This window comes from Pelobates fuscus, chromosome 6 (genome assembly GCF_036172605.1).
Source record: "Pelobates fuscus isolate aPelFus1 chromosome 6, aPelFus1.pri, whole genome shotgun sequence".
Classification (NCBI taxonomy): domain Eukaryota; kingdom Metazoa; phylum Chordata; class Amphibia; order Anura; family Pelobatidae; genus Pelobates; species Pelobates fuscus.
The window spans coordinates 118341716-118630073 of NC_086322.1; the positions used below are offsets into that span (position 1 = coordinate 118341716).

The following is a 288358-nucleotide window of genomic DNA, read 5'->3' on the forward strand; positions in this document are numbered from 1 at the left end:
CAACCCTGACCCCATGAGATTATCTCCCCTAATTCCCAATCAATAATAGGGTTATGTTTTTTTAACCAAGGGTACCCCAGGACTATGGGAACAGAAGGAGAAGAAATAAGCAATAAAGATATGTCTTCCTCGTGTAAGATACCAACAGTTAATTTAACGGGTATGGCTTCACGGAAAATAACAGGCTCAACTAAAGGTCTACCATCTATGGCCTCAACGGCCAAGGGTGCCTCCCTTAACTGGGATGGGATAGCGTGTTTGGTAACAAAAACTTGGTCGATAAAGCTCTCAGCAGCTCCGGAATCTATCAATGCCATAGTTTCTAGTACTCCCTTCTCCCAAGTTAAAGAAACGGGTAGCAGAAGCCTGTGATCTTTATAATTAAGATTAGAGGACAAAATAGAAACACCCAAGGCCTGTCCTCTAGAGAAACTTAGGTGCGAGCGTTTCCCGAGCGATTAGGACAATTTAGGCGTAAATGACCTCTGACTCCACAGTACATACACAACCCCTCCCTTCTCCTGTACTGTCTCTCCTCTTCTGAGAGGCGAGTATTGCCTATCTGCATAGGTTCTGGAAAAAGTGAGGTTGTGGATTCAGAACTTTGAAATGAAGGAGCTAGTTTAAAGGAAGGTCTACGGTTTCTCTCTCGAGTGTTCTGCCTCTCTCTTAAACGTTCGTCAATGCGAGAAATAAAAGAAATTAAATCCTACAAATTTTCAGGAAGCTCTCTAGTAGCAACCTCGTCAAGGATTATGTCTGATAACCCGTTTAAAAATACATCTATATAAGCCTGTTCATTCCACTTAACCTCTGCCGCCAAGGACCTGAACTCTAGTGCATAATCCACAAGTGTTCGGTTTTCTTGTCTAAGGCGCAACAGTAATCTAGCTGCATTGACCATTCTACCTGGAGGGTCAAAAGTTCTTCTGAAAGCAGCTACAAAGGCATTATAATTATATACTAACGGATTATCATTTTCCCACAATGGATTGGCCCATCTCAAAGCTTTCTCCACAAGTAATGTGATAATAAATCCAACCTTCGCCCTATCTGTAGGATAGGAGCGGGGTTGTAATTCGAAATGGATACCTATTTGGTTTAAGAAACCACAACACTTCTCTGGAGAACCACCATAACGTACAGGTGGAGTGATACGGGAAGAAGCACCTACAGTGGCTACCTCTAGACCTGAACTCACAGGAGAGATAGAAGTATTACGCATCTCCTCTGGTTGATTACCAGAACGAGATAGTATCGCCTGTAGTGCTAGAGCCATCTGGTCCATTCTGTGATCCATGGCGTCGAACCTAGAGTCAGAAGGACCAACCTGAGTGTTTGTACCTGCAGGATCCATTGGCCCTGTCGTAATGTCAGGATCGGGACAGGGATCCAACACGCAGAGTACAAACAGGTGGTAGGTACGTATACCGGACCTTAGAATGGCCGGACTTAACGTAAGGAGTAAGTAGAGAATGGTCTAGGAACAAGCCGAGGTCGAGGGAACGAGAGGACAGGTAAGCGAGAGACAAGCCGAGTCAAAGGGTAACAGAGATAAACAGGGTAGTACAAACAAGCCGGGTCAGAACCAAAGAGACAACTAGAATACAAGAGCACTGAGTGACTAGACAGGCTAGAACCACGACAGGGCAATGAGCAGATGCCGAAAGCCTTACTTTATACCTTGATTCTAGAGGGTAATCACGCCCCCGACGAGTCCTGATTAGTGCTCGGGACTTGACTGACAGGTCGACCCGGGTTGGCGTCATGACGTCGACTACTGAGCGTCGCGTCATATAAGGAAGTAGATCCCTCGCGGTCGGCTTGTAAATGGCCGAGAGAACCGCGAGGAACGGAAGAAACAACCCCTCTGGGAGGATGAACGTCTAAGTCTCTCACCTCCTCTGAGGTAGAGACTACAGGTACCCTGACAGTATGTCTGTAGAATATATTAAAATGTCGTCCAAGTACACAATAACAAATGAGTGAATAAAGTCTCTTAAGACATCATTGATAAATTCTTGGAATACGGCTGGGGCATTGCAAAGCCCAAATGGCATGACGGTATACTCATAATGACCTGACCTAGTGTTGAAGGCTGTCTTCCATTCGTGGTCCTTTTTTATATGTATTAAATTGTACGCTCCTCTAAGGTCTAGTTTGGTGAATACCGTAGCATGTTTGAGCCGGTCAAACAATTCTGTTATTAAAGGTATAGGGTAAGCATTTTTGATGGTGATTTTATTCAGACCTCTATAATCAATGCAAGGTCTTAAATCACCTTCTTTCTTCGATACAAAGAAGAACCCCGCTCCAGCCGGAGAAGAGGATCTCCTAATAAATCCCTTGTCTAATGATTCTTTAATATACTCCTCCATGACACGGTTTTCTTGAACCGATAAGGGGTACACCCTGCCCTTCGGAGGTATAGTGCCAGGCAACAAGTCAATAACACAGTCGTAGGGTCTGTGAGGCAGTAATTTGTCAGCCTCTCTTTTATCAAAGACAGTCTTCAAAGATAAATACTGAGAGGGTATAGCCGTAGACAAAGGAGGAATGGTAGGAACATTAATAGAATTCATAGGCGTGACTTCAATAGTACAGGACTCATGGCAGGCTTCACTCCATGATTTTATCTGCCCTGTCTCCCAGTCAAAAATGGGATTGTGGGCACGTAACCATGGATACCCTAACACCAACTGTGAAGAGGGAGATGTGATGACCTGGAACCGAATGGTTTCATAGTGTAAAACCCCTGTGTACATGTGTAGCGGTGCAGTCTCATGAGTAACAACTGGAGATATCAATGGTCTACCATCTATGGCCTCAACGGCCAAGGGTATCTCCTTCTCCCTGATGGGAAATGAACGTGGATACATCTCAAAATGAAACTCTATTTGGTTAATGAAGCCTCTGCAAGTCTTAGAATCCCCTCCATACCTAGGAGGAGGTGTTAAATGGGCCGAAGTAGTAGGCAAAGTGGATACTTCAGGAAGCAGGGGTGTAGGAGGGTTAGGTGCGGTTGCTGGAATGGTTCTAGCTAAGAGCGTCTGGAGAGCCTGAGCTATCTGATCCATACGGTGATCCTGCTCTACAAATCTAGCCTCATGGGACGCCATCTGTTGAGCTAAATCTGCGGGGTCCATGGCCCTATCGTAATGTAACGAGAATATACCCCTACACGCAGGATCCAGCCAAACATAAGACAGCACAGAGGAGAGATACGTCTACCGGACCTTAGAGTGGCCGGACTCGACGTAATAGGAGAAGTACAGAGTCAGGAACGATCCGAGGTCAAGGGCACAAAGAGACAGCGTAAATGAGAACTAGCCGGGGTCTGGTACACAGGAATCAGCAAGCTGGCAAACAGTACAGACAAGGATAAAGCGAAAACGAAGTCAGAATACAAAGCCAAGGTCAAATACGGAGAAACACAACTGAACACAACAAGCACTAAAGGGAACTGTAGCAGAAACCACGATAGGGCAAGGAACTAAGGGAAAAGGGTAAGTATAAGTAGCCTTAAAACTAATGTGATTGGCTCCTGTCACTTCCACACCCCCAAAAGGTAAGTGTAGGGGGTGATTGGCATGACAGGAGCCAATGGGAGCCTTTTTGCAATTTAGGCTCCCACTGTCTCTTTAAGAGCGCGCCCGAGACTCGCGGCGCGCTCTTAGCTGCAGGCGGGACACGTGACCGCAACTCGAGGTCACTGCCCGTCTTCCTGTTTGGAGAGTCGGATGAGCCGCACGCGGCTCGTGCAGCCGCAGGACCGCGCGCGGCTCGTGCAGCCGCAGGACCGCGTGCGGCTTGAAGAGAGGACCGCGGCCGGCCCCCGGATAAGGTAAGTAACGCTACACCTTCATAGTAGATAATCGGGACATTTTAATGGGATTCACAAAGAGTGACAAACACAGTATACCCATTCTTAACATTCTTGTTTAAAATGTTTATCTGCACTGATATTAATAAGGAAGTACCACCCTGGAGCAGCGAGCAGCTCTAATTTTAAAGGTCAGCCATCGATTTTAAATTGGCTGACCTTTGAAAGACAAGCAGGAACTTTGATGATTATCCAGAGTGTGGAACATAATTGGACACCACAATAGGACAGTGCTAGAGGAAAAGCATTATGTGCACATTTTCATTTATGTGCAATCCTGTTTTACTGTAATAAATGTACAGTGCCTTAATTCCCTTATTCTGTTTGTCTCCTCCTTATGTATACGGCTGTTGAGAGTTTGAACCATTTATTAATCTATTTGTTAACTAATTGGTGTTTGGTGCCCTCGCATGTATTTTTTTTTTATTTTAAAAATCATAACTATTTAGTAAATGTAAATTGAGTTTGTTTTCTATAGTTGTACTTTGTGTGTAGCAATTATTGAATGTGAAACTTTGTTTTATTTTTTTCCTTTTTTTATATTTTATTCCTAATTAATATTGAATGTATGTATATACATTTTTAGGGTATTAAAAAAAAGTCATATTTCTCCTTTAATAAAATGAGATATAATATATTGGTATTATTATCGTTGGTACACTTAAACAGAAAAGGTGAAATTGTGGTAGAGTGAATGTATGGTAAAAGTGTCAAAAAAGACTGGGTCACAAACGCATTGCATCTCAAAAAAACATGGTACTTTGGGAGTTAGGGGCTAGTCAGTGGCAGAACTACTGCCGGTGCAGCCGTGTGACAGCCCTGGGGTCTGCATGCTGAGGGAGGCCTATTGGGTGGCTTATGGAGCCACCCCATGGGCATTGTTAAACAGGGACCCAGTAGAATCGGATCCTGGGAGGAAGTGAGAACAGGTCACTTCAAGCTTAAATACAGAGCCAGATGGCTGCGTAGGATTGCTTCTCCCCACCAGGTTCAGCCTGGGAGTATTATTACTTTTATTGTTATGTTTAGTGGACCCCTGCTGGACCCCTGCTGCCAGCACCTTTACCATACAGTAATAATAGCTATCCATCAATCCCAGATTCCCCCTAGGGCTGAGCGGTGGCTTAAGGGCCTGGTATAAGAGATAAACCCCCTACCACCGTATCTTTTGTGCCCTCTTGCTGGCAGTACATGTGCCTGCTGGTGGATCCTGGGTGGATCGAGAGCAGGGCTCTGGATGTGAGATACACCATTTAAAGGATGCGGTTTCCATGCAAGGTTCAAAAACATTCAAGAAAATTGCTTTAAATAAGTATTTCACATTTTGTTTTTTTATGCTGGTTTGCTCACCAACCTTTAAGTTTATTATGTGTATCTATGTGCCAGTGTGTGCATCTGTATGTCAAGGTGTGTGTATGCCTCAGTGTGTATGTGTATCTGTGTACATTAGTTCTGCCACTGGGGCCCACTCTACATTAGTTCTACTCAGGGGCTACTCAGATGTGAAATATGAGTAGAACTGAAAAATCTAGACCAAAATATCTGAGTTGGTTAGATTTTGCAAAACTCAACTCAATTCACTTTTTGTGAATAGTCCCTATAAAAACTGAGACATGAAGCGCTCTTGCTGTAGAGTTGCCACTATTCTTCCAAGATACTTGCCGAGAAAACTTGATGCAAATTAAAAAGTTGTGAACTAGAACTTCATCTGTAGTTACTCTGAAAGTGAACAGACTTGCCATAGAACATATTCTGCTAGCTAAAGAGACTTATCAATTAAATCTGCTACTGGTTTGTGGGAACTTATCCTTGCCATCTGGGATAGCATTTTCTCAGTGGCGGAACTACCAGGGTTGCAAAGGTCGTTACTACGACCAAATCCTGTCAAGGCCAGGCCTGAGGGCTCAGTGATTTGCTGAGTTTGCTGATATTAGACTGATCTTTAATGTGCAGCTAGGAGGGCCTGCATCACACTTAACTCAGACTCTCACTTCTAGCCTAGCCCCTCACAGCATAGTGTGCAATAGCCAATGTCATACACAGTGTGTTCCCCAGGTGTGTTCAAGCCGTGCTGCTCTGATCTACAGCACTCATAAAAGCAGGGTTCACATGCAATCACACTTAGCCAACCACCACAACAACAGTCAGCTACCACACACATCCTACTCAAGTGCACGGGGTGATGAGGTGTGTCCTTTTATTTTTGCACCAGAGCTCAGTGGTTCCCAGTAACACCCCTGCAATTCCTTTATTTAAATCAATAAGAAAATTGATCAGTAAGCAGAGCAAGCCTTTACCTGTTATTAGAATCCAACCCTAATTGTTCATTCACCTTATAGTAAATTATAGAGTATTGCAAATCAGTTTTCCCCTTTTCTATAATTCACTGTTTAGTGAATAAACCATCCTACTTATCAAAATAGAAAAGTGAACTACTCATTTAAACTCCCATTGTTCCATACGGAACACAATGGGGATTGGCGAACATCTTTAATCATGCTCCCTCTTATAATGGAGTTCTGTATTTCCTACTCCATATAAGGAAACAAACTGCATATTGTCATAATAATGTTTTGTGTGGTCTTGTGAAGTAACCATATTCATTTTCCCTGTGTAACCTTTTCATAAGTGCCTTGGGATAAATTTGGCTGCTTTGTTTAACTGTACCACTTACAAAGTGCAAGTAAGGAATGGAATTCTCGCGATAGTTAGAGACGTTTGTCCTTTTTATCACACTAGTCGGAATAATTCATGAAACTATACATTTCAGGGAAGTGAAATCCTGGTTAAAATAGGCAAGCTGTGACTAAAGCTGAATTGGATAATTTTGCCAAATTAGCTATGTTTGCCTTGTAAACTAAATAACTAAATTAGCTATGTTTTGCTATTCACATTTCCAGACACTCAAGAGTGTAGTGAATGAACCTAATAGTGTAGGAGGTAGGTGTTGCTTGAAATTTGCCGGCAGCCCTTGGATGTAGTTAACAGAAAAGCAACCATTCTTATGATGAAGTGATTCATAAACCTGTTGTGATCACTAATCCTATGATTCTAAACAGAAATGAACAGAGGATGACTAAGTAAAGTGCCCTTTTGCTCCAACAATAAATCCCTTTCTGAGATAATAAGAATGCCTGAGAAATTTGGAGAATCTATGGCGAAAAGACTTACCACAACATACAATGCCCCTTGCCTCTTGCTGGGGGCAGACTGGCAGCTCATAGGACCCTTGGGCTATGGGGATTGGTGGATCCCCTCCTTGTGCAGGTTTTTTTTCTACTGCTCTTCTTTCCCTTCTTTGTGTGACTCTCACACAGATATTATGTGCGCGCTGCACAGCACCAAGAATGGTTGGGTGAGAGCCACTTAGTCATGACTTCCACTGCTACAGTGTGCCAAACAAGGCCAGATTTACTGAGTTAATCCAACAAAAAAAAACAGTGTTTTAACAAAACACTGTTTTTGGATGGAGTAACCTTTGTTGGCATGCCTCCCCTCATTAAAATAAAGTAAAAGTAAAGCAAATGTAAAGAATTACTACAGTGTTAGGAATACATGTCTGTAGGTGTAAAAACTAATACACTGTACACAGTAGCTGTAAAACATTTTTTAGATCCCTGGCTACCCTTGGCTCCTGGTAAAAAAAAATTGACAATCTCAACCAATCCAATGCTTTCTCATAGGAAAGCATTGGGAGGCTATCGCGCATGCACGTCAAAACATTGTGCTGCGCCAATCAGCATGAAATGCATGCAGAGTGTGAAGATGCTGAACACCAGTGTAGCCAAAAAAGCAACATGAAGGACACAGCTGAAGATCTACAAACAGTAAAACATACAATAGTGTAATACAGTTTAAATGTAATCTGTGCACTAGCAGAGTTGCACTTACAGGAATAAGTTGGTATATATCGCCTTAGGGTACCTTCCCTTGGAATACTGTGGGGCTAATCCAGAACCCCTTTTCTTGAATGCCGGCCTTGATCACCAAAATGGAAGATGGGACTCTGACTTTTAGTAAAGTGCTTTATTGCGTACAAACAAAAGTAATAAATAAAATAATAGAAAGTAGCTAGAGGTCCTACGCGTTTCGTCCTGAATATATGACTTCCTCAGGGACCTAAGTAGCCAAAAGCAGCTCAATCAGGAATCCCCGAGTCAGGGAAAAAGCAGCATAAAATCCTTCCCCTCTATTCCTCCTATTTATATGTCTCCTCTTTCTTCTTATTGGTATCTCCAACCTTCTTTGCAGCTGTGAGAAGTCTTCCTTGATCAAAGTTTATGAGTCTTTGGCCTTTCATGTCGGCATTTCCAGTGCACAGTGATTGAGAGGTGCTTGCCGATGAGCGTGCGTTTCAAACAGCGATCAATATACTGTTCTGCACTGACCCAAGAAGTACCTCCAGTGCTGTCTGAGTGACTGCCACCAGAGGTGTTACTAGGCAGTAATGTAAACACTATAGAATGCAAAATAGAATAGGATGGCGCAGAAATATGGAGAAAAACACAAAACCAATGAATGCAGCAACCTACAAGGGGATCTGATACAATTCACCAAGTAAGAAATAAACCATAGAAAGTAGGTGCGCAAGATAGGTATATCCCTTTAAACAGTGAAGTGTGTAAGGCATGCAAATTTGTCATGCAATAGATTATACAGTCGCAAATGCAAACTCTTATTGGGATAACACCATATATCAAGTGACTTATGCAGGGAAATGCACACTTATAAAGAGTAAATGAATAATGAATACTTGCACAGGTCTGCTCAGATGATGTATTCTGAAAATATAAAGAGACACAGACCTAGTGCAATACTGTTTCAACAAATAATTATAACTAAAAAGGAATGTTCCAAACTCACAATTGTGGAGTGGTTGTAGTACCACTCCAAACTATTTCGCTCTGGGAGGATCAATCCCCTGTGGTCGTGGGATCCAATAAATTGACAACTGGAAGCAATCACTCGGTATCCGGTCCGTTTTAGAAGTAAAAATCCATTTATTCCAACATAAAAATGTGTGTTTAAAAATAACAAATAAGTATATTCCTATTGCTGGTTTGAGAGTTCAGTAAGTCCAGAGTTACGTTTTTCACCAAAACGAAAGTAGTAGTTTTCTTACTCTGTCTCCGGTTCTCCCAGCCAGCGAGGTTACTTCCGACTTCCGGTTTCCGGTATCACGCAACGCGTTTCGCCCCGCCTCTTGGGGCTTTCTCAAGCGTAAGTGTGGGTGGCTCCCAATGTCTCTGCAAGAAAGGACAGAAGCTTTGAGCCGCTGCCTGCAGGAACTCTAACACATAATGAAAGTGGGGTTGCTTGTGTAGGATGCTGCTACTGATGTTGTGTTTCTGTATGTCAATGTGCTGTGTTAGAATAAATTGTTTGTCTTCTTTACCTATTCTACAAAGCTGCAGAATATGTTAGTGCTTTTTAAGTGATTGTAATAATTCCATGTGTGTGTGTAAGGAGGCTGTATGTGGCTTTGCATGTGTGGGGAATCTGCTTGTGGGATTGTGTGCATATAGTGAGGCTCCTTGTGGGTTTGCATGTTTATCTTGGGCTGTTTGCAATGTAGTATGTGAGGTAGAGGGCTAGTTATATTGTAGAGTTATATTGTAGTGTAGTGGGATAGTGTCAGGAATCGTACCTGAGCTTGGATTCTAAAGCGCAGAGATGTTCGCTCACCCTTGCAGATAAACACAGTCCAAGGTTGTCAGGGTACCTGTTGTCTCTACCTCGGAGGAGGTGAGACACTTAGACGTCCGTATTCTCAGGGGGGCTGACTCACCCGATCCTCGGAGTCCTCCCGGCCGTTTACACGCCGGCCGCGATTGATCCGCCTCCTTTTATGACGCGGCGCTCAGTAGCCGACGTCATGACGACAATCCGTTCCGACCTGTCAATCAAGTCCCGAGCAACGAATCAGGACTCGTCGGGGGCGGGATCATCAATTAAAGAGCCAAGGTATAAAATAGGGTTATGTGTAATGGTTCATTGCCCTGTCGTGGTTCTAGCTAGTCTGGTCACTCAGTGCTCTTATTACGATTTTTGGTTCTGACTCGGCTTGTATTTTTCTACCCTGCTTACCTCTCTTATCCTTTTGACTCGGCTTGTCTCTCGCTTACCTGCTCTCTCGTTCCCTCAACCTCGGCTTGCCTCTGACCATTCTTTGCTTACTCCTTACGTTAGTCCGGCCATTCTAAGGTCCGGTATACGTACCTAGCTCCTGTTTGTATTCTGCGTGTTGGATCCCTGTCCCGATCCTGACATTACAACAGGGCCAATGGATCCTGCAGGTACAAACGCTCAGGTCGGTTCTCCTGACTCTAGATTTGAGGCCATGGACCATAGAATGGACCAAATGGCTCTAGCGCTGCAAGCATTGCTATCCCGTCCTAGTAATCAATCAGAGGAGATGCGTACTACATCCATCTCTCCTGTAAGTACAGGCCTAGAGGTAACCACAGTGGGTGCTTGTTCCCGTGTTACTTCCCCTTTACGCTATGGCGGCTCTCCGGATACTTGTCGAGGTTTTTTAAACCAGATAGGTATCCATTTTGAGTTACAACCCCGCGCCTACCCTACAGATAGGGCGAAGGTTGGATTCATAATCACGCTACTCATTGACAAAGCTCTGAGATGGGCTAACCCTCTGTGGGAAAATGATAACCCGTTAGTCTATAACTATAATGCCTTTGTCGCTGCTTTTAGAAGGACTTTTGACCCCCCAGGAAGAAAGGCCAATGCAGCTAGACTACTGTTACGTCTTAGACAGCATAACCGAACCCTTGTGGATTATGCGTTAGAGTTCAGATCCTTGGCAGCAGAAGTCAAGTGGAATGAACAGGCTTATATGGACGTATTTCTGAACGGATTATCAGACGAAATTCTAGATGAGGTTGCCACAAGAGAACTTCCTGAAAATTTGGAAGATTTAATTTAATTTATTTCTCGAATAGATGAACGCATAAGACAGAGGCAGAACACTTGAGATAGAACCCGTAGACCTTCCTTTAGACTAGCTCCCTCATTTCAGAATTCTGAATCTACAACTTTAGCTCTCCCAGAACCTATGCAGATAGGTAACACTCGTCTCTCAGAAGATGAAAGACAGTACAGGAGAAGGGAAGGGCTGTGTATGTATTGTGTAGTAAGAGGTCACCTACGCCTAAACTGCCCTAACCGTCCGGGAAACGCTCGCACCTAAGTTTCTCAAGAGGACAGGCCTTGGGTGTTTCTATCTTGTCCTCTATATATGATTATAAAGATCATAGGCTTCTGTTACCTGTTTCTTTAGCTTGGGAGAAGGGAGTACTAAATGCTATGGCATTGATAGATTCCGGAGCAGCTGAAAGCTTTATTGACCAAGCCTTTGTCACTAACCACTCTATCCCATCCCAGCTAAGGGATACACCCTTGGCCGTTGAGGCCATAGATGGTAGACCATTATCAGAACCTGTTATTTTTCGTGAAACCATACCAGTTAAGTTAACCATTGGTATTCTACACGAGGAAGGAATATCCCTCATGCTTATTTCATCTCCTTCAGTTCCAATAGTCTTGGGGTATCCCTGGCTTAAGAAGCATAACCCTATTATTGATTGGGAACTGGGTGAGATAGTCTCCTGGGGTCAGGGTTGCCAGAGAGGATGCTTACAGAAAATCTCACAGGTTTGCGTAGTTGACGCACCGATTAATTCTACCCAATCTACAGATTTACAAATACCGTCTCAGTACCTGGATTTAAAGGCAGTCTTTGACAAAAAGAATGCTGATACTTTACCTCCACATAGGTCCTTTGACTGTAAGATCAGACTCCTGCCTGGTACTATGCCTCCGAGGGGTACGGTATATCCTTTATCCACTAAGGAGAACTTAGTCCTAGAGGAGTATATTCGTGAGAACCTAGACAAGGGATTCATTAGGAGATCCTCCTCTCCTGCCGGGGCCGGGTTCTTTTTTGTGAATAAGAAAGACGGCACTCTACGGCCTTGCATTGATTATCGGGGCTTGAATAAAATAACTATTAGAAATGCCTATCCGATTGCCTTGATTACTGAGCTCTTTGATCGTCTGAAAAGCTCCAAGATTTTTACCAAGTTAGATCTGAGGGGGGCTTATAACTTGGTGAGAATTCAGCAGGGAGACGAATGGAAAACAGCTTTCAATACCCTTTATGGCCCTTTGGGCTTTGTAATGCACCTGCAGTATTCCAGGACCTGATTAATGAGGTTCTTAGGGAATTTCAACATGATTGCATTATTGTATATCTGGATGATATACTAATACACTCTAGAGAGATTGAGACTCACCACAGACAAGTCAGAAGGGTATTGCGCAAACTTCTACAACATGGATTGTACTGCAAATTGGAGAAATGTAGCTTTGACCAATCTCAGATAAACTTTCTTGGGTACGTTATTTCTGGAGACAGGTTTAAGATGGACCCGGTTAAACTCCAATCTATTTTAGATTGGCCATTGCCCAGGGGACTCAAGGCCATTTATTTATTTATTTATTTATTATTGCCATTTATATAGCGCCAACAGATTCCGTAGCGCTTTACAATATTATGAGAGGGGGATTTAACTATAAATAGGACAATTACAAATAAACTTACAGGAACAGTAGGTTGAAGAGGACCCTGCTCAAACGAGCTTACATTCTATAGGAGGTGGGGTGTTATTGCTATAGGTTGCATACAACACAAACACATCTCTGTAACATACTTTCAAGGTGAGCTTTAGTATTTGATCAAGTGATGAACACACATTAGTCTTACTAAGAATAAGATGACTCCCTTGTGTTCTTCATTTACACAGCATATTACTGCATCTACAAACATTAAAAGTCATCAATACTTCTAGGAAACAGAGAAAAGCAAGAAAGCAAGAGAGCACTTTTCACTTGGAAGCTGGTGCCTCTCCACATTATAAGCAGGGCTGGCATACCTATAGGCACACTAGGCGGTGACCTAGGGCGCTGTGTGAGAGGGGGTGCCCGCAGAGGCTGTAATACTGTCTGAATCCCCCATGAGACTATGCTGGCAATGTTCACTCACTGAGAGCATAGAGACCCCTCCACCGCCTGTGATACAGCTGCAGGCGCCCTCCCCTCACTCCTTCAGCCCTCCTTGTATTTCAGATTACAGTAAATGCTTTCAGCTGATAATAGGAGTTACGATTGTAACTCCGCCTCTCCCCGCCCACAAACACGTAAACCCGCCCATCCCACAACGAACTCCGCCTTTCCTTGCCCCAAACATTCTTACTGCCCCCAGTCTGCCTCTTCCCCACTCTTCTCAAGACCAGAAGGTTTGAAGAGGAGGGCAGTTTGCTGCTCCCCATGCCCTGTGTCTGACTGAGGAGAGACTGGAATGACAACAGAGGAGGTACCACAGTGCCTGACTGGGCTGCTTCCAGTGCCCCCAGCCCCCATCTGGCATCTGTCTGTGTGCATTAGGCAGTGTCTATGTGTGTGTTTGTATCAGACTGTGTGTGTAATAGGCAGTGTCTGTGTGTATGTATGTATCAGGCAGTGTATGTGTGTGTGTGTGTGTGTGTGTGTGTGTGTATGTATGTAATATGCAGTGTATGTGTGTGTGTGTGTTTGTAATAGGCAGTGTCTGTATGTATTAAACAGTGTGTATGTATGTAATATTAAGTGCCTGTGTGTATTAGGCAGTGTCTGTGTGTGTATCTAATAGGCAGTGTCTGTGTGTATCAGGCAGTGTGTGTGTATTAAGCAGTGTATGTATGTAGTACATGTATGTAATCATAATATATTGCAATTATGTATAAAGCACGCAGTTTGTATCAGGGATGTAGAATTTATATCGCCCAACTTTTTTCTTTTAGGGCTGCATCAGGGAAGCTGGTGCCAAGCAGGGAGTGTATCTCTGACAGGCATACCGGGATGCTGTAACTGGGCCTTGCTTCAGCTCACAGGGAGGTGTGAAGAGCGGCAGCATTCAACCACTGCTCACAGTGGTGTCCAACACATTCCTCAAGTACCCCCTACCAGTCCAGGATTTAGGGATTACCCTGTTGTGTCTAAAGTGTTGTAACGGCTACCCAGCTAGTAAGAGGGTATCAGCCGTTGGAGACATCCTTTTTCCCGGCAAGTCCCTGTGTAGTAGTGGAGTTGCTTATTCCCATTCACTGGATCCAAGTAAAGAGTCAGGCAGAGCTATTAAAAGAGCCAGGTGATTATGCTGTAAATCCCCTTTCAAGAATGAGACAAGGCTACGTTTTGAAGGGTCAAGAAGAATTTGAATGGCATGCACTATCCTTTTATGTGATGCTGCCCATGCAAGGGAGACATCTACGTAATTAACACAGTAACCAATAAAATATAAGGTACAACCCACACATCTCCTCCCCTCAGATAAACCTTTAACATAATTAACAAAGATACATTTTTCCCCCAGTTTTTGGTGTACCCCAAATATCTGGGGTACATTCATAAATCCCCAGATAGCCCTAGTATCCCCAGATAGCCCTAATCTGGGGGAGCAACATATTTAAAAATCATCCCGTTCGGGTAACGGGTTTGGAGTTATGGAGCTTTAAAGTTTTGACCGACCGCACAGGCACAGTAGCCGAAAATAGTTCCATAAGTTTTGGCCTTGCGGTCGGTCCTTGTTCGTGCGTTAAAAAGTCCCGAAAGGGGGGCGGGGCCGGACCGCCGAGCTGGACGGTCGCAGGTCTGTGCAGCTCCTGCAACCAACTAAAATATATTCTCTAACAACCAAGTCTTACCACCCGAAAATTGACCGACAGCACAGACACCCAGAGCTGAGGGACTGTGGGACCCGGGGAGAGGCTGGCTCATCGAGCTTCAGTCCCCTGGGGGAAAAACACGCTGACCTAAACGGTGCCTTCTCCTGCGGTGAGTGGGGCGGACGGCCGCTGCCCCACTATCCTGCACCACGGAACCCAGCTGAGTGTGCGGACCGGCGCAGGCCCGGCCCCGTTCCCCCCCCTTAGGACCGGTGGGGGTGATCCCGGTCCACACCCGGAGGCCCCACACATGACACTGCAATCGAGGCCAGGGAGCCCAGCTGCCGCACCTAAAATGGCGGGCGCCACGTGCGCAGCCGGCAAAAGGAAGACCAGCTTTCAGCTCGCACTCACAGCCACCAAGGCGGATTGTGCCTCCCACTCAAGCTGCACGGAGAGTCGGCGAAACCAACGCGGCTCAGGTGCACGGGAAACAACAGCCGCACTGGGCATAGGTCACACAGCGAAGCGAACATACTCGCCTGAAGAGACCGACACCTCTGCTGGAAGACCGACCCGGCAATCACCTACAACCCAGCCTGCACTAAGACGGACCGGTAAGCGGCAGCACTCTGCGGAACACACTCAGCTCCCGTTCAGGGCAGACACCAGCCTACGAATGACCAAGAGAGGCAAGCCCACTAAAATACAGCGGCAACACTGGGAAGCCAGCGGAGGAGGCCTACACCAGCAATGTGCACGGACAGCATGTACCCCTGGGGGGAAAGACAGTGCCCCGGCGACGAAACCCTGCACACCATGACTCTCAAAGCACCGCGCAGCTGCCAACTCACAAGACCAGACGTCCTGCAGATTCGAAGTATGTTCGGACACAGCACGGCGGCGGGGATCCAGCCCCTACCAGAGGCAGATACTGGGCTATACCGCAAGTAAATCACGAGGGGTCTGTTGATCCGCCACTGGCCAGGACAGTACCTAACAGGACAGTACCAAAGCTTTGGTCCCTATGCTGTCTCCATACTCCGCTTTACTACACAAACCAGCTTCATGACACACAACCACTGACTTCCATATGGCTGATGGGGGGTTAAATGGGGGTGGAAAAACCTGCGCATGTTTAAAGCTCCTCTCTATAGGCTACATCTACTGTTAAACACATAGACAAGAATACATAACCAGACAAGGGCTGCATGTATACTTCATTAAGCATTAACGCGTTCATAGCGCATATAGTACCAGCGAAGAATATGCTCTCCTTTATTGCGTTTTGTGTTTCATTTGTTTTTTTTCTCTCCTTTCTTATCTCTACAGTGTGTCTCAGAGAAACACCAGTTCACACTCTTGTAGTCATTAGTCACACCGATTTCTCTTCTGTCACACGTAGTATAATCTTGTATATCTATAAAAATGTGCATTTGTTCAGTTATGTCACTTAACCAAAAATTGTGCAAGCACCAACGAATATCCCATTGTAACTAATGCCTGAATAGCACGAGGATTGCCTTTGGGGTACCCCGTGCAAGTCTGTAACGCCATATGCACAGCAAAAATAAAGAATTAAAAAAAAAAAAAAAAAAAAAAAAAAAAAGTCCCGAAAGGCTTGCCATCCGTGAGTATCTTGAGTCTACTTAGTCTTTCTACTGAACGGCAGGGCGTTCGGTAGTTTTGACACGAATTTCCGGTACATTCAGAGGTTTATCGGATTCTCCAATTATTATAGGCGCTTCATTAAAGGGTACTCTTCTATTATTGCTCCTATTACCAATATGACTAGACAGGGTGCTGATACCAAGACTTGGTCTACTGAAGCTCTCGTTGCTTTCAGAACACTCAAGGAACATTTTGCATCAGCACCGATATTAGTTCATCCTGACACATCTTTGCCTTTTCTACTCGAGGTAGACGCCTCGGAGACAGGTATAGGCGCTATCTTGTCCCAAAGGCTAGGTTTGGATAAACCGTAACATCCATGTGGTTTTTTTTCCAAGAAATTATCTGGGCCTGAAAGCAGATATGACATTGGTGACAGGGAACTATTAGCGGTTATTATGGCTTTAAAGGAATGGAGACATTTGTTGGAAGGGACCTTACACCCTGTTACTATTTTGACGGATCACAAGAACTTGTCCTATATTGGGGAGGCCAAGCGCTTGTCCGCCAGGCAAGCTCGTTGGTCCTTGTTCCTCACTCATTTCAATTACGTGCTCACTTATAGGCCTGGTTCTAAGAACTCTAAGGCCGATGCATTGTCCCGCCAACATGAACCTTCTACTATGTCTGATGCGGTTTTGTCTTCTGTAGTTCCCAAGTGTAATATTATTGCCAACACGAGTGTCAGGATACACTCCCCGTTGCTTGCCGAGATCGTGAAGGTACAACATCTGGCTCCCAGACATGTTCCTGGGGCTCGGTACTTCGTTCCTCCTGAACTCCAACTGGAACTGCTGCATTGCTTTCATAACAGTAAAGTGGCTGGGCACCCTGGCATATGCAAAACGTGTTCCCTGATTTCTAAAGATTTCTGGTGGCCTTCGTTACGTAAGGATATTAGGGATTTCGTCGGGGCATGTGATGTCTGTATGAAGACTAAGCAACCTCATACGCTCCCATGTGGGCTTTTGCACCCCTTGGAAATTCCCGAGAAACCATGGTCCTGTTTGGCTATGGACTTCATTGTCGATTTGCCTGTTTCTAAAAAGCAGACTGTTATTCTCACGGTGATTGACAGGTTTACTAAAATGGCTCATTTCGTGCCCTTACCTAAACTGCTCTCTTCTCCCGAATTGGCTGAGATATTCGCGAAAGAGATTTTTCGTTTACATGGTATACCCTCTGAAATTGTTTCTGATAGAGGTTCCCAATTTGTTTCCCGTTTTTGGAAATCCTTCTGTTCTCAATTGGGCATCAAATTGAATTTCTCTTCTGCCTATCATCCCCAGTCCAACGGAGCTGCCGAACGCACCAACCAAAAGGTTGAACAATATTTGCGTTGTTTTGTTTCCGAACACCAGGACGATTGGGTCGGTCTGATTCCTTGTGCGGAGTTTGCGTACAACAATCTCGTTTGCGATTCTACTCGTTCTAGCCCCTTTTTCATGAATTATGGCTTTCATCCTTCCATTCTTCCGTCGGTTTCCCCTTCCCAAGGGGTACCGTCGGTTGATGTTCATGTTGCCAATCTGAGGAAGTTGTGGGATCAGACTCGACAAATTCTTCTTCATAATTCCACGGTGTTCAAACGACACGCAGACAAACGTAGACGGGTGGCTCCGGCTTTTGCTCCGGGTGATAGGGTGTTGTTGAGTACCAGAAACATCCGCTTGAAGGTTCCTTCCATGAAATTTGCTCCTCGTTACATAGGTCCTTACAAGGTTCTGGCTCGAATTAACCCGGTTGCGTATCGCCTTGCCCTTCCACCTGCCCTGCGCATCCCTAACTCTTTTCATGTTTCCTTGTTGAAGCCTTTGGTTTGTAACAGATTTTCCTCCGCTATGTCCTCCCCTCGTTCTGTTCAGGTTGAGGGTCAGGAGGAGTATGAAATCAAATCCATTCTCGATTCTCGTGTTTCTCGGGGGAGGTTGCAATATCTTGTTGACTGGAAAGGGTATGGTCCTGAAGAAAGGTCTTGGGTGGTCCGTGAAGATGTACATGCCCCTCGCCTCCTCCGGGCATTTCATGCTCGTTTTCCGTCTCGCCCCGGTTCCTTCCGCCCGGTGGGCGTTTCTGAGAGGGGGGGTACTGTCAGGGTACCTGTTGTCTCTACCTCGGAGGAGGTGAGACACTTAGACGTCCGTCCTCTCAGGGGGGCTGACTCACCCGATCCTTGCAGTCCTCCCGGCCGTTTACACGCCGGCCGCGATTGATCCGCCTCCTTTTATGACGCGGCGCTCAGTAGCCGACGTCATGACGACAATCCGTTCCGACCTGTCAATCAAGTCCCGAGCAACGAATCAGGACTCGTCGGGGGCGGGATCATCAATTAAAGAGCCAAGGTATAAAATAGGGTTATGTGTAATGGTTCATTGCCCTGTCGTGGTTCTAGCTAGTCTGGTCACTCAGTGCTCTTATTACGATTTGTCTTTTTGGTTCTGACTCGGCTTGTATTTTTCTACCCTGCTTACCTCTCTTATCCTTTTGACTCGGCTTGTCTCTCGCTTACCTGCTCTCTCGTTCCCTCAACCTCGGCTTGCCTCTGACCATTCTTTGCTTACTCCTTACGTTAGTCCGGCCATTCTAAGGTCCGGTATATGTACCTAGCTCCTGTTTGTATTCTGCATGTTGGATCCCTGTCCCGATCCTGACAAAGGTGACCAGATAAGAAGCCACCTGGCACGGGGGCAGTGTAGAAAAGGTGCTCCAATACGCAGTACAGACAAGGTCACAAGCAGAAGGATAGTCAAGGTGTAGCCAAAGTCAGAAGATGCCAGAGGTCAGGATAAACGAGGAGTAGCCGAAGTCAGAAGATGCCAGAGGTCAGGATAAATGTTGAGTGGAGCCAAGGTCAGAGGCCGGGGTCAATCTGGATAACATGCTCAGGAGACTAGAAAGCAACTACTACACAAGTTAACCAGAATCAAAGAGCTGACAATGTTCTCAGGAGGGGGAGAGTTTTATACCCAGCTGATAAGCAATCTGCCTCATGTGAAGCACAGGCAATAGCCACAGAAGACGTCCAGCCCTCTAGTGCTGCAGACATAGCCAGGTTAAAAAAGGGCTAAAACTACTCAAACAGGATCTGAGGCCATGGTAGGTGCCAGGGGAAGTGACTGAGGTTGGTGCAGGAAAGGATGGAAGCATATAAAGCTCTTCTATGATGGTGCCTCACACTTATTAGACTCTCCTAAATTGGTTGCTCGGATTCTGATCTCTGTTGGAACAATGTGGGAGAAGGGAAACATATATCCACCTGTGGTGGCACTGCCCTTGTGTGTTATGGGGAAGTGGCTAGATTAGTGTCTAAATTTAGTTATTGATGTTCCACTTGAGCCATGGATCTGGTTGCTATCAAAACCTTGAAATGTGATTACGAGGGTACAAAACAAAATGGTTACCAGATTAGCTTTGGCAGTGAGGTGAACTATAGCTGAACTACGGGCTCAAGAATCCATGGGTCCACAGATCAGTTTCGCACTGGGGCCCCATGGGTTGTGTGTACGCCACTGTCTCACGCAGAGGCACTATATCAGCGAAAACTTTCCTTTGCTAAAGTATTTAAGTTATGCAGTTGCATGGCGGCTCTAGATGGCTTGTCCCAACACTCCTTAGTAGTCTCGCAGTCTTGAATAGCTCATAACTTTAATTGGCTATACTGGAAAACTTTGCTAACCCAGATTAAATACTATAATACTGTCATGTTTTATTACTTGTGTACTAGGTGGTTGCTCGTACTTTGCACACTACAAACAATGCCTGTTTATAATATGTCTGCAAATTCAATAAACAGAGAATTTGATTTAAAAAAACAATTTTTTTTTTGAGGTTTAGTCACTAAATTCTTAATTATAGTGAATTTAAATCTGAACTGCAAACGTTGCGCAAAAATAGCCGATCTGGAAAAATGATTCAAAGTTATAGTCACAGTGTGGCTAATTAAGAGTCAATTTTGACGTTTGCATTATAATTTGCCGCAAAACCGGAGCACTCAATGAAAATGACAAATACAAGCGCAGAGAGGCAGTATTCATTTTAATTTTGAAAGCACTTGTAGCAATTAATTGAAAAATGTTTACGTTATGTATTTCTGTGTAACCAATTTATGACATAACATACATTAAGTCAAGAATGTGGGTTTAATGTATTCAATTTGTAATATTTTATCCTATTGTAACTATGCAATGTTTTGTGGGTCCAGGACATATCTGAAAACGAAAGAAATCTCAATGTATCCTTCCTGGTGAAATATTTTATAAACAAATAAATAAATAAATGGTTAAATACATTTATTTTTTTCTCAATTTAAGCCATGGAACATATTATGGGTTAAATTACAATTTGATCTTAAATGATAGAGAATCGGATTTCATCTAAAAAATATAATTAACCTAGCAGAATTGTTAGCAAATATCCTCTCTGATTTTAGAAATGAGAAAAAAAAAAAAAAAAGCCCTTTCCTTGTCGTGTCAATCATTTTACAGCATAGAGAGATTATTATATATAGATTGTGTTTATCATGCCTGTTAGCAGGAAAATCCTAGCCAACATGCTTTTTGTAAAAGACCCCCTTCTCTGGATGGATTTCCTGTTTCCTTTCTGTATATGAGAAAGCGACCAGCGAGATTGGAGGAGGAGCAATGTGCCTGTGGCAGCCAGTACAGTGTCGTACAGGAACTCCATTCTATCGCCATGATTCTCTCAGCAGACAAAGATCTGTGGAACACATGACAGCATGAGTCAGGACCGGAGAATCGAAACTACCCCTCTTAGAATCTAGCTGCGCAAACCCCGCTCCTTTTACAGACTATTGTTGAAGCCAACGCATTGTCTTTGATTGCTGGAAGATAATTCAGAGCGCTGCCGGTTTGTTTTCCTGTACTCCTGCCTGCACACTGTAAGTAAACGAAAACAAAACTGCTCTGGGTTATTCAGAAAAATGCAAACTGTGGGGCAGTGAGTCTAACCTTTTGGATTACGTACATCCTTTTTTTTTTTTACTTCCTGTAAAAAAAAAAAAAAAAATCTTTTTTTTTATCGGCAAACAAAATTAAACCAAACCTTAGTTATGTAAGAGCCCCATTCATATTATTTTTTTTACTAATGCATTTATTACATAATGTAGATATTAACAGCCGATTTTTTCAACAAAGGCGTATATACAGTATATTTGTAATTTTGTATGTTTTTAAAGTGCAACTGCCACTTTTCTGAAATTTACACAATTGAATGAAAGACTAAAGATTAACACGTGTTTCACGAGATGCTGTGTTTTCCTGTACATTTATATAAAGGATTAAGCAATTTACTTCATAGTCCAATCAGATATGGAAATGCAGAGGCCAACCTTGCAAATGAAGAAAATAAATAGGAACATTAAGGGTTTATACAAAAAAACAGTAAAGGTGCGGTTGTATGCACACCACACCACAATTTTGTTGTGTTTCCTTCAATTTACCATACAATATTACTGTTTGCTCCCCTCCCAACAGTTTGTTCTGCCATTATTTTCTTTTATTTTAAAGGTACTCTATAGGCCAGGCATAGGCAACGTTTGACACTCCAGATGTTTTGAACTACACCTCCCATGATGCTTTGCCATCATTATGGCAGTAAGAGCATTATGGGGGATTTAGTGCACAACATCTGGAGTGCTGAAGGTTGCCTATCCCTGCTATAGGCCCTTTAAACGTTATCTCCTTGAAGTGGTCTAGGTGCAGTGTCCCTGTTCCCTTAATTTTTTTTTTTAATTTTTTTTAAGGTCAAACTCTGCTCTGTTTATTAGGAGGGTAGGCTCTCTTTTTTTTAATTTGTTTTTTATTCTTTATTTTTGTTATGCATGCAGGTACAAATCGACTTAATAACACCACAACAGCATGTACATTGACCTCTCAGTGAGACAATGGCATTAGAAACATTGCATATTTTTATATTATGATAGTATAAGCAAGCTTAAAGTTCCCAACACATCACATAGTTGAAGAGTCGGTGGACAAGGTGTAGAGGGCATGCGTGCGTGTATGTGTGTGTAAGTAAGCTCAATTTGAAGATTTTAAACAGGTGTAAACTTTCTAATATGTTGCAAGATTAGTAGGTTACCGTGAGTAATAAACATGTTAGGCTAGTTAGGTATATGATATAATAGGTTTTGTTTATGAGTGTGCTCTTAAGAAGGTGCCGCCAGACATGCAGGCTAGTTGGCATGGGGTTGGCCAGTAGCCGGCTGTTCAGGGACATTGCTAGTGGGTGTGAGAGTACATATGATTATCAGGAAAGAGTTGCCTCTAGCAATAACGCTGGTGCGATAGATAGCGTGAGAGTATAGCTTAGCAACGTAAACAACAACAGCTTATGTAAGTAGTCCGTTTCTCATTTTGGTTCTGGGGCGTCTGCGGTGCCCTACGTGGCGGTACCAGCGCTAGCCCGGAATCAGCCAACCCCACACATGGGCCATGTTGTGGAGTTGTTCTTATTGGCTGATTCCGGGCTAGCGCTGGTACCGCCACGTAGAGCACCGCAGACGCCCCAGAACCAAAATGAGAAACGGACTACTTTTCGCCCCAGAACCAAAATGAGAAACAGACTACTTTTCTCCTGTTCCATGTCGGTCCCCGGCTCTGTGTAGCTGAGTTGCCTCTTGTGCCGTCACACGGTGGTTGGCTCCAGCACTGGGTCGTGGTATGGTGGTTCGGTGGTCTGAAGTGCCGTGCTCGGGCATGTTGCAGGGACTTTTGGGCTGCTTGGCATTCTCCTTACCACGTTTGTGGAGGCTGATGTGTGTGCCCGGGTCGGCGAGCTCCGCTTCTCGTCCTCTTGTGTGTCGGGGCTTACGTGGTTGGACAGCTGCCCCGAAGGCCCGCAGTGGGCCCGCAGTGGGGTTCCATAGTGGCGTCGGCGGGTCACCGTGCGAATCCACGAGGCCACCGCCCGAGCCGCATGAAGGTTGGGCATACCCCTGTCACACAGCATCTCATAGAAGGTTGAGCAGAGCTGGTCCAGGGCCTCCAGGGGCTCGCGTTCTGTTTCTGTAGCTTTCTTGGACACGCTCCGGCTGACGTGTGCTTCTGCCAGTTATCCAGGCTCCCAGTTGCTTTTGGCGTTATCCCGCCTGTCTAGTGGAGACCGGGATTACCCCCGCCGGTCCAGGGGGGGGTAGGAAGTCGGTATCGATTCTTGGGTACCTGGTGTCGAAGAGAGCGGCCGCCTCTCCCCTGCTCCAACTCCTGCAGGCCTCAGGTTGCAGTTCGGTCTATGCACCCCAACAGGCTCCAAAGAGGTACCCCCCGATTCCCTGGTGCACCCCCGACGTGGGTAGTGCACTCTGTTGGGTCCTTGGGCTGTATAGCCATCTATATTGCCTTATTTTCCGGTCACCCAACAGGAGCTCCTTCCCACACGTCTGTTTAGCTTGGCGGTCAGACTCTGCCCCGGTAGGCTCTCTTTTATACAACAGTCATAATACTTGGAATGTTTTCAAAATTGTTACAGAAGTAGTTAGAAGAATGCTAAGGGGGTATTTCTAAGTGAGATCTTCTTAGAACCGAGTAGTGTCAGTCGCCAGGAGCTATGGGGGGAGTGCATCCACCGCGCTGAGGGAGTCTCCTCTATATCCTGCAATTCTACACGAATGGAAGCAATTCCCATGTCTCCCCTTAATTTTTTAATGTAAAACATTATGTAAAACAGTTTCAGAGAATGTTTACATTGCAGGGTTATGTCCATTTCTACTGGCTCCACTAGAGACACCTCCTTGTGCGTAATGGAGTTTTACTCCATTAACAAACGTTAGCCGAACTCCTGCTTTGCGTGAGGATGTTTAACATCTTCAAATTTCCCACAGGGGAGTACTGATTCAATGCCTTCCTTTAGGTAATATTTAAGGTGCTCACGGCACTCGCCGAGCGTGTACATCAGGTTCCATCATTGCCATGGCATCACAGAATGAGGAGACCTCGCCAGCACTAAGGGAGCCTCAATGCTAGAAACAGGAAAGAGCAAAAATAATTTTTAACAGTTTCATGCTTGGGGAGGGAGGGGGACGACATTTTAAATCAGGGACAGGGACATTCTAGTGTTACAAATACTTTATATTCCTGCCACTATAGTGCTTTAAATAGTGGTGCTGTCAGTGTATAAAAAGAGAAGTGCAAGAGTGCGCCTTTTATATAGCAAAAGTTTCTGCCTCACTCAGAATGGCAGATTTTCTGAAACAGGTCTTCCTTTTTTCTTTTTTTTTTTTATTATTATTATTATTTTATTTTTTTTAAGTGGCACTATAACAACTACAGCTTAATGTAGTTGTTCTGGTGTGTATAGTATGTCCCTGCAGGCTTTTTTCATTTTTAGAGAAAAGGCAGAGTTTACATTACTGCCTAGGAACACCTCTACTGGCAATTACTCAGAATGGCACTGGAGGTGCCTCCTTGGTCAGTGATGCACAGTGTGCAGCACTGACGTTTAGTGTCTCTATGTTCTGCGTGGAGGTGCTGAATGTTCCCCAAATAGTTTTACTGATTCAATACATCTCTATAAAGAAATGCTGATTGGCGCAACTCAGCCTTTTGACATGCATGCAATATAGCCTCCCAATGCTTTCCTATGGGAAAGCATTTGATTAGCTGAGATTGTCAAATATGATGATCTCAGCCACGGAGACGAGACAGAGGCAGCCACTGCGAAAATGGCGCAGCGCTGAAAGAAATGTTGGTAAAATCACCTTTTTAAATGTCACCTAAACAGTGTTTTTGCAACAATACATACACACTTCTATTCCTGACACTGTAGGGTTCCTTTAAAGAATAAAAAAAATCCTTCAAGATGAAAATGCACCTTTTTTGTGTTAGTAGTTTTACTCATTTGTCTTATTTTGTGATAGTAAAATCATCATGAAAAAATTAAGCCTGGCAAACACTAGGGCACTATAGCATTAGGAATATATATTTGTAAAGTGTTCCTTTAAATTTTATTTTTCAAATTTTTATTTTGTACATTTTATTTGGTAAAATAATTATATACATATGTACATTTTGTTAAATTAAGACAGAAGTCTTTGTTGCTAAAGTATTGACTCCAAAATCCAAACATATAGCGTTCACTTTTGAATAAAATCCATAAACTACTTTATTCACCTCTTGAAGATCACCTCTGGCGGCTACCAAGAACACAGCCAATTGCGGTGGGTCAACCCTGAAATAATGACACTGCAGTATCTACTAAATGGCAATGTTTTAGAGTGCCACTGCACCCAAACCACGTCCCTAAAAGTTATTAGTCTGGATGCCTTTAGCCGTCCTTTTCAGGTAAACTGTCACTCCCTAAACATGACATTTCATCTATACATTGTGCTGTTGTTTTTTTTCCCGTAGGGTAAGCATTTTTTTCCATTATAGTTTCACTGTAACTGATGGTGCTTGAGAAGCTAAGGAGATTTGACACAATGTTTACCTTAGTTACATAGTTTATCTGTTTTATAGACTTTGTATACTTAGATAACCTGGATTGTTACCCTTACAATGTGTTTTCACAGCACATTGGGGTGTTTTTAGCATGTTTTATTCAGAATAGCCCTATGCAGAAGCAGTGCTGTATCATCATTGTGCATTATGACCAAGAAGTACCCTTTTATGTGTTAATCTCATGTCTATATGCTTCTCAACATCTATGTTTCAAGTTTCAGTTTATTATTAATCAAACACACGTTGGTAAGGGTTGGTAAAAAAAAAAAAAGAGGGTGCTGTCCTAAAGAGGTATCCCTACCATGATGTCCCTTGAGAAAGGCACACTGTTAGGTGCCGAAACGTTGAGGATGTAGATTTATACATTTCTATCTCTCAATAGAGGCCTCTGTGCAAGTGGCATATTGTGATTCTATTGGTAATAGCCTCTGGCACTTTTTGTGTCATTTGTGTTTATTGGGTTTTTGAACTTGCATTGTGTGTTCAAAATATTCAATAAAGTATTTACTATCAGTTTATCATTAAAGGGACAATACAGGCACCCAGACAACTTCAGCTCATTGGATGAGTGTAATGATCCTGTCAACTTAACCCTGTAATAGTAGTTATTGCAGATATTGATAAACTGCAAAGCGTACCTTTCAGGGTTAACTCCACCTCTAGTTCTTGTCTACCAGACAGCCACTAGAGGCACTTCCTGGTGGTTAAGCGACTTTTGGTTGACTAACTGATGCTGGATGTCCTCACACTCTGCATAAGAACATCCAGTGTCAGCTAAAATTCCATAGGAAAGCATTGATTCAATGCTTTTCTATGGGTAGTCCTGATGTGATCACGGTGCTTGCCGCGCATGCACATTACCTCCCCCAGGATGACGTTGGCGGAGGAGGAGCAAAGACAGAGCCTAACCCAGCACCGAGGGACATTAGTGCTGGAATCAAGTAAGTGACAAAAGGGTTTTTAACCTTTTCAACATGGGGTGGGAGGGCAAGGGAGAGGCAGCACTATAATATTCCTAGAACTAGTTTCCCTTTAATACATGCATGCTTACCTAATTATTATATATTTTTTAAATTGTGCATATTCAACAAATTCCAATATTCCTGTTTGAACATGTCGGAAACTATGACTGCTTGTCTACGCTATTGTGGCAATGTAAACTTATTTGTATTCACTTGCACAGCAAAAATGCTACATTTTTAAATTTAAAAATAAATGTCCGCATATTTTAAGTCTGGCCCAATGTTTTTTTATGGTAAGAAGTTGTGATAACTTTATGACCATCTCCGAATAAGTAACTGGTATGCTTAAAGGGTTAAATCCATTGGGCCATGTATACTGAGCATAGGTACCTTTATAAAAAAATACATAGTTTTTTTATGCTGTTGTCAGGGCATGATAGGCGCTTCTCTTCATGTGACATAACTTTACTGGCGAGGCGGCGCTTTTCACAGCAAACTAATTTGGTATCCTTGAATAGGCAATCCCACTTAAGGGTACTAAATTAGGGGGTCATCTACTAAACAGTGCCCTAATTTATAATCCAAAGTAGGAAAATCCCACATCAGGTTTTCAAATTAGGGAAACCAGCTACTAAACTGCTCCCTCATTTTTTATTCTAAACAGAGGAATCCTTACTAGCTTGGATTTTTTTTTTTTTAGAAAAGCTGGGCCTGGATTTAAAGCATTTGGACTGGTGGTAGTTGTTGCTGACATTTGGACCAAATTCAGGGCCTGATTTGCAAAATTCTCATTGTTGATTAGCATGAACAATGTTCAGATTTTGCAGTCCGAATAGCCCTGCATGCAGCCCAATCATTGTGCCCTATTTGAGTCCATTCGGACTTCACTGAATAAGCACTTCAGTGCTTGGTAAACATGCAAATACAGTATTTTATATAGGATTTGCAAGCAATCACTGAAAATTTTAAACCAGACACATAATGGAGCTGAGACACTTAGGATGCTTAATTGTTCAAAATGACCAAATTGTGATTCGATTTACTGTTAGTAAATATGAGAATTGCAAATCTGATTGAATAATAGGGCTGTTATACTTGGTTATACAACAGTGATCCTTTTTGTTTAGACCCAACAATAAAAAGATGGTCAGACTATCTGGCTAAACGTCAAGTAAACCAGTTGATCATGTCTGCATGCGTTATATGTTGATTAGCAGTGACACGATTAACATTTTTGTTTGTGTGAAGTCATTGACCATTGATTGTGTATTTCTTTGTAGCCTAATCTTGATAAAATTTGTGTTGTTATGAACTGATTGCAGTTTATTTATACAATTATAGTCATAAATATGTCTGTCTGCTAATTGCACTTATATAATTTCACAAATGAATATTGTGTATTATACATGCATTTTAGGCAAATCATGGCTTCGGAAAAATCTGGCCCTGGAGAAGATACTCTGAACAGTGATACAGATTCAACAGACAGTGATTTCTTGGAAACGGATTCTTCCTGTGAAAGTGACAGTGACAGTGAAAGCATTGCAACCACTATACACCAAATTTCAGGTGATACAATAATTATTAATTTATCATTATTAATTAGTTCACTTAGTCCACTTTGAAGCACTTTGCAATTTTGCAAATAACTAGGAAATCAATTCTACTTGACCGCAGAATGACAATCAGATATGTGCTTGGATCAAGAAGCTATAACCCCACAAATAAAAAATTATATTCATGAGTATTATGTTTTTGCAAGTATTTATCCAATTGCTGTTTAAACATCTGTGTAGACTGATAAAACTACCTCTTCGGGCATAGAATTCCACATCCTTATTGTTCTTACTGTAAGAAGCTATTTCCTTTATCTAAGACTAAATCACCTTTCTTCGTCTAAATGTGTGGACATGTATAGTCCTGTTTATGAACAGATTTTCAGACAATGGTATGTATTGGCCCAAATATATTTGTGTAATGCTATCATATCCCATCTGAGGTGCTGTTTTTCAAAACTAAGCAAATTTACATTTGTTAACTTTTCTTTATAACTAAAATGTCCCATTCCTTTTATTAATTTTGTAGCCCACCTGTACACTTTATTTTAGTGTCGTAATATCCTTCTTTACAACAGGGGCCCAAAATTGCACTGCATTTTCAAGGTGTTGTCTTACCAGTGATTTATAAAGAGGCAAAATTATATTTTAATCCCGTGAATTAATGACCCTTTTTATACATGACAATACCTTACTAACCTTAGCAACTGCTAATTAACATTACACCTTGTTGCCTACAACAATTCATTACTATTTAGGGTGTAAGTTGTATGTGTATTCTTTACTCTGAAGTGCATAACTTTGCATTTTCCGACATTAACTTTCATCTGCTATTTCAGTGCTCAGTTCCCCGGTCTATCTACATCCTGCTCACATTGTATTACTTTACAAAGTTAATGCTCATGATTTCCTAGCTTGCATTCATTTGAAATTATTCACTGACTTTTTTGAGATTTTTCCCTTAGGGTCATATATTTGTATTTTAGCAATTTTCAATTTGAAATGTTACTGCTAGCTGAGTGAAATGGATGGGAGAGATGTCACTCTAGCTGCACTGTTCTTTTGCTTGTGCTATGGTTGTTATGTATTAGAATTACCTCATTCCCTTTTACATTGTAAAAACAGTGTTGAGCACATGCACCATTATTTATTAAACTATTACTGTACCTTCATGCAAACACCAAAAAATATATTTAAACATACCTCTGCATTCAAAAACCATCACTACACATAAATGCATGGTTGCAGTCAAACTCCAACAATACATTCACACAAATATACTTCATACAAAAACATGCTTACATTCAAACACACAAACTCTGCTCAATGCTAAATACAACCTTGCAAGCATGGGAAAATGGTAGAGTGGGCCCTGGTGCAAGATTTGTTTTGGGCACCCCCCATTGCAAAGGTGGTCAAAAGGTAGAGCCTCAGCTGTCAAAGCATTGCTGGAGTTGTACAATTGATGGGAATCTACCTTTTGACCACGTTTGCAATAGGGGCTGCCCAAAAAAGCTTGCACCAGGGCCCACTCTACTTAGTTTGTGCCACTGGCATGGTTAGAAGGAGAGGCCTTGCAGAGGCTTCAGACAATAGAGCTTTTGTTTTTGTAAGCTGTTTTTTTTATAACCTCATTTTTTTGGGATTAAAGAAGGGGAAGGCTTGCAAAGAGATCTGCAGCTTTTGCAAGCGGTTTTATATATACCCCCAATGAAAAAATGCATAATTAAATGTATACAAGTTCATTTGTGGTATGTCTACTAAAACATTTTTTTAAAATTTATTTTGTATTTGGGCAGATGAGTCCTCTTTTGATTAAACTTTACTCACAAACAGGAGGCCTTTGCAGGCTCTAACATGCAATGAACAGAGCAGGAGATAAGGAATTTTAAAGACCATGTGTTAGAAGGGAAGTTATAAAAACAGAATCCTTTTCAGGATGTGTTTTAAGAAGGCTGTGTAATTCTCAACCAAGGCATCTGTGCCTAGGGCTATGTAACCAAAGCGATTTATCTCCTAAATAGCAAAGAATTGAGCAGTGACACTGCCGGGTCATGACTGATGCACCAACACTGCGTCATTAAGCTAAAGTTGTTTGTGTGCTTAGAGTACCCATTCATTTTTTGTTTTTTTAATTATTTTCAAACTATGTGCATCTATAAACTGTGATTATGGAGGTGCTTACTTTTTTTCTTTTTGATGTATGCAAATACACTTCTTATATATATTTCCTGTAGATGTAGAAGTGAAGAAAAATAAAGGATTCCTTGATAAGATGCATGAGTTTGTCACATCCCAACTTTCAAAAGCCCTGTGAGTATTTACAATCTTCATGGAGATGTATGTACTTCTGATAATCTATATGTTACACAAAAGAGCATGCTTTATAATGTGATACAAATAGAACTATTTGTGCAGAGTCTAAACTCTGATAAAATCAAAAGATTTCTAAAGAATTAAATGTTTTTTTCTAAAATATACACCCCTGCCTCTACAGTTCCAACTTCCGATCACAATTACTAATGATCACAAAAGATCTCTCTTGCTTGTCCCTCTTACATATTAGGTGGATGGGGAGGAGTATCATTGTACAAATGAGCACACTTCTGAGAATCATATATTTTATTTAATCCTTACCTATAGTGAAACCCTCTACTTCACTAGGTCTGCCTTGTCAAATAAGCCCTCTTGACTAAAATTCATCTTCTCACACCATTTGAGACTCCTTGCATCTCTTTCTCACATAACAGGGTTTCCTCCTCCATGCATATGGCCAGGTGGAAGAGGGATTTTACTATTTAACCTTTGCAGGAACACCATGTGAAAGTATTTTGATACTGACCCACCACTTCTCAACTTCCACTCACATCCAAAGATGGCATGCTAACTTTTAACATGCTGGTATAATATAGCATCTTACTCACACAATACATTTCCAGATGTGGTTTGCCACTGCTAGAGCTGCAAATCTGCTGTGGCCATGACCTAACAAATCTGGTATAGCTGACCATTAAGTAAGCCATACTAAAAATATATTTACATGGTAATTGTCTGTATCATGGACACAGATTACAGACATACCTAAAACTTTTGTTATAAACAAAACCCTAATACATGTACTTAACCTAACACAGGACCAGGAGATGCTTATTCCCCGGGCACAAATTAAATAATATGCCCCACACGGATGTCCATCACTACCCAAGTAAAACGTCCCTTCCTAGTTTCCCTTCATTCCCAGACTAGCTCAAAGGGTTACTCCAACCAAAAAACCTTGGTTTTGAAATGTAGTAACCAGTTCTGTGGTCGTCCACCATTTCGCCCCGCCCACAAATAAATGAAACAATGCATAAACCTATCTTTTCTTTCCTGCAATGAGGCGCTCTCTGATCCTGAACTACTTTTTGCTGAAGCGAGAGGGAGCTAAGGGAGGACCAGCTGAGGAGAGGACAGGGGTGACACAAAGGGGGGCCAGGCTGCAATTGGCTATCTGTTGCAGCAAGCTGTGCATGCTGGGATTTGATGCCATTTTTACGCAGCCAGGGTTAACTCCTGTATGTGCAGTGTTTCATAACAAATTGCTGCACATACAGACTGCAAGCACCACGACCTCTTCAAATGACTGACATAGTTATGGCTCTTGGAGAAACCTTTTAAATCATCTGCCAGGTTTCTCTATATACTTCACACAACAATGAAAACAGTAAGTGGGCGCAAATCGGCAGATCTCTTATTTGTGGGATGGCTGAAATGGCAGGCTAATGTAGTAGACAGTGCATTAGCCTGCTGATGGAAAAGGAAGGGGGCAGTTTAATTACTAATTCAAGAGTGGACAGAAAAAGGCCCCCTCTCGTAAATGAAACAAATTAAACTCATGAATGTCTCCTAGGATGGGAGAGAGGCTTGATTGCAACAGAATTGCGCAATCTGTTGGCAGAGCCTCATTTGTTAGAATAGCCCAGGCTCATAGAGCTGTGGAACTCCTGATTATATCATAAGCTATCATCCTCTCGTGGTCTCATGTTGTTGGTTAACTAAGTGTCATGTTTATTTTAGATATCCTCGCTAACACAATCTGGAGCATTTTAGAAAGAAATATTATTTAATATAAGGTTCTGTAATATTTTATTTGGATCTTGTTCAACGTATGCTATTTTGTTTATACCATGATTCATATAGCAGTGTCTCAAATTACAAGAAGTAGTTGTGCACTTGCTTTTCGGTAAATTATTTTTTCCCTCTTCATTATTATGAGCTATTATGAGCTATTATGATCTCCATTAAACATGACTTTAACCCATTCAATTCCAGGCTTAAATACAATTATATGTGGAAAAGTATATATGTAAATTACAGTGACATGTTATAGTTAAACTACTTTGAGAGACTTTTTACAAATATTTTTGGTTTTCTCTTGCAGATATGCCAGTCTTCTAAATGATTATGTTGAATCAGAGTTCTTTTTGATTGATGGAGATTCTTTGCTGATCACTTGTATTAGAGATGAAACTTTGAAAAAAGGGCAAGATTTGCATTTCTTTTTCCTGCTAGAGCGTTTTTTACTAAACATGAAAAACAAGGGGGCCATATATGTGGTTATTTTCTTTGAGGTTGGTACATTTTTTTTTTTTTTTTATTAAAACATTGTAAACATAAAAATATAGAATGTGATGGCATTTGGCCCTTCTAAACTGCCCAGTTTTCTAAATACTTTCATTAGTCTCTTTTATCTAGGATAGCCTTATGGCTATCCCATGCATTCTTAAACTAAGGCTATTCCATGCATCCACTACCTTCTCAGTAAAGTAATACTGATATTTTTAAACCTTTGCCCTTCTAATGTAAGACTATGTCCTCTTGTTGTGGTAGTTTTTCTTCTTCTAAATATAGTCGCCACCTTTACTGTGTTGATTCCCTTTATGTGTTTAAATGTTTCTATCATATCCCCCCTGTCTCATCTTTCCTCCAAGCCATACATGTTAAGATCCTATAACCTTTCCTGGTAAGTTTTATCCTGCAATCCATGAACCAGTTTAGTAGCCCTTCTCTGAGGTCTCTCCAAAAGTATTAATATCCTTCTGGAGATACGGTCTCCAGTAGTGCGTACAATACACCAAATGAGGTCACACTAAGGTATGCTGCATTTTATCTTTATCTAAATCTCTTAAGTTTTGCTAAACAAAAATAAAATACGTTGCAGCTTTCAATAGCATGAGTTAAAGGGAAAGTAAAAGAACTGTGATCCACTTTGAAGTGGAGTTATGTCAGCAGCTTAGCTCACATGTATCTCTCATTTGCTGGGCTGTGCATACACTTAGAATATATCTAGTAAGGAAGTTGCTTTGTGAAAATAGGAAACATTGCGAAAGGTATAGGGTCATGTTGTAGAAACCTGTGAAACTTTTAGTTTAAAAAAAAAAAAAACACTTGTGAGATTTAAATGTGAAGAAATACACATCATCAATATGAGGCCAACATAGAATTTCAGATGAAGCAGCCTTAGAGACAAAACACATTTCCTTTCTCATTTTAACGATATTTTACCAATCTCTGTTGCTTACAAAATGTATTTTACTATAGCTAAAGGAACACCCCAAACACCTAAAGCACTGGATCTTGCTGTAATGCTTTATGTGTAGAGAGCATCCTCTTTTTCAGTTTACAAAAAGTGCAGATTTCAGTATAAATTGGAACTTTTATAAATTAAAGGGACAATATAGTCACCGGAACAACTACATTGCATAATATGTATTGTATTTGTTCTTGTGAGTATAATCATTCCCTTCAGGCTTTTTGCGATTTACAGTTTTTTTTCAGAGAAAATGCAGTGTTTACATTACAGCCTAGGGTCCCTCCGCTGGCCACTCCTCAGATGGCTACTAGAGGTGCTTCCTGGGGCAGTGCTGCATATTCCCATTCAGTGTATCCACCCTGTGCATGGGGTCACTAATGTTTCCTCACAGAGAGATGCATTTATTCAATACATTTCTATGAGGAGATGCTGATTGGCCAGGCCTGTGTTTGGCTTGTGCTGGCTCTGCCCCTGATTTGCCTCCCTGACAGTGTCAGCCGATTCAATGCTTTCCTATGCAAAAAAGAATTGTGATAGGCTTTGATCAACACTTCTGATGATGTCCATCAAGCAGGCAGATCAGGGACAGAGCCAGCAGCAGATTGTAATAAAGGTAAGATTTTACTATATTTATGGGGAATGAGAGGTTAGGGGGGCTAGATGGTGTTTTTAACACTGTAGGATCAGGACTACATGCTTGTGTTACCCACCCTATAGTGTTCCTTTAACCTGGTTACACGCACCAAGTAGTCAAACAGACAACCAAAACTGTTACTTCCTGCTTTGTTTAGCTCAGTGGAGCCAAACTCAAGATGCAAGCAATGACCTGCATTGGGAAGTCTGTGATTAAATAGCCACGAAAAGTCTGGACAGGGTTAGAAGGGGGGGACTTCCAAAGACTGTAGATATGAAATCTGCAGGTTTTGCAAGCTGTTTTTAGATATACCCCAATGAAAATTGCATAATTAAATGCATGCATGTATTTATTGGAGTATATCTGCTAAACAGTGTTTTATTTTTTTTGGAGTGTCCTTTTCAACAGATTGTATTAGTGAACAAAAGAATGAAGGTTGAAAACAATTATTAAAGGGTGGCTCTTTTAAAGTGGCACCAGCACCATATTACAAAATTTGAGTATTTCATATAGATAGAATCTTAATGAAATACTTACATTGATTGACTGTGCTGGAATTTAATGGAAAGTCCAATGCAGTCAAATATATCATAAGACAACATAGGGACGTATACATACAATATAAACAATATACAAATACAACTCGTGAGTTATTTTACATATATTTGAACAAACTTCATGCATACGTGAAATATGTTTATCAGGAGTAAGTAACCCCTCATATATTTATTGCCAGTGCCTTGAATGGTAAAGACGGTCCTGCTATGAAAGCCAGTAGAAAATCAATTTCTCCTAATTTTTGAATGAGGTGACCTTAATCCCTTTGCAAATAATTATACATAATAAATAGGAAAACCGATCCAGAGATAGCTGTGGTGGACAATGTTATAGACTAGTTTATGTTCCAACACACAAAGGATGGACTTTACGCTGTTAGGGAGTTATCGTGCCTGTACTACCCTTCAGCCTTTGAAGATAGACAGCGCCGTATTCATGTTAAGAACAGAGGAGTCCCCGCTAATATCTCAGCTGAAGAGCTGACACACTATACCCAAAGGCTGCTGACGACTATACTACCTAATTCAGTTGCCAGAAAGCTGTCCATCAACAGGGTATATCGCATAACAGGCTCACCCAAGGCTCAACTTGACCAGATACAGGATGTCATACTCCGATGCACCTCCTCTCAAGATAAGGCGTACATTATGCTGGCCCTAAAAGGCAAAACGTCATTGCCCTTTAAAGGTACATCCCTAACCTTCTTTCAGGACCTCAAAAGAGCCACACTACTTTGGCGCAATTTCCTCGCTCAGGTCACCTCTCAACTAAGAACCGCTGGAGTGGCCTACAGATGGGGGTTCCCCTGGAACTTTGCTGGCGACATATAACAGGACTGTTCACACACTAGAATCTGGGGCAGACATACCCACCTTCCTAACATCACTGGGCATGGGAGATCAGAACGTGAGAACATCTACGGAAGTGCCCACCAGCTCCTGGGACCCTTCCAACACAGCCCCATTCACACCGTGAGCTGCCACCTCCAGGGCGCCAGAAACTTGAAAGGAGTGAGCATACAATCTACTGACAAACCAAAACGACAGTCACCACCCAAGGAATCCATAGCCTACACAGTTGTGCCAAATAGTTTCTCATTTTCTGTTATGCTTTTATGTTTTTTATAAGGCCAATAACCAAAGGCTGGATACGCCACCACCTTGGTTAGGGGTAACCCAATCAGATGTGTATTTCACACTGCCCTCTTACTTACTCCCCTTAGCATCAGATGACGCACAAAAGGCCATTTAAGCTGCACCATCACCCCTCCAGCGGGATTAGCTACTCATGTAGCAACAAGAAATAAAATGCAAGACTGCCACTACAGCCCTAGGATGGTCTATATTGCACACTAATTACGCCTAATATGACCATAGACAGAGCATGCATTTACCATCACTCATGTACAAGAAACTGAGGGTTTTTTAACCCAGCGATGATAGCAGGTTTGCCTAACTTGTAATTTGAATGTAATCATGCAACAACCGATTTACACACCGACATGTCTTGCCTAAAAACAGAATGCCGGCTTAGTTCCATCTGTCATGTTAGAGTCAAATGTTGTTTATAATTAAAAAATGAGGCGGATGTAGCAGGAATTTATGTATAATCTTGAAGACAACCAAAACATTGAATGTTATCTTTTATTCATGCATTTCCATTCCATCCTTTACAGCAATTAGCACTGTCTCAATATAAGAAAGAATAATAAAAAAAAGACGCACCCCAAGCACCACAGCACTACATATTCCTGTATTGATATTGTTGCCATTAGTGGCCAGGTGCCCCCTCTGTATTTAGTCAAACTATTTTAGAACAGTGACTTCTGTGAGGTGCTGCTCCCTGCCTCGATTACTAAGTACAAGAGGCAAAAGCTCTCTGTTTAAGCTGCAGTCTTCGAATTAAATCGGCTTGTTGCAGGGGTGGATGTAAAAGGGCCATAAAGAGTAGAGAAACAGTTATTTAAAGAAATGTATGGCTAGGAGTGGCAAGGGGTGGGGAGGGGATTGATAGGGGGAATGGTTGAGCAGACTAGCCATTGGGTTGAAAATGTTGACCATACCAATTTTTCTTACTTTTGCTGACGATGTCAGACATGGTATTGGCATATCTTGACAAACTGATGAAAGAATGTTGTATTTATTTGCAATCTTTTTCTATCTGCAGGATATGGAACATATGTATATGGGCCAATCTGATCTCATTTGCTTGCGTACTCAGCTGAGACTGCACTTGAAAGAAAATACAGATACCGTTGTCCATACCTTTCCAAGTATATTATCAACTGAATGGAAAAACTTTCTTCTTGAAGAATGCCCCTATTTCTTAATGGTTTCTGATGAAGGAATAAATGTTCATCAAACATTATTTTTACAACTGGTAATCATTAATGCTCTGGGAAACAAAACAAATGTTGTGCTCACTGCTGGACAGGAAAATGACCACCTGAGAGTGTATGGCTACTACGTTGACTCTCAGATACGTCACCATACATTCATGAAAAAGGTAAGTTTATTTTGAAACCAATATGGCATCTTCTGAAACTCCGCTTACATAAAGTATTAGAATATACTAAGACATTCATAAAGAACATCAAGGGATTACCTATTATACAAAATAGTAACATTAAACCTATACCAATACTTGAATAGCTAGAATTTGGGTTCAGATTATGTACGTAAATTAAGAAAGATGAAAACATGTATTAGTCTTCCTTTTAGCTATGTATCTGCTTGTCTATCTGTCTAAGCAGCAAAAAAGTCATCACCTTGACCCTATTGCATGCCCAACTGCTAAGCACACTCTTATTTATACAAATGAAAAAAACACTTGAGGGATATGAATATCTTAATACATCATGCTTTTTCAATGTACACTCATAAGCAGTGACAGGATTATCAAGTCTTTTTAAATGTGTAGTACCTTGTGAGAAGCTAGGGATGGCTAGGGATGTTTCATTTCCATAGTGCGGTTTAAGGATTCCATAAATGGTCAATGATTCTATTTTTTAGAAAACAACAAGGTAAATTATATGAGTAGTTATATGAGATGTCAATTACAGAGTTACTGTTGATGAATAATGCAATAATCCTACATAAAAATACATAAGAACTAAAATAAGAAAAAAAAAAAAATACAGCATAATACTACAAGGACATGTTTATAAAGGAAAAAAAAAAATCAAAGCACACTGTTATCTAATTTCTCTATTTGCAATGTGGGGAATGTTATTGTCTCAACACAATTTTTCTGGCACCCGTTAGATCCTCTCAGAGAGACTTAAACTTCCAGAAAAGCAACAGTAACTGTGCAGTCCACAATAACTTTTGAATAATGACCTGTGCTTTGATTTAAAAAGAGCTGTGTTTAAAACAGCGTCCATTGCTAAGGCTACTTGCAGAAATGCAGAGTGAAATTTGAAACAAATTGCCTTTCTGTGCTCATTTGCATGTCAAGATGAGTACTCTGGGATAGATGTTGAAACATAATTTCTCAAGTTTCTGTGCCCAAGGAGGGCTTTGCAAAGTTCAACTGGAAATACAGTCATTAATCTATATGGGCTGTGGGGAGAGTACCTGAAGGTGCTGCTCTTGTAGTTTTGCTGAATGTCAGTAACACTACAGGTTGCTGGGGAGTTTTGTAGCTGGCGAGCACTGTTGTACTCAGGGTCACTGCTTATTTCTGTGGGGCTCTGTGGTGCACATATATAGTGCGGATCAACTATGTGCACTACATATGTGCAGCACAGAGCTCCAACAAATTTTTCTAAAAACAAAAAAACAGTATAACATGATTCTCCTCCTCCTTCCTACCTTTTTCCATTTCCTCCCGCGATAGTCCAATCCAATGCTCCTCATATAGGACACAAACATTTAATCTTTCCTATAGGAAAGCATTGTATTCAGTGCTTTCTTTTGGTCCCCCACCTCACATAACCAGGTTTTACAGCCACTAGAGATGTACTTTAAAAAAAAAAAAAAAAAAAAACTGCAGTGTTTTACATTGCAGGGTTAAAAGTACAGAGCAACTGCACCCAGACCACTTCATTGAGATTAAGTGGTCTAAGTAACTATAGTGTCCTGTTATGGTGGTTAGAGTTCACTATTAAATAAATGGATTACCAGCGTTATATATATTACTAATTCTGTATCTACTGCTGGGAATGATACCACGTAACCCAACTAGTTAGAGCATTTCATGGGACATGGGTTCTCATTCTGTACATTATAATATAGAAGTACTTTGTTATACCATCTACTATCTCATTTTTTTTTTTTTAAATATCTACTTGAGTGCGGATTATACTGCATATATATACGATTGTGCAATATATCCATAAGCACAGGTTCTGTCTCTGTTATTGGTTTTCAATATAAATATCTCTATATTATTAGTTTTGTATATATATGCTTAACCTTGTAATTTTCTTTCACATGTGAGGCATTTGTGACTATGAAGCTGCTGCTTTTTTAAATTGCTTGTAATTTTTCCTTTGATGGTGTTTCTACTGTAACGGTATTACCCAATACGCAGAGTGAAAACCACCACCAGTATAATTGGAGACAGACAGAAAATTCCTAAGCCGGTCCTTAGATTGGCCGGATAAAATAGAAACTACAAGAAACGGCAGAAACAAACCAAGGTCAAGGGAAGCCAGAAATACACAATAGCGAGGAACAAAGCCGAGTCAGGGAAATCAGAATAGTCAAGAGAAAGATTGGTCAAAACTATCAAAAGGATACAGGAATGCGCTGAGTGGACAATAGGAACCACAACAGGGCACTGTTTTAGGGGCAGACTGGGCTATTATGATTGGGGGCATGATTATCATAACCATATCCCCAAAAGGTACGTGTGCGTTGAGCTCTTCTGACCTCATGGCACCGGTACGCATGTGCTGCGTCCTTAAAGGGGCGGCGCATAGCGGTTGGAGTCCCTAATGCTGAATGGAGCATCTCCCGGCGTGGGAGCGGCCGTCCGGCTGATCCCGACGTCGGCAGATCAGCGGACCGATAAGGTAAGTGAACGGAGGCTTACATCTACCAAGTACTACCTATTGTATTGTAGAACCCTGTTTGGCAGAAAATGCATTTACAGCATGGTAATTTTGACTTTGTATATGTACAATCTTTGCCTCATAGCACCTAGGGAACTAAGGCCTCAATTTTATATTTTTGGATAAGCTTTTCAAATTATTTGAAAGCATTTTTAAAAATATTTATTATAAAAAATAGTTTAATTTTGTAATATTTTCATATTTGTATTATAGTGATACATATATTTTTAGACATTATAATTTAAAAAAAAAAATTTTATCCAAAAATATTAAAATAATTTGAAACACATCCAACAGTATTACACTGAGATATACATGTCTTGGTAAAATTCTAAATAAAAACTCACTGAAGTTAATACCTCCCCACCAATTCAAGAGGATTCTTGTTGGAAAACACAAGACTTGAAATGATCACCATAAAGAGAAATTTAGAAAAAAAATAATACAGTAGTTAGAATGTAATTTTACATTCCAGATTGATAAATTACAAAATAAAATTGTCTTTGAAATTAATCTTGTGTTTTCTGTGTTGATTGTCTTAGAATTCTAGGAAGATTGCATCAGTTATCCCAGCAATAATTGGAAGTTCACAGAAAACATCTTCTCTAATGCTCTTTCAACATTTAAAGCCACAATCTATGGAAAAACAGGTACTGTAAATCCTAAAATGTTCTGCCTAATAGCATTATAGGCTTAGTGGGCACTAGGTAAGTTATTTGTGACAAATTGTTTTAATTCTCACTCTGAGAGGGCGTCAGGGCACTTCTGGCACCATAGCCACTACAGTGTGCATGGTGTTCTGTTAAATATTGTTAATGATTGTTGTCACAGCTAAGCAACTTGAATATACAATTCACTCAAAATTTCAAATTGTAGCAAAGTTAAATCCAAAGAGCAAAATGTAAGCAAACTCAAGCATCCAACATAATTATCCAGTAGTCCTGAAAATAACAATCATTCCTCTCTGTCCACCCCCTCAGCATTTAAAAAAAATTACCATAAGTAAAGTTTGCTCACCTTGTTTTTGCAGTGCAGGGACTCCTGCAACCTCCAGCTTCACCTTTAGTGTTGTCAGCATCCAAGCTGACATCACCCACAATCTCCTCCAATCCATTCCTTCTCAAAGAGAAGCAGTTGATAGGAGGTATGCATGTGCGGCCAAACCCTTCGCTCCTCCAATTAATTGCTGCTATCAACAGCATTTGATCTCCAGATTGAGTTTTACTCAGTTAGGATGAAGTACGTCTAGTGGACATGTTAATTACCTTTTTCCAGAACTTAGAATCCTTGATACTGCTCACCTGTCTTGCAACATCATGGAGGTGGTATGGCCTCCTCCTCGATGGTCAATAAAATGCTTCTCATAGAGGACACATGCATTCAAGGCTTCCATCAGGGGGGTAAAGCCAGTACAGTTGTATGGAGCCTGGACCCAATACCCCCAATATAGTGATTTCTGCCAGATATACACTGTTCTCCACTAATATTGGTACCTGAGCAAAGAAGGCTGTGAATTTATTTTTTAATGCTTAGCCTTTTAAACTTTTTTTTTTTTTTTTTAAATGCACAAAAAAACTCATGGATATCTAACAGTTGCAAACACACACACACAAAAAAAAATCTTTGTTAAGTATATGTGTTCCACCAGTATTGGCACATCAATCCACACAACATTCCTTGGTTGCAGGATGTGGAAGATGAGACTCCTGGGCCCCCTATTAATTGTTCAAACATGCTGTGCTACCGTATCACCAGGGAATCTACTGTATCTCCTTCATGGCTACAAATCAGAAACAGGGAGGGAGAAATAAGCACAATCAATTAAAAAAACTGCTCACCCCTCTCAGCTCATATGCAATACCACAAACACATACACTTCATGCACTACACACACTGCATCCACTACACAAACACAGGCACTGTATTCACTACACACACTGCTTCCACTACACGCACTGCATTCACTACACAAACACTGGCACTAAATCCACTACACAAAACCAGACTCTGCATCCACTACACACACTGCATCCACTACACAAACACAGACTCTGCATCCACTACACACACTGCATCTGCTACACAAACACAGGCATTGCATCCACTACATCCACTACACAAACACAGACACTACATTTTCAACACACACTGCATCCACTACACAAACACAAACACACAGCATCCACCACAAACAAAGACACTGCATCCACTACAAAAACACAACGCTGCATCCACTACACAGACTGTATACGATGCACACACTGCATACAATACACACACTGTATCCACTACACAAACACAGACATTGCATCCAGTGCACAAACACAGACACTGCATTTACTAAACACACTGCATCCACTTCACACGCCACATCCACATCATAAACTCATCCACTGCATCCACTACACACACTTTACATCCACTATACATATACACACACACACACACACACACACACACTGAATCCACTATGCACATACACACCCAACTTGCATCCACTATGCACACACACTACATCTACTATAGACACACACACACAAACTGCACCAACTATAAACACTTCGATTTTACATATCCTGGTAGGTGGATTCCAGGGGAGCCCCGGTGGCCCAGGCCTTGAGCTGTGTAATGTACCCCAACATTTCTGATGGCAGCTCTGCAAGCGTATAAGCTTCCCTATATAAAATATATCCAATGCTTTCCTATGGTCCTCCACATCAGGTAATTGTTTTTACAGCCATTAGAGATGGAATAAAACCTGCAATTTAAACATTTCAGTTTCTAAAAAAAAACTGCAATATTATTATTATAATTATGATGTTATTATTTATATAGCGCCAATATATTCTGCAGCTCTTTACAGTGGGTTGGCGCACAAACATGTAGTTGTAACCAGACAAGTTGGACACACAGGAGCAGAGGGGTTGAGGGACCTGCTCAGTGAGCTCACATGCTAGAGGGAATGGGGTAAAGTGACACAAAAGGTAAGGATAGTATTGGACTAATGACAGTTGCAAGAGAGGAATCCGTCGGGAGCTATTAACAGTTTAATTGATACACTTTCATGAGGAAGTGGGGTTTTAAATGATTTTTTGAAGGAGTGGAGACTGGGTGAGGGAAGGGAATTCCACAGGAACAGTGCAGCCCTCGAGAAGTCTTGCAGGCGATCATTAGAGGTGGGAGTACGGACAGAAGATAGACGTAAGTCTTCAGCAGAGTGTAAGGGCCTAGACGGGACATACTTGTGCATTAGGGAGGATAGGTAGGATATCTTACATTGTAGTTCTAAAAATACAGGACCACTGCACCCAGGCCACTTCATTGAGATGAAGTGGTCTAGGTGACTAGAGGGATCCTTTAATTGGCTACACTTTGATGTTTAGTGAATAAATCTCTATTATTAGAGAATACTTTGCTTGAAAGCCTAGTTCTCCTAACTTTTGTTGATATTTGACTCCCAACTATACCTCTAAACCTCCAGGGATGCTTCCTGACTTAGACCACAGCTACTGGATTTCTCATATATGGACAATACCTTACAGTCATATCTGTTTTACTTATATACATTTCTTGTAAAATAAGAGCTCATTTATTAACATTGTATGTTTTGTTTAGGTACAAGATATGATTACCAACCTATTTACGATTTTAAAAGAAGGATCAAACATAAGGACTATAATCACTGTTGTTTCCTGCTCCTTGGTCTTGAAATTGTTTTCTGAGAATGGGGAAAGTTTTCCTATACAGGTTTGTCTATAATATACCTAAGCATTTCAAACCTATTCTTATAATGGCAATTTTTTATGTTTACACGTAAAGTATCTACATGCAATTGTTCTTTTAAAATTAACTTGTCAAATATTTTGTCAAATATTTTGCCTAAGGTTCAAAATTTGAAAATGAGTGATCTTAAATTTTCCTTTGGGCTTTTTATCAATGATTTGTTGTGTCATTTTTCTGTATCATTTTGAAAATCCTACCTTTTGGCTAAAACAATTATCACTTTTTATTAACTACAGCAGGACATGTCAGACAACTTATAATATATGAAAAAACCTTCATTCTTGTAGTAAATTTAAGGCCTAATGGACAATAGAAATACACATTTCAAAACGTGGTGACGTTAGATACATGACAGTATTGAAAAATAAAACAAAAATGTAGTCTAGAATTTGCTATTTGCTTGTAGGTTATACACAAAATAATAATAATAAAAAAAAACATATAATTAGACACTTATACCTCCCAGGGTACTAGTTCCAGTTTTGACGCAGCATGTAGATTCAGCCACAATCACAGCAGTATTGACGCAGTATAATTTTGACATAGGTCATGGTCACACCATCCTGACTCCAACTAATCTAAAATGATGCAAGCTGCGACATTTGAGCCTTCTATCTCTTTTTTAGGTCTTGCATCTAACCTGGCTTAGTACACGTGCACCAATGACCTAAGGACCTATATATAAATTCCTGTGATCTTTGGACCAGTGCCCCTTTGTAGTGTCTCAGAGCCCTTGAGTGCATCATACTGCAGTTCCTGATTACCATTTACCACATGTTCCAGTGTATCAGATCCGACTACATTCCTGGCCCTGAGTTTAGCTTTTCCTCTATTATAGGCTATCCTCACTATTTCTAGTGAGCCTTCTCCTGACCTTAATTATTTTATATTTAATTCTGATACTCCCAATTTTTGTCCTAAGCGTTAAACCCAGCCACCCAAAGGTCTGGTGATAGGCCTTTCTATCTCCCATACTGCCTTTGGTATTTCACTGACTTGTATGTTGCTGAGGATCCTCCTTGTATTCTGTCAATTTCCTATGTTCAATAATGGAGCACAATCTGCCGCCTTACAAAACCTGTTCAATTTCATATTATGACTGGGACAGCAACCACACAGAATTATGTTAATAAATATTGACCGCTTGTTATTCATTTCTTGAAGGATGGCAGAATCTCCCTGACATTGAATGACGTTGCTGATCTATGTAGAATGCATTGTCTCACTGTGGCCATTTTGCTGTGTGTGCCTCTTTCTCAAAGATCACAAATGAGGAATATTAAAGCTGACTGGAATGATCATGCATCATTATTTACAGATTTGGTAAGTTTTTTTTTATTTTTAATATATTGCTATGGTGTATTAAGTTTGTAATCAAACATGCCTAGTTTTGAAAGGCTATATACACTGTTGGTAAATTGTACCACACTGTGCACTGTTTTATGAGAAGAAATAACCAGTAGAGGGGGAAAAACATATATCATATATATCTTTTTTAATGTATTTATTGAATATATAAAATATAAAAATAGATTTGCTTACTGGTCCTAATTTTTGTTCCCTGTATTGGTCACGTCTCATTTGGTTTGTGAATAAAATTAACATTTAGTGCCTGTCCCCAAACCATCAATCAACTTTCCCCTTCAAATTAAAAAAAATAAAATAAAGAAGCTTTATTTGATATAATAGCATTACAATACGCCACATGAAATAAAAAGAACAAAACACTACATACACACACAACAGTGATATAGACATTTATGACTTGCACCTAAAGCTCCCTTTTATATGGAATTGACTTTAGCCAGCCTGGAAGCTGGAGTTCACCTCAGGCAGTTAAGGGGTTTATCTATAGATTTGCAACATTTCAAAGCAAAACTCTGCACAGAAAGACCACAGTGAAGTGGTCATGGTATGCAATATACAAAAGGAATCAAACTGTAGTGTTGAAAAAGTTATGAAACATGACTTGTACTTTTTGGTCCTTCTTCGTATGAAATAAATGATACAACACAGATTTAACATCAGACAAGTACAAAAGGAAGGAAACGCATTACTGGTCCTTGGAATTACTGGGCTTTATGTATCAAAGTATAGGGCACAATGTATAAACAGTCATAAGCATAAACAGAGATACATCAAGGTTATGGGTTATGGATTTGGGTTATGGGTTAGGATTACAGAAGTCAAAATAGTCAAATGAATGGAGCCGAGTTAAAACCGAAAAATACACACTACAATGAAATGCACCTCTGGGTATCATGATAGGGTAGTAACGAGAATGTGGTGTCGTCTTAAGTAGCTCTAAGATAAGTTCTATTGGTTATCATCATATATAATGCTAAAAGGTGCACAACCAATGTCAGCAATATGACGCAAAACACTAGCGCCAAAATGTGACGCGAGTCAAGGGAACAGCATAGTACACTTCTGAAAGGATGTCAGATTAAGACATGGTGTCAATATGTGTACGGTGGCATCCCAATGGCTGAGGGACAGTATGCAATAAGTATATTTATAAAAAAAACTCATCCGCTTATACTTGCAGACATATCTCTAGATGCCATCCTTTCTAGCATTGTGATGTCTGTCAGAGAAAAGGTATGGAAATTTACGTTCCTGAAGAACTCTTTCCAAATCGCCACAATCTTCATCTAAACTCTTTGTAGAGGAAGTTACCAGGAGTTGTGCCATTTTCATATTCTTGTGGGGTCTATGGTAGACCCGATGAGAACACAAGATCCTTAAAGGAACACTATAGTCACCTAAATTACTTTAGCTAAATATAGCAGTTTTAGTGAATAAATCATTCCCCTGCAATTTTACTGCTCAATTCACTGTCATTTAGGAGTTAAATCACTTTGTTTCTGTTTATGCAGCCCTAGCCCCCCCCCCCCCCCGCTATAATTGTCAGAGCCTGCATGAAAAAAAAAACTGGTTTCACTTTCAAACAGATGTAATTTACCTTAAATAATTATATCTCAATCTCTAAATTGAACTTTAATCACATACAGGAGGCTCTTGCAGGGTCTAGCAAGCTATTAACATAGCAGGGGATAAGAAAATCCTAATTAAACAGAACTTGCAATAAAGAAAGCCTACATAGGGCTCTCTTTACAGGAAGTGTTTATGGAAAGCTGTGCAAGTCACATGCAGGGAGGTGTGACTAGGGTTCATAAACAAAGGGATTTAACTCCTAAATGGCAGAGGATTGAGCAGTGAGGCTGCAGGGGCATGTTCTATACACCAAAACTGCTTCATTAAGCTAAAGTTGTTCAGGTGACTATAGTGTCCCTTTAACAGATCTTCTCATAAATGCTCAAGAATGCTTTTTCCAAAATCTGTTGTGCTACAAAATGATAATGGGAATTGAGATAAAACATTGGAAACATAGGAAAAGAGGGGAGAGTAGAGGGAATAAAAATTAAAAATTTTAACTAAATTCAAATGATGGTGATAATTACATCAAGAACATGAATGCTTCATTTTGTTTTCTGTAAATTGTATAATGCATATCATACATTAATTGAATAAATTAAAATAAAATGTATTGGAACATAGATATATCAAATATATCAATGCGGGCTTTCAGTACTCTCCATTTTTCAATTTATTCAGAGAAAAAGTTGTGAAAATACTGCGCTGAAACTGGTAAATAGCATGTCACAAAGCTTGGACTGGAAAATAGATTGGACAAATGTTTCTGATTTAAATGATGACCTCTTGTTGAAGAATGTAGCATATTTTTACGAAAAAGAAACATTGACAGGTATGGATATTATATTTTATACATTTATACTATTTGTTATAAGATAGCCGCATCAGAAACAGAAATAAATAAACATTAGCTACATTAGCTGAGCTTCTAGTTTAAACTAAAACTTCGAGTATATTCTACTGGTACCTAGGTACTATACATGGCTAATCCACATATTTTTATCCTATAGCTTTTTTCTTGTTTTTTGTTTTGTGAATTGCATTGATCAGCAACTGGAAATAGCATTATTAACATATTCGACTCTTGCTAACACCACTATATATCTGTTTTTCTGTGTTTTTCTTTACTTTTTTTAGTTACACTTCCTTAAATTAGTTTTTGGTTTGTGGCAGAATGTATTTATGACATTTTGAGGAATAAAGGAGAGATGAACATTTTGTAATTCCTAGATTTTCAATTTTTAAACAAGTGGACCATGTCTATTTTATATGTACATATCTTTTTGCATCATGGATAACTAAATATGTTGATAGAGGTATAATTTATGCTTCCCCTGCAGTCAAAGATAGAATATGCCATAGAGAGTATTTAAAGTGGCTCTGACACCTTCTGAGTTCTTTTGTAGACCCCAATGGTTACTTTGCCGCCAAGGTGCGGTGGATCTAGGATGCAGTAGAGGTTAGTTATGTTTACCTAATTCAGTATCCCACAGGCACCTCTATATTTGGTCTTTACCTCCTTGTGCTTCATCCACCAGAACCCCATTTACGTTTGTAAGAGTACAACACCGTTGTCTAAGGTGGATCCCATGAGTCCGAGAATGCACCTTAGATATTGTCTAACAATGAGTGAGACAATGCCGATTCCTACAGACGTTTATAGCAACGGCTGTGGAAACTGATAAAACTTAGGCTTTTACCATAAGTAGTCTCTGCTTTATCTCATGATATGTATGCATTAGAGTTTAAAGGAAAATCCAACACAGCTGTTGTGACTATTTCAGAAAGTTTTTATCTTTATTAAATGCTCACTTTTTTTTTAATTGGGAGGGGGGGGGGAGGAGGGGGGTTACAGAGCTGCTTTTCTGTTCTTTCTTCTTTGCTGCTACCTTAGATGACTAATATAAAATAAAAAATAATATTTAAGAAGATAGGCTCTATTTATCCTTGAAAGGTGATTTTATCATGTGGTGGATGATTATTTTGATGGAACTGAATAAATGTTGATATTTTGTCACTGCTATCATCAGAACTTAGTTTTTGTTTAATTTAAAATGTTATTTTAGATCTGAAATTTGATTTTGGAAGTACAATTGGTGAGATGTATACATTTCTTTGGAATACAACGTTGCAGTTAAGTCCATGGGGAAAAGAACTGGAATCTTCTCAAATCCGAACCACATCAACACCTTTTCTTTCAAACGATTCATCATTGATGGGTAATTACCTATAAATATGTCTGTTGATTTCTTGAAAATACAGATTTTGTTTTCAGTTTGAAAAATTAAGAGCACAGTGCAGAATTAGACCTGTGCAGCAGTTGTTTTTTTTATTATTTTTTTGAGACACTATCAAGATCCTATTAAACCCTTGTGCCTTGCAATTTAGTAAATAACCCTGAATGTTTTATTTTTATTGTATTGTTAAATATGTTTTTTATTATTCTCAAGTAAAAACGAAGAAAATGCCAAATGCTGGTCTCATACCCATGCGTTGTGCTCTAATTGAAACATTTGCCGGAGACATTATGAAAGGCCTACAATATTTAAGCAGGTAAGTGAAATCCTATTTTAGAACCTTCAAAATACTGCACTATATTTGTGGTTTAAATTAATAGGTGGTAATGGAATAAGTACAAAATTCCTATTTCAAATGAACAAATTTCCATCCATTTTTGTTCGATGAAAGAGATAAAGGAAGAGAAATATAATGTGAAATTTAGATGCTGTTTTATCCAATGTAATTTGTGGTTAATATGGGCCTGGAAAACTGAAACCAACTACAATGTGGAGTAACAACTTCCTGATCCAAGTAGAAATCTGACTGCAATTTTAGAATCAAGCATTTGGAAACCACTTCTAATTGGGCCTTTCACCTTCTGTTGGATCATCAGAGATGTGTGGAATGCGTTGGTACACTATGTATCTCTTAGGGATCTTGTCATGCAATAGATCTGTGGATAAGAATATCTAAAACAAGAATATTTTGAGAAAGTATTGGGTGGGCATTCCATACAATAGTTATGGGTCAGATGAACTAAACCAATCTACTAAATATAATGGATCGAGAGGACTCTTACCATGCTCTTACCCCAGCAGTTACTAGGTTCTTTTGACTGCCACTATTCATTCAGTTATGCATAAAATGAATTAATAGAAGAAACAGAACAGTTCAATTTCAAGAGAGAAGGAAACATAGATTTGAACATTGCTGAAGAATGGTTATAAAATATTTTAAGAAATATTTAATAGTGTATAACAAATGGCTAGCCTGCTCCATTCCTCTTTATCTGTCTTGTCTCTCTTCCTAACGCCCAAACTCGCATCCACCCCGCAGCAAGAAGGCCTTTTAATTTTACTAGATATAAGGACATATTTATGCTAAAACAAGTGGCAAAAGCATTCTTGTTGCCTTATGCTGCTCCTCCTCTTCTTCTGCCATTATATGCTTGTAACTAATTTATGTCACTACACCTGTGCTATGCCTGAAGATGCTAAGGATCTTTTACTAACCTCGAAATATTGACCATGATATATATCAGCATTCTGACATTCAGAGATGACAGCAGTTTAACAGTACTTAACACTCAGTTGATTGCATTAGCTGTTATAAAATGTTGACATCTTTTTCATGATCTTTTAAGCGATGATCCAGTGGTAGTTGCACTAAATGAAGCAAAACCATATGATGAAGTTTTACACTGGCATACTGGAAAATCCCTAAGCGATGACTATGATAGGACAAAAGACACACAAGCGGGTAACAAAGCATGATATAATTGTACTTGACGTATGTAATCCTAAGCAGAAATGTGGAGATTTTATTTCAATCAGTCCTAGTTGGAGTTTTGCAGTTATTTTATAGAAATAAGTGTGTATGTATACATTGTATTTACAATTAATCATTGTTAAAGGAAGATTTTATTCACACAATCTTAAATGGAAAAAGGGGACAATCAAACAGAATGTATAAGTAATCTAACCCAATATTGGGCTTTTTTCAACTCACATTTTACACCATTACAGAGGAAAGAGTGGTTGGGTACTTTGGTTCACAACTAAAAATGTATGTATGTATGTATGTAATGGAAGACACCCCAATGGTCCATCCGTGGATAGATAAGATCAAGGAAATCAGACAAATCAAAGCACTGCCAGCTTGCTTATATGACAAGGTTGATTGTTCTCACTCCATGTTGGGGCAGTGGCTGGATTATGTTTCCAGATTTATTTACTCATGCAAAACATTTGTGATTTGTGAATTTGGTCTTTGAACTGACCTGTTGGTGTCATCTCACCCTTTAATTGTCTCCTTCCTCACCTGAACACGTTTATCCCTCCTCCTTTTTTTCCCTATCTCCCTCCTCTCCTTTGTCCTCTTTCCATGCCTTACGCATTTTATGTTTCCCTCTCATCCATCCGATCTCTCACCCCTTTTAATCCTTGCCAATTCCCACAAATTTGAGTTGCTGCATTGGTGTTTGAGTACTTCCATGCTGACCAGATGACCGTGCCATTCCCCCCCCCCCCTATATGCTTACTCCTATGATTACTGTGATTCTGGCTGTAAAAAGTTCTTTATTGTTTAGATCCCTATGTACTACTTTGTTTTCTCTATGGTGTGTCTTTGTTGTATTCATTTAAATTACAGAAATTGAATACTAAATATTGATAGGCTACCTTTTTTTGTTTTACTCAGAAGTTAAAGACAAGTGGGGGCTGAAAAATTATCAAAAGCTCCAAAACCATCTGCGTCTTTATGGAACATCTTTAGGTTTGACCACACCTACGAAAATTGTTGTACAGCATAGTGAGTCGGAGAAGACAAATAATGTAAAACAATCTTTCGGGAAGAAAAAAGAAACACCAGTAAGTACACTTAATTTAGCTTTTAATATAATCACACACATTTCCATTTGATACCATCCACTTTAAAACTGACTGGTAGGGAGGCTTTATGCCTCACACTGTCATCCACACTAATAGTCTGATTTATTAGTCGAGCAAAGCAGCAGACATATACTCAGTGGTGTATCCTGGTTTTGTGCTGCCCTAGGCAGGACAAAACTCAGGCGCCCCCAACCCTTCCCCCCACCCCGCCTTCTAAATACACACACACACACACACACACACACATTCACTGACAGATACGCATACATTAGCTAACAGACACACACTCACTAACAGACACACTCACACTCACTAACAGATACACTCACACTCACTAACAGACATACACTCACACACTAACAGACACACTCACACTCACTAACAGACATACACACACACACTCACACACTAACAGACACACTCACACTCACTGACATACATACACACACTAACACACACTCACACTCAATAACAGACACACTCACACTCACTAACAGACATACACACACACTCACACACTAACAGACTGACACACACACACTAACAGACACACTCACTAACAGACATACACACACTCACACACTAACAGACATACACACTCACACACTAACAGACTGACACACACACACCAACAGACACACTCACTGACATACACACACACTCACTAACAGACATACACACACTCACACACACTAACAGACTGACACACACTCACTAACAGACAGACATACACACACACAGACACACTCACACACTAACAGGCTGACAAACACTAACAGACACACACACACACACACACACACACTAACAGACTGACACTCACTAACAGACACACTCACACTCACTAACAGACAGACATTTACACACACACACTCACATTAACACATTTCTTTTTTTTTTAATTTACCCCCCCAGCCTCCTTACCTTTGGGAATGCTGGGGGGGTTCTCTATCTCCCTGGGGTCTAATGGGGCTGCTGGGCTGTCTGCTGGGAGGGCGGGCGTCTGGCGAGGGAGCACTTCCTCTGAGCTGTCTGTTCAGCTCATCTTGTGCGCCGCAGAGTGAGGCTGGGAGCCGGAATATGATGTCATATTCCGGCTCCCAGCCTCACTCTGCGGCGCGCGAGGGAGCTGAGCAGACAGCTCAGAGGAAGTGCTCGCTCGCCGGCAGCCTACCCACCAGCGCCGCCCGCCCGACCGGCATGTCGGTTAGCCACAAGGCTAACAAGGCATTTGCCCTGGGCATTTGGGGGCGGCTTTTTTTGCCGCCCCCCTGGAAAATGCCGCCCAAGGCAAATGCCTTGTTTGCCTCGCGGCTAAAACGTCCCTGCATATACTTATTATTATTTTTAATGAGAAAGCTATGAATTAAACTGAAAGCTAGAGGAAATGTCCTTCACAATCTCAGGCCGTCCATGTTACAATTATTGTTACAGTTGGTGATTAATGATGAATAATTGATTTTATAGTAAAGCAGAGTTATTTCACGACTCAATAACAAAGTCATCTCTTCAAGTAACTTCAGGAGATCATGTAAATTTATTGGGTACAACTGTGTATGTGACAACAAACCACTCAGATGTTTTCCAGTACTTCATTGTTTACTTATTTATTGTTCTTTCAGAAGTTTCATTGTTACACATGGGGTGAGGAGTGTTGTTAGTGTTGCCTGATTTTTAGCTTATTCTTCACATAATAAAATACTTTACTAATAATACCAATTATTATTATCTTTCTTGCCTTTCACTCCAGCCATCCACAGGTGTTTGTATGATGTTTTCTATCATTTTCTGAGAATGCATATTTTTATACTATTTATTTCTGTATATTACTCAGGTTCCAATAAACAAAAGCTGTACGGCAAGAGTAGCAAGGGTAAACCTCAACTGCTAATTTTAGTGTATACAGTTCCTGATCACGAGCATTTATAAATAATATTGGTATATTTTAGTTTAACTAAATCAGTTCATAATCAAGCATACTCTGCCAAATCATCTCCATGGATATTCCGAACTAATGTTTTGGCAGAAATGCCTCTGCCACGTGTTCTTGGAGGGGCCTACTTGCCAGCCTCCTGCCAAATGACCATGGGCCCTTTAAAAATATAAGAACAAACTTGGTTTGTGGGATTTTATATTTGGTTCGGGAACCGAACAGCTGCACGAACCAGAAACCACCCGGGCGCTTGTTAAGCCCTATTAACACCTTGGAACGATTCTAACCATAGTGTTCTAATTGTCTGTATGGGTGGCCGCTGTTCGCACGAACGACCACGAGGTGGTGGCCATCTTGTTCCCGTGCAGAGGCGGCTCTCTAATTAGGCGGTTTAGGCGGCTGCCTAAGGCCTCGCGCTGGCTGGGGCCTCGCAGCCGCCTACACCGCCTGTGGGCAGACTGTGTCAGGTCCTCGGTCACTGACCGAGGACCTGACACCAGGAGGGGACCCGGCGGCTTGCCCGGTATGCCGCCGGGTGCGAGGCCCTCCTTGCTGCCCGGCCAGCCAGCGCAGATACTGGTCTGCAGCTCCGCAGTGAGCAGAGCTGCAGACCATGTGTCTCGCGAGAACCGGCCAATCAGAGCGTTGCCGTGGGTTACCAAGGCAACGCTCTGATGGTCTCGCGAGATTACATGGTCTGCAGCTCTGCGGAGCTGCAGACCGGAAGCAATGGCCACCGGACCACCAGGGAGCCCACTGGACCACCAGGGAAGAAAAGGTAGTTTCTCGCTACTTAATTGTTCCCACAAACAAGGTGAACAAGCTCCAGGGTAAGAACATTGACTATGTTCGGACTAGACCGACCGCAAGCCCTGATTCTCTGGAACCGTTTTGGGCATGGGACCATGCATGCGGTCGGTCAAATTATGACGTCCAGGAAACCCCTGAACCGATCTGGGTAATTTTGGGATATGTTGGTCACCCAGATTCGGGCTATCAGGGAATGTAAATTTTGTGGGGGGGTTGTGTGTTTAAAGGAAGTTTTGGGGTTTTGTAAAAATGTATGTTTTCTGTACCTGGAGATAATTGAGTAGTACAGTCCTCCCAAGACTCAATTATCTCCCAAGCACAGAGGAGGAATTATCTTGTTTTATGTGGGAGTGTCCTGGACCTGAGAGCCAATGTAATTGTATGTATATTTTTACTGTAGTCTACTCTCAGGTTCAGGGAGGAGTGCCCCTTGCATGGCGACCTGCATATAAGGCCAGCTGAGTTCCAGTTTACCCTCAACACAGAGCCTCGTCTCGTGATTGTAGGGGAAGTCTATACCAGCTATAATCACTAGCTCTTGTAAGAGCTACACTGCTATACCTGCTATACTCTCTTGGAGGAGAGGTCTTCTCACTGGGAGCTGGATCCCTGACTTGGGTCCAGGATGAGAAGGGACAGCATTTTTTGACACTGGATACTATTTTTGTATGTTTTTTTTGTTACAATATATCAGTAACCAATGATGATAGCAATAATAATGAATTCTTATGAGGTCTAGAAAATCATCTATTATTGTTTGTATGTATTGTTTTGCTTTTTTCAAAGCTTGATGAAATGGCTATTATATTAAAAATAGTTTTTAGGTGACAGTTGTCCTGTTGCAAGTCAGGTGGGGGCATATTGGAGGTTTTTACCCTATACCCACCAACACTGGCATCCTGAGAAGTGTGATAGCATTACTGGCTCCACACATTATGGGTGTGTCCACTTTGAATTAATGCCAGTAGACAAATAGTACTTTAAATAGTACTTCAAATTATACTACAAGGCAGTTGAATGCTTCAATCTGATTGGTTGACGAACATTCTAAGATGTGCATAATTTTCAGGGAGATGCACGGCTAAAGTAGTTCCAGACAGGTCTTAACCACAATACAGTTGCGTAAGAAATTAGTCCTACATACAAAAGTGTTTTAATGACAAAAACTTGACAAACGTCTTGAAATACATCATCTGAACAATGTTTCGAGGTGTGATGACTGTAGTATAAGCAGAATAATTGACTCCAGGCCGTTGAATTATTAGAAAAAATAATGCACACCCGAGGTGTAACGGCCACTCCGCTTCGCATCGTGACCGCATTACCACCTCGGGTGTGCATTATTTTTCTAATAATTCAACGGCCTGGCGTCAATTATTCCTTACTTATTGTTCACTTGTGATGAGCAATTTTTTTAAATCAGTGATTGGATCCTATACTTTATAGAATATACTTTACGGTTGGGATTTGAAAAGCACTGATTTAAAAACAGACACTGGTGCAGTTTCTGTCATTTTCACAGACAACAAACTGTGTTTAATGTATTACTTTGTGTATGTGTCTGTATGCAAACATGTAAAAACTATTTTGTTCAAATTAATGAAAATTATTGAAGTAATCTGACTTGAATATATTCACAGATGAAGAAAAAAGATCAAATTATACAAGAGAATCAGAAAAAAAATAAGACCAGAGAAGAAAACAAGGAATTAGAGCAGTGGAAGTCGATGGCTATTGTTCTTAAAAAAGACATCCAGACAGACTTTTTCTCTGGGATACAAAAGCAGGAACAATTTGTTCATTCTTTGGGAACACAATCTGTGAAGTTTTGTTCAGAATTAGCAACATTAAAAACCTGTGTTGAGGTGTGGCATGAACACTGCAAAATGAAAAGTAAGTGTTTTCTTCCAGCTAAACATCACACCGTTTATCATCTGCAGGCATGGTCTTTAAAACGATCCTCCAGATAAAACATAGCATGAAAAAGCACTAATACACGAGCGTCACATGTGCATTACACAGAGCCCACAGCAAGGGGATAAATTCACTGGAGATTTGAACATTGTGCATATATTAGGTGGAGGAGTATGCAAGTGCACACACTAGAAGTAGAGATAATATGATAACCCATCAACTACACTTAACTTCTGAACTTTCTGCAACATAAAAAACCTCCCCCCAACTGGCCCTGGATTGCATGTACAGTTAAATGTCACATGTTGGATCTTAAAGGAGGTTAGCAAATTAATACAATGGTAAAAAAGCTTCCATCAGAGCTTACTGTGCATACATGTACAGAAGAAGCTAAACATTAAAGGGACACTATAGTCACCCAGACCACTTCAGCTCAATGAAGTGGTCTGGGTGCCAGGACCCTCAGGTTTTAACCCTTCAGATGCAAACATAGAAGTTTCAAAGAAACTGCTGGTTACACTTGGCATTAAGCCAGCTTCTAGTGGCTGTCTTCCGGACAGCCACTAGAGGCGCATATGCGACGCTGGAAGCATATTATGCCTCCATCGCGCAAAGCGTCCATAGGAAAGCATTGAGAAATGCTTTCCTATGGACACGGTGAATGCGTGCGCGGCACTGCCACACATGAGCATTCGGCTCCGCTGACGTCAGACGGGGGAGCTGATGTCGGCGGGGGAGGAGAGATCACCAGCGCCGACGGAGCCCGGCGCTGGATTAAGGTAAGTAGCTGAAGTAGCCCTCAGGGCACTATAGTGTCAGGAAAACCGCTTTGTTTTCCTGACACTATAGTGATCCTTTAAATACTTATGGGCATGTTGTTAAATGAGAGGTGTTTGAATAGCAACATCATTCATTATATTTACAAAGTGTATTTGGAAGACTGGACAGTACGTGTGTTGTTGCTATCGTTATAGATCAAGCACAGTTTTTATGTTCCCTGTTTTCTCTGTTTCTCACAATCGTAACCACATCGCTAACTAGATTCTAATAATTCTCTCTTTAATCCAGAAATCTATTTACATTCCAGTTAAATGTTGCCCAATGATTATTATTATTATTGATTGTTAAATTAGGCCAGTGTTATGGTTTAACGGCAGATAAAGAGAGAGTACAACCCTAATTGTTTTCATCCATTGCTTTGTACATATGATCATTTTTTTTTGTCTAAAATTTCATCAAGAAATCCTTATTTTCGTTTTATAAATGTAGCTGAAGAGCAAAGAGATATAAATATTGCTGTGGAAATAATGAAGAAAATACAAGTAATGATGACCAATTATAAGGAAATGCTGCAGAAGGAAGACCTAGGGAAGATTGCTCAATATCTAATTGATCTGGGATTTAAGAATTTGGCATGCACTCTACAACCATCCAAGGTACTAATGAATTATGTCTGAAAATACTTTGATTTAAAACTGCATTGTCAGAACCTTCTGTCATTTATATCTTAAAGTTTACAATTTAGGCATTTCCCAAATTAGTAGCCCCAGAATGACAGAGATGAGCTATGTGCAGCCCTCAAAGTGAGCACTGCATTTAAATAGTGAGTCTGAGTGATCACGCTCTGCAGCAGTAATTCTGAAGCTGTTACCAGCATGGCAACTGGTAAAGTCAGGGAACTTCAGGTATATATTGATACCTGAGTATCATCTCTGTAATCTGATGCCACGATTAGTGACCCCAGACAAACAGATGAGCAATGTGCAGCGCTATGTGAGTCACTGTAAATCTGAGTATGCCCCGTAATGAGGGAGACCCCCAGGGTGACCTGACCCCCTGGTATCGCTCTGCTAATTGTTGGTGCTAGGCTTGCCAGCTGCCCAGCACTGATTACAAATTCAGGAGCTGCAGTAGGAGAGGGAGATCGTCCTCTCATGCTGCAATCACACAGTACAAAGTGCTCACAGAGAGCTCTGTATTATGTGAGCTGAGAAATCCCTCTTCTGATGTCAGTACTGATGTCAGCAAAAGGAATCCCTCTGAGGTAGGATAAGGAGTTGGATTTTGGGTGGGATTATGGGTTAGATTAGGGCAAGATTTGTGGTAGGAGAGTGGGTAGGATTACAAAATAATTATACATGTGGGGTATAACTGCACTATAGTACAGTAGAAGAATACAAGTATGGGTTGTTTGCAGCAGGGGTCACGCATGGTTTGAATTCCCCAAAATAAAATGCATGAGCTTAGTGATAAAATAGTTAAATGAAAAGTGTCAAACTGCTCATAGTTAATAGCCTGGTGGCTGTATTTTATACAAACGTATACTTTTGTTTAACAGTTTTGGATTCTATAACTAATATAAAAGTTATAGTAGAATGAACACATGACAAAAATACCAGAAAGGTCTTGGTCACAAATGTTTCACATCTCAAATGAGTTTTGGTTCTTAAGGGGTTAATTTAAGGGTTGTTTACTAAAATCTAAACTTCCAGTGACTTTCAATACCTGCAAGGTGCAAGGGAGTCAGACTCTCCTTTCCCAGCCCAACATGTGGACTGTGAGATGGTTAATTATAGGGATTTGTGTTGCTTGGATCACACTGAATGAGAAAAGATATACTCTTTGATCTCATCTACCATAAAATTAAAGTAGTACAGGCCTGAAGAAAATTGAGTGGTGGCACCCAAAGACGGTCTTTTAAAGGAACATTATAGAGTTAGGAATACAAATGTGTATTCCTAACACTAAAGTGCCCTAGTCACAGTTTAGGTGACCGGGTCCTCATTGCTTGTGGTCTGTGATTGAGGGTTAGGCATTAGCATAGAGTCCTCATGTTGTTGAGGGAGTCCCAATGCTGCCAGCAGTGCTGTGCCTTCGTTTGGATCGGTGGCCTTCATCACCCAAAGTGCCCCAGGTGTTGCCCATCTGTAAGCGATTCCTGCTGTTTGTAGTGGTTTGTTAAGCAATTGCATATTTTTGCGCCACAGTAGTGTAGCCCTGCTTAAGTCCTGAAAAAATGAGAGTTGGCACATTTCAAATTCAAAGGATGTTTTTTTTCTTTAATGCAGCCAGCAGTCCCAGTTTGTCCGTCATCGTTTGGCACCGCAATATGAGATCCCGTGGAGCTGTGTTAGTGGCTTGTGGGGATTTAGAGATCCTGTAGACTCTATCGAATGAGAAGGTTTTTTCCCTGTCTCGTTGGCAGCACTGCCGCTGCTAGGCGTCTGATAAAGTGGGGTAGTTCTTCTAGCGGTATTGACTCCCTGACCTCTCTTATCTTCATGTTCTTGCGTCTGTCCCTGTCATCATACTATATGCTTTTTAACAAGTGATTTAATTTAGGTATTTTCAATCCTGTATACTGCTTCACATTTACAAATGCATCTTATATGATCATTTTAATAATCCCTTTACAGTAACAAAAGAACTGGTGCAGCTCATTCACCTTTAAGGTCCAGGATTTTACATATACCTCATAATTTTACTTCATAGGCCTTTAACTATATGATTCTTCTTACGTTCCAGACATTTGCTTGAGAATTCAAATTTGAAAAAAATAAAATAAAATTCATTCTCGATAAATCTATACTATTGTGATATTTTTGTACTATGTTCTAATTATTTTTTTAATTATTTTGCAGGCAACCACCCTTGTAGATGAGAAGGTATCCAAAGTTCAAGTTGAGAAGAAAGAGACTAAATATGCAGTTGGGTTTGGCTCATCTAGATTTCAAATGCAGTACATGGGTCCATACTTATTAAGAGATGAAAGGACTGATCCCGACCCAAGGGTGCAACATTTTATACCAGATACATGGCAGGTAATGGTTGCAAATAAATGGAAATAAAAAAACACTAACTACTTGTTTAAATGTAGAATTCTTACTATGGCCTAGTTTAATTATATTGGCAAACATATGTCAATAAGTATCAACTGTTTCTTAATCTAATTTGATCCCAGCTGAGATCCAAGCAGCTGAACCTGGTAAATGCGTCATGTGTTGAAAATAAAACCACATACAAATGTGCACCAGAAGCACATTAGTTGACCCTTCTAATGATTAACTCTGTAAGTAATTTTAAAAAAGCCTATGAGGATCAATATGATACCAATATTAGTACACGGTTGGTTTAACATCTCCTATAGACTGCCACCTATTATACTGCAGGTGGGGGCCTGTTTACTAAACAGCTCAGTTGCTAATAAAATACAGGAATACCTAGGACAAGTCCCTCCCCATGCCCTTTTCCATGGGTAATTGGTTGGGGCTGACAATTAAATAATGTGAGGTGGACAACACATTTGGGCTTTAATTGAAATGAATTGAGGGTCCTAATGCCCCGCTCAGTGCCCACACATGGACGGTGGGTGGGTGCTACTAATAAAATATTGAAGGGATAGACATAACCCAAAATGTTGGCCAGGTGTCCAACTCAGTGTGGCTAAGGCCCTACACCAAGCATGTCAAACTCCCGGGCCGCAGGTCGCATGCGACACACAAGGACCATCTTTGCGGCCCGGCGAGCCGCGAGTACATGCTGGTGTTATAGCAGAGTAGGCACCTGCTTTCCCCACATTGCAGGTGCCTGCTCTGCTAAAACTTACCTGGCCGGGGAGGAGGACCAGCAAGGGTGCTCAGTTTCCTGCTCCCGGCATCACTAAACCGCGCACTGTAGGGAGCAGTGAGGAGCAGATAAAAGGACCCCAGGGAGATGCCCCATATCAGCTCCAAAAGGTAAGGAGCAATAAAGAAATGTGTGTGTGTGTGTCTGTCTGTCTGTCTGTCAGTGAGTATGTGTGTGTCTGTCTGTCAGTGTGTGTGTCCGTCGGTCAGTGAGTGTGTGTGTGTCTTGACAGTGTGTGTGCCTGTGTGTCTGTCTGTGATTATGTGTGTGTCTGTCAGTGAGTATGCGTGTGTCTGTGTGTGTGTCTGTCAGTAAGTATGTGTGTGTCTGTCTGTGAGTATGTGTATGTCTGTGAGTATGTGTGTGTGTGTGTCTGTGTGTCTGTCTGTCAGTGAGTATGTGTGTGTGTGTGTGTGTGTCTGTCTGTGAGTATATGTGTATCTGTCTGTGAGTATGTATCTGTCTGTCAGTGTGTCTGTCTGAGTATGTGTGTGCCTGTCAGTGAGTATGTGTGTGTCTGTCAGTGAGTATGTGTGTGTCTGTCTGTGAGTATGTATCTGTCTGTCAGTGTGTCTGTCTGAGTATGTGTGTGCCTGTCAGTGAGTATGTGTGTGTCTGTCAGTGAGTATGTGTGTGTGTGTCTGTCAGTGTGTATGTGTGTCTGTCAGTGAGTGTGTGTGCGTCTGTCAGTGAGTATGTGTGTGTGTCTGTCAGTGAGTATGTGTGTGTCTGTCAGTGAGTATGTGTGTGTGTGTCTGTGTGTCTGTCAGTGTGTATGTGTGTCTGTCAGTGAGTGTGTGTGCGTCTGTCAGTGAGTATGTGTGTGTGTCTGTCAGTGAGTATGTGTGTGTCTTTTATTACTTCTCTTGAAACTTGAAAGAGATTTAAAACCTATAGACTTTGCATTAGCTATTGCCAGTGGGCAAATAGTAAGAGAAAAACCCATGAAGCCATGACCACTTCAGTGGTTATGATGGTAGGAGTATGTGTATGCAGTGTTTCAACTTGAAATGCACTGCCAGCACGTGTAACATTGGCAGCCCAATTTTTTTTTTTTAAATCCTCCCTGCCCTTTCCTCCCTTCACGACCCCCTCTTTATGAGAATCCTGTGACAGTACTGAAAGCGCACATCCCCAATGACATCGGAGGGGGTGCGGAACATCAGTACTGGGAGCTATGCCCAGCACTGGATTCCAGGCGAGTAAACACTTTTTTTGTTACAGGTTTTACTACAAGTTGAGAGGTATGACATTCTCCATAGTGGCCAATAGAGCATATTATAGTGGAAAGGGTTATAGTACCCTTTAACTACTTTTACATGTCAAAGTCGATAAAGCCACTTATCAAGGATTATGTGCCCAATAATTGGAATTGAATCACTGAGCCTAATTTTTCAATGTAAAGGCAAGCTTAATTTTGGCTCCCGATGGTGGCAATTTAAAGGACCACACCACACCCCAAAAGTACTTCATCTTGCTGAAGTGCTTTATGGTTGTGGAGTAGACTAGTTTAATCCCAGTTTATAAAAGTGCTGATTTCTATGAGAAGTGGAGTGCTCCTTTAATTAATCCAAACCGTCAAATCGCTTATTGGAAGCTGAATGTGATCTTTTCTAATTAAAATGTCTGTCAACTTAAAAGAGTTAGTGTAAACATTTGCCCTGTTTTTAAATTAAGCAAGTGGGCACATTAAAGACTCTGAAAAAAAATGCTTCATGTTTCACAGGGAATTTTGTTTCTCTACGAACAACTTGTTGTACTGACAAAATAACCAGTTAGAGTAAAAGGGATTAGATGGGTAAATTCTTTAAAAGAACACTATATAATTAGGAATACAAATCTGTATTTCTAATGCGATTGTGTCCACGTCTGTAATTTTATTCAGATGCATTAACATTTAAAAGAGTTAAATACCTGGTCTTTAATTTACATGGTCTACAACAATCTCCTGCTAGGTGGTGTGTGTTTAAGTAACATCCGCTTGAATTCCAGGACCCAAGGTTTCACAGCAGTAGATTGACCAGAGCATAACACAGCCTCCACTAGCCTGCCTTCTTCCCATATTGCATATTGCTGCCATTTCTCCCCCCCCCCCCACCCTCCAGCTGATCTAAAGAAACCTGATCTAAAAGAAAATGTGAATTATGAGACCAGGCAATCTCCTTCCACTGCTCCTTACTATAGTTTTGATGCTCATGTCCCCATTGAAGAGAACGTCCAGAAAAAATAGGATAAAAGTCAGTCTTAACTGGGTATGTCTTCTTTAAGGTACCGTATATACTCGAGTATAAGCCGAGTTTTTCAGCACATTTTTTGTGCTGAAAAACCCCAACTCGGCTTATACTCGAGTCAGTGTCTGTATTATGGCAACTTACATTGCCATAATACAGACTGGGGGCTGGCAACGAGCGCTTACCTCTCCTGCAGCTCCTGCCAGCTCCCTCTTCCGTTCAGCACCTCGGTCAGCTCCCAGTGTAAGTCTCACGAGAGCCGCGGGGTCATAGTGCGGCTCTCGCGAGACTAGAGCTGACAGAGGAGCTGCACGGACCGGCGCGGAGGAGGAGGGAGCTGACAGGAGCTGCAGGAGAGGTAAGTAAACTCTCAACCAGCCACCCTCCTCCCCCCCACTGAACTACCAATGCCACTGGACCACCAGGGAAGGAGAGCCCCCCTCCCTGCCATGTATCAAGCAGGGAGGGGGGACGAAAAAATAAAAAAATAATAAAATATTAAAAATAATAATAATACAAAAAATAATTTAACAAAATTTAAAATAATAATAAAAATAATAATAATAAAAATGCCCACCCCCCACCAAGGCTCTGACACACACACACACACACACACACACACTGCATCACACACATTGCATTCATACACACATACTGCACTCATACACACTGCATTCATACACACACTGCATTCATACACACTGTGGCGAAACCGACCTCGCCACGTGTCCTTGGAGGGGGCTGATTGCCCGCCTCTTGCCTTTGGACTATGGACCAGACTTTATGGGAATGTGATACCCCAGATAGCCATACCATGGAGCCTATTCATATAATGAAAGACTATGGGAAAGACTTTAGCTCCATGGCAATTGTACTGTGTGAGTAGGATCTGCGCGCTATTCGGTAGTTTTGCGCGTGCAGATCCCAGCTATCTGGGGATAGGTGAAATGTCTGTGTGTTATGTGTAAATGTGACTTTATGTATTTTAAAGTGTTTTATGTCGTTTTGCAACCATGTGGTTAATGGAGTCTGCCTTTAGTCCTGGGTAATTGGATTACTTCTCCAATTAACTCCAGGGCAGAAGGGAGGAAACCAGGGTGCATTGTGGGGATGTTTTTCTGCCAGCCAGAAAGGAACAAAAGATACTTTTAGTAACTTTTGAACCCCTGGTCGGATTCATGCCATTTTTTAATATGTTGTTCCCCTGAATGGATTGATTGTGGATATGTATTTTTATGTGAATGTGATGTATGGTTTTAAAGTTATGAAAGTTGTGTAAAAGTATATTTTACACTGTATGCATAATGGGATTATGTGTCACACTAAGGGGAGGGGATGTGTGGGAGGTAACATCTATGTCATTGGTTCTTTTATGCCTCCCCCTGGGTGTGGCCTGTATGTGTGAGTTGGAAATAAAAGCCAGGCTGGATGAGCCAGTCCAGAGTTCCTGTTTTAACCTCAAAGTGATGTGTCGTCTCATTATTGGGGGAAGGATTTATTGTATGCTGTTCCAGTTGACTGCTAGGGGTACAAGCCTATTCGTATGGTTCCTATTCAATGGTCTACAGCATTCATACGCTTGGGAGAATTTAAAGGTTTCTCGGATTCGGTGATTGTGGTGTCTGCCAGAGTGCTTGGAGTCCTCAGGAAGCACTAGGAGCATCCATTAACGGAGGTACCAAGTCGGGGTGCCAGGTGATCCGTTACATTGGTGGCAAGCGGTGGGATGGCGTCCTAGTGCGAGGTAAAGCAGCTCGGAGACACAGTGCGTTTGGATTTACAAATTGAGGGCGACGCTGGTGTGCATACAGCGTCCCTGTTTACATAAAGATTTGGGAAAATGGGGTTCGTAGACCCCTGGGCAACACACACACCTGAGGAAGAGAGTGAATTAGAATGGAGAGATAATGCCCGGATAGAATTATGGTACGATGCCCTGGAGGAAGTCCAGTATCAACGGCAGCAGCGCCTTCCTGGTGTCGCATACCGGTTGGAGGAACAAATGGCCTGGCGGATGCCGCTTCTGGGAGACCAACCTGGAGGGCAGCGGGTAAGACAACTCGAGTACCTCGTGGAAAGGGAACTGAGCCTGGACACCTCATACCGGGCACTGTGGTGGTGCACTGTCCAGCCAGAGACGTGGAGGGCAGAGGGCATCCAGCCAGAGGGGGAGAACTACACGAGCCCTGGCCTGTTGTGGAAAGCCTTAGTGGAGGATGTCGACTTCGGCAGTCCAGCAGAGTCACGGTACTGGGCTATCTTTCATTACCGAGGTGAGATGATACAGGGCCCGAGATCTATTGGACTGGGACAAGACCTCCGCCGTTTCGCTGCCATGGAACGAGAGCTGGAGATGGACTATGTAGAACTATTAAATTCCTGCCAGCCGCAGAGCAGGGACGCAGACCGGGAAAACTGGGTGGCAGACCCAGACCTGCTAGCCTACAGCTGGGAAAATGTGGCTGAGGTACCCCCTGCTTCACTACCAGCTGCAGAAGTTGGGGACCTCATAGACTGGTCCTGGAGAGACCCACAGATGGCAGGTGGAGATGGGACCGAGATCTCTCTACCGGCCCTACAGGGATGCTGGGCAGTTGGCCCAGATCCCCAGCGGCAGTCTACGGTTCAGGGAGAGGAGCCTGTTATTACCTCTCCCCAGCGGCAGCACAGCTCACCAAGGGGAGACAGTAAGCCCCTCACCAGCGCAGATGGGACTGTGGTCTCTGCGCCCTGCTTACAGGGAGTACAGAGGGTCAGCCCTGCTCCCCAGCGGCAGTCTACAGTGCAGGGAGAGGCGCCTGATACCCCCTCTCCCCACCGACAACCTAACCCACCAAGGGGAGACAGAAAACCCCTCACCAGCGCAGATGGGACCGTGGTCTCTGCGCCCAAGTTACAGGGAGCTGAAGGGGCCGTCCTCCCTCCCCAGCGGCAGTGTGATTTGTTGGGGATTGGGAGCCCAGTCTCCATTCCCCAGCGGCAGAGTATCCAGCAGGGAATGGAGAGCCCAGCCCCCTTTCCCCCACAGCAGGACTCTGTGCTGGGAGGAGAGACAGTCGGTCTCCCTCCGCAGAGACGGGAAGTATGCATGGGAGAGGAGATTGTTACCACCTCTCCCCAGCAGCGGATCATTAATGTACAGGGAATAGAGAGCCCAGTCTCCATTCCCCAGCGGCAGAGTGTTCTAATGGGAGAGGAGCTGGTTACCACCTCTCCCCAGCGGCAGCTTAATGTACCAGGGGGAGACTGTAAGCCCCACACCTGTGCAGATGGGACCGTGGTCTCTGCACTTCCAGCACAGGGGGTAGGGACGGTCGGTCCTGCCCCCCCACAACAGGGCTGTTTAGCCAAAGGGGAGACAGTCTGTCTCCAGCAGCAGAGCTGTGTAACTAAAGGGGAGACAGTCGGTCTCCAGCAGCAGAGTTGTGTAACTCAAGGGGAGACAGTCGGTCTCCAGCAGCAGAGCGGTGTAACTCAAGGGGAGACAGTCGGTCTCCAGCAGCAGAGCGGTGTATTTAAAGGGGAGACAGTCTGTCTCCAGCAGCAGAGCTGTGTAACTAAAGGGGAGACAGTCGGTCTCCAGCAGAAGAGCGGTGTAACTCAAGGGGAGACAGTCGGTCTCCAGCAGCAGAGCGGTGTATTTAAAGGGGAGACAGTCGGTCTCCAGCAACCAGGCTCCAACCAGACTACTCCCGTGGTAGTGCTGGCAACAGGACAGAGTACCGCTGGTCTCTGCCCCCTCAGCAACCTACCAAGGCAGCCTACCAGTCCCCCACACAGCCGTGGTGAGGCACCTGAACCTGGACAAGATTCTCCCTCACCCAGGTGTAGTAACTGTTTATTGTGGGTGGGCTGCTCTGCTGTTTCTGTCTTGTGGGTGGGCTGCTGGACTAACAAGGGCACTGACCGGCAGGAGGTCAAGTACCCTGTTAGTCTGGGGGGTAAAGGGGAGAAGTGTGGCGAAACCGACCTCGCCACGTGTCCTTGGAGGGGGCTGATTGCCCGCCTCTTGCCTTTGGACTATGGACCAGACTTTATGGGAATGTGATACCCCAGATAGCCATACCATGGAGCCTATTCATATAATGAAAGACTATGGGAAAGACTTTAGCTCCATGGCAATTGTACTGTGTGAGTAGGATCTGCGCGCTATTCGGTAGTTTTGCGCGTGCAGATCCCAGCTATCTGGGGATAGGTGAAATGTCTGTGTGTTATGTGTAAATGTGACTTTATGTATTTTAAAGTGTTTTATGTCGTTTTGCAACCATGTGGTTAATGGAGTCTGCCTTTAGTCCTTTGTAATTGGATTACTTCTCCAATTAACTCCAGGGCAGAAGGGAGGAAACCAGGGTGCATTGTGGGGATGTTTTTCTGCCAGCCAGAAAGGAACAAAAGATACTTTTAGTAACTTTTGAACCCCTGGTCGGATTCATGCCATTTTTTAATATGTTGTTCCCCTGAATGGATTGATTGTGGATATGCATTTTTATGTGAATGTGATGTATGGTTTTAAAGTTATGAAAGTTGTGTAAAAGTATATTTTACACTGTATGCATAATGGGATTATGTGTCACACTAAGGGGAGGGGATGTGTGGGAGGTAACATCTATGTCATTGGTTCTTTTATGCCTCCCCCTGGGTGTGGCCTGTATGTGTGAGTTGGAAATAAAAGCCAGGCTGGATGAGCCAGTCCAGAGTTCCTGTTTTACCCTCAAAGTGATGTGTCGTCTCATTATTGGGGGAAGGATTTATGGCATGCTGTTCCAGTTGACTGCTAGGAGTACAAGCCTATTCGTATGGTTCCTATTCAATGGTCTACAGCATTCATATGCTTGGGAGAATTTAAAGGTTTCTCGGATTCGGTGATTGTGGTGTCTGCCAGAGTGCTTGGAGTCCTCAGGAAGCACTAGGAGCATCCATTAACGGAGGTACCAAGTCGGGGTGCCAGGTGATCCGTTACACACACACACTGCACTCATACACACACACTGCACACATACACACACACTGCACTCATACACAAACACTGCACTCATATACACACACTGCACTCATATACACACACTGCACTCATACACACACACACTGCATTCATACACACACTGCACTCATACACACACACTGCACTCATACACACACACTGCACTCATACACACACACACTGCACTCATACACAAACACACTGCACTCATACACACACACACACTGCGCACACACTGCATTCATACACACTGCACTCATACACACACACACACTGCATTCATTATATACACACACTGTAAATAAATATTCAATTAATATAATTTTTTTAGGATATAATTTTATTTAGAAATTTACCAGTAGCTGCTGCATTTCCCACCCTAGTCTTATACTTGAGTCAATACGTTTTCCCAGTTTTTTGGGGTAAAATTAGGGGCCTCGGCTTATATTCGGGTCGGCTTATACTCGAGTATATACGGTAAATTCCTACAGTGGTGTAATCTTTGTTGTCCTTCCTCAGGTAATCCAATGATATGAAAAGATAAAAACAGATATCCAAAATAGTGTAATAAGTTCTCTAAGGTATAATTTATAGAAAAAAGAATGGTGTAGCACTCACATTTGGTAGAGCTATGACCAGCTCTAGTGAAGAAAGCGTACAACGGTACAAATCCCCGCTTGTGGGATACAATGCGGTGTTTCTGGAATACAATGCAGTGTTTTTCTTGTTCTTCTGGGGTAAGTGCCACTCAGAGAAAATATAAAACAGACCAATAGTGTTCTCCGTATAAAAACAGTGTAAAAATAAAATAAATAAATGAAATGGTACTCACAAATATGGAGCAGGCTGACTGCTCCTTGATGATAGCGTAGGTGGAATAATCCCCACCAAGGATTTCTTGGAGTCCAGTAGTATAAAATGCCAGGTGAAGAAAAGTATATTAAGATTCTTGGCACAACCAAAATAGTGACCAAAAAAGTCTTTAATAAATATAATATACAATTAAATATCCATAAACGCGTTTCGCCCACAATGGCTTTATCAATATGGAATAAAAGCCATATTGATAAAGCCATTGTGGGCGAAACACGTTTATGGATATTTAATTGTATATTATATTTATTAAAGACTTCTTTGGTCACTATTTTGGTTGTGCCAAGAATCCTAATATACTTTTCTTCACCTGGCATTTTATACTACTGGACTCCAAGAAATCCTTGGTGGGGATTATTCCACCTACGCTATCATCAAGGAGCAGTCAGCCTGCTCCATATTTGTAAATACCATTTCATTGATTTATTTATTTTATTTTTACACTGTTTTTATACGGAGAACACTATTGGTCTGTTTTATATTTTCTCTGAGTGGCACTTACCCCAGAAGAACAAGAAAAACACTGCATTGTATTCCAGAAACACTGCATTGTATCCCACAAGCGGGGATTTGTACCGCTGTACGCTTTCTACACTAGAGCTGGTCATAGCTCTACCAAATGTGAGTGCTGCACCATTCTTTTTTCTATAAGTGATGCCTTAGAGAACTTATTACACTATTTTGGATATCTGTTTTTATCTTTTCATATCATTGGATTACCTGAGGAAGGACAACAAAGATTACACCACTGTAGGAATTTACCTTAAAGAAGACATACCCAGTTAAGACTGACTTTTATGCAATTTTTTCTGGACGTTCTCTTATTTGAACTATTTTACTTTATTTTATTTTATTTTATTTTTTTGTTTGGCGCAGCTTTTATCTCTATTTTATTTATCTGTGTCCTAAGAGTTTTGAGGGATTCCCCTTTTAAGTTGCTGCCTTGTTCTTCCCTGTTTTAAAGCGCTAACCCTTCTCATTTCTTTTATCATTGGCACTCTGACTGGTCTACGGCTATGAAGTCCCATACACAGCAAACTGTAATGCACTGTGTGTTCTGACATCTTTCTATCATGGCCAGCATTAAGTTTTTCAGCAACGTGAGCTACAGTAGTTTTTCCATGTGCTTGCACTAGAAGGGCTAGGTTTTGCTTCCTATGTGCATCAGTGAGCCTTGGGCCTGACTCCGGCTCACTGGTTGCCCTTTCTTGCACCACTTTTGCAAGGTACTAAGCAAAAGACTTGCTGTTTTGGAGAATCTCTGATCCAGTCTTCTAGCCAGTCTTGACCCATGTCAAAGTCTTTCAGATCTTCTCTCTTGCCCAAAAGGATTAATATGTTAAATAATAGTTTGAGGTGTCAGTTGTCCTTTAAGTTCAAACTAGATCTTTGTAAGACTGAAGTACAAAGTAATTTATCACAAAATATGCAGTGCCTGCTAACTACATTTATGTTGTTACACATCTACACAATGTACTGGCACATAAATAGCATTATGTATTAGTTAGTATCTATTCATTTCCACTTGTGGTAATGTACACACATCCATCAGGAGAAAAAAATATGTTTTCATATTTATTGCAGTAGTTTTGTATAAATTATTTACATTCTATATAAAAAGATGAATGACAAGTAATTGTTTTGTTTTATGACCAGAGAGAGCTTCTTGATGTTGTTGATAATAATGAATCAGCTGTCATTGTTGCCCCAACATCGTCGGGAAAGACATATGCTTCTTACTACTGTATGGAAAAAGTTCTGAGGAAAAGTGATACAGGTGTTGTAGTCTATGTGGCTCCTACAAAGGTAAGCGTCTAACATGACTCTATATTAGATAAGATTTAATTGTATAGAAATGTACTCAATAACAAGAACTATAGAGTGTCTAATCTAACAGAAATGCTACTAAAAATTGCAAAAGACAAAGAATAATCACAGCTTACACAAGGCAAAAATCACAATAGAAATGTTTATTTCTCTGGCTCTGCCTCTTCTCCCCAATCCCTCTCTGTTGGTGTTCCCCAAGGGTCTATCCTTGGTCTCCTATTGGTCACAATCTATACTGCCTCCCTTGGTAAACTCATAAACTACTTTGGCTTCCAGTGTAATTTCTATGTGATTGACATGCAAATGTATCTGTCCTCCCCTGATTTCTCACCACCATTCTTGACTCCTGTCTCCTGACTGCTTCACTGCTATTTCTAACTATATGGCTGCTAATTTCAGAATAACAGAAGTTCTGGTCTTCCCTTCCCTGCTACTCCCTTGTCTGTTTCCCTCCAAGTCAATGGCGCTACCATCCGCTCTACCTCACAGGCTCACTGCCTAGGTGTCTTCTTTGACTCCAACCTCTCCTTCACCCCTCATGTCCAATCAATTGCCAAATCCTGCCGCTTCCATCTCAAAAACATAGCGCACAACCGCCCCTATTAAATGCCTGATACAGGTAAAGATACAAAGAAAACCAAAAGGAAGAAAATGTGTGTAGATCACCAAAGGTGAAAAATAAAATGGTACAACCTGTATAGTAATCGGTGGAGTACACTATGAAAATGTATATCTAGGGGAGCAAAAAGAGAATATAGTGCAATACAACCAGCACAAGAGAGGGGGTTGGGGGATGTTTTCTAGATGTTAGAAAATTCAGGCATGTCTCCTTCAATAATGGGGTAAATCCACTGGTGGAGAAGATCTTCCAAATAAACAAACTTCTTCATAAAGGTATATCTTCTTAGATAGTTTAAAATAAGAAAGGAAAAGGAAAAGATAGTGCAGATTGTATAAAAGTAACACATTTATTGATACAAATTGCACTTACAGAATGTCAAATGACAGACAGTATGTCTCCACACAAGAGGTGGTATCCAGGTCTCCAACAGATTGCCGGAAAAAATCCCAGGATCCCAAAATGCAATAAAAACAAACAGAAATAAAATGAAAAACAATGTTGATACACAATCCTACACGTTTCATCCTGTTCTGAACTTCTTCAGGGATATGTAGTGGTAGTCCGTCGCATTCTTCTTATATATCTGTTTTCATTGTGTGAAACTTGCGGCAGCTGATGGTGTGCGTTCCACTGTGGAACGCATATAGAACTTCTGTGTAATCAATGTCACTTCCGGTTGACAGCGGTACAAAGAATACATGCCGAAATGACTTCATAGATAGAGGGCATTGTGGGAAATGAAGTTTTCCATTGTGTCACTCAGAACATATGTATTATATTTATCAAACCTTACAATATGATACTATTCATAAGGGAGAACATAGCAGCCATGTACTAATACAAAAAATATAACTATATTAGAAAAATTTAAAAAGAAATATGATACACATAATTAATAAAACAGAATGAATAAAATAATATACATAAAGAAAAATATGCTTTGTATAGTATACAACTGTAATATTGAACATTTTACAAAAATGAAAATAAAAAAAGAATAAAAAATGTATGAAACCAAAGTGAAACACATGTGAATATATACATATATCGATATCATATATATATATATATAGGAATCCTTCTTGAAGGTGCTTGTCCATGCCACTGTCATCTCTCGCCTTGACTACTGTAATCTGCTTCTCAGTTGTCTTACGTGTTCCCAAGAGTCTATAATGAATACGGCGGCAAGGCTCATCTTTCTGCCTGGCCACGCCACCCCCCTCTGTCAGTCCTTACATTGGCTGTCCATAAGATATAGGGCTCAATTTAAGATCCTGGTACTTGCTTACAAATCTCTACACAATGCTGCTCCGACCTACTTATACTCACTAATACACAAATATGTCCCGTCTAGGCCCCTACGCTCTGCTGAAGACCTACGTCTAACCTCTGTTCGTACTCCTACCTCTGATGCTCGCCTTCAAGACTTCTCTAGGCCTGCACCGTTCCTATGGAACGCCCCTTCCCTCTCTGTTAGACTTTCACCCAGTCTCCACTCCTTCAAAAAATCTTTGAAAACGTACTTCTTCAGGAAAGCATATCAATTAAACTGTGAACAGCTTTCTCTCTTTATACCCTGATTCCTCTCCTGCAACTGTCATCAAAACAAAACACTAAGCCCTCAGTGAATACTAACCTAGCAACCTACTTTTCTACCCTACCCTTACCTTTTGTGTCACTTTACCCCACTCCCTCTAGCATGTAAGCTCATTGAGCAGGCCTCTCAATCCCTCTGTTTCTGTGTGTCCAACTTGTCTGGTTACATATATATGTATCTTAGTCCACCCATTGTTCAGCGCTACGGAACTTGTTGGCGCTTTGTAAATATTAATAATAATAATAATAATAATAATAATAGTAATATGATTCCTATGATATGTGTGAGTGAATTAATGTATGTACTGCGCAAAGCCAGATCAGTACATACATGAGCAGAACTCATGGAAAGACACTGTTTTTTAATGTAAAAGATTGTTGTCAGAAATTGTTCAACCTAGCATACACAAATAAGGTGTAATGTTATATTTCCATGGGCCTCAGCATTCTTGGAGGTGGTCACTGCCGCATCTGACAGTCCAATGTTCCTCACATGTTCTGACTTCATTCATGATGTGGAACTCTTGTCCTGTGCCCATTTATGTATCAAAGATACATGGCACTTATGAAGTATGCACAATAGGGTGACATCATGTTTTCAACGTAGGGTACATATACTTCCTGGAAAACCCTATTTCCCTGTTCTGTCGTGTTTTCTCAGTGTGTTATAGTTGTGTACTTATCAATTTTTTAACTTGACTTATCTGACTAATCTTGCTTTATGTAATCCAGACTTTGGCTTGTTTGTCTCTTCTGTACCTCTGTTATCCTTGACCTTGGCCTGTTAACATTTATTCTGTGTCTGCTTGCCAAAGTTCTGTTATATATTTATTTATACACTGTGCTAGCCTGGCCACTTTAAAGATCAGCAGGACGGGTAATATCTTCCACATAATTAACCCTCTATTGCCATGGGTTATTTAACTATTTGCTCGCTGGCTGAAGAATGAAGAGGGTTAAGGACTGAGAAGGAATTTAAAAAGTTTGTTACATGGATTCAACCTTTAAAACACATCTTTGTATGCTGTAAATCTAAAAGAAGGCAAAAAAAAGAATTTAAAATGATAAGCAATTATACAATAAAAAAAGGAAAACGATATGCTTCTTGACTCCATATTGGCAATCAGATTTTTCTTTGGACCCAGAGCTTTCGCATCCTTGAATTTTCCGTTTTTTTTCAAATATTTTTAACATTAACAATTTTTAACAATATCTACAGAATCTGAAAAGTCAACCTCTTTGGGTAGAGAATTCCACATCTTTATTGCTCATTATTTCAGTCTCAATGTATGATCTATGAAGAAGTATTCTAGCGGTATGAATTGCATTAGAAAGCGTGCCTCTTAGCGTGGTGGTGGACTCTCCTAGTTTGCCGTGTACTTTGTTTGTATTTAATTTGGAAATTTGTATTCAACACTATTTTATGCATTACTTCTTGGAGAATTTGATGGGCATTTTCCCACGCTGTGAATTGTTACTCGGAGAGTGAGAGCACCTGTAATCTTTAGGAAATTACCATGGATCAGGGTGGATTAATGTCTGCTTTTATTATTAATGCAATGTAAATGTATTTATCTTATTTAACAGGCTCTCGTCAATCAAGTGGTGGCAACTGTATCGAATCAGTTTGATAAAAATCTGCCAAGTGGTATGGCACTTTGCGGTGTTTTTACTCGGGATTATCGAACTGATGCACTTAACTGTCAAGTAAGTTTCCATTATGATTACTATAGTATTTTATCAGTTACTTTATAGTCCTGTAAATTATTATAAAGTCAAGGTGTAATTTTACTATTCACAGTTTGAAGCCACAGTATTTTTCAAAATTGTATATTGTTTTAGAATGCAACACAAGCAATGCACTTGGATCCCAAATGACCTTATGATACCCTAACCCAATGTATACAAGGCAGTAGTAGTGGGATTACTAGTAAATTTAGCCAAGGAAATTAGTTACACTCGAAAGTCAGAAGAACTACCATCAAAGCTCATAGGTTGACATCCTACAGTGACTTACAACTACCAGCAGATGTTTTGTTTGTGGCATGAGTGCTGTGTTTGTGTAATACTGGACAATAAGATGGCACAAGTGGTTAATTAAAGGCGTGCTTTCATTTTTGTGCTGTCTGCACACAGGGACCTGTTTGCAATTTCCATAAGTCCACTCATATTTTTACACTCTTATATTTTAGGTTCTTCTTGGTCTCTACTGTCCACTCCTATTCTGTATGCAGTCTTCCTTTTAATGGCAAATGTTTGAAGTTATTTGTGCCTTACTAAAAATCCTATCTGGGTCAGAAACATGTCTCTAGATGAGACTTTTGCAAGTAAATGTAAATATGTTGTTCGTATATCTCTGCCTTGAACACAGGTACTTACTGTATTTAGTCTTCTCCCCACTACCAAAGTGCTTAACTACATTTCCACAACATCTGAGTTGCTCATTTTCTTTAGAGAAACTCCAGTATGTAAATGTAGAAATGTAGTTTGGCATTGTGGTAGCGTGGCGGTGGCAAGGACTAAATAATATAAGCACCAGTGTTCAAGAGCTATGACAACAATTGGGGATGGGCATAACAATGTAACATAAGTAAATACAAACTTCATGATTAGAGAATGTAATGAAATAAAGACTCATACCATCCTTTGATATGCTAACATATGCCATGTATGCTTTTTACATATATAATGCTACTAATATTATATTGCAGGTTTTGGTCACAGTGCCACAATGCTTGGAAATTCTGCTGTTGTCACCACATCGTCAAAACTGGGCAAAAAAGATTGAGTATATCATATTTGATGAGGTGTGTATTTTTTTAAAATTATTATCAAGCACCGAAAAAGTGCACTTCGACCATAGCACAACTACCAGAACTTCCGATACAAGTTGTACATCTGAACAAAGTTTAAAGGAAAATTATTTTGTGTTGTATTAATCATTAGGCATATTAAATGCTTAATAAATAGTGGTTTGCGACAAATTTAAAACAGCCTTACAAAACATAGCCAAGAGAAGCAACATAAGAAAACTTTTACAATTAAGGTATTTAACAATTGTTACCAATTTTATCTTGTCAATCTGACATTTTTGGAACTGAATTTTCAAACCGAAAGGAAATTTTTGGAAAGGAAATTCATAAGAACAGTAAATCAGAATCCAATCAATTTGGGAGAACAAAAAAACATTTTGCCATGCACAAGTCTAGTCATTATGGACAGGTTACAACTACAGATCACAGGAATAAGAACACAATAAATTCCTGTTTTTAAATACAAATGTTTAGTTTTGATATTTAGAAATGTTAAAACTTTTTCTTTCTTAACTCAAGATTCACTGCTTAGGTGGTGAGATTGGTGCCGAAGTTTGGGAGCACATGCTGGTTATGATTCGATGCCCATTTCTAGCTTTGTCTGCAACAATTAGCAACCCAGAACATCTAACAGCGTAAGCATTCATTTAGTAGCCAACTGAAAGTTCTTATTGCTTAAAAATAGCATCACTTAATTCAGATTATACTTATTTTTTTCTTAAAATGCAATCTAATAGGATTTACATATGTTCATTCTAAAGGTGGTTACAGACAGTGAAACAATACTGGAAGCAAAGTGATGAACTCATAGGAAGTACTAACTTAGCAAAAGGTGCAAACACAGGAAAAAAATCCAAGACAGTGAAAACAAGGGAAACTTACAGGGTTCGCCTCGGTAAAGTATAGACTATTAATCAATTTATTACATCAGAAGTATTGTGATTATAAAATTTAATCCTATTTTTATGAATTTTGTAGTGCTGCATGACAAGAGGTTCAATGATCTGGAAAAATACATGTGTTCTGTACAGGAGGGAAAAATTAATTTTGAATCCTATCACCCATGCGCAGCTTTAACAACTGATCATGTAAGTTGAATAATATCAATGACAAGGGCATGTTAGAATACCTATAGAGTTTAAGTAGTCTTATTATTGTTCATATAAAAACAGAAAATGTAAAATAAAAATGGGTTCATGTACAGTATGGCTCATTTTACCACTGTTGTTGCTTTATATAAATGTCAGGACCTTGGGGTACTTCGTCCATGGACATTATATGACATGCCACCTGTATAACACAACATCTGTTACCATATTTGATTTCCTGGTAATTGCCAAAAAAGTTCCACTTATATGCATTAATGAAGTCTGCTTGCCAGAGTTATTCTCTTATTAATTTGAGCAACTCATGTGCTGTGAGCACAGCTTTGAGCTGCTATCAAACTACCGTATATTAATATATACCTAAATAACAGCACAGAATTTGGAATTCTTAATACACAACGATGTTTTGTGTGCAGAACTTTAAGTAGTATTTGCGTAACTAGTGCAGTTTGAATGATTAGAGAAACTAACCAATACATTTCCTTCATTAAAGACGTTCCAAATAATATATTTTAGTCTTAATTTTGCTATATCAGGAAAATTAACAAGAAATGCTTTTCAAAGTACAAAGAACCTTGCTGATGAAATCTAATGTTAGAAAATGTACCATGTGGACACAGGTGAAAAAATTAGAGCTAACAGTTTATCAAGAGAAACACATTGAAAGTTTTAAGATTCATTCCATCATTTACAACGGGTTATGATTGTTTGTGAGATATTGACCAAAGAGAGCAATTATCATATTTAACCTTGCCTAATTTCTCACACAACCAAGGTACATAAAAAAAACCAATGGAATATGACAACAATATAAGTTTAGATACCAATAGGACAGTTTACAGCTTAATACAAGATCACTTAGACACACTATAAAGGTTACATAGTTACATAGCTGAAAATAGTTCGTTTAGCCTTTCTCATATTTGTTTTTGCTGTAGATCCCAAAAATGGCAAAATAAACAGTTTGTAGTGCTTCCAATTTTGCAACAAACTCGAAAAAAAATCATTCTTGACAGCAGAATGGCAGTCATATATTTCCATGAATCAAGCAGCTATTACCCCACTAATTAAAAAGTATATCCCTGTATATTATGCTTTTGCAACTATTTATCCAATTGCAGTTTAAACATCTGTAAAGACCATATTTTCCCCTAAATGTTCTTACTGTAAAAAAAAACCCTTTCCTTTGCCTTAGACCAAGTCTCCTTTCTTCCAGTTTAAATGCTTGACCTAATGTGCCTTGTATAGTTCTATTTATGAATAGATTTCCAGACAATGGTTTGTACCGGCCATGAATATATTTGTATAATGTTATCATATCCCCTCTGAGTTGCTGTTTTTTCAAACTAAAGAGATTTAAATGTGTTAACCTTTCTTCATAACTAAAATGTTCCATTCCTTTTTTTTTTTATTAATTTTGTAGCATGCATCTGCACGTTTTATGGTGCCCTAATATCCTTCTTTAAAACAGGTGCCCCAAATTGTACAGCACATTCAAAGTGTGGTCTTACCAGTGATTTAGAAAGCGGAAAAAATATATTTTCATTCCAAGAATGAATGCTCTTATTTATATATGACCATACCTTACTGGCTTTAGCAGCTACCTATTGACATTACACATTGTTGCCTAGTTTGTTGTCCATAACAACTCCCAAATCCTTCTCATGTGCTGATATCCCTAATTCACTACCATTTAGGGTGTAAATTGCACGTACACTTTACACCCCAAAGTGCATAACTTTGTATTTTTCTACAATAAATGTAATCTGCCATTTGAGTGCAGTCCCCAAATCTATCTACATCCCTCTGTAACAAAAAACTATCATGTTCACATTTTATTATTTACAGAGTTTTGGGCAATTTGCAAACACTGAAACATGGCTTTAAATGGCTATTTGAAGATCATTTATAAACATGTTAAATAGAAGCAGTCCCACAGAACCCCAAAAGGGACACCACTTACCACTTTTGTCTAGCTTGAAGACTTACCATTAAGACAACTCTCTCTGTACTCTATCTTTAAGCCAATGTTTTGCCCAAGAACAAGATTTTTCATCTAGACCAATTTATTTTAGTCTGAACACCAATTTATTGTAAGAAACCATAACAAATGAATTTACTGTTTAAAAAGCTATATCGCTCCATGCTATATTGCTCTGTGAAAATGTAACCTCACTGTCCCAAAAATCTCCTTTCTGCGATTTCTTATTCTGTTTTATTGTTTTAAATATCATTACTTAACATGAACTTTCTATCATTTAGATCAAGAAATATGGCATCCCAAATGATCTGTCTTTTTCTCCTCGGGAAAGCATAAGATTATATGACACAATGGTGACTGCATGGCCAGAGTGGTCCAGAGTAAAGGTAAGAATATTAACGAATGCATTTGTAAAATCATTCTTTGCATTATAATAAATTACAAGATTTTCTTTAGTTGACCATTTTTTTTTGCTGTAAACCGATATGCTTTGTATAAATGGTACTTTAAAGTCACTATAATGAGGGAACTTTAAATGTAAAGATAAACATAGCATTATGCTTTACTTGAAATGCACCTGACTTAATAGTTTTTTTTTATATGTTTTAAGGCCATCTTTAGGATGTACTTTTATCTATAGAGGCTTTTGACTAAACACAGCAGGGAGCTTTTAGGAGTTATATAAGGGTTGTGGCCATTAGCTGGGCTAATATAGCTTGGTTGCTACTTCCAAGTGCTGCTTCAAAGTGTGTGATTGGAGATATTCTGGAGGTAATCTGAGGTATACAGGAGGAAAAAAAGCAAGGTAAGATTTGTTTGATTTCAATTACTCACCCCATTAAAATGGCAGACTTAGTTCAGTGTAATCGTTGTTGTGCATTTGTTTCACGTTCCACTTTTCGGAGATTTGGATGCTGTCTAATCTGTAGACAGTTCTCTACATTGTGGCAGGAGATTGTATTTTTGAAGTCTGAGATTTGTAAATTATCCGGTAAACAAACTCTGACAGGAACTGTTGCAAAGCCACTGCCGCAGAGATTTACTAGGAATGGCAGATGGATTACTGTAGGATCTGGTAGATTTAGAGTTGTGGATAAAAGCATATTGCACAGTCTGTTGCTCTACATAATTCATTTTCAGCACTTTCAGAGTGTAATGGTGTTATGGAGACAGGCTCAGGTACTGAGGGTAGTGGTGTTGTGGAGACAAGCTCAGGCACCGAGTTTAGTGGTGTTGTGGAGACAAGCTCAGGCACCGAGTTTAGTGGTGTTGTGGAGACAGGCTCAGGCACCGAGTGTAGTGGTGTTGTGGAGACAAGCTCAGGCACAGAGTGTAGTGGTGTTGTGGAGACAGGCTCAGGCACCAAGTGTAGTGGTGTTGTGGAGACAAGCTCAGGCACCGAGTTTAGTGGTGTTGTGGAGACAAGCTCAGGCACCGAGTGTAGTGGTGTTGTGGAGACAGGCTCAGGCACCCAGTGTAGTGGTGTTGTGGAGACAGGCTCAGGCACTGAGTGTAATGGTGTTGTGGAGACAGGCTCAGGCACTGAGTGTAATGGTGTTGTGGAGACAGGCTCAGGCACTGAGTGTGGTGGTGTTGTGGAGACATTCTCAGGTATCGAGTGTAGTGGTATTATGGAGACAGGCGTGGAGACTATGGTAAGGCCTAATAGAAAGCAGTTGTTGTTGGGGGATTCTATTATAAGAGTTGTGGAAATGGACAATAGTGGTCTTGTGAGATGTCTTTCTGGAGCTACTGCTCACAGAGACAGGAGTCATATTTGTAATATTGTTAAGCGAGCAAAGCAGGAAGGGGAATTGGAAAGTACTTGTCCATCTAGGGACTGCCCACTCCCTTCCCCAACCCATGGCCAGCTGGTGGGGACTACGTACAAACAGGGTGTGTCAGGTGGTGGCTAGTACTATATAACCAGGGGAAGGCACCTTGTGACACCCTAGACCCCACCAATAGGTAGAGAGGATGCTCTAATTGTAATAGAAGGGAGTCTACAGAGCCCCTCCCAGCCCCCACCCATTTGTATATGGTAGGGGCTATTACTATATAACTGGAGGGGGCTTAATGTCCCCATCCATGGGTGGTGGGTGGGGGCTCTAAATTTAATATACATGTCATTGTTCATCCCTCAAATGTTTTACCATTGTTCCATTGAGTGTTGCAGAAGTGATTTAACTCAGAAACAGCAAACATTTCAGAAGTGAAATTGCAGGGGCACAATCTATACACAAAAACCCTTATTTAACCCCTTAAGGACGGTGGGTGTTCTATGCCGTCCTTGGGGACCTGGCTCTAAACGCCGGCGGGCGGCATAGAACGCTCAAGCCGTTCTATGTACTTACACGGTCGCCGGCGATCCCACGCCTGGGAGCCCAGGGAGTCCCTCTCCTTCCATTTCAGCCCCCCTAAGCCATGTGATCGCGAGGTCCATGTCAGTGTCAGCAGGGAAAGTGCCTGTAATGACATACACGAATAATGTTTTAATATTAATATATATATAATTATATATATATATATAATTTTTTTTTAATATCAAAATACACGTACAATGATATTGATTAATTATATATATAATTTCCATTATATATTTATTTATATATAATATAAAAAAAATATGTGAATATGTTACAAACAAAATAAAATAATAATACGGGCCAAAATTGGTGTTCAAATTAGTTGTTTGCATTTTTCACACACAAACAAATATTAACGCTAACTTTGGCTAGTGTTTGTGACCAAGTGGCTACTAAAAGAGACTGGACTTACCCTATTTGCAATACCTTGGGTTGTCTACTATTGCAAATGGTATGCCATCATGGGGGTAATTCTCATTCCTGGGTTACCATACGGTCTCAAAGGCATCGTAACCAATCTGGCGAATTTCAATGTGAAAAAAATGAAAAATGTAACATGATATATTTGACCCTGTAACTTCCCAAAACACCATAAAATCTGTACATAGGGGGTACTGTTTTACACTTGAGACATCATTGAATATAAATATGTGTATTTTATTGCAGTAAAAGGAAACAGAATTATGACATTCACAATTATATGTTCACATAGAACTAAATTGTTTTTTGTTTTTTTAAATTCTTATTTTCTCCGTTTTTTTTTACATTTTAATCAAATTAAATTATGTTTCATACCTAAATATTTGATGTTAAATGAAAGCCCTCTTTCCCCTAAATAAAATATATAATAAGTGTGGGTGCACATAATATGAAAGAGGCGAATTATGCCTGAACAGACCTATTGCGCAAATTCAAGTTTTTGTTTACGTTTTGTTTTGATCACAACGTGTACATATGGCTCAGTCCTTAAGGGGTTAAGCTACAGTTGTTTTGGTGTTTAGAGTGTTCCTTTAATAATATATGCTTTAGTCATATGTTACCTGTTAATGTAGTCATGTGATTGTAACTTTCTCAGTAACATATCAATAACCTTTCTAATTAAGATTAGAAAATTTAAATAAACAATGGTGTGCAAAACAAAATATTCACAAGTGTAATAAGTGCATATATGCTTGCTTATACATCCCCTGTCTTGAAAATTAAAACCTAAAAACAACAAACAAAATATCATCAGTGCAAAACTGGGTGATGTATAAGTAATATTAAACTGAAATCAGAATAGCACTCACAAAAATAGAGTGAACAAAGTACCACTCATAACTATCCCACTCAGGGAACATCCGCCCCTTGTGTGTGCTAGATCCAAATCTGTATTGCTTGGAAGGACTCACCACTAACCTGGAATCCCACTTTGCAATTTTTATTTCGATATTTGGTGAAAAATAATATATAAGCAAGTGTTTATGCACATATTGCAATTGTGAATATTTTGTTTTGTGCACCATTGATTTTTTTTTTTATTTGGATATATGCCAGTGTCTGTATGGATGCTGTACTGCAGTAATATTTGCGTTTATTTCACTACAGTTGGGGAGTTGTTGCATTTGCATTGGTTAAACATGTGCACTGAAGTATAATTTGCACAACATACAGCATTTTGCACCACTGTTTCACCATAATTGGTCATTTGTGAACCTTTCTAATTCATCTAGGAACTGGATCCAGAAGAGAACATATGCTTTAAGGACAAACTACGCATTACAAAAAATGATGCAAACAAATATGAAGATATACTAAAAAAAGAGTTAATACTTTGGATAGAAAAAGGCCAGGAAAACAAGGTATTCATTGATTTCCATTTTTGAATGCTTGGGAAGATTATACAAGAATAAACGGGGAACTGTGTGTGTCACCAGTGGTAAATACTGCTCTCATGCAGTGCATGCTTTTGAAAATTGATACCTTACCTTAATTTCATTATTATAATAGCACACATTTTCTTTTTCTAAAATGTATTTGAACTATTACATATTAAATTAGGAAATCCCTTAAATATTGTGCAATAACACTAGGAAATGCATTAAAGTAATATTTTAAGATTACAAATAAATGTTGTTATTTTTTAATAGGATTGTCCCTTAACTTGCTGTGTATGCTCACCCTTCTTTTAAAATAAAAAATGCAATTTTTAATGAATGCCAGGCAGTCTTTATTAGGCAGCCACTCCTTCTCTTGAACCCAATGCTTTCCATAGAGAATCATTGGAACCTACTGGATATGCATTTGCCACTATCAGGCAACTGGATGCTTCATCACTCAAAGTTAAGCTTTTAATTATTGAAACTCTTCACATGGAAGTGACTCTAGTGGCTGACTGTTTGACATTTGTTCGACATTCTAACTGACAAATGCAAACATTGTTATTTAAAGAAATGGCAGTGTTTACATCTCTCATACTTCAGGGATAGAGTCAGTGCACCAAAACCAGTTCTTTAAGATGTAGTGGTGTTGTTGCTTGCATTATCCCCTTTAGTTTCCAGTGAATTAACTGATGAAAACACACATATTCGCAAAATATGTGAAAATCTATACATTTGTGTTTGTGCATTGGGAAATACATGATCTAAATACACACGCAATTCAGTTTATATATAAAGTGCAAGTTCTCCTCTTAAATGTTCATAAAAGGGCTTTTAAACTGAACTTACCCAGAGGCAAAATCATCTTCAGTGGAGGTGACATATCCACAGTTTCAGATGAACATTTACATGCATACCTCCTAGACACAAATGTAGTGCTACACATGTCAATACACTAAACAACTACACACTTACATACAAACAGCTACACTCTTCCACACACCTACATGCACAGCTGCACTCACAGCTACACATGCAAACACAGCTCCCTGCTTTAATACACATATAGCTACACATTATCATGCACATAACTACACACACATATACTCCCCTCCCTCCCCTCCATGCCAGCACCTGTATAGTAGCCAAGGTCTTGGTAGCAGCTCTTGGACTGTACAATGAAAAAACTTGAATAATGGGATACACAATGCTGGCCCTTAGCACGTCCATACTAACAAATGCCAATAAAGGTGAAATGTCTGTCTGCAGAAAGAGAATAAATGAGAACAGAGCAAGGTCATAGTTACATAGTTACATAGCTGAAAAGAGACTTGCGTCCATCAAGTTCAGCCTTCCTCACATATGCTTTTGCTGTTGATCCAAAAGAAGGCAAAAAACCCAGTCTGAAGCGCTTCCAATTTTGCAACAAACTAGGAAAAAATTCCTTCTTGACCCCAAAATAGCAGTCAGATGTCTCCTTGTACTCATGGGAGTATAGAAAGGCATCAATACATGATACAAGCCAATATCAGGACTACACAGACTGGAGTAGTCAAACAAGCCAAATTCAAAAACAGAAAAGACTATCAACACTATAAACAGCCATGACACAAAAAACCATGACAGGACAAAGAACCAGTGTGAACCCTACTCCAAAACGATTAGCTGATTAGTCTTACATCTTGGTGACCAATCCTTCCCATTTCACTAATTCATGCATCACATTCAGCATCTGCCTACTGCTACCCAGCCTACAGTGAGGTTGAAGAGCTGTGCTGTTATATGGGTAGGGAATATACTTCTATGCAGTCTTCCATTTTGTCTCTGGATTAGACCATGGACTGGGCAGACTGTAGATGATGGGTGTTGACCCTGGTGTTTTAATAAAGAAACATGCACAACATCACGAGAAACAAATATTCATTACAAACTAGAGTACACCAGCATATATTGTTCACAGATTATGTATTTTATGCTTTGCAATAAACTTGAGAAATGTAGCATTACTTTAAAGATCCTAAAATTTAAATAAATCAAATTTTTCTGAAAAAAATAGAAGTAAATATTCACATTGTTTTTTTTTTTCATCTCAGACAAAAAAAGTACTTGAATACCTTCGACTTGTTGACCATCCTAATCAAGTGAACTGCAAGAAATACTTCCCAATGCTTGTTGAAGAACTTAGGAAAGATAATAAGCTACCAGCTTTGTTTTTTGCGTAAGTTGGACATTTTGCCATTCAAGAAAATGTTTGTGAATCTGTTTTTAATTTTTAATTTATTTTGGTCTTTTTTGGAGCTTAAGAAACTAGGAATGAGAAGGGTGAGGGTCATGGGTAGGGATATCAGGGCCTCACCATGAATATTACTATCAGTACCCCCACCCTTAAATTATAATATCCACCATATAATTAACCCTGTCACCACCAAGGGTTTTTAATTATTTGCTAGCTTGCTGCTAGTCGGCAAATAGCTCAGATTTATTTTTTCTTGCAATCTGGGCCCAGATTTGAACCATTCAGTCTTGATTTTAGCTGTCCATAGTTTTGGGTTTGACTGAAATCCAAACAAAATTCAGGCCTGTCCGGAACCTGAAATTCTAAATCTGGGCATTGTTAAATCATGTGAACAATGTCCAGATTTTGCAGTTCAGCCATTCGAACCTTAGTGAATAACATTGTCTGTATCAATAGAAACTATAATTTATTTGGCCCCATGTCACGTATACTGATCATTCATTAGGTAAAATAGATTCATTAGATAAAACAGAGATATATTATATAAGCAAAATGTTATTTGTTAATTTATGTTGATGAAAGATGATGGTCTGACTGGCTCTATGTCTCTCTCTCTACAGTAAGGCATATGTAATGGAAGATGTTTGTTAGGGAAGGTTTTGCTGGTGTCTTCAGATATTTTCCTTATGTTCTTCCATTTGCTAAAATGTGTTCCCCATTTTTATTTAGGAAATATGGAAATTGGGCCATGTATGTGTCCCAGCCCCGTTCCACCAGTTTCAAGAGGGTGCTCTTAAACTGGAGATAGTATAAGATATAGTGGGTCGGTAGAGTAAAGGAAGCCTGTAGCCCAGGGAATGGCATTATTTTATTGCCCTTCATGACTTGTGATATGTTCTGTATACTCTGTTACAGCCATGGAGTCATTAAGTTCTGGTATCGCTGCCTGTAGGGCCGCTATCAGTGCTAAGGGTGAATAAAGTTTAGGTGACTTTAAGTGGTGCATGGTTGAGTCCCATATCTTAATGGCCAAGGATGTAGTTGGGTAATAGTGGTGGGACGCCCCTTTTAAAACAACCGAGTGTCCACATTAAGTGAGACATCAGTGATACGCCATGTCTGAGTGTGGTGTGATTCAATGTTCAGCCACTGAAGAGTTCCCTCATCACTGTGTAGTGCTACAGCTTGTGCCAATATTGTGGCTCTAAAATAAGCTTTGATGTCCAGGACACCTATGCCTCCCTGGGCAGTAGATCATTGTATCAGGTTGCAGGGTAGCCTCGCCCTCTTTCTTTCCTAAATAAATGACTGAATAGCATTTTGAGAGTCTTTGTAAAAAGATTGTGTTGGCAACATTGGTATTGATCTAAAAACATAGAGTAGATTAGGGAGTATAATCATTTTGATCGCGTGTATGCATCCTGCCCACGAAACCTTGAAGTTTTTTCAGGTGCACAATTCCTTTTTGATGCTTTGAACAAGAGGCTGGTGATTGTATTTGGCTTAAGTAGAAATAGAATTTGGAATTTGTTTTTCATAGATAAGTTTGGTAGTCAGTCCTCCAGTCAAAGCTGACTTTTGTAAATCATGTACTACTTCACCTGGTATGCCTATTGGGAGAGCCTGCATTTTAGACTTATTTAATTTTTAAAATGACAACTTTCCAAAGTCTTCCAACACGGATATCAGGGGAGGCAATGAGGTAGTAGGGGCATGGTACTGTGTGTGACAGGGGATATGCCAATGCTCTCTTACACACTTAGCAAAGCATTAGAATGGAGGGGTGAAGGAGCCTCATCTCTCCTGTGCTGAAGGAGCCTCATCTCTCCTGTGCTGAAACCCCAATGCTATAATACGCCTGGACATGTGATAGCCTTATTACAAATGGTAACACCCATTTTCACCAATTAATCATCTACCACAGACTATAATTTCTTCCTTTAAAATGGTCATGAGGGGGCATGAGGGGTTGCGTTTGTTGCGTCAGGGGCATGAGGGGTTGCGTTTGTTGCGTCAGGGGCATGAGGGGTTACGTTTGTTGCGACTTTGTAGGTCTAACAATTAGGATGAGAATAGGAGATATTTATATTTTCTTGTTTGTTAGGGTAACTAGCGTGTTTTATAAGGTTGCCTCTAATAAAAGCCTTATGTGCTAGCCACACCAACTCAACCGGGACATCTGCAGTGTAATTTGTTTCAAAATACATGCACAGGTCGTCTTCAGTTTCTTATCTGTCAGTCAATGGTAGTTGAGAAGTCAAGTTCCAGGTCCCTTGAAGATAAGTAGTTCTTTCAATGTAAGAATGGTGGGTGCATTGTCTGACCACGTGAATGCCCTATGCTAGTCACTTGGACTCTAGAAAGAGTAGAAGTATGTATTAAAAACCTGTCAATGCGTGAATAGGAGTTGTACACCTGGGAATGAAAGGTAAAATCTTTTTCTCTGTCATGGGTCGTCCCGCCGCGCATGCACATATTCTTGGGTGTAAATGATCTGATTGAGTCTCTTGGACATGGACAGTTTGTGCAATTTGTGTCTTGTGAGCAGTATGGGTTGATGATGAAGAGTCCAATGTGGGCTCCAGCACAAAGTCTGTATCACCTCCCAGAATAACTGTCCCCATAGAGTGGTGTTTCATGGGGTTTTACTATTTTATTGGAGGGCTAAACCTAATCAATAACTATGTGTGTGTATAGACAAATTAAATGTTTGCAGAGTGCAGGGAGGGGGACTGTGCAGGGAGGGAGATGGACTGTCAGAGTGCAGGGGAGGGAGGAGGACTGTCAGGGTAGAGGGGAGGGGGACTGTCAGGGTTCAGGGGAGGGACTGTGCAGGGTTTAGGGGAGGGAGAGAGAGAGAGACTGTGCAGGGGAGGTAGAGGGACTATGCAGAGGAGGGAGAAGGCCTGTCAGGGTGCAGGGAGGGAGGGGGACTGTCAGGGGGGAGTGGTACTGTCAAGGTGCAGGGAAGGGAGGGGGGACTGTCAGGGTGCAGGGATTGTGGTTGTGCAGGGAGGGAGATGGACTGTCAGAGTGCAGGGGAAAGAGGGGGACTGTCAGAGTGCAGGGGAGGGAGAGGGACTGTCAGGGTGCAGGGGAGGGAGGGGGACTGTGCATGGGAGTCAGGGGGGGGTCTGTGAGGGTGCAGAAAGGGGTGGCTGTGCAGGGAGAGAGCTAACCTGGTGTCTCTGCCAGGCAGCTCTTCATCTTCACTCTGCCAGCACTCAGCAGGATAGTAAAGCACAGGAAGTGACCTCGCTTCCCATCCTCTGGACCTGCCTCTTTCCCTCACTCACTGCACCGCATGAAGGAGACTTGGCAATCAGAGCAGACAGGTTTCACTCAGAAAGTAGGAGGAGGGTTACTGCCAATATGGGAAGGAGCAGGGACCTTGCCTCTCTGGGACAGACCACCGCCTCCCCCTCTCCCCCCCCACCAGCCCACTATATTCTTTATTATTGATCATTTATGCAGAGTGGGACAAAATTCTGAGTAGGTTTTAAAAGTTAAATAACTCATTTGTTTGTAGTTAATTTTTTCTTTGTTGCAGGTACATATTATAACTGAGTATTCACAGATAATTCATCAGCACTAATTGTACCCTACCAAATGCACCATCTGGTGCAGACTGACCTCACAGGAAGTTATTAGACAAAAATTTGAGTGCTAGAGCGGTCCGCAAATTAAAGGGGTAAACACTGCTCAAAATCCTAGTGCTTTTTTAAAGTGGAAAAGGAGGCATCTGGACCCAAATTGGTCCGTGTCAGTCTGGGTCACACATTCATGGACGTTTTGGGGCATGACATGGACCAACCACAAAACACTGCTTAGTATTTAAACCCATCTGATTCTGTTTATTTTGCCCTAAAGTGTTTTTTGTTCACAATACCCTTTAGTGTGTTCCTTGATTGCTTGTGTAATAGTCTGGTACTGACCTTGACTTTGTTACTGAACCTGCATTTAAATGTAACCCTTTCTTGTGTTTACCTGTTTGACTGATTACCGTGTACCTGACTCTAGCTTGTTCTCATTTTCGCTGTCTCTTTGTTTCCCTGACCTCGGCTAGTATCATGACTACACTTTTACCTCTGTCTAAGATTAAGTCCGGCCATTCTACAGCCTGGTAATACGTTATTTCCTTGTTTCGTCCTTTGCTATCCTAAGCTCTGCATGTTGGGGTTTTACCTTGAGACATACAGTTTGTCTCCTTGTTTCAAAGTCCAATCGTTTCACAAACTGTAATTGATATCAGTTTCTATTTAGCATCAGTGTTTCCTTGGAATGCAATGGTCCTACCAATCTATGAGTTATTTCTCCAATTTGAGTGTACACAGTTGGTTGTTTATGACTTATTCAATTGTCTCCTTGGTCAATTGTATCCATTTGGCCTAACAATCAGCATATGATTAACACTGTTTTCTGGTTAACAGAGTTTTACAAGTCTCAGTCCAGATTTTGTGCTTTAACTCTTTGCTTTCCTTTGACTACAGTTCATTGGTTAAAAAAATATATGGTGAAATGTCCTGACAATATAAAGTATAAGTGTGGTTCTAGCACAGTAAAGATTGGGTTCCTCAATTCTCTTAAATGTCGTTCTGGCATGGTACTGTGTGTGACAGGGGATATGCCAATGCTCTCTTACACACTTAGCAAAGCATTAGAATGGAGGGGTGAAGGAGCCTCATCTCTCCTGTGCTGAAACCCCAATGCTATAATACGCCTGGACATGTGATAGCCTTATTACAAATGGTAACACCCATTTTCACCAATTAATCATCTACCACAGACTATAATTTCTTCCTTTAAAATGGTTACAATATATATATTAATATCGTATCATTGTACTTTTTGTTTTAGCTTTAGTCTTGATCTAGTGGAAAATCTGGCAAAAACTTTGCAAAAGTATTCTGAAAGTAAATATGAAGAACTGAAGAGTGAAAAAGATGAGAAAGAAATCCAGAAACTTGAAGCACAGACGAAAAAGTTACTAAAGACTATTAAGTAAGTTATGTTATAAACTAAAACACGTTAAAGAAGCAGTTTTGTTTTTTGGGAATGTAGCTTACACCAAAGAAAGTGAAGATTATATTAAAAGTTAAAATGACAGTTTGAATGTTATACATTGTTTAAAGGTGTGTTAGTAGAACCATAGTACATTACACAGTGTTGTTGGAGCATAATTAAAAAAATGTATTCAGAAGCAAATACAAACACAAAAAATTAAGTCCACTACTTCCAGGGGCCAAGGCCGGCAGGGGAGATCACAGGATCTCCCCGGCCGGCCTGTGCTATCCAAGCATCAGCCCTGCTGTGTGCCTTCGTGGGCCGGTGGGTAGATCAAAGATCTCTGCCACCGGGCCACAGGCACTGACATGCTGCCGCTGGCTGGGGAGGAAGGGAGAGGAGGACCAGGTGGAGCTGTACCCTGCAACTCCGCTGGGTTCCTCTCGCGAAGTCGGAGCGTTGCCGCGGTTACCACGGCAACGCTCAGATCTCGCAAGAGTGAACTCTACCCCAGGAACTACAGACCACCAGGGACTGCAGCACGGCCTTCCTCCATGGCACACAGATATACACACTCACAGATACACATACTGGTAACATACTAATGCACAAACTGACAACATACAGATGCACATACTGACAACATACAGATACACTGAAACACACAATGACAACATACAAATACACACACTGACACACATACAGACCCACAGTTACAAACACTGACACACATGTAGGTACACAGACACATATATACACACACTGACACACTTGCAGATACACAGATACACACACAATGACAACATATAGATACACAGACAGATACACAGACACATATAGTGGCAGGCATACTGACACACACAGACATATGCTGACAGACATACTTACACAGACACATACACTGACAGACGTACTGACACATACACAGACATACTGACACACACTGACAGACATGCTGACACATTCACTGACACACACACTGACATACTCACACATGCAGGCATACTGATACAGACACACACACACAAACACATTGACAGACATACTGGCACACAAACACACATACACTGACAGACATACTGACACACACATATCCCGACAGATATACTGACACAAACACATATACTGAGACATACTGACAGACATATTGACATACATTCACAGACACACACACTGACAGACACTGACAAACATACTGACGAACACTGACAGAAACACACACACACTGACAGACATACTGACGCACACTGACAGAAACACACCACAATGACAGACATACTGACACACACACACTGATAGACACTCACACACACACTGAAAGACATACTGACACACACACACAGGCAGACATACTGGCACAAACACACATACTGACAGACATACTGACACACACACACACTGGCAGACATACTGACATACAGACATATACTGAGACATTCACAGACACACATATACGCACGCATACTGACAGACACACGCACGCACGCAAGCAAGCACACACACACACAGCATTTACACTTTTAAACTCTCCCTCTACCTTCCTACCTTGGAGGGTGGCTTTCCCGGTGTCTAAACTGCTGGCTGAAGCTGTTTGGAGTTGGAGTCTGGCTCTCTCGGAGTCTGGCTCTCTCTCCTCCTCTCTGCCTCCTGTCTCCTGCACTGCTCCTCTCTTTGTGGGAGGAAATGACTCACAGTCATCACTTCCTCCCATGCTGCCGAAAAGTAAGAGGGCGCGGTCGTGCTCTTAAAGTGCCACAGCACACGACCCTGCCCCTGCTGACAGAAGCCCACCCTGTGGCTTTTTTAGTGCATGGGCAAACCGGTGGTCCTCCTTAGTGTGTCGGTCCTCGGCTGCACTGGTGGGCCTATGAAGGGGAGAAATGGTTGAAGGCAATGGGGCCCACGGGGCAGCTGCTTCGGGCCAACCAGAAGTAACTGGGCCCGGGAAGCTGCCCCGTTTGCCTTTCATTAAAGACTGCCCTTAGCGACACAAAACCTTTTGTGACTATCGTTTGTTTTGACTTCTATATTGCATTTTCTGAGGTTTCATTAGTTTAAACTCTTCTTTGTCTTCCCAGTGAACAATAGATCTTGCAGAACATGTGGTCTTTGAGGATTTACGAACCAATGTGTTCATTGCAGACATCTACTCTAACTTTATTGTTAATATGAACTAACAGTACTATTATTTCAACATTTTGGAATATTGTGTTGTATAAAACCAAGACATACATAATAACAACAAAACTGTTTGGCACTGGCTTATAGTCAGTCTCTGGGTGGTAGCAATTTTTACATTAGGTAAGGTAATCCCTCCAGTGTGGACTGGGATAACCCCACACCTGTACAAAATGGAGGAAGCAGGGCCCATATGAGAGATGGGATCAAAGCCAGAGTGGGGGAACGGTCACCTTCTCCACTCCGAATACTTCCACAGACCTCAGGCAACCAGAGCGATGGTTCCATCCTGTGTTTTCAGTGAAATTCTTTAAAAAATTTGCAGGGTGCTCCCCAGGCTATTAGAGCAGTGGTGCCTGCGAGATTTGTAAATTTATAGCAAGATAAACAATAAAAAGCTAATGATTACTCAGGACCTCTATACTTGTCTGTCTGGCTCGCTTAGCTGTCAGGCCCCAACCACCTGAAGAATATGTATTTTGAGAGAAGGTACATTGAAAAAAGAACAGTACATAGGAATAGAGAATAATTTCAATGTAGACTTACAGGGTTATTTAGTAAAGTGTGAATTGTTCCAAATTCAAAGAGAATTTTATATTAATGTAAAAGCTAAAAAAATAAAAATTATTTGAATTTCACTTTAGATTATCTTTGAATTGCTGGCACTTCACACTTTAGTGAATATGTCTGTGTGAGCACACCGATTAAATGTTTAAGATGATGTAATTGTACTTTGAGTGACTGTTTTCTATAAATATATAACTGCATTCTCTTTTCATACAGGGATGGAAAGTCTGACGTGAACGAAGATCAGGGAAAAGCAAGGTAAAAGAGACTTTCTCTGTGCACATTAAAATGTGATTTTTAGTTTTACGCTATTTCATGCAGGAAAGAATAACATTATATAAGAGTGTTACTTGAGACATCATTTAAAGTAGTTAATTCGGCTACATTATTTTGCATTTTTTTGCAAGCTTTTATACCCCTTTTTTAAAGTGTTACTGAGGAGAGGAGAATTTACATGAACAAAACCGTAAACAAAACCGTAAAGCCAAAAACATTGATTGTACAAAAGGTACACGCATATAAAATTACACAGCAAACCATAAATGATATGCAATTGCGTATGAACACAAAATACATTTTTTTGTTAATAAATGCAGCAATAGCAGAAGTGTAACTAGAAATCACTGTGCCCCGGTGTGTAAAAATCGCCCTTCCCTCTCATGTGTCTCATTCCACCTCTAGCCCTTTCATGCATCTCCTTGCCTCCCCCACAGCCCCTCCATTTGTCTCATCCCCCCACTCCTCCATGTGTGTCATTTCTCCCCTCCTGCCGGTAACCTGGTAACCAAGGGCCCAAGGCCAGTGCAGCTCATTTCCCTGGTGGTAGTTATGCTACTGACCAATAGTCATGGGGCATAGAAACAAGTAGGGGTTGGGAAAATAGATAGCAATTGAAAATGCAAAGATCATAAGAATATATAATGAGAATCCAAATGAGGAAAAGTGATGGTGCAGGCTAAAGAAGCATAAGGAAATTAATATTGATCCCGCTAGCAAAGGGCTTATAACAAGAAAAAGTTGAGTTGCCAAAAACATTAGTGAGGTTTAAAAGGGACTGAGAGAAGAATAAATGCCAGCCAGCCAGCCAGAGATGGGGCTGTATGCTTATATAAAAAAACAGCAGTCACTGGCAGAAGGGTGATAAGAAAAGGCCTCCAGCCTATATTTTATTACTGAAATGGTAGGTAGCTAAACACATACAGCTTGAGGGGCTATTTTGTATTTGGCAATGCATCTTAAAGAAACATTCTTGGCACCATAACCACTACTGGCCGTCAGGCTAAGAGCAGTTCTGCATCGGTCAGGCTATAGTCGGCATTGATATCTGGTCAGCAGACGAAGACTGGATGTGGTGCAAGCTCCCAAAAGACCCAAGAAAGTTGTCAAAACATGCTTAGACAGTTTTACTACTTACTATGGTCTGGTACTAGTGTGCACATGGCCCCATAAACACATTGTAGAGTTTCTGGTGCTTGAAATGTTTATTTAAAGGACAACTGTCATCTTAAAGATATTTTTAAATATAATAATGTTTCTCTCAAGTTCTGAAAGAAAGTCGATTTTTTTTTAAATATTAGAAACAAATCATCCCTACCTTCAGCCATATACATGCACCTTTGATGGGACAGTGTTTGAAAGTCTACAGGTAGTCTCTGTGGTCTTCTAAACTTCATTCCCTGCACAAGAGCAGGAATAATATTTCAAACACTATCTGACCCAAGGTATTTGGATCTTGTCATATACCCAGGACATACTTGTAAATTAGAGAAATCTCAATGTATCCTTCCTGGTAAAATATTTTTTTTTTTTTTTTTTGTCATTCTTTGTTTTATTGAGGCAAGTTTTATAAAAGGTACAGAATGAAAAAGGGGAGACGTACGTTACTCATACAGAATAGGGATATGACAACAGTTTTAACATCTCCTGTGAGTAACAGCCTCATTTTATATTAATTGAGCATTCCAAAATATTAGTAACAAGCAGAACTTAATAATGATTAACGTGACTAAACAAAGGTAGAGTATGATGTTATTAAACGTGAGTAGCTCCCTAGCGAATATGCCACCTTAATAGGAGGATTCTCAGTATGCAAGCTAGGTATAACAAGTATCGCACGGTGCAAGTGGTTAGGCATGAGCTTATACAGATCGGTTGGTTAGCGCCATTTGCGTTATGGCACAAGCTGAGTCGGCGTTGCTATTGTGGGGGGTCACAATGTAGTCGACAGGTTTGTAAGATTATGTGAAAATTCGTATGCTGTGCCCCACACCAGAGACTCCCAACAAAATAAACCTGTTATCTACGTTATGGTGTAAGCTGGGTCAGTATCGCTATTGTGAGGAGTTCTGTGGGTTAGAAAACTTAAGTGAGTGTGCACGCTTTACACAGGTGGGTACAGGCCCTGTTTCGTGAAGCATGAGCCTAATGATTGGGGAAACATAATATGCAGATTGGGCATAGTGGTTAGTTTGCCATAGTGGGCAAGTTTTGCACGGAGAGTGTAGCTGCATTTATAGAGCAGAAGAAAAGTAAATAAAACAATAAATGCAACAGAAAGTCAAGGTACATTTTGCTCTCTTGCCGTGAATAGAGTCCTCTGCAGATATACATGTCCGCAATGTATGTAGTGTCAGCAAGTGTCCCAGCAAAGCCTTGGAGCAGGTGTTAGGCTCCGGCAGCCAGATTAGGATATTCACCTAACCAATTCCCGATCTCTGCGCCTGCAATCCGGTTGCAGGGGTCTGCTTGGTGGTATGGTTTCTGGTGTCTCCGTCTGCTCTCCGGCTGGTCTGTGCTGAGTGGTGGTCTTCCGTCTGGGTTCCCCTTCTTGATTCGTGTGGTGAGCGGTCATATGTTGCGTGTATCCGATGGTGTCGGCTTGATCTCGGTCGCTTGGTGTGGGTCATCTCAGAGTTCTGGGACTGGTGCCTGTCTCCTCTTCTCCCACTCAGGTGTGCAGGTAAGTGGGGCGTTGTGAGTTCCTTGCCGTGTAGGCGCTTTTTCTTGGTCACTGTGGGACTCTGACTTGTCCGGTCAGGAGCGCGATTCTTGGTGGGTTGCGGAGCTGAGTTGCTCCGAGAAGGCTCAGGGCCCTTGCGGGTCGCGGCCTTGCGTATACTCCCTTGAGGACGGGCCTGTGGCACCGTTAACAACTCCTCCAGCCGTCGCCAGAATCGTTGAAACGCTTTATCTATGCGTTGTTGCGTGTGGCTCGGTGGGTCCGGGTGGTCCGACTTCGGCCCATGCAGGTCCAGCCTCCACGAGGAGAGCTCTTCCGCCATCTTGGGCCTCACTGTCTGGGGTGTCGTGCGGATTGCCAGCTTGCCAGGTGAGTCTCTGGGGTGAGTATGGGGGGACCGGGATAACCCCCACCGGTCCAGGGGGGGGGGTTGCAGGGCATCAGACTTGCCATCGGTCACAGCCGGTGCAGCACCAGGGGATCGGCCGACTCCCCCAGGTACCTGGCTGCCGTTCCCGCTAGGCCGCATGTTCGGACGGTGGAGTTCCATATTGTTGGGGCTTAAATAAGGGCACCCACGGATGCCCACTCGCTGTGTCATCAGTCCACTATCTGCTCCTCTCTGAGTTTTGGTCGTTTCGAGCTGGATGCTTTTGGATTAAGTTCAGATGAGCAGGAGCTGTTAACAAACACGTCCAGCCATCTTGGCTGTCAGGCCCCGCCCCTGGTAAAATATTTTATAAATAAATAAATGTATTAAAAGTAAGGATGAGATTTTTCTCATTTCAGTATAGTATCATTTGGTTTGACAATGCATATATCTACATTAAATCAGTGTCTTCCAGGTAGGTTGTTAAAAGATCCTTAGTCATGATACCTTAGCTTTTGAGCTTCTTTACGTAAAGATCACTATATAGTCAGGAATACAAACATGTAGTGTTTTATTAACTACTTAGTCCCCGATCCCTCTTAAATCTCAGTAAAAAGGGGGATTTTACTCACCCTTTCTCCCATGTTGTGCCAGTTTTGCTGCAGCTGGCCCAGGCTGGCTCCACCTCCATTGCTGATGTCATCAGTCTTGATGATCTCAGCCAATATAATGCTTTCCCATAGGAAAGTATTGGGAGGGCTAGTGTGCATTTGTGGAAAAACTCTGCACTGTGCCTGTCAATCAATGCATCTCTTTGGGGAATGTTCAGTGCCTCCATGCAAAGCATGGAGGCACTAAATGTAGAGTAAGCTACTACCTAACTAGGAAGCACCTTTAGTGGCCGTCTGAGTTACTGCCACTAGGGGTGTTCCTAGGCAGTAATGTAAACACTGCCTTTTCTTTGAAAAGGCAGCATTTACCTTGTTCAGTCTCCAGGGACAGGCAGTAAACACCAGTACCACTACATCAACCTGTAACTCTTCTGGTGACTATAGTGTCCATGTAATCTACAGAGCTGTGATTGATTTACCAGTTTATTTGTACCTGACATTCATACTGTAAGCATTATTTTACATCTGCATTTCATCTGCATTTTAATAAATTCCTAATAAGTATCTAAGAAGTCCAATCGTGTTACTGAGTGTAAGGTATTTTAAAATCAATTCTCTCTTTGTGTCAGAATATCAGGCAAAGATTCTGCAATGTTGAGAAACAAAGAGCAATATGATATTTTACACCGAAGACTTGAGAGCATGAAAAAGATGCCACCTGAGTGCACTTACGCTGATGAGACAACTGTAGATGAAAAGGTGAGCCGATGTACAAAAATATTTAATATGCACAACATTTACGCTAACCTTTTTTTACTATGAATGGAGTAATGTAAAAACTCAAGAAGTTTTGGAAGACTTAAATCATATTAAAATAATATATAATATCAGATGAAACATGGGTAAAAATGTGTTACAACTCATTTGTCAATCTATTGAGTACTTATTGGAAGCAATGTTCGTTTTAGGGAGTGTTCATCATTCCGCCGTACATAGCCAATTTTATAGTGCAGCAAAAACCAAAGTGCTGACACAATAGGGTTTTTGTGAGAAGTAGCCTGACACTCACTTTCTGATACTGTAGCCCATGCACCTTAGTTCAACATGAAATTCTCTTCTGCGTAGCACCTTTGCAACGTATCGCTCATTTATGTTCTCTCACCTTCCTGTTGCCTTTGGGCCTGCATCACCATTTGGATCTGATGCCTCACATGAACAAAATGTTTTCACAGTGCTTTTGCTCCCTGGGTGTTTCAAAGTTTTTTGGGTTTTTTTCACATCTTTTTATGTAAACTCTAGAGAGTCTGAATCCTGAGGTCGCAGACATATGGTGATATGAGGAAGTAAGCAGGAATGGTGGTAGGTTGTAGGAGCCAAGAGGAGTACAACAACAATCCGAGATGATAGGTCAGGCAGATATGAGATTGACATTTTGTTATTGTTTCTAGTTTTAGACTGTTACCAATATACAGTTTTTAAAAGTGCTGTTTTTTGTTTTGTTTTTCTAACTGGTTAAATCATTATTTTGGGGAATGTGGTGTGCTCATTTACAGAGGATAAAAAAGCATTTTGCTTAGCTTGAGTAATTGATTGTAGTGTGAGACTTAGGCTTGGCTTGCTTCTCTATCTAGCTATATAGCTTAGCTAGTATTACCAGGGGCACTGGTAACAATTGTTTTTGTCATTGTGAGACTAGTTTACCAATATACAGTTGTTAAAAAAGTTTTTGTTAACTGGAAAAAGAATCCCATTTTAGTTTTTTGTTTTCCTGAGTGTGTTCAGTCCACTGTGCAAGAGTCTGAGCACTGGACATGTTTCATAATGTGATAACACAATAACATTACTATAATAAATTCAACAAACACCAACCCATTTTGCAACATAAACACAATTTTTGCTAGTTTACAATATGTATGTAATAAAACGCACACACAAAAGAGTAGTTACAGCTCTTTAAAAAAATATCTATATTTTTACAAACTACAACAGGAAAGAATCAGTTACAGAACTTAAAAATGGACAGTAGAACAATCCCACATAATGGTACTAAATTAGTAGAGCTATCAACTAAACAGTCTAATTTGGTATCCTAAGTAGGGAAGACCCACATAAAAGTACCAAATTAGGGGGGCTTTCTACTAAAAAACAATTTTCCAAAATGTTCAAACATATTTTGGTTGGTTACAAATTGACCACTAGCAAATTTTGAAATGACCAAAACCAAACCCAATTATTTCCCATCTTCACCTCTCTAATTTATACCCTAGACATATGAAGAATTTAACAACCAGGACTGATATGTGGATCTATTTGGAGCTTTTTTTTTACTATTTGCACTTAATGTATAAAAAATTATTAGAAGCAAAAGTGTGCATTTCATTCGTACTTTTTGTTGTGTTTAACAACCAGGACTGATACGTGCATCTGTTTTGAGGTTTTTTTTATTAGTTGCACTTGATGTATAAACATTATTAGAAGCAAAAGTGTGCATTTTGTTCATACTTTTTTTTTTTTTTTGTAGATTAAAAGAAAGCCATTGATGCTCTTTAAAAACAATATATAATATGTATGGGGACACATAAACAGAGCCACTTAAATTACGGTGGAACAAACTCATAGCACAATTTTTGTTCCAATTCTAGGAGGGATTTGTTCACATTAACCTAGGTACAAGTGACATATGACCGGATTTTTAAGCAAACTATCAGTGCTAGCACATTGTGCATTTGCACTAACCAGACACAAACATTTTCATTAAAAAAAAAAAAAAACTAAAAGGAAGATGTATTGTCACCAGCCTAAAGAGTGCAACATGTAATGTGTTTATCTTAAAATACCTACCCTAATCAGGAATATATAGCTGGAAAGAATAGGAAAATAGTGGAAGCTACTAGTGCAAAACCATATAATGTGGGACTGTCCAGGTAATAGATAATGGTTAAACTCACATGGAAATGAGACTCCCAACAGACTCAAATCCTATACACAGAAGTGTACTCTGGTGACACAATCCCATCTTCTAAAGCACAGAGAAATGGAAATACAGGCTGTTGCCAATCAGATATCTGAGCGGTATATATGTTTTCAAGACCACTCCAAGCATTTGAAGGTGCTCATGGAAAAAAAATATTTTTTGGGGTTCCTCAACCCCTCCTGTCATCATATCCTTTTCGATATCCTACTTGTTTTTTAGGAGTGAACCTTGGTCTGTGATGGTACAGATGGCCACTAACAGTCTTACAGCTTGTATGCAGCTTCCTTAACATCTATGAAATAATGCAGATCCCCACTTTCATGCCACTAATGAATGGTATATATAATAATAATAAAAATAAAAAAACACACCATGAAACCCCTGAAAGTATTGGGTCTGGTGCAGAAATCACCACTAATTAAAATCAGCCCATCATTCAGCTATAATCATAGTCGATTGTTATATTTCTCTTGTGACAGGTATTGCATGCACTAAATTGTAGTTAAAAGGATAGAGGCCACAAAGGTTTAATGACTGACAGTGCCAAGGTCTCCATTTAATATTTTTAGCAAAACTTTTAAAACATTATTTTCAAAATATTACAATATCAAAAATATATTATACACCGAAAATATATCAATATATGAAAACATATCAAAATACAAAAACATATCAAAATACTACAATATTAAAACATTTACCAAAATACAAAATAATTTAAAAGTTTATCAAAAATATGAAATCTTTTGAAAGGTTTAATATTAAACCAAAGTCAAATTGGGGCTCGCTGAAAACTCGGTCTGGACAGTTATTATTAGATTTATCCAATGGGGACCATCTGGGAGAGGAGTATGAGGTGGGACACTGGGAGTGAACTCTCGGTGTCTGGAGTAAGAGGTGGCTTTTTAAGTCACTGCATATAATCCTGGCTGCCATCTTTTTTTGGTGGGGATCTTTATCTCAGCAGAAGGAACACATGATCTGAGAGTAAGCACATGTGGGAGCTGATTTGGTTTACAAGCAGAAACTACTGACAATACACACCAGCTCTTCCTTGACAAATTCCTAAGGACGAAACCGGTAAGACTGTGGAGCCTTTTTGTGGGCTGATTTATTCCAGCTTGGACATCTTCCAGTTTGTAGGAGAAAGGATCTTCCTCCAAGGCAAGGGATCTGGAACCAAAAAAGAGAGGAGAGAAGACCACTAGACATACCGCTGGGGACACCTAGCCTAATATTGGAGATCTATTCGATCTATGTTCCTTTCTGGTGACTTTTAGTGGCTTAGTGTTTTGTGAGTGCAATATTATCTTTGTTGGTTACATAGGCTGAAAAGAGATATGTGTCCATCAAGTTCAGCCTTCCTTACATTAGTTTTTTTTGCTGTTGATTCAAAAGAAGGCAAAAATAATTGAAGCACTTCCAATTTTGCAACAAACTAGGAAACAATTACCTCTTGACTCCAGAATGGCAGTCAGATTTATCCTTGGATCAAGAAGCTATTACCCTACATTGAAAAATTATATCCTTGAATATTTTGTTTTTGCAAGTATGCATCTAGTTGCCATTTAAACATCTGTATGGACTCTGATAAAACCACTTCTTCAGACAAGAGAATTCCATATCCTTGTTGTTCTTATGGTAAAAAAAACATTTCCTTTGCCTTAGACTATATTATATTTGTATGTTTTTAAAGTGATTAAAGCTTGAGAATATTTACTTCTCACCCGAATCATTGTAATGCCTGTATAGGTTGTGAAAACCCATAATAGAGTATGTAAGCTGATTATATTATTTTATGGGTGGTTTTTTTTTACACATATATGATTCGAGTACACCACAGCATTTTTTCAATTTGTACTTCTTGGATTTTTTTCAACATAAAATGCTCTATAGGGAAGAGTTTAAATGAAAGATGTTGGAATTTTATGGTCAGCTAATGTTATGTTTCCTATGGATTTGGAGTGGAACTCAACTGCAGAAATATAGTTAGGAGAACCCTTAGGGTTTTTAGAATAGTAATTAGAATTTAGATGCAACAATTCCTCATTAAGGAGTTTTACAAGAAGGAAGATTGCAGAGAACAGTTCTTGTAATTTGAAGGAATACAATACGAAGATAATTTGATGATAACAGTTCATGAATCTTTACTGAACACAATATGAAGATAGTTTAAAGATAACAGTTCATGTAACCTTAATGAATACAGTATGAAGGTAGATTGATGAGAAGAGTTCATGTAGCTTAAGGAATACAATATGTAGATAGATTGATGAGATAAGTCCTGTAACCTTAAGGAACACTATATGTAGATAGTTTGATGAGAAGAGTTCCTGTAGCTTTAATGAAACAATATGAAGATAGATTGATGAGAAGAGCTCCTGTAGCTTTAAGGAATACAATATATAGATGGTTTAAATAGAGGATCTCCTGTAGCTTTAAGGAACACGTCATGCAGATAGTTTGATGAGAAGAGTTATTTTAGCTTTAAGGAATAGAATATGTAGATGGTTCGAAGAGAAGATCTCATGTAGCTTTAAGGAACACGACACGCAGATAGTTTGATGAGAAGAGTTCCTGTAGCTTTAAGGAATACAAGATATAGAGTGATTGATGAGAAGAGTTCCTGTAGCTTTAAGGAATACAATATGTATAGTGTTTGATGAGAAGAGTTCCTGTAGCTTTAAGCATTACAATATGTAGAGAGTTTGATGAGAGAGTTCCTGTAGCTTTAGGGAATACAATATGTAGAAAGTTTGATGAAAAGAGCTCATGTAGCTTTAAGGAATACAATATGTAGATAGCTTGTCCACTAATTGAACTAAGGAGGCACGGAAAATAATTAAGCAGTAAGTATTGAAGTGAAAGTGGGAGGATTAATCCAAATGTATAACTTGCCGTTACTTGGAAGGTTTTACAAAGCAGTAAGTATTCCAAAGGTAATCCAAGGTCAATAGAAGGAGGACGGAGATCCACGGTATGAACAGTCCAGGTTCGGTACATGTTCTGAAGTTTAGTGAGAGATTGTTTGCAGCTGGTCAGAAGTTCAGAAAGCTTCAAAATAACCAAGAACTTTGAATCTGGCGCGGTTCCTCTAAGTAGCGTGAGGAAGCCGCGTCAGAGAAGGGGGCGTGTCATTGGTCCGTGACAAAGACGTGTCGGAGAAGCCGATAGTTAAGTTCTGACAGCTAATAGCCAACAATGACCAAATCTTAATTTATGTTTAAATATTTTCTTATATTACAGACCTTCATAACCATCTGTGAAAAGGTTAGAAATGAGGGAAAAGGGAAAGTTTTGAAGTCTTTGGCAAAGATTGGTGTTGGGTATCATCATGGATCTATGAAGCCAAAAGAAAGATTTCTTGTTGAGATGCTATTCAGATTGGGATACGTAAGGGTGAGTAAAAATGCAGCAGTCACTATAAACTGGTCTAATCTTAATGCTAAACTTTTAAGTATGCTATTATGTTTGCCTTGTGAAATTTAACACATAACTAAATATGGAAATAATAGCACATCTAATATTTTTTTTCTCTTCAAATTTTTATAAGACCTCTTCTGTTTCAGACCACTTTACTTTGTCCACTCTGTTACATTTTTTGTGCTCCACTCTATCTTCCTGTCTTCATTGCTTTGTCCTTTAATCATTTACTCTCTCTGATCTCATGTGTACTTTATTCTTATTTTTTCCTGTTAATATAGGAACAATTCTCTAAAGTGAGAATTGTCACGATTTCAAAGTGAATTTAAAAGTTTTGATTAAAAAAAGCCAATCTAGAAAATGTTTTCCTAGTCAGCTATATTTCCAATTTGGCTACTTTGGCCTAAAAGGCAATGTGTGCACTTCTTTGTGTACCTTAGGTGTCACCGTTTAATGATTGATTCTGCCACTGTGTGCAAGTGATAACACACTCAATATGTAGAACAAACACCGCACACTTTAGGAACAGAGGTAAAACTTGCATTGTGGTGAACAAATAGCCAGCAGTCTGGAGACAATGACTGCAGAGAATGCAATAACACACAGACAAATCCTATAGGGACTCTAACCACAAAATAAAGTTCAGAATAGAACAAACAAAATACTCAAGGAGCTGGAGTGATCCAGACAGGCTGAGTATATACTGGATATAATACAATGATAAATATGTGCCGTGTAATAGAAAGAATCAAAAAATTATAAAGAAAAATGTGAAAATTAAGTGAAAACTTGCCTTAATGGCTCACCTCTATGAAAGTTAATAAACCCTATTACCTATACAACTCTGAAATAAACAACTGGCTGCTGACTTTATTGGGCAAAAAACAAAAGGTCAAGACCAGAGTTAAGAGTGCATAAGTAGGTAGATGTCAGGTAGCTGACATGGGTGTCTAGGGAATAGGTCACTAAGGAGAACCTAAATGGTTCCTGTATGCTGTATGGATGGTTAAAGGCTCTCGACCTGAACTAGTCTGTGTATAGGCAGTTGATACCACTGTAGATAAGAGAGTCATAGACCAACATGGCATACGGGGCAAAGTATAGCTACTGTCCTGTATATATTGGAAGAGTCTAGCAATTAGGAGGGACTGCGGTATACCCCCCAGAGCCTAGTGCCAGACAACTGTAACGTCAAACAAATAATGGTAACAGTATATACAAGATAGACCCCAATGCAGTCTGTGGGAATTCCCCTGCAGACTATTATGTAGTGACCAGGGTATAGGACACTAGGGAGAACCTAAATGGTTCCTGTATGTCGTATGACTGGTTAATGGCTCTTGACCTGTGATAGTCTATTTATAGATAGTAATAGAACTGTAGGTAAATGAGTCATAGACCAGTACGGCATATGGGGCAATATATAGCTATTTACCTGTGTATATTAAACGAATCTAGCATTTAGAAGGGAATACAGGGTATCCCCCAAAGTCTAGTGCCAGGTAAACTGTAACTCCAAACAAATAATGGTTACAGTGTATACACGGTAAACCCCGGTCCAGTCTGTGGGAATTAAATCTCTACAGACTGTTACGTAGTGACCAAAGAGAGAGGTGAAAAGACAGAGATTAGAGTGACTCCATGTGCAGAACCATACTTAGAATGTTGGTTGCCTGCACATGGTGATAGATAGTCCTAAGTGAAAATAAAGTGAACGAAAAAAGAGCCCATAGAGCCCGACGCGCGTTTCGGTGCTTGCTTAGATGCACCTTCGTCAGGGGCTAATAGGAGACTGTTCCTAGTCTCCTTTTTGTATGTAATCAAGTCCCAGTAACTCAAAGATTAACCAATCAGCAGGCCGATATCGGGCACCAAAATACCTCTTATGCATATGCTAATTACCTGGACTGAGCCAGCCAATCATATGCCCTGTACTCTGACGTTTTCCTGAGACCGTTTAGCAGAATATGTGCCGTAAGAACATCAGAGGCACTTTCCTGCTAGTTTTATCAGAGACTTGGGAGACTGTAGCAACTCGCTTTTTATGTGTGTTTGGTCAGGAGTGCCTTGTTCCAATGTTGCACGGCATTGCTTATGTACATTTAGCCGTGTTGATACTAAGTATCGGGTCCCACGTGGGCATATGTTAATAGGCTGATCTGAACCAGCCTATCATCTGCCTTAAATTCCGACGGGTTTCTAATCGGAATTTAACCGGCTACTTGCCGGAAGGGGATCGAAAAACTAGGTATGCTGATAAAGTAAGAATCAGAGGCTGAATCACCTCCGTGTAAGGCTTGGTTTCAACAGGACGAGTATATCTTATCGGGTATATTCCATTGGATGTTGCTTAGGTGCTGAAAAAATAAATAAATAATAATAACTAAATGAATAAATAAAATAAATTAATATAATCTCAGCTTGTTCCTGTGCAAAATTTCTTTTGTGTGGACCGATATCCTGTCATAAGTCAATTGTATAGTGCAAAACCAATTAAACAGACATAAAAGCTCAAAGAGCCAAGCTTTAGCGTTAGTCTTCACTAGTGTTTAAGATGTATATTTAACATCTTAATCATCCAGACGGGAGTGAGGGGACATAATTCCAGTCTACTCTGTTTCTGAGAGTGAAGTAATCTCCTGTCTCTTGGTTAGTTCATGATATTGCCTATTTTACACACGTTACTGTGTTTGGGCATATCTTGTGTTGCAGTCTCAGATAGAAGGCAGGGCAGATGGTCATATAAACTTGAGTTATGGTATTCCTGATAGACATAAGGAAAATAAATGAAATGAAAAAGATGAAAAAATGTGTTGTGTATTATTAATTTACAAATATTTACAATATATACACATTACCCTTGGGTAATAATAGTAAAGCGTGCTTAAGATATATATAGTTCATAGAGAGAGGATACAGATCATTGCATTTTAGACTTGGCGGTGGTACGAAAAAGATAGAAGGTATTCAAATGAAGGGGGTATATGAGAAGCCTTCATTAAGTCCATTTGGGGACAAGGTTTTCAATGTGAAGATCCAGTAGCTCTCCCTCTGGAGAAGTCTACTGTCTATGTCACCTTTCCTAGGGCCAAGTTTAATTCTTTCAATGCCGTTGAAACGTAAGCCATGTGCTGAGCCACCGTGTCTTAGTTTAAGGTGTCTAGAGATGACTGTATCTATTTGTCTGGAGGGGTTCACAGAGTTCACGTGTTCAAGGATCCGTTTCTTAAAGGGTCTGAAAGTCTTTCCTACATACTTTAGATCACAGCTGCATGTCAGAAGGTATATCAGACCTGACGTTTGGCAGTTGAAGAAGGTGTTGACCGTATGTGTCTGGGTATTGGTGGAGTTCAAAAAAGTTTTAGAATTTTTGCGAATAAACTTACATGCTTTACAGCGGCCACACTGAAAGGTACCCATAGCTGGGGTTTTAAGCCATGTATTTGCAGGTTTAGGTAGTGAAAGGTGGCTGGGTACTAGTAAGTAGGGATCGACCGATATTGAATTTTTAGAGCCGATACCGATACCGATATTCTGTGAACTTTCAGGCCGATAGCCGATATAATTTGCCGATATTCTGTACATTTACCATTTTGGAAAATAAAAACTATTTCTAAAGGTAAATGCACAAAATATACATGCCACATGTAGTGGATGCAGTGTGTTTAGACAGGGGAGCTGTGTGTGTTTGTGTAGTGTGTGTGTAGTGGATGCAGTGTGTGTTTGTGTAGTGTGTGTGTGTAGTGGATGCAGTGTGTGTTTGTGTAGTGTGCAGGGCCGGCCTTAGGGGTGTGCGAGCTGTGCGGCCGCACAGGGCGCCATGGAGCAGGGGGCGCCCTGCGGCCGCATAGCTCACACGGCAGGGACATTTTAGCCGCGAGGCAAACAAGGCATTTGCCTTGGGCGGCATTTTCCAGGGGGCGGCAAAAAAAGCCGCCCCCAAATGCCCAAGGCAAATGTCTTGTTAGCCTTGCGGCTAACAGACATGCTGCTGGGCGGTCGGGCGGCGCTGGTGGGCGGCTGGCGAGGGAGCACTTCCTCTGAGCTGTCCGCTCAGCTCCCTCGCGCGCCGCAGAGTGAGACTGGGAGCCGGAATATGACATCATATTTCGGCTCCCAGCCTCACTCTGAGGCGCGCGAGGGAGCTGAGCAGACAGCTCAGAGGAAGTGCTCCCTCGCCAGCCGCCCGCCCGTCAGCCAGTGCCGCTCACCCAGCAGCCACTGGACCACCAGGGAGGAAGAGACCCCCCCCCAGCATTCCCAAAGGTAAGGAGGCTGGGGGGGGGGGGGGGGTGGGTGGTGTGTGTTTAAATAAAATTTAAAAAATGTGTTAATGAGTGTGTGTGTCTGTTAGTGTGTGTCTGTTAGTGTCTGTTAGTGTGTGTGTCTGTTAGTGTGTGTCTGTGACTGTTAGTGTGTGTGTCTGTGACTGTTAGTGTGTGTGTCTGTTAGTGTGTCTGTTAGTGTGTGTCTGTGTCTGTTAGTGTGTGTCTGTTAGTGTGTCTGTTAGTGTGTGTCTGTGACTGTTAGTGTGTGTGTCTGTGACTGTTAGTGTGTGGCTGTGACTGTTAGTGTGTGTGTCTGTTAGTGTGTGTGTCTGTTAGTGTGTGTATGTTAGTGTGTTTGCCTGTGAGTGTGTGTGTCTGTTAGTGAGTGTGTGTGTGTGTGTCTGACTGTGTGTGTGTGGCTGTCTGCCTGTGTGTGTGTGACTATCTGCGTGTGCTTGTGTATGTGTGACTGTCTGCGTGTGCGTGCGTGTGTGTGTGTGTGTGGCTGTCTGCCAGTGTGTGTTTGACTGTTTGTCTGTGTGTGTGACTGTCTCTGTGTGTGTGTGTGTGTGTGACTGTGTGTGTGACTGTGTGTGTGGCTGTTTGCCTCTGTGTGTTTGGCTGTTTGCCTCTGTGTGTTTGTGTGTGGCTGTCTGTGTGTGACTGCCAGCCTGTGTGTGTGGCTGTCTGCCTGTGTGTGTGTTTGCGTGTGTGACTGCCTATGTGTTACTGTCTGGGCAGACTAGATGGGCCGAATGGTTCTTATCTGCCGTCACATTCTATGTCTGTGTTTGTGTGTGTGTTTGTGTGTGGCTGTCTGTGTATGACTGCCTGAGTGTGTTTGTGTGTGTGTGTATGGCTGTCTGCCTGTGTGTGTGTGTGACAGGGTGTGTGGGAAGGGGGAAGGAGTGGGGGAGGGGGGAGACGGGAAGGGGGGGGCGCTGTGAAGATTTTTCGCACAGGGCGCCCAAATGCCTAAGGCCGGCCCTGGTAGTGTGTGTGTAGTGGATGCAGTGTGTGTTTGTGTAGTGTGTGTAGTGGATGCAGTGTGTGTTTGTGTAGTGTGTGTGTGTTGTGGATGCAGTGTGTGTTGTGGATGCAGTGCGTGTTGTGGATGCATTGTGTGTTGTGTAGTGTGTGTGTGTTGTGGATGCATTGTGTGTTGTGTAGTGTGTGTGTGTTGTGGATGCAGTGTGTGTTGTGTAGTGTGTGTGTGTTGTGGATGCAGTGTGTGTTGTGTAGTGTGTGTGTGTTGTGGATGCAGTGTGTGTTTGTGTAGTGTGTGTGTGTTGTGCGTGTGTGTAGTGGATGCAGTGAGTATTTGTCTAGTGTGTGTAGTGGATGCAGTGTGTATTTGTCTAGTGTGTGTGTAATGGATGCAGTGTGTATTTGTCTAGTGTGTATATAATGAAAGCAGAGTGTTTGTGTAGTGTGTGGGTAGTGTGTGTAAAGTGAATGCTGTATATACTAAATGCAAAGTGTGTATGTTTGTGTAGTGTGTGTGTATTTGTGTAGTGTGTGTATAGTGAATGTAGTGTGTTTATATAATGCAGTGTGTTTGTGTAGTGTGCATTATATAAAAACACTACACAAACACACACTGAATTATATAAACACACTACATAAACACACTGAATATAATGCAGTGTTTATATAATGCAGTGTATTTGTATAGTGTGTTTATAAAATTCAGTATGTTTGTATAGTGTGTATATAATGCAGTGTTTGTGTATTTGTTTGTATAGTGTGTGTGTATAATGCAGTGTGTTTGTATAGTGTGTGTATATAATTCAGTGTGTTTGTATAGTGTGTGTATATAATGCAGTGTGTTTGTATAGTGTGTGTATATAATGCAGTGTGTTTGTATAGTGTGTTTATATAATTCAGTGTGTTTGTATAGTATTTGTTTGTATAGTGTGTGTATATAATGCAGTGTGTTTACTCACCTCCCAGCAGCTCCTCCAGCTTCCCAGTGTAAATCTTGCGGCCAGCGTGCTGCACGGAGTGTTGCCACGGTAACCCATGGCAACGCTCTGACGGTCGCGTGTCTCACGAGATTTACTCTGGGGAGCTGGAGGAGCTGCTGGGAGGTGAGTAAACGCTTGCTGCCGGCCCCCCCAGGACCGCCGGGCTTGTAATGAGCCTGGCAGTCTTAGGAGGTATTATCGGCAATATCGGTATCTCTATTGGCCGATACCGATATTGCCGAAAATACAGAATATCGGCCAATTATATCGGTAAAACCGATAATCGGTCGATCCCTACTAGTAAGACTTTCAGACCCTTTAAGAAACGGATCCTTGAACACGTGAACTCTGTGAACCCCTCCAGACAAATAGATACAGTCATCTCTAGACACCTTAAACTAAGACACGGTGGCTCAGCACATGGCTTACGTTTCAACGGCATTGAAAGAATTAAACTTGGCCCTAGGAAAGGTGACATAGACAGTAGACTTCTCCAGAGGGAGAGCTACTGGATCTTCACATTGAAAACCTTGTCCCCAAATGGACTTAATGAAGGCTTCTCATATACCCCCTTCATTTGAATACCTTCTATCTTTTTCGTACCACCGCCAAGTCTAAAATGCAATGATCTGTATCCTCTCTCTATGAACTATATATATCTTAAGCACGCTTTACTATTATTACCCAAGGGTAATGTGTATATATTGTAAATATTTGTAAATTAATAATACACAACACATTTTTTCATCTTTTTCATTTCATTTATTTTCCTTATGTCTATCAGGAATACCATAACTCAAGTTTATATGACCATCTGCCCTGCCTTCTATCTGAGACTGCAACACAAGATATGCCCAAACACAGTAACGTGTGTAAAATAGGCAATATCATGAACTAACCAAGAGACAGGAGATTACTTCACTCTCAGAAACAGAGTAGACTGGAATTATGTCCCCTCACTCCCGTCTGGATGATTAAGATGTTAAATATACATCTTAAACACTAGTGAAGACTAACGCTAAAGCTTGGCTCTTTGAGCTTTTATGTCTGTTTAATTGGTTTTGCACTATACAATTGACTTATGACAGGATATCGGTCCACACAAAAGAAATTTTGCACAGGAACAAGCTGAGATTATATTAATTTATTTTATTTATTCATTTAGTTATTATTATTTATTTTTTCAGCACCTAAGCAACATCCAATGGAATATACCCGATAAGATATACTCGTCCTGTTGAAACCAAGCCTTACACGGAGGTGATTCAGCCTCTGATTCTTACTTTATCAGCATACCTAGTTTTTCGATCCCCTTCCGGCAAGTAGCCGGTTAAATTCCGATTAGAAACCCGTCGGAATTTAAGGCAGATGATAGGCTGGTTCAGATCAGCCTATTAACATATGCCCACGTGGGACCCGATACTTAGTATCAACACGGCAAAAAGTACATAAGCAATGCTGTGCAACATTGGAACAAGGCACTCCTGACCAAACACACATAAAAAGCGAGTTGCTACAGTCTCCCAAGTCTCTGATAAAACTAGCAGGAAAGTGCCTCTGATGTTCTTACGGCACATATTCTGCTAAACGGTCTCAGGAAAACGTCAGAGTACAGGGCATATGATTGGCTGGCTCAGTCCAGGTAATTAGCATATGCATAAGAGGTATTTTGGCGCCCGATATCGGCCTGCTGATTGGTTAATCTTTGAGTTACTGGGACTTGATTACATACAAAAAGGAGACTAGGAACAGTCTCCTATTAGCCCCTGACGAAGGTGCATCTAAGCAAGCACCGAAACGCGCGTCGGGCTCTATGGGCTCTTTTTTCGTTCACTTTATTTTCACTTAGGACTATCTATCACCATGTGCAGGCAACCAACATTCTAAGTATGGTTCTGCACATGGAGTCACTCTAATCTCTGTCTTTTCACCTCTCTCTTTGGTCACTACGTAACAGTCTGTAGAGATGTAATTCCCACAGACTGGACCGGGGTTTACCGTGTATACACTGTAACCATTATTTGTTTGGAGTTACAGTTTACCTGGCACTAGACTTTGGGGGATACCCTGTATTCCCTTCTAAATGCTAGATTCGTTTAATATACACAGGTAAATAGCTATATATTGCCCCATATGCCGTACTGGTCTATGACTCATTTACCTACAGTTCTATTACTATCTATAAATAGACTATCACAGGTCAAGAGCCATTAACCAGTCATACGACATACAGGAACCATTTAGGTTCTCCCTAGTGTCCTATACCCTGGTCACTACATAATAGTCTGCAGGGGAATTCCCACAGACTGCATTGGGGTCTATCTTGTATATACTGTTACCATTATTTGTTTGACGTTACAGTTGTCTGGCACTAGGCTCTGGGGGGTATACCGCAGTCCCTCCTAATTGCTAGACTCTTCCAATATATACAGGACAGTAGCTATACTTTGCCCCGTATGCCATGTTGGTCTATGACTCTCTTATCTACAGTGGTATCAACTGCCTATACACAGACTAGTTCAGGTCGAGAGCCTTTAACCATCCATACAGCATACAGGAACCATTTAGGTTCTCCTTAGTGACCTATTCCCTAGACACCCATGTCAGCTACCTGACATCTACCTACTTATGCACTCTTAACTCTGGTCTTGACCTTTTGTTTTTTGCCCAATAAAGTCAGCAGCCAGTTGTTTATTTCAGAGTTGTATAGGTAATAGGGTTTATTAACTTTCATAGAGGTGAGCCATTAAGGCAAGTTTTCACTTAATTTTCACATTTTTCTTTATAATTTTTTGATTCTTTCTATTACACGGCACATATTTATCCTTGTATTATATCCAGTATATACTCAGCCTGTCTGGATCACTCCAGCTCCTTGAGTATTTTGTTTGTTCTTTAGTCAGTAGGGGTTATGCCCCAGGACACCACTGGAGTGTCCACTAAGGTGTTTTTCCACCAGTGAGACGGTTCCTATGTTCTGGACCCATCCTCACAGGTGGATTCTTTTTCTGTTACAAAGTTCAGAATAGCTTCCCTACTCCAATACAGAAGACTGTGCATAGCAAGTGTTTGCTGGGCATTTACAGCAGTACTGGTTATAGTTCACTGATAACCGTATTATTTGTATACATACTTAACTGATTGACTGACACAACAAATTCCATTAAATACAATGGTAATGCCTCTCTCTAATTATTTTTTGCCTTTCTGTTTCTTTTGACTCCATTCACAGTGCCCATGTCCGACCACTCTCTTGCTCCATCTATTTATGTTGTCATGTATCCCACAAGTCTGGTTTAGTTGGGATATCCATAGATCCATTTCTGGGCTCCTTGTGTTCTCATTTTTCATTGACATGTCGATAGCGCCCAGATTTAACTTTAGCCTTGATCTCTATATCTACCTCTCTGCCTCTCCTCCATTGTTAAATGATTACTTCACTGATTTGAAGTGGTCATGGTGTCTGAGGTCTGTATGTTCAGTTATGAAATGCTGCAATACTGAGTGTAACCCCTCTGTTGCGGGAGTTGTAACTCCATCTCTGTCAACGTCATTAGGGTGTCATTAGCCAGTCTGAAACAAGAGTTCTGGTTTGGCTAATGTCAATTCTGTGCATATTTGGCATCTGGCACCAGAACACATAGCATGCTTGTGCCAGACAGCCATGCCTGCCCATGTCTTTCCCTCAGCCTGAACGCCCTGATATACATCCCTATCCAGTAACTGTTACCTCATCCCTATGAGGTAACAGCTGCCAATGAGGATTGGGCTGCAGAGAGAACTTGGCCTGGAGGCTGGAACTGAGGTAATTTTTAGCTATATTCTAAAACTGGTATGGAAAAGGTTACTCTGACCAAAATCATAGTTTTCTTCAAACACAGTTTTTTGGTTGGAATAACCATTTAAAATACACCTTTTTCTTACCAATATGACTTGGTGCCAAATTGCCAACCCAGGTATGGATGAAAATGTAATTAAATCTACATTTTACTTCTAACACTGTGCCACATGTACAGATTGATTTTATACCTCTGTGAAGGTAAGCATATTATCGTGATGTGTGATTAACAGGATTACTTTACCTGGATCACTGTCTACTTCATGAAACACAGTCATTCCAAAACATTGTATTGTTGGTCCTTGAAATAGAAACTATTTATTGCTAGTTTTTTCCTCTAGTCAGTGGTACTCCCATGAATGTTTACCAACAGGCTTAGTGCCTTTACATAACCAGCCAATTGTCAAATCTTGCATTCAATCTCCTTCTTTTTAAAGGAAAACTCCAGTGACCAAATACAAAATAAATAAAAATCACAGTTTAGTAGAAATATCCCTAATGAAAACATGTATGCATTTAATTATGCATTTTTTATTTTTGGGGGGAGGATATCTGAAAGCAGCTTGGGAAACCTGCAGTTCTCTTGCCTTTGCAAACTCTCAACTTCCAACCCCGCCAAAACTTTCTTTGGCTGTCCAATCACAGACTTCCCAATGCATCTCAAAGAGAAGGTGTTCTGGTCAATTACTGCCTCTTGAGTTTAGTTCCACTGAGCTAACCTAACCAGGAAGTAACTGAACCTGTCATCTGCTTGAAAGTCAGGGAGTGTAACCAGGTTAATTTTTAAAAGTGTACATTTCTATTGAAATCTGCACTTTTTGTTGGCCTATTCTGAACCTCACCATACAACCAAAGTGCTTATTCACATGCTGGTCATTTCTGTCTGTCCACTTTGTATTGACCTTACATGTATTTAACCCCTTAAGGACACAACTTCTTGAATAAAAGGGAATCATGACGGAATATTTCCGTCATCTGTCCTTAGGGGGTTAATCTTTTACTTTTTGCTTTTTTTGTGATTTTTACGCTTTTCCTTTAGACTGCAAACTTGTTTAGCAGGGTCACACCCTATTTCCTGTTTGTTGTTGTTATCACCATTACTTGTATGTTTCATTTGTCTGTTCTATGACATTGCTTTCTAAATTTGATTTATTTTATGTAATAATAATACAACTAATAGTTTTGGTAAACACAGCGACGCAGAAGTTGTCAATGTGTAACTATGTTATTACTTTTTAATAGCGCAACAAATTAGCTGTAATTTATTCTTTTTTTTTTTTTTCATTACAAGGTTGTGACCGCTACAGGTTCATTGGCACTTGGTATCAACATGCCCTGTAAATCGGTAGTTTTTCTGCATGATTCGATCTACCTTGATGCATTGAACTACAGACAGGTATTTTAATATTCTTATTACAACCCTTTTGTGGCTACATAGCAATTTGTTATTGTAGTAATTATCTCTAAACATATACTCTAGATTTCTTTATGTCTTCTATCGTGTTATCTCTATGGGGCGGGGTATCCATCCTGGCAATTGATTGGGAATGTATAAGGAACAAAAAGTGTTGGTGTGTGCATGTGATAAGTGCAGTGTATATACAGCCTTATTTAGTTTGAAAGGTAACTATTGAAACATTGTGTATGTTCTGTTCCACATTTGCTGAGTTTGTAATGTCTGGGAAAAAAATCTTTACTGTGAAACATTAGCCCTAATGTGTTCTCTATCCTCCCAGGTTATTTTTCCTTTTGTATCAATACTTTGATACACCTACAATGTTTGCAGAGAGCTGCTGTTTTCAGTTTAACCCCTTAAGGACACATGACATGTGTGACATGTCATGATTCCCTTTTATTCCAGAAGTTTGGTCCTTAAGGGGTTAAAACTCAGTGTTTGTTCCCAATCTTGGCCTTGATATACTTCAAGTAGCAAAAAAAACTAAACAAAAAAACCACAAAACAACATATTATAATTATTGACTGTTTACAGTCAATCTTTTTTTTTTTTTCTTTTAGTTTCAGCTTCTTATTAACTTCAACTTTTGCAGGCCCTCCCTTTTCCCCTAGAAGAGACCAACGGTCTCTTCACAGGGAAATAGCCTATCAAAGACTATTTGAGAAGCCTCCTTTAGGAGCCCCTGAAGCACTTCCTCTTTTGCGTGCGTGCATGCAGTGTACAACATTTTGATTTGAGGTCTAAGAAGGAAGTTTGTAGGTGGAGGCAGGCACTCCTGCCACTTCCGTTAGCTCAGAGCTGTGAGAGAGGGAGAGGACCTGCCGAAGGTGAAATCTGTAGTCTCCCAGACTCCCCTTCACTATACAAGCCCTCAGGTTGGTAGCCTGCACAGTAACTCTGAACCACCAGGAATGTACAGTCACCCCTCCTTGGTGAGAGATAAGGTAAATGTGTAAGTTTAGTATGGTCAGGGCCGGATTAAGAGCCCAGTGGGCCTGGTGCTGATAATTATGATGGGCCTAATTACAAAATCTTATTGACCAAAAACACTAAAACAGTCCTACCTCCTAAGCGTCATGTATCTGATGGAGATGATGCTGTAGGGAAACTCATAGGATGCAACTATGAGAAAACACATACCCTTTGCTAATCTCATTCCGTCATCTTTCAAGTAAACCCATACCCCCTAACAGCAGTGTCCAGTAAAGCAGGAAGTCTATGGATGCGGTAAAAGGGTGGGCTACTGACACAAATCACATAACCAGAACGTCCGAAAGGGCGAACATACACAAAAAGGGGGAATGTCTGTGTCCCTATGTCTCCCAGTCCCTTAGTGTTTGTGTCCTCATGTCTCCCAGTGTCCCCATGTCACTATGGGACATTGAGAGACATTGGGACACTGGGAGACATGGGGACACAGATACTAGGGAACACTGGGAGACCTGGGAAATCTGAGACTCTTGGGGACACTGGGTGACAGACACGAGGGGACACAGGGAGACATGGGGCACTGAGATACTGTGATATATAGGGGACACTGGAGACTTGATAAAAACCTGGGTACAGGTCAAAATGTTGTGGTGTCCAATAAACCTGCTTAAAGCTATCACAGTGAGTGCCTGAGATTTTTTTCTTTTATACTAGGGGACACTGAGACACTACGGGCACAGAGACACTACGGGCACAGAGACACTACGGGCACAGAGACACTATGGGCACTGAGAGACATGGGGCACTGAGACACTGATACATAGGGGACACTGATGCATAGGGGACATTGGAGACTTGATAAAGACCTGGGTACAGGTCGAAATGTTGCGGTGTCCAATAAACCTGCCTAAATCTATCACATTGAGTGCCTGAGATTTTTTCTTTTATACTAGGGGACACTGAGACACTAGGAGACATGGGGACACAGAGACATTGGGAGACTAGGGGACTTTGGGAGTCTAGGAAACACTGAGACACTAGGGACACTGGCACACTACAGACACTGAGAGACACCAGGGACATATGGCGATACTGAGATACTAGGGACACTGGCTGGGAGACATGGGAACACTGCCATGTCTCCTATGTCTCAGTCGCCCATTGTCCCCATGTCTCCCTGTGTCTCCATGCCTCTCAGTGTCCCCATGTCACCCAGTGTCCCCTAGTGTTTGTATCCCCATGTCTCCCAGTGTCCCTTAGAGTCTGTGTCCTCATGTCTCCATGTGTCCTGATGTCACTAGGACACTAGGGGACACTTAGAGACATGGGGACACTGGGAGACATGGGGACACTGAGACACTGGGGACAGTGGCTGGGAGACATGGGGCCACTGTGTCCCTAGTGTCTCAGGGTCATTGGCATCCGAATGGGGGGGTAAAGGGGGTACTTGGCCCCCCCGGATTTTTCAGCTTGTGCTGCTATTTTTCGTTTTAGTGTGAGAATACAGTGCAATACCAGCGCTGGCCAGTAGGTGGCGCTGTGAATGGAGAAAGGCAGGAAGCTACAGCTTATCCCTGCCTCTCTCTCATGACTGAAACCGCAGGGGAGCAGCACAGAGGCAGCCTACAGAGCAGGTAAGTGAGGGATGGGGGGTGGGGGAGACCGCATAGAGGAAGGTAAAGTAGAAGGAGCAGAAAGGTTCTGCAAGGGGCAGGAGGGGCCAGCAAGGAATAGAAAGGGGCAGCAAGAAGCAGGAAGGGGTCGAAAGGTTTTCAAGGAGCAGGAGGGTAAAGTAGAAGGAGCAGCAAGGAGCAGGAGGGGTCAGCAAGGAGCAGAAAGGGTCTGCAAGAGGCAGGAGGGGTCAGCAAGGAATAGGAAGGGGCAGCAGGAAGGGGTAGGGACGGTCTGCAAGGAGTAGGAAGGGTCTGCAAGGAGCAAGAGGGGTCAGCAAGGAGTAGGAAGAGGCAGCAAGGAGTAGGAAGAGGCAGCAAGGAGCAGGAAGGGGCAGCAAGGAGCAGGAAGGGGCAGCAAGGAGCAGGAAGGGACAGCAAGGAGCAGGAAGGGACAGCAAGGAGCAGGAAGGGGCAGCAAGGAGCAGGAAGGGGCAGCAAGGAGCAGGAAGGGGCAGCAAGGAGCAGGAAGGGGCAGCAAGGAGTAGGAAGAGGCAGCAAGGAGTAGGAAGAGGGAGCAGGGAGGGTCTGCAAGGAGCAGGAAGGGGCAGCAAGGAGCAGGAAGGGGCAGGAAGAATCAGAAGGAACAGAAAGGATCAGCAAGGGGCTGCAAGAAGCTGGAAGGGGCAGAAAGAAGCAGGAAGGGCAGTAAGAAGCAGGAAGGGTATGCAAGAAGCAGGAAGGGCCATCAAGAAGCAGGAAGGGCCATCAAGGAGCAGAAAGGGATCAGAAAGAGAGCAGAAGGGCGCAAAATAAGCAGAAAGTAGCAGAAAGGTAAAGGAGCAGAAGGAGCCTCAGAAGGCCAAGAAGGAGAAGAAAATGAGATTGGAGCACTTCATTCTGGACACCACATCATTAGGCGTTGGTACCTGGGCCTGGCAGGGAAACTTTGGACCTTCTCATCTCCCCAGGTAAAAACAAACAATATCAGTGTTAATGTGTTCACTTTTATTTACTGAGTGTCAGGAAACACAGAGGGCCGCTGGGTAGGGGTGCCGCTGATTGGCTAGATGGGTCAGCTAGCACTCTAAGCCAATCAGTAGCTCCCCATTCATAAAAACGTAAAACATTTTTATGAATCGGGAACTAGCGATTGGCTTAGAGGGTCAGCTGACCACTCTAGCCAATCTGCAGCACCCATGCCTGACGTCAATCTGCACTTCCTGACACTCTGTTTCAGAAGTTGAATACCACTGAGCGACCTGGAGATCTGGAGCTGAAGGAAGCCTTTGGGGGTAAACCATTTGAGAGCGGTTTAACCCCTTCAAAGAAAGAGCACCCAGGGGCCTCCTTGCATCACATCATTTTCATTTAGATAAAGTTGTTATGGTGACCAGAATGTTCCTGTAATTTGATGAAAGGAACACTATAGTGTAAGGAATACAAACATATATTCCTGACACCATAGTTGTGAAAACGCTATTCACCCTGGCTTTATGTGAAAATGACTATGCTCCTTCCCTTTCATGACACTGTCAAAAAGGGGCCAAGCATGGATGTCATTACAATTATGTCCCCCCTCCCCCCGGAAAAATTCCTGCGGACGTCCATGCTCAGGGTCCCCATGTTACCCAGTGCCCAATGTCTCAGCGTCCCCATGTCTCGGAGCTGCTGTCTGGACTCTCTGTGCAGAACTGGTCCCCGCGGATCAGTGAGTAGAGAGAGGCAGGGAGGGAGATGCCGTAACTTCTTATCACTGCCTCTCTCCACACAAACAGCGACCCCTACTGGCCGGCGCTGGTATTGCAGAATAAACTATGTTTATACTGAGACAGACATTTGTATTGCCGGTATTACTGCAATACCGGCACCGGCTAGGCAGCCTCAAATACCTGAGAAATACTTCTGAGAAATACCTGGCAACCCTAAGAAATACATGAGAAATACCTGGCAACCCTAAGAGTAGTGTGTAAAAAAAAAAAAAATGTAAAAAAAAAAAATTTTTTTTTTTTTTTTTTTTTAAACCAATGGGCCTATTCCATGGGCCTGGGCCTGGAGCTGCAGCTCCATCAGCCCCTATGTTAATCCGGCCCTGAGTATGGTGGGAATTAGAAAATAGGGTGGACTAGCACAAGGGAGTATTATAAGTTTGTGTAATACATGAACGCAAGTGTGTAAAAATATAGGATGCAGTCTGTGAATTTCTATTTGTCTTGCAATAATTGATATACTAAATTTTTTAAAGAGTCCCTGCTAGCTAGAAATAGGTAAATATGGACCTGTTGGGAATTTTAAACCTGGACATCTGTTCCAGATACATGGTGAAAATGGACCTTTAAATCAAATTTCTAATTTTGGAGATACCTGTCACCTTCTACTCCTTAAGTTGGACATGGGGGCAAATTAGAGCAACAAGCCTAAGGGGCTGCAAGAAATTATAGATATTGCAATAAAGAAATTGGGTTGTAGAAAACAGTAATTGGTTGATCTGTTTAATTTTTTTTGCTGGGGAGTCCACACGAGTTGAGGTATAGATTGTAGCGTCTGATTAAAGTAGCCATATCTATTAATTGTTTAGTGAAGCTTGCATAATGTACATAGGTATACTCACAATTGCACAGTAAACCCAAACAACTGCTTACAGACACTAAGTATAAAATGCAGACTTAATCGTAGAAATACACACATTAAAACCTGGAGACTCATATGCCAATAGTTAGTACATATTTAGACAGTGACCTTTTTTTCCTGCCAGTGATTTAGATATTATTTTATCTCTAACATTATATTTGCAAATGTTCATTTTTCTAGATGTCAGGACGTGCTGGAAGACGTGGCCAAGATTTGTTGGGAAATGTCTTCTTCTTCACTATCCCAACTCCTAAAGTAAAAAAACTTTTGAAATCCAATGTTCCTCAGTTAAAAGGACAATTTCCGTTATCCATTTCCCTGGTCTTACGAGTAATGCTCTTGGCTGCAAGAGCAGATGACACAGAAGATGCCAAAGCTAAGGTAAGGTTCTTAGGTAATAAATCATACTAGCCTGCACCTATAGTTATGGACAAAGGAAATATTTTAATAAATAAAAATAGAAGAGGGGGTACACAGTATAGACATAGCAGAAACACTGGTACATAATGCAAATGAAAAAAATGAACACTCTGTATGGCAAGTTGTATACTATGGGCTCTTCAATATCGTTAAAAAATTAATATACCTATAGTGTATAACATAAAGAAATATAAATATTTACTATTTGTGCATCCATTATGTATTGTTTGCATTGCAATCAGAGGTGTAACTAGAAACCACAGGGCCCCGGGGCAAAAATGGCCCTGAGGCCACCACCAGGCATCTTCCCTCCCCCCGCCCCTCCATTTGTATAATATAACGCATACAGATACATACACAGACACACAGAATGACACATGTTCAGATACACAGAATGACACATGTTCAGATACGCAGAATGACACTTCTACAGATACAAACACTGACACATATACAGATACACACTGACACACATGTGGATACACAGAGACACATAAAGACAGATACACATATAGACATGCATGCAGATACACAGACACACTTAATGACAAACATTCAGATACACAGAATGACACGCATACAGATATAAACAGTGACACACATACAGATACATATGGGCACACATTGACACACATGCAAACAGAAACACATGCAGACATACAGATACCTATACAGATTAACAGATACACATGCAGACAAACATATACACAGACAAACAGATACACAGACAAAGATATACACATACAGACAAAGATATACACATACAGACAAAGATATACACATACAGATACACATGAAGAAAAATATATACACATACAGACACACAAGTACACATACAGACACACACATACATACTGACACACATACATACATGCATACACACATACATGCAGACACACACACACATGCAGATATACAGACATTCACACACACACATACAGATATAGACATTCACACGCACGCACACACATAGGCCCACACATATATACATATACAGACACACACAGACACACATTCAGATATACAGATACAGACATACACACACACACACATGCAAACACACAAGCATGCAAACTGTTAACATTTTTAGTAACCCTCCTGTTTCCTACATTTTTGGTGCTCCCACTCTGACTCCCTCCTCTTCTCCCGTGCGGCTCTGTGTTTGCTGGGAGGAAGTGACAGCTTTCCTCCCAGCGCTCTGACGTCATCACTGAGGCCCGGTCGTGCGCTTAAAGCGCCGCAGAGCTGACCAGGCCCCAGGAAATTTATTGGCATCGTGTAGCCCCGAGAGCATGGGCCACCAAATTGGCCCCTTAAAAGCAGCCCTGGCGGTTGTTCCATGTGGCCAGGGCCACACCACAATGCCGACGGGCACCCTGGTTGCAGGGGACGACAGCGGGAGTTCTGCCACTGGCTTGAATTAAAGTCATCTGCATTCCCAATCCCCCTTAACAAAAATCAACAGATTTCTTACATGAACTCCTGCAAAACTTATTTATGATTCTATTTATTTTGCTCAATATACTACACATATGGGGAGTTTAGGGATCAAATTCAGCTGCACAAAATGACCAAGGCAAGAGGAAATTCAGTAATTTAGAAATATTAGTCACTACCCAGTGTGTATTTTAAAATAAGTGATGTACATATGGGACTCCTACACAAAATATATAATTGTCATATTTATCAAACAATGAATTTCAACTGGATTCACTCAAAAAAATTATTATGGTAATTGTTGCAGGCAAAACTATCTAATTACTGTGGGCATACGGTTAAAAAAAATACATAAGTAATACAAAAGCTTATTGTGTGGGCAATATACCCCTGTATAACTGTTAGAAGGATTAAATCCTCCTTTAACCCCACTCAACATGACACAACTGGAAGTATATCTCCAAAACGCTGAGCAGCCAGTAGCTGCTTAGCCGTTAAACAGAGGCTGCTCTAGACTTTGTAAGGCCCTCACCTACTAATAATTAAAAGAAATGCAATCAATAATAAAACTAACTGACAGGGTCCCGGTGTCTAATGGTGGGGACCCCTTCCTGTTTCCTTTCTCAATGTGGCACAGTTTCCAGCCAGTGGGTGCCAGCATATTACTCTGCAGCCTCGGCCTCAACTTTCACTCCACTCTGCAGGGCTACCGTCATCACACCCAAGGCCCCTTACAAACAGTCTCTGAGGCCCACATACTCACTGACATGCTTTCAGACACAATAGTGGGGATATACATATACCCAGATACAAACTACCAGACAGACATACACAGTGATTCTCAGTTCCAGACACACAGGCAAACATATACACACACAGTAAACATACAAACACCCATTGCCAGGCACACAAACACTACCGGACTCACACATATACACACTAGCAAACACACACACATGTAAACACTAACAGACACACAGTACCAGACACACATACACAGGTACTGACAGAGGCACACAAAAATTTAAATAATTAAATTTAAGCTGTTTTAATTACCCTACTCCTACCTTTTTCCTACTCTATGCATACATTTTGCTAGGAAGGTTGCCCAGTGGGGATCCAGCACTGACTGAGGGGTGTACTCAGGTGGCTGTGATGGGCAGTTTTGTCTTCGAACATTGCCGCTTATGAGCACTAGGAGGAATAGATTAGACATCACTTCTTCCCAGTGTAGCCGTGCATGTGGAGAGGCTGTACCTCGTAAGGGGTCCATGCCATCACAGGATTCCGCAACTTGGTCCGTTGCGAAACCGGACTACGTAGCAATACACAGCCCCTTGCAGACGCAAGGGACCAAAGCATGGCTGGTCCCCTTAACACTGTACCCTCGTGATGTTGGCCCTGCAGCTCTGGAAGCCTATGCTCTCCCTCCAAGGCAGTGTGTGCCTCTCTCCCCAGCTCCAGCTCTCTCTATCCCATACAACTCCATCAACCTCTCTCCACTCAGTTTAATTTCCCTCACTTCCCTCAGCTCCATCTTTCCCTCTCCCCTGTGCTCACATCTCCCTATTTGCATTCTATAATAACTTCTAGAGGTAAATAAACCACAATCCTAACAACCACAATGAAACATTATATTGTTACCTCTTAAGGCACCATCAAACGTTCCAGAACAAATTTACATAGGTGCTGTTTTAGTAGTGCTAGTAGTGATAGATACATTTGGCAACATACATTAAAAGTCTTACTCAATTTAGATGTTTTAGTGCATGGCTGACATCTAATAGCTCTGCATTCTGTTGTAGATTTCAGCTAGTTACTATGTGACACTGATGTAACTAACTAAAGTCTACAACAGAAGAGGAGTGTGTTTGTTACGTTGAAACCTCAATGGAATCCTACTAGGATGCATGATTTAGCAGAGATGCTTTAAACGTGTAATTTATATTATTTTATGAACTTTGCCCAACTTTTATTCTATAGTTCTGCTGGAAGGTGTAACATTACAGGGAGGTGAGAGTCTGAAGAATTGTGTCTACAGATAACTGGGCCATTGTTAATTGTTTTTTCTTTAAATATTAAGGTGTAACTTATGTTTAGTAATTTGGGTGCTTGGCTTAAATTGCAAAACGGTTGCTAATGAAGTGAATGGATTTTGTTTTGCTATTTAAACGTAACCAAATATACTGCCAGGAGGACTGCCGTCTGGTGAGACATTCGGTTGAACTTTTTTGTTATTGTTTTGCATATGTTCATGCCTATTATAAAATCAGTTACTTCACAAGGGATGATGTTATTGACATAATCTTGATGTTGCTATTGTTATTGTTATTAATTTTGAATCCAGGCTTTATCGATTTTGAAGCACTCGCTGATGTCATTTAAACAACCAGTGGAAACACAAATGCTACAGCTGTATTGTCTCTTTTCACTGCATTATCTAATTCATGAGGTATGTATTACTAATTTAACATGATCATTTTTAGATTTTACCTGCTCATAGAAACATAGAATGTGACGGCAGATAAACCATTCGGCCCATCTAGTCTGCCCAATTTTCTAAATACTTTCATCAGTCCCTGGCCTTATCTTATAGTTAGGATAGCCTTATGCCTATCCCACGCATGCTTAAACTCCTTTACTGTGTTAACCTCTACCACTTCAGCTGTGCTCTTTGATGTTAAAGGGACACTATAGTCACCTGAACAACTTTAGCTTTATGAAGCAGTTTTGGTGTATAGAACATGCCCCTGCAGCCTCACTGCTCAATCCTCTGCCATTTAGAAGTTAAATCCCTTTGTTTATGAACCCTAGTCACACCTCTCTGCATGTGACTTGCACAGCCTTCCATAAACACTTCCTGTAAATAGAGCCCTATTTAGTATTTCTTTATTGCAAGTTCTGTTTAATTAAGATTTTCTTATCCCCTGCTATGTTAATAGCTTGCTAGACCCTGCAAGAGCCTCCTGTATGTGATTAAAGTTCAATTTAGAGATTGAGATATAATTATTTAAGGTAAATTACATCTATTTGAAACCAGTTTTTTTTCCATGCAGGCTCTGTCAATCATAGCCAGGGGAGGTGTGGCTAGGGCTGCATAAACAGAAACAAAGTGATTTAACTCCTAAATGACAGTGAATTGAGCAGTGAAATTGCAGGGGAATGATCTATACACTAAAACTGCTTTGTTTAGCTAAAGTAATTTAGGTGACTATAGTGTTCCTTTAATGTGTTTAGCAGACTGTAAGTGCACACCCAACTGTTTTGCAAATAATTTACAAGAGACGGCAATGAATACAATCCAAAATGCCATTAATACAATTGTGAAACAAAAATTCAAATATAGAGAATTTGTACGCAAAGAATCATCTTCTGTAGTGTTTATAGCATACACATTAACTGGTATTTACATTTAGTTTTTAATATTTATGTTTTGTAGTATATTTTCAATAAAACAGAATGTACCAAACACTGGTGAATGATTTGTGTAGTAATCACAGAAAATCTCCTCAAAGGACCACTCCACACACATAAAGCTCTTCAACTAGCATCCACAGGGCTCCATTTTACCTGTCCTTTGTGGCTCTCCTTCCTCCTTCTTGGTTGCTGCTTCCTTCCTTGCCAGCAGGTTCAATCATTATAATAAGAAAACAAACAAACAAACAAACACTGCTGACTGTGAATGTAACTATTCAGTGAAATAATACATACATATACAAACAGAATTAAAATAAATATATATATATATATAAACATACAAAATGCACAATCCAGAGCACTCGCTCATTCACTAAACAGCGATTTCAAGTCTCAGATTATAATAGATTTATTTAAAAACACCTATCTAGGCAAAAAATAATGGGGGTTTAGTTACATTATATAATCATACATTGCATAAGCCTGCAACAACGTCAATGTACTCCATTCTTGACAGGTCCTATCCTAGCAGCCTAATACCTTCTCTATTATATTATATATATGAATGGCATTTCGAGCACTTATAAGATTAAAGGAACACAAATAGTCACCAAAACAACTTTAGCTTAATGAAGCAGTTTTAGTGTATAGATCAGGGATAGGCAACCTTCGGCACTCCAGATTTTTTGGACTACATCTCCCATAATGCTCTTACACCCATAATGCTGTCAAAGCATCATGGGAGGTATAGTCCAAAACATCTGGAGTGCCGAAGGTTGCCTATGCCTGGTATAGATCATGCCTCTCAGGTTTTACTGCTCAATTCACTGTCATTTAGGAGTTAAATCACTTTGTTTCTGTTTATGCAGCCCTAGCCACACCTCCCCTGGCTATGATTGACAGAGCCTGCATTAAAAAAAACAGGTTTCACTTTCAATCAGATGTAGTTTACCTTAAACAATTTTATCTCCTGCTCTGTAAATTGAACTTTAATCACATACAGGAGGCTCTTGCAATGTCTAGCAAGCTATTAACATAGCAGGGGATAAGAAAATCAAAATTAAACAGAACTTGAAATAAAGAAAGGATACACTTTAGATGACTCTTTACAGGAAGTGTTTAGGAAGGCTGTGCAAGTCACATGCAGGGAGGTGTGACTAGGGTTCATAAACAAAGTGATTTAACTCCTAAATGGCAGAGAATTGAGCAGTGAGGCTGCAGGTGCATGATCTATACACCAAAACTGCTTCATTAAGCTAAAGTTGTTTTGGTGACTATAGTGTCCCTTTAAATAGTGTTACATATAAATGTCAAGTCAGTCTTCTTGCAGGTAGTGACGTAAACTGCCAATACGGTCATGTGAACGATGTGGCTTTGCATTGGGTTGGTTATATATCTATATATCTGTGAGGGGCCATTAAAGTTCAACTTGTCCATGGTCTTTATGCCATGTAGAATGCCTATGCAATGTTGCTTTTGGATAATGATACCCTAAACACCACAAAGCTGTAGGAAATGTAGGACATACCACATCTAAAAACTGTGTCTTGTCTGCATCACATTCTACATTTCTAAGGTACACTAAATCCTCTTGCATCTCCTCATTATACTATGTTTATGTTCTTTTTCAGGGATATTTAGATCAGGACTGTAACCCTATGGCATTTACTGGACTAGCTACACACTTACATTTCCATGAACCATCAAATTTTGTCTTTGTCCATTTCCTTGAGAAGAACTTGTTTCATGAATTCTGTCAACCATGCGAGAAAGGTACATATAAATAATTATTTACATTTATTTATTTACAATTATTTACGTTTTCTAAAGTTTATGTTTATTTTTATTTTTGGCTATTACATGACTATGTTCGGAACATGTACATTACAGATTTTAAGTCAACAAAAACTGCAATATGGGTAATTTGAATGATTTCCATTGCCACAGCTTGAAGCACCCTGTGTTGTATGTCTAAATGGTCAATGGTGGGTGGGTAAGGTTTGATGACGAATATGCCAAAACTAACAAACAAATCTGAAAGATGTTGAATTCTCACTTTAGTGATTAATCCTGCAAATGTAGGATTGTTGGCTCAGTAGGTTTGTAAACTGTAAATAACAAACATGCATTAAAGTCAGACTGGAATTCAAAATACATTTCAAATTTAAGGCCAAGGCAGCTGGTGGGAATAATTATACAATTCAACTGTCCTTCCAGTTAGGCAACTCTGATCGTAACTTTGAAATTTACTTTGAATTCACTCTGAATTACTGACAAGTCTTACTTTAGTAAATAACCCTTGTGTTTTTTTTTTTACATGTAGTACAGTTATTTCAAATTGTTTTCTCACACAGACCCAAAACAATTTCCAAGCAGTGTTATGGAAAAGCTTGTGCTGATTTTGGCAAATCTGTTTGGCAGATCATACTTTCTTCAACGTCCTGTCAAAGCTCACCATTCAAAGGTAAGAAATGGATTTTAGGGCTTTCACACTCTTCCCAGCTAATTGTTAACTTCATTGTAAAACAGAATTTACCTAAATAAATAATTACCCAATGTATTATTCAATGTGAGAAGCATGCATTCTATTATTTTATATATCTTTAAGCTCATCAGCCCCTACAGACCATCTTTTGTTGTCCAGTATTGTATTAGTGTTTGTTGTGAATGTCCCTCAAGATGCTCTGACAGTAAAAGGTTACAGATGATCTATTCATCTTTTCCCTGTTTGTATATGTATTTTAGGCATTTCCAAGACTCCAGGGATTAGCCACCCAATTAGGTTGGTCCAAAATGAATTATAACTGAAAAGAAAATGTAGCTTGATCGAAGGAAATATAATTATAGAATATATATTTATTTGACAGGTCAGGTTAGGTTACAACCCACTCAACTTGCCATGGTTTGCCATTCTCACAGTGTAAGCAAAATATAAAAAGAAATATACATACATAAAAGCAACTAAAACAGACCTTGCACTCTGGCTATACATGCAATTTATTGCCAGGTCCTGGATACACAGCCTAAACCATACAAATACAACATTTATCAGCATCAGTGCTATATATGTATAAATAGATAGACAGACAGACAGATATGCTTTATAACATTTAAATGGGTTATTCATTTGTGTAACATGTAAATGTAATGATTCCATTATGCATATTATGAAATCATACATGACCCCCTCTTGTCTCTACAAATGGACAAAATGCCCTTTTCCACATTTTGCCTTTATAATACAATTTTGATACAATAAATAAGCAACACTGGATAGGAAAACCATTTTGTATAGTGTACATATTATACATTACAATAAAAATGCATAAAATGATCAACCCACATACGTGAAGTCCTAGGTGTATAATCATAGTCATAGGACATCCCACCTTAGATTATAGTAGTTTTCCTTTGAAGCATTATGTCCCTTACTTGAGGTAATTCATTCACATTTAACCTTGATGGTTGAATTGAATACAGAAACTAAAAATGGATGATTTTTAGACAGAATTTTATTTTTTAATATATGTGTGACAAATGCTCTTTTCCACGGATGTTTGCTACAAACTTCTGAAGGAGTGTGGAAGCTGGACACCCACCTGCCCACCGACTATGGTCCAGGTCTAAAACCCCGTTTGGGAGTTACCCTGCCCAGCCGCTATTAGCAGCTTTCCCTCGGCGCCCCTGGTTTCTCACGAATGGAACCGAAAACTATCTCCCTGGCAGCCATTGACATTAACAAATCCAAGAACAGACCTCAGGGGTACTTAGCTATGACCGTAATAGAACTAATTTCGATATGAGGACTTGGTGGTTCCTAGTCACCTCAGCGATACTTAGCTGTGGATTTTATGGAACTGTTTTCAGATAGGTGACCTTACGGTTCCTAGACAACTTGGTTGAGGGTTTTGAGTCACTTTGCGACCCGCCAGGAGAGCTCTTTTTGGAGTAAAGGTGCCTGAGATTGAGGGGAACAAATGCTCCTCTCAAAATTTGACCAGCAAAAGCACCAAACGCTCTGGAACTATTTTGGGCTAGGACCACGTGTGCGGCCGGTCAGAACTTTGCCCCAGTGGCGTTTCCCCTACACTGATCTGAGTGCTATTTGGACAACTTCGGTGCTCAGATCAGGGCTAGTTAGAGCTTTAGAACTTCTGAGGTTATTGTATGTTTTTATGATGTTTTGGGGTACTTAAATGTTTTTGTGTTTGGCTCTCTGTTCCTGGGAGATAATTAGCTTGCCAGTCTTTAACTCAATTATCTCCCAGGCACAGAGATCTCTGGGAGGGGCTTATACTGAATACAATGAAGACTCCATGCTGGCAGCTGTGTATAAATTATGTGTGCATTGCCTCAATAAACCAGTTCATTTTCACCCTTCACTGAGTCTAGGCTATTGTTTGGGTGAACCGGCTATACAACCATACTCTCTGCAGGAGCTTAATCACTTGGAGATGTACCCAGGACCCTGTTCCTAGCGGAAAGCTATCAAGAGACCCCAGCCAAGCTCAGGCAGCTAGGGGCTAAAGCACTACTGGTGTCCCGGTGGAGAGCTAGAAAGCAAGCATGACGGAGGTACCCAGTTGGGGTACCAAGCAGTTTGTCACAATATGTATAAAAAAAAATTCCTTGCCAACAATTTCTAAAACTGCAGGTTAACTGCCAGAGTAGAAAAGCTGCTACATGCTCTGTTCCAATTGCCGACAGAATATACACATATTTTTTTCCCATCATATGAAAGCATTACCCTACTTTCATAGCTAGTTAGCAACCAATTAGTTACTGACCTATCATTGAGTAATGTTCTCATTGTTTCTCCATCTCAGCACTGTGATGTTTGTCATGGAGAGAACAGATTGTTCATGTTCTTTCCACCCTAAAGAAAAAAATATATATTTTCACTTTGATCAGTTTAGTATTACTGTAATTATCAGTTGATTTTGTGACATACATATCTGAATACATACTTCAAGGTTGTAGTTTTTCCAATACAGCCCTGAAGCTGCATTTTTTATGAAGGCATCCCTAAATAAAATAAAAATCTGGCAGCCCTGGCTTTAGGAGCACAACACATTTGAAGAAATTATGATTTTTTTTTCTATGTTAAAAATAATTTTAGTTTGTGCAGGTGTAATTTTTGCAAATTCTCAAATATATATATATATATATATATATATTGTTTCTAAGTTGACCCATGAATTCCCAAACCTCGGGCCAGAGTATACATTGGACTATTTCTTCAACCTGGTGTTTGTTTATTACTTATTATCACTATTATTATTTTATTATAAAATACTGAATTAATAATATATGCAGTGCCTCCACTATATATATAAGCAAAGAAGACTATGAAATGTGTCTTTATTGTTTTAAATTTTGTCATCTGAGCTTTCATGGATATAAACAATTGCAAAAACAACACAGGCATATCCCCCCAAAAATAATCTTTGATTATGTGTGGCACAATTATTGACACCCCTATGAATAAATATGCGAAAAATATATTTGAAGTATATTCATGTTGATAAATTTCAGTACACCTGGGTAACTAGGAACAGGAAATTGTTCAACCATAACTTTGTTTCACAGGGGTATAAATATGATGTAACACAGACCAAATTCCCGTGGTCATTCATCACTGTGGGTAAGATCAAGAAATATAGCTTTGATGTGCAGCAAAAGGTTGTTGAAAATGACTCTGCCAAATATCAACAGATATTAATGAACACCTAACTGCCTCTGCCAGAAAGCTTAAAATCGGCCGTGGATGAATCTTCCAGAAGGACAATGATCCAAAATATACATAAAAATCAACACAAAAATAGTTTACTGACCACACAATTAAGGTCCTGCCATGGCTATCCCAGTTCCCTGATTTAAACCCTATAGAAAACTTGTGGAATGAACTGAAGAGGAGAGTCCACTAGCATTAACCTTGAAAGTTGAAAGATATGGAGAGATTCTGTATGGAGAAATAGCCTGTATAGAGGAAGGTACATACCCCCTTTTTTTTTTTTTATCAATGGAGAACTACCGATTGGCTTAGAACATCAGCTGATTGCTCTAGCCAATCATTGGCACCACTTCCCTGTGACTCTCTGCGCTTCCTGTAACTCATATTTAGAAACAAGGTTCTGCCTAGGGGACCCTTCACTGCTAGGCTTAGCTTAAAAGGACACTTTAGTCACCAGAACCACTACAGCTTAATGTAGTGGTTCTGGTGTCTACAGTCTGTCCCTTCAGACTTTTTTATGTAAACACTACCATGTCAGAGGCATTGCTGCTTAAAAACATCTATAGTGGAAGACATTCGGCACTTATGACAACGTATCGGGTTATACTATTCTTGAATGCGCCCAAGGGCTTCTTTGCGCCATAACAACTTGTTAGATGAAGTTGTTATGCTGATTGGAGTGGCCCTTTAAGCCGAGAAACCACTTGACATCACATAACTCCTTCAGGACATTTTTGAAGGACGTAATTTTATCCCAAACTTTGGGAACAAATTCAATGCAGAATATAGAGTCATTAAAATCAAATTTAGAGCAACTCCACACAATACAATTTTTTCAAGATTGTATAAGTTATTCCTGATAAAATTTACTGAATAAATTATACAACAGATAAGTAGAGTTTTTTTTATCCAGGTTTGTGTAATATCTGTATGCATAAACTTTTGTTTAAAATTTCTTGTATCAAATTAGGATTACTGGATGAGCAGCGGCACTTATAGACACTAATGTTATTGCGATCACGCTGTATTTAAGCATATCTTCAGTGCTAGAATTTGTTGCCATTTTTTCTCTGCAATGAAAACCAAAAAAAAATGTGTGTCCAACAAGTTATTATGTGGTAATACTTGAGTAAGTGCGGTATGATATCTTTGTATAAAACATTCACGTTTTTTCCTGAGCTGTGGCTCACTTCATCCATCATTGTGACTGGACAACCAACAGGGATCATTGACTAATAAAACATGAGGGAAAAGAGCCTGTTATGCATTGCACCTTATTTTTCTATGCATCTAGATATGATTACCGTATATACTCGAGTATAAGCCGACCCGAATATAAGCTGAGGCCCCTAATTTCACCCCAAAAAACTGGGAGAACTTATTGACTCGAGTATAAGACTAGGGTGGGAAATGCAGCAGCTACTGGTAAATTTCTAAATAAAATTAGATCCTAAAAAAATTATATTAATTGAATATTTATTTACAGTGTGTATATATAATGAATGCAGTGTGTGTGTGTATGAATGCAGTGTGTGTGTATGAGGGCAGTGTGTGTGTATGAGTGCAGTCTGAGTGTGTTGCAGAGCCTTGGTGGGGGGTGGGCATTTTTATTATTATTTTTTAATTATTATTTTATTTTATTTTTGTTAAATTCTTTTTTATTTTATTCTTTTTTATTTTATTATTATTTATATATTATTATTTTTTTCGTCCCCCCTCTCTGCTTGATAAATGGCAGGGAGGGGGGCTCTCACTCCCTGGTGGTCCAGTGGCATTGGCAGTTCAGTGGAGGGGGGCTGGCAGAGAGCTCTTACTTACCTCTCCTGCAGCTCCTGTCAACTCCCTTCTCCTCCGCGCCCGTCCGGTCAGCTCCCTCTGCAAGTCCCAGTGTAAGTCTCGCGAGAGCCGCGCTATGACTCCGCGGCTCTCGCGAGACTTACACTGGGAGCTGACAGGGGATCTGACCGGACCGGCGCGGAGGAGAAGGGAGCTGACAGGAGCTGCAGGAGAGGTAAGTAAACGCTTTCTGCCAGCCCCCCTCCTACACAGCCCCATTGTCTGTATTATGGCAATGTAAATTGCCATAATACAGACATTGACTCGAGTATAAGTCGAGTTGGGGTTTTTCAGCACAAAAAATGTGCTGAAAAACTCGATTTATACTCAAGTATATACAGTATATAAACATGTGAATATTTGGTCTAAAACATCTATGTATTTAGGTTACTCACCCAGTATTGTTCATATTGTTACAGGTGTTCCTTGACAACCTCCCAGACACATTTTCTTTAGCCCTCGCAGAGCGCAATATGAAAGTTGCAGAAGTATTTGGATCCTGTCTTCTAGCAGCAGCAAAACTGGCTGACATGACAAAGGAATATCAGCTTCCCCTTTCCCAAATCAGTAAGTCAAATCCGGTTTGTCACCATTTTATGATTCTACAAATAGGCCTATTGAATTTCTAAAAGTGGGACTAAAAGCAATATTCGGAATGCCCCTGTTTAGGAATGAATTGACTGGGCACTTCCATGTGCCTAGAGACTGCCATCAACTTTGCCTCATGGATAATGCAGAATTTAACAATGAACTTTTAGTATTCATTTTAAAATGTTATTTCTTTCCAGATGAGCAGCTGTGATTGGCTTAGAGTGCTTAAGCGTGTTAACTTGGTCTATCTCAGTGCTGTTCAGTTTTGACAGAATGACAGTGATATTTCAGAAGTGCTAACATGGTGTGATACAATGATAATGTGTCAATATAATATTAATTTGTTTAATTTGTGTGTAATATATGCTTCAGACTTCTCAGGTCAAGAGTGTAAAGATTCCCACCTGCTCGATCACTTGATTGATAGCAGTGTAGAAAGAAATGGAATCTCTCCCTTTGCGTGCCTGTCCGGAAAAAGTAATCATGATTTGATTGCCATGGAAAATGCCAACAGTGTAAGTATATTTGTTTATGTTTAGAGCATGGGTATTCAATACAAAACCCCTAGCTGTTTTTGAACTGTATTGTGCACAAAACATTGCCAGATATCCACAATGCAAGTGGCTGTTATTTGCAAACCTGATTTTGACAATTCAATAAAAGTGTGATCGTTTTAAAGTAACAGATGTTTATGAAAATGATCAAGACTTGTATTTTGAACCCTTATGGAGCTTAGAATACATTTAAATTGTAATAATGGGTGACTAGTAATATAGTAAGCTTATCTGTTTTAAATGATTGCACTGTATTTGTTCCTATTGAACTGTATTTAATAGTATGCTATAGCCCATCTTATTCTAGCTTTATAAATACATTATTCTAGTATAGCTTAATTATGTTCCTGGAGAGCAAAATACAAGTCGCAAGAGAGTGCTGGGAACCGACAACAGCTCAATTAGCCTGCCCTTCGATAGGTCCCCGCTCAGTTCTCAAGCTGACCAAAAGGGCAGAACAGATCCAAAATACAGTCCGGCTCTCTGCCCAAGAGATACAGCAACCCCAGACGATCATTTCAACCTTGTTAGGCATCATCAGCTAGGTATAGCCAATATCAGTCTAGGCACTGTGAGCAAGGGGTCCATGTCTGGATTACCCTTTGAACTTAAGGAGAGCAAAAACAATTGGCAAGATGGTGCTGAGAATGGACAACAGCTCAAGCGGGGGGACCCACCAAAGGGCAGGCTAATTGGGCTGTTATCCGTTCTCACCTCTCTTGCTACTTGTTTTTCTCTCCTTACTTATGTTCCTATTCATGTCTGCAAGATTACTTGAATTATCAGGTGATTCTCCCCTTCTTGCACAAAGCATGTAAGGGTGAGTTTGAGGCTTTACTCCTGCAATCTAACAACCAGGAAGGGGATGCTAGGAAGGAAAGTGCAAAGTCAATCAGTCAATCAAACCAGTACAGATTATCTTTTGGGTGCTATTTTATCCTGCAAACCCCTGTATAGTACAATTTAACAAAAATTGTATTATTGATTATGGATATTAAGCACACATACAGATATTCCAGTTACATTGTTTGCATTTTTATGAAGTTAGATTCTTACCTGGGGTCCACAAGGCTCTGATCCCAGCCTTAACCTCGACCCAGCCTGTGTAGAGCTGGAAACTCTCTGTCTAGCCCTTCACTGCTAGGCTTAGCTTAAAAGGACACTTTAGTCACCAGAACCATTACAGTTTAATGTGGTTCTGGTGTCTACAGTCTGTCCCTTCAGACTTCTTAATGTAAACCCTGTCATTTCAGAGGCATTGCTGCTTAACAACATCTGTAGTGGAAGACATTCATATGGCCATTAGAGGTGCTCCTTAGCCCAATGCTGCACAGTGGGCAGCAGTGGAGTTCAGTATCTCCACAATGTGCATGAAGATACTGAATGTTCCCCATAGGAATGCATTGACTCAATGCATCTCTATGAGGAGATGCTGATTGAAGCAGCATTTTGCCGCACATGCACAATGGTCTCCCAATGCTTTCCAATACTTTCTAATAAAAGAGATAACCGTGTTACTCTTCAGTTGATTCGATAAAATCCTGATGATCTCAAGATTGGCTGAGATTATCAGAATTTTACCAAATCAACTGAAGAGTAGCGCAGTTATCTCTTATTTACTTAAGCAGATATGTCAGCCTAATCTCCTCTGCATATATGGAAATAACCCTAACACTAGCAATATATGGGGATGAATCTTGTTGCAAAATGTAATGAATTACAAATAAGTATGATTAAAATAGTTTCATAATGCATTTGAACTCTTGCTGTGTTTTGTGAATATTATGTGATATTAAAATGTATTCCTACAGCTTATGTTGCAAACCGCTCAAATTCCTGACAAGTACATTCCAATACTAAATCTGGAGAAAACAGATGGTTCTGGGAGAAAAATGTTCCTCAATGCCTATGCACTAGATTTCTTCAAGCATGGTTCCCTGATAGCAATTGTAAAAGACAATGGGTATGTTTCATTTCCTAAGTGTCCCAATAACATTGCAATACAGTGCTGTAATTATTTTTTTTTATCTAGCATGAAGACAATAGTGGTAAGCGACTCGTAGTTGACTGATTAACTGAAAAATAAAGAAATAGCATAAGCAAATGGTATTTATTACATAGACTAAGAAACATTACATGTGGAAACTCAGTACATTTACGCCAAATATTCTACGCCTGTCCAAGGCAGGTGTGGAACTGGCGTATCTCCATATCTGTCATTACTTTATACCCGCCAGCCATTACTTGCTAAAATACCTGTCACTACTTTTAGCAAGTAGTAGATGTTTGATGGTCAATTTCAGAAACAGTGACAGAGTTACAGGCATCTGCTTATTAAAAAACAGTCACTTTCAATTCCCATTATTCTCGAAGGAAAGAACTTATTGATTTATTTCGCTGTTAGTTAAGAAGCTATGGGGGGAATTTCAGTTTCCCATTGATGAAGGGCTGAGAGAGGAGTTAAGAGGCACACAAGGGGGACGAGAGGGATTAAGAGATGCAGAAAGGTGTAGGGAGTAATATACACACAAGAGGTAAGGGGACTTGGGGAGAGACTCAATAGAGTAAGAGGGATTAGGAGACAAACACACAACACTCCCCCAAATTGTAAAACAAAAAAATTGAGGAGGGCTGCAAAAATATTATTAACCCCTTAAGGACACATGACATGTGTGACATGTCATGATTCCCTTTTATTCCAGAAATTTGGTCCTTAAGGGGTTAAGCAGATTATCAACAGATTATCATGCTTGAGAAACAAGAAATGTAATTGTATTGAGTGTGGGGGGGAATACGTTGGTTGGCAAATTACAATAAATGGACATTATGGAGGTGGGACGTGAGATGGCAGTGGCAAAAGATACAATGGAAAATGAATCTCTACAAACATGTAGTGGGTGCCTGCATTGTAACAAGAATATGCAATACAGTTGCATATAAAACACAGAAATTAACCCTGCAATCAAACATTTCTTTCTGCATTAAATTACAGTGGTAGAACTAATTTAGAAAGGGCCTTGGTGGAAGATTTTTTTGGGCTCCTACTATCGCAAGGGTAGCCAAAAAGTAGATCCCCATCTGTACAACTCCCACAGCTGGGGCTCTAACAATTCTCCCATTCTTGCAGGGACCACAGCATTCGAGCAGCCCCTGCCAGATGGACTCCTTTAGTGTGTGGGTCCAGGTGCAGCAGCAGTGCATATCCAACACTTATGTTGCCTACAGGCTGATTCAGGGCATCCAGGGTTCATGGTTTGCTCTGTTTATGAGAGAGCGGAAGTGAGAGATATAGAGATGTACAGGCAGACAGACAGGCACACAGACAGGCAGGCACACAGACAGGCAGGCAGACAGATAGACAGGGAAAGGTGGTGCTGACAATGATTCAGGAGAAACTAATTATGTATTGTTTATTTCTTGCTGTAGGTTTAATGAAGGTGATGCCTACTACAAATTAAAAGATTTTACACTTTCTATTTCTGCTATAAGGTGGGTATAACATGATGAATAAATACAATTATTAAATTTTTAGTTGCAGTGGTCATTTTCAATAAAAACAATACATAGAAGGTTGAGCGGTTACTCGAAAGGTCCACCAAATAAATCCAAAATATAAAGATTTGATAAAGGTCAATTGTCCTTTTCTTCTCCCTGCTTTTATTTAAATGTCATTGTTTTAAGTGTTTATACCTTATATTTATTTTTCCGCCTTTTTTGTATATTTAATTATTTATTAACACTAATAAAACCAATTTACTTACATGAATGTCAGATTGAGGTATAGTACAGAGTATAATTCTTCATTATTTTTTTCTTCATCTTTTTCTTGCTATGTAGGCTATTCTATTCTATTTATATGTGCATTCACATTCAGACACCAGGTCGCGTTATCACAGCCTGTCATTATATAAATGAGACCCTTGTCGTACAGCTTAGCCTTCTGGCAGACATCCTAACATTGATTGACTACCGCAGATAATCTGTATAACCTAAAGTGTTACTCACAATCTCCACCTTTGCCGGGCATTGTAGAGCTCCACTGTGTGTGATCTGGAATGTTGGTGACCCATTCCTTGACAAAATCTATTCAGTTAATTATTTCAGTTTTTGTTTTTTTTTTAACACAACTGTCATTTGACTATATCAGTCCTATATTTTCATGGATTTGTTGTGATTCTATGGAGCACATATCACATTTAAGTAAAATTATGTGCATTTGTAGTTACGTTGAAAATGTTGAATGTCTTGAACAAAAAAACTATCACACAAATTGGGTATGCAATACTCAGTCTACAGTGTATTGTGTCACAAATATTTTCATGTAAACATTTTGTCACTTTTGGATTTTCTCTGTTCTTTTACAAGATTATGGAAACATTTTATGGTCTGCAAAATTGTAAAAACTATTTTGGAAAGCATATCCTATTTCTTTTTGCATCACAAATTTTATAGTGCAGTTAGATCAGTGACCAACTAAAGCAGCAGAGCTATTCATCTTAATTTCTTTGCACCCTCTCCTGCATTAAAAAGAGGAGATATGCCCAACCAAATGAGAAGCACTGCAGTTTCAGATAGTCACAGAATCAGAGCATGGGAGTGGGCTCTGGCCAAACAGTTTTTTTACTTCCCAAAAAGATGCTGTCTACTCAGGGAGAAGACGCAATCACATTTCTGTCCGTAGTCAGGACACAGGATATAAGTGACTTAACTCTGTGCTTAGCCTGGTAGGCTGCCTTAATTTAGTTTTTCTAGTTGTTTTGTGAATACCTATTCTTATTGTGCAACTTGGCAACTGGTCTGTAAGAGGAATAAAAGGAATGTGTATATGGGTTCTGCTGTTTACTTATGCTAAATTCTAGTTTTGAATTTATTTTTATTATTTTTTAATAATACTCAGACAAATGATTATGTTCAACCCCTTTTTTCCTCCTAGATGTATTTGTATGTTTAATTGTTGTCCACCACAACTTTCTCCATTAGTTTACTATTACCCTCCTCTCAACTATAAAACTATAGAAGTGACCGCCTGGTGAAGACCCTTAAAAGAACTACTGATTACATATCTGTTTTTTTTTTTTGTCTTCTGATAGTTTGCCCAATCACAAGTATGTTATACTATTTCATGAAATGTTTTGCTTTTACTTTTTGAAACGGACAGAAATGTGTTAAAAATTAGAATACAATAGGTGCATTTTAATGACTTTATTTTATTTTTTGCAGTGTTTCCTTGAGAGAAATGTGTAAAGATGAAAATGACCCGGTTGTCTTGGCTTTTGAACAACTTCAAAGAGAATACAGGGAAAAACTAGATGCCGTCTAAGAAAGGTGCATGGAGTGCATCCAGCACAATTCATTTTGGATAAAGCTTTCCAATCCTTCAAAAATGTATTTTTCTAATGAATGTATGATGGGTACCAGCTTTTTTTCTGTTTATAAGAACATGTCTAATCTGAGCACATTAAAGCAGTAAATATCTGTTCATACGTGTCTTTGTGTCGATTTTTGTGAAATCTGGTTATGTTGTGTTATATTTCAACTATTTAGGTTGACTACAGTTTTTACATGATTGCTTTTTATTTTAGACTTATTTTATACCTGTATTTGTTGCATGACAAAAATATCAATGTAATTTTAATTTTAAAAAAATCACCAACAAGCATTTTTTTCCTATTAAAATGAATTGAATAAGAATAAATGTCTATTTTTATTCATGGGGTGTTTCAGTGTATAAATAGCATTTCAACCATTGATCTACGTGCTGTATGTATGTTATTGTGTATTTAAATAGTTTAAATAATAAGGATTATATAATAATGGTACTTGGATTTGCACATGCTAAATCTTTTTATTATTTTTTTAATTAAAATGACACATTATTATTATTATTATTATTTTATTTATATAGCGCCATCAAATTTCATAGCGCTGTAAAATGGGTGGACTAGCAGACACGTAATTGTAACCAGAGAAGTTGGACGCACAGAAATAGAGGGGTTGAGGACCTTGCTTAATGCTTACATGTAAAAGGGGATGGGGTATAGTGACACAAAGGGTAAATGTAGGGGTCATGAAGTAGTTTGGTAGGAATATATTCACAGAGGGCTTAGTAGGTTATTTTTGACAGTTGCAGTAGAGGAGTCAGGGTGTGGGAATGAAAATCTATTAAAAGTTTAATTGATGTGTTGAAGAAGTGTGTTTTCAATGATTTTTTGAAGGAATGAATACTGAGTGAAAGTCTAATGGAGAAGGGAAGGGAATTCCACAGAAAAGGTGCATCCAATGCAAAATACATTTTTGGCTCCAACCTTTACTTCTTACCTTGACTATGTGTTTAAAATATATAACTTTACTTCTGTTATTATTTCCTACAACTAGCCCAGATTAGAACTGTATTCTCTGTTTATGTTCAATATTTCTGTATATTTTATATCTGCATTATAGATACATAAGCAACTGACAGATGAACTGAATGCTCACTGATTACGTCACATATACACAAAGGTATACTTTAGTTCATTGGCATTCAGAACTAAACTGTATGTTGACACCCCCTTTACCTGGGATTGTAAAATGTTGTACGTTCCACACCCTACCTCATCCCTTTGTGTGTATCCCTCCTATTCTCCTCTTAAAGAACACTATAGTCACCTAGGCCACTTCATCTTAATGAAGTGGTCTGGTTGCAGTGTCCCTGTGCTCATAAGCCTGCAATGTAAAACATTGCAGTTTTTGAGAAATCGCAATGTTAACATTTCAGGGTTAAGCCCACCTCTAGGTACAACCAGTAGAGGAGCTTCCGTTGCACTGACAAAGTAAAACTCGGTCACGTAATGAAGAAGCCCCACAGGTGTCACGATTCGGGGAACCCAACACGCTAACACACACACAGGCACACACACAGAAAGTGTGCAGTACCGGTCCTTAGAGTGGCCGGGATAAGCACACACAGAATAGTCAGGAGACAAGCCGAGTAAGGGGAACCCGAAAACAGAATAACGAGAAACAAGCCGAGGTCAAAGGGTAGGAGAAAGTCACAAAGTCAGTATAACAAGCCAGAGAGTACGTAACCAGAAAGCACATGTTCAGAATCAATACTATAAAGCAAAGACCACAACAGGGCACTGAGAGACAGGAAAGGTAAGTATATATATCCTTGCCTTAATTCTGAGAGGAGGGGGGACCGCTGCCCGCAGAGCCCTGACATACCCCCCCCCCCTCGAGGACCGCCCGGAGGGCGGGAAGCCGAAGGCTTCAAAGGAAACCGCGCATGAAAGGAGCGGATCAAAGAGGGTGCGTCCAAGTCAGAGACAGAAACCCACGACCGCTCCTCAGGACCGTAACCCTTCCAATCAACCAGATACTGCAACCGACCTCGAGAGAAACGAGAATCAAGGAGAGCAGCCGCCTCATATACGTCACTAGAGACCGCGCGGAGGGCATCGGAACGCCTGAGAGACCCAGAGAACCGATTACAGAGCAAGGGCTTCAAAAGGGAGGTGTGAAAGGTGTTAGGTATACGCATGGAAGGAGGCAAGACCAGGGAGTAGGACACAGGATTCACCCTACGTAACACCTTATAAGGACCAAGGAACTTGGGCGCGAACTTCAGCGAGGGAACCCTAAGGCGGAGATTCCTAGAGGACAACCAAACCCTATCACCCGGAGCAGAAGAAGGAGCCGCACACCTACGACGATCAGCAAATCTCTTTTGAGCAGCAGCACGACAAAGAGCAGCATGGACCTGATCCCACATCTTCCGTAAGGAGGCGAGGTGCTCGTCCAAAGCAGGCATTCCCTTGTCGGAGAACACAGCGGGTTGGAACCCATAAGCCACCATTAAAGGACTTACGCCAGTAGAAGAATGAGACACAGCGTTCCTGGCAAATTCAGCCCAGGGAAGGAGATGGGACCAGTTGTCCTGGTGTGCATTCGTGAAACAGCGTAAATACAACTCCACAGACTGATTTGCTCGTTCGGCAGCTCCATTAGATTGCGGATGATAGGAGGAAGTAACCGAAAGGAGACCCCCATCTCAGCACAAAAGCCCCTCCAAAACCGAGAGACAAATTGAGGGCCCCTGTCAGATACAATATCTTGTGGTATACCATGCAAGCGGAACACCTCTTTGGCAAACACCTGAGCCAACTGAACCGCAGAAGGTAGCTTCTTAAGCGGAATGAAGTGCGCCATTTTGGAGAACCTATCCGTTACAGTCAAAATGACTGTCTGTCCATCAGATGAAGGAAGATCCACAATAAAGTCCATGGATAAGTGTGTCCACGGTTTCTTGGGTACAGATAAGGAGTCCCAGGGGTTTAACATTAGGGGACTTACACTGTGTGCAGACACGGCAAGCCTGCACATAATCTACCACGTCTTTTTTGAGTGAGGGCCACCAAAACTGTTGGAGGAGACCCTTGTAAGTCTTGGTAACCCCTGGATGACCAGCCGTTTTGGCTGTGTGAAATAAAGTTAATAACTTCTTTCTGTCTTTTACTTTCACGTATAGCTTACCAATAGGAGTCTCAGGGGGTGCCTGGGATTGGTATGACTTGATACCATCAAGAAAAAGAGACGAAATAACCAAACAAGTAGTAGCTATTATATTAGATGTGGGTACAATGGGCTCAGGAGTGGAAGTAATAGAATCTACAGGTTCGTACTGGCGGGAGATAGCATCAGCCTTGACATTTCGATATCCAGGCCTGTATGTGATTATATACTGAAAACGGGAGAGAAATAAAGACCATCTAGCTTGTCGAGAGGATAACCTTTTAGCGTCTGCGATATAGGATAGATTTTTATGATCGGTTATAACCAGAATCTTATGTCTAGCTCCTTCTAACAAGTACCTCCATTCTTTAAATGCCATCACTATAGCTAATAATTCCCTGTTCATGACGTCGTAATTATTTTCAGACTCTGACAAGCGTTTAGAAAAGTAACCACAGGAAAGGAGGGGTTCGTCATACGATTGTCTTTGTGACAACACTGCTCCTATACCTGATTCAGAGGCGTCTACTTCCAGTACAAAGGGAGGGGAAGGATCAGGATGGTGTAACACAGGGGCAGTGGCAAATGTCTTTTTAAGTGTCTCGAAGGCCACAATAGCATTAGGATTCCAAACCCTGGGGTGTAAACCTCTTTTAGTTAGTGATAGGGGAAATAATGGATGAGAAGTTTTTAACAAACTTTCTATAATAATTGGCAAACCCTATAAATCGCTGTATTGCCTTAAGTCCTTGGGGAAGGGGCCAGGACAGTATAGCTTCTAATTTAGAAGGATCCATGCTGAATCCTTGTTCAGAAATAACATAACCCAGGAATTGTACAGAAGTTTGGTAGAATAAGCATTTTTCTAATTTACAATAAAGAACGTTCTGCAACAACCTCTTAAGCACCATCCTAACAGGAGTATGATGTGTCTTCAAATCCGGAGAATATACAAGTATGTCATCAAGGTAGACTACGGCACAGACATGCAGTAGATCTCTAAGGACATCGTTTATGAGATCCTGAAATACGGCAGGAGCATTACACAATCCAAAAGGCATGACCAGATACTCGTAATGCCCACTACGTGTATTGATCGCCGTTTTCCATTCATCATTCTCCTTGATACGAACAAGGTTATAAGCCCCCCTGAGGTCTAGTTTTGTAAAATATTTAGAACCTTTGACACGATCAAACAACTCAGTAATGAGAGGGATCGGATAGGCATTTTTAATCGTTCTATTGTTTAGAGCTCTGTAGTCTATACACGGTCTCAAATCGCCCTCCTTCTTAGCCACAAAAAAGAAACCAGCACCAGCAGGAGAGGAGGACCTTCTAATAAAACCTTTACTGAAGGCTTCCCGTATGTACTCCTCCATGACCTGGTTTTCTTTCTCAGAAAGAGGGTAGACCTTACCCCTAGGAGGCATCGTACCCGGTAATAGGTTTATGGCACAGTCATACTCACGGTGTGGGGGTAGCTTATCTGCCTCCCTTTTTTCGAAAACCAATGCAAGGTCAGCATACACAGAAGGGACAGAAACAGAAAGTGGTTTAGCCGTGGGCACGTTGAGTAAACAAACGGGACGTACATGGGCCATACAGTCTCGTTGACAGGATTCCCCTCAGGAGAGTATGTCTAAACAACCCCAATCAAGTACTTTTTAACTAACCAGGGAAAACCCAGAACGATGGAAGCAGTAGGGGAGTCAATTATTTGGAAGGTTAACCTTTCCTTGTGTAAAGCACCCACAGACATAACTATATCTTGGGTTTCATGGGTCACCAGAGGCTTCTCAAGTGGTCTACTATCTATGGCCTCAACGGCCAAGGGTGTGGCCTTTTGGATCAAAGTCAAGGCTGCGGTTTTGGCAAAGTTCTCATCCATTAGGTTGTCTGCCGCACCTGAATCGATCAAGGCTTTGGTTCTTATAGTGGTTTTATTGACCAAAAGAGAAACCGTAATAAATGGTCTGGAGATGGACACATGAGGGGACAAAGTCATAACACCCGAGGCTGACCCCTCTCTAGGCCTTAGGTGCTGGAGTTTCCCTGTAATTTAGGGCAGGTATTACAGTGGTGCCCCCTCTTACCACAATAAAGACATAACCCCTCCCTTCTACGATACGTTCTTTCAGCCTCAGTTAACCCCGTAGCACCCAATTGCATGGGTTCGGGGGATGGTTGCCTAGGAGCGGGTAACGCTAGTAATGCAGTACTGGGTAGAGCAGGTAACACCCGTGTATCCAGCCGTCTTTGACTACGTCTCTCTCTAATGCGGTTATCAATAAGGATTACATAGTCTATAACATCATCTAGAAGGACAGGCAGTTCCCTGGATGCTATTTCATCCAGTATGTAAGCGGCCAAACCCTCCTGAAAGGCTGTTACGAGGGCGTTGTTATTCCAAACCACTTCAGCTGCTAGAGTGCGGAATTCGATAGTATAATCTGCTACAGATCTGTTACCCTGTTGAACCCTAAGCAGAGCTTTGCCAGCAGAGGCAACCCTACCGGGTTGATCAAACGTGCGTTTGAATGCTGACAAAAAATCTGCAAAGGACATAGGAGACATATTCTCCCACATGGGATTTGCCCATGCTAAAGCTCTCCCAAATGTGATTAAAGTTCAATTTAGAGATTGAGATACAATTATTTAAGGTAAATTACATCTGTTTTTTCATGCAGGCCCTGTTGTAATGTCACGATTCGGGGAACCCAACACGCTAACACACACACAGACACACACACAGAAAGTGTGCAGTACCAGTCCTTAGAGTGGCCGGGCTAAGCACACACAGAATAGTCAGAAGACAAGCCGAGTAAGGGGAAACAGAATAACGAGAAACAAGCCGAGGTCAAAGGGTAGGAGAAAGTCACAAAGTCAGTATAACAAGCCAGAGAGTACGTAACCAGAAAGCACACGTTCAGAATCAATGCTATAAAGCAAAGACCACAACAGGGCACTGAGAGACAGGAAAGGTAAGTATATATATCCTTGCCTTAATTCTGATTGGATAACTTCAAATCAGAATTAACAAACACACGTGGGGGATATCTATACCCCCCACTGTGATTGTTGCACTGTCGCTTTAACGCCGGGTCACGTGAGCAACCCCGGCGTACTGATATCAGTGCCGGCTCCCAGCGTGCAGAGTTAGACATGCTGCTGCTGGGAGGAGGCGAAGAGGACGCCGCTCGCCGACCGGTAAGAGGAGGGGGGACCGCGGGCAACGACGGACCGAGAGTGAGTGCTGTGAGAGGATTGCAGCCTCCCCTCACCGCTGCCCGCGGAGCCCTGACAACAGGAAAGCAATGATTCAATGTTTCCTATGGGAAAGTTTGAATGCCTGCATTATGTCTCTAATGTTAGCTTCTCTATGAGGATGCCACAGACAGACAGGATCCAATAGGCAAAAATAAGGAAAGCAAATGCGAAAAGATCAACAAGCGTATTACCGGACCTTAAAATGGCCGGATTTAGCACACCAAGAATAGTACAAGACAAGCCGCGGTCATGGATACAGAATACAGAATGAACGTAATGAAAAGCCAAAGGTCAAGGACAATCAGAAGAGTGAAAAGTCAAAGATAAGCCAATGTCAAAATGCCAGAAAATACAAGAATTAAATGCGCTCTCTGATAAACCACTTAATGGAAACCACGACAGGCATCAAACATAAGGACAAGTGAGTTTAAATAGCCCAAGGAGGGTGCTCATTTGTTACAGTGACCTGGTGACGCCAAAACCTGCATACACGTCGATGATGTGATGACGCACGCACGTCCTCGTCACCAGCATCATAATTAGTGTCTGTCCCTTTAAATTGCGGCAAGAGGTAAGTGTTCACGTGGTCTTGGCCGCGTGACAGAGAAGCATTAGATTGGACCTCACCAGAGGAGATCATGCCTCCTCTGTGATGACATGTGAGGAGGAGAGATGAGTAACACAGGGGGAGCCTCAGCCCTGGAAAGTATTAAGTAAAATGTTATTTTTGCAAATGGGCGTAGGCAGGCTATTTAGATATAGGGAGAGGGACACTATAGCCAGGGCCAGATTAGCATAGGGCCTGATGGAACTGCAGATCCAGGCCCATAGAATAGGCCCATTGAATTAAAAAAAAAAAAATTTTTTTACACACTACTCTTAGGGTTGCCACCTGACCGGTATTTATTTGAGGCTGCCTGGCAGATGCGGATAATGCAGTAATACTGGCAATACAAATGCCGGTATTTTTCTCAGTATAAACAGAGATTACTCTGCAATACCAGCACCGGGCAGTAGGGGTTGCTGTGTGTGTAGAGAGGCAGGGATAGGAAGTTACAGCATATACCTGCATCTCTCTACTCACTGATCCGCGGAGGAGCAGTTACACAACACAGAGAGTCCCGACAGCAGCTCCCAGCTTGCAGAGTCAGCCTGCAGCTCAGGTAAGTGAGGGATGGGGGAAAGGCTGCAGGGAGACATGGGGACACTGAGACACTAGGGGACACTGTAAGACATGGAGACACAGGGAGACCTCAGGGGACGCTGAGACACACAGAGACACAGAGACACAGACAAACATTGGGACACTGAGACACAAGGGGACGCTGAGAGACATGGGACACTGAGACATGAGGAAACAGACACACATGGGGGCATTGAGACATAGGGACACTGAGACACTTCGGGACACTGGGAGACATGGGGACACTAGGGACACAATCTCCCCAAGCAGTGGCGTACACACAACCCATGGGGCCCCGGTGCGAAAACTGATCCGGGCCCCCCGCCCTCCCCCCGCGCGAGCGCTTACTCTGCGCATGCTGGGGCCGCAACACATGGCGACGGGCACCTGGTCGCAGGGCTGCGACCCATGCGACCGCGGTATGTATGCCAGTGCATGCATAAACACATACACTTAAAGGACCACTACAGACACCCAGATCACATCAGCTCAATGAAGTGGTCTGGGTGCCAGGTCTCTCTAGTTTTAACCCTGTAGCTGAAAACATAGCAGTTTCAGAGAAACTGCTATGTTTCACTGAGGGTTAATCCAGCCTCTAGTGGCTGTCTCATTGACAGCCGCTAGAGGATTTTCTGCAATTCTCACTGTGAAAATCACAGTGAGAAGACGCTGAATGTCCATAGGAAAGCATTGAGTAATGCTTTCCTATGGGCGGTTTGAATGCGCGCGTGGCTCTTGCCACGCATGTGCATTCGGAGCTGAGAGGCGGATGGGGACGGAGAGATCCCCAGCGTTAAGGGAGTCCGGCGCTGGAGAAAGGTAAGTGCTTAAGACACACACACACTCTCATGAACAGACGCACACATTTACTGACAGACACACACTCAGTGACAGACGCACACAAACATACTCAGTAACAGACACACACACTAACACACACACTCTAACACACACACTAACACACACACACACACACTCTAACACTAACACACACTCACTAACACTAACACACTCACTAACACACACACTCTAACACACACACTCTAACACACACACTCACTAACACACACACTCACTAACACTAACACACTCACTAACACACACACTCTAACACTAACACACTCACTAACACACACACTCTAACACTAACACACACACTCTAACACTAACACACACACTCTAACACTAACACACTCACTAGCACACACACTCACTAACACACACACTAACACTAACACACTCAAACGTTGTTTTTTTTTTTATTTAATCCCCCCAGCCTCCTTACCTGTGGGAGAGCTGGGGGAATTCCCTGGGGTCCAGTGGTGTTGCTGGCCAGGCTGTCACCCGGCTGGCTGGCGGGCGCGCGAGGGAGCACTGTCCCCTGGGTGCTCCCTTTTCAGCTCTCTCGCGCGCCGCGTACTGATGCCGGAGCCGGAAGATGACGTCATCTTCCAGGTCCGGTTTCAGTGCGGTGCGCGAGGGAGCTGAAGAGGGAGCACCCAGGGGACAGTGCTCCCTCGCGCGCCCGCCAGCCAGCCGGGTGACAGCAGGGCCAGCATCGGGGGGCCCGGAGGTGGCCGGCTCCTGGGCCCCCCAGCAGAAGAGGCATGCCCAGTGACCTACATACCTGGGTCACAGGGCGGCCGGGCCCCCTGGTGGGCCGGGCCCGGTCGCAGCCGCGACCCCTGCGACCCTGGTATGTACGCCACTGTCCCCAAGTGTCTCAGTGTACCCATGTCTCCCAGGCAATTAGTTATGCAAATTACTACAGCCTGTATTTTTTTTTTTCAAGAAAGGTGGCAACCCTAACTACTCTACACATACTAACTGAAGAGGGATGTATGGAAACAAAACTTGTGTGGACTCGCTGAAATGACATTAGTTAAGGTAATGCTGACTTTGGTCTCTCTTACACTGTGGCATGTTCCTTTTCTTCTACATCCAGCTTTTCTCTATCTCAGCAGGGCCGGCGCTACCATAAAGGCGAATTAGGCATTCGCCTGGGGCGCCGACCTGCAGGGGGGCGCCCACTGGGAGGTTTCTGGGTGGGCTGGGTGGGCAGCGGGCTTCTCCTGCCTGGGGTCAGAGCGCTGGGTAAGTGGCTGTTTAGCCACCCCCCAGCGCAGCCATATCCTGTGCTCCCTCTGTCTCCCTGTTGCTGCAGTGCCGATCATCTGCTCAGGGAGAGGGGATCTGTTGAATCCCCAGCACCCGAGCAGAACACTCTGCTTGCTGCAGGCCGAGAAAGCCGGGATGTAACCTGGTATCCTGGCTGACCCCTGCCTGTGAACACAGGAAGCACTCTGGAGGGAGCAGGAAGCAGCCTGTGCTCACAGTGCACGGCTCTCCTGCTCCACCAGGAACAAGGACAGATACCTGCAGGCTGAAAGATGGTCCCCTTCTCTTCCAGTCACATCACTAGCAGAGGTATGGCATAAGGGGAGATGGTTATTGTTTGTATGTTTAAAAATTGGTGTGTTAAGTTTGTTTGTGGGTGTGTGTATAATAAACTGACTATATGTAAACTGGTGTGAGTGACATTGTGTGTGTGTGTATTTCAGTGAGAGAGTGTGTGTGTGTTAGTGAGAATGTGTAAGTGACATTGTGTTTGTGTGTATTTGTCAGTAAGAGTGTGTGTGTTGGTGAGAGGGTGTAAGTGACATGTGTGTGCCAGTGAGTGTGTGACCAGTTATATTTCTAATACATTAATATAATTATATATATTATATTTAAAAAAAGTTTTACTTACAGTGTGCCTTTCAGACATGTTCCCTGTAGCATACATTAAATACCACCATTATCATAAACTAAATGCACAATAGTATAAGTTAAATCCCACCAAATTAATTGAATACATTTTTTTATAACAACCATAAATATATTCAATGTAAAATGTATATGTATTAGGAAGTATGTGCGTATGGATGTATGTGTTGGGCAGTATGTGCGTATGGATGTATGTGTTGGGCAGTATGTGCACATGGATGAATGTATTAGGCAGTATGTATATAATGGGCAGTGAGTGTGTATGATTGAATGTATACATTAGGCAGCGTGCGTGTATGGTTGTATGTATTGGCAGTCTGTGTGTGTGTGTGTGTGTGTGTGTGTATGGATGTATGTATTGGCTGTGTGTGTGTGTGTGGATGTATGTATTACTGTGTGTACTGAATGTGTGTGTTCATATTGGACAGTTTCTTTTTTTTTCCCCTAAATGTCTGCTCACTGTGTCTCTTCTAAAATGTTTCCTAAAAACCTCAACAATCTCTCTATCCCTTTCCTATTTGCCTTCCCGGTCTGTTCCCTTTCCCTAAACTTATCACCGGTCTCTCTGCTTTCCCTTAGACACTTAGGAGTCTATTCACTAAACAGTGATTTGAAAAAAGTTGAGATTACTTTATACAACTCTTCTGTTTTGGCCTAAATGTTTCAAGTTATATTTCAACCCACTGTTTAATAAATAGACATGGAAAAGAAAAGAAGAGAAATTGACAGAAGATAATTACTGGGTTATTCACTAGAGTGAAAATTGTAAGTGTAAGGGCAGAGTAGCCAAATCTGGAGAATGTTAACAGGTGTTTTGACCGTAAATTAGAAGTTCAATTTGAATTCCCAACAATTTTCACTTTATTGAATAACCCTATTGGAATAAAGAGAAACAGGCTGGAGAGAATCTGTGGCATAGAGTGAGCAGATAAATGAAATCATGAACATAGAGACTGCAAACTTTTGGAAACAGACACAAAGGAGAATGCTGGGGATAAACGCTAATGAGAGAGATTGGGCACTATGGAGGAAAGGGACAGCTGATCAGACCGTATTAAAAACCAAATGGCAAAATTTATACCATTTAGAAGAATTCGCCAACTCAGCAACTGTCACAGTTCAGCTGTTTTTGCTTAAACTATGCAATTCGATTTCCAATTCACTGAATTCATAGTTTAGTGAATAAACTTCTGAGAGAGTGTAGTTGCATTCAAGAGGGGGTGGCAAAATGGATCTTTGCCTAGGGCGGCAAGAATCCTTGCACCGGCCCTGTATCTCAGACAGTATAACAGGAGCTTCTGCCTGCTAGTAAGAAGGTAAGGAGACCGTTAACCAGTCTGCTTCTGTATCAGAAAAAAGGTTTTTAAAAAAAAAGTTTTAAAAAGTTACAAAAATGTTTTAATAACATTTTTTTAAAGAGTAAAAAAATTCCACCCTCCTTTACCCAGTCCTAATAAAAATTAACCCCTTCTCTGCCAGTTGATCACTACCGACAGTGATCGAAATACAGATCACAGTATTATACTGTGATCCAATTTTTTTAGTTTACCCCTCAGGGTTTCAATTTATTTAATTCATTAATTTAAATATTTTAAAATGATATATTTTGCTCGCTGGGGTGGGTGGGAGTTACAGGAAATTGGGGAATTTACTGTTAGTGCTGCTTACTGCTAGTTAGGGGTTAATGGTAAAAAAAAAGCTTATACAAATGTTAAAGCTGTAAAAACTAGTTTACCGTTAGTGCTGCTTACTGCTAGTTAGGGGTTAACGGAAAAAAAAGTTAATACAAATGTTAAATCTGTAAAAACTAGTTTTAAAAAGTAAAAAAAGTTTAAAAAAGTAAAAAAATACATTTAAAAATGCTCATTACCACTACACCTGGAACAAACTAGAGTAAAAATGATCCCACGCTAAGGTTCAAAATACGCCTTTTGAATTACCCCAGGGTGTATTCTTTAATAAATAGTATGTGTTTGTGGGGAAGTTTCAATATAAATATAAACTACTCCAAAATGGAACATGGACACAGCGTAAAACTTCAAAGTTAGAAAAAAACTGAATGGCTGCGTCTCAAACGTGCCTATTCAACATCCACATATACCTGGCAAAGGTACTTTTTTAAAAAGTAAAAATAATACATTTAAAAATGCTCATAACCACTACACCTGGAACAAACTAGAGAAAAAATTATCCCACGCTAAGGTTCAAAATACGCCTTTTGAATTACCCCAGGGTGTATTCTTTAATAAATAGTATGCATTTGTGGGGAAGTTTCAATGTAAATATAAACTACTCCAAAATGGAACATGGACACAGCGTAAAACTTCAAAGTTAGAAAAAAACTGAATGGCTGTGTCTCAAATGTTCCCATTCAACATCCACATATATCTGGCAAAGGTACATACGGGGGTATTGCTGTACTCAGACGACATAACTGAGCAACATATGTAGTATTATACAGTCGTAGCACACATACGATTTGCAAAATATACTGTGCAAGCTCACTTTTTGTGTCAAAAAGAAAAAACGCTTATTACCACTACACTTGGTAAATGCTAGCGGAAAAATGATCCCACGCAAAGGTTCAAAATAGGCCTTTTGAAATACCCTGGGATGTGTTCTTTGAGAAATAGTATGCCTTTATGGTGTAGTTGTAATATGTAGCCTGCTCAAGTTCTCCAAAGTGGGACACAGACGCATCAAAACCCTCCATGAAAATTCATACTTAAAAATCTGAACTTGTCACGTCTCTTTTACAGCACAGTAACTTCAAAAAATAGTTTCTAGACATTGGGCATATTGTTTTACTCAGAAGGCTTGGTGAGCATAATTTGGGGGGTTTGAACTTAGTGGTACATATGAAATATACAAAATGCCCAGCAAAAATGTAATCCGTATTTAAAAAAATGCCCAAAATATTTTTTTACCACATACTTGGGCATATATTGGTGAAAAACTGGGGACATGCGAAGGCACAATATGAGATACCCTGGAGTGTCTACTTTTACAAATGGTAAGCCTTTGTGGGGTTTTTTTGAACAGTCAAACTGCTATAATACCCCAAATTGAAGCATCGGCCCATTAAATTCATCTCTCAATATTCTACTGTAAATACTGAAAAGGACAGGTCTCCTATATGGCACTGTAACTTCACGAAATGGTGCCAAAGACATACAATGTGGGTATCATTGTACTCAGCAGATGTAGCTGAACGCAAAATAAAGTTTTGTACAGGAATAGCACACACCGACTTTACAAAATACACATGAGAAATTCTTTGTTATAAGTTTGTGTGCCAAAAAAAACCCCAAAAACACAATTTTACTCCAATATTTAGCAGAGATTGGTGGTGAAATTGCTACATAGAAAGTGTCAAAACAACCTTAGGTAAATAGCCTGTGGTGTCTACTTTATATAAATATATACTTTTGTGTGGCAATTTTGTTTTCTTTTATGGCTATTAAGCTTACAAGACAAACATACCAAATTCTAAAATCGCTCCACATTAAAAGTTTATTTTACTCCTTGTGCTTTGTGACCTGTAACTACCAAAAAAAAAAAACTTAAAATCCCAGACACATTATATATTCTGTAAATCAGAACAACTAAATGAATTTATTTTAATTACTTTCCTTAACCTGCACTAATTGTGCACACATTATTATTGCAAAAACTGTAAAAAAAAAATTGATTTTTTTTTGCATTTTTCTGTATTTTTTTTATAATAAATAAGCATTTATATATATATATATATATATATATATATATATGTTACATCAAATTAAAGCCCTTTCTGTCCTTTAAAAAAACAGTATATAATATGCGTCGGTGCAATTAATTAGTAAAATGCAAATTGCAGTTGAACGCAAACAACACAAAAATGCAAAAATTGCTTGTGTCATTAAGCATAAGACAAGCTTCTGAAGCTGTGTCCTTAAGGGGTTAATAATGAGTGACTGCCTTTTTATGTAACTCAAAAAAAGAAAGGTTTACTGAAATTAAAAAAAAAATGTGATTCCTGTATAATATGTTATGCTTCCCTGGATCAATTCACATATGCTGAAAGGGTTGACATAAATTATTTGCATCTGGATTCTTCTATACCTCAGTGCTTATAGCCTCTTTAAGGTGTGAGCCTAATTATAGTGTCCCTCCGAGAGCAAACTTGCTTTGCTGGTTGCCAGATCTTATTTATTTCCATCAACAATACAAACATGGTTAAACAGTTTCTAAATCTATAAACATATTTTAAGGGTACAATAAAATACATTATATTAATATACATAATATTAATACACAATGTATACAAAATTTACCATAGAACAGGTAGGAAATATATAATCAACCATAACACGTGCATTCTGTTTTGAGGTATGTAGAGAGGGATCTCTTAAAGGACTTTGGGCTTGGGGAAGATTTAAAAGTGTGCGGGATGTCGTTCAATAATTGCGGCGCTCTGTAGGAGAAGGAGGATCGGGCTGCTTTCTTTTTGTATTGAGGTACATAATTATTTGGAGACACGCTGTTTTTATACTACTTAAGTGTAAGTGCGACCAATAAATGTGCCATATATTATTTTATAACGTACTTCACTATATTTGATTTTTTTATCTTACATATTTGGTTGGAAGATATTACATCTCATATTCATCACAGTACCCCTGAGTGGGTGAAAGGCCTGATTCTCTCATCCGTTTGTGAGTGCATTCATATTACATTTATTCACATCCTTATAATATACTATTTTACGCTATGTTAGCTATTTGAATTGTTTACACAGAGCATATGCTTGAAGAGTCTACCTAAACACAGGTCATTCTATTTTATATATATATATTCAAACGTATTCTGGGTGGTTTCCACTTCTTTGTATAGGACTAAATAAAGGTCTGGTACTTTATCTGAGGTTATAGGAGGTGAGAACAGCTAAGGGGGAGCATTCTGCTCAGGTAGGGTGGGAGCTTCCCAGAAAAGGGTGCGTCTGGATTCCAGCGACAGCCAGTTTAGTTCTTTTAGTATGTCACAATGGTGGGTCCTGTAATTACATTGTAGCACATATCAGCAGAACGAGTTATACAATGTATTAAGTTTATTAAGGTGGGATCATAATCAATGATTGGCATCAACATTTAATGTACAATCCTTCCCTTTACTGTAGGGCTTAGGCAGGATTTGTTTCTGTACAGGGCATACAGTTTTGGATAAAGTTTTTTCTATGTGGAGGCCAAAAGATAGATTGGGGTCTAACAACATACCCAAGTATTTGAAAGAGTGGTCTGTGGTCAGTGTGCTATTTGATTTGTTTTGATGGTTCGGTGGGAATTGTGTAATTTGTGTAATTTAGGTACTGTTCCAAAGATCATTATGACAGTTTTGTCAGTGTTTAGGAAGAGTTAGTTTTTTGTGATCCACTATTCTACCTCTGTAAACTGGTCTTGGAGCACAGCCTCAAGCTGCGGTAGATCGGATTTGCTTTCATAGATTACTGTGTCGTCTGCATACAGGTATACATTTGAGGATTTGCAGACATTAGGCAGATCATTTATAAATAATGTGAATAGTAGGGGGCCGAGAATGGAACCTTGGGGAACACCACACATGACTGGGAGAGGAAGGGAGTCGCTGTCAGAAATCGACACATATTGTGAGCGATCTGATACATATGATCAAAACCAGGTTAGCGGACAATCATCAATACCTGAGTGTTTTAGTTTGTGCAGTAGAATGTCATGATCTACTGTGTCAAAGGCCTTTGCAAAATCAAGGAAAATAGCTCCAGTTGGGTCTCCTTGTTCCATGCCAGTTTTGATGTCATTGCAAACTTTTAAGGGGGCAGTTGTAGTGGAGTTATTCAGGTGAAAACCCAATTGATAGTTAGATTGTTGGTAATACTCACATAGTTGCGTATGGATGCATTTTTCTAAGATTTTTGACAATACTGGGAGCACGATATTGGGCGCTAGTTAGAAACCAAAGTAGTGTCACCACTTTTATGGATAGGCACTACTTTTGCAGTCTTCCAAAGTTTGGGTATGTATCCAGACACTAAGGATTCATTAATTAGGGTTGTGACAGGTCTAGCAGTTGCCGGCGCACTGAGCTTCAACAGCATTGCTTGGATTTGATCAGGTCCAGACAGGTTTTTCATTTTAAGATTATTAAGGTGATTCTTAATGACAGTAATAGGTACAGGTCTAAAATTGAACTTGTCTATATTGGATCTTTGCAAATTTAGTGCGATCCACATTTGTAGTTTCAGGATGCGTGTCATTTATTAGCATGGCAATCAGGGTAGTGGAGCATCTGACAAAATAATGTAGCATTTGCTACATCTGAGGGAAGTTGCAGGGTTTGGTTATCCATTTTGACAGTGGAGGGTTGGGAGTGGATTGGGGGAGTTTGTAATTTATTTATGACTTTCCAAAAGTTTCTAGGGTTTGATATGTTATTGTTCAGATTTTCACAGAAATATTGGGCCTTGGCCAATTTTGCTTGTTTTCTGCATACATTTCGCCATTGTCTATATGCACAGTGATCGTTCATAGAGCCAGTATGCTTGAACTTTGACCACAATGAGTTCCGAAACTGGTACATTTGGATAAGGTCATCTGTGATCCAATTAATATGTGCCCCTTTTACTCTCACCTTATGCAGAGGGGCATGCAAATTCCAAACTTGTAGAAGTTCAGACTGAAAGAATTCAACTGCACAGCTTAGTTCTGGGATACAGTATAATATGTGCCGTGGGAGGTTCTTGATGTCATGTAGAAAGAATACAAGATTACATTTTTTGAAGGACCTGTTGATTTTAACTTTGGGAGAGGATTTAATAGCCTTTATTTTGTGCACGCAGTACACTAAGCAGTGTCCACTGAAACTGTTAGGGAGAAATCCTGCCTCTTGAATTCCATCAGGAGAAGTGGAGAGAATCCAATCGAGCAGGGTATGGTTATGGCTTTTAATGTTTATGCAAGTTGGGGAGGAGGTTCATTGCGTTAGCTGCAAAGTCTTAAACTGCGAGCAAGAACTATTATTTTTAGGATTCAGCCAATCAATATTAAAATCTCCAAAGACCTACAGTTCACTTTTTGGGTTTTGAGCTATGGTTTCACTAAGGAGGTGGGCTATATCAGATAGGGAATGCACTGGAGAGCTAGGTGGGCGCTAGATTCCTCCAACAATGATTGATTTACTGCTCTGGATCTCAATTGTGCCATAAAGGAAATAAAGGGTAGCAGGAGGGCTAAAGTCTTGTAAGGGGGTAAACTTTATGGAACTGTCAACATAAATGTCAATGCCACCTCCTCTTTTTACTCTGTCATTTCTATGACATGAATACCCATGTATTGCAATGGCAGAGTCAGGTAATTTTGCTGTTAGCCACAATTCAGAGAGCACAATGATTTTGGGCTTGTAATGTGAACACCATACTTGCATTGCATCGATTTTTGGTATTAAACTGTGGTTATTACAGTGCACAAAAGAAAGGCCTTTTTTTTTTTTTGCTGGAAGGCTAGGAATAGAATCTGTTGGACCAGGGTTAGACTTAGTTTGGTAGTATTGCAATTGTAGGTTTTTATACTTTTGATTTCAGGGCTTGATTTCAACACTCTCCACCAACACTCAGCAGATAAAGTACAGCAACAAAGCAGGCCATGATGTATAAGAATTTGGTTCTCAGATTGTGGTGAGTGGTGCTTAAGAGGGTAGTGGTAGGAGTGTGAAGAGGGTTACAAAGAATAGTAATACGGTCAAATATGGAGCCATGAACAGGAGGGGAGGAGATGAAAACAAAAATGAATAGGCTACAAATATTTGCATATATGGTGAGGAAGTTGAATGTATTTAGCATATTCTACAATACAAACAACTATAATAAAAAAATACAAAAAATGATCAAAAACTAGAAAATAAACCTGAAAAGAAAGTGAATGAAATAACTTTGCCAGAAGGAAAGTCATAATTAACAAGAAAATAGACACAAAACCAGAAAGCGCAAAAGCCATAATAACACTATTTTAAAAAAAATTTCAAAAGTATTTCAAAAAGCAGCGGAAATATAAAAATATTGTCCCCAAAAAAACAGCAAAGATAATAATAATAAAAAGAGAAAAAAAGTCTGTGCAAAATGGGTATCACAATATAAATATGAATCCAACACTTGTTAAATAAATGCACTAATATTGGATTCACCACTATTAAAACATTTCAAATAAAGTTCACTAATTCCTAGACATGTGCAATTAGTTTCGTCCGAATTCGGACGAATTTCGGACAATTCGGACATTCGGAAGTACCCGATTGCCGATGTCCCAAAGTTCCAAAATTACTGAATTTCCGAAGTGTCGAAGTGCCGAAGTTCCGAAGTTCCGAAGCACAGTATTGCCTAAGTACTAATATACTTACCCAGTGAAAGAAGAAGAATGTTACACTGTATACAATTTTAAATAAAAAGTATACAAACATAGCCAGGATTCACCTGTAAGCGTTTGCAACACTTACAACAATCAAGTAACACACATTCATATAAAATGTAAGTTACTTGGCCAGTCAATGGAATGACAGGAATGAATAAGTAGATAACTTCCTAATCCCCACGGTATTAGGGAGTTATCTACTAAAAGGCTGAAAGACCTAAATTGGTCTTTCAGCCAAATTTACTAATACTAAGTAAAGATTACTTAGTATTAGTAAATTATGCCCCTACTCGCTATACCGCGAGTAGGGGCATGTCTATTAAACAGTGAGCAGCCTGTGCCTGTGGCTCACTGTAACAAAAAAAATATTTGACTCCCCGGCTCCCACCCCTGAGCGGCGGGTGGGGGCCCTAATGTAAAATAATGGGGGGGACCTATTGTCCCCCCCGGGGTCCCCATCCCTGAGCAGTGGGTGGGGGCCCTAAATCAGAATAAGGGGGGACCTAATGTCCTCCCCCCTGGCCCCCACCCCTGAGCGGTGGGTGGGGGCCCTAATGTAAAATAATGGGGGGGACCTATTGTCCTCCCCCCGGGTTCTCATCCCTGAGCGGTGGGTGGGGGCCCCAAATCAGAATAAGGAAATAAGGGGGGGATCTAATGTCCTCCCCCTGGCCCCCAACCCTGAGCGGTGGGTGGGGGCCCTACAATATAATAAGGGGGGAACCTAATGTCCTCCCCCCTGGCCCCCACCCCTGAGCGGTGGGTGGGGGCCCTAAATTAGAATAAGGGGGGCCTTATGTCCTCCCCCCTGGCCCCCACCCCTGAGCGGTGGGTGGGGGCCCTAAATTAGAATAAGGGGGGCCTTATGTCCTCCCCCTGGCCCGCACCCCTGAGCGGTGGGTGGGGGCCCTAAACAAGAATAAGGGGGGATCCTAATGTCCTCCCCCTGGCCCCCACCCTGAGCGGTTGTGGGGGCCCTAACGTAAAATAATGGGGGGGGGGACCTTTTGTTAGATAACTCCCTGATAACGTGGGAATTAGGGAGTTATCTACCAAGCGGCTGCAAGAGAAGTCCCGAGGTGCCGAAGTCCCGAAATTCCGAGAAAAGCCGAAGTTCCGAAGAGTCGAAGTGCCGAAGTGATGAAGTGCCGAAGTGATGAAGTGCCGAAGTAGCCAAATTTCCGAAGTGTCGAAGTGCCAAAGTGCCAAAGTTCAGAAGTGCTGAAGTGCCGAACCTCGGAACTCGAATGGTCCAGTTCTCGAACAATTTGAAAGTCGAACTAAAATTTTGAGTAAAATATGTCTTGGTACGCAAACGATCTTCGGTACCTGAACATACAACAAAGAGCCTTGTCTCATTTTCAAGTCAGAAAAGGGTGCATTTGCAAGACCCATCTCTAGTGTCACAGGTCTGGAGTACGGTAGGGAGTTAAAAATATCCAACTAAATTGAAGAAAGGTTATCCTACACCTATGTATATTTCAGCTTTGAAGTATTTAAGGCAATGTTTATGGACTTACATTTGGATTCTAAAAAGCACCTGTCTGCTTTTGTTTGGAAAAGTATGTAAAATGCTATAATTTGGGGGGTCTGGAACGGATTAATACATTTTACATTAATTCTTATGGGAAATGTTGATTCGGTTCTCGAACACATCGGAACTCGAACAGCCTTCAGTAATGGATTAAGTTCAAGTTCCGAGGTTCCACTGTATATATATATACACAGGGACCATAGAATCATCTCTCAAGAAACCTTTTCATTAATAGGACTTTAAAATTCTAAGGACCATTAATTAAGACTTGAAGTGCCATATGAAAGCACTTTAGCAAAGCATGGAGAATTAGCAAAGGGCACAAGAAAACCAATCACTAAACTGTCATTTCTGCATAAAATGCTCAAATGTTCATACTCTGTGGAAATAAAAAGCATGGACAGCCACAAGCAAGATAATCAAAATCCTTAATTTGTTGGATCATTAGTTAGATCAGCAAATATAGTGAGCAATAGTGCAAAAATTTGGAATATCTATAGAAAAATTGAAGGGCCAATCTGGTCACATCAGAACGTGCCCAGTCCCTAAAGCCTATCAGTAACTCCCCATTGAGAAAGAAATATGAAAAAGGTACATATCCTGAAGCCTTGCATGTGGAGTGGAAGTTCAGGGGCAGAGTGAATGGGCCTAGGCTTGAAGATATTGAGCTTAAACAGTTTGTTAACGGTCAATCCCCTTTATGATAAGCTGGCATTTGGGATCTGTATGAACAATTTCTGATGAATCTGATGAATTTGCTATGGTGCTCTGAGTAGTCCATTAACTTTAAAATATTTCACATTATACCAACTCATATATGGGAAAACATAGGGGGGAGGGGGAGGTTTACCCCAAACTGCTCATCTTAAAATAAAAAATAAAATAAAAAAGTTGGATAACACCGTAACATGACATGCATAGTTACCATGTGAGTTCAGGATAAAACAGCAATTATATTAAGATTGTTAGTAACACTTAAAAATAAAAATTACAAAAATGCCTGGGTAAAATTTCAGACATAAATGGAATATTTTTTTGCAGTATTTGACATTACTACATTCACACACATGCACCGTAACCCCTTCAGGACGGAGTCAATAGTACACGTTCTGATCAAAACAAAACGTAAACAAAATCTGGAATTTGCGCTATATGTCTGTTCAACCGTAATTCACCTCTTTCATATTAAAAGCACCCACACTTATTATATATCATTTTGTTCAGGAGAAACATGGATTTCATTTCATATCAAATATTTATATATGAAACATAATTTATTATGAATAAAATTAAAAAAACTGTGAGACATTTTTATTTGTTTTTAAAATTTGTAGTTCCGCCTCACATTTTAGCTGTAAATGTCATAATACTGTTAGGTTTGTCTGCAACAAAAAGGCACATATTTGTAATCAGCGATGTCTCACGAGTACAACAGTACTCCCCATTAACAGATTTTATGGTGTTTTGGAAAGTTACAGGGTCAAATATAGAACGTTCCATTTTCAAATTGAAATTTGCCAGATTAGTAATGTTACCTTTGAGACGGTGTGGTAGCCCAGGAATGAGAATTACCCCCATAATGGCATACCATTTGAAAAAGTAGACAACCCAAGTTATTGAACGTGGGGTATGTTTAGTCTTTTTTAGTAGCCACTTAGTCACAAACACTGGCCAAAGTTATCGTTCATATTTGTTTTTGTGTGAAAAAAGCAAACAACTAATATTTGGCCAGTGTTTGTGACTAAGTGGCTGCTAAAAATGACTGGACATACCCCATTTGCAATACCTTGGGTTGTCTACTTTTGCAAATGGTATGCCATCATGGGGGTAATTCTTATTCCTGGGCTACCATACGGTCTCAAAGGCAACATAACTAATCTGGCAAATTTCAATGTCAAAAAAATTAAATGCAAGCCTTATATGTGACTCTCTAACTTTCCAAAACACCATAAAACCTATACATGGGGGTTACTGTTATTCTCGGGAGACTTCACTAAACACAAATATTAGTGTTTTAAAACAGTAAAACATATTACAACAATAATATAGTCCATAAAAGTGCCATTTGTTTGTAAAAAATGCAAAAAAACGTAACTTTTACTTAAAATATCATCGTTGTAATACAATTTACCAGTTTTAAACACTAATATTTGAGTTCAGCGAAGTCTCCCGAGTAAAACCGTACCCCCTATGCACAGGTTTTATGGTGTCTTGGAGAGTTACAGGGTCAAATATAGTGCTTGCGAATTAAATTCTCTGCACTTTCTCCCTGTGTTGTCAGGCATGTCAATCAAATTTTAATTAATCAAATCACATAATTATGTTAAAAGATTACTTAAATATACATTTAGAAGAATTTTAATATATATGCATTGATAGGTATTTAAATTCTACGTGTATACTAATGTAATCTTTTATGTAATTATATGTATTTATCTCTATATATATATTTGCGGTTATTTGTATTTTATATATAGATAGATATATATAGAATGTCATTCTAAGTGTATTTTGTTACCAATATATATATATATATATATATAACAAAATACAGTTAGAATGAAATTACATATGCATATATAATTTATTTTAAATTTTGTTTCAATATTTTATTTATTTTATTATTTTATTTATTTATTTATTTTATTATTTCATTTATTTAATTTAATTTAATACATTACATATGACATTACACACATATATATGATGTATATATATAATATATATACATATATTATATATATAAAAATACTTTTAATTTATTTTTAAACATGTTTAATTTTTTTTACACTACCTACCAGCAGGGGGACTGTCTGATATTTCATACACAGCCAGCTATAGGGGGCCATGTGATCGCTCTTTGAGAGCGATCACATGGCCCCCGGGGGCCTCATTTGCCGGAGGAGGGCTGCCTGGGCTGTCAGGCAGCCCTCCAGAAGAGGATCGCGGCGGAGGTGAGTACATCTCACCTCCTGGGGGCTTAAGCCGTTACAGCGTTCTATACCGCTGCAACGGCTTTAAAGCCCTTTAAAGCCGCGACGGCATAGAACGCCGTAACGGCGTTAAGGGGGTTAAAGGAACACTATAGGGTCAGGAACACAAATATGTATTCCTGACCCTATAGTGTTAAAACCACCATCTAGCCCCCTTTGGCTTCCTAAATATAGTACAATCGTAATTGTATTCAAGTCTGCAGCAGCTGCTTCTGCCCATGATCTGCCTGCTGCCGGTTGACATCATCAGAACAGTGGCAGGTAGGGAGGGAGGCCAACGGGGCAATTGCCCCACCCCCACAAGAAAATAGTACTGCACTCCCTCCCATTTGCCTCCCCTCAGCCTCTCCACTGCTCTGCCCTGCATGGCCGATGCTATCCAAGTGCTGTGTGCCTTCACGGACCGGATGGGAGATCGGATATCTCCTCTCCGGCCCACAGAAACATTGCTGACAGCCGGCAGGGGAGGGAGAGAGGACCTAGAGGAGCTCAGCCTGCAGCTCTGCCGGGTCTTCTCTTGCAAGGTCGGAGCGTTGCCGTGACAAATCTCGCGAGAGTGAACTCTAGCCTCAGGATCTGGCATATTTTAAAGCAAGACGAAATTCTCAATAAAATCATACCAGAACGTCCCAACATAGTCTTCAGGGGAGCACCCAATTTTAAATCAATATTAACTAAGAATTTTACTAAAGAAACAACCAATGCAGCCCCGCTATCCTTTTTCCCACAAATCAAAGGTTTTTGCAAATGTAAGATGTGTATTGTTTGTAGAAGTACTGATCTTACTGTTCCTCATAAAGTCACCCAATTCACTTCTAAAGTGACAAATCAGGTCTACAAAATCACTGACTTCATTAACTGTTCAACTAAAAATTTTATTTATCTGCTTGAATGCCCTTGTGGCTTCCAATATGTTGGAATTACCACTAGGTGCTTAAAAACACGATTAAGCGAACATTGCAGAAATATAAAAAATGGGTACTTAAATCATTCAGTATCCAAACATTTTATTAAACATAATAAAGATCCTAGATTGTTGAAATGTATTGGAATAAAAAAATGTATGATTCCATGGAGGGGCGGTAACATTAAAACCATTTTAGGGAAAATTGAAATGGAATGGGTTTACAAACTCCAAACCCTCACTCCCTATGGTCTTAATGCTGACTTTGATTTGTTCAACTTTTTATAAATATGTATTCCTCACATGTTTTTATCCACTGTGTTCTTATGTACTGTATACTTCACTTTGTTTTATTTATTATTTATCTGTATTAATATGTTCCCTCCCTATGTATCTTTACACTCTCACCCCCCTGTTTTCATTCTGGGGATTCATTTTATTTGGATTATTTGTGCTTCTGACTATGCCTGATGACACTTTTCAGTGTATCAGGCATAGTCAGATTGCATCCCTCCGTCGGTCACACTGAGTGTGTGCTCCGACGTTCACTTTCGTTACCCTGACGACGGCCGCAGCCTTGTGCTGGCCGTCGTTCCTATGTACAGCTGGTTTCCATGACGACGACCGCGGCTCTTGCGCGAGCCGTCGTCATGGCTTACTCCGCCCCTCCTGTATCCTCGTCGGCCGCAATCATATGCGAGCCGACGTCCCCCTTCCCTTAGCCGCCGACGTCTAACTACACATCCCAGGATCCCATGCGGTTAGATTGCCGGTCACGTGACCGCATCATTATTGTAAATTTTACACCAAACACACCTCGTTTTAAATTCTTTTCAGTGTAAGGAGCCATAATAAGTGAATCCAATTGTGTATTTATTATTATTATTCTAATTTTAAAAGCATACTTTTATCTGTTCATAACTTGTATTTTGAATGGCTGTCCCCTACTTTGGCGCCAATTTTAAGTTTCTATGTGTTATTTAAACCTCTTTCTGCCAGGTATCAGGTTCTTAATCCATAATGATAAAGCCACATTGGCGAAACGCGTTTATGGAATTTTACTGTGTATTTTAATATTAAAGATTTTTTTGGACACTTTTTATTTAGTGCCATTTATCTTTTTTACACTGTATATTAATTTGTTATCTGGCATTTTTATTTCCCTGGACTCCAAGTAATCCGAGGTGGGGATCATACCACCAACGCTATCTTCAAGGAGCAGTCGGTCTGCTCCTCCCTTGTGAGTACCATTTTATACAAAAATATTTTTTATCACTATTTTACCCAGTGAGCACTATTGGTTGTTTCTCTTTTATCTTTGAGCGTGGAACATATCACTGACGGAGGAAATTTTCCCTATATCCCATAAGCGGGGATTGTACCGCTGTACGCCTTCAACACTAGAGCGAGTTATAGCTCTTATAAATGTGAGTTTTATACCAGCTTTTAATTTCCTATCTACCTCACTATCAGACGTATTGCACTATCCTGTTTTGTATCTGTTTTTTCCACATACGAGTGAATTCCTAAGAAGGAGATCAACGAGGAACTTTCCCCTGACCGTGGATCTACAGACTTCCCATTCTCCATAGGAGCATATTCTAGATAAGACTTTCTCTTTTTACTTGGACTAATTGTCGTTTATATATTGATTTCCCCTGGCGCAGCCTTTTTCGTTTTTCTTTTGTCTCATCTTTTAAGGGTATTTGAGGGATTCCCTTATTAGGTTGCTGCCTTTTTGTTACTTAGCGCTTACTCTCTCTCCTTGGTTTACTAGAGTTTACTCCCACCTGACCACCAGGGCTTCTTCACCTGACTGCCAGGGTTTGCAGGAAACGTCCACCCTCCCTGAGCAAAAGTCAGAAGGGATAGGGGGTATAAAATTCTATCATTTTTTAATTCAAAAAATAATACATTTAATTTGCTCCCACCTGCCCCCCAAAACACAATACCCACTAACATACACAGAGCACTCCTTACTGCACTCCTCTCACATACACACTGCCTCACACATACACACGTTCACTGACTCCTCAAACACCCACACAGACACACACCGGATTTCTCACTCGCACACACTGCCCCAGTACACACACAGCACCCCTCACTCACACACACTGCAACCATACACTCACTGCACCCCTCAATCACTGCTCCCCCATACACTCACTGCACCCCTCACACATACACACTGCTCTCCATACACATACTGCACCCCTCACACACACACACTGCACCCCTCACACACACTGCACCCCTCACACACACTGCACCCCTCACTCACACACTGCCCCCATATACTCACTGCACCCTTCACACCCACCCACACCCACACACTTCACCCCTCACACACTGCCCCAAACATACACACACTGCACCTCACACACACTACACCACTTATAGACACAAACTATATCCCTCATGCACTACACCTTTCATATACACACACACACTATATTCCTCATGCACTACACATTTCATACACACACTGTATTTCTCTCACACACTACACCCCTCATACACACACACACTGTACCCCACATGCACACTGTACCCCTCACACACATACACTACACCCTTCACACGTTGCACAACACACTACTGCCCCTATCCCCTACTACAGGTCCTAACACCTACCTCGACAGGCCCCAGGTAAGTTATCAAACTGTTCTTACTTAATCTGGGAGGGTGCCATGACACTCCTGGTAAGCTGTAGTGGTTATTGTGCCTGGATTGTTTCTATAAATAACCATGTGCCCCTCCCAAGATTTGGTTCTCGATCCGCCCTTGCATCAGAAGAGGTGGTCTGAGCCAATCACAATGCTTCCCTATAGGATTGTCTGAGACTCTCAAGGAGGCAGATCAGTGGCAGAGCCTGCACAAGTCAAACACAGTCATGGGCAAACAGCATCTCCTCATCAATGCATCTATGTGATGAAAATTCAGTGTCTCTATGCAGAAGGTGGAGACACTGAATGCCAGTACTGCACAGTGTGCAGAACTACCAGAAGAAGCACCTCTAGCAGCCATCAGAGGAGTGGCCAGTGGAGTTATCACTAGGCTGTAATGTAAACACTGCATTTTCTCTGAAAAGACAGTGTTTACAGCAAAAAGCCTGAAGGTAATGATTATACTCAAAAGAACAAATACAATAAGCTGTAGTCGTTCTGGAGACTATAGTCAGGGGTGTATCCTGGTTTTGTGCTGCCCTAGGCAGGACAAAACTCAGGCGCCCCCCTCTCCCTCTCCCTGGGGTCTAGTGGGGCTGCCGGTCGGGCTGCTGGGCTGGTTGCTGGGCGGGCGGCTGGCGAGGGAGCACTTCCTCTGAGCTGTCTGCTCAGCTCCCTCGTGCGCCGCAGAGTGAGGCTGGGAGGCGGAGCCGGAATATGACGTCATATTCCGGCTCCCAGCCTCACTCTGCGGCGCGCGAGGGAGCTGAGCAGACAGCTCAGAGGAAGTGCTCCCTCGCCAGCCGCCCGCCCGCCCGCCCAGCAACCAGCCCAGCAGCCACCAGCCCAGGATGTCTGTTAGCCGCAAGGCTAACAAGGCATTTGCCCTGGGCGTTTGGGGGCGGCTTTTTTTGCCGCCCCCTGGAAAATGCCGCCCAAGGCAAATGCCTTGTTTGCCTCGCGGCAAATACGCCCCTGACTATAGTGTCCCTTTAAATGCATTGACATGCCACATTATTGCATTTTTCATACTGCATTAAGCCATTGCCACTCTATATGCATGAATTCACACATTAAACTCATGATGCTAAATATTATATGCAGATATTTACAAACTGCATCCATTCATACAACTAGCAAGGAGGCTTTCCAGCAGTGATACTTGCCTGTGGATACTTTATGATAGCTTAGGTTTGGGGAATTGGAATCCTCTGGTCTTGTTAGTATTTGGTTAGTGGACAAGGAGGCCTCCTAGAATAATTATGCTATTAATCTCCACTCCACTATACACCGAATGTAGGGAAATGGGGCTCTTGGAACCCTTGTCAGTAATGAAGTACTAGACTATACCATATTGTTTTTTGTTTTTTTTTCAATCTTTCATCTGCAATCCCTTCATACATTTGGTGAACATGGGAGATCTGCTTGGTTCTAGATTATGGTGTTACATATTGTTTTGGTTGCAAATTGTTAAAATTGTTTCACAGTATTTGAACATAATTTATCATTTTCATTCATGTTCCCCACTGACATCATGCTTCATCTCTGTACTTGCGAAAAACTATGTAAATAATAGGGTTTCTATGGGAAACTGCAAATCGTATACCATAATTGTTGAATTAAGTAAAACATTTAACATTTTAAATTCCCCATTGAATTCAAGACTATTGGCAATAACCGGTAACATTTGTAATTCCCATCAAATTCAATTTAGTGGATAACCCTGACATCATTTAGTTTGTGTGTGTTTGTGTACACTCATTTTAAGTTGTTTTTTTATTATTATGCATTACATGATTCACAGATTGGCATCATATCATTCATGATAAAGAATTTTGATCTGATATTTTTTGAGAAAAGAGTTTTATTGTAACGATCATTACGTTTTAATATGTAAAATGGATGTTTCAGCAATCAGCATTTCATCGAGATACAGGTTCATAAAAACTTACACAACTGCATAAAATGCAAAGTTGCTCAAATTTAAACAGCAGTGATAAAGTTCCAAATGCATTGCTAACTTCAAACATACCATGGTAATATTTTGATAAAATGTTAAAAGCCATTTGGATTGCTTTGTATTTTGCAAAAACTAAATCAGAAAAAAGAAACAAATAGAACGCTGCTTTTTTTAATGGCATTTGACATTTTACATTATCTGCACTGCTGCAAATCAGCAAAATGGCCAGATAGGATTATTACCCCTTCTGGCTAAAAGTTGCTATAACTGGGTTATTTTATAATATGAAATGATAAACAGACACATGTAAATTTTATTGTCACTTAAATCTTTGAAATACGCCATATGGCCTTTGGTGCAATGACAATAAACAACGTGGAAGGGTTGGAAAGGAATGTTTTTGAAATTTATGCCTCTATGCAATCTAAATTTTCTGCAGCGGAAATTGAATGGGACGCTGTTTGTCTAAACATGAAATGTGTGAAACACTTAATATTAGACTTGGAGATAAAAACGATTCATTTACAGCCTTTTGTAAACCGTGCATAGGAAATGACAAAAAACTAAATGGGAAGCACAACCTGAGATAATCATATTTTAACCCATGCGTGACAAATGATATGTGCCATATTTTATAATGGGATTTTCCTAATGCTTTTTCAAGAAAAGGTTAATAGTAGTGTTTCTGAAAAAAATTATATTGAAAATACACAGAATTAAAGTGCCATGCCAACAAATTACAGGTTTAAAATATATCAAGGTTACATAAAAATGCCTAATTGATATAAAAAGTCATGACTTGAACAAAGTGTGTGACACTTGTTTGATAGTGATGTCCCGAACTGTTAGCTGGCAAATAGTTCCCGGCGAACATAGCTTGTTCGCATTCGCCATGGATGGCGAACACATGCACTGTTTGGTCCGCCCCCTATTCGTCATCATTGAGTAAACTTTGACCCTGTACCTCACATTTAGCAGACACATTCCAGCCAATCAGCAGCAGACCCTCCCTCCCAGACCCTCCCACCTCCTGGACAGCATCCATTTTACATTCATTGTGAAGCTGCAGTCTTAGTGAGAGTAGGGACAGTGTAGCTGCTGCTAATTTGATAGGGAAATTGATAGCTAGGCTAGTGTATTCAGTGTCCGCTACAGTCCTGAAGGACTCGTCTGATCTCTGCTGTAAGGACAGCACCTTAAAAAGCCCTTTTTAGGGCTAGAACATCAGTCTGTTTTTTGTTTTTTTTTGTAATGTAATTGCAGTTGCCTGCCTGCCAGCCTGTGTGTCAGGCTCACAGCGTATACTGTGCCTACTTGCCCAGTGCCACCACTCATATCTGGTGTCACAGTAGCTTGCACGCATAGTACCACTAATCGAAAAAAAAATGACAGGCAGAGGCAGGCCACCCCGCAGGGGCCGTCGTGGTCGTGGTGCTGTGATTCCCTTTTGCCCTAGAATAATGCCCAGTGTTCAGAGGCCACGTACCCTGAACTTGAAAAGTTCTGAGGACATAGTTGACTGGCTAACACAGGACACCCAATCTTCTACAGCTTCCGCTCGGAAGCTCGACGCACCATCCTCCTCCAGCTTAGCTTCGGGCACCTCTAAAGTTACCACTCGCCCGCCTGCCGCCACCACCAACACTAGCACCACAGCCACTTCACTTGGTATGTCAGAGGAGTTATTTACACATCAGTTGGAACAAATAAGTGATGCGCAACCATTATTGCCAGAGGATGTAGATAACAGGGATATGTCTCAGTCAGGCAGCATTACACACGTACGGTGTTATGATGATGATGTTGTACCCACTGCTGCTTCCTTTGCTGAGTTGTCAGATATAAGTGAAGCGGTTGATGATGACGATGCATCCGTGGATGTCACGTGGGTGCCTGCTAGAAGAGAAGAAGAACAGGGGGAAAGTTCATATGGGGAGACAGAGAGGAGGTGGAGGAGACGAGTTGGAAGCAGGGGGAGGTCGTCGCAAGGAGCTAGTGGCACAGTCAGACAGCATGCATCGGCACCCGGGGTCAGCCAGACAGCACGCCAATCAACGCATGCTGTTGCCCCCACCAGAATGCCATCATTGCAGAGCTCAGCAGTGTGGCATTTTATTTGTGTGTCCGCCTCTGACAACAGCGATGCCATTTGCAACCTGTGCCAAAAGAAACTGAGTCGTGGGAAGTCCAACACCCACCTAGGTACAACTGCTTTGCGAAGGCACATGATCGCCCATCACAAACGCCTATGGGATCAACACATGAGCACAAGCAGCACACAAACTCAAAGCCGCCATCCTCCTCCTGGTCCAGCATCTTCAGCCACGTTAACCACTGCTGTCCTCCTTGCCCCCTCTCAACCATCCGCCCCTCTGTCTCTCGCCTTGAGCAGTTGGGGACCCCTAGTCACCTTTGATTGGGGGGGATTTTTATTTAGGGCCCCCACCCACCACAAAGGGGTGGGGGCTGGAGGAGGAAAGTAGGCCCCCCCTCATTATTTTTATGGCCCCCACCCACCGCGCAGGGGTGGGGGCCAGGGGGAGGACAGTAGGTCCCCCCTCATTATTTTTATGGCCCCCACCCACCGTGCAGGGTTGGGGGCGGGGGGAGGACGGTAGGTCCTACCAACTGCGGGGGGAGGACAGTAGGTCCTCCCCCCATTGTGATTTATGGCCCCCACCCACCGTGCAGGGGTGGGGCCCGGAGGGGAGGACAGTAGGTCCCCCTCATTATTTTTATGGCCCCCACCCACCGCGCAGGGGTGGGGGCGGGGGGAGGACAGTAGGTCCTCCCCCCATTGTGATTTATGGCCCGACCCACCGCGCAGGGGTGGGGGCCGAGGGGGAGGACAGTAGTTTCCCCCCTCATTATTTTTATGGCCCCCACCCACCGCGCAGTGGTGGGGGCGGTGGGAGGAGAGTTGGTCCTCCCCCATTGTGATTTATGGCCCCACCCACCGTTCATGGGTGGGGGCCGGGGAGAGGACAGTAGGTCCCCCCCTCATTATTTTTATGGCCCCACCCACCACACAGGGGTGGGGGTGGGGGGAGGACAGTAGGTCCCCCCCCAGTGTGTATCAGGGTCCCTGAGGACAGGTGTCAATCCATATCTGCCAAGTGACCCTATGTAGGGGGAACAGTCCCTATTCTGCTCTGTGTCAGTGTTTATCGGGGATCCTTAGGATAGGTGTCAATCCATATCTGCCAAGTGACCCTATGTAGGGAGAACAGTCCCTATTCTGCTCTGTGTCAGTGTGTATCAGGGATCCTTAGGATAGGTGTCAATCCATATCTACCAAGTGACCCTATGTAGGGGGAACAGTCCCTATTCTGCTCTGTGTCAGTGTGTATCAGGAATCCTTAGGATAGGTGTCAATCCATATCTGCCAAGTGACCCTATGTAGGGGGAACAGTCCCTATTCTTCTCTGTATCACTGTGTATCAGGGATCCTTAGGATTGGTGTCAATCCGTATCTGCCAAGTGACCCTATGTAGGGGGAACAGTCCCTATTCTGCTCTGTGTCAGTGTGTATAAGGGATCCTTAGGATAGGTGTCAATCCATATCTGCCAAGTGACCCTATGTAGGGGGAACAGTCCCTATTCTGCTCTGTGTCAGTGTCTGGGGGGAGTATCTGCAGTAATACAGAGTGTCTGGAGGGAGTATCTGCAGTAACACAGGGTGTCTGGAGGGAGTATCTGCAGTAACACAGGGTGTCTGGAGGGAGTATCTGCAGTAACACAGGGTGTCTGGAGGGAGTATCTGCAGTAACACAGGGTATCTGGAGGGAGTATCTGCAGTAACACAGAGTGTCTGGAGGGAGTAACTGCAGTAACACAGGGTGTCTGGAGGGAGTATCTGCAGTAACACAGAGTGTCTGGAGGGAGTAGCTGCAGTAATACAGAGTGTCTGGAGGGAGTATCTGCAGTAACACAGGGTGTCTGGAGGGAGTATCTGCAGTAACACAGAGTGTCTGGAGGGAGTATCTGCAGTAACACAGAGTGTCTGGGGGGAGTATCTGCAGTAATACAGAGTGTCTGGGGGGAGTATCTGCTTGTAACATTTATATGCACTGAAAAAATAAAATAAAATGGTTGCAGCTTCCAAATGAATCTAAAATGGATGCTGTCCAGTAGGTGGGAGGGTCTGCTAGGGAGGGTGTGCTGCTGATTGGCTGTAATGTGTCTGCTGACTGTGAGGTACAGGGTCAAAGTTTACTCACTGATAAAGAATAGGGGCCCGCGGTGGCAAACGCGAACATGCTATGTTCGCCAGGAACTATTCGCCAGCGAACCGTTCGGGACATCACTACCCGCTATATGCAATTACACACAACCCTCTATTTCAACCAGGAGAAGATGGCAAATCATTCAAACCTACCTAAAGCTTGGTGATCTAATAGAAGAATCAGGGGTAAAACCACTCCACACTCTTAATCCAACTGACTCACAGTCAGCAATCCAACAAGTCCAGTACCGCTCCTACACTTTGGTAAAACAGGACCACTAGCCCAAAACACCCACCAAAACCAAACAATCTTTGAGCAACACTGTGACAAACAGACCATAAAAAAGAAGCTAATTTCAGTAATGTATGCACTCCTCCTAACCACACCAAACATCTCCAGGCCTTGGGAAAGGGAACTCAACACTAATATACCACCTGAAAGCTGGCGCACAATATTCAAACAAATTCACAAGTCATCGAGAAACACAGTGGCCCAAGAGAGTAACTATAAACGCATAGTTTGGTGGCACTACATGCCGGCCAAACTTCAGTCTCTTTTCCCTAATATTCTTTTTATCAGTAATATCCCTACATTGCATTATTAAGCATGTGTGTCACTACCTCATTTAATAAATTACAATAGAAATCTACATCACTTGTTTTAAAGGTAATGTAGTTATGAAAGTATTCTGATGCCCTTGCATTTATAGATTATGCTTCCAGTACATTCTGTTCACTTGTTTGTTTTGCTTTTTCATTTTCGGTCATAGACTATCTGGAATCTTTATCTACATTATTCATATTGCACTATATTAGTTTGTGAATAATGAAGAAATAAACTATGTTATGCCTGTTCTTTTTTTTCAATATTTATTTTTTATTGGGTTTTGTGCATGTTTAACTTAACATTGGGGTACAGAAAAGAAGAAGGGGAGTGAGGAAGAGTACATACATTTTCCATTAAATTCACGTTACATTCGTCAAAGATCAGTTCTCATTATTTTTAACATACATCCGTGTTTGCCTGATATTCATTTTGTTAACAGTATAATCATTAATAAACATTAATCATTGATAGACATTAATATTCAGACTGTGTCCCAATTATTATCTCTATTACTTATTTTCTAAGTAAGCATCGTCCCCTTAACTGTGTTACCTTCTGCACTCTTGTGCCAATATATTTTGTAGTTAACATCTTATATAAATGATTACTTTTCATATGCCTCTTCCTCCCATCTGTAATCAAAAAAGACAGTTATGTGTGGGCTTTGTGTAAGGGAGGGAAAGTAGAAGGGGAAGGGGAAGACAACAGCATACAATATACAATGTAATGTGATAATATGATAATGTAATATTGTAATAATATAATAATGTAATGTCCCCAAACGATGTTTCTTAGTCGTTGTTATGTTTGAGACCTCTCTGTACCTAAACGTATTGGTCTCTAACCTCTAACTATTTATTCCATCTTATTTTATACAAAGCTTCATGTCCTCTTAAATGGCCTGCCATCTGTTCATATATACATGCGGAGTCTAATCTCATCATTACCTCAATAATTGAGGGATTCTGAGTTTGCTTCTACCTTTGCGCAATAGTAATCTTAGTTGCTATCGATATATGAATAATAATATAACTAGCATCTTCCGGTAGCGGTGTAATGAACATATGGATTAGGAAACATTCTGGTTGAGTGGGTATAGTAACTTTCAAGGCGTTCTGAAAAAACCTTCCCAAATCATGCCAGAGCTTAAGAATGCCCAGGCACGACCAAAAAATATGATAAGCGCCAACAGCGCCAACATAGGCTTGATTTCCCTGAGTATATATGGGCTATCTTTGTTGGCACCAAGTACCACCGCATATTGAGTTTGCAATATGTTTCCCAGTGTTGTAGACTACATGATGCCTTTTTAGTTATCCTCATTGCCTGATGCCATGTGGATAAGGGGAATTGTTTTCCTAGGTTTAGCTCCCATTTCTGCATATGTATGGGTTTCTCTTCATTTCCCATATTCATAATATTATTATAGCAAAGTGACAGTCCTTAAGTATTCGGAAGTTTTCCCATACATTTGTGCACCAGGGGTGAACGTGTTTGCATTTCTTTTACTTTAGAATTACATTTTTGTAATATATTTCTGATACGTAGATAAGTAATTCAGGAAATTGTTTTAAACCTATGCTATTGTAAAAAAGGCGTAAATGTGTGACACCTTGTGTTATCCAGGTATTTAACTGTAGGTCTGATGTAAAAGCAGTGATAGTCTGTAGTGGGTCTGCATATAAGAATTCGTTATCATCTACAAGTTTTGAGATAATCTGTCTCCACATACGAAGCAGGTTTTTAGTGATTAGTAACATTATCTTTCTTTCCTAATTTCCAAGCGTTTTCTAGCGCTAACCACATAGGGAAGGTATTCGTTACATTGCTGAGAGACCTTGTGCGAGTATTGAGGCCTTGTAATACATTTTTACATTCGGGATATGCAGATCCCCTTTCTAAAATTGGAGCCACAATAGTTTTTGTTTTATTCAAGGGGGTTTTCTTTTCCAGATATGTGCGTTTATGAGTACTTGAAATGTTCTTAATATTGTGTTTGGTATGTCAATCGGTAGAGTTTGGAAGAGGTATAAAATATGCGGTAGAATCATCATTTTTGTAGTGTGTATACGGCCTAACCATGATATATCTTTGAGAAAACAAGAACAGGTGATTGCGCAGATAGGATATAGCTCCAAAAAATTGTAGGACCTTCCTAAGTTCTGTAAGAGTAAAAAGACCAAACATTTAACATTTAAAGACCAAACAGTTAACTTCAACCGGAAATATTCCTTATATGGTAAAAGAGGATGGACTAACAATCACACAGCTGTTAATGTTTTGCAATGTAATTTTATTCATTGTGTATGCTATATAAGAATGTTGTGGTACTGTTTATGTTATGCACCTGAGGAAGACCTTGTGTATAAGGTCGAAACGGGTTGTGCTTTTTAAATATATTTTATTGAGAATAAATTAATTTTTTCACTAGTGCCTGGCTACCTGGTTCCTGATTTACCTGACTGAGGACTACCAACACCTCCTGGGGGACCTAGCTTTGATCCATGTACATCTGAATGATATACTCTGCCTACACAGTTTAGAGCAAACTTATAAATGCTCATCAAATTGTGAGTTTGACCAAGCTTCGTCAATTTAATTATATGTGCTAAACGTATTACCCTATGTTTGGTCTTTTTACTCTTACAGAACTTAGGAAGGTCCTACAATTTTGTGGAGCTATATCCTATCTGCGCAATCACCTGTTCTTGTTTTCTCATTTGTATATGTAAGTGTATTGAGTGACTATACACTAAGGTGTTTTCTGCTGCACGCTACCATATTAGCACATTCTTCAACTAGCGCCATCCCTTTTTTTTCCTTTTATTATTTATGAAATATCTTTGACTTCCCATTTTTTAAGCTGTTCTAGTTTGTATATAAGTGGTAGGTGGTTCTCTTTGATAATTAAATTATATGAAGAGGGAAGTTTAATGCCTAGATAAGTTATTGACGTCTTACGCCAGTCATAAGGATATGTAGCTTGTAATGATTTTACGGTGAATGTAGGAAGACCTATGGCCAGTGCTTGAGATTTTTTAAAGTTATTTTTATAATATGATCTCTTGCCATATCTATCTAGCATCTTTATTAAATATGGAATTGAGGATTCAGGATTAGTTAAAAAAAAAAGCAGGATGTCATCCGCATAAAGGGCTATTTTTGATTCTCCCGAAGGGGGTATTCAGTCCCTGAATCCCATTATGGCTTTTAATTTTTCTTACCAGGGGTTCCATACATAAAATTACTAACTACACCGTTAGTAATGTAGAATGGTCGAGATAAGAAAGCAGAGTTAAATACTTTAGCTGCTGGTCGGGAGTAGAGAGCTAAAATACTGTATAGGAATGCTAAAGGAAGACCCATAATTAATAATACTACTTCCATGTATACCCAGTTCAAGCGATCGAAGGCTTTTTCAGCATCCAGGGCCAACAGTAAGCCTTGTTGATCGCTATGATGTGCCCAAGTAATTAAATTTAAACAGTGCCTTGTGTTATCGTCTGGTTGTCTGGAAGGGACAAATCCCGCTTGTTCTGGTGAAACCAGATCCAACAACATGGGTTTGAGGCATGAGGCTAGCATTTTAGAGTAAAGTTTTGTGTCTGTGTTTAGTAACAAAATGGGTCTTAAATTAGCGCATTCTGTTGGTGCTTTGCCAGGCTTAGGTAGGGTGACTATATGAGCCAGCAGCATCTCTTCTGGTATAGTACCAGAGTTTTTAAAAAAAAATTAAAAGTTTAGTAAGATGCGGTACAAGTTGAGCTTCGAAAACTATATAATAATAATTAGAGAACCCGTCTGGACCCGGCGCCTTATTTTTAGGAAGTTTGCGGATAGCGACTCTAACCTCATCCTCTGAGAATTGTGTGGTCAAGATTGAACACTGTTCCGAAGTCAGACGTGGTAAATTTACTTCTTTCAAGAAATTAACTATTTCTTCTCTACTAGGCTGGTGTATGTTATTGTCGAGCCGTAGGTTATACAGTGTAGTGTAAAAAGATGCTAATTCCTCAACTATATCCTGAGGGTTGTATAATTTGATGTTATTATTAATCGCTGTCATATAGGGTAATTTGGACTGTAGGTATTGTGATTTCAGGTTACTTGCTGATATTCTGCCTGCTTTATTTCCCTGCATATAGTGGGACAGATGTTGTTCCCTTAGTTGCCTCCCCATTCTAAATGCAGAGAGTGCCTGTATTTTCACTTTGATTTTAGTTATCTTTTTAGTTAGTTGTTTTGAAGGGTTCAATTTATTACTAGCTTCTGCTACAGAAAGATCAGCTATAAGTTGCTTTCTTTTCTCGTCTACCTTTTTTTATGGATTGATCCTGCTTGAATAAGGAGTCCCCTTATAACAGCTTTGAGGGCTAACCATTGTGTATTTATTCGTTATAAGTCCCTAACATGGTCATCATAAAATGATTGAATTGCTGTGCGTATTGTCTCCACCAGACCTACTTCGCTCAATAGAGATTTGTTAATGATATGACATGTTATGCCTGTTCTAATTACCACACATATTGCTTCTATCTCTGTACTTCTATCATTGGATGGGAGGCATAATCCTTTATAGTGAAATGTTGGAGAAAAATAAAGAAAAATAAAGAAATTTAAAAAAAATAAAATTATATATATATATATATATATATATATATCCGGGAAAAGAGTAGAGCACTCCAGAGGACTTGTTTAAAGTAGTTTATTCCGTGTAGAAAAAATCGACGTTTCAAGATAAAGACCTGAGGGTCGAAACGTCGATTTTTTCTACACGGAATAAACTACTTTAAACAAGTCCTCTGGAGTGCTCTACTCTTTTCCCGGATATATATTTACGCTCTGCAGCACCGAGGCTTTTTTCCCTTTTGGATCCATTTAAAGGTAGAGTGCCAGACTCTGAACATTTTGTATATATATATATATATATATATATATATATATATATAAAAATCTGATGGGATGTGCTGAAACAACAAATCTGATCCATGGAGGCCCTGTGGGGATATTTATGGGATGATAATATTATACAGTTGAGAATTGCCCACTATTTCAATTCTCTTAGATCTTAGACATCGTTATCATGTAAGTGAAATGTATTCCATACAAATAAATAAATAAATAAATCACAATTTGTTATAAAAATAGATATAATTTATTGTGACAAATAAAATAATAATAATATTAGGCAGCATGCATGATAATAATCAGTGCATATTTAGTATAACGTTGTATACAATGGCAATGTTAAAACAACCCAATGGCTGACAGCATCAACTGATTTATGAGGGTACTTCACAGACACAGAAAGCTAAACTTCCAGCGAAAAGCCATAAAACCTTGGCTAACAGTTAGATCAACTGAGTAACACTTTCAATGCTGGCTAGATCCCTCTAGGCATATACTATCCTATTCTCATGTAATTTTCTATTGAAATAAAATTCAAATCAGCTCATTAATCATTTCCTGGAACCATCCAATAAGAATAATCTACCAGATTTTTACAAAAGCCGAATTTAACTCTACCAAGATATGCGATCTTATTTTAGAGCAAATCAATACACATGGATAAAAACAGCGGTATGTTAACACGTGGTAAGATACCAGTACTATGTAATTATCTGACTCCACCTGCAGAATGGAGTGTTATAACTACATATTCTTTAGTTAACTAAGATTTCTCAATTATTGAAATCTGACCGTGATTTATCCAGTCATATATCATGCTATTAGTATTTTTTTAATTAATTAAATAGAACCAGCATAATTACCAGTTATGATGTAGATGCTCTCATCAGATGAGTAGGTAGTTAACAAAATTAAACCTATTTAGTTTAGAAAAACGTCGCCTGAGAGGGGACATGATAACATTATGCAAATATATTCGGGGCCAATACAAACCATTGTGTGGAAATTTATTCACAAACCGGACTTTACATAGGACACGAGGCCATGCGTTTAGACTGGAAGAAAGAAGATTTCGTCTAAGGCAAAGGAAAGTTTTTTTTACTGTAAGAACAATCAGGATGTGGAATTCTCTGCCTGAAGAAGTGGTTTTATCAGAGTCCATACAGATGTTCAAACAGCTACTAGATGCATACTTGCAAAAAAAGAATATTCAAGGATATAATCTTTCAATGTAGGGTAATAACTGCTTGATCCAAGGATAAATCTGACTGCCATTCTGAGGTCAAGAAGGAATTTTTTTCCTAGCTTGTTGCAAAATTGTGCTTCAAACTGGGTTTGTTTAGCCTTCTTTTGGATCAACAGCAAAAAAAAACAAATATGAGGAAGGCTGAACTTGATGGACGCAAGTCTCTTTTCAGCTATGTAACTATGAAACTATGTAACTAGTCCCAGGAACTTGATTGCGAGTATGATTGGTTGTATGGAGGTGTGTAAGTAATAGAGAAAAGTGATGTTGGTTAGAAAGTAATAGTAAAATTCTGAGTGTTTCAACCTGCAGGGTTTATTTTTTTTATTTTTGACTTAAACGTTATTAAAACCTTTTTTTAACTTAATTTTTTAACTTTTTAAAGCTTATTTTAAAACTTTTTTAACGTTAACCCCTAGTTAGCCTAATACTAAATCCCCCAATTCCACACTAACTTCCACCCTCCCCAGCTAGCTAAATTTATAATTTTAAAATATTTAAATTAATTAATAAAATAAATTTTACCCCTGAGGGTTAAAAAAAAAAAAAATAATTAACCCTCAGGGGTTAAAAAATAAATAAATCAGATCATAGTAAAATGTAATCCCTGCCAGTTGATCACTGTAGTCAGTGATCAATTGGCAGGGAAGGGGTTAATTTTTTATTAAAATGGGTAAAGGGGGAGTAAAGGGGGGTGGGATTTTAATTTTACTTTATTTTTTTTTTCACCAGGGGGCAGGATCAGCACTGATCCGTCTCCCTGCACTTCACACTGAACCCGGAAATGCAGGGAGGCGGAGGTGAGTATACTGAGCACATGTGCCCGCTCTGACATGCTGTCAGAGCGGGCACATGTACTGGGACAGCCCGATCCGGTGCTCCCAGTCTGCCTCTAATACAGAGGCAGACCGGAGCACCATTAACCCCGCGATCGCCCCGCGACGCGTTAAGGCAATCCCCTGAGTGACGGACCTCGTCCATCACTCGTCCTTAAGGGGTTAATATGAATTGTAGATCCTAAGGTTTACAGAGACTGGCAGCAGTGGGGAGTAAACTGCAAATTAAATAGCCTAGGGAAGATTAGAGAGCCTATGGGGTAACTCTTTATTTTATTGCTAGTAATAGCAATTTATAGGACCATCCTTCATGGGTGCTATAATTATGGATGTTAAACTAAACTGATATAACAGTCTGTGTGAAGGCTAGAAGTAATGGGCTAGACTAGTACACTGTTTATACACAAGTCATACACAACACATGCATCTCTATGAGGAAAGATCAGTGTCTGCATGCAGAGGGTGGAGACGCTGAACGGCAGTACTGCCTACTGTGCAGCACTGCCCCAGGAACCACCTCCAGTGGTCATCTGAGTAGTGGCCACTGGAGGTGTCCCGAGGGGGTAATGTAAACACACACACACACACACACATATATATATATATATATATATATATATATATATATATATTTACACGTAAAAGTATCACATACCTATTGCCAAGAGAAGCTCTTGAAAGTATCCATCAAAACATTCAGCAATAGCTGTCGGTGTCCAGAAATATTTTGAAATTGTTCAAAATCTTGAAGAAAGAAAGAATAATTGAATGAATGAACAATAGTTGTTAAAAATTATTATACATTGACTAAGCCTGCCATATATGGCCCCCACTCTTTGTAGCTCTTCCTCCAACCTAATGCAAGCAAGTATATTGAAGGAAGGGCATGTATGAATGTAATTGCAAAGCAAGAAACAGTTCATAGTGAATAAGCATGATGGGAGTTGTCCTTCATGAGATTAGTAACTTGAAGCACTGAATGTAATTGCAAAGCAAGAACAGTTCATAGTGAATAAGCATGATGGGAGTTGTCCTTCATGAGATTAGTAACTTGAAGCACTGAATGTAATTGCAAAGCAAGAACAGTTCATAGTGAATAAGCATGATGGGAGTTGTCCTTCATGAGATTAGTAACTTGAAGCACTGAATGTAATTGCAAAGCAAGAAACAGTTCATAGTGAATAAGCATGATGGGAGTTGTCCTTCATGAGATTAGTAACTTGAAGCACTGAATGTAATTGCAAAGCAAGAAACAGTTCATAGTGAATAAGCATGATGGGAGTTGTCCTTCATGAGATTAGTAACTAGTAGCAATGAAGGTTTGAGTAAGCAAGCATTAGTTCATTAATAAATGATATTGCAGACAAATAGCTGAAATATATACTTAAGGTCAATATGGGTAGTCCTCCAATAGTTCAGAGATATGGTCCACTTGTAAAGTAGCAAAGTATCCGTTCTCCAGTAATCCTTTATGGCATGCAGCAATCCTTGCATTTGCTCAAAGGCTGGAACAGCTTGTCTGAGCTTGTGGAGAGATAAGTCTAGTGGAAGTAGCTCCCAGTAGCTGAGCCTGTGGAGCCCGCGGTCTCGCGGAAGCAGCTCACACGTTAGGTCACACAATCAATCACCAAGCCCCTCTCTCTGGCCCAGTCTCCCTAAATACCGTCAGAGCTGTGTCAGAGGGGGGCGGGGTCCGGCTCCTCACCGCTGAGTGCCGAACCCGGACGTGTTACTCCATGACAATGCCATATCAATATATACATTAAGTGGTTTCCACCAACAGTAATTTTTTCAAGCCACAAAACTCTGCCCACTACCTGGGTCCAAATAAGGATCATGAATGTTGGAATCAACTCTTCTCTAATCTAACAATGTCAGTATCCTGAGGTTGTCTGTAATTTAAGGTTTCATTGGACACTGTAGTCAAGCATTTTTTACAAAAGAAGATTTTGGTTAAAATAATATAAATATAACCAGACTGCATGCATACATCATAATGATGTGCCAAATGCACAAAAACTATACTTTACAATTCAGCATTACATGTACATTTTCATAAAAATGTATTTAAACAGGAAAAGTACATTTACATTACTTTGGTTTTAATTACATCTTGGGGATGTTATCACACAATTGAATGATACTCATTTTATCTATATTGGAAGCATGAAGGGATGAGTCAACCCTGCCAGGATTAGAACCTGCAACCAAAGTGTTGAAGAGGTTCTACTGATGATGCACTAGCCAACTGAATAAGGACACTATATAAAAACTATTACATAAATGAATAAATGTTGCAATGATGATCACTAGTTCTGTGAATAATATGAATCATAAATTCTCTATCCTATTCAGTTTATTTGAGATATTCATCTCTTACTTTACCATATACTTAAAGCAGAGAAGGATTAACCATATAGTGACATTAGGTGGTCACCCAGTGCCCAGGAATTAGGCAGAGGCCGTGGATGTACATTTGCTTGGTAAACTTTTCCAGTTCACTGCTTATCTTCAGATACCAGAAAAGGTATTTGTGAATGGTGCAGATGTCCATATAATGGATGGCACAGACCATTACCCTGTGCTCATAAATTTGCACACAGTCTGTATACCAGTTGCCAGAGCTGGTATAATTTGAAGAAGAATTGCTGTCCATACAGAGATCTTCCAATATAAGCTAATTACACCCCTGGCATATGTGACTATATTTTCTCTCTCTTTCCTCCCCGGTTTAGAGTAAACACATACTCTATGAGCCGGGAGATCGGTTCAATCCAAATATTTGATTCGTTCGAGGAGATCAAATGAGTGATATGGCATGACGTCAGACAGGGTGTGGAAGATCCTTAGCCAGCACTGGTAAGGTTTATCTTTTTTTTGCAGGACACACTACTAATGCCAAATAAGCATGGCCAGACTGGCCCACTGGGATACCGGGAAATATCCCGTTGGGCTGCAGCAAGCTGGGGCTGGGCTGACAGCCCTAATGATCATTTTGATAAATCCTCCCCTCGGACTGTGCCAGCCTGTCAGTCCGAGGGGAGTAAGGAGGGAGGAACTGGGGGCTGGTGTGGCTGCCAGCAGCCACAGGGAGACCTGTCAGTCTCCCTGCACAGTCTAAAAACATTTTGGCTGCATGCCCCGCCCCCAAATGGAAGCTCCGCCTCCCACCCACAAGCTCCACCCCTACACATGGTGCTGGAAAGCAGCCCACTGGACCAAGAGGGAACTAAAAGGTATTTACCTTTTTATAGCCCCCTGCCCCTCATTCAGACTCCCCCCCACCTCACAGATAGTCCCCCTTCCCAGTATACAGCACCCCTACCGAGTATACAGCCCCTCTACCCACCTCACAGACCCCTACCCACCTCACAGCCCCCATACTCACCTCACAGCCTCCTACCCACTATACAGCCCCCATACCCACCTCACAGCCCCCTACCCACTGTACAACCCCCCTACCTACTATTCAGCCCCCCTACCTACTATTCAGCCCCCGACCCACCTCATAGCCTCCCATACCCACCCCACAGCCCCCTACCCATTATAGAGCCCCCTGCCCAACAAAACAGCCCACCTACCCACCTCACAGCCCCCTACCCACTTTACAGCCCCCTACTCACTATACAGACCCCTACCCTCTATACAGCACCCCTCTCCACCTCACAGTCCCCTACCCACTATACAGCCCCCTACCCACCTCACAGTCCCCCTACCCACTACACAGTCCCCCTACCCACCTTACAACCCCCCCTATCCTCTCACAGCCATCCTACCCACCATATTAGATATATATATACCAATAATTTGTAATGCATATATGTATATGTATGCATGTCTTGCCACCCCAAATGATTGAGTAATATACACACATAGTATATACTTTTATATATATTAATCATCTAGGGTGGTAACACATAGCAATGTGACAATACATGGTGAAGTGACTTATGGGGCTGGCATTGATTTTTTTCCAGGGCTGCTTTGTATCCACAGTCCGGCCCTGCAAATAGGGCATTACAGAATAACATATCATGATTTCAAAAAGGATTGGAGCAGACATTTAAGTGAAGTGTGGACTAAAAAGGAGCATGGCATAGAGATTTACACTGTAAAATGATTTGCAGGTACATACACATCTTCCGCCAAAGAGACATATTTTAAAGGAAAATTTATTTTAGAGAAGTATACTCCTTGACTTCTCACCGCCATGTTGTAAAACTTTAAGCAATGCCCTATTTTTTTCTCTCTGACTACTATGTATCAAATAAAATTGTATCTATTAACTTGCCACTCTTTAGGTGTGACGTATTCATCCGCACATAAAAATGTGGTTAATGGCATTTACTGTCATGACAGGAAGAGTTGTGCCGCGCAACATTACCGTAATAATGGATAATTTACGGTACTTTCATCCTCTCCTTTGATACCTTTCTCTTTTTATAATTTCTCATAATTCTTGGTGCTTCCTTCAGCTTTGTTATCTCAAAGGTATTGACACCATACATTATTTTAAAGAAATAAATTCCTACTAATAGCTTCTGGACCCACACACGTGGTTACGTCTCTGTTAAACATATCTACTACACTGTTGCATTTGGTATCAAACAAATCTCGATTCATTCAGTGGTTCATCTGAATTCCAATATGGATGAATCACAAAACAAATTAAAAAGGTAAAGGATGAGCAATTTTGTTTGTTTTGTGATCAATCAAAACAGATTATTGATGGAAAAAGGCGATTGATGGTTTGGTGAAATAAAATGTTGATTTTAATCACAGATTAAGACAGAAGTGACCAAGAGAGGGGAAAAAAGGAGCAGTAAAATAATAATTTATAATATTAAAAATATATTACTATATATATATATATATATATATGTTTTAACTCTATTTATTCCCCAATTTTTGGTTCTTCATGATCTGTGGACCAAATGGCATGGAAATTTATAATATATTTTATATTATGTACATATTTTGCAGTACATTAATTGACCATTTTTTGTCCCATTTTGGCTTATCAGAATTATAGTTTTTTCCCCAAAATGAATGCATAGAAGCAATTTGACTGAACCAAAACACCACATGGATAAAATCTGAATCACACTAAAGATTTTTTTTGGACGCATCAGTTTGGATGAACCACATGTTTTTTTGGTTTTTTTTTACAGTGCAAAGTCTACTATCTGCTATATCTACAATTATCACTTTCTTGGAAAGGGACAGATTAACTGTTTTTACTTTGCTTGGTTGATAAATATAAATATATATATATATATATATATATATATATATATATATATATTACACATGAACAATTGCTGGTGGCTTTTATTACAGAGGATCATTTGCAACATGTTTTTGTGCTCTCCTGTTCACCTTTGACATGCTTCCCATAGAACCTGGAACACAATTTTATAACATGACAGGAGGCTTCGTATTTGCTTAAGTCTCTCTTTACTAGAACTCCACAGCAGCACAGAAAAACAACCAATCAGAAAAAAGTTAGGTACTATAAAACTCCCCTCCCCATGCATCATTTCCTCTTTCTTTGCTGCTCCGCATCAGTACAGGTCAGAGTACCACTGCCTCCTGCTCATAGTGGGTGGCTTTGGGGTTTTTATTGCTTATTTTCAGTATTTTATATTCTATATTGTAGATTGCCTTTGTGGGATTTAGCTATATTTGTATATTTGTGTACGGGATTATGGAAGGGGCGCACATTAAAGTGTGTGTAGTTTTTAATATGTAAGAGTCGGTTGAGGTGTGCCGAAACCGACGCGAGGTTAGGCCTGCAAAAAGAGGGCCCACCTGGGTATAATGATATATAAAGAGGGTGTGGTGGGAGGGAATTTCCGAAATCGTCGAAGACAGGTGAGTAAGGGGTTTGCTGGGTTTATATAGGCCATAAATCCCTCCCACAACTTCAGGCATACGCCTTCTATATATAGTCAGTAATTTATTTATTTTTCCCTTGTGAGATTTTTTCTTATGTATTCAGTTTTGTCTATGCCCTGTGTAATTTCATTCTATCTATGTATTTTTTCCTATATTTGTGGGGGTCTTTGGGGTCCTTACTGTTTTTTCTTTGGACTTGTGCCCCCTGTCCGTTTCCCATTTCTGTGTTCATGCTATTTTGTTTTTCCACATTTATCCCGCGGTGTGCCTGCCGCTCTGGGGCTTCAGGAGGCTGACTACTTCTGCCTCCTTCGACCCCCGCGCTCCGGGACCGTGGAGTTCAACTCCGGCGGTCCCATGTGCCTTTTCGGTCGCGGGGTACTCGCGTGCGCCCAAGTACCCGGCGGCCGGATCTTTTTCCCCACGTGGCCGCCTCGCCGCGGACGCCTCTGCCCGTGGACGGCGTGTGTCCGACTGGGCGGGGGAGAGTGCGACCGGGGGTGAGTGCGACCGCCCGCGGCCCCATCCCTCGTCGGTACATTACTCTTTGGAGGTCTGCCTCCACCCAGCTCAGTGCTTACCTTCTGCACTTGGAGCTGTATACAGGCCTTTGACTGCATGTCAGTTTTGTTTCACTATAGTGACCGTTTTGAACTTGAACCTTCTATTAAGGGACACTCTGAGTGACATTCTCCTATGGATTACTATCCATGTATGTGTGGGTGTATATATTTGCATATACGATTTTTTGTTACATGTCAGGATTGCTGTGAGTTTGATTGACATAATTTACCTAAGTGTACTGTGATTTTACTGTCTAGTGTATATCAGATCACTGTATATCACAGAATACTGTGGGTTTTTGCTGACAGTGTATATCACAGGTTGCTATGTGTTGTTACGGACAGTGTATTTCTAAGATTTTGTTTGGCTGACAGTGTATATCACAGGTTGCTGTGTGTTTGCTGACAGTGTATACCTCAGATCGCTGCGGGTTTTTGCGGACAGTGCATATCGCTAATTTAGTTTGATCTATTGTCAGGGTATATCACAGATTGCTGTGAATTTCGAGTATTTATAAACTCAGTTATACAGGCTCTGTACAGGGGTGTACATCCTACATCCTACAGTTAGCTCTGGGATTCATTCGCTTCTCAATATATATATTTTCTTTCAGATGGGACTACTCTGGTATGTATTCTCTGTCCATGGCATATATATAGTTAACAGACTTGGCTCTGACTCTAGCTGGTATGGGAGACCAGTCTACACCGATACGGTACAATTTATCAGGTTCTTGGGGGAACTAATTATGTTGGCTATTGTTTAACCCTACTCCTTGAGGTGTCCGTGATTACATTCCCCTTCACGTGGTGTGCGGATGGTAATCTATAATATGCTAAGATATTTCAAATAGATCCGTGTGCGCATGTGCATACCTATCCACAGTTCATGGACAGTAGCGCTCAGTGTACCTTACATTCATGGACCTGATGGTCACTGGACTACTTCCGCTTGTACCCAATACAGCTGGAATACCACTATTTGACTGCCGGGCACTTAGGGACTACCAGTCCCGGTTCAAGTTACTCACACAGCATTACGCTGTCTAAAAGGGTTGATTGTCTAAGGGTCCTATGTCACAAGATCCCCTGAGGATCTACAATTTTTAGGGACCTCTACCCAAACTCAGAGGTCCCCGTTACTCATTCAATAACCACTGTAAAGCGCGACGGAATTGGAAGGCGCTATATAAATACATGTTAATAATAATATTGTGGTAATACACAACCCATTGAATGGCCTGCTATGTCTGTGCCCATAAGAATGGCCTGCTATGTCTCTGCCCATAAGAACGGCCTGCTATGTCTGTGCCCATAAGAACGGCCTGCTATGTCTGTGCCCATAAGAACGGCCTGCTATGTCTGTGCCCATAAGAACGGCCTGCTATGTCTGTGCCCATAAGAACGGCCTGCTATGTCTGTGCCCATAAGAACGGCCTGCTATGTCTGTGCCCATAAGAACAGCCTGCTATGTCTGTGCCCATAAGAACGGCCTGCTATGTCTGTGCCCATAAGAACGGCCTGCTATGTCTGTGCCCATAAGAACGGCCTGCTATGTCATAGAAACATAGAAACATAGAATATGACGGCAGATAAGAACCATTCGGCCCATCTAGTCTGCCCAGTTTTCTAAATACTTTCATTAGTCCCTGGCATTATCTTATAGTTAGGATAGCCTTATGCCTATCCCACGCATGCTTAAACTCCTTTACTGTGTTAACCTCTACCACTTCAGCTGGAAGGCTATTCCATGCATCCACTACCCTCTCAGTAAAGTAATACTTCCTGATATTATTTTTAAATCTTTGTCCCTCTAATTTAAGACTATGTCCTCTGGTTGTGGTAGTTTTTCTTCTTTTAAATATAGTCTCCTCCTTTACTGTGTTGATTCCCTTTATGTATTTAAATGTTTCTATCATATCCCCCCTGTCTCGTCTTTCCTCCAAGCTATACATGTTAAGATCCTTTAACCTTTCCTGGTAAGTTTTATCCTGCAATCCATGAACCAGTTTAGTAGCCCTTCTTTGAACTCTCTCTAAGGTATCAATATCCTTCTGAAGATATGGTCTCCAGTACTGTGTACAGTACTCCAAGTGAGGTCTCACCAGTGTTCTGTACAATGGCATGAGCACTTCCCTCTTTCTACTGCTAATACCTCTCCCTATACAACCAAGCATTCTGCTAGCATTTCCTGCTGCTCTATTACATTGTCTGCCTACCTTTAAGTCCTCAGAAATAATCACCCCTAAATCCCTTTCCTCAGATGTTGAGGTTAGGACTCTATCAAATATTCTGTACTCTGCCCTTGGGTTTTTACGTCCAAGATGCATTATCTTGCACTTATCCACATTAAATGTCAGTTGCCACAACTCTGACCATTTTTCTAGTTTACCTAAATCATTTGCCATTTGGCTTATCCCTCCTGGAACATCAACTCTGTTACATATCTTAGTATCATCCGCAAAAAGACACACCTTACCATCAAGACCTTCTGCAATATCACTAATAAAAATATTAAAGAGAATGGGTCCAAGTACAGATCCCTGAGGTACCCCACTGGTGACAAGCCCAAGCTTCGAATATACTCAATTGACTACAACCCTCTGTTGCCTGTCACTCAGCCACTGCCTTACCCATTCAACAATATTGGAATCCAAACTCAAAGATTGCAGTTTATTGATAAGCCTTCTATGTGCAACAGTGTCAAAAGCCTTACTGAAATCTAGGTAAGCAATGTCTACTGCACCACCCTGATCTATAATTTTAGTTACCCAATCAAAAAAATCAATAAGATTAGTTTGGCATGATCTCCCTGAAGTAAACCCATGTTGTCTCTGATCTTGAAATCCATGTGTTTTTAGATGTTCAACAATCCTATCCTTTAACATGGTTTCCATCACTTTCCCCACTACTGAAGTAAGGCTTACTGGCCTATAGTTGCCTGACTCCTCCTTATTACCTTTCTTGTGAATGGGCACAACATTCGCTAACTTCCAATCTTCTGGGACTACTCCTGTTAACAATGATTGGTTAAATAAATCTGTTAATGGTTTTGCTAGTACACCACTAAGCTCTTTTAATAGCTTTGGGTGTATTCCATCAGGTCCCATTGACTTATTTGTCTTTACTTTTGACAGTTGAAATAGAACCTCTTCCTCTGTAAACTCACATGTAATAAATGACTCATTTATCCTTTTTTTTAACAGAGGTCCCTTTCCTTCATTTTCAGCTGTAAATACCGAACAAAAATATTCATTGAGGCAGTCAGCTAGACCTTTATCCTCATCTACATACCTTCCTTCTTTTGTTTTTAATCTAACTAATCCTTGTTTTACTTTTCTTTTCTCATTTATGTATCTAAAAAAAGTTTTGTCCCCCTTTTTTACTGACTGTGCTATTTTCTCTTCTGTGTGTGATTTGGAAGCTCTTATAACTTGCTTAGCCTCTTTCTGCCTAATCTTATAGGTCATTCTGTCTTCCTCACTCTGGGTTTTTTTATAATTACTAAATGCTAACTTTTTGTTTTTTACTATTTTGGCCACATCTGCGGAGTACCACAGTGGTTTCTTGAATTTTTTGCTTTTACTGACAAGCCTAATGCAATTTTCTGTTGCATTCAGTAGTGCAGCTTTTAAATAATCCCATTTATTTTGGACTCCATTTAAGTTGCTCCAGTCTGATAATGACTCCTTTACACATATTCTAATTTTAGAAAAGTCTGTTTTTCTAAAGTCTAAAACTTTTGTTTTTGTGTGGTGTGACTCAGTCACTGTTCTTATATTAAACCACACTGACTGATGATCACTGGATCCTAAACTTTCACCTACAGTAATATCTGATACCAAATCTCCATTTGTTAACACTAAATCTAGTATGGCCTCATAACGAGTTGGCTCCTCAACGACTTGTTTTAGAGACAATCCCAGTAGGGAGTTTAGAATGTGTGTGCTTCTGGCACAAGTAGCTATTTTTGTTTTCCAATTCACATCAGGAAGATTAAAGTCACCCATGATGATAACTTCCCCCTTCATTGTCATTTTAGCTATTTCTTCAACTAGTAGATTATCTAACTCTTCAATTTGTCCTGGGGGCCTATAAATCACACCTACACGAACTACTGTGTGATTACCAAATTCTAACGTAACCCAAATGGACTCTATGTTCGTCTCACTAACCTTTATTAGGCTAGATTTTATGCTATCCTTCACATACAGGGCCACCCCTCCCCCTTTCTTGCCTTCCCTGTCTTTTCTATATAAAGAGTACCCTGGTATTGCTATGTCCCAGTCATTTTTTTCATTATACCATGTCTCAGTAACAGCGACTAAATCTACACTATCAGTTGCCATTATTGCCACAAGTTCATGGATCTTATTCCCTAAACTGCGAGCATTTGTAGACATGACTCTAAGCTTATCATTTTTTAACACACTTGCTACAGGCACCTTCTGTCCTTGTTTTGGGGGACAATTGGATTGATGTTTTATCACCCTTTTGCCCCCCACTCCTAGTTTAAATACATCTTAGCAAAACCTCTGAACTGCTCACTGAGAACATTTGTTCCCTTTTGAGAAAGATGCAAACCATCTTTTTTGTACAGTTTATTTCCATTCCAAACAGAGCTACCATGAGCAATAAAGCCAAATCCTTGCTCCCGACACCATTCACCAAGCCACAAGTTAAAGTCCCTAATACGCATCCGCCTGTCATTCTGAGTGTTATGCACAGGCAGAACTTCAGAGAATGACAGTGTGGAAGCAACCTGCCGTATATCATTGGCAAAAACACTAAAAACTTCCTTAACCTCTGAAACCTCATTGCAAGCCAAGTCATTTGTCCCTAAATGGACAAGTACATCCAATTCCCCTTCCTGCTTTGCTTGCTTAACAATATTACAGATACGTCTCCTGTCTCTGTGAGCAGTAGCTCCGGGAAGACACCTCACAAGACCACCATTGTCCATCTCCACACCTCTTATGATGGAATCCCCCAACAACAACTGCTTTCTATTAGGCCTCATCATAGTCTTCAAGCCTCTCTGCACAACACCACTGGCCTCAATGCCTCTCTCCACAACAGCACTAGCCTCAGTGCCTCTCTCCACAACACCTCTAGCCTCAGTGCCTCTCTCCACAACACCACTAGCCTCAGTGCCTCTCTGCACAACACCACTAGCCTCAGTGCCTCTCTGCACAACACCACTAGCCTCAGTGCCTCTCTGCACAACACCACTAGCCTCAGTGCCTCTCTGCACAACACCACTAGCCTCAGTGCCTCTCTGCACAACACCACTAGCCTCAGTGCCTCTCTGCACAACACCACTAGCCTCAGTGCCTCTCTGCACAACACCACTAGCCTCAGTGCCTCTCTGCACAACACCACTAGCCTCAGTGCCTCTCTGCACAACACCACTAGCCTCAGTGCCTCTCTGCACAACACCACTAGCCTCAGTGCCTCTCTGCACAACACCACTAGCCTCAGTGCCTCTCTGCACAACACCACTAGCCTCAGTACCTCTCTGCACAACACCACTAGCCTCAGTGCCTCTCTGCACAACACCACTAGCCTCAGTGCCTCTCTGCACAACACCACTAGCCTCAGTGCCTCTCTGCACAACACCACTAGCCTCAGTGCCTCTCTGCACAACACCACTAGCCTCAGTGCCTCTCTGCACAACACCACTAGCATCAGTGCCTCTCTGTACAACACCACTAGCCTCAGTGCCTGTCTCCATGACACCATTACACTCTGAAAGTGCAGAAAATGAATTATGTAGAACAACAGACTGTGCAATATGCCTTTTATACACAACTCTAAGTCTACCAGATCCTACAGTAATCCATCTGCCATTCCTAGTATGTCTCTGTGGCAGTGGCTTTGCAGCAGTTCCAGCCTGAGTTTGTTTACCAGATAATTTACAAATCTCAGACTTCAAAAATACAATCTCCTGCCGCAAGATAGAGAACTGTCTACAGATTAGACAACAACCAAACCTCCAAAAAGTGGAACGCGAAACAAATGCATAGCAACTATTACACTGAACTAAGTTTGCCATTCCAATGAGATCAATTATTTAAATCAAACTAACCTTAACTTTTTATTTATCCTCCTGAATACCTCAGATTACCTCCAGTTTATCTCCAGAATATCTCCAACCACAGACACTTAGAAGCAACACTCTCCAGAATATCTCCAACCACAGACACTTAGAAGCAACACTCTCCAGAATATCTCCAACCACAGACACTTAGAAGCAACACTTAGATGAAGCAACCAAGCTCTATTAGCCAAGCTAATGACAACAGCCCTTATATACTCCTAAAATCACCTCCCACTAGGAATGTTTAACACCTGGGTAGGCCTCTGCTTATTAGCAAACAATAGCTAATTTACACAGCAATCAATAGCAAGCAGCTACCTAATCCAATCAAATGCCTTATAATTACCAACAGGAAATCAAACCTTGTGCAATCAGTAACCTTTTCCTACAGATGAATCTTACCTGTAACAGTAAAAAAGAAAACTCTTAGCACAACTCTTAGACAGTTGAAGCTTCTGTAAAACTCTCCAGAATATCTCCAACCACAGACACTTAGAAGCAACACTTAGATGAAGCAACCAAGCTCTATGCCCATAAGGACAGCCTACTATGTCTGTGCCCTTTAAAACGGCCTGCTAGGTCTGAATGGCCTGCTATGTAGGTGCCTATTTGAATGGCCTGCTATGTCTGTGACTATTTGCTTGACTAACCGTTCTGTGTCCATTCGTTTGGCCTGCTGGGCCTGTGACCTACTGACGGGCCTACACTATTGGTACCGAACCCCTTCTTGGCCGCAGGCCTGGGGTAATATCACTGAGGAAATCCCAGTGCCCACCAGTGACATGGAGATAGGCAGGTGTCCAGACAAACACCATTGCCATAGTGTTCGAGAGGACACCAGTATACGGCCATCTGAATATGGTGGGAAGGGTGAAGGCCCTTAACCTCATGCCTGAAGGATAGAGTTTCTTATGAAGACCCCGGACACATCCACGGTTTACTCCAAACCGGCGACGGCACATCTCCAAGGAGAACTTCGCACAGGCAAGGACCGGTACTCAGACTCCTACAGGAGAAAGCAGTGTGTTTTCCTTGTCTTTGCCAGCTACTCCGTATCTGCCCCCCGGAACCTTATAGGTTCAGTAGTTTTTTCCTGCGTTGGGTTGGCTCCTGGCCCTGTCCGGTGGAACTTACTTTTCTTACCTCCCGGCCTGCTGTTTGCCTTCTATCCGGATAGAATTGGTGTATTTTTCCCTTATCTACATTGATTGTTGCTTTTTTGTTTTTCATGACTTCCTTTTCCTTTCGCTCGGGTCGTCGTGAGGCCTGACTTGACCTCCTCCGGCCTCCCGGGCACTCGTGGATCGCGGAGAACGTCTCCAGCTTTCCTCAGACTACCAATGGTCTACCTGGACCCCGCGCGCGCACGGGATCCAGTTAGTCGGTTGATAGTTTTCCATCGTTGTTTCCGAAGATTGCCCTCAGCCTTATGCTGACATTAATATTTGGTGCACCCTACAGTTTGGTCACCCTGAATCTCTAGGGACTCTAGTTTGCACCACGGGAGGGTGCGGCCCTCCATCACCTCTATCCGAGTATATATTTATTTTCAGAAACATAGGGCGAACCCTCTCATGCAGAGCCGGATAATGATTTGTTATTAGAGGGCGCAAGCCCTCACCCGTCCTCAACCAGATACTGGGCTGGATACAGAGGACAGATTGGGAGGACCCATTCTCATAGAGGGAACCGGTCTTGGATGTAGACTCTGCTGTTGGTTACTAACGGGCACGGCCCACTCAGGCTAGCAGCCGGACGCTCTCACGGTATGCGATCACAGTAGTAGAGAGCGCGGCTCTCTCATACACTCGACGCTCTACAGTACCGGCCATCTGTTCATCGCACAGGCTTGTACCTGTGCAAGACATTAAAGACTACATCGAGGGACGTCCCTCCTGCGTTCAATTCGAGCTGACATCCACGCTACTGACTTCGTCCTAGAGGACTGCCTGGTCATGCAAGAATTGCATGTTTAGACTAGATACCTCTATTCTATCTCCTGTAATGGATCTACTGGATCCGGACCGCTGTAACACGCAAGAAATACTCAGAGGTATAACGGGGGGAGTCTCCCACTTATTTACACGCACTCCTGGAGAGGGTGCGGCTAACGGATGGCCCTCCGGTATTCTGAGAGTGCAGGTTTTGGCATATTCTCCACCATTTAATACAGAGATTGCTTTCTGTTTTTGGATATCCAGACCATTACGAACAAACTGCGCAGACAGTTTCTCCCATGTCAAGATGTCAGGAGTTACGGTGACCTTCATGGAGAAAACGAGCACTGCCTTGCTCGGGTAACTGGATTATGGAAGGCCTATTACCCGGTCTGAAGGTAAAACCGTACGTATGGATCACATGGTAAGACCAGAAACCCCGGTTGCCTTGACTTCCCCAGTCATTATGACCTTGGGATAGATGGCAGGCTGCCCCGTCTCCTCGGAGCGCGTGCCTGGTGAACATGGTTCGGAGATAGAGGACCCTCCGTTTAGGCTCTACTTATTCCTCACGGGAGCCATTTTGTTGGATTCGCGCTAACCTATTTTTCAACTACCGTCGAGGAGACCTACGAGACTTTATGGAGGTGCTTGGTGTGCCCCGACTCCTACACAGACATCTCGCACTCTTGGACGAAGGCATCTCTGAATGGAAATCTGCGTTCCGGCTTGCCTTTCCCATTCCTTCGAAGATTCTGGGATTCACTATTCCCAGAGTAGTCGACCACCGTTTCCTCCACACCAGTTCAGTTCGGAACCTTGAATGGACGGCTCTTGGAGTCTTTTCTCTACTGCGTCCGAGGATTACACAGTCCATTTGGAATATTGGTATCACTTAGAGTACGGCTGGTTTGGCCACACTCTTGCCTGCATTATGAATTTATCCTCGGATGAGACATCTCACCGGGTAGGACAGGAAGGAACGGAAGATCCTCCTCGGTTTCTCTATTGCGATTTTGGTGGTGGTCTTAGGTGCATTCCTTGAGATTGGAGATCTACCTGCAAGGCCGCATCGCCGAATGGCCCTGGCACGATCGGAGGAGCCGCCTTACGGATCATGAGTTGAGACTTGGTGTCAGTTTTCTTCTCGCGACCCTAAGTCCTAGATCGGATTTCGAAATTATACAACTACAGGAATGCGGCTAATAGGTCAGCTTGCCAGCTCATGGACCGACTTCTAGGAAACACGTTGCAACACCACGTACAATGGATTTACCGGCGGATGGTGCTTTTTTCCGGATTTGAGATGCTTCGTCGGTTGGCATCTTCTTTGACCCGTCGGCTGTCATTTATCGTATTTGGAATGTCCAATTAGGATTACTCTGATATTTCCTGGAATAGATACCAGCGACACAAACAGCGTTGGATTGGTGAACTGAGCGCTGAAACAGCAAATACGAAGCCTCCTGTCATGTTATAAAATTGTAGATTATGCTAGCTTTAGTGTACCTATAATCTTAATTTTATTAATGACAGGAGGCGAGTATTTCCCACCCATTCTTGTCCCTCCCTTGTTTAAGGTTATGGTTTAGATTATCAGGTACGTATGCAACTCTGTTTGTTGTCTCTGCTACCTGTCGCTTGTTCCTTATGTCTGTGTTTTTTTCCATATGTAGGGTTGGGATATTTACATATTAGGTTAATTTGGTTGCTACATTGGGTACCTACATGTTTATTCAGAGTACATTTCATTGGATACACAACCTGTTCGATTCTGTTTTTCTCTCGTTTCAGTTTACAGTCCATCTACACTATCTAGTTTGACGGTTACACTTGGATGGTGGACATCGTTATATTCATCGTATCTAGGACTTCGTTTCTTCCCCATGATGTTCTCTGCCTTTTATTCTGTTTTGTCGCAGCTTGAAAGAGGAAATGATGCATGGGGAGGGGAGTTTTATAGTACCTAACTTTTTTCTGATTGGTTGTTTTTCTGTGCTGCTGTGGAGTTCTAGTAAAGAGAGACTTAAGCAAATACTCGCCTCCTGTCATTAAAAAAATTAAGATTATAGGTACACTAAAGCTAGCATAATCTACAATCATTTTACATCTTATAGGCAGGCAACAATTCGTTAGGCAATTTCTATATAAAATATATTTAGACATGCACATTTTTCAAAACAATAACTTAAATAGCACACGATGTAATTATAGATTTTCAAGCAAAAAAAGGTCTCTGGATGTGAAAATGTAACGTAAAATAAAAGTGGGTAGATATATTAAAACTGGGCAACTAACCCAACATTAAAGTGAAAAACCCAACAAATAAACAAAAATAAAGCCTAAACATAAAGTACTATGCTGTTTAAATAATAAATGTATTGATACAAAAGCTAATTAGTCTAGGAAATAAGACATAGTGTGCAAACATGTTAAATCATTTTATATTAGATCATACAGCTTAAAAATCAATGTAAGGAAACTGTTCTGTGATATACTTTCTTGAGGATGCTGCAGATAACATTTAAAAAATATAATCCTGCATGGCAAACATTCAAGGTCAAGAAATCTAGAAAACAAAGTAACACAAAAAAATTTGATGTTGCAAACATTGGGCACAATTACCTTAATCTTTGTTTTATTTAAGTATATTTTGCTCACAAAAAACCCCCAAAAAACTGATGCTAGAGAATCAGCATTTTAGTATCAATGTTTACCATGGCATCCTGCATTGCGATGCCAGGATCAGTGTATCCTTCCTCTCTCATTCCCTAAAATAAAATAAATAAAATAAATAAGTGCATTCATACACAAAATAAACACCAACCTATTATCCCTATGATTTACTTTCTTGATACTTTATTGATATTGAGATACTAACCATTTACACATTCATTAAGTGGAAAAATTAAAATTAGAGTTTAGAAATAATGTGTGCTCATCCATCTTGTGTATATTATTTTTATGTTCAAATAATGTTTTAGAATCCAATACAGTGTGAATAGTAACATCAAAGGTAATAATACACGGGTCACTTTCATGATGACCCTACCCTTGCGTAAAGCTGGTACAAATATGTTCCAGTCTGTCCGTTAGTGGGAGCTACACTGCTGTTCTTTTTTGTGAGGTAGCTAGTACACCCAGTTTGTGTTTGGGGTTTGGCGGAGTATCATTGTGTGTGTAAATGGCTGAGTGTCATTGTGTGTATGGTTGGCTGACTTTGACTGTGTGTGGAGTTGGCTGAATGTTGTGTTAGTTGAATGCAATTGTGCATGTAGTTGGCTGAGTGTGATTGTGTGGGTGTATGGCTGAATATAATTGTGTGAATGGTTGGCTGAGTGTAACTGTGTATGGGAGTGTGGCTCTTTTTTATTACTGAACCCTGAATTCTTGCAGCAAATTAGTTTTTGTCTCCATATAAGAGCCTGTATAAGGGGACTGTATCCTGTTCAGGGTCGGCCTTAGGCAATTAGGCACCCTGTGCGAAAAGTCTTCATGGCGCTCCCCCCCCTCCGCCCCCCTTTACAGTCACACACACAGGTACAGGCAGACAGTCAGATATGCTCAGTTACAGGCAAACAGTCACACACACACACACAGTTACAGACAGACAGTCACACATGCTCAGTTACAGGCAGACAGTCACAGAGCCAAACACACAGTTAAAGGCAGACAGTCACACACATTTACAGGCACACAATCACGAACAGTTACAGGCACACAGTCACGCACACAGTCACACATACTCCATTACAAGCAGACAGTCATACACACTCGGTTACAGGCATGCACACACACACTCAGTAAAAGGCAGTCACACATACAGGCACAGGCACACACAACGGCACAGCTACAGCGACACACACAATTGGAGTCACAGACAGTCAGACAGTCACACACACAGGCAGTCACACACACATACAGTCACAAACACAGGCAGGCAGACAGTCACACACACACACACACACACATACACACACACACACACACAGGCAGTCACACAGACCGTCACACACACACACGCAGGCAGACACACACACACGCAGACTGACAGTCACACACACAGGAAGGCAGTCAGATAGTCAAACAGGCAGGCGGACAGTCACACACACAGGAAGACAGTCACACACACATACACACACACACACACACAGGAAGGCAGTCACACACACACACACACACACACACACACACACAGGAAGGCAGTCACACACACACACACACACACACAGGAAGGCAGTCACACAGACAGACAGTCACACATACAGGCAGGCAGGCAGACAGTCACTCAGACAGACAGTCACATACACCTACTCCTATCTCTTTCCAGTGGATGCAGTTGGTTGTTGAGGAAGCAGGGACTCCTTCCCTCTTCCTGTGCAGCAGTTACCAGGGGCTTCAGGAAGGTATTAGCACCGCCTCCTACTTGTGATAAGCCCCGCTCTGTCACTAGTTAAGCCCCACCCCCACTGCCTCAACTTTTTTTTTATAGACCCGGTTGGAGAATAATTAATCCTCCACCCAGGTACCTGGTTTAGCTCCCCTGCACCCCTGTCACCCGGCCATGTGCGAGCTGTGTCGGCCACATGGCGCCTCCTGGTCCATGGCGCCCTGTGAGGCCACACAGCTCGCATACCTCTAAGGCCGGCCCTGATCCTGTTCTTAAAATATGTGGAAACAGGGACTCCTACTCTATTTAAAATAGAACCAACCAAGAGTGCCTACTCTCCTTTACTATCATGCCTACCACTCCCCATCTCCACTACCTCCTATGGTAACATTCTCTATCTAAGCTAAACCTGGTGGTGCAGGGCTCAGTTCATTGGTTCATTGGTAAACTCTCAGGCAATAAGCTAACTCTCCCTTGAAAAAAGTTCTTGCTCTAGGTAGGATGTAGAGTCAAGCCCAAGTAAGATGTCAAATCATTTTAAAACAGTTTTACTGCTTACAGCGAGGGTCACCAGGGCACTCCTGGCACTATAACCACTGCATCAAACTGTTGGTGCTTGGACTGCTCTTTTATTCACGTATGTAGACTGGGTTAAATTCAAACCCCTAAAACGGTGGAAATACATAGAATGCTTACACTAATTTCTCACTGCCCATGCTTTTGTCTCTCATACCTAGCAATTTATTAGGGCTACTCTTTCAATCTGGTACTCCTTAGCCCCCCAAAAAGCCTTTCCTATTTTCCATATGCACATATGCCAACAAATTTAAATTTGCTGAACATGGTATCTTCTAAGCTTGGAACAATGATATAAATTAGCTGTCTCACAGTACACATGTGTGTCTGTATAGTTGAACTGATTATATTTGCACAAGGCACCATTATTGACATTAAGAATTTGTAAATGACCTAGAAAATCCATATAACAAATCATTAAGCCAGAACTACATTTTCTTTAATTGATGTTTTTGAGTCCATTCCATTGTATTATGCATTGATTAAAGAAAACAAGACTACTGTACCTGAACTAAGTTTATTAAAGCATCTCTGAAATGGCCTGAGGTCTCTGAATATATGTCTTGATCCAGATTATTACCATATTCTAGAAGGAAAACAAGTGCTTTATTATTACAGTATTTTAAATGTAACACATTCTGTAAATGATTCTCTTAACATCCATTCAAAGCAAAAAAGTGTTGAATCCGTCACCTAATGGGCTGATTAGCACATCTGTTTAGTGAATAATAAAGAGTAGTCACATTTTCACTTGCATTCATTGACATGAAAATTGGAAGAATACATTGTTTTGAAAATATAGAGGAAAAAGAACATTTCTTTCTTTTATCAGGCTCAACCTTCCTAACATGTTCAGCTTTACTACAATCTAGAGACATGACATTAAACTGATGTAAATAATGTAACAATTAAAACTGTTACGCATTAAGTAGACTTCTTTCATTTGAAATATATCAGAAGTTGTTCTGATATAGTTGTTGAAATAATCCAAACATGTGAATATATGTCTTACTTATGAAATATACTACTAACTAACATAACCTGCACAAACCTCTATTCATATTAAAAATCTATATTTTTTATTATATCTTTCTATCTTGCAAAGTTTACCATGACAGATTTTTTATTATTTCAAATTAATCTTATAGAAAAAGGTGAATCAATTATTCACGGTTGGTTCATAAATATGGGCTTGAGGGATTATAAAACATGACAGGGATGTTAAACTGGCACTTTTTACTTTACTTTTGAATCATGAAAGCAGCTAATGGAAAAAGACATCCAATGGACTTGAATGCAAAGGTAATCACCAGTGATTTAATTCTCACTAGAATAAGCTGTTAGGAGCTGAAGGCATAGCCAAACACGAAGATGGCAGAGCCAAGGAGGGGTTCATGACACAGTCTATTTATCTCTCTCTATAAAGGGTCTGATGCTGACCAGTACAGCAACCTCTATAAGGTAGAACCCAGAATGCAAAGAAACCAACAAATCAAGGCAAAATACAATTGTATTGATATTTACAAGGAAGACAATAAAATCTAATACAAAAACAGATGACTCAATGTTAGACAAAGAATTATATTTACAAGGAACACAACAAAATCAAATACAAGCACAGATAACTGAATGTAAGAGGAGGGCCTCTGGATACAGGCAAGCTTGGGAACACAGGATACTAGCTCAGAAACATAGGGAAGGCAGCTATCTCAGGTATACAGACGGTTACGTAGGACAAAAGGACTAGACCAACAAGATTATCATTAATGAACTGTCAAACAAGAAGAGGCAAAGCTCAGCAAAATAGGGACAAGATAGTTGCAAACTAAGGCCAGCTGTGAACAGAGAGAGATCTCAGTTTGGGTGCCGCAGCCTGCAACAGCACCATAGACAGGTAGTGACAGTGTGAGGTACTGCACCAGACTGAGAGTAAACCGAATCGTGACACTCTCTCTCTCTCTCCCTCTCTATCTATCTGTCTATCTACCTATCTATCAATCTATCTTTACAGTTTATACTATTTTTATCATCTTAACATCTCTAGTGTTGGTCTAAATTGTTAGTAGTACACATTTCAGAGAAGAGACACCAATTTCCTTTGCTAATTTTGTGTCTGCAACCATAATGTTGCTCTGGATTTTGTTTGATAATCTAATTTTCACACATGGAAAGACATAGAAGATGTGATTTTTTTTAAATAAACATGGAAAAGGACTTGGGAATTGTTATAGACAAAAAACTTAGCAACAATGTGCAATGTCAATCAGCAGTGGCCAAGGCCAGTAAGGTATTGTCATGCATGAAAAAGGGCATTCATTCTCGGGACGAGAATATCATTTTGCCTCTTTACAAATCACTGGTAAGACCACATATTGAATATGCTGTGCAATTTTGGGCACCTGTTCTAAAGAAGGATATTATGGCACTAGAAAAAGTGGAGAGGCGGGCTACAAAATTAATAAAAGGAATGGAACATATCAGCTATGAAGAAAGGTTAACAAATTTAAACCTATATAGTTTAGAAAAAGTGTCGCCTGAGAGGCGATATGATTACATTATACAAATATATTCGGGGCCAATACAAACCATTATGTGGAAATCTATTCACAAACAGGACTTTACATAGGACACGAGGTCATGCGCTTAGACTGGAAGAAAGAAGATTTCGTCTAAGGCAAAGGAAAGGTTTTTTTTACTGTAAGAACAATAAGGATGTGGAATTCTCTGCCTGAAGAAGTGGTTTTATCAGAGTCCATACAAATGTTCAAACAGCTACTAGATGATACTTGCAAAAACAGAATATTCAAGGATATAATCTTTCAATGTAGGGTAATAACTGCTTGATCCAAGGACAAATCTGACTGCCATTCTGGGGTCAATAAGGATTTTTTTTCCTTTTTTCCACACAGAGAAGATTATACAGACCACCCTATATTCTTCAAATAGGGATGGTTGATAGTACCAAGCAAATTAATGGTTCCAGGTAGGGATGGGCATGGGCAAAAAAGTTGGTTTGGAAATTCGGGTAAGTGAAAAAAGTTGTCTGCTTCGGCAATGCGGACCAATGGCATTCGGTTCGGCACTTCCAAAATTCTGGACTTTGGCAATTCGGAACTTCGTCAACTTGAAACTTCGATAATTCGGATCCTAACTCTACCCATAACCCCAATCCTAACTCCTAACCCTAAACCCTAACCCTACCCCTAACCCTAACCCACTTCGGAACTTCAGCAATTTGGAACTTTGGCAATTCAGGACCTATGGCAATTCGGAACTTTGCAATTCGGTTTGGTTCGGAAATTCAGCACTTCGGCAATGCAGCAATTCGGCAATTCGAACTTCGGACATTCGTAAGCATCCATATCCATACTTTAATGCATCCATGAAGAGACTTTCCCTCTTGACAAGACATTGTTTTTGCTATCTGTTTAGCCATTTCTAGTGCAAACTCACTTATTATATGTAAAAAAAGAATGCACTCACAAAAATGTGCAGTTTAAAATCTGCTACGCACACTGCTTCCCTTACAGACACTAATAAACACACCTCTACACAGCTACACATTCTACACTTATTGCTACACTAACCTATGCTGCCACACATGCTATTACCCACACCCATTCCTTAACACACACTATTACAGAAACTACTACCAACACTGTTACAAACATGTACTTACACACAAACATAGGCACTTCTGCAAAATTTGTTAGTATCAGTTAGTCCAAATCAAATTTATTTTAATCCACACTTAAATTGCTATGTCTGTATATACCTGTGGAGTCGTATATATTGAATATAACTCCACAGGCACATTCTGGAAGGATTGATTAGTTTGGGTGTGGATTAAAAAGAATTTAATCTGGACAAACTGGTCCACACAAAGTTTTTCACAAATCTAATACATACTCACACGTACATATTGTTCATGATATAAATCAATCACTGTTAGTGCACCCATTTTTAAAATAGCATAAATGAATGCTAAATACTGCTTAAGCTGTTTCTACAATACATTTCTCAAATATATACTTTACTCTTGTGTCTTCTAGTGGGGCACCTCAGAGTGAAAGAGTGGGTTGTCTGTTCAGATTATCAGTTATATCTTGGTTTTAAAAAAAAGACAAACACATTCTAAGGTATGTAAAATAAGTATGGATGGCTATGGATTTACCAAGTGTGATATACTAGAAACATATTTAATATAGAGAGTACACTTCACGTTTGAAGGCAAACAATGAGTGATTTGATAGTTTAGAAAATAAAATATTGTTTACGAAACATACAAATCTAATACCTGCGGTTTCCAGGTCTTATTTCGGAATCACGCAGTCCAATATTTTCTTTGACTGTTTTGCTACACTTCATGTTTATTACAAAGCAACAGGTATAATAATATGTTCATCTTCTACAGCTGGAGTATTACATTTAATAATACCTTTATAACCCTCTTACTGTCAATCCATATGTAAATGTCTGAGGTTACCCGCATATGTGCTGTGAATTTTTGTTTAGCTATAGAAACATAATTTCTAACAGTTTCTGTGCCCAAGATGGACTTACTAAAGTTCAATTTGAGATATGTAGATGATGCACAGCAGTAATTGCTCTATCCAAATGTAAATAAACTCTAATGAAAATTTATGGGGGCATGCAGCTTTTCATTCTGTACATCCAAAACGTTTTTGGTTCTTGGATAAACAGTCCTCTTCTGGAAATCATGTATATCCCTCTTGCCTTCTTTCTTTTTTTCAAAAACACAGAATACTTGTTGTATAATACAGCTCATAAATATTGGTCCACCTAAACAAAATATGTAATAATTTGCAATAAATATGCACAAATATTAAGAATTTATAATAATGTCCCTTTCTTCCCTTTCAACCCCCTGGGGTGTATTGCCGTTTAAAAACTCTATTTGTGCATGTTGGATTTTAAAACACTGTGTCTGCCCCTTTAAATATTATTGGAAAAGATTTGCACTTTTGAAATGGCACTTCGGCTGTTTCCGAAGTCCCGAAGTAGTCGAAGTGGCCGCCATTCGTATAGTAGACCACGTGGCGTCAGCCATCTTGTTTAGCCTAACGCGGCCAGCGGTGTTTTGGCGTCGAGTTGATGGAGCTCATATTGGACACGCCACGGCACAAACACCGCAGTACTTTACCTTCTATGGAACTTCAACGCTTCGACGGGAGTCGAACTGTTTTCGACAATTCGAACGCCACTTTCAACCAGATTAGAGCCATCCAGGGATGTATAATTTATGGGGATATGTTTGAGTTTTGGGGTGTTTCTGAACTTTGTGTAAAAATTTATATTTTCTGCCTGTGGATAATTAAGTTATTCCATTAGCCAGCTTAATTATATCACAGGCACAGTGTTACTGTGTTAATTAATGTTCCTATTGATTTGTGTCCCTTTTGTTCCTATGTTCCATCAGGTACAGGGGGTGTGCCTCTGGCCTGAAAATGTGTATAAAAGAAATGCCTTTGTGCTCAATAAACCAGCCCTTCTTACCCTCAACGCGCAGCCTCATCTCGTGTTGTAGGAAACAGCTATACCTGGATCTCTCTTCAGCTATACAGCTATACTCTCCTGGAGGAGAGGTCCTTCCCTCAGCTATACTCTCCTGGAGGAGAGGTCCTTTCCACACAGTCCTGGGTCCAGAGGTTGAACCAGGGTGGGAAGGAGACGGCGAGACCCCCAACCAAGCTACGGTGGTTCGTGGAGTCTGTGGTGGCTATGGTGTCCGGTGCGGTGCTGATGGTCCTTGGTAAGCGCTAGGAGCATAGATTCGCAGATGGTCCATCACAAACACGTTGATACATATATAATCATATTTTAGCAAAGGACTCTACACTACCCAAGATATTCCCAAATCCTCCCATGCTATGCTACAAGCGAGGGAGGAACTTGAAAGATCTTTTAGTCAAAACAGATCCAGTCCATTGCTACAACAAAAAGAAAACCACATTGAATATGGGATGTTACCATTGCCTGGGCTACGTAACATGCAGTCATATGATATGATGCAGTCATATGATGGGAACAATTTTCATACACCCCCGTACAGGGAGGAAATACCAAATAAAATACAGATTGACCTGTACCTCGGACTTTGTCATATACAAACTCCAATGCCTCTGTGGGCTCTCCTATGTGGGGAGTGATCTCCCACTCAGGGAATGAATAAGAAACCACAGATCAAACATTCACATTGCGTACAGGGACAAGAAAGCTGATGTCCCAGTGGTGAAACACTTTTTGTCACATGGTCATACCTTACCGACTTTGAAGTTTATGGCCATCAACCACGTGCCCCCTCTTCGACGAAAAGAAAAAACTCCTTCTCCAACGGGAGGCATTCTGGATTAAAACTTTGGACACAGTATGGCCCAAGGGTCTAAACGGAAAAAAAAGACCGTACATATTTTTGTAATAGTGTCATGACTTATTTCTGAAAGCATACATACTTACCCAGGTTTTTGTCTATTGCCTGCCCTATGTTTTTTATTCCCCATTGATTGCATGGTGTTATTAAGTTTCCATGCCCATAATCCAATATAAGATATTAACCCTTATTATGTAGCTCTCTTTGGATTAATAAGCATCTATGCCACGTATACATGAATGTCTGTCCATAATAATATAGATCCAGAACCTGTAAGCTATCCAGGGTATACTAAGTCCAGTCAATATACTTAGTTTATTCGTTAGTTTATCCATTATATCCTTTTTGTGCAGCCACTGTAAATATGTAAACTAGCTTTACTGTATGACTAGTTCTGTTCAATATAGAGGATTATTCCTACATAGCCTCTTTAAGCCTGATTTTGGGGCGCATACTACAACCCAATTGTAGATATCAGTGTATGCTATTTTATCCCCCTCTGCTTTCTGCAAATCATTTTTACCATATTTCCTTAGAACAATAATGTGGGAAATATATATTTAGTATTTTAAATGTTTGTTATCACTCAACTTGAGCAGCATATCTGCCCACTCTGATTGATGAGAATCATGTGATTTAGTGGAGCCGGTGCCTTAAACGAATTTCACTTAAAATGCATCTCGCTTTAGTTTGTATCCCATTAGGAGACAGCTTCATTCTCCATCACTTTATTTTAAAATCATTTTTGCGTCCCCTCTCATGAGGTGAGAGGACCATTAGATGAGGGGCGCATAGATGTAAGCCACATACTGCCGACATCTCCCTCTACCATTGGTTGCTAAGATACCATCTGGAATGCAAACCTTAACCCAGGTAACGATACCGAAGAACTAAGATACTCCCCCTTTGGGCCTAATACACGAGGATACCTCACTGAGAGGCTTCAGCATCACATCAAGCAGCAAGATGGGCCATCTCTGAGCTCTGTGAATACACAGTTAAGGTGTAATTATGATGTGATTGGGGGGGGTATATATACTCATGTCTTCACATTTGTACTTTATTATCTGTCCTGATGAAAGCTCCACATGGGAGCTAAAACGTTGACATCCCTTTTAATGGAAAGTTAAGTCTTACTTCAACTTCAAATCAAGTCCCTGGAGTGCGGTTCTTTTTGCTGTGCCTACATGCTTTGCCAGACCAGCACCGGGCATTATTGGAGGTGACCAGGAGTGCAAGCCTTGAAAGGAATCCTTCCAGGAAACTAGGTATTAGGTGAAGCAGGAGGCTCAGAGAAATGCAGACCAATTCCCCAAAATAAATGTTATCAATGGACCCCACAATCTTTGATAGTTAATTCTGTGGGCCAACATAGAATATGCAACCTACTCCAGTGTCATAATATATTCCATCTGGGATATCCACTCTGCAACAGAAGGGGGATTCATCTGATTTTAAATAAAATGTGGGTATTAGCTCAGTTTAAAATTTTAGACCACCCAGGTGCAGTATATAAAAATAAATGAATAATTACTTCCTTTTTGTTAGGTATAGGTATAGCAAAAGGATTCCTCTCAATCCTCAATACAACTTTAGACAAAACAGGATATACCTACGCCTATAAAACAAAAGAAAATGCGCTCATAGGGGATTAATGTAAAAACACAAATTGCCCCTTATTAATATGTTGCACTCACAAAATTGAGGTGATTTTCAGGCACGTCAAATAAATAGATCCTCACGACTTCCTCACAATTAGGATGATGAGTATTTCATGAAAAAGATAAGAAATTGGCATAGTATAGCACTGTATTAAAGTATAAATCAGCTTTTAATGTTTGCACTTACAATGTAAAAGGTATAAAAAGGCCCATCAGTACAAATCTGTTTGTCCCATCGCTGTGAAGTATAATAATCCTCATAGAAATGTCCAGCAGGAGAAACAGGTATACAATAAAAATAAATAAAATACAGAAACAAATAAACAGCTCACTCTACGCGTTTCGTCTGTCTCTCAGACTTCCTCAGGAGTGATGAGATGCTCTGAACCTTCTGTGGACACCATCTTCTTTTTATAGGGCTACCCGCCGATTTTTGGATCCAATTTTCTCCATCAGCTGATTCCGATCAGCTGTACTTTGAAAGTCCGTTCTCACTTTCCATATATGGAGTTCCGGTAAACGTCAGTGGAACGCATATGCGTTCCACCAACCCGGAAGTGTCCTCGTTCTTATCGGCCATGCGGAAGTCCCATGTATCACTGGAACGCAAATGCGTTCCACTTCATTCACTACGGATCTCACAGGAACCATAAAGTCCCCAGGGGGCAGAGCATGTATAAAACGAAATAAAACTAAATAAAATCAGATATATTACATCAATAGCTTGGTCTCTATATATTCTAAACAGTGTTATTCATAAGCCATGTCCCAATATATACAAAAGATCAAATAGAACATAAAATGTAAGGTGTAAACCTATACTAGGTACCTATACACCATTCCTATGATATAGTGGTGTCCTACCTGTATTATAGTACATCATAAATTATGTATTAATGTTGCATTAGAGATTATAGATTATGAATTCCTTTAAGTGTGAATGAAGGGTAACAGAAAAAGTGATAAAGAGGTGGCAAGAGTTAACAGGGAAAAGTGTATGTAAATTAGAGAAGATAAACAGAGGGAAGGATTCTGGATCACTCAGAACTAAAAATAAAATAAAAATAAAAAATAATAAAAGTAAAAATAAAAATAAAAATAAAAATGAATATAAAAATGAAAAAATGCGTTCCACTGACGTTTACCGGAACTCCATATATGGAAAGTGAGAACGGACTTTCAAAGCACAGCTGATCGGAATCAGCTGATGGAGAAAATTGGATCCAAAAATCGGCGGGAAGCCCTATAAAAAGAAGATGGTGTCCACAGAAGGTTCAGAGCATCTCATCACTCCTGAGGAAGTCTGAGAGACAGACGAAACGCGTAGAGTGAGCTGTTTATTTGTTTCTGTATTTTATTTATTTTTATTGTATACCTGTTTCTCCTGCTGGACATTTCTATGAGGATTATTATACTTCACAGCGATGGGACAAACAGATTTGTACTGATGGGCCTTTTTATACCTTTTACATTGTAAGTGCAAACATTAAAAGCTGATTTATACTTTAATACAGTGCTATACTATGCCAATTTCTTATCTTTTTCATGAAATACTCATCATCCTAATTGTGAGGAAGTCGTGAGGATCTATTTATTTGACGTGCCTGAAAATCACCGCAACTTTGTGAGTGCAACATATTAATAAGGAGCAATTTGTGTTTTTACATTAATCCCCTATGAGCGCATTTTCTTTTGTTTTATAGGCTTAGGTATATCCTGTTTTGTCTATTAGCTCAGTTTGCTGCTTTGAGTAAATGTAATTCCAATGAATGGGCATATGTTTTTTAGTGGTTTGGGAGATAAATGAAAAAATGTTTCCTGAAAAAGAGTGGGAGAGGTGTAATACACCTCAACTATATGATATATTACCTATATCTAGTAGGACTGAAGAACCGGACAACTCCACCACAGATGGTGATATGACCCTTTCTCCAACTGGCATCTCCAACATAAATCTGACACTCTTGGATATACGAGTTTACACCATGGAAATATTCATAAAGCTCCTATGAGCAAAGTGGAAGATTGTTTTCCACTCCTTGGTAGTGAAGAGGTAAAATAGCTTCATGGACCACACTGTGGTATATTTAGATAGGTCTGATAAGTCTATATTATGTATGAATGAGTACGCAGAAGAAAGTGTTTTTTTTCATGAAGAGTTATTGGACACACCAGAGCTCTATCCTGGTATAGGATAAGGGCATCTGCGGCAAGGGTAAATAAATAAATCGTGAAATTTGGAAATAAATACTTCCCATCTGAACTATATCTCTTAAGGTCATGTGTTGATATTGTGCAGTGAGAAGCAACTCTAGCTCCCAGACCCTGCAGTACAACTTGTATTGTGTGATATCAGAAGGAGTGGTGATGGCCAGCTTACCAGCTGAAATGAACTAGCATGCTGCCTCCATAACATCAATATTAGAGTTACAATAAGATGTGGTCTTAGGCACAAAGATTTTAGTAGACTAACAGTCAAGTTAGGGAAGGAGAGAGATACTCCAACCCAATCTAGTTCTAAGAGAATCCTGTATCTCAGGTGAAACCCCAAACCATCCCAATACCCTAGAGAGCATTGCCGCTAGGTAATACTTGAAGGGATCAGGTAGTCCCAGGCTAGTTCTTTAGGTTTTATTAGGATGCTATATTATAGTTTGTGCCTCCTACACACCTTATATAGTTGGTGAACAGTCGTTGTAAGGATGTACATAAGGGCTTTGGGATGCGAATGGGTAGCATCGGAAATCCAAATAATAGTCTAGGGAGAGGATTCATTTTAATAATATTTATTCGTCCAAACAAGGAAAAAGGATATTTGTTCTTCGATAAATCTTTTAATAAGGCATGTAGCATTGGGGAGTAATTTTGTGAGTATAAATCTTTGAGATCTGGGTGAGATTTACTCCTAAGTACTTGATGTGTGAGGTGGAGTAAGAAGGAAGCTTTGATATCAGCAAGTAACTGGTCGTGAACCATAACAGGTAGTCACTCAGAAGTTAGATTGTGGCAAAACTAGCCACTTCATTATCCAAAAGACTGGGTCCATTCGTCTATTTCTCCCTGTAAAGACTATGGACATTCGTATGCCGGTTCCACGAACAGGATTAGGATATATGGTTTGTGAAACAAATAAAATGCTGAATGGGAGACCACACAAGAGAGTCGTGTGTCTCCAATTAACAATTGGCAACATTGAGGAAACCCTGGAACCCTAATGATTTAATGGGTGGCCGCCATTCATATAACCGAACACGTGGCGGCGGCCATCTTTGCTCGCGAACGCCCAGCGGTGTTTGGTCGTTGAGTGCATGGAACTATAATCGGCTACTCGACCTAGCGAACACCGCTGGACTTCCATGCCGTTCGTATAGAGATATCCATTTGTTAAAATAGAGCAACATTTGGTGAAGTAAACCCCAAGAACTCCTGAAAGAAGACCGGTAAAAGCATACAACTGCCTGGAACTATTTTGGGGCTTGCGCCTGGTGGCTGACCGGTCCATAACCTCATTCATATTGCTTTTCTATTCTAACGAACGGATCTGAGCGGTATTTCTCCAGATTGTGTGCTCAGATCCCAGCCATTCAATGAAGGGTCTTTCGGGAAGTTCAGATGCATATTTCTTAAGTTATGTATTTTTGTGTTATATTGTAGACTTTTCTATACGGAGAGATAATGTAATTAAAGGTGTACTCTTACACAATTATCTCTCCAGTACAGAAAAGCATGATGGGAGATATTATTGTCTACTAAGCTTACCACAGAGTCCACCAGGGGAAAACCCCTGGAATGTCAGTAAGGAAAGTCCTTGCATGGGGATCTGTATAATACCGGCTGTGGTGCAATAAGAGTTCAGTTGACTCCCAAACTGTGTGTTGTCCAGTTCTTGGGAAAAAGGGATTGCACTTATTATGCTACTTGTATTTTGCATGCTGACTACGTCTACCAGCGGAGATATTGTGGATTATACCTCTACTCTGTAAACAATACATATTCTGTATATGCTTATGTTTTTAAGTGTGTGGACTGTACTCCAATACTGTCAATGCCAGAGTTCATTCAGACTGCATTTAAGATGTGTTCCAATGTGAGAATAAATAGGAGTTGCAAAAATGGACACCCCTGCCATGTTCCATTTGTAACAAGTATAGTATCTCTAATCCTAGCTCTCACGTCTGTGTGTGTATAGAGCCCTTACCCAGGACAACCATTTAGGTTCAAAGTCCATAACCTCCAGTGTATCAAACAGCATGAGCAAGTCCAACCTATCAAATGTCTACTACCCATCTATACTAATCAGAAGTGTTAGGGTGGAATATAGTCTACCTTTGTAGTATTATCTCTAGCCTCTCATGGTGTTTTATACCAGAACAAAAAACACTATATACAAAAATAATAATAATTTATTGGTTCATACTAAAATAAATACAAAATTATAAAGTAAATGATAATGATAATGAAAGAATGATAATGAAAGAATATACTTTTTTATTGAAAAATAATCATAGGAATCAGTGACAAGTGGCAACTCATGAACAAGATGAAATCAGCCGAAGAATTAAGTGGTACAAAAAGAAATGGAAAAAAGGCCTCGTAGTGGGATAATTTTCCAACCGAAGGGCCTAACCCTAGATAGAAATACCAAAAAAGTGGTCCCAAACTACAAAGGAGAGGAGCCTAAAGTGTTGGAATGCCCCTTTAAGAGTGAATATATTAAATAAATGGTCTGTAGATTAAAGTATACAAACAAGAGAAAATATATTCTACAGATAAAGTTGTGCCACACATGATAAAACTTAGATATATGAGACAATATTAAACTATATTAAAAAGCTATACTTCCACATAGTCCATGCAATTATTTGAAAAAATCCTTTATTTTGAGTTAGAACACATGAGAAGAGGTATATCAGCTAAATGTCTAATGAAATAGTCCTGTTCCTGCTGCGGATCATTTCTGGCGATGGCTTCTGGCATACAGGACTCTTTTTACAATTCTTGTTTAGTTTTTCTTGTTTTTTCTGGTTTTCTATTCTATGTCTGGTTTTCTTTATGCTGTGTTTTCTGGGTTAATTCCTTTATTCCATTCCTGGAATTCCCAGTCTCTTGGATTCCTTTAAATGTTTGTTTTTTGTTGCCACACCCGTTCCTTTGCCATTAATCCTTTTGTTTCAGTCTGGTCCTGCAAGTAATGGTCTCATTACCTCTGCTCCTTTCTTAGCAGGTAAGTGCTGTGTGTGTTTTATGTTGTTTATTTAGTCATGCATATCTAGGCAGTTAGGACCCACCGTAATTGGAGTACTTTGGCGCAGTGGTGGGCTGCATACATCTTGGTCATTTATGTATATCTAAATCTCCAATGTTTTACATATATAGTACTTAGTTATGTCTCCTCTTTTTTTGCCTTGTATCTCTTGTCTTGTTTTATTTTGTCTTCCCAGTTCCTGTACAGTCCTGTCCCGTCCCATCCATGCCTTGTTCTGGTTTCCCTCATGTCTTGTGTACATGTTCTGGACTCTGCTTTCTGTCCTGCTCTGGTTCTGGGTTCATCTAGTCTAGTCTTGTCTTATCTTGTTTGGTGCCTGTTCTTGACTTGCCTTGTTTCGAGTACTGGATACACATCTGCTGCAGAGTATTGCGCCTTTGTCTGGGGTTAGCGATGAACGTCCTTCCATGTGACGGACCGCTTGCACCCCGACCGGGTACCTTCGTCCATCGTTGCTTCCTAGTACTGGCAAGTACCATAAGCATTGCGCTGGAACACCATAACCACCGTAAACCCCATGAACCGCTGCAGCTTGGTTGGGGTCTTGGTGTCCTCAACCCACCCTGGACCCAAGACCAGGATCCAGCATCCAGTGGGTAGGCCTCTCTTGGTCCCGAGAGCGTAGCAAGAGCTTAGTGATTATACACAGGGGAGTATAGTGATTATAGCAATCCCCAGAGTGTAGTTCTCCAATCCCCCAAACATGAGCCAAGACTTCATGAAGGTGCAAGATGATCTGAGAGTTTAATAGTTTAGGTTGGCTTTTATACAATTCTCCAGGCAGGAGGAACACCCCCTGGACCTGATGGGGCACAGGAACACAAAGGACATAAACCAATCAGAACAAACATACAGTCTGTGACATACCCATGTACAACACACAATCCCTCCCCTCTGCTAGGAAGATAATTGAGTAAAGTCCTGTAAGTAACTCAATTATTTCCAGGCAGAAAAAACAAATTTTCACAAAGTTCAGAAAGTACCCCAAAACATATGCCCCAAAAAGTCACATCCCCTGATAGTTCTCATCTGGGTGAACAACATATCAAAAAATCACCCAGATCAGAGTAGGGGTTCAGGAAATTCCTGGAAGTCTCTTTTTGACCAACCATGCACATGGTCCCATGCCCAAAACAGTTCCAGAGAATAAGGGCTACAGGTCGGTCTCTCTGTCTGGAGTACAAAAGTACATACTTCACAGGAACATAGCCTTTTAAAGTGTATTGGGCAAGGTATATTGCAGGGCCCCTAGTCCTGAGGTAAGAGGCTGGCCAGTAGGCCCCTCCAAGAACCCTTGACGAGGTTCAGTTTGTCACAGGGCAATAATCACAGGGTAGGAGGCTGGAAAACAGGCCCCTCCAAAAGCCAGTGACGAGGTAACCTCGTCACACCCCATATCCTGCTTTAAAATAAAAATGCCAAAATAAATCAGGCCCCCCTAATATGTTACACAAATCCGATGTATTAGGGGGATGGCTCAGTATTAGATACACTTGTAGTATTTAGTTGATCCGAAGTATTGCAGACGTTAATTCAGGATGGGAGCGGGCTAAGTTGATCCTGAATAGGTTTTGGCCCTTGCTTACCAAAGATGTACATTTGAAAGATGCAGTAACTCCTAATGCATCAATTAATGCTACAAGGGGCAAAAATCTAAGGAACATTCTGGTATTGAGCCATCTTTCAAATGTCAAATCCTCCAATAACTGGCTCAAAAACACCATAGTGAGTACCTATAAATGCGGCAATTGTACAGCGTGTTAGTACATCTTACGCAATTCCAAAACCATTGAGGATCTACAATCGTATATCAATGTAACTCTGCCTTTAAGACCTGTTTTCACAATGCCCTTTGGAATACATGCTCTGTATGCAATATTATGAAATCAACTACTGTCCAAAATGTATTTGTCTCACATTCGCTAAACTTACTAGCATGAACTAAAGCATTGCTTTCTCCCTCAGACACTGTTACCCCGCCTTGTCATCGTTTTGTAGTCTTAATTTTACTTACAACCCAAGACAATCTAACAGTAACATTGGTGGTTGGTTTCTGCATTCACCCTTTCACACCTCTACCCACCCCTTCCCTCTCTTTCTACTCATTTGAAGTTCACTGAATTTGCCTGTTCAAACTCATGTCTGCAAACATTGATATTAATTACTCTTTCTTGACCATTTTGATGCCTTATTTCCCTTCTTCCTTTCAAGTAATATTCCTTTTCTAATTCTTGGGGACTTCAACATTCCAGTTAACCCACCCTTGACCTCAAAACTTCTTTCAATTACTTCCTCCCTTTGGGGTGTTTTAGTAAAGCAGGATTGCCCTGGGGAGACCCCCTGTTTCCTGGCTGCTTGTCGTTGGTCCTGTCCTCCTGCTGCAATGTCAGCCTAGCCTGTGCATGTTCATGGATTTGTGCCCAGAATCTCTGGAAGATTTAATCCAGACTGCGTAGAGTGGATTGTATGGAGCTGTTGTGAGGCTGTAGTGTATGATAAGTGAGTTGCTAGTTCGACAGGGGTTTAGCCGCCATCTTAGGAGTTTCGCGCTTCGAGGCACGAGTGTTACTGGAATCCAGTGGAGGACAGGGTAAGTGTGGCACAGAGAGTCCTGTGGGGACTGGGATATTCCCCCAGTCCAGTGGGGAGGAGGGTAGAGCAGCAGGGGAACTGCTGAACCAGATGGAGAGTACGAGCATGAGGAGAGGGGCCGCCTCTCCCCAGCGCTGTCCTCAGTAGGCCTCAGCCCCAGACTCGGCAGGTGGCAGGCAGTTGAAGCTGCAGCTTGCTTCGTCAGGGTACTCCAGAGTCCAGCAGAGCCCCTCAATGGGTAAATAAACTCGGTAGGTGTGGGATCAACCCCAAATTCAACTCAAGATGCGGGAACTCAAGCGCCATGCGACTGCTCCACTCCGAAGCCCTGCCCCCACCCCGCCCCCGTCAGAGCCTGTTTAAGGGCGTTGACTTCTTGGTTGCATTCTGGCATTCACATCACAGGACAGGATAGTGCCATCTTGGTTAGGTTGATTTAGAGGTTTGGCCAGGCAGCTGCAAGAAGGGACAAATTTTTTTAATACCCAGCTGTTTCCAAAAATGCAAACACCTGTTTCTTAATCTGGGGAACTGCCAGTTAACAATAGCAGCTACCTTCGCAGGCTCTGGTCGTAGTGGTCCACTTTCTGACCAGTGTCCTAAGTACCGCACCTCAGTCATTCCTACCTGACATTTGTGAGGTCTAATGGTCAACCCAGTGGCCTGAATACTCTCTAGCATATCACCCAGATAATGCAGGTGTTTATTCCAGGTGCAAATGTAGATAGCTATGTCATCAAGGTAAGTGCAAGCATAGTCTTGTGCTCCTACAAGCAAGTGATCCAGCAGCCACTGGAATATTGCCAGATAATTCTTCATCCCAAAAGGCATGACATTAAAATAATACAAGCCAAAAGGGTAGATTAACACAGATTTTTTCTTGGGCATCTGGGGATAAGGGTATCTGCCAATAGCCCGTACTAAGGTATAGGATGGTTAAAAATTGAGATACAGTCAGTCTACCTAAGAAATCATCTACATGTGGCATAGGCTAAGCATCTGTGATGGTTATGTCATTGAACCTCCGATAACCTGCACAAAAACGGATCATCCCTTCCTTTTTTGGCAGTAAGACTACAGGGATGCCCATGGACGTTTGGAATAACTCCAGGTCCAAGCAAGTTTGCAATCTCAGCCTCCATATGGAGTTATACTTCCTCAGGCACACGATAAGCATGTTGCCGGAGGGTGCAATAACCAGTGGTGTCAACAGCATGTTGAACCATTGATGTTTTACCAGGCGCCCTATCTACCCAAATTTATTTTACCTGCTGTCTAGCAATAGGGCCTAACTGGGGGGTTGATTTTCACCTGATCAAGGGAGATAGCTTTGTGTCTTAGTGTCTGCTAGAAGGTTAGGAAGAGCCTTGTCTTTCTAAATTTCTGTGGTAGGGTTTAACATTGCAGCCACAGCTTCTGGAAGCTCAACATACTCTTTGAGCAAGGAAATATGTATGATGTTCCTGACTGGGAGGATTCTGAGCAACTATGCATGTAATATTATTCAGGTCTTGGGCCACAGTTTAAGGGCCTGGCCATGCAGCCTGGAGTTTGTTCCGTGCAACAGGCAACAAAGCAAGTCTCCTACTTGGAATTCTCTATATCGAGCCTGTGGCGAAACTGACCTCGCCACGTGTCCTTGGAGGGGGCTGATTGCCCGCCTCTTGCCTTTGGACTATGGACCAGACTTTATGGGAATGTGATACCCCAGATAGCCATACCATGGAGCCTATTCATATAATGAAAGACTATGGGAAAGACTTTAGCTCCATGGCAATTGTACTGTGTGAGTAGGATCTGCGCGCTATTCGGTAGTTTTGTGCGCGCAGATCCCAGCTATCTGGGGATAGGTGAAATGTCTGTGTGTTATGTATAAATGTGACTTTATGTATTTTAAAGTGTTTTATGTCGTTTTGCAACCATGTGGTTAATGGAGTCTGCCTCTAGTCCTGGATAATTGGATTACTTCTCCAATTAACTCCAGGGCAGAAGGGAGGAAACCAGGGTGCATTGTGGGGATGTTTTTCTGCCAGACAGGAGGGACAAAAGATACTTTTAGTAACTTTTGAACCCCTGGTCGGATTCATGCCATTTTTTAATATGTTGTTCCCCTGAATGGATTGATTGTGGATATGTATTTTTATGTGAATGTGATGTATGGTTTTAAAGTTATGAAAGTTGTGTAAAAGTATATTTTACACTGTATGCATAATGGGATTATGTGTCACACTAAGGGGAGGGGATGTGTGGGAGGTAACATCTATGTCATTGGTTCTTTTATGCCTCCCCCTGGGTGTGGCCTGTATGTGTGAGTTGGAAATAAAAGCCAGGCTGGATGAGCCAGTCGAGAGTTCCTGTTTTACCCTCAAAGTGATGTGTCGTCTCATTATTGGGGGGAAGGATTTATTGCATGCTGTTCCAGTTGACTGCTAGGAGTACAAGCCTATTCGTATGGTTCCTATTCAATGGTCTACAGCATTCATATGCTTGGGAGAATTTAAAAGGTTTCTCGGATCCAGTGTTCGTGTGTCTCCAGTCGGGAGAATGGTGTTTGCAGTAGCTGCCTGTGCATCTGGAAAGGGGATTATCGCCTAAACTGGGTTTTATCCTCTTGTAAGTGAAACGGTCCGTTACAGAGCCTTTCTATCATACTATACTTTTTGCTTGGTCTGGTCAAGAGGTTTTATCCTGCCAAATCCAAAAGGGTTTTTAGCTTGTCCCTAAGCTCTAGCATATAGAGAACTATCTGTGTCTCCTTAGAATAGCACAATCCTTACATATACGCCAACTATAGATCCAATGGTCAATGGTCATACCTGTGGCGAAATCAACCTTGCCACTGGGCCCTGGAGAAGCCTGTTTGCTAGCCTCCTACCTGCTGACTATGGCCCCTGGGTTATTTGGGGCATATTGTACTTTATATTGCTGCTACTGGCCCTTTTAAAATCATCGTTGGACATATTGGGACTTTTTGGGATTGTGGCGAAACCGACCTCGCCACGTGTCCTTGGAGGGGGCTGATTGCCCGCCTCTTGCCTTTGGACTATGGACCAGACTTTATGGGAATGTGATACCCCAGATAGCTATACCATGGAGCCTATTCATATAATGAAAGACTATGGGAAAGACTTTAGCTCCATGGCAATTGTACTGTGTGAGTAGGATCTGCGCGCTATTCGGTAGTTTTGTGCGCGCAGATCCCAGCTATCTGGGGATAGGTGAAAGGTCTGTGTGTTATGTGTAAAAGGTGAATTCATGTATTTTAAAGTGTTTTACTGTCTCTGTGTCCCCATGTGCTTAATGGAGTCTGTCTCTGTGCTGGGAGATAATTGAATTACTTCTCCAGCACAGAGAAGGCCCTGTAAACCTCGAAGGCTAGGGGTTTTAAAAGATACTTTACTAACTTTTGAACCCCTGGTCTGATCCATGCCATTTTTTAATATGTTGTTCCCCTGAATGGATTGATTGTGGATATGTATTTTTATGTGAATGTGATGTATGGCTTTGAAGTTACAGATATTGTGTAAAAGTTATGTTTTAAACTGTATAATAAGTGGATTATCTCTCAGGCTAAGGGGAGGGGATGTGTGGGTTGTACCATATCTCGGATTGGTTATTTTATGCCTCCCCCTGGGTGTGGCCTGTATGTGTGAGATGGAAATAAAAGCCAGGCTGGATGAGCCAGTCCAGAGTTCCTGTTTTACCCTCAAAGTGAAGTGTCGTCTCATTATTGGGGGAAGGATTTATTGCATGCTGTTCCAGTTGACTGCTAGGAGTGTAGGCCTATTCGTATGGTTCCTATTCAACAGTCTACAGCATTCATATGCTTGAGAAGATTCATATGCTGAATCGGTTCGGTGATTGTGGTGTCTGCCAGAGTGCTTGGAGTCCTCAGGAAGCGCTAGGAGCATCCATTAACGGAGGTACCAAGTCGGGGTGCCAGGTGATCCGTTACAATACCTTATGCCCATATAACAATTCAAATGTTTCCTGCAGTACCTCTCTATATCTCTCTTGCAAAAAGCAAGTGCAGCAGGAAACTTTCTAAGTCTGGATCAGTGAATATAAATTGTTTAATAAGTGTTTTTGAGTATCCTGTTAGAATGTTCACAGGTATTATTAGTCTGAGGATGATAGGAACCTTTATTGATCAAATGCCACATCCGCATCCTCAACCTTCTTGGCAGATAGAGTGGATAATGCCACTGCTTCAGGATATCAGGCAGCATAGTCCAGTCATGGTTAGTATAGGCCTATTCTCTGACTGGCTAGGTTTGGCACGTGGGATGATAATATCTACAGCCACTCACTGAAAGGTTTGCCTAATGACTGGGCTGGAGAGACATTCTTAGACACTATGGGCCAGAAAAATACCTATAACATGGTTTAGTATATTTCCTCAAAAAATACCCTGCACGTGGGATCTCGTGAGCCAAATTTAGTAGAGCACCTTGTTCTGTATCCTTTGCCAGAGAGTACATGGGGTATTTCATGATAGTAAATGTACCCCTACTTTTACCCTCTCTGTCACTATACCCCACTCCTTCTAGAATGTAAGCTCATGGAGCAAGGACCTTCACCCCTCTGTTCCTGTATGTCCAGTTGTCTGGTTACAATGATATGTATGTTAGTCCACCCATTGTACAGTGCTACGGAATCTGATGGCACTATATAAATATTAAAATAATAATAATAATAATTCCTGTACTAATCCCAATTGGGTAGTAGAAATAGGGATGTCCTCTGTAGTCATGGGGTTGTCAAGGCAATGGACCTGCTTTGTCAGTATATTTATATCGGCAGACGTTTTTGTGTTAAGACAGAAATTAAAAGTGTATATTGCCAATCACACTCAGAACATAGGTGACTCCATATTGTATTTCCAGGCTAAGAAAGACACATAATTTCTTTCTATCACTCTATTCATTCAAGTCTGAGCTAAGGAATGCGTTCTGTAAACAAGATAAATGATGTCTAACAGCAGAAGGGGGATGGAATACGAACCCAGAGACAAATGTATACATAATTATATATACATATACACACTATCCACTTATAATACTATTATTATATTAATCACATATAATTAGTATCATGTTAATAATATAGACCATTCATGGATAAATATTCATGAAGAAATATCATATTATTTAATAATATTAGTGGAATATAATTAATCTTAAACACAGCTTCACAAAAGAACCAGACACCAATGACAGATAACACTTAGTAATTAATTTTACTTTCTAAATCTTACAAAGTCCCATTGTAAGTAAAGGGTGAAATTAAGGTTAGGAGGTGTCAATTCTAAATTACGATCGAAATTGCAGAAACCCAGACTGGGGTAAAGCCTTTGTAATTGGCAGGTAATTACAGTTATAGGGGCCATAAAGATAAGCCAAAATGATGTAAAACACATCATCAAATGCAGTTAACACATTATGCAAAAAGGCAAATGGACCCCATGACAAGAAATTTTGGAGATGTAATTGCGCCATCTACTGACCAAAATCTAGATAGTAGTCTGTAGGGAAGACACACCTACAGTTCCCTATTGGTCCTATCAATTAGTGACGTACGGAGAGTTTGGCCCTTTAAAAAGTAAAAGGAGGTTGGAGATTCAAAGATTCATACATTCAAACATTCAGCTCTTTGGGACATTCATACTCTTTGAACCCCATTCAAACTCTCTTTGAAACCACTCAAGAAACAACACTCTCCTGGACACCTACATTTTACCATTACCTTCCAAATTAACACAACTCCAGAACTTTAAAAACGTATTCTATTGCATGCATTCATAATCATACTTGCATTCAAATTCATGGGACCTATCTACACATCTGAGAGAAAATCTACAGCCTAACTGGTAATTATGCTGGTTTTATTTAATTAAATTAATTAATTTTACTAATAACAGGAATTTATATCTGGATAAATCTTGGTCAGATTTCAATCATTAGAAATCTTAGTTAGCTAAAGGAATATATGGTTATAAAAAATCAATTCCTGCAGGTGGAATAAAGATAACAATATATTAATGGTAATATTTACGAAAAGGTTAGCATACCAATATCCAGATGTATTGACTTGTTCTGATATAAGATAGTGAATCTTATTTAGGAAAGTTAAAATTCGGCAAACGTAAAATCTGGTGGATTTATTCTTATTGGATGGTCCAGGAATAGTTAAATGATCTGGTATTAACATTACCTTAATTGTAAAGTTACAACATAATAGGATATATTGCCTATGAGGATTGTAGCCAGCAGTGAAAGGGTAAACTCAGTGTGGTCTGACTGAAAACCAAGTTTTATTGCTTTAGGCTGTACTGTGTGTTCTATGGAGTTCGCTCTTCTATGTGAATTTGGTTTTAAGTGATTTCTAAACAGTTCCCTATCATAAATCTTGTTAAATTGCTGACAACTAGTTGCTTTTAGCTGCTGTATTGTGTTTAAAGCATTGCCATATTGTATGCCTATGTTATACCTAAATATTCACTGATTATTGTCACGCATGTTACATATTTAATTTTTATTATTATTGTCACAATAAATTATATTTTTATAATGAAATTGTGATTTACTGTGTGAAGTAAAATCCTCCAATGAGCTATCTCTAGGATCTAAGAGAATTAAATATTCTCTTATTTGAATAATTCTCAGCTTTATATCATAATTTTCAGGGAAACCGCGCCAAGATATCAATTTTGATATAATAAAAATTATTAAATTCATTTTTGATAATTTTTATAAAAATATTATTTTAATATTTATCACCCATAAATATCCTCACAGCTTGGGGGAGGTTTGTCTATAACAGCACAAACGATGGTTACATGATTTGACTGGATCGGAGAAAATCCTTCTCATGGATTCTGAAATCTGAGTGTCTGAGTTATCACAATTCTCCCACAACCCTACACGTTTCTTTGATACTTTCAGTTCTATTCTTTGCCCTGCAATGGCCACTTCCTAAATTAAACTTTCAGCCGATACATTTGCATGTTATTTAATTGACAAGATTAACCAGTTAAAGAAAGATTTATTTGCTCCTCTCTCTCAACCGCACTTGGAGCATGCCTTTCCTACCTTTTAGACCTTCTCCCCAACTACTGAACAGGAGGTGACTTCTCTTCTCCTTTCCCATTGTCCCACCACTTGTCCGCTTGATCTCATCCCATCTCACCTTATCAGATCTCTCTCCCCTTGTCTTGTGCCACCCTTAATGCATATCTTCAACTGTTCTCTTTCTTCTTGTCCCTGCTCCCTTTAAACATGGTAATGTGGTACCTGTCCTAAAAGAGCCATCTCTTGACCTGTCTTCCCTGTGTAACTACCATCCCGTATCTCTGCCCTCTTTCTTCTCCAAGCTTGTGAATGACTTGTTAGGCTCACTTTCTCAATTCCAATGACACATGACACATTAAACTTTTTTCTGTGCTTTAAGTATTTTCTTTACTTGGGGACTTGGGTAACTAAGACCTCTACTATATAACTGTGATAAAGAAAAACAAAATATATATTTTCTTTCTTAATAAGATTATCATGTCACAGCTCTGATTTCCTCCTGTATCTTCACTGTGGGATTCCTATGCAAACACGTGTAAAGCATTTGATCGTTTAATCGAGAAAATGCCTCTGTAACGGCACCCCCAGGCATAAAAGGGGTTAACAGCCATTTAGTAGATCTTCCCCTTCCAGAGACTCAGGCACAGCTACTGCAGAACACCAAACTCCCGAACTGGATACAAAATAGCACTCCACCTCCCGAACTGGAACCTCACAAATAGCTGCTAGCAGACGAACAGGAAAAGCAGACAATCAGCTTACACTCCTGGCAATCAGTCTCTAACATCATACAGTAAATCTCCCCAAGAATGAGACAAGGCTCCGTGTTGAGGGTCAAGCAGTGGTCTGTTTTAATTAACACTCACAGACTTTTATGCACGTCCCCATGCAAGGGGACATCCCACAGGGAGGGACAACATGTAACCAATCCCGTACAGTAAAACATAAAACACACCCAGCACAAACACATAAAATCCTCCCCTCTGCCTGTGATATAATTACTGAACACAATGGGTTAATGTAATTTATCACAGGCAGGAAAAATACAGTTTTTACAGCATATTCATAACTTCTAAAATATACATCACATTCACATAAAAAATTATATATTCACAATCAATCCATTCAGGGGAACAACATATGAAAAAATGGCATGAATCAGACCAGGGGTTCAGAAGTTAGTAAAGTATCTTTTGGGGCCTGGCTGGCAGCATGACTATCTGGCCCAAACCGGTTTTACAGAGCCCTCTATCCTGGAGACAATGGGGAAAATAATCCAATTATATACAGGGATAGAGGCAGACTCCATTGAGCACATGTTACCAGTAAAACACAAAAGGATACAAAAATACATAACTCCTATCATACTGAATTGAACAGGCCAAATCTCCCAGGGTCCATAGTCCCAGGGCAAGAGGCGGGCAACCAGGCTCCTCCAATGCAATGTGGCAAGATTGGTCTCGTCACAGCCTCAGTCAAGTATTTGTTAGTGTCCATCACCACAATGGCCCAACATTTAACGGCTGCCTGAATGGTGATAGAATCATCACAACTCAATGTTTTCAATGCAGACCACTCATCTCTCAAAAGAATGGAGTGATCCTTGTGGCACCAAGTGATCTTCTTAAGGTCCATCTAACATAATTTGATGTATGTTTCAACAGTAGGATTGATAGTTGGAGGAGAAAACTTTTATTTCTGCCTTTGGATAGCAGAACTGCTGCCGGGTCCATGTTGAGAGAATCCGCTGGTTGTTTACAATAGGGTGCCACAGCTGCAAAAAAAAATGTATTTTTAAATGTAATTATCATAGAAATGCCAGGTGAGTATTTAGGCATTCTATAGCCTAACACTATATTGTATTTTCAGTACTATAGAACTGAACATACAATGTAGAGTAAAGTTACAATGCGATGGTACCTAGTTTCCCCATAGGCTATCCAGGATCTACCATGCTGTTTCACCAGTGTGCTGGATATGTGGAAAGGCATCGGGTATGATGCTGCATATCTTCTGGGACTGCCCCAGCCTAAAGCCATTCTGGTCCTGTATACAAATGCTCATACACACAGTTACCACTCTCTCACTTCAGCTAAGCCCCGAATGCTACCTACTCCATATCTTGCCCATACCAAACCCAACCTGACACTCCACAGTTATCATTAACTTATTAATGATAGCCAAGATAGCAATAGCCTCGCACTGGAATAGTGATGCAATCCCCTCCCTGGATGAGGTTTCGAAGAGAGTGGTTGTTATGCTTTCTATGGATTTGGAGTGGAACTCAACTGCAGAAATAAAGTTAGGAAAACCTTTTAGGTTTTTTAGATTAATAATTAGGAAAGAAAGATTAGTTCTTCAATAAGGTTTTATTTAGAAGTGATTGTTGGGAACAATTCCTGTTATATGAAGAATACAATATGAATATAATTTGATGAGATGAATTCAATGAAAAGGGTTCCTGTAGTCTTAAGGAACACGATATGTAGAAAGTTTGAAGAGTAGCGTTTCTGTAGCTTTATGGGGACAATATGATGATAGTTTGAGAAGAAGAGTTCCTTTAGCTTTAAGGAATACAATATAGATATAGTTAGATGAGAAGAGTTCCTGTAGCTTTAAGGAACAAGACATGCAGATAAAGTGATATGATGAGTTCCTGTAGCTTTAAGGAATACAATATGAAGATAGTTCGGTGAGGAAAGTTCTGATTGCTTTAAGGAATACAATATGAAGACAATTCGATGAAGTGAGTTCCTTAAGCTTTAAGGAATAAAGGTAGTTTGATGAGATGAGTTCCTGAAGCTTTAAGGAATACAATATGAAGATAGTAGATGCGATGAGTTCCTGTAGCTTTAAGGAATACAATATGAAGATAGTTTGATGAGATGAGTTCCTGCAGCTTTAAGGAATACAATATGAAGGTAGTAGGTGAGATGAGTTCATGTATTAAATATAATGATAGCTTTCCGATGAATAGAACTCAGGAGGCAAGAAGAGAAATAGAGGTGTCAGAAGTGAGGAATTATCCAATTTATAACTTGCCGTTACTTGGAGGCTTTACGAAGCCGGAAGGTTCCAAAGGTAATCCGAAGTCAAAGCGTTGGAGAAAGGAAGTCAGCGGTATAAACAGTCCTGGTTCAGTACACGTGTAATTAGAATACAAAGGGATTGCTTGTAGCAGGTCTGAAGATAGGGAGCTTCAAAATAACCAAGCACTTTGAATCTGGCGCGGTTCCTCTAAGTAGCGCAAGGAAGCCGCGTCAGAGAAGGGTGTGTGTCATTGGTCTGTGAACCTGGAAGTGTTGGATATCGGAGAAGTCGATAGTTACGTTCTGACAGGACCCCCACACAAGGAGCACACACAGGGTGCTAACAGTTTGGCTTAGAGGGGTAACGTCTGTGGAATGCTTCAACCAGACGGTCAGCATGAACAACAAAATAATTCTCCCAAGTATCATAATCAATTCCATAACCTTTCCATCTTATAAGATATTGTAATGAGCCACGATGGATTCTAGAATCTAGAATCTTCTGGACTTTATATTCTTCTTCACCTTGTACAATGACCAGATCAGGATTAGTTACCACATCCCTGTAAAAAGGATCCAAAGGTTTCAATAATGATACATGAAAAACAGGATGAGCTTGACTGTGGGAGGAAGTTTCAATTTAACAGCATTGTCGTTGATTATAGATGTGATACGAAACAGACCAAGGAATAGGGAACTGAGCTTCTTTGAAGGATGGTTAGTAGTGATATTCTTATATGAAAGCCATACGAGGTCAATAATTTTATATTTAGAAGGAGGATTTCTTTAAGTATCTGTAATAAACGTTTAACTCGCAAGTTGGAATAAACTTGGAATTAATAATAACATTAATAACTAAAAATAATAACTTAAAATAATAACTTAAAAACTGAGTGTAAAGTCAGAGTCCACACTCCTTGCTTTCGGCAATTCAATAATATTTATTAAGAGAGGCTAATTAAACAAATAAACAATACATATACATTTGAAATAGGCTAGTATATGTTGCTACTAAAAACTAATCATTGACTGAATGGAAAGTAGGCTAATTAACATAACAAAACAGGCATAGACACATGATACAGTTACCACTCCATCAATCAGCAGCTGAGAGTAAGAGAGAGAGTGGGTGTGTATAATGGGGAGAGGGGAGAGGGAGAGAAGGTGAGGGTGAAGAGAGGTAATTCCAAAGAGACAGAAAATGTTCACAGGGCTTTAAACAGGTTAGCCCCTCCTTCTGCTGGACACACCTCCCTTAGTCAATCCCTTAGGATGTAACAGAACCAGAGTGCCTCCTGGGGGAAGGGGGATTGCACTGGAAGGGAATGGAGGAGGAGTTTATCAACAACCCAACTGATTTTGCCTGGTGAAAGGCCATGTGCTTCACAGAGGACTCCATTATTGCCTAAGGGTAGAATGGGGGTTTGAATCCCTGTATTAGAACACAATAACACTTCATTGGCATACAGTTTGGCTGTTAATCACATCCCCCCACTTATTACAGTACCTGTAAACCCTTTGTGACTATGCAATGCGGATTCAAAGTTTGTTTGTAATTTGAGGAACAAAGAGGACATGGAAGTGTTTAGATTAGAGACAGCATGGTTAGATGTAGAACCAATGTCACTGGGAAATGAAGAGGGATGAAACCCATAATTTGAGAAAAAAGGAGTCATTTTATTGTTGGTGTGGATAGAATTGTTGTAGGTAAATTCAGCCATTGGTAACCAGGTAACCCAATCATCTTGAAGATGAGTACAATAACAACGTAAATATTGTTCCAGACATTGATTGACTCGTTCTGTTTGCACATTAGTTTGGGGGCGATATACAGAGGAAAGTTTATGTTGAATCTGAAGAGAGAACATATCTCCTTCCAGAATTTGGAGGTGAATTGAGTTTCTCTATTCGAGATGATTTCTTCAGTGAGTCCATGGAGTTTAACTATATTATCAATGAATATTCTTGAAAGTTCAGCTGATGAGGGTAATTTCTTTAATGGAATAAATCGAGACATCTTAGTGAATCGATCCACAACAACTAATATGGTAGTGAAAGTTTGAGATGGAGGGAGTTCCAACATAAAATCCATAGAGATGGATTGCCAAGGCCTTTCAGGAATAGGTAAGTTCATTAGTAACACATAAGGGTGATGATGTTCAGGTTTAGATCTTTGACATATTGAACAAGATTTGACATAAGATTCTACGGTTATATCTGGTAGATAATTCAAGAGACTTTTTAATACCTGGATGGCCTGCGAGAGGAGAGTCATGAATCATCTTAAGAATTTTCTGTTGAAGAATTGGGGGTATATACATTTTGTTATTGAAATAGAAGACCCCATCTTTCTTGACTAGTTTATGATGTGATGGTAATTCAAGTTCTTTATCTTTCAGACTTTTTATTTCATCATATATGGTTGATGTAATCCCAACGAATTTATCGGGAGGCTTTTTTAGCATGAACAAGTTTCCTAGAGAAGAGTTGTGGGGGATCCTAGAGAGAGTGTCAGAGACTTCTGAATAGCAAGTAGGTACAAGCAGTTCTTTAGTGATTTGGAGTATAGGAATACAGGGTAAACATGTTTCTTTACAATAACTAGAGGTAAAAGTGAGAGAAAAAGGTGACCATTTAATTAGAGGATCATGTTCCCTTAACCATTTGATCCCCAGTATAACAGGATAAAGGGGAGATTTAATAACGTCAAAGGAAAGGAATTCAGTATGAGTATTATTAATAGTCATCCTTAAAGGAATGGTCTCATCTTTTATGGGACCAGAGGGTATTAAAGAACCATCAATAATCCTGTCAGAAACAAAAGTGCTTTTTTGAACACAAGGGATTTTATTTTGATTAACAAAGGATGAATCGAGAAACACCCCAGAAGCACCAGAATCGGTAATGGCATGGGTCTTAATTCTTTCTTTGTCCCACTGTAATATGAGAGGAATGAAGAAGTTAGTGACTGACTTTAGGGGGAGAATGTACAAAGAAGTATGAGAATTATGTTACTCCGTTTGGAGTTTCAGTAAAGGGGACTCTTGTATAAGATGTTCTTGTGAGGCACAATATCTACAGAGATTTAACTACCTTCTTCTTGTTCTTTCTTCAGGAGTAGAGTGAGGAAGCCGCATCAGAGAAGGGGGTGTGTCACAAGTCCGTGAACACGGAAGTGTCGGATATCGGAAAAGCCGATAGTTAAGTTCTGACAACGTATACCTTCAGAAGCAAATGTCCTTCAGAATACAGGGGGTGGCCAAACAACACACTAAATTGTGGGACAGCTGGCTATGATTCTGCGACAGTGATGGGGTGGACACTCACACAGACTGAGCAGGGATTGGTGGGCCACGGGAGAAATGGGCCTAGAGGTCAATTACGGACGAACTGAAGTACACAACCCGCTGAACGTACAAAAGATTCTACCCTTGTTATAAAGCTGAATGTTATACATGTCCCCATCCTTCTTTTCTTTTGTATCCTATATGCACGACACGATTGTCACATATGTAAAGCCTAAGTACACGTATTGGCTGGCAACCTTATGCCTGAGGCAGGAGGGTTGGGATGCCCACGACTATACTCAGTGGACCGTCTCAGAATGTATATATGTCATTACCTTCTGATCTGTCGGGGATGTAAAATGTGCAATGTTCCTTGTGCAATTCCTTATGCTATATACTGATTTGCTAGTATGTGTTCATGTATACCTGTGTACCACCTTGACAAAAAAAACAATAAAAACAAAATATGAAAAAAAAAAAAGTAAAGCAAATTTCAAATATTACTACAATGTCCGGAATATATATTTGTAGGTGTAAAAAACTAATATACTGCACACTGTAGGTGTAAAAACTAATTTTAGATCCCGTTAAAAAGTCAAAGAACTCACCTTATTTCCAACGCCGTGCTGGTCTTCCCACAGCTCCCCTTCTTTGGCTGAGATAATCAAATTTGACAATCTCAACCAATCCAATGCTTTTTCATAGGAAAGTATTGGGAGGCTATTGCACATGTACGTCAAAACACCGCGCTGCACCAATCAGCATTGCAGAACGTGAGACGCATGCAGAGTGTGGAGACACTGAACACCAGTGTAGCCAAAAAAGCCATATGGAGGACACAGCTGAAGATCTACAAACAGTAAAACATACAATAGTGTAATACAGTTTAAATGTAATCTGTGCGCTAGCAGAGTTGTACTTACAGGAATAAGTTGGTATATATCACCTTAGGCAACCTCCCTTTGGAATACTGTGGGGCTAATCCAGAACCCCCTTTTCTTGAATGCCAGCCTTGAACACCACAATGGAAGATGAGACTCTGCATATATTTTAGTAAAGTGCTTTACTGCGTACAAGCAAAAGTAATAAATAAAATAATAATAATTATTAATATTATTACTATTATATTTATATAGCGCATACAGATTCCGTAGATGCTTTACAATGGGTGGACTAACAAACATGGAATTGTAACCAGACAAGTTTGACGCACAGAAACAGAGAGGTTGAGGGCCCTGCTCAGTGAGCTTACATGCTAGAGGGAGTGGGGTAAAGTGACCCAAAAGGAAAGATAAGTAGATTGGTAGAATAGTATTCTATGCAGACTTGTGTTTTTTTTTTGAGCCAATAACAGGTTACTTGATATGCTTTTGTGAAAAAGTGAGTTTTAAATGATTTTTTGAAGGAGTGAAGACTGTGTGAGCATCTAACGGAAAAGGGAAGGGAAATCCAAAGGAACGGTGGAGCCATAGAGAAGTCTTGAACTCAAGCATCAGAGGTGGGAGTACGAACAGAGGATAGACTCAGGTCTTCGGGAGAGCGTTGGGGCCTAGATGGACATACTTGTGTATTAGCGAGCATAGATAGGTGGGAGTAGCATTCTGTAGAGATTTGAAAGCAAGAACCAGAATTTTATATTAAGCCCTATATCTTATCAGAAGCCAATGCAGGCACTGACAGAGGAGTGAGGCGTAGGAGGTGCGGGCGAACAGGAAGATGAGCCTCGCCGCCGCCTTCATTATAGACGGCAATGGGGCAAGTTGGGAGCACATAAGACCACTGCGAAGTGGATTGCAGTAGTCAAGGCAAGAGAGGACAGTGGCATCGACCAGCACCTTAGCTGCATCTGGCATGAAGTAGGGGCAGATACGCGCAATGTTTTTGAGATGGAAGCAGCAGGATTTGGCGATTAACTGGACATGAGGGGTGAAGGAGAGGTCGGAGTCAAAGAGAACACCTAGGCAGCGAGCCTGCGTGGTGGAGCTGATATTAGCACCATTAACTTGGAGGGAGACAGAAACGGGAGTAGCTACATTTGAGGGAGGAAAGACCAGAAGTTCTGTTTTGGACAAGTTGAGCTTAAGGAAGTGGGCAGCCATCCAGTTACAAATAGCAGAGAGGCAGTCAGAGACACTAGTTAAGAGGGGCGGGGAGAGATCAGTGGAGGACAGATATATTTGCATGTCATCTGAATAGAAGTTATATTGGAAGCCAAAGGAGCTGATGAGTTTACCAAGGGAGGCAGTATAGATCGAGAACAGTAGGGGACCAAGAACTGATCCTTGGGGGACACCAACAGAGAGAGGTTTGGAGGAAGAGTCAGAGCCAGAGAAAGAAAGGCTAAAAGAGCGCTGGGTGTGGTAGTAGGAGCACTAGGAGAGAGCAATATCTCATAGACTGAGATTATGGAGGATGCAAAGAAACTGTTGATTATCAACAGTATCAAAAGCAGCGGAAAGGTCAGGGAGGGATTTGGGATAGAGCGCAGGTAACTTTTATTTTTTGGTTTTTACCATATGTATTGGGGCTGATGTGTACTATAGTCGTTGCTGCTGCCCAACAGTAGTGGGAGTTTCAGCGCAGGACTTGTTTTTTTTGTATTTAGAATCACTTTTGTATCACACAGCTATATTGCAATGCTGCCGCCCATCCCATGTGTTCCTTATTAAGGGTTAATAAGTATGTAGAGGTTTATATAAAAAATACCTCTCTGTCTCAGAGATATCTTTGCAGAAGCTCAAGTAAGCAGGGTGAAAGGTTAGTGTGAGACCCACCTGAGAGGTTTGCCTTGACGTGGCAAGTGGGCATTTCCTCCAATGGTCATTGGAGAAACTAAATAACCTCTATTTGTTTAAATATACATAGGGATTTGGGAGAGAGTGCAGGTAACTTTTTTTTTGCATTTGGATTCACTTTTGTATCACACAGCTATGTTGCAATGCTGCCGCCCATCACATGTGTTCCCTATTCAGGGTTAAAGGATCACTATAGTGTCAGGAAAACAAACTCGGTAGATTCCCCCCCTCTACCCTCAGGGTCCCCCTTCAGCCACTTACCTTAATCCAGCGCCGGGCTCCCTCTGCGCTGGTGACCTCTCCTCCCCTGCTGATGTCCGCTCCTGAGTGGGGCGGAATGCGCATGCGCGGCAAGATCCGAGCGTGCATTCAAACAGTCCATAGGAAAGCATTTCTCAATGCTTTGCTATGGACGTTCTGCAAGCTGAATGAGATTTTTGGCATCCAGTGTCGCAGAAGCGCCTCTAGCGGCAGTTAGGAAGACAGCCACTAGAGGCTGGATTAACCCTGCAATGTAAACATAGCAGTTTATCTGAAACTGCTATGTTTACATCTGAAGGGTTAAAACCTGGGGGACCTGGCACCAGTGGTGTATCAGGACAAAACTCAGATACAAGCTGCAAGGCTAACAAGACATTTGCCTTGGGCATTTGGGGGCGGCGTTTTTTGCCGCCCCCTGGAAATTGCCGCCGAAGGCAAATGCCTTGTTTGCCTCGCGGCTAATACGCCCCTGCCTGGCACCCAGACCACTTCATTGAGCTGAAGTGGTCTGGGTGACTATAGTGTCCCTTTAAGTATGTAGGGGTTTATATATATATAAAAAAATACCCCTCTGTCTCATTAGAGATATCTTTGCCAGAAGCTGAAGTAAGCAAGCATGGGTGTCTGCATGGGTTTTCCTGTATTTTTCCTTTGAGATTGCTAATACACTGCAATACCGGTGCTGGCCATTAGGTAGCGCTGTGTGCACAGAGAGGCAGGGATAGGAAGCCACATCCCTGCTTCTCTCTACTGACTGAAACCACACTGGAGCAGCACATACAGCCAGCAACTCCCAAACTGCAGAGACAGCCTACAGATCAGGTAAGTGAGGTATTGGGGAGGGGGGGTGCAGCCTACAGATCAGGTAAGTGAGGTATGGGGGAGGGGGGAGCAGCCTACAGATCAGGTAAGTGAGGTATGGGGGAGGGGGGTGCAGCCTACAGATCAGGTAAGTGAGGTATGGGGGTAGGGGGATCAGCCTACAGATCAGGTAAGTGAGGTATGGGGGAAGGGGGTGCAGCCTACAGATCAGGTAAGTGAGGTATGGGGGAAGGGGGTGCAGCCTACAGATCAGGTAAGTGAGGTATGGGGGAAGGGGGTGCAGCCTACAGATCAGGTAAGTGAGGTATGGGGGAAGGGGGTGCAGCCTACAGATCCCATAAGTGAGGCATGGGGGAGAGGGGTGCAGCCTACAGATCAGGTAAGTGAGGGATGGGGGGCAGCAAACAGGAAGGGTCAGAAAGGAGCAGGAAGGTAAAGTATGAGAAGGAGCAGAAAGGGTCAGCAATGAGCTGCAAGGGACAGAAGGAGCAGAAAGGTAATGTAGGAGAAGGGTCTGCAAGGGCCAGGAAGGGACAAAATGAGCAGAAAGAATCAGAAGGAGCACAAAGGGCCAACAAGGAGCTGGAAATGGCAGCATTAGTAAAAGGGCTGAAAGGGGCAGATGGAGCACAAATGTAAAGTAGGAGAAGGAGCAGAAAGGAATAGAAATAAACAGGAAGGGTCTGCCAAGAACAGGAAGGGGCAGCAAGGAGAAGAAAGGGGCTGGAAGGGACAGAAAGAGCACAAATGTAAAGTAAAAGAAGGAGCAGAAAGGGCAGCAAGGAGTAGAAAGGAGCTGGAAGGAGCAGAAGGAATGCAAAGGTTAAGTAGGAAAAGGAGCCGAAAGGAATAGAAATGAGCATTAAGGGACAGAAGGAGCAGTAAGGTAAATGAGCACAAAGAATCACAAGACGCACAAAGGTAAAGTAGGAGAAGGGGCAGCAAGGAGCTGGAAGGGACAGAAGAAGCAGAATAGGTCTGCAAGGAGCAGAAAGGGATCAGAAAGAGAGAGGAGCAGAAGAGCGCAAAAGAAGCAGAAAAGTGAAGAAGCCAAGAAGAAGAGAAGACAGTGTCAGAAAAATAAGAAGACTATGTCAAGTGAAGAATTAGAAAAGGAGATTGGAGCAAGAAGGACAAGTGAAGTGATTACTCCACTTCATTCTGGACACCATATCATAAGGCTTTGGAACCTGGGCCTGGCAGGGAAACTTTGGACCTTCTCATCTCCCAGGTAAAAATACAAATCTTTTATTTACAAAGTGTCAGGAAGCACAGAGTGCCATTGGGTAGGGGTGACGCTGATTGGCTAGAGCGGTCAGCTGGCACTCTAAGCTAATCAGTAGCTCCCCATTCATAAAAAGTAAAAAAAAATTATGAACTGGGAACTAGCAATTGGCTTAGAACGTCAGCTGATTCTAGCCAATCAGTGGCACCCATGCCTGATGTCAATCTGCATTTCCTGACACTCGGTTTCAGAAGCCGAATACCACTGAGTGACCTGGAGATCTGGAGCTGGAGGGATAAACAATTTGAGAGGTTTAACCCCTTAAATTCCTCCAGGCATCATAGCATTTTAATTTAGATGAAGTTGTTATTGTGACTAGAATGTTCCTTTAATTTAATTAAAGGAACACTATAGTGTCAGGAATACATACATGTATTCCTGACACCATAGTTGTGAAAATGCTATTCACCCTGGCTTTATGTGATGACTATGCCCCTCCCCTTCATGGCACTGTCAAAAAGGGGCCAAACATGGATGTCATTATAATTATGCCCCCCACCATGAAAAAGTCCTGCGGACACCCATGTAAGCAAGGTGAAAGGTTAGTGTGGGACCCACCTGAGAGGTTTGCCTTGATGTGGCATGCGGGAATTCCCTCCAGTGGCCATTGGAGTAACTAACCTCAATTTGTTTAAATATACATAGGGATTTGGGAGAGAGTGCAGGTAACTTTTTTTTTATTATTTATTTATTATTTTTTTGCTTTGGTTTTTACTATATGTATTGGGGCTGATGTGTTCTATAGTCGTTTCTGCCGCCCAACAGTAGTGGGAGTTTCAGCGCAGGACTTGTTGTTTTTTTTAATTTAGATTCACCTTTGTATCACACAGCTATATTTCAATGCTGCCTCCCATCCCATGTGTTCCCTATTAAGGGTTAATAAGTATGTAGGGGTTTATATAAAAACTACCTCTCTGTCTCAGAGAGATCTTTGCAGAAGCTCAAGTAAGTAGGGTGAAAGTGTTTTTTTTTTTTTATTTATTTATTTAAATATTCATTCATAAATGTCTGTCTGCTAATTGTACTTGTTTATTTCACAAATGAATATTGTGTATTATACATGCATTTTAGGCAAGTCATGGCTTCAGAAAAATCTGGCCCTGGAGAAGATACTCTGAACAGTGATCCATGTTCAACAGACAGTGATTTCTTGGAAACTGATTCTTCTTGTGAAAGTGACAGTGAAAGCATTGCAACCACTATCCACGAATTTTCAGGTGATACAATAATTAGTATTATTAGTAGTAATGGTATGTATTGGCCCAAATATATTTGTGTAATGCTATCATCCCATCTGAGGTGCTGTTTTTCAAAACTAAACAAACCTACTTTTGTTAACCTTTCTTCATAACTAAAATGTCCCATTTCTTTTTATTAATTTTGTAGCCCACCTCTACACTTGTTTAAGTGCATTTTCAAGGTGTTGTCTAACCAATGATATTTTCATCCTGTGCATTGATGCACTTTTTATACATGACAATACCTTACTAACTTTAGCAACTGCTAAATAACATTACACCTTGCTTGTGCATTCTTTACTCTAAAGTTCATAACTGAATTTTCCCATATTAAATTTCATCTGTCATTTCAGTGCGCAGGTCCCCGGTCTATCTAAATCCCTCTGCAGCAAACAAGTAACATCCTGCTCACATTGTATTACTTTACAAAGTTAATGCTCATGATTTCCTAGCTTGCATTCATTTGAAATTATTCACTGACTTTTTTGAGATTTTTCCCTTGGGGTCATATATTTGTATTTTAGCATTTTTCAATTTGAAATGTTACTGCTAGCTGAGTGAAATGGATGGGAGAGATGTCACTCTAGCTGCACTGTTCTCTTGCTTGTACTTTGGTTATGTTATAAACAAAAAATAAAGAACTCAAGAACTGACCATTTAGGAGATAAGCCCTAATGTGCAGAATGTAACCTTAATAAAACATAACTTTTTTAATGTAATCATATACATTATTGGATGGGGGGGGGGGGGGGGGGGGGTGTGTGGGGATTTTCTTTACCCTGCAGGGCTCCACCTTGCACTGCTAAGTAATTTGCTACTTTGTTTCATCTCTCCCTCCCTGGTTAATTAGTGAGTGGACAAGTGTTACTTTATTTTCCATCTATATTTCTTCTGCACATGGCAGCTTACAGTGCTATTATTTCCACTAAATTACGGAGTTATTGCAAACTGCTTATTAATTCTCTTTTTCAATTTTTGTATAATTTTTGTTTAATCTTTTATTTGGATTGTTTGTCAATCCAAATATGATCTTCTCCTATTCCTTGTAGGATTCTTTACCTACCACAGACAATGACTGGATTCACTATATTGGTGTTCAAGCTTTTTAAATATTTATACGATAACATTAAAAGTTATGTTTTATTAAGGTTACTCTCTGCACCTTAGGGCTCATCTCCTAAATGGTCAATTCTTGAGTTCTCCTTTTTTTTGTTTATAGTGTATTCATTCTGGGGGTTACCCCTCTCCCCCTTACTATTAGAGTAACTTGACACTCTTTTTGTGGTTATGTACTAAAATTACTTCATTAACTTTTACAATATAAAACCAGTGTTGAGCACATGCACCATTATATATAAAATAACTACTCTACTCTACCTTTATGTAAACACCAAAATTATATTTAAACATACCTCTGCATTCAAAAACTCACTACACATGAATGCATGGTTGCAGTCAAACACCAACACTATACACAAATACAGCCCTACATTCACACAAACCTAATCTATACAAAAACATGCTTAACCCCTTAAGGACACATGACATGTCTGACACGTCATGATTCCCTTTTATTCCAGAAGTTTGGTCCTTAAGGGGTTAAAGGGAATCTCCAGTGCAAGGAAAACTATCAGTTTTCCCGGCACTGGAGGGTCCTTCTCCCTCCCACCCCTCAATCCCCGGTTACTGAAGGGGTGAAAACCCCTTCAGTCACTTACCTGAGGCAGCAGTGATGTCCCTCGCCGCTGTCTCCTCCTCCGCGCCGCTCCTCCTCTTCATTGTGTGACCGGTGGGTGAGACTGATCCTGCCCACCGGCCGAGGAGAGCTAATGCGCATGTGCGGCAATGCCACGCATGCGCATTATGTCTCCCTATAGGAAAGCATTGAAAAATAATTTCAATGCTTTCCTATGGGGAAATGAGCGACGCTGGAGGTCCTCACACAGCGTGAGGACGTCCAGCGACGCTCTAGCACAGATAATATGTGCTATGAAGGAGGAAGTGACCTCTAGTGGCTGTCTAGTAGACCGCCACTAGAGGTGGAGTTAACCCTGCAAGGTAATTACTGCAGTTTATAAAAAAAAAAAACTGCAATAATTACAGTTGCAGGGTTAGGTCTGGGTGCAGAAGTGGTCTGGGTGCCTGGAGTGTCCCTTTAAATTCAAACACAAAAACTCTCCTCAATGCTTAATACAACCTTGCAAGCATGGGAAATGGTAGAGCCCCAGCTGTTAAAGCATTGTTGGAGTTGTACAACAGATGGGGTTCTACTTTATGACCACCTTTGCAATAGAGGGTGCCCCCAAAAAAATCTTGCTCCAGGGCTCACTCTACTTTAGTTTGTGCCACTGGCATGGTTAGGAGAGGCCTTGCAGAGGCTTCAGACATTAGATCTTCTTCTGTTTTTTTTGTAAGGTGTTTTTTATTAAACTCATTTCAGGCGGAAAGAAGGGGAAGGCTTGCAAAGAGATCTGCAGCTTTTGCCAACGGTTTTATTTATACCCCAATTAAAAAAAATAAATGCATAATTAAATACATGCAAGTTCATTTGTGGTATGTCTACTAAAACTTTTTTTTATTTTTTTATTTTATTTTTTATTTATTTGGGCATTTGAATCCTCTTTTGATTAATCTTTACTCACAAACAGGAGGCCTTTGCAGGCTCTAACATGCAATGAACAGAGCAGGAGATAAGAAATTTTAAAGACCATGTGTTAGAAGGGAAGTTATAAAAACAGAATCCTTTTCAGGATGTGTTTTAAGAAGGCTGTGTAATTCTCAACCAAGGCATCTGTGCCTAGGGCTATGTAACCAAAGCGATTTATCTCCTAAATAGCAAAAAATTGAGCAGTGACACTGCCGGGTCATGCACCAACACTGCTTCCTTAAAGAACCACTATAGGCACCCAGACCACTTCAGCTCAATGAAGTGGCCTGGGTGCCAGGTCAATCTAGGGTTAACCCTGCAGCTGTAAACATAGCACTTTCTCTGAAACTGCTATGTTTACATATGGGTTAATCCAGCCTCTAGTGGCTCTCATTAACAGGCTTCCTATGGACTGACTGCGCGCGTGGCTCTTGCCGCGCATGCGCATTCAGTCGAAGGGTGAGGTAAGTGTTTTAACCTCCCCCCCCCCCCCCCCCCTTAAAGCCAGGAGGGGGGGGGGGACCTAAAGACCATATAGTGCCAGGAAAACGAGTTTGTTATAGTGGTTTGTTATAGTAGTCCTATAAGTCCTTTTTGTGCTTAGAGTACCCATTCATTTTTTAAAAAAAATTATTTTCAAACTATGTGCATCTGTAAACTGTGATTATGGAGGTGCTTACTTTTTTCTTTTTGATGTATGCAAATACACTTCTTGTATATATTTCCTGTAGAAGTGAAGAAAAATAAAGGATTCCTTGGTAAGATGCATGAGTTTGTCACATCCCAACTTTCAAAAGCCATGTGAGTATTTACAATATTCATGGAGATGTATGTACTTCTGATAATCTATATGTTACACAAAAGAGCATGCTTTATAATGTGATACAAATAGAACTATTTGCGCAGAGTCTAAACTCTGATAAAATCAAAAGATTTCTAAAGAATTAAATGTTTTTTTTTTTTTCCTGCTAAAATATACACCCCTGCCTTTACAGTTCCAATGTATGATCACAAAAGATCTGTCTCCCCCATCCAGCACATATTATGTGGATGGGGAGGAGTATCATTGTACAAATGAGCACACTTCTGAGAATCATATATTTTATTTAATCCTTACCTATAGTGAAACCCTCTAATTCACTAGGTCTGCCTTGTCAAATAAGCCCTCTTGACTAAAATTCACCTTCTCACACCATTTGAGACTTCTTGTTTTATAAACCTATTCCTGACCACGGCATCTTTCTCACGTAACAGGGTTTCCTCCTCCATATATATGGCCAGATGGAAGAGGGATTTTACTATTTAACCTTTGCAGGAACACCATGTGAAAGTATTTTGATACTGACCCACCACTTCTCAACTTCCACTCACATCCAAAGATGGCATGCTAACTTTTGACATTCTGGTATAATATAGCATCTTACTCACACAATACATTTCCAGATGTGGTTTGCTACTGCTAGAGCTGCAAATCTGCTGTGGCCATGACCTAACAAATTTGGTATAGCTGACCATTAAGTAAGCCATACTAAAAATATATTTACATGGTAATTGTCTGTATCATGGACACAGATTACATACATACCCAAAAAGTTCTTAATAAACAAATCATGCCCTCTCTCGAAATCCTTAGCCTCTTAACCCTAATACATGTCCCTCTAACCTAACACAGGAAAAGGAGATGTTTATACCCTGGGCACAAATTAAATAATATGCCCCACATGGGTGTCCATCACTATCCAAGTAAAATGTTCCTTCCTAGTTTCCCTTCATTCCCAGACTAGCTTAAAGGGTTACTCCAACCAAAAATCTGTGTTTTCATAAAACTTTGATTTTGAAATGTAGTAACCAGTTCTGTGGTCGTCCACCATTTTCCTCCCCCGCCCACAAATAAATGAAACAATGCATAAACGTGTTTTTTATTTTTTATTTTATTTTTCTGCGATGAGACGCTCTCATCCTGATCTACTTTTTGCTGAAGCGAGAAGGAGCTAAGGAGAAGACAGGGGAGACACAAAGGGGGGCCAGGGTGTAGTGATGTCGCGAACATGAAATTTTCCGTTCACGAATGGTGAACGCGAACTTCCGCAAATGTTCGTGAACCGCCATAGACTTCAATAAAACCCATAGGGACTCTTTCTGGCCACAATAGTGATGGAAAAGTTGTTTCAAGGGAACTAACACCTGGACTGTGGCATGCCGGAGGGGGATCCATGGCAAAACTCCCATGGAAAATTACATAGTTGATGCAGAGTCTGGTTTTAATCCATAAAGGGCATAAATCACCTAACATCCCTAAATTGTTTGGAATAACGTGCTTTAAAACATCAGGTATGATGTTGTATCGATCAGGTAGTGTAAGGGTTACGCCTGCTTCAGTGACAGACCAAACTCCCCGTTTAACGCACCGCAAACAGTCCATTTGCACAACCGCAAACTCCCTATTTGCACAAGGTTGGATACCAAGCTAGCTATGTCCCGTTCCTTGTCCTCACTGATGTCATTGAAGGTCTCTTCCTCCACCCAGCCACGTACAACACCAAGGGTCCCCGAAAGGTGACAACAAGCCCCCTGTATTTATTTATTTATTTATTTATTTATTTATTTTTTTAAATGTACACTACTGTTACACCAGATATGAGTTGCACTGGTGTGACACCAGATATGAGTGGTGGCACTGGGACCACCTTTAAAAATATTGGATATCGCTAAAAATCATGATCACTGTATACTTTCTCTACAAACCTCTAAAACGAACCAAACTACTCATCCATCCGCTATACCACTTTATCCCACCTAGAACTAGTGCCCAGTTAAAATACTTGATTCTTACTTACCCACACTCAGTCATGCCACACACATTTCACCACTACTCTCACTGAATCCCTCTGAATACGGCTAAATTAATCTTCTACATCAGAACACTACTCCTAAGATTGGGTTGTATCCATGTCTCGGGTCTTTCATTTAGAATAGGGGCAGCTTCGGTCTCCTTCAACACTGACACTCCAGTGCATATTATTAAAAGATTGGGCAGATGGAAATCCTCAGTCTACAACCGATATATTCCTCATCCCGAGAAAGAAATGAGGAAAGCTTTAAAAAGTTTGGCTTTGTAAATTTGATGCAATAAGTGTGTTTTTCTTTAATACCTTTTCACTCTCTTTACATGAACCCAATTTACATATATTACTAATATGTTTCTGAACATATATATTATATTATTCACTCACTCACTCTCTGGGCCGGCCTAAGACATCATGCTGCCTAGGTAACGATAAATGACTATGGGGTATAATGTATAATAAACACAGGTTACTGGCTATTGGGGGATAATGTATAATAAACACAGGTTACTGGCTATTGGGGGGATAATGTATGATAAACACAGGTTACTGGCTGTGGGGGGGATAATGTATAATAAACAAAAAAAAAAGTGCAGCTTCCGAATTAATCTAAATTGTATGCGGTCTGGGAGGGAGGGTCTGCTGCTGATCGGCTGGAATGTGTCTGCTGACTTTGAGGTACAGGGTCAAAGTTTACTCAATGATGATGAATAGGGGGTGGACCGAACATCGCATATGTTCGCCGTCCGTGGCGAACACGCTATGTTCGCCAGGAACTATGCGCCAGCGAACCGTTCGGGACATCACTACCAGGGTGTGATTGGCTGTCTGTTGCAGCAAGCTGTGCATGTTGGCATCAGATGTCAATTTTACACAGAACGATCCTATCCAGGGTTGACTTCTGTATGTGCAGTGTTTCGTAGCAAGAAACTGCACATACTGACTGCAAGCACCACAACCTCTTCAAATGACTGACATAGTTATGGCTCTTGGAGAAACCTTTTAAACCATCTGTTAGGCTTCTCTATTTACTTCACACAACATTGATAAAAAGTAAGTGGGCCGGATCTAAAGCTCAAATAGCCTTTGTCATTACATGGCCACAAATCGGCAGATCTCTTATTGGTGGGATGGCTGAAATGGCAGGCTAATGTAGTAGACAGTGCTTTAGCCTGCTGATGGAAAAGGAAGGGGGCAGTTTAATTACTAATTCAAGAGTGGACAGAAAAAGATCCCCTCTCGTAAATGAAACAAATTAAACTCATGAATGTCTCCTAGGATGGGAGAGAGGCTTGATTGCAACAGAATTGCTCAACCTGTTGGCAGAGCCTCATTTGTTAGAATATTATTTGGCCTGCCCAGGCTCATAGAGCTGTGGAACCCCTGATTATATCATAGGCTATCATCCTCTCGTGGTCTCATGTTGTTGGATCTCTTAATGTCGTGTTTATTTTAGATATCCTCATTAACACAATTTGGAGCATTTTAGGAGTATATATATATTTTTTTTTTAAATTCTTTATTTTCTGTGTGCATGGAATAACATAACATCTTACAATGCCACAACAGCATTAGTAAGTAAAGCAAGAACATAGAAGGTCACATTTGTGGCTTTGAGATAACGGCACATTTTTAAAATTATTATTCAAACGATACATTCAACTGGTGCGCTGACTGCAGCGTTGAGTGTAAGCTTAAAGATTAGCGAAATGTTAAGATTAACTGCAACTGGTGCATTGAGTAGCGTATGGTAGATTACATGCAAGGCTGTACTCGATTGGGACAGGTACTTATCATACGTTAGGTTACATGTTAGACAGACATATTATATAACAGAGACCACTGGAGTCGGGCTAACTGCTAAACAGGTGCTTATGTCCATGTTGGAGAGGTGGATAGGCGAGAGCAGGAACAGAGAACAAAGATGGCTGCCGGGATCGGTAGAGATACCTCGCTCATTTGCTGTAAGTGATATCCCATAAGCTGCATGACACTTGTTGTGTGTGCCTCTGTGATGGTATGGAGTGCCTTGAGGACGTCGCTGGAAACGGTGAGTCCAGTTAAGGTTTGCAACTCAGGTCCGATGCCGCTGGTATGCTTCAGGGGATAGTCCAGTGTGAAGGTATGCGGCAGGTACCGACCCCTCTGCTTCTCGCCATTCGGTTTGCGCCAGGCTGGGGTGAGAGCTGAGGTCTCGCTTTTCCGGCGGTCGACATGGGTGCGAGCAGTAGGCTGAGCGGTTGCGGGCAGCCGGCGGCTCAGTGCGTCGTCCCGTACTGTGCCCGGAGGAGGAAGAAGGCCTCCTAGATTCCACCAATAGCGGAGGTGAGTAACATATTTTGGGTTCGATGGTGTATGCAGGCTTTGTGCCATCGCACATGGCCTCTGCCATTTTGATTGTAGTGCTTGGGTTGCGGGTCTTTGCGGCCCAGTTACTGTGCTTGGATCTTGAGGGTGTGGACCGGGATCACCCCCCCGGTCCAGGGGGGGGGGGGGGGTTTGGGCCCAGTTCCCCGCAGGTCCGACTCATGGCTGAGCGCTGATCGGCAGTCAGTGGGGCAGCGGCCGTCTACCCCTCTCACCGCCTGAGTAGGCCTTGAGGTGCCGATGAGGAACCCCCCTCCTGGGGACTGAAGCCTGTTTGGCCAGCCTCTCCCTAGATCCAGGGCTCTCTGCCCGCTGAGGGCCACCGGTGCTGGACGGTTTTCTGCCTAAAAGTGCAGTTTTGGTGCCAATCTGGGCCTAGTTTGCAGGAGCTGGTGTTGAGTGCGACCGTCCAGCTCGGCGGTCCGGCACGCCCCCCCGTAAATATTATTTTAATGTAATATTTTATTTGGATCCTGTTTAACTCAGGTTATATTTTGTTTATACCATGATTCATACAGCAGTGTCTCAAATTAAATGAATACTTGTGCACTTTTTTTTTTTTTTGTCCATCTTCATTATTATGATCTCCATTAAACATGAATTTAAGCCATTCAATTCCAGGCTTAAATACAATTTATATGTGGGAAAAGTATATATGTAAATTACAGTGACCTGCTATAGTTAAACTACTTTGAGAGACTTATTACATATATATATATATATTTTTCTCTTGCAGATATGCCAGTCTTCTAAATGATTATGTTGAATCAGAGTTCTTTTTGATTGATGGGGATTCTTTGCTGATCACTTGTGTTAAAGATGAAACTTTGAAAAAAGGGCAAGATTTGCATTTCTTTTTCCTGCTAGAGCGTTTTTTACTAAACATGAAAAACAAGGGGGCCATATATGTGGTTATTTTCTTTGAGGTTGGTACATTTTTTTTTTTTTTTTATTAAAACATTGTAAACCTAAAAATATAGAATGTGATGGCATTTGGCCCTTCTAGACTGCCCCTTGTTCCTATCCCATGCATTCTTAAACTAAGGCTAATCCATGCATCCACTAACTTCTCAGTAAAGTAATACTGATATTTTTAAACCTTTGCCCTTCTAATGTAAGACTATGTCCTCTTGTTGTGGTAGTTTTTCTTCTTTTAAATATAGTCTCCTCCTTTACTGTGTTGATTCCCTTTATGTATTTAAATGTTTCTATCATATCCCCCTTGTCTCGTCTTTCCACCAAGCTATACATGTTAAGTTCCTTTAACCTTTCCTTGTAAGTTTTATCCTGCAATCCATGAACCAGTTTAGTAGCCCTTCTCTGAACTCTCTCTAAAATATCAATATCCTTCTGGAGATACGGTCTCCAGTACTGCGTACAATACTCCAAGTGAGGTCTCACCAGTGTTCTGTACAATGGCATGAGCACTTCCTTCTTTCTACTGCTAATTCCTCTCTATACAACCAAGCATTCTGCTAGTGTTTCCTGCTGCTCTATTATATTGTCTACAAAGAGAAGTCCTGCGCTCACTCCCATCACTCTTGGGCGGCAGCAATGACCACAGTACACATCAGCTAATAATACACATAGTAAAAACCAAAGAAAAAGTTACCTGCGCTCTCTCCATAATCCCTATGTATATTTAAAACCGCCCAGGAGTGATGCGAGTGAGCGCAGGACTTTTTCTCTTTGTAATTGTATACACTTTTTGTATCACACAGCTAGGTTACAATGCTGCCGCCCATCCTATGTGTTCCCTATTAAGGGTTAAGAAGTATGTAGGGGTGTATATAAAAAAATACCCCTTTCTGTCTCATTGGAGATATTTTTGCCAGAAGCTCAAGGAAGCAAGGAGAATTGTCAGAGTAGGACGTTGGCAGGCAGGCATTCCCTCCAGTGGCCACTGGAGTATCTAATGCCTCGTTTCCAGTGAGCGGATCGGTTCGGTACGGTTCGCTATTTTGGGTGTTTCCATTATGAAAGTGGTCCATACAAGCGAACCGTACCAATCCATTCAGGGTCCTGCTTCAGATGTAGGGCCATAGAAAAGGGAATGGTTCGGTTAGGGTGGAACTACTATACAATCCATTGATTGGAGGACAGTAAGATCATTTTTTCTAAACCCAGCATGGCCGTGAAGGTCTGACTTGCAGTGGAAACGCTCACCAGAATGGGCTGGTCCATTCTAAACCTTCCAAACTGTACCAACCCGAACCGATCCGCTCAGTGGAAACTAGGCATAAATGACCTCCATTTGTTTAAATATACATAGGGATTAAGGAGAGAGCGCAGGTAACAATTATTTTTTTTTTTTTTTTATTTCTCCTTTTGGTTTTTACTATTGCATTGTCTGCCTACCTTTTTAAGTAATGAGAAATAATTAACCCTTTCCTCAGATGTTAAAGGGACACTCCAGGCACCCAGACCACTTCTGCACATTGGCGTGGTCTGGGTGCCAACTCCCACTACCCTTAACCCTGCAACTGTAAATATTGCAGTTTTCATAAACTGCTATATTTATCTTGCAAGGTTAACTCCTCCAGTGGCTGTCTACTAGACAGCCACTAGAGGGCACTTCCGCTATGTGAGGACCTCCAGCGTCGCTGAAATCCTCATAGGATGTTGTCGACGGGGGAGGAGCGTGGGCGGACCCTGAACCAGCATAAACTTTCAGTTCAGCGTAGCATTTTTCACAAACTGTTTTTATATTCGCTAACTTAAAGGAACACTGCTCGTCAACATAACTTAAAGGACCACTCTAGGCACCCAGACCACTTCAGCTTAATGAAGTGGTCTGGGTGCCAGGTCCAGCTAGGGTTAACTAATTTTTTTTATAAACATAGCAGTTTCAGAGAAACTGCTATGTTTATCAATTAGTTAAGCCTTCCCCTATTTCCTCTAGTGGCTGTCTCACTGACAGCCGCTAGAGGCGCTTGCGTGATTCTCACTGTGAAAATCACAGTGAGAGCACGCAAGCGTCCATAGGAAAGCATTGTAAATGCTTTCCTATGCGACCTGCTGAATGCGCGCGCAGCTCTTGCCGCGCGTGCGCATTCAGCCGACGGGGAGGAACGGAGGCGGAGAGGAGGAGGAGAGCTCCCCGCCCAGCGCTGGAAAAAGGTAAGTTTTAACCCTTTTCCCCTTTCCAGAGCCGGGCGGGAGGGGGTCCCTGAGGGTGGGGGCACCCTCAGGGCACTCTAGTGCCAGGAAAACGAGTATGCTTTCCTGGCACTAGAGTGGTCCTTTAAGTGCAATAATGCTGCATTTTTTTCTTTGTCCAAATCCCTTACGTTTTGCTAAAAAATAAATAAATAAAAGGCTTTGCAGCTTTCTATAGCATGAGCTAAAGGGAAAGTAAAAGAACTGTGATCCACTTTGAAGTGGAGTTATGTCAGCAGCTTAGCTCACATGTATTTGCCATTTGCTGGGCTGTGCATACACTTAGAATATATGTAATAAGGAAATTGCTTTGTGAAAATGGGAAACATTACTTAAGGTATAGGGTCATGTTGCAGGAAACTGTGAAACTTTTAGTTTAAAAAAACAAAAAAAAAAAAACATTAGTGAGATTTAAATGTGAAGAAATACACACCATTAGGGCCGCCATCAGGGCCAGCCCCGAGGATGAGGTGTGTGTGTGGTGGATGTAGGAGTGTCATGGATGCAGTGTGTGTGTATAGTGGATGCAGATTGTACGTTTTGTGTAATGTATGTAATGTTTGTATGCATGCCGAGTGTGTACATGAAAGACTGTAGATTTGAGATCTGCTGGTTTTGCAAGCTGTTTTTAGATATATCCCCAATAAAAAGCGCATGTATTTATTGGAGTATATCTATCTACTAAACAGTGTTTTTATTCTTTTTGTATTTGGTTAGTGGAGTGTCCCTTTAACCCCTTAAGGACACATGACGTGTCTGACACGTCATGATTCCCTTTTATTCCAGAAGTTTGGTCCTTAAGGGGTTAAACAGATTGTATTAGTGAACAAAAGAATGAAGGTTAAAAACAATTATTAAAGGGTGACTCTTTTAAAGTGGCACTAGCACCATACTACAAAATTTCAGTATTTCATACAGATAGAATCTTAATGAAGTACTTACATTGGCTGTCTGTGCTGGAATTTAATGGAAAGTCCAATGCAGTCAAAATATATCATAAGACAACATAGGGACTTGTATACCTAGACAATATAAAAATGCTATTTTACGTGTACTTGGACATATTTCATCATGAAGTTGGTTCATCAGGAGAAAGGAACCCCTCATATATTTGCCAGTGCCTTGAATGGTAAAGACGGTCCTGCTATGAAAGCCAGTAGAAAATCAATTTCTCCTAATTTTTTTGAATGAGGTGACCTTAATCCCTTTGCAAATAATTTATACATAATAAATAGGAAAACCGATCCAGAGATAGCTGTGGCGGACCATGTCATTATGTTTTAGACTAGTTTATGTTCTAACACACAAAGGATGGACTTTACACTGTTAAGAAGTTATCTTGCCCATACCACCCTTGTTTGGCTCACGAACATGGACTTTTCCATTTTTTTTATATCTACCGACCACCCTCCTGGCTCATTAACTTCAAAGGAACAAATTTACTCAAGTGCTTTTTCTGGGGGGCTCTAGTGAATGGCATCCGTTTTGTCTCCCGAATGCAGGCAGTGTAATTTGGCAGGTGTATAAAAGGCACACCCCAGGGGGTGGAGCTTGCAACCAACTCAAATATGGGATGCCGCTCCCAGAAACCAAACACAGCGGCGGAGTGCAGAGACTTGCTGCAGAGACCTACACAGCCAAAACAGTCTCCCGTGGAGACCCTGCGCGCTTCACACCAGGATGCCATAGGGGGGAGTGAAGAGGCAAGGGCCTCACACGACCCTCAGCCCTGACAGACTCCATCCCCAGAGCCTTACGACGGCACTGCTTCCACAACAAAGAAGTACTTAAAGGTGCTGCTAGAAGACATACACAACCTCTGGGCCACAGACCTGACTCACATTAATGCTGACATTTAGGAAGTTACAGGCCGGTTGAAAACGTCTGAAAAGGACATTCTTGAAATTCGCTCAGACATGGCCACAATTGACACTTTCACGCAACTACAAGTTCACCAGTCGGCTCTGTCACTCAGAATGACAGCCTTCGAAGATAGCGCAGTAATCATGTTAAGAACAGAGGAGTCCCCACTAATATCTCGACTGAAGAGCTGCCACACTACACCCAAAGGCTGCTGACAACTATACTACCTCATCCAGTTGCCAAAAAGCTGTCCATCGATGGGGTCTATCGCATAACAGGCTTACCCAAGGCTCAACCTGACCAGATACAGGACGTCATACTCTGATGCACCTCCTCTCAAGATAAGGCCTACATTATGCTGGCCCTAAAAGGCAAAACTCCATTGCCCTTTTTGAAGGTGCATCCCTAACCTTCTTTCAGGACCTCAAAAGAGCCACACTACTTTGGCAGAAATCCCTCGCTCAGGTCACCTCTCAACTAAGAACCGCTGGAGTGGCCTACAGATGGGGTCCCCCTGGAACTTTGCTGGCGACATATAACAGGACTGCTCAGACACTAGAATCTGGGGCAGACATACCCACCTTCCTAACATCACTGGGCATGGGAGATCAGAACGTGAGCACATCTACGGAAGTGCCGACCAGCTCCTGGGACCTCTCCAACCCAGCCACATTCACACAGAGAGCTGCCACCTCCAGGGCGCCAGAAACTTGAAAGGAGTGAGCATACGATCTACTGGCAAACCAAAACAGCAGACAGTCGCCTACACAGTTGTGCCAAAGTTTTTTTTATTTTTTTTTTCTGTTATGCCCTTATGTTCTTATAAGGCCAATAACCAAAGGCTGGATACATTGTATCTCCCCTCCCCCACCCCCTTGGTTGTGGGTAACCCAATCAGAGGTGTATTTCACACTGCCCTCTTACTTACTACCCTTAGCATCAGATGATGTACAAAGGGCCATTTAAGCTGCACCATCACCACTCCGGCAAGTTTAGCTACTCCAGTAGTAACAAGATATAAAATGCAAGACTACCACTACAGCCCTAGGCTGGTCTATATTGCACACTAATTACGCCTAATATGACCATAGACCGAGCATGCATTTACCCTCACTCATGTACAAGAAACTGTGGGTTTTTTAACCCAGCGATGATAGCAGGTTTGCCTAGTTTGAATGTAACCATGCAACAACAGATTTTTACACAGCGACATGTCTTGCCTAAAAACAGAATATCGGCTTAGTTCCATCTGTCATGTTAGTCAAATGTTTTTTATAATTAAAAAACGAGGCAGATGTAGCAGGAATTTATGTATAATCTTGAAAATGACCAAAACATTGTATGTTATCTTTTATTCATGCATTTCCATTCCATTCTTTACCGCAATTAGCACTCTCAATAAGAGAATTTAAAAAAAAAAAAAGGCACACCCATGGGCATCCGCAGGAATTTTTCAGGGGGGAGGCATAACGGTAATGACATCCATGCCTGGTCCCTTTTTGACAATGTCATGAAAGGGAAAGGGCATAGTCCTTATCACATAAAGCCAGGGTGAATAGCGTTTTCACAACTATGGTGTCAGGAATACATGTTTGTATTCCTGACACTATAATGTTCTCTTAAGCAAATTAAAGGCACATTCTGGTCACCATACCTTAATCTAAATGAAAATGCTATGATGCCAGGAAGCCCCCGGGTGCTTATTTTGAGGGGTTAAACCGCTCTCAAATGGCTTAACCCCAAAGGCTTGCTCCAGATCTCCAGGTTGCTCAGTGGTATTTGGCTTCTGAAACAGAGTATCAGGAAGTGCAGATTGACGTCAGACATGGGTGCTGCAGATTGGCTAGAGTGGTCAATTGACGCTCTAAGCCAAGTGCTCTCTGCCCCCCCCACGCCTCACTTCCCTGATCTGTAGGTGCTCTCTGCGCCCCCCCCCACGCCTCACTTCCCTGATCTGTAGGTGCCCTGCCCCCCCACGCCTCACTTCCCTGATCTGTAGGTGCCCTGCCCCCCCCACGCCTCACTTCCCTGATCTGTAGGTGCCCTGCCCCCCCCCACGCCTCACTTCCCTGATCTGTAGGTGCCCTGCCCCCCCCACGCCTCACTTCCCTGATCTGTAGGTGCCCTGCCCCCCCCACGCCTCACTTCCCTGATCTGTAGGTGCTCTCTGCCCCCCCCCCACGCCTCACTTCCCTGATCTGTAGGTGCTCTCTGCCCCCCCCACACCTCACTTCCCTGATCTGTAGGTGCTCTCTGCCCCCCCACGCCTCACTTCCCTGATCTGTAGGCGCTCTCTGCCCCCCCCACGCCTCACTTCCCTGATCTGTAGGTGCTCTCTGCCCCCCCCCCCCCCCCCGATGCCTCACTTACCTGATCTGTAGGCTGTCTCGGGCTGCATGTGCTGCTCCTCTGCGGATTCAGTCAGGAGAGAGAAGCTGGGATAATATGTAGCTTCCTATACCCGTCTCTCTCCATACACAGCACAACTTACTGGCCAGCGCCAGTATTGCACTGTATTTTCAATCTCATATGGAAAAAAGCAGAACAAGCTGAAAAATCCAGGAGGGGGCAAGTTTCCCCCCCCCCTGCGGACATCCATGCAAGCACCACAACCATTTCCTGTATTGATATTGTTGAAATTAGTGGCCAGTTGCCCCCATCTGTAGTTAGGCAAACTATTTTAGAACAGTGACTTCTGTGAGGTGCTGATCCCTGCCTCAATTACTAAGTACAAGAGGCAAAAGCTCTCTGTTTAAGCTGCAGTCTTCAAATTAAATGGGCTTGTTGCAGGGGTGGATGTAAAATGACCCTAAAGAGTAGAGAAACAGTTATTTAAAGAAATGTATGGCTAGGAGTGGCAAGGGGTGGGGAGGGGATTGATAGGGGGAATGGTTGAGCAGACTAGCCATTGGGTTGAAAATGTTGACCATACCAATTTTTCTTACTTTTGCTGACTGTGTCAGACATGGTATTGGCATATCTTGACAAACTGATGAAAGAATGTTGTATTTATTTGCAATCTTTTTCTATCTGCAGGATATGGAACATATGTATATGGGCCAATCTGATCTCATTTGCTTGCGTACTCAGCTGAGACTGCACTTGAAAGAAAATACAGATACCGTTGTCCATACCTTTCCAAGTATATTATCAACTGAATGGAAAAACTTTCTGCTTGAAGAATGCCCCTATTTCTTAATGGTTTCTGATGAAGGAATAAATGTTCATCAAACATTATTTTTACAACTAGTAATCATTAATGCTCTGGGAAACAAAACAAATGTTGTGCTCACTGCTGGACAGGAAAATGACCACCTGAGAGTGTATGGCTACTACGTTGACTCTCAGATACGTCACCATACATTCATGAAAAAGGTAAGTTTATTTTGAAACCAATATGGCATCTTCTGAAACTCCGCTTACATAAAGTATTAGAATATACTAAGACATTCATAAAGAACATCAAGGGATTACCTATTATACAAAATAGTAACATTAAACCTATAGCAACACTTGAATAGCTAGAATTTGGGTTCAGATTATGTACGTAAATTAAGAAAGATGAAAACATGTATTAGTCTTCCTTTTAGCTATGTATCTGCTTGTCTATCTGTCTAAGCAGCAAAAAAGTCATCACCTTGACCCTATTGCATGCCCAACTGCTAGGCACACTCTTATTTATACAAATGAAAAAAACACTTGAGGGATATGAATATCTTAATACATCATGCTTTTTCAATGTACACTCATAAGCGGTGACAGGATTATCAAGTCTTTAAATGTGTAGTACCTTGTGAGAAGCTAGGGATGTTGCATTTCCATAAATGGTCAATAATTCTATTTTAGAAAACAAGGTAAATTATGAGATGCCAAATACATAGTTTATTTTGCAACTGGAAATAGTTTTCTCTATATGGGCTTTGGGGAGAGTACCTGGAGGTTTTGCTCTTGTAGCACAGTAACAATACAGGTTGCTGGGGAGCACTGTCGTACTCGGGGTCACTGTTTATTCCTGTGGGCTTTGCAGCTATGGAGCTCTGTGGTGCACATATGTAGTACGCATCAACTATGTGCATTACATATGTGCAGCACAGAGCTCCAACATTTTCTAAAAAAAAAAAAAACACTAATTTGATTCTCCTCCTTCCTACACTTTTTTTTTTCTCCTTTTCCTCCCGCGATAGTCCAATCCAATACTCCTCCTATAAGACGCAAACATTTAATCTTTCCTATAGGAAAGCATTGTATTCAGTGCTTTCTTGTGGTACCCCACCTCACATAACCAGGTTTTACAGGCACTAGAGATGTACTTAAAGGACCACTAAAGTGCCAGGAAAACATACCCTCAGGGCCCCCCTTCTGCCGAGCTCTAGGGGGTGAAAGGGGTTAAATTTACCTCTTTCTCCAGTGCCGGGTGGGGAACTCTCCTCCTCCTCCTCCTCGGCTGAATGTGCATGCACGAGCCACGCACGCATTCAGCCAATCCATAGGAAAGCATTCACAATGCTTTCCCATGGACGTTGGTGTGTTCTCACTGTGAAAATCGCAGTCGGAAGCGCCTCTAGCGGCTGTCAAGGAGACAGCCACTAGAGGCTGGATTAACCCTAATGGTCTGGGTGCCAGGTCCAGCTAGGATTAACCCTTTCTGCTGTAAACCTAGCAGTTTCAAGAAACTGCTATGTTTACAGCAGAAAGGGTTAATCCTAGCTGGACCTTGCACCCAGACCACTTAATTAAGCTGAAGTGGTCTAGGTGCCTATAGTGGTCCTTTAACAAAACTGCAGTGTTTTACATTGCAGGGTAAAAAGGACAGAGCAACTGCAACCAGATATATATTTCTCAATATATCCATAACCACAGGTTCTGTCTCTGTTATTGGTTTTCAATACTAATATCTCTAGATCAGTGTTGTATATAGGTGCTTGACCTTATTTTCTTTCAGATCTGAGGCATTTGTGACTATGAAGCTGCTGCTTTTTTAAATTGCTTGTAATTTTTCCTTTGTTTTTCTACTGTGTCGGTATTGCCCAATACGCAGGGTGAAAACCACCAGTATAACTGGAGACCGTCCCTAAGCCGGTCCTTAGATTGGACAGATAAAATAGAAACTACAAGAATTGTCAGAAACAAGCCAAGGTCAAGGGAAGCCAGAAATGCACAATAGTGAGGAATGAAGCAGTCAGGTAAATCAGAATCAAGAGCAAGCCGGGTCAAAACTATCAAAAGGATACAGGAATGCGCTGAGGAGACACTAGGAACCACAACAGGGCACTGTTTTAGGGGCAGACTGGGCTTTTATGATTGGGGCATGATTATCATACACCACGCCCTCAAAAGGTAAGTGTGCGTCAAGCTCTTCTGACCTCATGGCGCCAGTACGTATGTGACGCATCCTTAAAAGGGGAGAGCGCATAGCGGCCAGTGGCCCGAATACTGAATGGAGCCTCTCCCGGCGTGGGAGTGGCGGTCCGAACGATCCCGACATCAGATGTCCGACTAGGTAAGTGGATGGAGGCTTACATCTAACCAGTGCTACCTATTGTATTGTAGAACCCTGTTTGGCAGAAAATTAATTTACAGCATGGTAATTTTGACTTTGTATATTTACAACGATAGCCCCTTTGCCTCATAGCACCTAGGGAACTAAGGCCTCAATTTAATATTTTTGGACAAGCTTTTCAAATTTTACGGCATTTAAAAAAAAAAATTTTCATATTTTTATTAGTGATACATATTTTTAGATATTATAATTTAAATCAAGCATCCAACAGTATTACACTGAGATATACATGTCTTGGTAAAATTCTAAATAAAAACTCACTGAAGTTAATACCTCCCCACCAATTCAAGAGGATTCTTGTTGGAAAACACAAGACTTGAAATGATCACCATAAAGAGAAATTTAGAAAAAAAATAATACAGTAGTTAGAATGTAATTTTACATTCCAGATTGATAAATTACAAAATAAAATTGTCTTTGAAATTAATCTTGTGTTTTCTGTGTTGATTGTCTTAGAATTCTAGGAAGATTGCATCAGTTATCCCAGCAATAATTGGAAGTTCACAGAAAACATCTTCTCTAATGCTCTTTCAACATTTAAAGCCACAATCTATGGAAAAACAGGTACTGTAAATCCTAAAATGTTCTGCCTAATAGCATTATAGGCTTAGTGGGCACTAGGTAAGTTATTTGTGCCAAATAGTTTTAATTCTTACTCTGAGAGGGCACTTCTGGCACCATAGCCACTACAATGTGCATGGTGTTCTGTTAAATATTGTTAATGATTGTTGTCACAGCTAAGCAACTTGAATATACAATTCACTCAAAATTTCAAATTGTAGCAAAGTTAAATCCAAAGAGCAAAATGTAAGCAAACTCAAGCATCCAACATAATTATCCAGTAGTCCTGAAAATAACAATCATTCTTCTCTGTCCACCCCCTCAGCATTTTTTTTTTTTTTTTTTTACCTTAAGTACAGTTTGCTTACTTTGTTTCCAACGCAGGGACACCTGCAACCTCCAGCTTCACCTCTAGTGATGTCAGCATCCAAGCTGACATCACCCACAATCTCCTCCAATCCATTCCTTCTCAAAGAGAAGCAGTTGATAGGAGGTATGCATGTGCGGCCAAACCCTTCGCTCCTCCAATTAATTGCTGCTATCAACAGCATTTGATCTCCAGATTGAGTTTTACTCAGTTAGGATGAAGTACGTCTAGTGGGCATTTTAATTACCTTTTTCCAGCACTGAGAATCCTTGATACTGCTCACCTATCCATATCTTGCAACATTATGGAGGTGGAAAAGCATTTATACATTTAGATGAAGTGGTTTTGGTGCTTGGTGTCCTTTTTAATGAGTTTACGTATTGACTGCATGGTTATAACTTTGAATTTAACAAATTCACGTTTATTTCAAAATTGCACACAGATAATCTCTCAAACTATGTTCCTTAAAGGGACACTCCAGGCACCCAGACCACTTCTACTCATTGGAGTGGTCTGGGTGTCAACTCCCACTACTCTTAGCCCTGCAAGTGTAAATATTGGGGATTGCTATAATCTCTATACTCCCCAGAGTATAATCACTAAGCTCTTGTAAGAGCTTGTTCCTGCTCTCTGGATCTCTACCTACTGGAAGCTGGATCCTGAACTTTGGTCCAGAGTGGGTGGAAGATGGCGAGACCCCAAGCTGCGGTGGTTCATGGGGTCTACGGTGGTTATGGTATCTAGTGGATTGCTTGGAGCCCTCGGAAAGTACTAGGAGCATCCGTCAACGGAGGTACCTAGTCCGGGTGCCAGGCGATCTGTTACAACAGCCACTAGATGTGGATTAAAACCTGCAAATGTAGATGAAGTGATCTGGGCAACTAGAGTGATCTTTTAACTGGCTACACTTTGATGTTTAGTGAATAAATCTGTCATTAGAGAATGCTTAGTTCACCTAACTTTTTTTGATATTTGACTCCCAACTATACCTCTAAACCTAGGCATTAATCACCTTTTAATTAATAAACCAATAAACCTAGGCATTAATCACCTTTTAATTAATAAACCTCCAGGGATGCTTCCTGACTTAGACCACAGCTACTGGATTTCTCGTATATGGACAATACCTTACAGTCATATCTGTTTTACTTATATACATTTCTTGTAAAATAAGAGCTCATTTATTAACATTGTATGTTTTGTTTAGGTACAAGATATGATTACCAACCTATTTACGATTTTAAAAGAAGGATCAAACATAAGGACTATAATCACTGTTGTTTCCTGCTCCTTGGTCTTGAAATTGTTTTCTGAGAATGGGGAAAGTTTTCCTATACAGGTTTGTCTATAATATACCTAAGCATTTCAAACCTATTCTTATAATGGCAATTTTTGATGTTTACACGTAAAGTATCTACATGCAATTGTTCTTTTAAAATTAACTTGTCAAATATTTTGTCAAATATTTTGCCTAAGGTTCAAAATTTGAAAATGAGTGCTCTTGTATTTTCTTTTGGGCTTTTTTGTCAACGATTTGTCATTTTTTCTGTATCATTTTGAAAATCCTATCTCTTTGTTAGGTCTTGCATCTAACCTGGCTTAGTACACGTGCACCAATGACCTAAGGACCTATATATAAATTCCTGTGATCTTTGGACCAGTGCCCCTTTGTGGTTTCTCGAAGCCCTTGAGTGCATCATACTGCAGTTCCTGATTACCATTTACCACATGTTCCAGTGTATCAGATCCGACTACATTCCTGGCCCTGAGTTTAGCTTTTCCTCTATTATAGGCTATCCTCACTATTTCTAGTGAGCCTTCTCCTGACCTTAATTATTTTATATTTAATTCTGATACTCCCAATTTTTGTCCTAAGCGTTAAACCCAGCCACCCAAAGGTCTGGTGATAGGCCTTTCTATCTCCCATACTGCCTTTGGTATTTCACTGACTTGTATGTTGCTGAGGATCCTCCTTGTATTCTGTCAATTTCCTATGTTCAATAATGGAGCACAATCTGCCGCCTTACAAAACCTGTTCAATTTCATATTATGACTGGGACAGCAACCACACAGAATTATGTTAATAAATATTGACCGCTTGTTATTCATTTCTTGAAGGATGGCAGAATCTCCCTGACAATGAATGACGTTGCTGATCTATGTAGAATGCATTGTCTCACTGTGGCCATTTTGCTGTGTGTGCCTCTTTCTCAAAGATCACAAATGAGGAATATTAAAGCTGACTGGAATGATCATGCATCATTATTTACAGATTTGGTAAGTTTTTTTTTTTTATTTTTAATATATTACTATGATGTATTACGTTTGTCTAGTTTGAAAAGATAACTTCCTATATAGACCAATAACCTCAGATAGAAAACGGTGCAAACTGTGTGGTACAAATCCCCAACATTGTGTATAGTGGAGCGCTATATACAATGTTGGTGATTTTTACCACACTGTGTACCGTTTTATGAGAAGAAATAACCAGTAGAGGGGGGAAAAACGTATATCATTCATATATATATATATATATATATATATATATATATATATATATATATATATATATATAACATGAACCTTTTTTTTCTGTATTGGTCACGTCTCACTTGATTTGTGAATAAAATTTACATTTAGTGGCTCTCACTAAACCATCAATCAACTTTCCCCTTCAAATAAAAAATAAAATAAAAAAATATTAAAAGTGAAATGCTAAATCTTACCTCCAGTGCCGAGGCCAAGCTCTCCATGAAGCATGATCCTCCTTACTAACACCACTCCCCCTCCCCACAGGAGGGTGAAGGTCTGAGATAAGTACAGAGGCAGCATGGAGGAGGGGCTGCATCGCCATTTGTTGTCTGGAATTAACTTTAGAGAAAAAAGATCAGAAATAATCACAGTGGGGAAAAAAAGGACTAGATCTCAATATATAAATTGTTTGTTTAGCAGAAATTACAAAAAATAAACTTTTTTTTTTTATTTGATATAATAGCATTATAATACGCCACATGAAATAAAAAGAACAACACTACAAATATATACACACAACAGTGATATACACATTTATGTCTTGCACCTGAAGCTTCCTCTTATATGGAATTGACTTTAGCCAGCCTGGAAGCTGAAGTTCACCTCAGGCAGGTATCTCTATATTTGCAACATTTCCAAGCAAAACACTTCACAGAAAGACCACAGTGAAGTGGTCATGGTGCTTAGAGTAACCCTTTAAGGAAAAGGTATGCAATATACAAAAGGAATCAAACTGTAGTGTGGAAAAAGTTATGAAACATGACTTGTACTTTTTGGTCCTTCTTCGTATGAAATAAATGATACAATACAGATTTAACAGCAGACAAGTACAAAAGGAAGGAAACGCATTACTGGTCCTTGGAATTACTGGGCTTTATGTATCAAAGTATAGGGCACAATGTATAAACAGAGATACATCAAGATCATGAGGTACATAAATATGGAAGAGAGGGGGAAAAAAGGCAAGGTTTAGGATTACAGAAGTCAAAATAATCAAATGGAGCAGTGTCAAAACCGAAAAATACGTGCTACAATGAAATGCACTTATGGGTAACTTGAAAGGGTAGTGACGAGAATGTGGTGTTGTCTTAAGTAGCTCTAAGATAAGTTCTATTGGTTATCATCATATATAATGCTAAAAGGTGCACAACCAATGTCAGCAATATGACGCAAAACACTAGCGCCAAAATGTGACGCGAGTCAAGGGAACAGCATAGTACACTTCTGAAAGGATGTCAGATTAAGACATGGTGACAATATGTGTACGATGGCATCCCAATGGCTGAGGGACAGTATGCAATAAGTATATTTATAAAAAAAACTCATCCGCTTATACTTGCAGACATATCTCTAGATGCCATCCTTTCTAGCATTGTGATGTCTGTCAGAGAAAAGGTATGGAAATGTACTTTCCTGAAGACCTCTTTCCAAATCGCCACAATCTTCATCTAAACTCTTTGTAGAGGAAGTTACCAGGAGTTGTGCCATTTTCATATTCTTGTGGGGTCTATGGTAGACCCGATGAGAACACAAGATCCTTAAAGGAACACTATAGTCACCTAAATTACTTTAGCTAAATATAGCAGTTTTAGTGAATAAATCATTCCCCTGCAATTTTACTGCTCAATTCACTGTCATTTAGGAGTTAAATCACTTTGTTTCTGTTTATGCAGCCCTAGCCCCCCCCCCCCCCCCCGCTATAATTGTCAGAGCCTGCATGAAAAAAAAAACTGGTTTCACTTTCAAACAGATGTAATTGACCTTAAATAATTGTATCTCAATCTCTAAATTGAACTTTAATCACATACAGGAGGCTCTTGCAGGGTCTAGCAAGCTATTAACATAGCAGGGGATAAGAAAATCCTAATTAAACAGAACTTGCAATAAAGAGCCTAAATAGGGCTCTCTTTACAGGAAGTGTTTATGGAAAGCTGTGCAAGTCACATGTGACTAGGGTTCATAAACAAAGGGATTTAACTCCTAAATGGCAGAGGATTGAGCAGTGAGGCTGCAGGGGCATATTCTATACACCAAAACTGCTTCATTAAGCTAAAGTTGTTCAGGTGACTATAGTGTCCCTTTAACAGATCTTCTCATAAATGCTCAAGAATGCTTTTCCCAAAATCTGTTTTGCTACAAAATGATAATGGGAATTGACATATAATTCAATATAACAAGCATTTAACACTCCTGTGATTTTAAAAAGGGATAAGAGGGGAAGAGTAGAGGCAATATTTTTTTTTTTTTTTTTTTTTAACTAAATCCAAATGATGGTGATAATTACATTAAGATGAATCCTTCATTTTGTTTTCTTTAATAGAATAAATTGTTTTCACTGGGGTTGTGTTCACATATTTTGTTTGCATACATAGAATAAATTGTATTGGGACATATATCAATGTGGGCTTTCAGTACTCTCCATTTTTCAATTTATTCAGAGAAAAAGTTGTGAAAATACTGCGCTGAAACTGGTAAATAGCATGTCACAAAGCTTGGACTGGAAAATAGATTGGACAAATGTTTCTGATTTAAATGATGACCTCTTGTTGAAGAATGTAGCATATTATTACGAAAAAGAAACATTGACCGGTATGGATATTATATTTTATACATTTATACTATATGTTATAAGATAGCCGCATCAGAAACAGAAATAAATAAACATTAGCTACATTAGCTGAGCTTCTAGTTTAAACTAAAACTTCGAGTATATTCTACTAGTACCTAGGTACTATACATGGCTAATCCACATATTCTACTATAGCATTTTTCTTTTTTTTTTTTTTTGATGTGCATTGCATTGATCCGCAACGGGAAATAGCATTATTGACCTATTCGACTCTTGCTAGCATCAATATATGTTTTTTCTGTGTTTTTCTTTACTTTTTTTTATTTACACGAACTTACATTTGTTTGTGGCACAATGTATTTATGACATTTTGAGGAATAAAGGAGATTAACATTTTCTTACATATAGATTATAAAAGCTATATATAACCAATAACATTCTGTGTAATTCCTAGATTTTATGATTATCAACTTCTTTAGTTATCCATGATGCAAAAAGGTATGATATAAAATAGACATGGTTCATTTGTTTAGAGGTGTAATTTATGCTTCCCCCCCCCCTGCAGTCAAATATAGAATATGCCATAGAGTATTTAAAGTGGCTGACACCTTCTGGGTTCTTTTGTAGACCCCAATGGTTACTTTGCCACCAAGGTGCGGTGGGTCTAGGATGCAGTAGAGGTTAGTTATGTTTACCTAATTCAGTCTCCCACGGGGGGGGGGGGGGGGGGAGGAGGGGGTTTACAGAGCTGCTTTTCTGTTCTTTCTTCTTTGCTGCTACCTTAGATGACTAATATAAAATAAAAAATAATATTTAAGAAGATAGGCTCTATTTATCCTTGAAAGGTGATTTTATCATGTGGTGGATGATTATTTTGATGGAACTGAATAAATGTTGATATTTTGTCACTGCTATCATCAGAACTTAGTTTTTGTTTAATTTAAAATGTTATTTTAGATCTGAAATTTGATTTTGGAAGTACAATTGGTGAGATGTATACATTTCTTTGGAATACAACGTTGCAGTTAAGTCCATGGGGAAAAGAACTGGAATCTTCTCAAATCCGAACCACATCAACACCTTTTCTTTCAAACGATTCATCATTGATGGGTAATTACCTATAAATATGTCTGTTGATTTCTTGAAAATACTGATTTTTGTTTTTAGTTTGAAAAATTAAGAGCACAGTGCAGAATTAGACCTGTGCAACTTTTTTTTTTTTTTTTGTAACGATTTTATTTTTGAGACACTCAAGATCCTATTAAACCCTTGTGCCTTGCAATTTAGTAAATATCCCTGAATGTTTTATTTTTATTGTATTGTTAAATATGTTTTTTATTATTCTCAAGTAAAAACGAAGAAAATGCCAAATGCTGGTCTCATACCCATGCGTTCTGCTCTAATTGAAACATTTGCCGGAGACATTATGAAAGGCCTTCAATATTTAAGCAGGTAAGTGAAATCCTATTTTAGAGCCTTCAAAATACTGCACTATATTTGTGGTTTAAATTAATAGGTGGTAATGGAATAAGTACAAAATTCCTATTTCAAATGAACAAATTTCCATCCATTTTTTGATCGACGAAAGAGATAAAGGAAGAGAAATATAATGTGAAATTTAGATGCTGTTTTATCCAATGTAATTTGTGGTTAATATGGGCCTGGAAAACTGAAACCAACTACAATGTGGAGTAACAACTTCCTGATCCAAGTCGAAATCTGACTGCAATTTTAGAATCAAGCATTTGGAAACCACTTCTAATTGGGCTTTTCACCTTCTGTTGGATCAGTAGCAGCAACAGAGATGTGTGGAATGCGTTGGTACACTATGTATCTCTTAGGGATCTTGTCATGCAATAGATCCGTGGATAAGAATATCTAAAACAAGAATATTTTGAGAAAGTATTGGGTGGGCATTCCATACAATAGTTATGGGTCAGATGAACTAAACCAAACTACTAAATATAATGGATCGAGAGGACTCTTACCATGCTCTTACCCCAGCAGTTACTAGGTTCTTTTGACTGCCACTATTCATTCAGTTATGCATAAAATGAATTAATAGAAGAAACAGAACAGTTCAATTTCAAGAGAAGGAAACAGATTTGAACATTGTTGAAGAATGGTTATAACATATATATATTTTAAGAAATATTTAATTGTGTATAACAAATGGCTAGCCTGCTCCATTCCTCCTTATCTGTCTTGTCTCTCTCTTCCTTATGCCTAAACTCGCCTCCACCCCGCAACAAGAAGGCCTTTTAATTTTACTAGATGTAAGGACATATTTATGCTAAAACAAGCGGCAAAAGCATTCTTGTTGACTTATGCTGCTCCTCCTCTTCTTCTGCCATTATATGCTTGTAACTAATTTATGTCACTACACCTGTGCTATGCCTGAAGATGCTTAGGATCTTTTACTAACCCCGAAATATTGCCCATGATATATATCAGCATTCTGACATTCAGAGATGACAGCAGTTTAACAGTACTTAACACTCAGTTGATTGCATTAGCTGTTATAAAATGTTGACATCTTTTTCATGATCTTTTAAGCGATGATCCAGTGGTAGTTGCACTAAATGAAGCAAAACCATATGATGAAGTTTTACACTGGCATACTGGAAAATCCCTAAGCGATGACTATGATAGGACAAAAGACACACAAGCGGGTAACAAAGCATGATGTAATTGTACTTGACGTATGTAATCCTAAACAGAAATGTGGAGATTTTATTTCAATCAGTCCTAGTTGGAGTGTTGCAGTTACTTTATATAAATATGTATGGATGTATGTATACATTGTATTTACAATTAATCATTGTTAAAGGAAGATTTTATTCACACAATCTTAAATGGAAAAAGGGGACAATCAAACAGAATGTATAAGTAATCTAACCCAATATTGTTTACACCATTCCAGAGGAAAGAGTGGTTGGGTACTCTGACTCACAACTAAAATGTAACTTATTTTTTTGTTTTTTAACATTCAAATTGTCATTAGCTGCCTTTAGGAGATGTTTAGTTATCCATGTGCTATGGAAATGGTAGACACCCACAAAATCTCCACCCATGGATAGCTGAGATCAGACAAATCAAAGCACTGCCAGCTTGCTTATATGACAAGGTTGATTGTTTTCACTCCATGTTGGGGCAGTGGCTGGATTATGTTACAGATTTAATTACTCATGCAAAACATTTGTGATTTGTGAATTTGGTCTTTGAACTGACCTGTTGGTGTCATCTCACCCTTTAATCGTCCCTTTCCTCACCTGAACACGTTTCTTCCCTCCTCTCCTTTGTCCTCTTTCCATGCCTTACACATTTTTATGTTTCCCTCTCATCCATCCGGTCTCTCACCCCTTTTAATCCTTGCCAGTTTCAACAAATTTGAGTTGCTGCATTGGTGTTGGGTACTTCAATGTTGACCAGATGACGTGCCATTTTTTCCCTCCTTTATGTGTGATCCTATTATAACTGTGATTGTTGGATTCTGGGTGTAAAAAGTTCTTTATTGTTTAGATCCCTATGTACTACTTTGTTTTCTCTATGGTGTGTCTTTGTTGTATTCATTTAAATTACAGAAATTGAATACTAAATATTGATAGGCTACCTTTTTTTGTTTTACTCAGAAGTTAAAGACAAGTGGGGGCTGAAAAATTATCAAAAGCTCCAAAACCATCTGCGTCTTTATGGAACATCTTTAGGTTTGACCACGCCTACGAAAATTGTTGTACAGCATAGTGAGTCGGAGAAGACAAATAATGTAAAACAATCTTTCGGGAAGAAAAAAGAAACACCAGTAAGTACACTTAATTTAGCTTTTAATATAATCACACACATTTCCATTTGATACCATCCACTTTAAAACTGACTGGTAGGGAGGCTTTATGCCTCACACTGTCATCCATACTGATGGTCTGATTTATTAGTCGAGCAAAGCAGCAGACATATATACTTATTATTTTTAATGAGAAAGCTATGAATTAAACTGAAAGCTAGAGGAAATGTCCTTCACAATCTCAGGCCGTCCATGTTACAATTATTGTTACAGTTGGTGATTAATGCTGAATAATTGATTTTATAGTAAAGCAGAGTTATTTCACGACTCAATAACAAAGTCATCTCTTCAAGTAACTTCAGGAGATCATGTAAATTTATTGGGTACAACTGTGTATGTGACAACAAACCACTCAGATGTTTTCCAGTACTTCATTGTTTACTTATTTATTCTTTCAGAAGTTTCATTGTTACACATGGGGTGAGGAGTGTTGTTAGTGTTGCCTGATTTTTAGCTTAATCTTCACATAATAAAATGCTTTACTAATAATACCAATTATTATTGCCTCTTTTGCCTTTCACTCGAGCTATCCATAGGTGTTTGTATAATGTTTTCCATAATTTTCTGAGAATGTACACTACTCGGGCTCCAATTAACAAAAGCTGTACGGCAAGAGTAGCAAGGGTAAACCTCAACTGCTAGTTTTAGTGTATACCGTTCCAAATCACGAGCACTTATAAATAATATTGGTATATTTTAGTTAACTAAATCAGTTCACAATCAAGCATACTCTGCCAAATCATCTCCATGGATATTCTGAACTAATACATACATGTTAACCTCTAGGAAACAGTCCATTCTCAACAGTAGGACACCAACTGAAAGCAAACCTTCATTTACCTTTGTTTCCCCAGGATTGGAAAGCAGAACCTCTACAACTATTAGAGCATGGGTGCTCAAAACGTAGATTCTCCAGATGTTTTAAAACTACAGCCTCCATGATGCTTTGTCATTCTAATCACATGCAAAGCATCATGGGAGGTGTAATTCTACAACATCTGGGGATCTACCTTTTGTTCACCCCTGGATTAGAGACTCTCAATTCATGGCATATTTGTATGATTTCTTGGACCATACAATTTTACATCAAATAATGTTTTAGTGTGACAACTAAAAAAAATCCATATTTGAAACAAGGAGACAGAAGGGAGCTGACACATCTGTAAAAAGTTGAAAAATCTGAAATTTAGTTCTAGCAACTTTTTTTTTTTAATTTTTTTTTTTTTTTTTCTACTAACATACCAAAGACCACATGTTAGGGGAAATAATAAATGGCAAAGTGGTACTGGAGTTCCTCCAATAATGAATACTATTCCTCACTCACCTGCACATGGTGTATTCCTGTTTTTTATTCCATAGAAAACAATACTGATGATCATTAAAAATTGAGCACTAGGGAGTACTAACCATGCCTCAAGCCTTTGGAAATGTTAATTTTTTTTTTTTTTTTTTTTTAAACTTGATGAAATGGCTATTATATTAAAAATTGTTTTAAGGTGACCGTTGTCCAGTAGCAAGTCAGGTGGGGGCATATTGGAGGTTTTTACACCATACCCACCAACACTGGCCTCCTGAGAAGTGCGACAGCGTTATTGGCTCAACTATTATGGCTGGGTCCACTTTCAATTACTGCCAGTAGACAAGTCGTACTTCAAATTAATAGTTCACTTGAGTTTATTTATTTTAAATCCCTGATTGGATCCTATACTTTGCTAGAATATACTATATGGTTGGGATTTTGAAAAGCACTGATTTTAAACAAGACACTGGTGCAGGTTCTGTCATTTTCACATACCGAATACTGTGTTTAGTGTATTACTTTTTTTTATTTATTTTTTTTATGTATGTGTCTGTATGCAAACATGTAAACTATTTTGTTCAAATTAATGAAAATTATTGAAGTAATCTGATTTGGATATATTCACAGATGAAGAAAAAAGATCAAATTATACAAGCGAATCAGAAAAAAAATAAGGCCAGAGAAGAAAACAAGGAATTAGAGCAGTGGAAGTCGATGGCTATTGTTCTTAAAAAAGACATCCAGACAGACTTTTTCTCTGGGATACAAAAGCAGGAACAATTTGTTCATTCTTTGGGAACACAATCTGTGAAGTTTTGTTCAGAATTAGCAACATTAAAAACCTGTGTTGAGGTGTGGCATGAACACTGCAAAATGAAAAGTAAGTGTTTTCTTCCAGCTAAACATCACACCGTTTATCATCTGCAGACATGGTCTTTAAAACGATCCTCCAGATAAAACATAGCATGAAAAAGCACTAACACACGAGTGTCACATGTGCATCACACAGCCCCCACAGCAAGGGGATAAATTCACTGGAGATTTGAACATTGTGCATATATTAGATGGAGGAGTATGCAAGTGCACACACTAGAAGTAGAGCTAATATGATAATATATGCATGCATTATTAGTAGGAAAGGTAATGTGCAAAAAAATAATATATATATATATATATATATATATATATATATATATATATATATATATATATATATATATATATATATATATATATATATATATATATATATATATATATATATATATATATATAATGTGACGGCAGATAAGAACCATTTGGCCCATCTAGTCTGCCCAATTTTCTAAATACTTTCATTAGTCCATGGCCTTATCTTATAGTTAGGATAGCCTGATGCCTATCCCATATACTCATATATATGAGGTGAGAACACACACGTTAAACTCCACAAAGTGCAAATACAAAACGTATTATTACCATTTATATGGCGCCAACATATTCCATAGTGCTTTACAATATTATGAGAAGGGGGATTTAACTATAAATAGGACAATTACAGGAACAATAGGTTGAAGAGGACCCTGCTCAAACGAGCTTACAGTCTATAGGAGGTGGGGTGTAAAACACAATAGGACAGGAATTTGTAGTCAAATAAGATGGGAGTGAGGCAGAGCTGGAGGAGAGCGCAAGAGACAGGTATGCAAGGTAGAGGTTACTCTGGGAGGCCATAAGCTTTCCTAAAGAGATGGGTTTTAAGGAACTTTTTAAAGGACTGAAGACTAGGAGTCTGATGGCAGTAGGCAGGCTATTCCATAGGAAGGGAGTCGCCCGTGAGAAGTCCTGCAAGCGTGAGTTGGCCGTATGGGTGCGAACAACGGACAGGAGGTGGTCACTGGCAGAGCGGAGAGACTGAGAAGGGACATAACTATGGATCTGTGAGGAGATATAAGAAGGGCTAGAATTGTTCAGTGCTTTTATAGGTGTGAATTAGTACCTTGAATTGACTCCTATAGGATACAGGAAGCCAATGTAAGGACTGACAGAGGGGTGAGGTGTGAGAGAACCGACTAGAGAGGAATGCTGGCGGCAGCATTCATTACGGACTGTAGCAGTGCAGTACGGCTTTTGCGAAGACCAATCAGGAGAGGGTTACAATAATCCATGCCTGAAATTACTAGAGCATGGACAAGCTCCTTGGTAGCATCTTACGTAAGAAAGATGCGGGTGCGGGCTATGTTTTTAAGATGGAATCTACATGATTTTGCAACATACTGGATGTGAGGCCAGAATCCAGTATGACACCAAGACAGGATGGACTGGTGTGGATACCACCAACTTGAAGGGAGAGCAAAAGTATTAGGAGGAGGAATGACCAGGAGCTCCGTTTTAGAGAGATTGAGTTTCAGAAAGCAGGCCATCCAGTCAGATGGAAGAAAGGAAAGCAGTGACACATTGCATTATGGCAGGAGAGAGGTCCGGGGAGGAGAGATATAGCTGGGTGTCATCAGCGTACAGATGGTAGTGTAATCCAAAAGAGGTAATAAGTTTGCCTAGAGGGGCAGTATAAAGAGAAAATAGAAGGGGACTAAGGATAGAGCCTTGTGGGACTCCAACTGAGACCAGACGAGAGGAGGAGGTGTCATTAGAAAAGGAGACACCGAATGAGCATTGGGAGAGATAAGAGGACAGTCACAGAAACCGAGTGATTGAAGAGTTTGAAAAAGGAGAGCATGATCAGCGGTGTCAAAGGCAGCAGAGATGTCAAGAAGAATTGGTATGGAGTAGTGACCTTTGGATTTAGCTGTGATTAGGTTGTTAGTAACTTTGATAAGCGCAGTCTCACTAGAGTGGAGATTGTGAGCCAAATTGAAAAGGGTCAAGGAGAGATTTGGAATTGAGGAAGCAAGACACACGGGTAAATAAGTCTTTGTAGAAGCTTTGAGGAAAAAGGGAGCAGGGATATAGGACAATAGTTAGAGGGGGAGGACGGGTCAAGAGATTTTTTTTTTTTTTTTTTTCAGGATAGGTATTAGTGGCATGTTTAAGATCAGAAGGGACAACGCCAGAACAGTTGAAAATGTGCGTTAAGGAAGGCACGAGACAAGTGGAGAGATCTGATAAGGTGTGGTGGGGGCAAGAGGAAAGAAGCGCAGCCACCTCTTGGTCAGTAGATGGGTTAGCAACTCCTAACCATCAACTACACTTAACTTCTGCACTTCCTGCAACATAAAAAACCTCCCCCCAACTGGCCCTGGATTGCATGTACAGTTAAATGTCACATGTTGGATCTTAAAGGAGGCTGGCAAATTAATACAATGGTCAAAAAGCTTCCATCAGAGCTTACTGTGCATACATGTACAGAAGAAGCTAAACATTAAATAATTATGGACATGTTGCTAAAGAGAGGTTTGAATAGCAACATCATTCATTATATATACAAAGTGTATTTGGCAAACTGGACAGTACGTGTGTTGTTGCTATCGTTATAGATCAAGCACAGTTTTTATGTTCCCTGTTTTCTCTGTTTCTCACAATCATAACCACATCACTAACTAGATTCTAATAATTCTCTCTTTAGTCCAGAAATCGATATACATTCCAGTTAAATGTTTCCCAGTTATTAGTCTTTAAAGGAACACTATAGTCACCTAAATTACTTTAGCTAAATAAAGCAGTTTTAGTGTATAGATCATTCCCCTGCAATTTCACTGCTCAATTCACTGTCATTTAGGAGTTAAATCACTGTTTCTGTTTATGCAGCCCTAGCCACTTCTCCCCTGGCGATGATTGACAGAGCCTGCATGAAAAAAAAAAAACTGGTTTCACTTTCAAATAGATGTAATTTACCTTAAATAATTGTATCTCCATCTCTAAATTGAACTTTAATCACATACAGGGGGCTCTTGCAGGGTCTAGCAAGCTATTAACATAGCAGGGGATAAGAAAATCTTAATTAAACAGAACTTGCAATAAAGAGCCTAAATAGGGCTCTATTTACAGGAAGTGTTTATGGAAGGCTGTGCAAGTCACATGCAGGGAGGTGTGACTAGGGTTCATAAACAAAGTGATTTAACTCCTAAATGGCAGAGGATTGAGCAGTGAGGCTGCAGGGGCATGTTCTATACACCAAAATGGCTTCATTAAGCTGTTCAGGTGACTATATAGTGTCCCTTTAAACAATTATCATCTTCGTGCAAAGGTCTACGGTTTGGAATATGTAAGTGTATGCATAAAAAATATATTGATTATAAAATTAGGCCAGTGTTATGGTTTAGTGGCAGATAAAGAGAGAGTACGACCCTAATTGTTTTCATCCATTGCTTTGTACATATGATCATTTTTTTTTTTGTCTAAAATTTCATCAAGAAATCCTTATTTTCGTTTTATAAATGTAGCTGGAGAGCAAAGAGATATAAATATTGCTGTGGAAATAATGAAGAAAATACAAGTAATGATGACCAATTATAAGGAAATGCTGCAGAAGGAAGACCTAGGGAAGATTGCTCAATATCTAATTGATCTGGGATTTAAGAATTTGGCATGCACTCTACAACCATCCAAGGTACTAATGAATTATGTCTGAAAATACTTTGATTTAAAACTGCATTGTCAGAACCTTCTGTCATTTATATCTTAAAGTTTACAATTTAGGCATTTCCCAAATTAGTAGCCCCAGAATGACAGAGATGAGCTATGTGCAGCCCTCAAAGTGAGCACTGCATTTAAATAGTGAGTCTGAGTGATCACGCTCTGCAGCAGTAATTCTGAAGCTGTTACCAGCATGGCAACTGGTAAAGTCAGGGAACTTCAGGTATATATTGATACCTGAGTATCATCTCTGTAATCTGATGCCACGATTAGTGACCCCAGACAAACAGATGAGCAATGTGCAGCGCTATGTGAGTCACTGTAAATCTGAGTATGCCCCGTAATGAGGGAGACCCCCAGGGTGACCTGACCCCTTGGTATCCCTCTGCTAATTGTTGGTGCTAGGCTTGCCAGCTGCCCAGCACTGATTACAAATTCAGGAGCTGCAGTAGGAGATCGTCCTCTCATGCTGCAATCACACAGTACAAAGTGCTCACAGAGAGCTCTGTATTATGTGAGCTGAGAAATCCCTCTTCTGATGTCAGTACTGATGTCAGCAAAAGGAATCCCTCTGAGGTAGGATAAGGAGTTGGATTTTGGGTGGGATTATGGGTTAGATTAGGGCAAGATTTGTGGTAGGAGAGTGGGTAGGATTACACAAATAATTATATATGTGGGGTATAACTGCACTATAGTACAGTAGAAGAATACAAGTATGGGTTGTTTGCAGCAGGGGTCATGCATGGTTTGAATTCCCCAAAATAAAATGCATGAGCTTAGTGATAAAATAGTTAAATGAAAAGTGTCAAACTGCTCATAGTTAATAGCCTGGTGGCTGTATTTTATACAAACGTATACTTTTGTATAACAGTTTTGGATTCTATGACTAATATAAAAGTTATAGTAGAATGAACACATGACAAAAATACCAGAAAGGTCTTGGTCACAAATGTTTCACATCTCAAATGAGTTTTGGTTCTTAAGGGGTTAATTTTAAGGGTTGTTTACTAAAATCTAAACTTCCAGTGACTTTCAATACCTGCAATGGAGTCACTCTTTTACCAGCCCAACATGTGGACTGTGAGATGGTTAATTATAGGGCTTTGTGTTGCTTGGATCACACTGAATGAGAAAAGATACTCTTTGATCTCATCTACCATAAAATTAAAGTAGTACAGGCCTGAAGAAAATTGAGTGGTGGCACCCAAAGACTGTCTTTTAGCCCCTTAAGGACCAAACTTCTGGAATAAAAGGGAATCATGACATGTCACACATGTCATGTGTCCTTAAGGGGTTAAAGGAACATTATAGAGTTAGGAATACAATTGTGTACAGGTCAGGTGACTGGGCCCTCATTGCAGTGGTTTTTTTTTTTTTTTCCTCACAGCACTAGTTTCCAGCATGTTGCTTTACCTCTTTGACTCAGATCAGTGAGAAAGAAAGCAATGGGAGGCTATTTGCGTGTGCGTCATTCAAATGTTCTCTATAACTGTGTTAATTATACACATACTATTGGGGACACTGGATTTCCATGTATATCACTCCCTTGTATTAGTTTCCACTGTATGGTTATTGACGAAGTGCCGCATATCATTTTTGCTTTGACATGTTCCGGCAATAGTTTCAGCAGCCGGGTGAAAATGGGGAGGACATGTCACCCATACCACTTCATTAAGATATAGTAGTCTGGGTGTCTATAGTGTTCCTTTAACCAGGGGTTCCCTGGTTAGACTGTTTACTTGACTTTCTCACCAATGAACATTGGTCTACTGATCAGCAATAATATTATGTGACCGCTATATGGAGTAAGGCTACTAGGGATGCACCACAATTTTCGTCCGAAAATGGGCCTATCCTGTTGCGCCCGAAAACGGGTTAAATTTTAAGAAATGTTGATTTTTTTTTTTTTAATCTGTGTTTTTTTTTTTTTTGTATTGCATAGTTTAACAGACATGCTTGCATTAACAATTCAGATGATTATATATCACAATTAAGGATAGTAATGATAACATTAAAAGTCAAGAATACTGCACTTAGGGGAGGGGGGGGAGAGAACACTATGGGACAGGGGAGGGGGGAATAAACACTGAAGGGAGGGGGAACATTAAGCGGGGGACAAATAAAAGAGAAGGGAAGTTTTGCATATTTAATTAAATTCATTAAAAAGGCAAATATTTTTTAGGTAAACATTTTTTAAATTATTTGAGGGGAAAAAAGTAATTTTAGGCCAAGGGCATCCTGAATTTTCGGTTTTGGCCCAGAATTTTCATTTTGATGCATCCCTAAAGGCTACTGTAGTCTACTACAAACAATATAAAGGACCAAATAAGGAGTATGGGACTTGAGCAGAGTGTGGACATCAAAGAAAGTCAACACAAAACTCCGCGCCAGGAGTAACCCCTTCCCGACTGTGAACGTATTGGGTACGTCTGGCAAAAACGGTCCATAATGACCTTGGACGTACCTGGTACGTCCGCAGCTATTTTGAGCGCTGGAAGCTCTGATAGTATTGCAGTGATGCTCTGCATGTGCTGAGTTCTTCGAGGGGTCCTGGCACTCAGTGCATATATAATAATATATATAAAATGATCAATATTAACCCCCCTTTTCTAAAGGCAGTTAATCATGGGGCTTCTGGGGGTGTCCCTAGCATGCCTCATCATAAGGGACAGGATGGGGTCATCCAATCACAGCTTGCCCCATTAGCAATTTCATCCCAAGTGTGTTCCCCATTTCTCTGATTAGTGTGGCTTTGCCTCCCTCTCTTCACTTTTTAGTGAGAGATCTGTGGTTTAGCTAGAGAGATTTAGGTATTTTAGGTAGGGCTTTGTAAAATCTTGAGACCCAAAGGCTCTTTTCAGAGCCATTAATCCCTTTCTTGCCAGTGATCACTATAATCACTGGCTCTTGTACAGCAGCACTTTTTTTTTTTTTTTTTTTTTTTTTTTTTGCTGTTTGTGCATTTTTATTTTTTTAAGGGGTTCATTTTTTTGTTTTAGACCCAAAAGCTCTTTTCAGAACGATTAATCCCTGTCCTGCTAGTGATCACTATACAGATCACAGGCTCTTGCACAGCAGCACTTATTTTGCGGTCTGTTCATTTTTTTTTTTTTTAGGGGTTAATTTTGGTCTGGTGTGTGTTTTTTATTTTTTATTTTTTTTGTGACTGGTCACGAAGTAAAGTGATTGATCATGTCATGGAAGTCAACCAGCGCTGAGCAGTCATATGCCACCCTTGCGCTAGAGTCTGATGCGTCTATGTCAGACTCCGACCCTGATTTTGACCCTGCCACGTGCTCTGATACATCACTAGATACAGTGTCTGCTGCTAGTGATGTTGTATCTGTGCCTGCTAGTCCCCCTGCCAAAAGGAGACCTCCTGCTCCAGCTGGCAGAACTGCTGAGGAGTGGATAGTGCCTCATTGCCAGAGGCCAGACATCCGATCCTTTACTGCAAATCCTGGCATTAATTTGGATGTCACAGGATTTAGCCCTCAGCAGTTTATGGAGGTGTTTCTGGGCGATGATGTATTGGGGAACATTGTCGCCCAAACTAATTTATATGCCCATCACTTCCGAGCTACAAATCCTGACTTTTTTTGGCAAAGCCGCAATGGGCCCCCATCGATGTGCCAGAATTTAAAAGATTCTGGGCATTGACTATGCTGATGGGCATCATAAAGAAGCCCTCCATCCACTCATGCTGGAGTAGTAGCCCCATCTGCTCTACCCCCATTTACTCCCAGTGTATGTCAAGGAAGAGGTATGAAATGATTCTGCATTTCATGCACTTCAGCGACAACAGCCTGTCCTCCCCCACCCGACCCCCCTCCCCTAGGTAGCATCCCCAGTTTTGCAGGCTGTATAAAATCTGCCCCCTGATTATCCACTTCGCTGCCAGGTTTGCAGAGGCTTATACACCTGGAAGGAATATATGCGTGGATGAATCCCTGATGACGTATAAGGGAAGGCTGGGATTCAAGCAGTATGTTCCTTCCAAGCACTCTAGGTATGGTGTAAAGATGTATAAGCTCTGTGATAACGAGACTGGGTGTACGAGGGAAAGGATAGCCACCTTGACCTTCATGGGAACCATATGGGAACCAGTGGCAAGATTGTCTGGGACCTGATATTCCCCCTGATGAACAAAGGGTACCACTTGTATACTGACAATTTTTATACAAGTGTCCCTTTGTTCAAGCTACTGTACTGTTTTGATACAGTAGCTTGCGGCACAATTAAAAAGAACAGCACAGGTTTCCCAGGACAACTTGCACGCACCCGGCTACGAAGGGGGGAGACCTCAGCTCTGCACCAAGAGGAGCTGTTGGCAGTTAAGTACAGAGACAAGAAGGATGTGTACCTTCTTACCACCATCCACACTGAGGGGACTGTGGAGGTCCCTGTACGTGGCAGAGCTGAGAGAATAAGGAAGCCAGTGTGCATCAAGGCCTATAATCGGCATATGGGTGGGGTTGATCGGCAGATCAGCTGCTGCAGCCCTACCTAATTACCGTATATACTACAGTATAAGCCGAGGTTTTTTAGCACATTTTTTGTGCTAAAAAAACCCAACTCGGCTTATACTCGAGTCAATAGTCTGTATTATGGCAATTTGCATTAATATATTGAGCTATTTTACACTTTAAGGTGCAGCTTTTTAATATTGCTTCACTTGGAATAAGTAAATATTTGTGTTCACTATCACTAAATATATAGCGCCTACTGTTTGCCTGTAGATATTTCTTTTATACTGTGTTCTTTATATAGCTCTTAACAGGCAAGGCTGCTTTTAAATTATGTCACTTTTTGAATATAGAGATAAAATGAGATGTGGATTTGAGGATATTAATAATGCACAGTATGACAATATACACAATTCCAAGAATGATGATATTGAAATTACATTTAATGATTTGGAAAAGATTTTGACAAAAGAAATTAAATATAAATGGGAGATACTTGCAAGATAAAATTACACCAAGAGGTTTGAGATTCTCTAAAACCCCGACCTTTGAGAATGAAAAAAATCAAAAATGTCACTATGTGGAATGAAGCTCTAGAAAGATTCTCAAGAGAGATGATGAATATTGTGATACTCTGTAGAAGTGAAGCGTTAAATGATATAGACAAAGAGGTTAAGGATATTCAAAAAATATTAGAACCAACAGTGGAAACCAGGGACTATGAGGAATTAACGAAACAAACCAGAGAAAATCTAAATAGATTAGAAGAACAAGTTAAACAAAATAAATATAAAAAATACAAAAGAGACATGGACGATTACAAATACAATAAAGTTAGAAATTTCCATAAACCAACAGGAGAACATGGGTATGTCAGAAAAGACCACTCCAGGTATCGTACAAATACCTATGATAGAAAAAAGAATGTTAACCAATCCTATACAGATTTTAATACCCCCAAATGGAAAACACCAGAGAGTAATAGAAGAAATGAATGGACAAAAGTGGAACCCCAGAATAAACGCAATTTCAGACCATACAAAAATAGAAATTCCCCTAGAAACAGAGAGAATTACGCAATAGGTATGATCCATTGGCTCAGGCCCAAAGGCAGGATGTTTTTTTAGAGAAACCGAGAGGGAAAGTCTCTTTCTCTCCCCTAAAGAGGAGGAGAGACAGAGGATGCAGAGGAGGAATTGGGTTACAACGACGGAAAAAGAGGAAGAACGTCGAACTGGAGGGAGTGATTAACTGATCACAATTTGTACCTAATAAAGACGAAATTCTTAATAAAGGTTTAAAATTTGCCCCCAGTAGAAATTTTAACTCCTTCTCTGCATACATAGACATACTCAAATACTCCAGAACTCTCACAATAAAGATTTTTTTGAAATAAATAAATTTGCAGATACTAAAAAAAGCGATAACCATACCATGTTAAAAAATAGGTCACAATTTTATCCAAAGAACTATAGAACCAGTGCTATCGACATGTTTGAGAAATCTGTCATTGAAGATTTTGAAAAATTAAATAAAGATAATTGTAAGAAAAAATCTCAAGACAATTTAAATCCCAGGGAATATAGAGCATTACAACAATTGAGAAGCAATAAAGAAATTATTATAAAACCAGCGGATAAAGGAGGGAGTATAGTCATTCAAAATACATCAGACTATCTAAAAGAATGTTGCCGTCAATTAGGAGATAAAAGAATATACATGGAACTTAAGAAAGACCCCACGACAGATATAAAATCATCTCTTGACATTTTATTAGACAGAGGAAAGGAAGAAGGAATTTTAAATGAAAAAGAGTACAAATTTATCAAAATAGAATCTCCGAGAATACCCGTTTTTTACACTTTACCGAAAGTGCACAAAGATCTAGACCATCCTCCCGGAAGACCGATTGTGTCTGGGATAGGTTCTATCTCATCTAACCTTTCCAAATATGTAGATATATGGCTGCAAAATATAGTAAAAGATATGCCCTCATATTTGAAAGACACGACAGATATGATAAAAACTTTAAAAAATGTACAGTGGACAGAAGGGTATATCCTGGTTACTTCAGATGTATCCGCTTTATATACATCAATTCCTCACATTTTAGGCTGTGATACAGTATGCAAATGTTTAGAAAAATCGAAGACACTGTCTAATGAACATGTTGTTTTTATTGTAGATAGCATCAAGTGGATTTTAGAAAATAATTATTTTTTATTCAATTCTAAATTTTACTTGCAACTACAGGGTACGGCTATGGGGACCAGGTTCGCCCCTAGCTACGCAAATTTATTTATGTCAGGGTGGGAAGAAGAAGCCATCTACTGTCATGGATTGTGGGGGACGAACCTGGTCTCCTATAAGAGATATATTGACGACCTGTTTTTTATATGGAGAGGTTCCCAAAATGATTTGGAAATTTTTTTAGAAGAAATTAATCAGAACTCCTGGGGCATACAACTAACTAGTAATTTTAGCACACGGAACATCAACTTTTTAGACCTGGAGATTTATGTTGAGGAAGGGGTTTTAAAAACAAAGAATTTTTTTTAAAAAGTAGATGCAAATAGCTATGTACTGTATAACAGTGGACACTACACCCCGTGGCTTAATATTCCCAAAGGGCAATTGCAACGTATACGAAGAAACTGCACAGATAAAAATATTTTTGAAGAACAAGCGAAAACTGTAATGAAGAAATTTTCCCAAAAAGAATACCCAAATGAACTATTACTCAAAGCCTATGAGGAGGTAAATAACTTAGATCAGGATGTTTTAATTCATAAAAAGAGTAATAAAATGAGTGGAGACAATACTCTTCAACCTCTAGTTTTAGATTTCAACAAAGATTCACAAAAACTCAAATGCATCGTAAATAAACACTGGCATCTACTAAGAAAGGATAAAGAATTAAATAATATTATTCCACAAAAACCGTTTATCACTTTTAGAGGGGCTACTAATTTAAAACAAATACTCACGTTTAATCACCCCAAAAGAGAAGTGCCAGAAACTTTTTTAAGTAATAATAAAAAAGGTTTTTATTCATGCGGGACATGTGTGGGCTGTAAATGTAGTGTAAATAGGACCCTTAAAGGAATTAACAAATTTAAAAGCAAACATTCTAAATACGAGTTTAATATTAGGGATTTTATCACTTGTTTTAGCAAAAATATTATATATCTGCTGATTTGCCCCTGCGGATTGCAGTATGTAGGGAGAACGATCCGTCCGCTACATAAAAGGATTTATGAACATGTTAACAATATACGCAAGGGATTTGAGCTACATAGTGTGTCTGCACATTTCAAAAAATACCACAATAAAGATCCGAGCGGACTAACCTTTGTAGGGATACAAGAAGTAAAAAAATCCTGGCGAGGAGGTGACCATATACAGCACATAGGTAGAGAGGAAATGAAATGGGTCCATAAATTGGGAACCCTGGAACCAATGGGTCTCAACATTGAATTTGATCTTTTTAATTTTTTATAATGTTTCTGAACTTTTCCATTATCTGTACTTCTTCTGTCTACAATGTTTTTTAATCTATTTTACTCTATTAGTAGGATGTGGGACATTACAATATAGCTGCTACTACATCTGGTATGACGTTTTCTATTTAATTGTATTATAAAAATAAAAATAAATAATAATATATGTAGTTATTTTACATTTACTTGTGCTTAGCTTGTGTTTATAATATTATTGCATATTAAAATGTTTTAAATTTCCTATATAGACAAGTGTGAAAATGCTAGCATTATTAGCTTTTATATTTCTTCATTTTCAACATAAATGTGCCGTTTAGGCGATATGCCCAAAACAATAGAGACTGGACGTTTTAATTATGGAGTCATCAGGTGACCCAGAACCAATAGACTTTCCTCTTAAGAAATCCACGCCCAGAAAGATCGTCATAAAACCGACAGGACAGCAGGATCCAACATGTGATCTGAGGAAGCCAATCTGGTGAAACGCGTCATCACGCACGACGTCACCACGTGATCGCTCCGAAACCCGGAAGTATTGACTCGAGGTGATAATACTTATCAACCGGCGGATACAAACAGCACATATCGTGACCGCTGGACGAGGAGAATCATTTGGACTGGTGACTTAGAAGCTATTTTTATACATTTTATCACTTTGTGTGAATTACTTTTTAAATTCTTTATTCAAATAAAGTGCTTCAGAAGGATTTGTCTGCTGTCCTGAATACTAAAGGTCTCTGAGTCCTGAGATAAGAGGACTTCTGCCATCATAGTTAGAGCAGACTTTTACTGCTCTACTTTTGTAAGTGTGAATTTTTCCCCTTACATATACTTTTAGTTTTAAAGACATATTACCCTATGATCTGTCTTTTTGTGTTTGTTTTACATATTTGCATAGCCCTGAGGGGTGATCCACGCCAGTGGCGTTAAAATTGTGAGTGTGGATTTGCTACCCCATTTTCTTCACGTGTTGCACATTGCACATGCACTTTTAACAATAATATTGAGTATTATTGTACTGTACACTATTAAGTTATTTAAAGTCATAGCGCACCTTATTTTTCCTGCAATGTATTATGGCAATTTGCATTGCCATAATACAGACTGGGGCTGTGGGGGCTGCAGAGAGCGTTACTTACCTGTCCTGCAGCTCCTGTCAGCTCTTTCCTCCTCCGCGCCGTCAGTTCAGCACCTCGGTCAGCTCCCAGTGTAAATCTCGAGAGAGCTGCGGCTCTCGCGAGACTTACACTGGGAGCTGACAGAGGGAGCTGCACGGACGGCGCGGAGGAGGAGAGAGCTGACAGGTAAGTTACAGCTCTGCCAGCCCCCCTCTCCCCCCCACTGAACTGCCAATGCTGGACCACCAGGGAAGGAGAGCCCCCCTCCCTGCCATGTATCAAGCAGGGAGGGGGGACGAAAAAAAATAATTAGTAATAATAAAAAAATTATAATAATTAAATAATAAATAATAATACAATAATAATAATTAAATTAAATAAATAAAATAATAAATAATGATAAAAAATAATATTAAAAAATTAAAAAATTGCCCACCCCCCACCAAGGCTCTGCCACACACACGCTACACACACACACACGCTACACACACACGCTACACACACACACACACACGCTACACACACACACGCTACACACACACGCTACACACACACACGCTACACACACACGCTACACACACACACACGCTGCACTCATACACACACGCTGCACTCATACACACACGCTGCACTCATACACACACGCTGCACTCATACACACACGCTGCACTCATACACACACGCTGCACTCATACACACACGCTGCACTCATACACACACGCTGCACTCATACACACACGCTGCACTCATACACACACGCTGCACTCATACACACACGCTGCACTCATACACACACGCTGCACTCATACACACACGCTGCACTCATACACACACGCTGCACTCATACACACACGCTGCACTCATACACACACGCTGCACTCATACACACACGCTGCACTCATACACACACGCTGCACTCATACACACACGCTGCACTCATACACCACGCGCTGTAAATAAATATTAAATTAATATAATTTTTTTAGGATCTAATTTTATTTAGAAATTTACCAGTAGCTGCTGCATTTCTCACCCTAGTCTTATACTCGAGTCAATAAGTTTTCCCAGTTTTTTGGGGTAAAATTAGGGGCCTCGGCTTATATTCGGGTCGGCTTATACTCGAGTATATACGGTATACAAAAGACAAGGGCCTGGTACAAAAAGGTTGCAATCTACCTAATGCATTTTGCAACCTTTTTGTTGTTCAAAAAAGCAAACCCCGGGACGCAACTGAGATTTTTACAGTTTCAGCTCCAGATCATTTCGGGGATTTTGTACCGTGATGCACCTGCTCCCTGGGCGGTGATGGGAGAGCGCAGAGTTGGGGCTACACATTTTATTTTTAAAATTCCCCCTACTGCGGCAAAGCAGGGTCTGTTCTAAGAGGGCGTAGAGAAAAGAGTGTATATCACTGTCCTGATTGCCCTGGAAAGCCTGGACTCTGCATTGGAGAGTGCTTCAAACGAACGCTGGTCCATTTTTAGTTTATTTTTTAACATTTACCATTCATTTTTCTTTTTTTGTATTTTTTGGGGGTTTTGTTACATTTACCCTATGCATGGGTGTCCTAAGGAGGCCTTTCAGAAAACAACCTGGGGTGTTTTTCCTGCAATAACCAACAACGGACTCTCCTAAATCAGTCAAAAAGGTGTGTGTGTGTGTGTGTGTGTGTGTGTGAAATGCCCGAGGGTGTCTACTTTTCAAAAACCATACGGTTTGACGGTAAATTACATTGGCCGGCTTCAGAAATGTTCCAACTGGGACATGGGTGCATGATGGCCAGCTGTGTTTTTTATTTTTTTTTGTAAATTATGATATGATGAAAATAATGGTATCCTTAGAATAAACATTTAATAGCGAGAAAAACTGTGTATATATTATGTATGGGTACAGTAAATGTTTAAGAGGCAAATTACATCTAAACACAACCACTGCAGAAATTTAAAAAGAGCTCTGGTAATTAACTGTAATAAAATTGAAAAGTGGCCTGGTCACTAAGGGGTTACACACACTCACAAAACCAAACTATCTTGTTTTTTGTTTTTTTTCTATCCGTGCAACACTGCATCCATAGTGGCTTATACAGACCTAGCATAGAATTGCTTTACATAACATACATTGCCCCCTTTCTGATCATGTGACCACTGCCCTTCTTGGAGGGATGGAGTACCGTGGCTTGTACAGTATTCGCCTGCATATTAACTAGTTTTTCATATGCTATATTTTAGTTACGTTTTTGTGTAGTTTAGTACATTACTTGTTTCTGTCCCTATATAACATATTATCTGCACGCTATTATCATTTATATAGCTCTAATATATTCCACTGTGCTCACACTTTACTGTAGAATTGCTCTTCCCTCTGTCATCCTACTATTAATCTCTCCAGCATAACAATAAATATCCAGAATCAAAATGCTTTCTTTTAAAAATCTAAATCTGTTTCCAGTGTACTCAGTTCTGCATTAGACCACTCTACAATTGTGGTCATTGTGTTATGCCACTCTGTATTTTGAGGGCCAGGGGATACAACAAATCTTGGAGGGCCAGCCTACAGCCACAATTCTTATTAGCTATTCTTGAGGCTCTTCATTGGACCTGCGGGAGGGGTGGACTCAGACAAGTGGTGAAACAAGATAATATACTAATAGGTGGAGGGGTTGTGGCAGTTTTCCCATACATGCTTTACTGTAGGAGTGCTCTACATTCCATGTGCTAAAGCTATCTAGTGGCTCTATATATATCTATTTTTTTAACAGCCCTGCTTGTTCACTAAATTACTTTATATTTGCAGATTCTGTTCTGCACGTTCTATTAAGTTACAGGGTTTACTTTAACCCCTTAAGGACACATGACGTGTGTGACACGTCATAATTCCCTTTTATTCCAGAAGTTTGGTCCTTAAGGGGTTAATAAGTAAATGTCAGTCGTGTGCATGCTGTGATGTCACTTTGTGTTTTTTTTTTTTTTTTTTTTTTTCCCTGTGTTTTGGTATTGCTGTGCCATGCATGCTTGGTATATTAGTGTCACTATATGATTGGTTTTGCTACGTTAATTGACGTAAGTATGTCACTGCTATGCTCTATGTTGATATTGCTATGTCTCCATACATTGGCTATTGCTACATCATTCGCTGCATCCTACAGTTATAATAATTAAGGCTACTGTAGTTTAGTATAAATAATACCAAGTACCAAATAAGGAGTATGGCCACCCATTGCTTTTAGAACAGTGTCCGTTCTTCTTGGAATGCTCTTACAAATCCTAAACCATGCACAGTGTGATATTTGACGATTGTTGAATAATAAAACAATCTTGTTCTTTGAGGAATAAATAAGGTTATAATCTACTTCATATTCTGCTATATTGTATATCACATAAATATTCAATGGTGCCTCCATTGGTATAAGTTTGTTTAGTCACCCTATGTATTTTCCTGTATGCAGTATCTTACTTGGTCATCCAATTCTTTGTTTTGCAAAGTCACCATACCTATTTGCTTGCCTTGTTGTCTTCTATATTCTCACTGCATGTTCTTGACATTGCTCACTATAGGTCACACTGTATTCGGTAGTTAGAAGTCATTTTTCTTGATTTCTCTATTCACTCTAGGCTTAGTTTCATGGTATGCCTAGCATATTGTTTCTTTCATATACCCAATGCAGGGTTACACTAGAATTCCAAGCTACTTTACTGTTCCCCATGAGTGATTTTTACATGTTTTGCCTCACAAACCTATGTTTCGTTGCAGATGTATGCTTCCTTTCACTGCCCACCCTATGTTCTGCTTTATTGTACACTTATGTGGCAGTTCCCATGGGACAGTCTAAATGTTTTTGATTGTTTTTTGGAACCTCTTTACTTAATAATTTTTTTTTTTTTATTTATTTTTTTTTTATGGAAAGTAGTTGGACAAAAGAAAAGTATTTAGAAAAATAACAATGCAAGACATAAATCATATCTTGATGCTGCAATCACTATACCGAAGGATACATTCTCGATTGTATAATGTAGGTAACTGAGTGATTAGTGTCCTATGTTTAAATATATATATTTTTTAAATACAGTTTTTCATTGAAAGTTCCATGGGACAGTCTATACGGAGGTGCTGTAACATGTTCAGCCTCATCTTGTGGTATTCGCAGTAGTTGCCTTCCTGATAAATGCAGAAGTGCTGTTCAGCGGTCATGCAGCAATATATGACTCCTGCGACATCTTGGTGGACGCCGGCCGCTGCGGATCCACACCAATATGTAACCCCACGTCCACCCATGCTACTGATGACGTCGACGTACGTGTGAAGTCACATAAAGGATGCGCACGCACGTTCTGGGGGTCAAAGGCCATGGACGGCCAATTGGATCTGAAGGAGGCTCCTTTTTTCCTTTTACTCCTTGCTCTGTCGTGGTTTTCCGAGCGTGTTCCTGAGCACTTAATTCTGGTTATTGACTTTGGCTTCGTTTTGACATCCCTGTATTTTGGTACCCTGACTTTTGGCTCTTCCGCATCGTTGTCTCATTCTGTGTCCCTGACCTCGGCAAGTATTCTGACTATTCTCTGGTACGTTAAGTCCGGCCATTCAAAGGCCCGCTAAGACGTTACCTTAAGTCCTAGGTATGATACAGTTCTGCGTACTGGACCAACTAGTAATCCTGACAGGTGCTACCACACACTCTTGGTGTACTTTATTATGCTGTTTGTCCAATTTGTACAGCCATAGGAGTGGTTTGTTAAAAGCTCTACCAGTGGAAAGGGCTATGCCGTGTATGTGCGTCATATTGGTTTCCTTCTCTTTCAATAGGCCTCCTTTTACTGTTTTCTCCTCTTTGGTTGTGCATTATTTGGTTACCTTAAGCTAGTTAAGCCATTTTAGTATCTGTTTCACTGGACACTTTGGCATTTCACCAGAGGAATATTATCAGATGCATTACTTGTTTTATGTTGCACTGTGCAGTTACAAAGTGCTGGTCTCTATAGAGGACCTAGCTACACAAAAAGCACTGCAGGTGTGAAGATATGAAGTTTGGTTAAGTATGTTGGTTATCCTATTAGGGCTTTCCTATAGGAATGATTGTTTCTTAGTTCAGAATATAGGTCATGACTTACTGTTACATAGGTGTATCTACACACATCGCTATTCAGTTCAGCCGACACGTCACTACAGTTAGTTTTGGGCATTATTCTTCTCACACATGGCCAGAGAACTTGTCACCAGATTTTGATCTTATTTTATCTCAAAGGTCAGGCACTTATTCAGCTCAGTCACTACACAAATTATTAATTCATCCTACCCTTCGCTGAAAACATAGCCATCCTCTCACGCATGTGGACACAGGCTGTGTCACAAGATCAGTTTTCCAGGTCTAGGGTGCCCTTAGTTGCCCAAGGGCAGAGTTTCCACTTCTTGTGCTATTTAGATAAGGGACCCACAAGGCAAACTCCCAACTTCATTTACAGAGGTTTTACCTCCAGTGTCAGGGATCTTGCCTGATGTGGAATCCGGTATGCAGAGATGTACGCTCCCCCTTGCAAATAAACACAGCCAAAGGTACCAGGTAAGAAGTTGCAATACAGGCAAGGACAAGCAGAAGAGTAGTTGTAGAAAGCTGAAGTTAGGGGAAGCCAGAGGTCAGAGAATACTGAGAAGAGCCAACGTCGGGAGCCTGGAACAAAACTGGAGAACACACAATCTGGATGCACTACGCTGAAACGGGAACCAAAAATGTGAACCAGAGTCAATGAAATGACACTGCCCTCATGGAGAGACAGTGTCTTAGACCTGGCTAATTAGTCATCTGCTTCAGGTGGGCTGAAATTGACAGGAGCAGCCACAGGTAAAATCCAGCCCCCAGTACTAGATGCAAGGATAAACATTAAGCAGAAACAAGAACTGAAGTGTGGCCCAGAGGCTAGACCAGGACACAGATGGACCACAGTTAAAATCCGCTGTTGGGAACTTCTGGGGCGACCACGTCTGGATGTCACGGTGCAAACCGTGACACACAGCCCAAACTATAGCACTTTGCTGTACAGCCGCTCTCGACCAAATAGTCAGGGCCTCACATGTCACTACCTATATGTCTTGAACCCCATAGAGTTGAACTCCCTGCCACAATGATGGTGTAGCAAACGTTCAAACTCCTGGAGAAGTGTGGAAGCTGGCCTCTTTTCCAACAACTATGGTCTGGAGAACCCATTCGGGAGTTGGCCTGCCAAGCCTCACTAAGAGGCTTATCCCTGGTTCGGTATCTTCCCTCTCCCAAACTCACCCTAACACCTGTTTCCTGGTGGTCATTCATACGCACAAATGGTTTTCAGCGTCACTTTGCCACGACCTCTATGTACCCCCTTGCAGACCTGCCAGGAGAGCGCTTTTTGGAGGGAAGGTGTGCGGAACAATCACTCCCTGAGTGCCAGGAGGAGAACCCTGTATTTGTCTGCAGGAGCCCCAAAAGTTGATCGGCCAAACAATATTTTGCTCTGGAACCATTTTGGGCAAAAGACACGTGTGGCCGGTCAGAAATTTACCTTGGTGGCGAGTCCCCTACACTGCATGGATTGGAGTACTACTTGGACAACTTGAGCGCTCCTGTCAGGGCTGTTTGGGGATATAGGACATGTGGGGTTCCTGTCTGTTTTAACTATGTTTTGGGGTACTTTTAGGTTTGCCTCTCTGTATCTGGGAGATAATAAACTTACGGCCTTGACTCTATATCCCATACACAGACACCTGGGTGGGGCTTGCAGAGTATAACTCAGTCAGTTGTACTCCCAGAACTGTCGTTTTTTTTATTTATTCATTTATTTATTTATTTATTTATTAACGTTCCAGGAAGGAGAACTTCAAGGAAGAACTCAGTCAAGTCACAGCAACTGGAGCAGAAGCGCTCCAGATTCCCTGGTTCCAATTCGACCCTTCTGTAGGGCGTCCCACCCGACCAGCGCTAATGGGAACAACTGGAGCTGCCGACACCATTCCAGGGAGAACAGTTATGACGGAAGTGTGGCTGGATGAAGCATACTGGGCCATGCGGCACACATCTACCTGCAGCTAGTCAATCCCAAATGCATCAATGGAAAGGACTATGATAGCCCTTGTCTCTTGTGGGAGGTTTTTGAGGCTGGTATGGTGTTCGGAGACCCAGACAGTTCTCACTTCTGGTGCATCCGAGATGAGTGGGAAGATAGCTTGGGCCTTAGGGAGATCGCCGGATCTGACCTTGAGTGGGATCTCATTTCTGTTTCGCCAGATAACGCCACTGATATCCGTAGTGATGGCGCTCATGAACTTGGCAAACCAGGGAGGGGAGAGGATTGTCCTCCCTCCTCAGCAGCAGTGCATGTTACTGGGAGTTGAGACAGCCAGTCTCACTCCACAGCAGCAGTGTGCACTCCAGGGAGAGAAGATAGTCGGTACCTCTCCCCAGCAGCAGTGTTTTCCAAGGAGGGGAGACAGTCAGTCTCACTCCCAGAAGCAGTGTGCATTTCAGGGAGAGGAGAGTATCGTCCTCCCTCCCCAGCGGCAGTGTTTCAGGGATTGGAGAGAGTCAGACTCACTCCCCAGCGGCAGTGCACGTTACAGGGAGTGGAGATGGCCGGTCTCACTCCTCAGCGCCACGGTGTGTTACAGGGAGAGGAGACAGTTGGTCTTTTTTGCAGTGTTTTCCAGGATGGACAGAAGCTATCGGGAGTAGGGACAGCCAGTCTCCCTCCCCAGGGGCCATGTGTGCTACAGGGAGAGGAGACTGTTGGTATATCTCCCCAACGGCACTATGTACCGCAGAGAGCAGATAGTTTATTCCTCCCTCCCCAGCATCCAAAAGAGGAGAAATGTGCCCTCCCTCCCTCCCCAGTGATGACTTTGAGTGGAGTATACTGTTCTTCCTAACCAGCATGACCCTGGATTTACAAAGTGGAACTTGTGGAAAGAGGCTATCTGAATAAGTGAAGCTTTAGGTGAGGAGAACAAACATACTCACATTAGATGGAGCCTCTTAATATCAGCAAATCGCTACAAACTAGAGCTTATGGCAATATTTGATGGAAAGACTATTTGTAATAAATATGGTTAATGCAAATAAATCACTTAAGTTCACTTTCGTAAAATTCCAATATCTTTGTACTTGAATGCATGTAGTGGGCATAACATGATCTGCAATCGGTTAATTATAAATTTACTACTACCTTAATAAGGAGAGTGTGGTCCTCTCGTCTGTGTGGAATTGACGGCACCACTGTCTGTAAATCTTGTGGTCAGTGAATTATAGAGGCCTGGATGTGGTGTCCAGGTGTTCCTTGACCTTCAGGATTAGTGGAGAGTATGTGCTATATTGAGTTTTTTTGTAAGTCTAGTCTGTATATGGACATAGTACCGTGTGTCATTGGAGGGTCATGTGCAGTAGCCCGGTCTCTGGACAGTAGATGTTATGGAGTTTGGATTAGCGGATATCGCTATTTATGGTGTGCTAGAGTGATGCGTACATTAAACTGGGCTAGGGTAGGTTGTGAAGTATAGCCTGTTAGTAGAAGTGGAAGTCTAGTCGATTAGTAGCTTGAGTGGGTCGCAAGGCCTAGTTAAGACATCAACTAAAGTAACATATACATGTAACTTAAACAGGTTTAAATGGAGTTGATGAATAAAGTGCCACAACAGATTATTGTGGTGAACTATGATAGCTGTCACTGAAAGTTCAGGCCGTGGCTCCTCTCTTCTTCCTGGGTCTGGAGCTAGCTGTAGTGCTTGCGGTCTGTGGTTGAGGGTTAGGCGTTAGCATAGCGTCCTCATGTTGTTGAGGGAGTCCCAATGCTGCCAGCAGTGCTGGGCCTTCGTTTGGATCGGTGGCCTTGTAGGGTTGTCCCTCCGTCGCCCATCTGCAAGCGATTCCTGCTGCTTGTAGTGGTTTGGTTAACGATTGCATATTTTTGCACCACAGAAGTGTAGCCCTGCTGAAGTCCTGAAAAAATGAGTTGGCATGTTACAAATTCAAAGGGTGTTTTTCCTTTTAATGCATTCCCAGTTTGTCAGTCATCGTTTGGCATCGCAATATGAGGTCCTGTGGAGCTGCATTAGGGGCTTGTGGGGATTTAGAGATCCTGTAGACTACTTCAAATGAGAAGGTTTTGGCCTGTCTTGGCAGCACTGGCGCCGCTAGGTGTCTGATAAAGTGGGATAGTTCTTCTAGGGGTATTGATTCCCCGGCCCTGCTTATCTTGATATTCTTGCATCTGACCCTGTCATCATACTATATGCTTTTTGACAACTGGTTTAATTGAGGTATTTTCAATCCTTTATGCTGCTTTACATTTACAAATGCATCTTATATGATCATTTTAATAATCCCTTTACAGTAACAAAAGAACTGGTGCAGCTCATTCACCTTTAAGGTCCAGGATTTGACATATACCTTATACTTTTACTTCATAGAGTCCTTTAACTACCTATGATTACATTTTTTTTTTAAATTCTCAATTCTCAATAAATCTATACTAGAAAAAATAGAAAACTCAGTGGGTTCAATACATTTGCCATTTTTTTGTATCTTGGAGTGCCTGGACCGTCTTTTTTTAAATTTTTTTTTTTTTTTTTTTTTTTTTTTAATCAAATGTCTGGTTCCTGGTTACTGGGACTGGCCTGGTTGCACCCGGATACATACTACTTGGGAATGAGTGCAGTTCAACATCTTTATTTTGGTGATGCCT

General features: G+C 40.7%; 2 protein-coding genes and 1 long non-coding RNA gene across 5 annotated transcripts in view; 2 read left to right on the top strand and 1 right to left on the bottom strand.

The window, feature by feature from the left end:
- The first annotated feature begins 20927 nt into the window (after positions 1 to 20927).
- LOC134614422 (probable ATP-dependent RNA helicase DDX60) lies at positions 20928 to 139868 on the top strand. 2 transcript variants are annotated; one of them, XM_063458190.1, is made up of 39 exons: positions 20928 to 21172; positions 28110 to 28261; positions 30486 to 30561; positions 32669 to 32858; positions 37179 to 37517; positions 40611 to 40718; positions 43684 to 43815; positions 45016 to 45174; positions 47470 to 47620; positions 48855 to 49007; positions 49239 to 49341; positions 50432 to 50547; positions 51487 to 51656; positions 56061 to 56313; positions 57604 to 57770; positions 59976 to 60155; positions 70702 to 70851; positions 74678 to 74797; positions 75802 to 75897; positions 76423 to 76538; positions 76665 to 76798; positions 76882 to 76991; positions 79272 to 79376; positions 83069 to 83197; positions 85309 to 85433; positions 90309 to 90452; positions 93417 to 93460; positions 97772 to 97899; positions 103361 to 103513; positions 114902 to 115006; positions 120418 to 120618; positions 124442 to 124546; positions 127143 to 127284; positions 127866 to 127975; positions 133501 to 133648; positions 134045 to 134187; positions 136038 to 136189; positions 137653 to 137715; positions 139447 to 139868. In XM_063458190.1, the coding sequence occupies exons 2-39, from the start codon at positions 28117 to 28119 to the stop codon at positions 139544 to 139546; spliced, it is 5265 nt and encodes a 1754-aa protein (XP_063314260.1). In that variant the 5' UTR covers positions 20928 to 21172; positions 28110 to 28116; the 3' UTR covers positions 139547 to 139868. The 2 variants fall into 2 exon arrangements, with proteins under 2 accessions (XP_063314260.1, XP_063314259.1); XM_063458189.1 differs by lacking the exons at positions 20928 to 21172; positions 28110 to 28261; positions 30486 to 30561; ... (2 more) ...; positions 40611 to 40718; positions 43684 to 43815 and having other exon boundaries at positions 45037 to 45174; positions 93417 to 93458; positions 97770 to 97899; positions 139447 to 139867.
- A 41079-nt stretch (positions 139869 to 180947) lies between these two features.
- LOC134615496 (uncharacterized) lies at positions 180948 to 200663 on the bottom strand. Of its 2 annotated transcripts, XR_010091298.1 has the most exons (5): positions 200620 to 200663; positions 200205 to 200284; positions 197450 to 197503; positions 185543 to 185636; positions 180948 to 180978 (listed from the first exon to the last, which is right to left on the bottom strand). It is a non-coding gene; the product is annotated as an uncharacterized LOC134615496 (long non-coding RNA). The 2 variants fall into 2 exon arrangements; XR_010091297.1 differs by lacking the exon at positions 200620 to 200663 and having other exon boundaries at positions 200205 to 200486.
- A 38142-nt stretch (positions 200664 to 238805) lies between these two features.
- Positions 238806 to 288358, top strand: part of LOC134614424 (probable ATP-dependent RNA helicase DDX60) — a 157556-nt gene continuing 108003 nt past the window's right edge. The window contains exons 1-13 of the mRNA XM_063458195.1: positions 238806 to 238843; positions 243992 to 244181; positions 251314 to 251652; positions 254294 to 254401; positions 255973 to 256104; positions 256884 to 257042; positions 259736 to 259886; positions 260824 to 260976; positions 261216 to 261318; positions 262423 to 262538; positions 263499 to 263668; positions 265635 to 265887; positions 269384 to 269550. Of these exons, the coding sequence (XP_063314265.1) occupies positions 238806 to 238843; positions 243992 to 244181; positions 251314 to 251652; positions 254294 to 254401; positions 255973 to 256104; positions 256884 to 257042; positions 259736 to 259886; positions 260824 to 260976; positions 261216 to 261318; positions 262423 to 262538; positions 263499 to 263668; positions 265635 to 265887; positions 269384 to 269550 (2079 nt within the window). The remainder of the gene's footprint in view (positions 238844 to 243991; positions 244182 to 251313; positions 251653 to 254293; positions 254402 to 255972; positions 256105 to 256883; positions 257043 to 259735; positions 259887 to 260823; positions 260977 to 261215; positions 261319 to 262422; positions 262539 to 263498; positions 263669 to 265634; positions 265888 to 269383; positions 269551 to 288358) is intronic.

Bases quoted from the DNA above. Each gene is read 5' to 3' on its own strand.
- LOC134614422 (XM_063458190.1), top strand. From the start codon at position 28,117: ATGGCTTCGGAAAAATCTGGCCCTGGAGAAGATACTCTGAACAGTGAT. The intron at 50,548-51,486 runs GTAACAAAGCAT...TGTTTTACTCAG, and splicing joins GACAAAAGACACACAAGCGG to AAGTTAAAGACAAGTGGGGG. The intron at 124,547-127,142 runs GTATGTATTACT...GTTCTTTTTCAG, and splicing joins TGCATTATCTAATTCATGAG to GGATATTTAGATCAGGACTG.